The following is a 288,358-nucleotide window of genomic DNA, read 5'->3' as shown; positions in this document are numbered from 1 at the left end:
CAGTGCGTCAGCACGAAGCCCGACCCTCCCACGTTTCCGTACACTCACCTGTGCCCTAAGCCTTGCCGTTCCCTAACCCTAACCCTAGCCTGGAACAGAAATCCACCACCAGCCCTATACATTATCCTATGCCGTTGCCTACTCCTGGCCCGTACCCTGGCACTGAACCGTGCTTCAGCACGTAGCCTGACCCTCCCACGTTTCCGTACCCTCCCCTGTGCCCTAAGCCTTGCCGTTCCCTAATCCTAACCCTAGCCCGGAACGGAAACCTACCACCAGCCCTACACCTTACCTTACTTCGTACCCTATTCCTGGCCCGTACGCTGGCACTGAACCATGCGTCAGCACGTAGCCTGACCCTCCCACGTTTCCGTACCCTCACCTGTGCCCTAAGCCTTGCCGTTCCCTAACCCTAACCCTAGCCCGGAACGGAAACCCACCACCAGCCCTACACCTTACCTTACGCCGTACCCTATTCCTGACCCGTACGCTGGCAATGACCAATGCGTCAGCACATAGCCTGACCCTCCCACGTTTCCATACCCTCACGGGTGCCCTAAGCCTTGCCGTTCCCTAACCCTAACCCTAGCCCCGAACGCAAATCCACCACCAGCCCTACACTTTATCCTACGCCGTTGCCGACTCCTGTCCCGTACGCTGGCACTGACCCGTTCGTCAGCACGTAGCCTGACCCTCCCACGTTTCCTTACCCTCCCCTGTGCCCTAAGCCTTGCCGTTCCCTAACCCTAACCATACCCTGGAACGGAAACCACCCACCAGCCCTACACCTTACCTTATGCCGTTGCCTACTCCTGGCCCGTACGCTGGCACTGACCCGTGCGTCAGCATGTAGCCTGACCCTCCCACGTTTCCGTACCCTCACCTGTGCCCTAAGCCTTGCCGTTCCCTAACCCTAACCCTAGCCCGGAACGGAAACCCACCACCAGCCCTACACCTGACCCTACGCCATTGCCTACTCCTGGCCCGTACGCTGGCACTGACCCGTGCGTCAGCACGTAGCCCGACCCTCCCACGTTTCCGTACACTCACCTGTGCCCTAAGCCTTGCCGTTCCCTAACCCTAACCCTAGCCTGGAACAGAAATCCACCACCAGCCCTACACTTTATACTACGCCGTTGCCTACTCCTGGCCCGTACGCTGGCACTGAACCGTGCTTCAGCACGTAGCCTGACCCTCCCACGTTTCCGTACCCTCACCTGTGCCCTAAGCCTTGCCGTTCCCTAACCCTAACCCTAGCCCGGAATAGAAACCCACCACCAACCCTACACCTTACCTTACGCCGTACCCTAGTCCTGACCCGTATGCTGGCAATGAACAATGCGTCAGCACATAGCCTGACCCTCCCACGTTTCCGTACCCTCACCTGTGCCCTAAGCCTTGCCGTTCCCTAACCCTAACCCTAGCCCGAAACGCAAATCCACCACAAGCCCTTCACTTTATCCTACGCCGTTGCCGACTCCTGTCCCGTACGCTGGCACTGACACGTGCGTCAGCAGGTAGCCCGACCTTCCCACGTTTCCGTACCCTCCCCTGTGCCCTAAGCCTTGCCGTTCCCTAACCCTAACCCTAGGCTGGAACGGAAACCAACCACCAGCCCTACACCTTACCTTACTTCGTTGCCTACTCCTGGCCCGTACGCTGGCACTGACCCGTGCGTCAGCATGTAGCCTGACCCTCCCACGTTTCCGTACCCTCACCTGTGCCCTAAGCCTTGCCGTTCCCTAACCCTAACCCTAGCCCGGAATAGAAACCCACCACCAGCCCTACACCTTACCTTACGCCGTACCCTACACCTGACCCGTACGCTGGCACTGACCCGTGCGTCAGCACGTAGCATGACCCTCCCACGTTTCCGTACCCTCACCTGTGCCCTAAGCCTTGCCGTTCACTAACCCTAACCCTAGCCCGGAACGCAAATCCACCACCAGCCCTACACTTTATCCTACGCCGTTGTCTACTCCTGGCCCGTACGTTGACACTGACCCATGGTTCAGCACGTAGCCAGACCCTCCCACGTTTCCGTACCCTCACCTGTGCCCTAAGCCTTGCCGTTCCCTAACCCTAACCCTAGCCTGGAACGGAAACCAACCACCAGCCCTACAACTTACCTTACGCCGTTACCTACTCCTGGCCCGTACGCTGGCACTGACCCGTGCGTCAGCACATAGCCTGACCTTCCCACGTTTCCGTACCCTCACCTGTGCCCTAAGCCTTGCCGTTCCCTAACCCTAACCCTAGCCCGGAACGGAAACCCACCACCAGCCCTACACCTTACCTTACGCCGTACCCTACTCCTGACCCGTACGCTGGCAATGACCAATGCGTCAGCACGTAGCCTGACCCTCCCACGTTTCCGTACCATCACCTGTGCCCTAAGCCTTGCCGTTCCCTAACCCTAACCCTAGCCCGGAACGCAAATCCACAACCAGCCCTACACTTTATTCTACACCGTTGCCGACTCCTGTCCCGTACGCTGGCATTGACCCGTGCGTCAGCACGTAGCCAGATCCTCCCACGTTTCCGTACCCTCACCTGTGCCCTAAGCCTTGCCGTTCCCTATCCCTAACCCTAGCCTGGAAGGGAAATCAACCACAAGCCCTACACCTTACCTTACGCCGTACCCTACTCCTGGCCCGTACGGTGGCACTGACCCGTGCGTCTGCACGTAGCCTGACCCTCCCACGTTTCCGTACCTTCACCTGTGCCCTACGCCTTGCTGTTCCCTAACCCTAACCCCAGCCCGGAACGGAAACCCACCACCAGCCGTACACCTTACCTTACGCCGTACCCTTTTCCTGGCCCACACGCTGGCACTGAACCGTGTGACAGCACGTAAACTGACCCTCCCACGTTTCCGTACCCTCACCTGTGCCCTAAGCCTTGCCGTTCCCTAACCCTAACCCTAGCCCGGAATAGAAACCCACCACCAGCCCTACACCTTACCTTTCGCCGTACCCTACTCCTGACCCGTACGATGGCAATGACCAATGCGTCAGCACAGAGCCTGACCCTCCCACGTTTCCGTACCCTCACGGGTGCCCTAAGCCTTGCCGTTCCCTAACCCTAACCCTACCCCGGAACGCAAATCCACTACCAGCCCTACACTTTATCCTATGCCGTTGCCGACTCCTGTCCCGTACGCTGGCACTGACCCGTGCGTCAGCACGTAGCCCGACCCTCCCACGTTTCCGTACCCTCCCCTGTGCCCTAAGCCTTGCCGTTCCCTAACCCTAACCCTAGCCCGGAACGGAAACCCACCACCAGCCCTACACCTTACCCTACGCCGTTGCCTACTCCTGGCCCGTACGCTGGCACTGACCCGTGCGTCAGCACGTAGCCCGACCCTCCCACGTTTCCGTACACTCACCTGTGCCCTAAGCCTTGCCGTTCCCTAACCCTAACCCTAGCCTGGAACAGAAATCCACCACCAGCCCTACACTTTATCCTACGCCGTTGCCTACTCCTGGCCCGTACGCTGGCACTGAACCGTGCTTCAGCACGTAGCCTGACCCTCCCACGTTTCCGTACCCTCACCTGTGCCCTAAGCCTTGCCGTTCCCTAACCCTAACCCTAGCCCGGAATAGAAACCCACCACCAGCCCTACACCTTACCTTACGCAGTACCCTAGTCCTGACCCGTATGCTGGCAATGACCAATGCGTCAGCACATAGCCTGACCCTCCCACGTTTCCGTACCCTCACCTGTGCCCTAAGCCTTGCCGTTCCCTAACCCTAACCCTAGCCCGAAACGCAAATCCACCACCAGCCCTACACTTTATCCTACGCCGTTGCCGACTCCTGTCCCGTACGCTGGCACTGACCCGTGCGTCAGCAGGTAGCCCGACCCTCCCACGTTTCCGTACCCTCCCCTGTGCCCTAAGCCTTGCCGTTCCCTAACCGTAACCCTAGCCTGGAACGGAAACCCACCACCAGCCCTAAACCTTACCTTACGCCGTACCCTATTCCTGGCCCGTACACTGGCACTGAACCGTGTGTCAGCACGTAGCCTGACCCTCCCACGTTTCCGTACCCTCACCTGTGCCCTAAGACTTGCCGTTCCCTAACCCTAACCCTAGCCCGGAATAGAAACCCACCACCAGCCCTACACCTTACCTTTCGCCGTACCCTAGTCCTGACCCGTACGCTGGCAATGACCAATGCGTCAGCACATAGCCTGACCCTCCCACGTTTCCATTCCCTCACGGGTGCCCTAAGCCTTGCCATTCCCTAACCCTAACCCTAGCCCCGAACGCAAATCCACCACCAGCCCTACACTTTATCCTACGCCGTTGCCGACTCCTGTCCCGTACGCTGGCACTGACCCGTGCGTCAGCACGTAGCCCGACCCTCCCACGTTTCCTTACCCTCCCCTGTGCCCTAAGCCTTGCCGTTCCCTAACCCTAACCCTAGTACGGAACGGAAACCCACCACCAGCCCTAAACCTTACCCTACGCCGTTGCCTACTCCTGGCCCGTACGCTGGCACTGACCAGTGCGTCAGCACGTAGCCCGACCCTCCCACGTTTCCGTACACTCACCTGTGCCCTAAGCCTTGCCGTTCCCTAACCCTAACCCTAGCCTGGAACAGAAATCCACCACCAGCCCTATACTTTATCCTATGCCGTTGCCTACTCCTGGCCCGTACCCTGGCACTGAACCGTGCTTCAGCACGTAGCCTGACCCTCCCACGTTTCCGTACCCTCCCCTGTGCCCTAAGCCTTGCCGTTCCCTAATCCTAACCCTAGCCCGGAACGGAAACCTACCACCAGCCGTACACCTTACCTTACTTCGTACCCTATTCCTGGCCCGTACGCTGGCACTGAACCATGCGTCAGCACGTAGCCTGACCCTCCCACGTTTCCGTACCCTCACCTGTGCCCTAAGCCTTGCCGTTCCCTAACCCTAACCCTAGCCCGGAACGGAAACCCACCACCAGCCCTACACCTTACCTTACGCCGTACCCTATTCCTGACCCGTACGCTGGCAATGACCAATGCGTCAGCACATAGCCTGACCCTCCCACGTTTCCATACCCTCACGGGTGCCCTAAGCCTTGCCGTTCCCTAACCCTAACCCTAGCCCCGAACGCAAATCCACCACCAGCCCTACACTTTATCCTACGCCGTTGCCGACTCCTGTCCCGTACGCTGGCACTGACCCGTTCGTCAGCACGTAGCCTGACCCTCCCACGTTTCCTTACCCTCCCCTGTGCCCTAAGCCTTGCCGTTCCCTAACCCTAACCATACCCTGGAACGGAAACCACCCACCAGCCCTACACCTTACCTTATGCCGTTGCCTACTCCTGGCCCGTACGCTGGCACTGACCCGTGCGTCAGCATGTAGCCTGACCCTCCCACGTTTCCGTACCCTCACCTGTGCCCTAAGCCTTGCCGTTCCCTAACCCTAACCCTAGCCCGGAACGGAAACCCACCACCAGCCCTGCACCTTACCCTACGCCATTGCCTACTCCTGGCCCGTACGCTGGCACTGACCCGTGCGTCAGCACGTAGCCCGACCCTCCCACGTTTCCGTACACTCACCTGTGCCCTAAGCCTTGCCGTTCCCTAACCCTAACCCTAGCCTGGAACAGAAATCCACCACCAGCCCTACACTTTATACTACGCCGTTGCCTACTCCTGGCCCGTACGCTGGCACTGAACCGTGCTTCAGCACGTAGCCTGACCCTCCCACGTTTCCGTACCCTCACCTGTGCCCTAAGCCTTGCCGTTCCCTAACCCTAACCCTAGCCCGGAATAGAAACCCACCACCAACCCTACACCTTACCTTACGCCGTACCCTAGTCCTGACCCGTATGCTGGCAATGAACAATGCGTCAGCACATAGCCTGACCCTCCCACGTTTCCGTACCCTCACCTGTGCCCTAAGCCTTGCCGTTCCCTAACCCTAACCCTAGCCCGAAACGCAAATCCACCACAAGCCCTTCACTTTATCCTACGCCGTTGCCGACTCCTGTCCCGTACGCTGGCACTGACACGTGCGTCAGCAGGTAGCCCGACCTTCCCACGTTTCCGTACCCTCCCCTGTGCCCTAAGCCTTGCCGTTCCCTAACCCTAACCCTAGGCTGGAACGGAAACCAACCACCAGCCCTACACCTTACCTTACTTCGTTGCCTACTCCTGGCCCGTACGCTGGCACTGACCCGTGCGTCAGCATGTAGCCTGACCCTCCCACGTTTCCGTACCCTCACCTGTGCCCTAAGCCTTGCCGTTCCCTAACCCTAACCTTAGCCCGGAATAGAAACCCACCACCAGCCCTACACCTTACCTTACGCCGTACCCTACACCTGACCCGTACGCTGGCACTGACCCGTGCGTCAGCACGTAGCCTGACCCTCCCACGTTTCCGTACCCTCACCTGTGCCCTAAGCCTTGCCGTTCACTAACCCTAACCCTAGCCCGGAACGCAAATCCACCACCAGCCCTACACTTTATCCTACGCCGTTGTCTACTCCTGGCCCGTACGTTGGCACTGACCCATGGTTCAGCACGTAGCCCGACCCTCCCACGTTTCCGTACCCTCACCTGTGCCCTAAGCCTTGCCGTTCCCTAACCCTAACCCTAGCCTGGAACGGAAACCAACCACCAGCCCTACAACTTACCTTACGCCGTTACCTACTCCTGGCCCGTACGCTGGCACTGACCCGTGCGTCAGCACATAGCCTGACCTTCCCACGTTTCCGTACCCTCACCTGTGCCCTAAGCCTTGCCGTTCCCTAACCCTAACCCTAGCCCGGAACGGAAACCCACCACCAGCCCTACACCTTACCTTACGCCGTACCCTACTCCTGACCCGTACGCTGGCAATGACCAATGCGTCAGCACGTAGCCTGACCCTCCCACGTTTCCGTACCATCACCTGTGCCCTAAGCCTTGCCGTTCCCTAACCCTAACCCTAGCCCGGAACGCAAATCCACAACCAGCCCTACACTTTATTCTACACCGTTGCCGACTCCTGTCCCGTACGCTGGCATTGACCCGTGCGTCAGCACGTAGCCAGATCCTCCCACGTTTCCGTACCCTCACCTGTGCCCTAAGCCTTGCCGTTCCCTATCCCTAACCCTAGCCTGGAAGGGAAATCAACCACAAGCCCTACACCTTACCTTACGCCGTACCCTACTCCTGGCCCGTACGGTGGCACTGACCCGTGCGTCTGCACGTAGCCTGACCCTCCCACGTTTCCGTACCCTCACCTGTGCCCTACGCCTTGCTGTTCCCTAACCCTAACCCCAGCCCGGAACGGAAACCCACCACCAGCCGTACACCTTACCTTACGCCGTACCCTTTTCCTGGCCCACACGCTGGCACTGAACCGTGTGACAGCACGTAAACTGACCCTCCCACGTTTCCGTACCCTCACCTGTGCCCTAAGCCTTGCCGTTCCCTAACCCTAACCCTAGCCCGGAATAGAAACCCACCACCAGCCCTACACCTTACCTTTCGCCGTACCCTACTCCTGACCCGTACGATGGCAATGACCAATGCGTCAGCACAGAGCCTGACCCTCCCACGTTTCCGTACCCTCACGGGTGCCCTAAGCCTTGCCGTTCCCTAACCCTAACCCTACCCCGGAACGCAAATCCACTACCAGCCCTACACTTTATCCTATGCCGTTGCCGACTCCTGTCCCGTACGCTGGCACTGACCCGTGCGTCAGCACGTAGCCCGACCCTCCCACGTTTCCGTACCCTCCCCTGTGCCCTAAGCCTTGCCGTTCCCTAACCCTAACCCTAGCCCGGAACGGAAACCCACCACCAGCCCTACACCTTACCCTACGCCGTTGCCTACTCCTGGCCCGTACGCTGGCACTGACCCGTGCGTCAGCACGTAGCCCGACCCTCCCACGTTTCCGTACACTCACCTGTGCCCTAAGCCTTGCCGTTCCCTAACCCTAACCCTAGCCTGGAACAGAAATCCACCACCAGCCCTACACTTTATCCTACGCCGTTGCCTACTCCTGGCCCGTACGCTGGCACTGAACCGTGCTTCAGCACGTAGCCTGACCCTCCCACGTTTCCGTACCCTCACCTGTGCCCTAAGCCTTGCCGTTCCCTAACCCTAACCCTAGCCCGGAATAGAAACCCACCACCAGCCCTACACCTTACCTTACGCAGTACCCTAGTCCTGACCCGTATGCTGGCAATGACCAATGCGTCAGCACATAGCCTGACCCTCCCACGTTTCCGTACCCTCACCTGTGCCCTAAGCCTTGCCGTTCCCTAACCCTAACCCTAGCCCGAAACGCAAATCCACCACCAGCCCTACACTTTATCCTACGCCGTTGCCGACTCCTGTCCCGTACGCTGGCACTGACACGTGCGTCAGCAGGTAGCCCGACCCTCCCACGTTTCCGTACCCTCCCCTGTGCCCTAAGCCTTGCCGTTCCCTAACCCTAACCCTAGGCTGGAACGGAAACCAACCACCAGCCCTACACTTTACCTTACTTCGTTGCCTACTCCTGGCCCGTACGCTGGCACTGACCCGTGCGTCAGCATGTAGCCTAACCCTCCCACGTTTCCGTACCCTCACCTGTGCCCTAAGCCTTGCCGTTCCCTAACCCTAACCCTAGCCCGGAACGGAAACCCACCACCAGCCCTACACCTTACCCTATGTCGTTGCCTACTCCTGGCCTGTACTCTGGCACTGACCCTTGCATCAGCACGTAGCCTTACCCTCCCGCGTTTCCATACCCTGACCTGTGCCCTAAGCCTTGCCGTTCCCTAAACCTAACCCTAGCCCAGAACACAAATCCAACACTATCCCTACACTTTATCCTACGCCGTTGCCTACTCCTGGCCCGTACGCTGGCACTGACCCGTGCGTCAGCACGTAGCCTGACCCTCCCACGTTTCCGTACTCTCACCTGTGCCCTAAGCCTTGCCCTTCCCTAACACTAACCCTAGCCCGGAACAGAAATCAACCACAAGCCCTACACCTTACCTTACGCCGTACCCTACTCCTGGCCCGTACGCCGCCACTGACCCGTGCGTCAGCACGTAGCCTGACCCTCCCACGTTTCCGTACCCTCAACTGTGCCCTAAGCCTTGCCGTTCCCTAACCCTAACCCTAGCCCGGAACGGAAACCCACCACCAGCCCTACACCTTACCTTACGCCGTACCCTATTCCTGGCCCGTACGCTGGCACTGAACCGTGCGTCAGCACGTAGCCTGACCCTCCCACGTTTCCGTACCCTCACCTGTGCCCTAAGCCTTGCCGTTCCCTAACCCTAACCCTAGCCCGAAATAGAAACCCAACACCAACCCTACACCTGACCTTACGCCGTACCCTACTCCTGACCCATACGCTGGCAATGACCCGTGCATCAGCACGTAGCCTGACCCTCCCACGTTTCTGTACCCTCACCTGTGCCCTAAGCCTTGCCGTTCCCTAACCCTAACCCTAGCCCGGAACGCATATCCACCACAAGCCCTGCACTTTATCCTACGCCGTTGCCTACTCCTGGCCCGTACGCTGGCACTGACCCGTGCGTCAGCACGTAGCCCGACCCTCCCACGTTTCCGTACCCTCACCTGTGCCCTAAGACTTGCCGGTCCCTAACTCTAACCCTAGCCAGGAACGGAAATCAACCACAAGCCCTACACCATACCTTACGCCGTACCCTACTCCTGGCCCGTACGCTGGCACTGACCCGTGTGTCAGCACGTAGCCTGACCCTCCCACGTTACCGTACCCTCACGTGTGCCCTAAGCCTTGCCGTTCCCTAACGCTAAACCTAGCCCGGAACGGAAACCCACCACCAGCCCTACACCTTACCTTACGCCGTACCCTATTCCTGGCCCGTAGGCTGGCACTGAACCATTCGTCAGCACGTAGCCTGACCCTCCCACGTTTCCGTACCCTCACCTGTGCCCTAAGACTTGCCGTTCCCTAACACTAACCCTGGCCCGAAATAGAAACCCACCACCAGCCCTACACCTTACCTTACGCCGTACCCTACACCTGACCCGTACGCTGGCACTGAACCGTGCGTCAGCACGTAGCCTGACCCTCCCACGTTTCCGTACCCTCACCTGTGCCCTAAGCCTTGCCGTTCACTAAACCTAACCATAGCCCAGAACGCAAATCCACCACCAGCCCTACACTTTATCCTACGCCGTTGCCTACTCCTGGCCCGTACGTTGGCACTGACCCATGCGTCAGCACGTAGCCCGACCCTCCCACGTTTCCATACCCTCACCTGTGCCCTTAGCCTTGCCGTGCCCTAACCCTAACTCTAGCCTGGAAAGGAAACCCACCACCAGCCCTACACTTTACCTTACGCCGTTGCCTACTCCTGGCCCGTACGCTGGCACTGACCCGTGCGTCAGCATGTAGCCTGACCCTCCCACTTTTCCGTACCCTCACCTGTGCCCTAAGCCTTGCCGTTCCCTAACCCTAACCCTAGCCCGGAACGCAAATCCACCACCAGCCCTACACTTTATCCTACGCCGTTGCCTACTCCTGGCCCGTACGTTGGCACTGACCCATGCGTCAGCACGTAGCCCGAACCTCCCACGTTTCCGTACCCTCACCTGTGCCCTAAGCCTTGCCGTTCCCTAACCCTAACCCTAGCCTGGAATGGAAAACAACCACCAGCCCTACACCTTACCTTACGCCGTTGCCTACTCCTGGCCCGTATGCTGGCACTGACCCGTGCGTCAGCACATAGCCTGACCTTCCCACGTTTCCGTACCCTCACCTGTGCCCTAAGCCTTGCCGTTCCCTAACCCTAACCCTAGCCCGGAACAGAAACCCACCACCAGCCCTACACCTTACCTTACGCCGTACCCTACTCCTGACCCGTACGCTGGCAATGACCAATGCGTCAGCACGTAGCCTGACCCTCCCACGTTTCCGTACCCTCACCTGTGCCCTAAACCTTGCCGTTCCCTAACCCTAACCCTAGCCCGGAACGCAAATCCACAACCAGCCCTACACTTTATCCTACGCCGTTGCCGACTCCTGTCCCGTACGCTGGCACTGACCCGTGCGACAGCACGTAGCCCGACCCTCCCACATTTCCGTACCCTCACCTGTGCCCTAAGCCTTGCCGTTCCCTATCCCTAACCCTAGCCTGGAAGGGAAATCAACCACAAGCCCTACACCTTACCTTACGCCGTACCCTACTCCTGGCCCGTACGCTGGCACTGACCCGTGTGTCTGCACGTAGCCTAACCCTCCCACGTTTCCGTACCCTCACCTGTGCCTAAGCCTTGCTGTTCCCTAACCCTAACCCCAGCCCGGAACGGAAACCCACCACCAGCCTTATACCTTACCTTACGCTGTACCCTTTTCCTGGCCCATACGCTGGCACTGAACTGTGTGTCAGCACGTAGACTGACCCTCCCACGTTTCTGTACCCTCACCTGTGCCCTAAGCCTTGCCGTTCCCTAACCGTAACCCTAGCCCGGAATAGAAACCCACCACCAGCCCTACACCTTACCTTTCGCCGTACCCTACACCTGACCCGTATGCTGGCAATGACCAATGCGTCAGCACATAGCCTGACCCTCCCACGTTTCCATACCCTCACGGGTGCCCTAAGCCTTGCCGTTCCCTAACCCTAACCCTAGCCCCCAACGCAAATACACAACCAGCCCTACACTTTATCCTACGCCATTGCCGACTCCTGTCCCGTACGCTGGCACTGAGCCGTGCGTCAGCACGTAGCCCGACCCTCCCACGTTTCCATACCCTCACCTGTGCCCTAAGCCTTGCCGTTCCCTATCCCTAACCCTAGCTTGGAAGGGAAATCAACCACAAGCCCTACACCTTACCTTACGCAGTACCCTACTCCTGGCCCGTACGCTGGCACTGACCCGTGCGTCAGCACGTAGCCTGACCCTCCCACGTTTCCGTACCCTCACCTGTGCCCTAAGCCTTGCTGTTCCCTAACCCTAACCCCAGCCCGGAACGGAAACCCTCCAAGAGCCGTACACCTTACCTTACGCCGTACCCTTTTCCTGGCCCATACGCTGGCACTGAACCGTGTGTCAGCACGTAGACTGACCCTCCCACGTTTCCGTACCCTCTCCTGTGCCCTAAGCCTTGCCGTTCCCTAACCCTAACCCAAGCCCGGAATAGAAACCCACCACCAGCCCTATACCTTACCTTACGCCGTACCCTACTCCTGACCCGTACGCTGGCACTGCCCCGTGCGTCAGCACGTAGCCCGACCCTCCCACGTTTCCGTACCCTCACTTGTGCCCTAAGCCTTGCCGTTCCCTAACCCTAACCCTAGCCTGGAACGGAAACCAACCACCAGCCCTACACCTTACCTTACGCCGTTGCCTACTCCTGGCCCGTACCCTGGCAGTGACCCATGCATCAGCACGTAGCCTCACCCTCCCACATTTCCGTACCCTCACCTGTGCGCTAAGCCTTGCCGCTCCCTAACCCTAACCCTAGCCCGGAAAGGAAACCCACCACCAGCCCTAAACCTTACCCTACGCCGTTGCCTACTCCTGGCCTGTACTCTGGCACTGACCCGTGCATCAGCACGTAGCCTTACCCTCCCGCGTTTCCGTACCCTGACCTGTGCCCTAAGCCTTACCTTTCCCTAACCCTAACTCTAGCCCAGAACGCAAATCCACCACCAGCCCTACACTTTATCCTATGCCGTTGCCTACTCCTGGCCCGTATGCTGGCGCTGACCCGTGCGTCAGCACGTAGCCCGACCCTCCCACGTTTCCGTACCCTCACCTGTGCCCTATGCCTTGCCGTTCCCTATCCCTAACCCTAGCCTGGAAGGAAAATCAACCACAATCCCTACACCTTACCTTACGCCGTACCCTACTCCTGGCCCGTACGCTAGCACTGACCCGTGCGTCAGCACGTAGCCTGACCCTCCCACGTTTCCGTACCCTCACCTGTGCCCTAAGCCTTGCCGTTCCCTAACCCTAACCCTAGCCCGGAATAGAAACCCACCACCAGCCCTACACCTTACCTTTCGCCGTACCCTACTCCTGACCCGTACGCTGGCAATGACCAATGCGTCAGCACATAGCCTGACCCTCCCACGTATCCGTACCCTCACCTGTGCCCTAAGCCTTGCCGTTCCCTAACCCTAACCCTAGCCCGAAACGCAAATCCACCACCAGCCCTACACTTTATCCTACCCCGTTGCCGAGTCCTGTCCCGTACTCTGGCACTGACACGTGAGTCAGCACGTAGCCCGACCCTCCCACGTTTCCGTACCCTCCCCTGTGCCCTAAGCCTTGCCGTTCCCTAACCCTAACCCTAGGCTGGAACGGAAACCCACCACCAGCCCTACACCTTACCTTACGCCGTACCCTATTCCTGACCCGTACGCTGGCACTGAAACATGCGTCAGCACGTAGCCTGACCCTCCCACGTTTCCGTACCCTCACCTGTGCCCTAAGCCTTGCCGTTCCCTAACCCTAACCCTAGCCCGGAATAGAAACCCACCACCAGCCCTACACCTTACCTTACGCCGTACCCTATTCCTGACCCGTACGCTGGCACTGAAATATGCGTCAGCACGTAGCCTTACCCTCCCGCGTTTCCGTACCCTCACCTGTGCCCTAAGCCTTGCCGTTCCCTAACCCTAACTCTAGCCCAGAACGCAAATCCACCACCAGCCCTACACTTTATCCTATGCTGTTGCCTACTCCCGGCCCGTACGCTGGCACTGACCCGTGCGTCAGCATGTAGCCTGACCCTCCCACGTTTCCGTACCCTCACCTGTGCCCTAAGCCTTGCCGTTCCCTAACCCTAACCCTAGCCCGGAACGGAAACCCACCACCAGCCCTACACCTTACCCTATGCCGTTGCCTACTCCTGGCCTGTACTCTGGCACTGACCCTTGCATCAGCACGTAGCCTTACCCTCCCGCGTTTCCATACCCTGACCTGTGCCCTAAGCCTTACCGTTCCCTAACCCTAACCCTAGCCCAGAACACAAATCCAACACTAACCCTACACTTTATCCTAAGCCGTTGCCTACTCCTGGCCCGTACGCTGGCACTGACCCGTGCGTCAGCACGTAGCCTGACCCTCCCACGTTTCCGTACTCTCACCTGTGCCCTAAGCCTTGCCCTTCCCTAACACTAACCCTAGCCCGGAACAGAAATCAACCACAAGCCCTAAACCTTACCTTACGCCGTACCCTACTCCTGGCCCGTACGCTGCCACTGACCCATGCGTCAGCACGTAGCCTGACCCTCCCACGTTTCCGTACCCTCACCTGTGCCCTAAGCCTTGCCGTTCCCTAACCCTAACCCTAGCCCGGAACGGAATCCCACCACCAGCCCTACACCTTACCTTACGCCGTACCCTATTCCTGGCCCGTACGCTGGCACTGAACCGTGCCTCAGCACGTAGCCTGACCCTCCCACGTTTCCGTACCCTCACCTGTGCCCTAAGCCTTGCCGTTCCCTAACCCTAACCCTAGCCCGGAATAGAAACCCACCACAAGCCCTACACCTTACCTTACGCCTTACCCTAATCCTGACCCGTACGCTGGCACGGACCCATGCGTCAGCACGTAGCCTGACCCTCCCACGTTTCTGTACCCTCACCTGTGCCCTAAGCCTTGCCGTTCCCTAACCCTAACCCTAGCCCGGAACGCAAATCCACCTCAAGCCCTGCACTTTATCCTACGCCGTTGCCTACTCCTGGCCCGTACGCTGGCACTGACCCGTGCGTCAGCACGTAGCCCGACCCTCCCACGTTTCCGTACCCTCACCTGTGCCCTAAGACTTGCCGGTCCCTAACTCTAACCCTAGCCAGGAACGGAAATCAACCACAAGCCCTACACCATACCTTACGCCGTACCCTACTCCAGGCCCGTACGCTGGCACTGACCCGTGTGTCAGCACGTAGCCTGACCCTCCCACGTTTCCGTACCCTCACGTGTGCCCTAAGCCTTGCCGTTCCCTAACGCTAAACCTAGCCTGGAACGGAAACCCACCACCAGCCTACACCTTACCTTACGCCGTACCCTATTCCTGGCCCGTAGGCTGGCACTGAACCATGCGTCAGCACGTAGCCTGACCCTCCCACGTTTCCGTACCCTCACATGTGCCCTAAGCCTTGCCGTTCCCTAACACTAACCCTGGCCCGGAATAGAAACCCACCACCAGCCCTACACCTTACCTTACGCCGTACCCTACACCTGACCCGTACCCTGGCACTGACCCGTGCGTCAGCACGTAGCCTGACCCTCCCACGTTTCCGTACCCTCACCTGTGCCCTAAGCCTTGCCGTTCACTAACCCTAACCCTAGCCCGGAACGCAAATCCACCACCAGCCCTACACTTTATCCTACGCCGTTGCCTACTCCTGGCCCGTACGTTGGCACTGACCCATGCGTCAGCACGTAGCCCGACCCTCCCACGTTTCCATACCCTCACCTGTGCCCTAAGCCTTGCCGTTCCCTAACCCTAACCCTAGCCTGGAAAGGAAACCCACCACCAGCCCTACACTTTACCTTACGCCGTTGCCTACTCCTGGCCCGTACGCTGGCACTGACCCGTGCGTCAGCATGTAGCCTGACCCTCCCACGTTTCCGTACCCTCACCTGTGCCCTAAGCCTTGCCGTTCACTAACCCTAACCCTAGCCCGGAACGCAAATCCACCACCAGCCCTACACTTTATCCTACGCCGTTGCCTACTCCTGGCCCGTACTTTGGCACTGACCCATGCGTCAGCACGTAGCCCGACCCTCCCACCTTTCCGTACCCTCACCTGTGCCCTAAGCCTTGCCGTTCCCTAACCCTAACCCTAGCCTGGGACGGAAACCAACCACCAGACCTACACCTTACCTTACGCCGTTACCTACTCCTGGCCGGTACGCTGGCACTGACCCGTGCGTCAGCACATAGCCTGACCTTCCCACGTTTCCATACCCTCCCCTGTGCCCTAAGCCTTGCCGTTCCCTAACCCTAACCCTAGCCCGGAACGGAAACCCACCACCAGCCCTACACCTTACCCTACGCCGTACCCTATTCCTGGCCCGTACGCTGCCACTGAACCGTGTGTCAGCACGTAGCCTGACCCTCCCACGTTTCCGTACCCTCACCTGTGCCCTAAGCCTTGCCGTTCCCTAACCCTAATTCTAGCCCGGAACGCAAATCCACCACCAGCCCTACACTTTATCCTACGGCGTTGCCGACTCCTGTCCCGTACGCTGGCACTGACCCGTGCGTCAGCACGTAGCCCGACCCTCCCACGTTTCCGTACCCTCACCTGTGCCCTAAGCCTTGCCGTTCCCTAACCCTAACCCTAGCCTGGAACGGAAACCAACCACCAGCCCTACACCTTACCTTACGCCGTTGCCTACTCCTGGCCCGTACCCTGGCAGTGACCCATGTGTCAGCACGTAGCCTGACCCTCCCACGGTTCCGTACCCTCACCTGTGCCCTAAGGCTTGCCGTTCCCTAACCCTAACCCTAGCCCGGAAAGGAAACCCACCACCAGCCCTACACCTTACCCTACGCCGTTGCCTACTCCTGGCCTGTACTCTGTCACTGACCCGTGCATCAGCACGTAGCCTTACCCTCCCGCGTTTCCGTACCCTGAACTGTGCCCTAAGCCTTGCCGTTCCCTAACCCTAACTCTAGCCCAGAACGCAAATCCACCACCAGCCCTACACTTTATCCTATGCCGTTGCCTACTCCCGGCCCGTACGCTGGCACTGTCCCGTGCGTCAGCATGTAGCCTGACCCTCCCACGTTTCCGTACCCTCACCTGTGCCCTAAGCCTTGCAGTTCCCTAACCCTAACCCTAGCCCGGTACGGAAACCCACCACCAGCCGTACACATTACCCTATGCCGTTGCCTACTCCTGGCCTGTACTCTGACACTGACCCTTGCATCAGCACGTAGCCTTACCCTCCAGCGTTTTGGTACCCTGACCTGTGCCCTAAGCCTTGCCGTTCCCTAACTCTAACCCTAGCCTGGAACGGAAATCAACCACAAGCCCTACACCATACCTTACGCCGTACCCTACTCCTGGCCCGTACGCTGGCACTGACCCCTGTGTCAGCACGTAGCCTGACCCTCCCACGTTTCCGTACCCTCACCTGTGCCCTAAGCCTTGCCATTCCCTAACCCTAACCCTATCCCGGAACGGAAACCCACCACCAGCCCTACACCTGACCTTACGCCGTACCCTACTCCTGACCCGTACGCTGGCAATGACCAATGCGTCAGCACGTAGCCTGACCCTCCCACGTTTCCGTACCCTCACCTGTGCCCTAAGCCTTGCCGTTCCCTAACCCTAACCCTAGCCCGGAACGCAAATCCACAACCAGCCCTACACTTTATCCTACGCCGTTGCCGACTCCTGTCCCGTACGCTGGCACTGACCCGTGCGTCAGCACGTAGCCCGACCCTCCCACGTTTCCGTACCCTCACCTGTGCCCTAAGCCTTGCCGTTCTCTATCCCTAACCCTAGCTTGGAAGGGAAATCAACCACAAGCCCTACACCTTACCTTACGCAGTACCCTACTCCTGACCCGTACGCTGGCACTGACCCGTGCGTCAGCACGTAGCCTGACCCTCCCACGTTTCCGTACCCTCACCTGTGCCCTAAGCCTTGCTGTTCCCTAACCCTAACACCAGCCCGGAACGGAAACCCTCCAAGAGCCGTACACCTTACCTTACGCCGTACCCTTTTCCTGGCCCATACGCTGGCACTGAACCGTGTGTCAGCACGTAGACTGACCCTCCCACGTTTCCGTACCCTCACCTGTGCCCTAAGCCTTGCCGTTCCCTAACCGTAACCCTAGCCGGGAATAGAAACCCACCACCAGCCCTACACCTTACCTTTCGCCGTTCCCTACTCCTGACCCGAACGCTGGAAATGACCAATGCGTCAGCACATAGCCTGACCCTCCCACGTTTCCGTACCCTCACGGGTGCCCTAAGCCTTTCCGTTCCCTAACCCTAACCCTAGCCCGGAACGCAAATCCACCACCAGCCCTACACTTTATCCTACGCCGTTGCCGACTCCTGTCCCGTACGTTGGCACTGACCCATGCGTCAGCACGTAGCCCGACCCTCCCACGTTTCCATACCCTCACCTGTGCCCTAAGCCTTGCCGTTCCCTAACCCTAACCCTAGCCTGGAAAGGAAACCCACCACCAGCCCTACACTTTACCTTACGCCGTTGCCTACTCCTGGCCCGTACGCTGGCACTGACCCGTGCGTCAGCATGTAGCCTGACCCTCCCACGTTTCCGTACCCTCACCTGTGCCCTAAGCCTTGCCGTTCCCTAAGCCTAACCCTAGCCCGGAACGCAAATCCACCACCAGCCCTACACTTTATCCTACGCCGTTGCCTACTCCTGGCCCGTACGTTGGCACTGACCCATGCGTCAGCACGTAGCCCGAACCTCCCACGTTTCCGTACCCTCACCTGTGCCCTAAGCCTTGCCGTTCCCTAACCCTAACCCTAGCCTGGAATGGAAAACAACCACCAGCCCTACACCTTACCTTACGCCGTTGCCTACTCCTGGCCCGTATGCTGGCACTGACCCGTGCGTCAGCACATAGCCTGACCTTCCCACGTTTCCGTACCCTCACCTGTGCCCTAAGCCTTGCCGTTCCCTAACCCTAACCCTAGCCCGGAACAGAAACCCACCACCAGCCCTACACCCTACCTTACGCCGTACCCTACTCCTGACCCGTACGCTGGCAATGACCAATGCGTCAGCACGTAGCCTGACCCTCCCACGTTTCCGTACCCTCACCTGTGCCCTAAACCTTGCCGTTCCCTAACCCTAACCCTAGCCCGGAACGCAAATCCACAACCAGCCCTACACTTTATCCTACGCCGTTGCCGACTCCTGTCCCGTACGCTGGCACTGACCCGTGCGTCAGCACGTAGCCCGACCCTCCCACATTTCCGTACCCTCACCTGTGCCCTAAGCCTTGCCGTTCCCTATCCCTAACCCTAGCCTGGAAGGGAAATCAACCACAAGCCCTACACCTTACCTTACGCCGTACCCTACTCCTGGCCCGTACGCTGGCACTGACCCGTGTGTCTGCACGTAGCCTAACCCTCCCACGTTTCCGTACCCTCACCTGTGCCTAAGCCTTGCTGTTCCCTAACCCTAACCCCAGCCCGGAACGGAAACCCACCACCAGCCGTACACCTTACCTTACGCTGTACCCTTTTCCTGGCCCATACGCTGGCACTGAACTGTGTGTCAGCACGTAGACTGACCCTCCCACGTTTCTGTACCCTCACCTGTGCCCTAAGCCTTGCCGTTCCCTAACCGTAACCCTAGCCCGGAATAGAAACCCACCACCAGCCCTACACCTTACCTTTCGCCGTACCCTACACCTGACCCGTATGCTGGCAATGACCAATGCGTCAGCACATAGCCTGACCCTCCCACGTTTCCATACCCTCACGGGTGCCCTAAGCCTTGCCGTTCCCTAACCCTAACCCTAGCCCCCAACGCAAATCCACCACCAGCCCTACACTTTATCCTACGCCGTTGCCGACTCCTGTCCCGTACGCTGGCACAGACCCGTGCGTCAGCACGTATCCCGACCCTCCCACGTTTCCATACCCTCACCTGTGCCCTAAGCCTTGCCGTTCCCTATCCCTAACCCTAGCTTGGAAGGGAAATCAACCACAAGCCCTACACCTTACCTTACGCAGTACCCTACTCCTGGCCCGTACGCTGGCACTGACCCGTGCGTCAGCACGTAGCCTGACCCTCCCACGTTTCCGTACCCTCACCTGTGCCCTAAGCCTTGCTGTTCCCTAACCCTAACCCCAGCCCGGAACGGAAACCCTCCAAGAGCCGTACACCTTACCTTACGCCGTACCCTTTTCCTGGCCCATACGCTGGCACTGAACCGTGTGTCAGCACGTAGACTGACCCTCCCACGTTTCCGTACCCTCTCCTGTGCCCTAAGCCTTGCCGTTCCCTAACCCTAACCCTAGCCTGGAAAGGAAACCCACCACCAGCCCTACACTTTACCTTACGCCATTGCCTACTCCTGGCCCGTACGCTGGCACTGACCCGTGCGTCAGCATGTATCCTGACCCTCCCACGTTTCCGTACCCTCACCTGTGCCCTAAGCCTTGCCGTTCCCTAACCCTAACCCAAGCCCGGAATAGAAACCCACCACCAGCCCTACACCTTACCTTACGCCGTACCCTACTCCTGACCCGTACGCTGGCACTGCCCCGTGCGTCAGCACGTAGCCCGACCCTCCCACGTTTCCGTACCCTCACTTGTGCCCTAAGCCTTGCCGTTCCCTAACCCTAACCCTAGCCTGGAACGGAAACCAACCACCAGCCCTACACCTTACCTTACGCCGTTGCCTACTCCTGGCCCGTACCCTGGCAGTGACCCATGCATCAGCACGTAGCCTCACCCTCCCACATTTCCGTACCCTCACCTGTGCGCTAAGCCTTGCCGTTCCCTAACCCTAACCCTAGCCCGGAAAGGAAACCCACCACCAGCCCTACACCTTACCCTACGCCGTTGCCTACGCCTGGCCTGTACTCTGGCACTGACCCGTGCATCAGCACGTAGCCTTACCCTCCCGCGTTTCCGTACCCTGACCTGTGCCCTAAGCCTTACCGTTCCCTAACCCTAACTCTAGCCCAGAACGCAAATCCACCACCAGCCCTACACTTTATCCTATGCCGTTGCCTACTCCTGGCCCGTATGCTGGCGCTGACCCGTGCGTCAGCACGTAGCCCGACCCTCCCACGTTTCCGTACCCTCACCTGTGCCCTATGCCTTGCCGTTCCCTATCCCTAACCCTAGCCTGGAAGGAAAATCAACCACAAGCCCTACACCTTACCTTACGCCGTACCCTACTCCTGGCCCGTACGCTAGCACTGACCCGTGCGTCAGCACGTAGCCTGACCCTCCCACGTTTCCGTACCCTCACCTGTGCCCTAAGCCTTGCGTTCCCTAACCCTAACCCTAGCCCGGAATAGAAACCCACCACCAGCCCTACACCTTACCTTTCGCCGTACCCTACTCCTGACCCGTACGCTGGCAATGACCAATGCGTCAGCACATAGCCTGACCCTCCCACGTATCCGTACCCTCACCTGTGCCCTAAGCCTTGCCGTTCCCTAACCCTAACCCTAGCCCGAAACGCAAATCCACCACCAGCCCTACACTTTATCCTACGCCGTTGCCGAGTCCTGTCCCGTACTCTGGCACTGACACGTGAGTCAGCACGTAGCCCGACCCTCCCACGTTTCCGTACCCTCCCCTGTGCCCTAAGCCTTGCCGTTCCCTAACCCTAACCCTAGGCTGGAACGGAAACCCACCACCAGCCCTACACCTTACCTTACGCCGTACCCTATTCCTGACCCGTACGCTGGCACTGAAACATGCGTCAGCACGTAGCCTGACCCTCCCACGTTTCCGTACCCTCACCTGTGCCCTAAGCCTTGCCGTTCCCTAACCCTAACCCTAGCCCGGAATAGAAACCCACCACCAGCCCTACACCTTACCTTGCGCCGTACCCTATTCCTGACCCGTACGCTGGCACTGAAACATGCGTCAGCACGTGGCCTTACCCTCCCGCGTTTCCGTACCCTCACCTGTGCCCTAAGCCTTGCCGTTCCCTAACCCTAACTCTAGCCCAGAACGCAAATCCACCACCAGCACTACACTTTATCCTATGCCGTTGCCTACTCCCGGCCCGTACGCTGGCACTGACCCGTGCGTCAGCATGTAGCCTGACCCTCCCACGTTTCCGTACCCTCACCTGTGCCCTAAGCCTTGCCGTTCCCTAACCCTAACCCTAGCCCGGAACGGAAACCCACCACCAGCCCTACACCTTACCCTATGCCGTTGCCTACTCCTGGCCTGTACTCTGGCACTGACCCTTGCATCAGCACGTAGGCTTACCCTCCCGCGTTTCCATACCCTGACCTGTGCCCTAAGCCTTACCGTTCCCTAACCCTAACCCTAGCCCAGAACACAAATCCAACACTAACCCTACACTTTATCCTACGCCGTTGCCTACTCCTGGCCCGTACGCTGGCACTGACCCGTGCGTCAGCACGTAGCCTGACCCTCCCACGTTTCCATACTCTCACCTGTGCCCTAAGCCTTGCCCTTCCCTAACACTAACCCTAGCCCGGAACAGAAATCAACCACAAGCCCTAAACCTCACCTTACGCCGTACCCTACTCCTGGCCCGTACGCTGCCACTGACCCGTGCGTCAGCACGTAGCCTGACCCTCCCACGTTTCCGTACCCTCACCTGTGCCCTAAGCCTTGCCGTTCCCTAACCCTAACCCTAGCCCGGAACGGAATCCCACCACCAGCCCTACACCTTACCTTACGCCGTACCCTATTCCTGGCCCGTACGCTGGCACTGAACCGTGCCTCAGCACGTAGCCTGACCCTCCCACGTTTCCGTACCCTCACCTGTGCCCTAAGCCTTGCCGTTCCCTAACCCTAACCCTAGCCCGGAATAGAAACCCACCACAAGCCCTACACCTTACCTTACGCCGTACCCTACTCCTGACCCGTACGCTGGCACGGACCCGTGCGTCAGCACGTAGCCTGACCCTCCCACGTTTCTGTACCCTCACCTGTGCCCTAAGCCTTGCCGTTCCCTAACCCTAACCCTAGCCCGGAACGCAAATCCACCACAAGCCCTGCACTTTATCCTACGCCGTTGCCTACTCCTGGCCCGTACGCTGGCACTGACCCGTGCGTCAGCACGTAGCCCGACCCTCCCACGTTTCCGTACCCTCACCTGTGCCCTAAGACTTGCCGGTCCCTAACTCTAACCCTAGCCAGGAACGGAAATCAACCACAAGCCCTACACCATACCTTACGCCGTACCCTACTCCAGGCCCGTACGCTGGCACTGACCCGTGTGTCAGCACGTAGCCTGACCCTCCCACGTTTCCGTACCCTCACGTGTGCCCTAAGCCTTGCCGTTCCCTAACGCTAAACCTAGCCCGGAACGGAAACCCACCACCAGCCTACACCTTACCTTACGCCGTACCCTATTCCTGGCCCGTAGGCTGGCACTGAACCATGCGTCAGCACGTAGCCTGACCCTCCCACGTTTCCGTACCCTCACCTGTGCCCTAAGCCTTGCCGTTCCCTAACACTAACCCTGGCCCGGAATAGAAACCCACCACCAGCCCTACACCTTACCTTACGCCGTACCCTACACCTGACCCGTACGCTGGCACTGACCCGTGCGTCAGCACGTAGCCTGACCCTCCCACGTTTCCGTACCCTCACCTGTGCCCTAAGCCTTGCCGTTCACTAACCCTAACACTAGCCCGTACCGCAAATCCACCACCAGCCCTACACTTTATCCTACGCCGTTGCCTACTCCTGGCCCGTACGTTGGCACTGACCCATGCGTCAGCACGTAGCCCGACCCTCCCACGTTTCCATACCCTCACCTGTGCCCTAAGCCTTGCCGTTCCCTAACCCTAACCCTAGCCTGGAAAGGAAACCCACCACCAGCCCTACACTTTACCTTACGCCGTTGCCTACTCCTGGCCCGTACGCTGGCACTGACCCGTGCGTCAGCATGTAGCCTGACCCTCCCACGTTTCCGTACCCTCACCTGTGCCCTAAGCCTTGCCGTTCCCTAACCCTAACCCTAGCCCGGAACGCAAATCCACCACCAGCCCTACACTTTATCCTACGCCGTTGCCTACTCCTGGCCCGTACGTTGGCACTGACCCATGCGTCAGCACGTAGCCCGACCCTCCCACCTTTCCGTACCCTCACCTGTGCCCTAAGCCTTGCCGTTCCCTAACCCTAACCCTAGCCTGGGACGGAAACCAACCACCAGACCTACACCTTACCTTACGCCGTTACCTACTCCTGGCCGGTACGCTGGCACTGACCCGTGCGTCAGCACATAGCCTGACCTTCCCACGTTTCCGTACCCTCCCCTGTGCCCTAAGCCTTGCCGTTCCCTAACCCTAACCCTAGCCCGGAACGGAAACCCACCACCAGCCCTACACCTTACCCTACGCTGTACCCTATTCCTGGCCCGTACGCTGCCACTGAACCTTGTGTCAGCACGTAGCCTGACCCTCCCACGTTTCCGTACCCTCACCTGTGCCCTAAGCCTTGCCGTTCCCTAACCCTAACCCTAGCCCGGAACGCAAATCCACCACCAGCCCTACACTTTATCCTACGGCGTTGCCGACTCCTGTCCCGTACGCTGGCACTGACCCGTGCGTCAGCACGTAGCCCGACCCTCCCACGTTTCCGTACCCTCACCTGTGCCCTAAGCCTTGCCGTTCCCTAACCCTAACCCTAGCCTGGAACGGAAACCAACCACCAGCCCTACACCTTACCTTACGCCGTTGCCTACTCCTGGCCCGTACCCTGGCAGTGACCCATGTGTCAGCACGTAGCCTGACCCTCCCACGGTTCCGTACCCTCACCTGTGCCCTAAGGCTTGCCGTTCCCTAACCCTAACCCTAGCCCGGAAAGGAAACCCACCACCAGCCCTACACCTTACCCTACGCCGTTGCCTACTCCTGGCCTGTACTCTGTCACTGACCCGTGCATCAGCACGTAGCCTTACCCTCCCGCGTTTCCGTACCCTGAACTGTGCCCTAAGCCTTGCCGTTCCCTAACCCTAACTCTAGCCCAGAACGCAAATCCACCACCAGCCCTACACTTTATCCTATGCCGTTGCCTACTCCCGGCCCGTACGCTGGCACTGTCCCGTGCGTCAGCATGTAGCCTGACCCTCCCACGTTTCCGTACCCTCACCTGTGCCCTAAGCCTTGCAGTTCCCTAACCCTAACCCTAGCCCGGTACGGAAACCCACCACCAGCCCTACACATTACCCTATGCCGTTGCCTACTCCTGGCCTGTACTCTGACACTGACCCTTGCATCAGCACGTAGCCTTACCCTCCCGCGTTTTGGTACCCTGACCTGTGCCCTAAGCCTTGCCGTTCCCTAACTCTAACCCTAGCCTGGAACGGAAATCAACCACAAGCCCTACACCATACCTTACGCCGTACCCTACTCCTGGCCCGTACGCTGGCACTGACCCCTGTGTCAGCACGTAGCCTGACCCTCCCACGTTTCCGTACCCTCACCTGTGCCCTAAGCCTTGCCATTCCCTAACCCTAACCCTAGCCCGGAACGGAAACCCACCACCAGCCCTACACCTTACCTTACGCCGTACCCTACTCCTGACCCGTACGCTGGCAATGACCAATGCGTCAGCACGTAGCCTGACCCTCCCACGTTTCCGTACCCTCACCTGTGCCCTAAGCCTTGCCGTTCCCTAACCCTAACCCTAGCCCGGAACGCAAATCCACAACCAGCCCTACACTTTATCCTACGCCGTTGCCGACTCCTGTCCCGTACGCTGGCACTGACCCGTGCGTCAGCACGTAGCCCGACCCTCCCACGTTTCCGTACCCTCACCTGTGCCCTAAGCCTTGCCGTTCTCTATCCCTAACCCTAGCTTGGAAGGGAAATCAACCACAAGCCCTACACCTTACCTTACGCAGTACCCTACTCCTGACCCGTACGCTGGCACTGACCCGTGCGTCAGCACGTAGCCTGACCCTCCCACGTTTCCGTACCCTCACCTGTGCCCTAAGCCTTGCTGTTCCCTAACCCTAACCCCAGCCCGGAACGGAAACCCTCCAAGAGCCGTACACCTTACCTTACGCCGTACCCTTTTCCTGGCCCATACGCTGGCACTGAACCGTGTGTCAGCACGTAGACTGACCCTCCCACGTTTCCGTACCCTCACCTGTGCCCTAAGCCTTGCCGTTCCCTAACCGTAACCCTAGCCGGGAATAGAAACCCACCACCAGCCCTACACCTTACCTTTCGCCGTTCCCTACTCCTGACCCGAACGCTGGAAATGACCAATGCGTCAGCACATAGCCTGACCCTCCCACGTTTCCGTACCCTCACGGGTGCCCTAAGCCTTTCCGTTCCCTAACCCTAACCCTAGCCCGGAACGCAAATCCACCACCAGCCCTACACTTTATCCTACGCCGTTGCCGACTCCTGTCCCGTACGCTGACACTGACCCATGCGTCAGCACGTAGGCTGACCCTCCCACGTTTCCATACCCTCCCCTGTGCCCTAAGCCTTGCCGTTCCCTAACCCTAACCCTAGCCTGGAAAGGAAACCCACCACAAGCCCTACACTTTACCTTACGCCGTTGCCTACTCCTGCCCGTACGCTGGCACTGACCCGTGCGTCAGCATGTAGCCTGACCCTCCCACGTTTCCGTACCCTCACCTGTGCCCTAAGCCTTGCCGTTCCCTAACCCTAACCCTAGCCCGGAACGGAAACCCACCACCAGCCCTACACCTTACCTTACGCCGTACCCTATTCCTGGCCCGTACGCTGGCACTGAACCGTGCGTCACCACGGAGCCTGACCCTCCCACGTTTCCGTACGCTCACCTGTGCCCTAAGCCTTGCCGTTCCCTAACCCTAACCCTAGCACGGAATAGAAACCCACCACCAGCCCTACACCTTACCTTACGCGGTACCCTAATCCTGACCCGTACGCTGGCACTGACCCATGCGTCAGCACGTAGCCTGACCCTCCCACGTTTCCGTACCCTCACCTGTGCCCTAAGCCTTGCCGTTCCCTAACCCTAACCCTAGCCCGGAACGCAAATCCACCACCAACCCTACACTTTATCCTACGCCGTTGCCTACTCCTGGCAAGTACGCTGGCACTGACCCTTGCGTCTGCACGTAGCCTGTCCCTCGCACGTTTCCGTACCCTCACCTGTGCCCTAAGCCTTCCCGTTCCCTAACCCAAACCCTAACCCTGAACGGAAACCCACCACCAGCCCTACACCTTTCCTTACGCCGTACCCTATTCCTGGCCCGTACGCTGGCACTGAACCGTGCGTCAGCACGTAGCCTGACCCTCCCACGTTTCAGTACCCTCACCTGTGCCCTAAGCCTTGCCGTTCCCTAACCCTAACCCTAGCCCGGAATAGAAACCCACCACCAGCCCTACACCTTACCTTACGCCGTACCCTAATCCTGACCCGTACGCTGGCACTGACCCATGCGTCAGCACGTAGCCTGACCCTCCCATGTTTCCGTACCCTCACCTGTGCCCTAAGCCTTGCCGTTCCCTAACCCTAACCCTAGCCCGGAACGCAAATCCACCACCAACCCTACACTTTATCCTACGCCGTTGCCTACTCCTGGCAAGTACGCTGGCACTGACCCTTGCGTCTGCACGTAGCCTGACCCTCGCACGTTTCCGTACCCTCACCTGTGCCCTAAGCCTTCCCGTTCCCTAACCCTAACCCTAACCCGGAACGGAAACCCACCACCAGCCCTACACCTTTCCTTACGCCATACCCTATTCCTGGCCCGTACGCTGGCACTGAACCGTGCGTCAGCACGTAGCCTGACCCTCCCACGTTTCCGTACCCTCACCTGTGCCCTAAGCCTTGCCGTTCCCTAACCCTAACCCTAGCCCGGAATAGAAACCCACCACCAGCCCTACACATTACCTTTCGCCGTACCCTACTCCTGACCCGTACGCTGGCAATGACCAATGCGTCAGCACATAGCCTGACCCTCCCACGTTTCCGTACCCTCACCTGTGCCCTAAGCCTTGCCGTTCCCTAACCCTAACCCTAGCCCGGAACGCAAATCCACCACCAGCCGTACACTTTATCCTACGCCGTTGCCGACTCCTGTCCCGTACGCTGGCACTGACCCGTGCGTCAGCATGTAGCCTGACGCTCCCACGTTTCCGTACCATCACATGTGCCCTAAGCCTTGCCGTTCCCTAACCCTAACCCTAGCCTGGGACGGAAACCAACCACCAGACCTACACCTTACCTTACGCCGTTACCAACTCCTGGCCGGTACGCTGGCACTGACCCGTGCGTCAGCACATAGCCTGACCTTCCCACGTTTCCGTACCCTCCCCTGTGCCCTAAGCCTTGCCGTTCCCTAACCCTAACCCTAGCCCGGAACGGAAACCCACCACCAGCCCTACACCTTACCCTACGCCGTACCCTATTCCTGGCCCGTACGCTGCCACTGAACCGTGTGTCAGCACGTAGCCTGACCCTCCCACGTTTCCGTACCCTCACCTGTGCCCTAAGCCTTGCCGTTCCCTAACCCTAACCCTAGCCCGGAACGCAAATCCACCACCAGCCCTACACTTTATCCTACGCCGTTGCCGACTCCTGTCCCGTACGCTGGCACTGACCCGTGCGTCAGCACGTAGCCCGACCCTCCCACGTTTCCGTACCCTCACCTGTGCCCTAAGCCTTGCCGTTCCCTAACCCTAACCCTAGCCTGGAACGGAAACCAACCACCAGCCCTACACCTTACCTTACGCCGTTGCCTACTCCTGGCCCGTACCCTGGCAGTGACCCATGTGTCAGCACGTAGCCTGACCCTCCCACGGTTCCGTACCCTCACCTGTGCCCTAAGGCTTGCCGTTCCCTAACCCTAACCCTAGCCCGGAAAGGAAACCCACCACCAGCCCTACACCTTACCCTACGCCGTTGCCTACTCCTGGCCTGTACTCTGTCACTGACCCGTGCATCAGCACGTAGCCTTACCCTCCCGCGTTTCCGTACCCTGAACTGTGCCCTAAGCCTTGCCGTTCCCTAACCCTAACTCTAGCCCAGAACGCAAATCCACCACCAGCCCTACACTTTATCCTATGCCGTTGCCTACTCCCGGCCCGTACGCTGGCACTGTCCCGTGCGTCAGCATGTAGCCTGACCCTCCCACGTTTCCGTACCCTCACCTGTGCCCTAAGCCTTGCAGTTCCCTAACCCTAACCCTAGCCCGGTACGGAAACCCACCACCAGCCCTACACATTACCCTATGCCGTTGGCTACTTCTGGCCTGTACTCTGACACTGACCCTTGCATCAGCACGTAGCCTTACCCTCCCGCGTTTTGGTACCCTGACCTGTGCCCTAAGCCTTGCCGTTCCCTAACTCTAACCCTAGCCTGGAACGGAAATCAACCACAAGCCCTACACCATACCTTACGCCGTACCCTACTCCTGGCCCGTACGCTGGCACTGACCCTTGTGTCAGCACGTAGCCTGACCCTCCCACGTTTCCGTACCCTCACCTGTGCCCTAAGCCTTGCCGTTCCCTAACCCTAACCCTAGCCCGGAACGGAAACCCACCACCAGCCCTACACCTTACCTTACGCCGTACCCTACTCCTGACCCGTACGCTGGCAATGACCAATGCGTCAGCACGTAGCCTGACCCTCCCACGTTTCCGTACCCTCACCTGTGCCCTAAGCCTTGCCGTTCCCTAACCCTAACCCTAGCCCAGAACGGAAATCCACCACCAGCCCTACACCTTACCCTACGCCGTACCCTATTCCTGGCCCGTACGCTGCCACTGAACCGTGTGTCAGCACGTAGCCTGACCCTCCCACGTTTCCGTACCCTCACCTGTGCCCTAAGCCTTGCCGTTCCCTAACCCTAACCCTAGCCCGGAACGCAAATCCACCACCAGACCAACACTTTATCCTATGCCGTTGCCGACTCCTGTCCCGTACGCTGGCACTGACCCGTGCGTCAGCACGTAGCCCGACCCTCCCACGTTTCCGTACCCTCACCTGTGCCCTAAGCCTTGCCGTTCCCTAACCCTAACCCTAGCCTGGAACGGAAACCAACCACCAGCCCTACACCTTACCTTACGCAGTTGCCTACTCCTGGCCCGTACCCTGGCAGTGACCCATGTGTCAGCACGTAGCCTGACCCTCCCACGGTTCCGTACCCTCACCTGTGCCCTAAGGCTTGCCGTTCCCTAACCCTAACCCTAGCCCGGAAAGGAAACCCACCACCAGCCCTACACCTTACCCTACGCCGTTGCCTACTCCTGGCCTGTACTCTGGCACTGACCCGTGCATCAGCACGTAGCCTTACCCTCCCGCGTTTCTGTACCCTCACCTGTGCCCTAAGCCTTGCCGTTCCCTAACCCTAACCCTAGCCCGGAAAGGAAACCAACCACCAGCCCTACACCTTACCTTACGCAGTTGCCTACTCCTGGCCCGTACCCTGGCAGTGACCCATGTGTCAGCACGTAGCCTGACCCTCCCACGTTTCCGTACCCTCACCTGTGCCCTAAGCCTTGCCGTTCCCTATCCCTAACCCTAGCCTGGAAGGGAAATCAACCACAAGCCCTACACCTTACCTTACGCAGTACCCTACTCCTGGCCCGTACGCTGGCACTGACCCGTGCGTCAGCACGTAGCCTGACCCTCCCACGTTTCCGTACCCTCACCTGTGCCCTAAGCCTTGCTGTTCCCTAACCCTAACCACAGCCCGGAACGGAAACCCTCCAAGAGCGGTACACCTTACCTTACGCCGTACCCTTTTCCTGGCCCATACGCTGGCAGTGAACTGTGTGTCAGCACGTAGACTGACCCTCCCACGTTTCCGTACCCTCACCTGTGCCCTAAGCCTTGCCGTTCCCTAACCGTAACCCTAGCCGGGAATAGAAACCCACCACCAGCCCTACACCTTACCTTTCGCCGTTCCCTACTCCTGACCCGTACGCTGGCAATGACCAATGCGTCAGCACATACCCTGACCCTCCCACGTTTACGTACCCTCACGGGTGCCCTAAGCCTTTCCGTTCCCTAACCCTAACCCTAGCCCGGAACGCAAATCCACCACCAGCCCTACACTTTATCCTACGCCGTTGCCGACTCCTGTCCCGTACGCTGACACTGACCCATGCGTCAGCACATAGTCTGACCCTCCCACGTTTCCATACCCTCCCCTGTGCCCTAAGCCTTGCCGTTCCCTAACCCTAACCCTAGCCTGGAAAGGAAACCCACCACAAGCCCTACACTTTACCTTACGCCGTTGCCTACTCCCGGCCCGTACGCTGGCACTGACCCGTGCGTCAGCATGTAGCCTGACCCTCCCACGTTTCCGTACCCTCACCTGTGCCCTAAGCCTTGCCGTTCCCTAACCCTAACCCAAGCCCGGAATAGAAACCCACCACCAGCCCTACACCTTACCTTTCGCCGTACTCTACTCCTGGCCCGTACGCTGGCACTGACCCGTGCGTCTGCACGTAGCCTGACCCTCCCACGTTTCCGTACCCTCACCTGTGCCCTAAGCCTTGCCGTTCCCTAACCCTAACCCTAGCCCGGAACGGAAACCCACCACCAGCCCTACACCTTACCTTACGCTGTACCCTATTCCTGGCCCGTACGCTGGCACTGAACCGTGTGTCAGCACGTAGCCTGACCCTCCCACGTTTCCGTACCCTCTCCTGTGCCCTAAGCCTTGCCATTCCCTAACCCTAACCATAGCCCGGAACGCAAATCCAACACCAGCCCTACACTATATCCTGCGCCGTTGCCGACTCCTGTCCCGTACGCTGGCAGTGACCCGTGCGTCAGCACGTAGCCCGACCCTCCCACGTTTCCGTACCCTTCCCTGTGCCCTAAGCCTTGCCGTTCCCTAACCCTAACCCTAGCCTGGAACGGAAACCAACCACCAGCCCTACACCTTACCTTACGCCGTTGCCTACTCCTGGCCCGTACGCAGGCACTGACCCGTGCGTCAGCATGTAGCCTGACCCTCCCACGTTTCCGTACCCTCACCTGTGCCCTAAGCCTTGCCGTTCCCTAACCCTAACCCTAGCCCAGAACGCAAATCCAACACCAGCCCTACACTTTATCCTACGCCGTTGCCTACTCCTGGCCCGTACGATGGCACTGACCCGTGCGTCAGCACGTAGCCCGACCCTCCCACGTTTCCGTACCCTCACCTGTGCCCTAAGCCTTGCCGTTCCCTAACCCTAACCCTAGCCTGGAACAGAAATCAACCACAAGCCCTACACCTTACCTTACGCCGTACCCTACTCCTGGCCCGTACGCTGGCACTGACCCTTGCGTCAGCACGTACCCTGACCCTCCCACGTTTCCGTACCCTCACCTGTGCCCTAAGCCTTGCCGTTCCCTAACCCTAACCCTAGCCCGGAACGGAAACCCACCACCAGCCCTACACCTTACCTTACGCCGTACCATATTCGTGGCCCGTACGCTGGCACTGAACCGTGCGTCAGCACGTAGCCTGACCCTCCCACGTTTCCGTACCCTCACCTGTGCCCTAAGCCTTGCCGTTCCCTAACCCTAACCCTAACCCGGAATAGAAACCCACCACCAGGCCTACACCTTACCTTACGCCGTACCCTACTCCTGACCCGTACGCTGGCACTGACCCGTGCTTCAGCACGTAGCCTGACCCTCACACGTTTCCGTACCCTCACCTGTGCCCTAAGCCTTGCCGTTCCCTAACCCTAACCCTAGCCTGGAATAGAAACCCACCACCAGCCCTACACCTTACCTTACGCCGTACCCTACTCCTGACCCGTACGCTGGCACTGACCCGTGCGTCAGCACATAGCCTGACCCTCACACGTTTCCGTACCCTCACCTGTGCCCTAAGCCTTGCCGTTCCCTAACCCTAACCCTAGCCCGGAATAGAAAGCCAGCACCAGCCCTACACCTTACCTTACGCCGTACCCTACTCCTGACCCGTACGCTGGCACTGACCCGTGCGTCAGCACGTAGCCTGACCCTCACACGTTTCCGTACCCTCACCTGTGCCTTAAGCCTTGCCGTTCCCTAACCCTAACCCGAGCCCGGAATAGAAACCCACCACCAGCCCTACACCTTACCTTACGGCGTACCCTACTCCTGACCCGTACGCTGGCACTGACCCGTGCGTCAGCACGTAGCCTGACCCTCACACGTTTCCGTACCCTCACCTGTGCCCTAAGCCTTGCCGTTCCCTAACCCTAACCCTAGCCCGGAACGCAAATCCACCACCAGCCCTACACTTTACCCTGCGCCGTTGCCTACTCCTGGCCTGTACTCTGGCACTTACCCGTGCATCAGCACGTAGCCTTACCCTCCCGCGTTTCCGTACCCTGACCTGTGCCTTAAGCCTTGCCTTTCCCTAACACTAACCCTAACCCGGAAGGCAAATGCACCACCACCCCTACACATTATCCTACGCCGTTGCCTATTCCTGACCCGTACGCTGGCACTGACCCGTGCGTCAGCACGTAGCCTGACCCTCCCACGTTTCCGTACCCTCACCTGTGCCCTAAGCCTTGCCGTTCCCTAACCCTAACCCTAGCCCGGAACGGAAACCCACCACCAGCCCTACACCTTACCCTACGCCGTTGCCTACTCCTGGCCTGTAATCTGGCATTGACCCATACATCAGCACGTAGCCTTAACCTCCCACGTTTCCGTACCCTGACATGTGCCCTAAGCCTTGCCGTTCCCTAACCCTAACCCTAGCCCAGAACGCAAATCCACCACCAGCCCTACACTTTATCCTGCGCCGTTGCCTACTCCTGGCCCGTACGCTGGCACTGATCCGTGCGTCAGCACGTAGCCCGACCATCCCACGTTTCCGTACCCTCACCTGTGCCCTAAGCCTTGCCGTTCCCTAACCCTAACCCTAGCCTTGAACGGAAACCAACCACCAGCCCTACACCTTACCGTACGCCGTTGCCCACTCCTGGCCCGTACGCTGGCACTGACCCGTGCGTCAGCACGTAGCCTGACCCTCCCACGTTTCCATACCCTCACCTGTGCCTTAAGCCTTGCCGTTCCCTAACCCTAAGCCTAGCCCGGAACGGAAACCCACAACCAGCCCTACACCTTACCCTACGCCGTTGCCTACACCTGGCCTGTAATCTGGCACTGACCCATGCATCAGCACGTAGCCTTAACCTCCCACGTTTCCGTACCCTGACCTGTGCCCTAAGCCTTGCCGTTCCCTAACCCTAACCCTAGCCCAGAACGCAAATCCACCACCAGCCCTACACTTTATCCTGCGCCGTTGCCAACTCCTGGCCCGTACGCTGGAACTGATCCGTGCGTCAGCACGTAGCCCGACCCTCCCACGTTAACGTACCCTCACCTGTGCCCTAAGCCTTGCCGTTCCCTAATCCTAACCCTAGCCTGGAACGGAAACCAACCACCAGCCCTACACCTTACCTTACGCCGTTGCCTACTCCTGGCCCGTACGCTGGCACTGACCCGTGCGTCAGCACGTAGCCTGACACTCCCGCGTTTCCGTACCCTGACCTGTGCCCTAAGCCTTGCCGTTCCCTAACCCTAACTCTAGCCCAGAACACAAATCCACCACCAGCCCTACACTTTATCGTATGCCGTTGCCTACTCCTGGCCCGTACGATGGCACTGACCCGTGCGTCAGCACGTAGCCTGACCCTCCCACGTTTCCGTACCCTCACCTGTGCCCTAAGCCTTGCCATTCCCTAACCCTAACCCTAGCCCGGAATAGAAACCCACCACCAGCCCTACACCTTACCTTACGCCGTACCCTACTCCTGACCCGTACGCTGGCAATGACCAATGCGTCAGCACATAGCCTGACCCTCCCACGTTTCCGTACCCTCACCTGTGCCCTAAGCCTTGCCGTTCCCTAACCCTAACCCTAGCCCGGAACGCAAATACACCACCAGCCCTACACTTTATCCTACGCCGTTGCCGACTCCTGTCCCGTACGCTGGCACTGACCCGTGCGTCAGCACGTAGCCCGACCCTCCCACGTTTCCGTACCCTCCCCTGTGCCCTAAGCCTTGCCGTTCCCTAACCCTAACCCTAGCCTGGAACGGAAACCAACCACGAGGCCTACACCTTACCTTACGCCGTTGCCTACTTCTGGCCCGTACGCTGGCACTGACACGTGCGTCAGCATGTAGCCTGACCCTCCCAAGTTTCCGTACCCTGAACTGTGCCCTAAGCCTTGCCGTTCCCTAACCCTAACTCTAGCCCAGAACGCAAATCCACCACCAGCCCTACACTTTATCCTATGCCGTTGCCTACTCCCGGCCCGTACGCTGGCACTGACCCGTGCGTCAGCATGTAGCCTGACCCTCCCACGTTTCCGTACCGTCACCTGTGCCCTAAACCTTGCAGTTCCCTAACCCTAACCCTAGCCCGGAACGGAAACCCACCACCAGCCCTACACATTACCCTATGCCGTTGCCTACTCCTGGCCTGTACTCTGGCACTGACCCTTACATCAGCACGTAGCCTTACCCTCCCGCGTTTCGGTACCCTGACCTGTGCCCTAAGCCTTGCCGTTCCCTAACTCTAACCCTAGCCTGGAACGGAAATCAACCACCAGCCCTACACCTTACCTTACGCCGTACCCTACTCCTGACCCGTACGCTGGCACTGACCCATGCGTCAGCACGTAGCCTGACCGTCCCACGTTTCCGTACCCTCACCTGTGCCCTAAGCCTTGCCGTTCCCTAACCCTAACCCTAGCCCGGAACGCAAATCCACCACTAACCCTACACTTTATCCTACGCCGTTGCCTACTCCTTGCCCGTACGCTGGCACTGTCCCGTGCGTCAGCACGTAGCCCGACCCTCCCACGTTTCCATACCCTCACCTGTGCCCTAAGCCTTGCCGTTCCCTATCCCTAAGCCTAGCCTGGAAGGGAAATCAACCACAAGCCCTACACCTTACCTTACGCCGTACCCTACTCCTGGCCCGTACGCTGGCACTGACACGTGCGTCTGCACGTAGCCTGACCCTCCCACGTTTCCGTACCCTCACCTGTGCCCTAAGCCTTGCCGTTCCCTAACCCTAACCCTAGCCCGGAACGGAAACCCACCACCAGCCCTACACCTTACCTTACGCCGTACCCTATTCCTGGCCCGTACGCTGGCACTGAACCGTGCGTCTGCATGTAGCCTGACCCTCCCACGTTTCCGAACCCTCCCCTGTGCCCTAAGCCTTGCCGTTCCCTAACCCTAACCCTAGCCCGGAACGGAAACCCACCACCAGCCCTACACCTTACCCTACGCCGTACCCTATTCCTGGCCCGTACGCTGCCACTGAACCATGTGTCAGCACGTAGCCTGACCCTCCCACGTTTCCGTACCCTCACCTGTGCCCTAAGCCTTGCCGTTCCCTAACCCTAACCCTAGCCCGGAACGCAAATCCACCACCAGCCCTACACTTTATCCTACGCCGTTGCCGACTCCTGTCCCGTACGCTGGCACTGACCCGTGCGTCAGCACGTAGCCCGACCCTCCCACGTTTCCGTACCCTCACCTGTGCCCTAAGCCTTGCCGTTCCCTAACCCTAACCCTAGCCTGGAACGGAAACCAACCACCAGCCCTACACCTTACCTTACGCCGTTGCCTACTCCTGGCCCGTACCCTGGCAGTGACCCATGTGTCAGCACGTAGCCTGACCCTCCCACGGTTCCGTACCCTCACCTGTGCCCTAAGGCTTGCCGTTCCCTAACCCTAACCCTAGCCCGGAAAGGAAACCCACCACCAGCCCTACACCTTACCCTACGCCGTTGCCTACTCCTGGCCTGTACTCTGGCACTGACCCGTGCATCAGCACGTAGCCTTACCCTCCCAAGTTTCCGTACCCTGAACTGTGCCCTAAGCCTTGCCGTTCCCTAACCCTAACTCTAGCCCAGAACGCAAATCCACGACCAGCCCTACACTTTATCCTATGCCGTTGCCTACTCCCGGCCCGTACGCTGGCACTGACCCGTGCGTCAGCATGTAGCCTGACCCTCCCACGTTTCCGTACCGTCACCTGTGCCCTAAACCTTGCAGTTCCCTAACCCTAACCCTAGCCCGGAATGGAAACCCACCACCAGCCCTACACATTACCCTATGCCGTTGCCTACTCCTGGCCTGTACTCTGGCACTGACCCTTACATCAGCACGTAGCCTTACCCTCCCGCGTTTCGGTACCCTGACCTGTGCCCTAAGCCTTGCCGTTCCCTAATTCTAACCCTAGCCTGGAACGGAAATCAACCACAAGCCCTACACCATACCTTACGCCGTACCCTACTCCTGGCCCGTACGCTGGCACTGACCCTTGTGTCAGCACGTAGCCTGACCCTCCCACGTTTCCGTACCCTCACCTGTGCCCTAAGCCTTGCCGTTCCCTAACCCTAACCCTAGCCCGGAACGGAAACCCACCACCAGCCCTACACCTTACCTTACGCCGTACCCTACTCCTGACCCGTACGCTGGCAATGACCAATGCGTCAGCACGTAGCCTGACCCTCCCACGTTTCCGTACCCTCACCTGTGCCCTAAGCCTTGCCGTTCCCTAACCCTAACCCTAGCCCGGAACGCAAATCCACAACCAGCCCTACACTTTATCCTACGCCGTTGCCGACTCCTGTCCCGTACGCTGGCACTGACCCGTGCATCAGCACGTAGCCCGACCCTCCCACGTTTCCGTCCCCTCACCTGTGCCCTAAGCCTTGCCGTTCCCTATCCCTAACCCTAGCCTGGAAGGGAAATCAACCACAAGCCCTACACCTTACCTTACGCAGTACCCTACTCCTGGCCCGTACGCTGGCACTGACCAGTGCGTCAGCACGTAGCCTGACCCTCCCACGTTTCCGTACCCTCACCTGTGCCCTAAGCCTTGCTGTTCCCTAACCCTAACCCCAGCCCGGAACGGAAACCCTCCAAGAGCCGTACACCTTACCTTACGCCGTACCCTTTTCCTGGCCCATACGCTGGCACTGAACCGTGTGTCAGCACGTAGACTGACCCTCCCACGTTTCCGTACCCTCACCTGTGCCCTAAGCCTTGCCGTTCCCTAACCGTAACCCTAGCCGGGAATAGAAACCCACCACCAGCCCTACACCTTACCTTTCGCCGTTCCCTACTCCTGACCCGTACGCTGGCAATGACCAATGCGTCAGCACATAGCCTGACCCTCCCACGTTTACGTACCCTCACGGGTGCCCTAAGCCTTTCCGTTCCCTAACCCTAACCCTAGCCCGGAACGCAAATCCACCACCAGCCCTACACTTTATCCTACGCCGTTGCCGACTCCTGTCCCGTACGCTGACACTGACCCATGCGTCAGCACGTAGTCTGACCCTCCCACGTTTCCATACCCTCCCCTGTGCCCTAAGCCTTGCCGTTCCCTAACCCTAACCCTAGCCTGGAAAGGAAACCCACCACAAGCCCTACACTTTACCTTACGCCGTTGCCTACTCCTGGCCCGTACGCTGGCACTGACCCGTGCGTCAGCATGTAGCCTGACCCTCCCACGTTTCCGTACCCTCACCTGTGCCCTAAGCCTTGCCGTTCCCTAACCCTAACCCAAGCCCGGAATAGAAACCCACCACCAGCCCTACACCTTACCTTTCGCCGTACTCTACTCCTGGCCCGTACGCTGGCACTGACCCGTGCGTCTGCACGTAGCCTGACCCTCTCACGTTTCCGTACCCTCACCTGTGCCCTAAGCCTTGCCGTTCCCTAACCCTAACCCTAGCCCGGAACGGAAACCCACCACCAGCCCTACACCTTACCTTACGCTGTACCCTATTCCTGGCCCGTACGCTGGCACTGAACCGTGTGTAAGCACGTAGCCTGACCCTCCCACGTTTCCGTACCCTCTCCTGTGCCCTAAGCCTTGCCATTCCCTAACCCTAACCATAGCCCGGAACGCAAATCCAACACCAGCCCTACACTATATCCTACGCCGTTGCCGACTCCTGTCCCGTACGCTGGCAGTGACCCGTGCGTCAGCACGTAGCCCGACCCTCCCACGTTTCCGTACCCTTCCCTGTGCCCTAAGCCTTGCCGTTCCCTAACCCTAACCCTAGCCTGGAACGGAAACCAACCACCAGCCCTACACCTTACCTTACGCCGTTGCCTACTCCTGGCCCGTACGCAGGCACTGACCCGTGCGTCAGCATGTAGCCTTACCCTCCCGCGTTTCCGTACCCTGAACTGTGCCCTAAGCCTTGCCGTTCCCTAACCCTAACTCTAGCCCAGAACGCAAATCCACCACCAGCCCTACACTTTATCCTATGCCGTTGCCTACTCCCGGCCCGTACGCTGGCACTGTCCCGTGCGTCAGCATGTAGCCTGACCCTCCCACGTTTCCGTACCCTCACCTGTGCCCTAAACCTTGCAGTTCCCTAACCCTAACCCTAGCCCGGAACGGAAACCCACCACCAGCCCTACACATTACCCTATGCCGTTGCCTACTCCTGGCCTGTACTCTGGCACTGACCCTTACATCAGCACGTAGCCTTACCCTCCCGCGTTTCGGTACCCTGACCTGTGCCCTAAGCCTTGCCGTTCCCTAACTCTAACCCTAGCCTGGAACGGAAATCAACCACAAGCCCTACACCATACCTTACGCCGTACCCTACTCCTGGCCCGTACGCTGGCACTGACCCTTGTGTCAGCACGTAGCCTGACCCTCCCACGTTTCCGTACCCTCACCTGTGCCCTAAGCCTTGCCGTTCCCTAACCCTAACCCTAGCCCGGAACGGAAACCCACCACCAGCCCTACACCTTACCTTACGCCGTACCCTACTCCTGACCCGTACGCTGGCAATGACCAATGCGTCAGCACGTAGCCTGACCCTCCCACGTTTCCGTACCCTCACCTGTGCCCTAAGCCTTGCCGTTCCCTAACCCTAACCCTAGCCCGGAACGCAAATCCACAACCAGCCCTACACTTTATCCTACGCCGTTGCCGACTCCTGTCCCGTACGCTGGCACTGACCCGTGCATCAGCACGTAGCCCGACCCTCCCACGTTTCCGTACCCTCACCTGTGCCCTAAGCCTTGCCGTTCCCTATCCCTAACCCTAGCCTGGAAGGGAAATCAACCACAAGCCCTACACCTTACCTTACGCAGTACCCTACTCCTGGCCCGTACGCTGGCACTGACCCGTGCGTCAGCACGTAGCCTGACCCTCCCACGTTTCCGTACCCTCACCTGTGCCCTAAGCCTTGCTGTTCCCTAACCCTAACCACAGCCCGGAACGGAAACCCTCCAAGAGCCGTACACCTTACCTTACGCCGTACCCTTTTCCTGGCCCATACGCTGGCACTGAACCGTGTGTCAGCACGTAGACTGACCTTCCCACGTTTCCGTACCCTCACCTGTGCCCTAAGCCTTGCCGTTCGCTAACCGTAACCCTAGCCGGGAATAGAAACCCACCACCAGCCCTACACCTTACCTTTCGCCGTTCCCTACTCCTGACCCGTACGCTGGCAATGACAAATGCGTCAGCACATAGCCTGACCCTCCCACGTTTACGTACCCTCACAGGTGCCCTAAGCCTTTCCGTTCCCTAACCCTAACCCTAGCCCGGAACGCAAATCCACCACCAGCCCTACACTTTATCCTACGCAGTTGCCGACTCCTGTCCCGTACGCTGACACTGACCCATGCGTCAGCACGTAGTCTGACCCTCCCACGTTTCCATACCCTCCCCTGTGCCCTAAGCCTTGCCGTTCCCTAACCCGAACCCTAGCCTGGAAAGGAAACCCACCACAAGCCCTACACTTTACCTTACGCCGTTGCCTACTCCTGGCCCGTACGCTGGCACTGACCCGTGCGTCAGCATGTAGCCTGACACTCCCACGTTTCCGTACCGTCACCTGTGCCCTAAGCCTTGCCGTTCCCTAACCCTAACCCAAGCCCGGAATAGAAACCCACCACCAGCCCTACACCTTACCTTTCGCCGTACTCTACTCCTGGCCCGTACGCTGGCACTGACCCGTGCGTCTGCACGTAGCCTGACCCTCCCACGTTTCCGTACCCTCACCTGTGCCCTAAGCCTTGCCGTTCCCTAACCCTAACCCTAGCCCGGAACGGAAACCCACCACCAGCCCTACACCTTACCTTACGCCGTACCCTATTCCTGGCCCGTACGCTGGCACTGAACCGTGTGTCAGCACGTAGCCTGACCCTCGCACGTTTCCGTACCCTCACCTGTGCCCTAAGCCTTGCCATTCCCTAACCCTAACCATAGCCCGGAACGCAAATCCAACACCAGCCCTACACTATATCCTGCGCCGTTGCCGACTCCTGTCCCGTACGCTGGCAGTGACCCGTGCGTCAGCACGTAGCCCGACCCTCCCACGTTTCCGTACCCTTCCCTGTGCCCTAAGCCTTGCCGTTCCCTAACCCTAACCCTAGCCTGGAACGGAAACCAACCACCAGCCCTACACCTTACCTTACGCCGTTGCCTACTCCTGGCCCGTACGCAGGCACTGACCCGTGCGTCAGCATGTAGCCTGACCCTCCCACGTTTCCGTACCCTCACCTGTGCCCTAAGCCTTGCCGTTCCCTAACCCTAACCCTAGCCCAGAACGCAAATCCAACACCAGCCCTACACTTTATCCTACGCCGTTGCCTACTCCTGGCCCGTACGATGGCACTGACCCGTGCGTCAGCACGTAGCCCGACCCTCCCACGTTTCCGTACCCTCACCTGTGCCCTAAGCCTTGCCGTTCCCTAACCCTAACCCTAGCCTGGAACAGAAATCAACCACAAGCCCTACACCTTACCTTACGCCGTACCCTACTCCTGGCCCGTACGCTGGCACTGACCCTTGCGTCAGCACGTACCCTGACCCTCCCACGTTTCCGTACCCTCACCTGTGCCCTAAGCCTTGCCGTTCCCTAACCCTAACCCTAGCCCGGAACGGAAACCCACCACCAGCCCTACACCTTACCTTACGCCGTACCATATTCGTGGCCCGTACGCTGGCACTGAACCGTGCGTCAGCACGTAGCCTGACCCTCCCACGTTTCCGTACCCTCACCTGTGCCCTAAGCCTTGCCGTTCCCTAACCCTAACCCTAACCCGGAATAGAAACCCACCACCAGGCCTACACCTTACCTTACGCCGTACCCTACTCCTGACCCGTACGCTGGCACTGACCCGTGCTTCAGCACGTAGCCTGACCCTCACACGTTTCCGTACCCTCACCTGTGCCCTAAGCCTTGCCGTTCCCTAACCCTAACCCTAGCCTGGAATAGAAACCCACCACCAGCCCTACACCTTACCTTACGCCGTACCCTACTCCTGACCCGTACGCTGGCACTGACCCGTGCGTCAGCACATAGCCTGACCCTCACACGTTTCCGTACCCTCACCTGTGCCCTAAGCCTTGCCGTTCCCTAACCCTAACCCTAGCCCGGAATAGAAAGCCAGCACCAGCCCTACACCTTACCTTACGCCGTACCCTACTCCTGACCCGTACGCTGGCACTGACCCGTGCGTCAGCACGTAGCCTGACCCTCACACGTTTCCGTACCCTCACCTGTGCCTTAAGCCTTGCCGTTCCCTAACCCTAACCCGAGCCCGGAATAGAAACCCACCACCAGCCCTACACCTTACCTTACGGCGTACCCTACTCCTGACCCGTACGCTGGCACTGACCCGTGCGTCAGCACGTAGCCTGACCCTCACACGTTTCCGTACCCTCACCTGTGCCCTAAGCCTTGCCGTTCCCTAACCCTAACCCTAGCCCGGAACGCAAATCCACCACCAGCCCTACACTTTACCCTGCGCCGTTGCCTACTCCTGGCCTGTACTCTGGCACTTACCCGTGCATCAGCACGTAGCCTTACCCTCCCGCGTTTCCGTACCCTGACCTGTGCCTTAAGCCTTGCCTTTCCCTAACACTAACCCTAACCCGGAAGGCAAATGCACCACCACCCCTACACATTATCCTACGCCGTTGCCTATTCCTGACCCGTACGCTGGCACTGACCCGTGCGTCAGCACGTAGCCTGACCCTCCCACGTTTCCGTACCCTCACCTGTGCCCTAAGCCTTGCCGTTCCCTAACCCTAACCCTAGCCCGGAACGGAAACCCACCACCAGCCCTACACCTTACCCTACGCCGTTGCCTACTCCTGGCCTGTAATCTGGCATTGACCCATACATCAGCACGTAGCCTTAACCTCCCACGTTTCCGTACCCTGACATGTGCCCTAAGCCTTGCCGTTCCCTAACCCTAACCCTAGCCCAGAACGCAAATCCACCACCAGCCCTACACTTTATCCTGCGCCGTTGCCTACTCCTGGCCCGTACGCTGGCACTGATCCGTGCGTCAGCACGTAGCCCGACCATCCCACGTTTCCGTACCCTCACCTGTGCCCTAAGCCTTGCCGTTCCCTAACCCTAACCCTAGCCTTGAACGGAAACCAACCACCAGCCCTACACCTTACCGTACGCCGTTGCCCACTCCTGGCCCGTACGCTGGCACTGACCCGTGCGTCAGCACGTAGCCTGACCCTCCCACGTTTCCATACCCTCACCTGTGCCTTAAGCCTTGCCGTTCCCTAACCCTAAGCCTAGCCCGGAACGGAAACCCACAACCAGCCCTACACCTTACCCTACGCCGTTGCCTACACCTGGCCTGTAATCTGGCACTGAGCCATGCATCAGCACGTAGCCTTAACCTCCCACGTTTCCGTACCCTGACCTGTGCCCTAAGCCTTGCCGTTCCCTAACCCTAACCCTAGCCCAGAACGCAAATCCACCACCAGCCCTACACTTTATCCTGCGCCGTTGCCAACTCCTGGCCCGTACGCTGGAACTGATCCGTGCGTCAGCACGTAGCCCGACCCTCCCACGTTAACGTACCCTCACCTGTGCCCTAAGCCTTGCCGTTCCCTAATCCTAACCCTAGCCTGGAACGGAAACCAACCACCAGCCCTACACCTTACCTTATGCCGTTGCCTACTCCTGGCCCGTACGCTGGCACTGACCCGTGCGTCAGCACGTAGCCTGACACTCCCGCGTTTCCGTACCCTGACCTGTGCCCTAAGCCTTGCCGTTCCCTAACCCTAACTCTAGCCCAGAACACAAATCCACCACCAGCCCTACACTTTATCGTATGCCGTTGCCTACTCCTGGCCCGTACGATGGCACTGACCCGTGCGTCAGCACGTAGCCTGACCCTCCCACGTTTCCGTACCCTCACCTGTGCCCTAAGCCTTGCCATTCCCTAACCCTAACCCTAGCCCGGAATAGAAACCCACCACCAGCCCTACACCTTACCTTACGCCGTACCCTACTCCTGACCCGTACGCTGGCAATGACCAATGCGTCAGCACATAGCCTGACCCTCCCACGTTTCCGTACCCTCACCTGTGCCCTAAGCCTTGCCGTTCCCTAACCCTAACCCTAGCCCGGAACGCAAATACACCACCAGCCCTACACTTTATCCTACGCCGTTGCCGACTCCTGTCCCGTACGCTGGCACTGACCCGTGCGTCAGCACGTAGCCCGACCCTCCCACGTTTCCGTACCCTCCCCTGTGCCCTAAGCCTTGCCGTTCCCTAACCCTAACCCTAGCCTGGAACGGAAACCAACCACGAGGCCTACACCTTACCTTACGCCGTTGCCTACTTCTGGCCCGTACGCTGGCACTGACACGTGCGTCAGCATGTAGCCTGACCCTCCCAAGTTTCCGTACCCTGAACTGTGCCCTAAGCCTTGCCGTTCCCTAACCCTAACTCTAGCCCAGAACGCAAATCCACCACCAGCCCTACACTTTATCCTATGCCGTTGCCTACTCCCGGCCCGTACGCTGGCACTGACCCGTGCGTCAGCATGTAGCCTGACCCTCCCACGTTTCCGTACCGTCACCTGTGCCCTAAACCTTGCAGTTCCCTAACCCTAACCCTAGCCCGGAACGGAAACCCACCACCAGCCCTACACATTACCCTATGCCGTTGCCTACTCCTGGCCTGTACTCTGGCACTGACCCTTACATCAGCACGTAGCCTTACCCTCCCGCGTTTCGGTACCCTGACCTGTGCCCTAAGCCTTGCCGTTCCCTAACTCTAACCCTAGCCTGGAACGGAAATCAACCACCAGCCCTACACCTTACCTTACGCCGTACCCTACTCCTGACCCGTACGCTGGCACTGACCCATGCGTCAGCACGTAGCCTGACCGTCCCACGTTTCCGTACCCTCACCTGTGCCCTAAGCCTTGCCGTTCCCTAACCCTAACCCTAGCCCGGAACGCAAATCCACCACTAACCCTACACTTTATCCTACGCCGTTGCCTACTCCTTGCCCGTACGCTGGCACTGTCCCGTGCGTCAGCACGTAGCCCGACCCTCCCACGTTTCCATACCCTCACCTGTGCCCTAAGCCTTGCCGTTCCCTATCCCTAACCCTAGCCTGGAAGGGAAATCAACCACAAGCCCTACACCTTACCTTACGCCGTACCCTACTCCTGGCCCGTACGCTGGCACTGACACGTGCGTCTGCACGTAGCCTGACCCTCCCACGTTTCCGTACCCTCACCTGTGCCCTAAGCCTTGCCGTTCCCTAACCCTAACCCTAGCCCGGAACGGAAACCCACCACCAGCCCTACACCTTACCTTACGCCGTACCCTATTCCTGGCCCGTACGCTGGCACTGAACCGTGCGTCTGCACGTAGCCTGACCCTCCCAAGTTTCCGTACCCTCACCTGTGCCCTAAGCCTTGCCGTTCCCTAACCCTAACCCTAGCCCGGAATAGAAACCCACCACCAGCCCTACACCTTACCTTACGCCGTACCCTACTCCTGACCCGTACGCTGGCAATGACCAATGCGTCAGCACGTAGCCTGACCCTCCCACGTTTCCGTACCCTCACCTGTGCCCTAAGCCTTGCCGTTCCCTAACCCTAACCCTAGCCCGGAACGCAAATCCACAACCAGCCCTACACTTTATCCTACGCCGTTGCCGACTCCTGTCCCGTACGCTGGCACTGACCCGTGCATCAGCACGTAGCCCGACCCTCCCACGTTTCCATACCCTCACCTGTGCCCTAAGCCTTGCCGTTCCCTATCCCTAACCCTAGCCTGGAAGGGAAATCAACCACAAGCCCTACACCTTACCATACGCAGTACCCTACTCCTGGCCCGTACGCTGGCACTGACCCGTGCGTCAGCACGTAGCCTGACCCTCCCACGTTTCCGTACCCTCACCTGTGCCCTAAGCCTTGCTGTTCCCTAACCCTAACCACAGCCCGGAACGGAAACCCTCCAAGAGCCGTACACCTTACCTTACGCCGTACCCTTTTCCTGGCCCATACGCTGGCACTGAACCGTGTGTCAGCACGTAGACTGACCCTCCCACGTTTCCGTACCCTCACCTGTGCCCTAAGCCTTGCCGTTCCCTAACCGTAACCCTAGCCGGGCATAGAAACCCACCACCAGCCCTACACCTTACCTTTCGCCGTTCCCTACTCCTGACCCGTACGCTGGCAATGACCAATGCGTCAGCACATAGCCTGACCCTCCCACGTTTACGTACCCTCACGGGTGCCCTAAGCCTTTCCGTTCCCTAACCCTAACCCTAGCCCGGAACGCAAATCCACCACCACCCCTACACTTTATCCTACGCCGTTGCCGACTCCTGTCCCGTACGCTGACACTGACCCCTGCGTCAGCACGTAGCCTGACCCTCCCACGTTTCCGTACCCTCACCTGTGCCCTAAGCCTTGCCGTTCCCTAACCCTAACCCTAGCCCGGAACGGAAACCCACCACCAGCCCTACACCTTACCCTATGCAGTTGCCTACTCCTGGCCTGTACTCTGACACTGACCCTTGCATCAGCACGTAGCCTTACACTCCCGCGTTTCCGTACCCTGACCTGTGCCCTAAGCCTTGCCGTTACCTAACCCTAACCCTAGCCCAGAACGCAAATCCAACACCAGCCCTACACTTTATCCTACGCCGTTGCCTACTCCTGGCCCGTACGCTGGCACTGACACGTGCGTCAGCACGTAGCCCGACCCTCCCTCGTTTTCGTACCCTCACCTGTGCCCTAAGCCTTGCCGTTCCCTAACCCTAACCCTAGCCTGGAACAGAAATCAACCACAAGCCCTACAACTTACCTTACGCCGTACCCTACTCCTGGCCCGTACGCTGGCACTGACCCGTGCGTCAGCACGTAGCCTGACCCTCCCACGTTTCCGTACCCTCACCTGTGCCCTAAGCCTTGCCGTTCCCTAACCCTAACCCTAGCCCGGAACGGAAACCCACCACCAGCCCTACACCTTACCTTACGCCGTACCCTACTCCTGACCCGTACGCTGGCACTGACCCATGCGTCAGCACGTAGCCTGACCGTCCCACGTTTCCGTACCCTCACCTGTGCCCTAAGCCTTGCCGTTCCCTAACCCTAACCCTAGCCCGGAACGCAAATCCACCACCAACCCTACACTTTATCCTACGCCGTTGCCTACTCCTTGCCCGTACGCTGGCACTGACCCGTGCGTCAGCACGTAGCCCGACCCTCCCACGTTTCCGTACCCTCACCTGTGCCCTAAGCCTTGCCGTTCCCTATCCCTAACCCTAGCCTGGAAGGGAAATCAACCACAAGCCCTACACCTTACCTTACGCCGTACCCTACTCCTGGCCCGTACGCTGGCACTGACCCGTGCGTCTGCACGTAGACTGACCCTCCCACGATTCCGTACCCTCACCTGTGCCGTAAGCCTTGCCGTTCCCTAACCCTAACCCTAGCCCGGAACGGAAACCCACCACCAGCCCTACACCTTACCTTACGCCGTACCCTATTCCTGGCCCGTACGCTGGCACTGAACCGTGCGTCAGCACGTAGCCTGACCCTCCCACGTTTCCGTACCCTCACCTGTGCCCTAAGCCTTGCCGTTCCCTAACCCTAACCCTAGCCCGGAACGGAAACCCACCACCAGCCCTACACTTTATCCTACGCCGTTGCCGACTCCTGTCCCGTACGCTGGCACTGACCCGTGCGTCAGCACGTAGCCCGACCCTCCCACATTTCCGTACCCTCCCCTGTGCCCTAAGCCTTGCCGTTCCCTAACCCTAACCCTAGCCCGGAACGGAAACCCACCACCAGCCCTAGACCTTACCCTATGCCGTTGCCTACTCCTGACCTGTACTCTGGCACTGACCCTTGCATCAGCACGAAGCCTTACCCTCCCGCGTTTCCATACCCTGACCTGTGCCCTAAGCCTTGCCGTTCCCTAACCCTAACCCTAGCCCAGAACGCAAATCCAACACCAGCCCTACACTTTATCCTACGCCGTTGCCTACTCCTGGCCCGTACGATGGCACTGACCCGTGCGTCAGCACGTAGCCCGACCCTCCCACGTTTCCGTACCCTCACCTGTGCCCTAAGCCTTGCCGTTCCCTAACCCTAACCCTAGCCTGGAACAGAAATCAACCACAAGCCCTACACCTTACCTTACGCCGTACCCTATTCCTGGCCCGTACGCTGGCACTGACCCGTGCGTCAGCACGTACCCTGACCCTCCCACGTTTCCGTACCCTCACCTGTGCCCTAAGCCTTGCCGTTCCCTAACCCTAACCCTAGCCCGGAACGGAAACCCACCACCAGCCCTACACCTTACCTTACGCCGTACCCTATTCGTGGCCCGTACGCTGGCACTGAACCGTGCGTCAGCACGTAGCCTGACCCTCCCACGTTTCCGTACCCTCACCTGTGCCCTAAGCCTTGCCGTTCCCTAACCCTAACCCTAACCCGGAATAGAAACCCACCACCAGCCCTACACCTTACCTTACGCCGTACCCTACTCCTGACCCGTACGCTGGCACTGACCCGTGCTTCATCACGTAGCCTGACCCTCCCACGTTTCCGTACCCTCACCTGTGCCCTAAGCCTTGCCGTTCCCTAACCCTAACCCTAGCCTGGAATAGAAACCCACCACCAGCCCTACACCTTACCTTACGCCGTACCCTACTCCTGACCCGTACGCTGGCACTGACCCGTGCGTCAGCACATAGCCTGACCCTCACACGTTTCCGTACCCTCACCTGTGCCCTAAGCCTTGCCGTTCCCTAACCCTAACCCTAGCCCGGAATAGAAAGCCACCACCAGCCCTACACCTTACCTTACGCCGTACCCTACTCCTGACCCGTACGCTGGCACTGACCCGTGCGTCAGCACGTAGCCTGACCCTCACACGTTTCCGTACCCTCACCTGTGCCTTAAGCCTTGCCGTTCCCTAACCCTAACCCGAGCCCGGAATAGAAACCCACCACCAGCCCTACACCTTACCTTACGCCGTACCCTACTCCTGACCCGTACGCTGGCACTGACCCGTGCGTCAGCACGTAGCCTGACCCTCACACGTTTCCGTACCCTCACCTGTGCCCTAAGCCTTGCCGTTCCCTAACCCTAACCCTAGCCCGGAACGCAAATCCACCACCAGCCCTACACTTTACCCTGCGCCGTTGCCTACTCCTGGCCTGTACTCTGGCACTTACCCGTGCATCAGCACGTAGCCTTACCCTCCCGCGTTTCCGTACCCTGACCTGTGCCTTAAGCCTTGCCGTTCCCTAACCCTAACCCTAACCCGGAAGGCAAATGCACCACCACCCCTACACATTATCCTACGCCGTTGCCTATTCCTGACCCGTACGCTGGCACTGACCCGTGCGTCAGCACGTAGCCTGACCCTCCCACGTTTCCGTACCCTCACCTGTGCCCTAAGCCTTGCCGTTCCCTAACCCTAACCCTAGCCCGGAACGGAAACCCACCACCAGCCCTACACCTTACCCTACGCCGTTGCCTACTCCTGGCCTGTAATCTGGCATTGACCCATACATCTGCACGTAGCCTTAACCTCCCACGTTTCCGTACCCTGACATGTGCCCTAAGCCTTGCCGTTCCCTAACCCTAACCCTAGCCCAGAACGCAAATCCACCACCAGCCCTACACTTTATCCTGCGCCGTTGCCTACTCCTGGCCCGTACGCTGGCACTGATCCGTGCGTCAGCACGTAGCCCGACCATCCCACCTTTCCGTACCCTCACCTGTGCCCTAAGCCTTGCCGTTCCCTAACCCTAACCCTAGCCTGGAACGGAAACCAACCACCAGCCCTACACCTTACCGTACGCCGTTGCCCACTCCTGGCCCGTACGCTGGCACTGACCCGTGCGTCAGCACGTAGCCTGACCCTCCCACGTTTCCGTACCCTCACCTGTGCCTTAAGCCTTGCCGTTCCCTAACCCTAAGCCTAGCCCGGAACGGAAACCCACCACCAGCCCTACACCTTACCCTACGCCGTTGCCTACACCTGGCCTGTAATCTGGCACTGACCCATGCATCAGCACGTAGCCTTAACCTCCCACGTTTCCGTACCCTGACCTGTGCCCTAAGCCTTGCCGTTCCCTAACCCTAACCCTAGCCCAGAACGCAAATCCACCACCAGCCCTACAATTTATCCTGCGCCGTTGCCAACTCCTGGCCCGTACGCTGGAACTGATCCGTGCGTCAGCACGTAGCCCGACCCTCCCACGTTAACGTACCCTCACCTGTGCCCTAAGCCTTGCCGTTCCCTAATCCTAACCCTAGCCTGGAACGGAAACCAACCACCAGCCCTACACCTTACCTTACGCCGTTGCCTACTCCTGGCCCGTACGCTGGCACTGACCCGTGCGTCAGCACGTAGCCTGACCCTCCCACGTTTCCGTACCCTCACCTGTGCCTTAAGCCTTGCCGTTCCCTAACACTAACACTAGCCCGGAACGGAAACCCAGCACCAGCCCTACACCTTACCCTACGCCGTTGCCTACTCCTGGCCTGTACTCTGGCACTGACCCGTGCATCAGCACGTAGCCTTACCCTCCCGCGTTTCCGTACCCTGACCTGTGCCCTAAGCCTTGCCGTTCCCTAACCCTAACTCTAGCCCAGAACGCAAATCCAACACCAGCCCTACACTTTATCCTACGCCTTTGCCTACTCCTGGCCCGTACGCTGGCACTGACCCGTGCGTCTGCACGTTGCCTGACCCTCCCACGTTTCCGTACCATCACCTGTGCCCTAAGCCTTACCGTTCCCTAACCCTAACCCTAGCCCGGAACGGAAACACACCACCAGCCCTAAACCTTACCTTACGCCGTACCCTATTCCTGGCCCGTACGCTGGCACTGACCCGTGCGTCAGCACGTAGCCCGACCCTCCCACATTTCCGTACCCTCACCTGTGCCCTAAGCCTTGCCGTTCCATAACCCTAACCCTAGCCCGGAACGCAAATCCACCACCAGCCCTACACCTTACCCTACGCCGTTGCCTACTCCTGGCCTGTCCTCTGGCACTGACCCGTGCGTCAGCACGTAGCCCGACCCTCCCACGTTTCCGTACCCTCACCTGTGCCCTAAGCCTTGCCGTTCCCTAACCCTAACCCTAGCCTGGAACGGAAATCAACCACAAGCCCTACACCTTACCTTACACCGTACCCTACTCCTGGCCCTTACGCTGGCACTGACCCGTGCGTCAGCACGTAGCCTGACCCTCACACGTTTCCGTACCCTCACCTGTGCCCTAAGCCTTGCCGTTCCCTAACCCTAACCCTAGCCCGGAACGGAAACCCACCACCAGCTCTACACCTTGCCCTACGCCGTTGCCTACTCCTGGCCTGTACGCTGGCATTGACCCGTGCATCAGCACGTAGCCTTACTCTCCCGCGTTTCCGTACCCTGACCTGAGCCCTAAGCCTTGCAGTTTCCTAACCCTAACCCTAGCCCGAATCGCAAATCCACCACCAGCCCTAGACTTTATCCTACGCCGTTGCCTACTCCTGGCCCGTACGCTGGCACTGTCCCGTGCGTCAGCACGTATCCCGACCCTCCCACGTTTCCGTACCCTCACCTATGCCAAAAGCCTTGCCGTTCCCTAACCCTTACCGTAGCCCGGAACGGAAACCCACCACCAGCCCGACACCTTACCTTACGCCGTACCCTATTCCGGGCCCGTACGCTGGCACTGTCCCGTGCGTCAGCACATAGCCTTACCCTCCCGCGTTTCCGTACCCTCACCTGTGCCCTAAGCCTTACCATTACCTAACCCTAACCCTAGCCCGGAACGCAAATCCAACACCAGCCCTACAGCATATCCTACGCCGTTGCCTACTCCTGGCCCGTACGCTGGCACTGACCCGTGCGTCAGCACGTATCCTGACCCTCCCACGTTTCTATACCCTCACCTGTGCCCTAAGCCTTGCCGTTCCCTAACCCTAACCCTAGCCCGGAACACAAACCCACCACAAGTCCTACACCTTACCCTACGCCGTAGCCTACTCTTGGACCGTACGCTGGCACTGACCCGTGCGTCAGCACGTAGCCTGACCCTTGCACGTTTCCGTACCCTCACCTGTGCCCTAAGCCTTTCCATTCCCTAACCCTAACCCTAACCCGGAACGCAAACCCACCACCAGCCCTACACCTTACCTTACGCCGTACCCTACTCCTGGCCTGTACGCTGGCACTGACCCGTGCGTCAGCACGTAGCCTGACCCTCCCACGTTTCCGTACCCTCACCTGTGCCCTAAGCCTTGCCGTTCCCTAACCCTAACCCTAGCCCGGAACACAAACCCACCACCAGCCGTACACCTTACCTTACACCGTACCCTACTCCTGGCCCGTACGCTGGCACTGACCCGTGCGTCAGCACGTAGCCTGACCCTCCCACGTTTCAGTACCCTCACCTGTGCCCTACGCCTTGCCCTTCCCTAACTCTAACCCTAGCCCTGAACCCAAACCTTAGTTTGGCCTTAGGGCTAGGGGTCGGGCTAGGGCTGGGGCCTTAATTAGTGTCACTGTCACGGCCTTAGTTAGGTTTAGCATCAGAGCTTTCATTAGGTATAATGACAGGGCCTGAGTTAAGGACAGTGTCAGGGCAAGGCCTAGGAGGAGCATAAGGGCCTCTGTAGGATCAGTATCAGGGGATGCGGTTCGGCTTGGGGCTGGGGCTAGGACTGGGGCTAAGGCTAGGGCTGCGGCTAGGGCTGGAGATGGGGCTGGGGCTGGGGCTTGGGCTAGGGTCTTAGTTAGGAATAGGGTCAAGGCCTTACTTAAGGACTGTGTCAGGGCAAGGCCTAAGAGGAGCATAAAGGCCTCTATACGATCAGCATCAGGGGCTGGGGCTGCGGCTGGGGCTGGACCTGGGGCCTTAGTGGGAAATAGTGTCAAGGCATTAGTTACCACATTGTCAGGGGAAGGCCTAGGAGGATCATAAAGGCCTCTATAGGATCAGCATCAGGTGCTAGGGCTGGGGCTGGGGCTAGTGCTGGGGTTGGGGTTAGGGCTGTAGCTGGGGCTACGGGTCGGACTAGGGCTGGGGCCTTAGTTAGTGTCACTGTCAGGGCCTTAGTTAGGTTTAGCATCAGAGCTTTCGTTAGGTATAATGACAGGGCCTGAGTTAGTAGTAGTGTCAAGGCCTGAGTTAAGGACAGTGTCAGGACACGGCCTAGGAAGAGCATAAGGGCCTCTGTAGGATCAGCATCAGGGGATGGGTTTCGGCCTGGGGCTGGGGCTAGGACTGGGGCTGTGGCTGGGGCTAGGGCTAGGGCTGGGCCTTCGGCTGGGGCTGGGGCTTGGGCTGGGGCTGTGGCTAGGGTTAGGGCTATACCCTTAGTTAGGAATAGTGTGAAGACCTTATTTAGGGTCACAGTCAGGGCCTTATTTAGGGTTAGCGTCAGAGCCTACGTTAGGTATAATGTCAGGGCATGAGTTAGAACTAGTGTCAGGGCCTTAGTGAGGGATAGTATCGGGGCCTCGGTTTGGATGAGCGTCAGAGCTATTTTTATGTATAATGGCAGGGCCAGAGTTAGGAGGACATCCAGTCCCTTAGACAGGGACACTGTCAGGGCCTTAGTTAGGGACAGTATCACAGCCTGAGTTATTAGTAGTGTCAAGGCCTGAGTTAAGGACAGTGTCAGGGCAAGGCCTAGGAGGAGCATAAGGGACTCTGTAGGATCAGCATCAGGGGGTGGGGCTGCGGCTGGGGCTGGACCTGGGGCCTTAGTTATAAATAGTGTCAAGGCCTTAGTTACCACATTGTCAGGGGAAGGCCTACGAGGATCGAAAGGGCCTCCATAGGATCAGCATCAGGGGCTAGGGCTGTAGCTAGGGCTGGGACTGCGGCTGCTGCTGGGGCTAGGGCTGGGGCTGTGGCTTGGGCTAGGGCTGGAGCTGGGGCTAAGGGTCGGGCTAGGGCTGGGGCCTTAGTTAGTGTCACTGTCAGGGCCTTAGTTAGGTTTAGCATCAGAGCTTTCGTTAGGTATAATGACAGGGCCTGAGTTAGTAGTAGTGTCAAGGCCTGAGTTAAGGACAGTGTCAGGGCAAGGCCTAGGAGGAGCATAAGGGCCTCTGTAGGATCAGCATTTGGGGATGGGGTTCCGCCTGGGGCTGGGGCTAGGACTGGGGCTGTGGCTGGGGCTAGGGCTAGGGCTGGGGCTGGGGCTGGGGCTGGCGCTGGGGCTTGGGCTGGGGCTGCGGCTAGGGCTAGGGGTACGCCCTTAGTTAGGAATAGTGTGAAGGCCTTAGTTAGGGTCACAGTCAGGGCCTTACTTAGGGTTAGCGTCAGAGCCTACGTTAGGTATAATGTTAGGGCATGACTTAGAAGTAGTGTCAGGGCCTTAGTGAGGGACAGTATCTGGGCCTCGGTTAGGACGAGCGTCAGAGCTTTTTTTATGTATAATGGCAGGGCCAGAGTTAGGAGGACATCCAGTCCCTTAGACAGGGACACTGTCAGGGCCTTAGTTAGGGACAGTATCACAGCCTGAGTTATTAGTAGTGTCAAGGCCTGAGTTAAGGACAGTGTCAGGGCAAGGCCTAGGAGGAGCATAAGGGCCTCTGAAGGAACAGCATCAGGGGCTGGGTTTGGGCCTGGGGCTGTGGCTGGGGCTAGGGCTAGGGCTAGGTCTCTGGCTGGGGCTGGGGCTGGGCCTTGAGCTGGGGCTGAGGCTAAGCCTAGGGCTGAGTCTGGGGCTAGTGCTGGGGCTAGTGCTGTGGCTGGGGCTGGGGCTGGAGCTGGGGCTGGGACTGGGTCTAGGGCTAGGGCTGGGGCTAGGGCTGGGGCTGGGGCTGAGGCTAGGTTTAGGGCTAGGCCCTTAGTTAGGAATAGGGGCAAGGCCTTACTTAAGGACAGTGTCTGGGCAAGGCCTAGGAGGAGCATAAAGGCCTCTATAGGATCAGCATCAGGGGCTGGGTCTGCGGCTGGGGCTGGACTTGGGGCCTTAGTTAGAAATAGTGTCAAGGCCTTAGTTACCACATTGTCAGGGGAAGGCCTACGAGGATCGTAAGGGCCTCCATAGGATCAGCATCAGGGGCTAGAGCTGTAGCTAGGGCTGGGACTGCGGCTGCGGCTGGGCCTAGGGCTTGGGCTGGGGCTTGGGGTAGGGCTGGAGCTGTGGCTAGGGGTCGGGCTAGGGCTGGGGCCTTAGTTAGGAATAGTGTCAAGGCCTAAGTTAGTGCTCACTGTCAGGGCCTTAGTTAGGGTTAGCATCAGAGCTTTCGTTAGGTATAATGACAGGGCCTGAGTTAGTAGTAGTGTCAAGGCTTGAGTTAAGGACAGTTTCAGGGCAAGGCCTAGGAGGAGCATAAGGGCCTCTGTAGGATCAGCATCAGGGGATTGGGTTGGGCCTGGGGCTGGGGCTAAGACTGGGGCTAGGGCTAGGGCTGGGGCTAGGTCTGGGGCTGGGGTTGGGGCTAGGTTTAGGGCTAGGCCATTAGTTAGGTATAGGGTCAGGGACTTACTTAAGGACAGTGTCAGGGCAAGGCCTAGGAGGAGCACAAAGGCCTCTATAGGATCAGCATCAGGGGATGGGGATGCGGCTGGGGCTGGACCTGGGGCCTTAGTTAGAAATAGTGTCAAGGCCTTAGTTACAACATTGTCAGGGGAAGGCCTAGGAGGATCGCAAGGGCCTCTATAGGATCAGCATCAGGGACTACGGCTAGGGCTAGGGCTGGGGTTGGGTCTAAGGCTGGAGCTGGGGCTAGGGGTCGGGCTAGGGCTAGGGCTGGGGCTGGGGCTGGGGCTGGGGCTGGGGCTGGGGCTCGGGCTGGGGCTGGGGCTGGGGCTAGGGATGGGGCTGGGGCTAGGCCTCTGGCTGGGGATAGTGCTGTAGCTGGTGCTGGGGCTGGGGCTGGGGCTCGGTCTGGGCCTGGGACTGGGACTGGGGCTAGGGCTAGGGCTGCAGTTAGGGCTGGAGCTGGGGCTGGGGCTGGGGCTAGGTTTAGGGCTAGGGCCTTAGTTAGGAATAGGGTCAAGGCCTTACTTAAGGACTGTGTCAGGGCAAGGCCTAAGAGGAGCATAAGGGCCTCAGTAGGGTCAGGATCAGGGGATGGGGTTCGGCCTAGGGCTGGGGCTAGGACTGGGGCTGTGGCTGGGGCTAGGGCTAGGGCTGGGCCTGGGGCTGGGACTGGGGCTGTGGCTTGGGCTGGGGCTGGAGCTGGGGCTGAGGCTAAGGCTAGGGCTGGCTCTGAGGTTAGTGCTGGGGCTGCGGCTGGGGCTGGGGCTGGGACTGGGGCTGGAGCTGGGGCTGGGACTGCGGCTGCGGCTAGGTCTGGGGCTGGGGCTGGGGTTGGGGCTGGGGCTGGGGCGGGGGTTGTGGCTAGGGCTGCGACTGCGGCTGCGGCTAGGGCTGGGGCTGTGGCTGGGGCTTGGGCTCGGACTGGGGCTGGGGCTAGGGCTGGGGCTGCGGCTGGGGCTAGGTTTAGGGCTAGGCCCTTAGTTAGGAATAGGGTCAAGTCCTTAATAAACGACAGTGTCAGGGCAAGGCCTAGGAGGAGCACAAAGGCCTCTATACGATCAGCATCAGGGGATGGGGCTGCGGCTGAGGCTGGACTTGGGGCCTTAGTTAGAAATAGTGTCAAGGCCTTAATTACCACATTGTCAGGGGAAGTCCTAGGAGGATCGCAAGGGCCTCTATAGGATAAGCAGAAAGGGCTAGGGCTGGGCCTGGGGCGGGGGTTGGGGCTATGGCTGGGGCTGGGGCTAGGGCTGGAGTTGGGGCTAGGGCTGGAGCTGGGGCTAGGGGTCGGGCTAGGGCTGGGACCTTAGTTAGTGTCACTGTCAGGGCCTTAGTTAGGTTTAGCATCAGAGCTTTCGTTAGGTATAATGACAGGGCCTGAGTTAGTAGTAGTCTCAAGGCCTGAGTTAAGGACACTGTCAGGGCATGGCCTAGGAGTAGCATAAGGGCCTCTGTAGGATCAGCATCAGGGGCTGGGGTTGGGCCTGGGACTGTGGCTGGGGCTAGGGCTAGGGTTAGGTCTGTGGATGGGGCTGGGGCTGGGGCTGTTGCTGGGTCTGGGGCTGGAGCTGGGGCTGAGGCTAAGGCTAGGGCTGGGTCTGGGGCTAGTGCTGGAGCTGGGGCTGGGGCTGGGGCTGGGACTGGGGCTCGGGCTAGGGCTGCGGCTAGGGCTGCGGCTGGGGCTCGGGCTGGGGCTGGGGCTAGGTTTAGGGCTAGGCCCTTAGTTAGGAATAGGGTCAAGGCCTTAGTTACAACATTGTCAGGGGAAGGCCTAGGAGGATCACAAGGGCCTCTATAGGATCAGCATCAGGGACTAGGGATGGGGCTAGGGATGGGGTTGGGTCTAGGGCTGGAGCTGTGTCTAGGGGTCGGGCTAGGGCTGGGGCTGGGGTTGGGGCTGCGGCTCGGGTTGGGGCTGGGGCTAGGGCTGGGGCTGGGGCTGGGGCTGGGGCTGGAGCTAGGGGCTGGGGCTGGGGCTGGGGCTGGAGCTGGGGCTGAGGCTAAGGCTAGGGCTGGGTCTGGGGCTAGTGCTGGGGTTGGGGCTGGGGCTGGGGCTGGGATTGGAGCTAGGGCTGGGGCTAGGGCTGGGGCTAAGGCTGGGGCTGGGGCTGGGGCTGGGACTAGGGCTAGGGCTAGGGCTGCGGCTAGGGCTGGGGCTGGGGCTGGGGCTGAGGCTAGGTTTAGGGTTAGGCCCTTAGTTAGGAATAGGGTCAAGGCCTTACTTAAGGACAGTGTCAGGGCAAGGCCTAGGAGGAGCACAAAGGTCTCTATACGATCAGCATCAGGGGATGGGGCTGCGGCTGGGGCTGGACCTGGGGCCTTAGTTAGAAATAGTGTCAAGGCCTTACTTACCACATTGTCAGGGGAAGGCCTAGGAGGATCGGAAGGGCCTCTATAGGATCAGCATAAGGGGCTAGGGCTGGGGCTGGGGCGGTGTTTGGGGCTAGGGCTGGGACTGCGGCTGCGGCTAGGGCTAGGGCTGTGGCTGGGGCTAGGGCTGGGGCTGGGGCTAGGGCTGGGGTTGGGACTATGGCTGGAGCTTGGGCTAGGGGTCGGGCTAGGGCTGGGTCCTTAGTTAGTGTCACTGTCAGGGCCTTAGTTAGGTTTAGCATCAGAGCTTTCGTTAGGTATAATGACAGGGCCTGAGTTAGTAGTGTCAAGACCTGAGTTAAGGACAGTGTCAGGGCAAGGCCTAGGAGGAGCACAAAGGCCTCTATACGATCAGCATCAGAGGATGGGGCTGCGGCTGGGGCTGGACTTGGGGCTTTAGTTAGAAATAGTGTCAAGGCCTTAGTTACCACATTGCCGGGGGAAAGCCTAGGAGGATCGCAAGGGCCTCTATAGGATCAGCATCAGGGGCTAGGGCTGGGGCTGGAGCTGGGGCTGAGGCTAAGGCTAGGGCTGGGTCTGGGGCTAGTGCTGGGGCGGGCTGGGGCTGGGACTGGGGCTAGGGCTGGGGCTGGGGCTGGGGCTAGGGCTAGGGCTAGGGCTGGACCTGTGGTTTTGGCTGGGGCTGGGGCTGGGGCTTGGGCTGGGGCTTGGGCTGGGGCGGGGGCTAGGGCTGGGGCTGGGGCTGGGGCTGGGGCTGGGGCTGGATCTGTGGCTGGGGCTGGGGCTGGGGCTTTGGTTGGGGCTGGATATGGGGCTGAGGCTAAGGCTAGGGCTGGGTCTGGGGCTAGTGCTGGGGCTGGGGCTGGGGCTGGGACTCGGGCTAGGGATAGGGCTGAGGCTGCGGCTGGGACTGGGACTGGGGCTGGGGCTGGGGCTAGGGCTGGGACTGCGGCTGCGGCTAGGGCTGGGGTTGGGGCTGGGGCTCGGGCTGGGGCTAGGGCAGGGGCAGGGGCTAGGGCTGGGGCTCGGGCTACTGCTGGGGCTGGGACTGGGGCTGGGGCTGGGGCTGGGGCTGGGGTTATGTTTAGGGCTAGGCCCTTAGGAATAGGGTCAAGGACTTACTTAAGGACAGTGTCAGGGCAAGGCCTAGGAGGAGCACAAAGGCCTCTATACGATCAGCATCAGGGGATGGGGCTGCGGCTGGGGCTGGACTTGGGGCCTTAGTTAGAAATAGTGTCAAGGCCTTAGTTACCACATTGTAAGGGGAAGGCCTAGGAGGATCGCAAGGCCCTCTATAGGATCAGCATAAGGGGCTAGGGCTGGGGCTGGGGCTGGGGCTGGGGCGGGGGTTGGGGCTAGGGCTGGGACTGCGGCTATGGCTAGGGCTACGTCTGGGGCTGGGGCTGAGGCTAAGGCTAGGGCTGGGTCTGGGGCTAGTGCTGGCGTTGGGGCTGGGGCTGGGGCGGGGGTTGGGGCTAGGGCTGGGACTGCGGCTGCGGCTAGGGCTGGGGCTAGGGCTGGGGCTAGGGCTGGGGCTGGGACTAGGGCTGGGCATGGGGCTAGGGCTGGGGCTCTGGCTGGGGCTGGGCCTAGGGCTAGGGCTAGGGCTGCGGCTAGGGCTGGGGCTGGGGCTGGGGCTGGGGCTAGGTTTAGGGTTAGGCCCTTAGTTAGGAATAGGGTCAAGGCCTTACTTAAGGACAGTGTCAGGGCAAGGCCTAGGAGGAGCATAAAGGCCTCTATACGATCAGCATCAGAGGATGGGGCTGCGGCTGGGGCTGGACTTGGGGCTTTACTTAGAAATAGTGTCAAGGCCTTAGTTACCACATTGTCAGGGGAAAGCCTAGGAGGATCGCAAGGGCCTCTATAGGATCAGCATAAGGGGCTAGGGCTGGGGCTGGGGTAGGAGCTGGGGCTGAGGATATGGCTAGGGCTGGGTCTGGGGCTAGTGTTGGGGCGGGGGCTGGGGATGGTGCTGGGACTGGGGTAGGAGCTGGGGCTGAGGATATGGCTAGGGCTGGGTCTGGGGCTAGTGTTGGGGCGGGGGCTGGGGCTGGTGCTGGGACTGGGGCTAGGGCTGGGGCTGGGGCTGGGGCTGGATCTGTGGCTGGGGCTGGGGCTGGAGCTTTGGCTGGGGCTGGGCCTCTGGCTGAGGCTAAGGCTAGGGCTGGGTCTGGGGCTACTGCTGGGGCTGGGGCTAGGGCTGGGGCTGGGACTGGGGCTGGGGCTAGGGCTGGGACTGCGGCTGCGGCTAGGGCTGGGGCTGTGGCTTGGGCTCGGGCTGGGGCTGGGGCTAGGGCAGGGGCTGGGGCTAGGGCTGGGGCTGGACCTGTGGCTGGGGCTGGTGCTTTGGCTGGGGCTGGAGCTGGGGCTGAGGCTAAGGCTAGGGCTGGGTCTGGGGCTAGTGCTGGGGCTGGGCCTGGGGCTGGGACTGGGGCTGGGGCTGGGGCTTGGGCGGGGGCTGGGGCTGGATCTGTGGCTGTGGCTGGGGCTGGGGCTTTGGCTGGGGCTGGAGCTGGGGCTGAGGCTAAGGCTAGGGCTGGGTCTGGGGCTAGTGCTGGGGCTGGGGCTGGAGCTGGGGCTGGGACTGGGGCTAGGGCTAGGGCTGGGGCTGGGACTGGGGCTGGGGCTAGGGCTGGGACTGCGGCTGCGGCTAGGGCTGGGGCTGGGGCTGGGGCTTGGGCTCGGGCTGGGGATGGGGTTAGGGCAGGGGCTGGGGCTAGGGCTGGGGATGGGGCTACTGCTGGGGCTGGGGCTGGGACTGGGGCTGGGGCTGGGGCTGGGGCTGGGGCTGCAGCTGGGGCTGAGTTTAAGGCTAGGGCTGGGTCTGGGGCTAGTGCTGGGGCGGGGGCGGGGCCTGGGGCTGGGACTAGGGCTGGGGCTAGGTCTGGGGATGGGCCTGGGCCTGGGGCTGGGGCTGGGGCTAGTGCTATAGCTGGGGCTGGGGCTGGGACTAGGCCTGGGGCTGCGGCTGGGGCTGGGGCTGGGGCTGGGGCTAGGTTTAGGGTTAGGCCCTTAGTAAGGAATAGGGTCGAGGCCTTACTTAAGGGCTGTGTCCGAGCAAGGCCTAGGAGGAGCACAAAGGCCTCTATACAATCAGCATCAGGGGATGGGGCTGCGGCTGGGGCTGGACCTGGGGCCTTAGTTAGAAATAGTTTCAAGGCCTTAGTTACCACATTGTCAGGGGAAGGCCTAGGAGGATCGCAAGGGCCTCTATAGGATCAGCATAATGGGCTAGGCCTGGGGCTAGGACTGAGGCGGAGGTTGGGGCTAGGGCTGGGACTGCGGCTGGGGCTAGGGCTAGGGCTGGGGCAGGGGCTGGGACTTGGGCTCGGGCTGGGGCTGGGGCTAGGTGTCGGGCTAGGGCTGGGGCCTTAGTTAGTGTCACTGTCAGTGCCTTAGATAGGGTTAGCATCAGAGCTTTCGTTAGGTATAATGACATGGCCTGAGTTAGTAGTAGTGTCAAGGCCTAAGTTAAGGACAGTGTCAGGGCAAGGCCTAGGAGGAGCATAAGGGCCTCTGTAGGATCAGCATCAGGGGATGGGGTTCGGCCTGGGGATGGGGCTAGGACTGGGGCTGTGGCTGGGGCTGGGACTAGGGCTCGGGCTAGGGCCACGGCTGGGGCCGGGGCTGGGGCTGGACCTGTGGTTGGGGTTGGGGCTGGGGCTTTGGCTGGGGCTGCAGCAGGGGCTGAGGCTAAGGCTAGGGCTGGGTCTGGGGCTAGTGCTGGGGCTGGGGCTGGGGCTGGGGCTGGGACTGGGGCTAGGGATAGGGCTGAGGCTGGGGCTGGGGCTAGGGCTGAGGCTGGGGCTGGGGCTGGGGCTGGAGCTGGGGCTAGGGCTGGGACTGTGGCTTCGGCTAGGGCTAGGGCTGGGCCGGGGGCTTGGGCTCGGGCTGGGGCTGGGGCTAGGGCAGGGGCTGGAGCTAGGGCTGGAGCTGGGGCTACTGCTGGGGCTGGGGCTGGGACTGGGACTGGGCCTAGGGCTGGGGCTGGGGCTGGGGCTGGAGCTGGGGCTGAGTTTAAGTCTAGGGCTGGATCTGGGGCTAGTGCTGGGGCGGGGGCTGGGGCTGGGGCTGGGACTAGGGCTAGGGCTGGAGCTAGGGCTAGGGCTGGGGCTGGGGCTGGACCGGTGGCTGGGGCTGCGGCTGGGGCTTTGGCTGGGGCTGGAGCTGGGGCTGAGGCTAAGGCTAGGGCTGGGTCTGGGGCTAGTGCTGGGGATGGGGCTGGAGCTGGGGATGGGACTGGGGCTAGGGCTGGGGCTGGGGCTGGGACTGGGGCTGGGGCTAGGGCTGGGACTGGGGCTTGGGCTCGGGCTGGGGCTGGGGCTAGGGCAGGGGATGGGGTTTGGGCTGGGGCTGGGGCTACTGCTGGGGCTGGGGCTGGGGCTGGGACTGGCGCTTGGGCTGGGGCTAGGGCTGGGGCTGGCGCTAGGGCTGGGGCTGGGGCTGGGACTGTGGCTGTGGCTAGGGCTGGGGCTGGGGCTGGATTTGTGGCTGGGGCTGGGGCTGGGGCTTTGGCTGGGGCTGGAGCTGGGGCTGAGGCTAAGGCTAGGGCTGGGTCTGGGGCTAGTGCTGGGGATGGGGCTGGAGCTGGGGCTGGGACTGGGGCTAGGGCTGGGGCTGGGGCTGGGGCTAGTGCTGGGGATGGGGCTAGGGCAGGGGCTGGGGCTGGGGCTGGGGCTAATGCAGGGGCTGGGGCTGGGGCTGGGACTGGGGCTAGGGCTGGGGCTGGGGCTGGGGCTGGAGCTGGGGCTGAGGCTAAGGCTAGGGCTGGGGCTGGGGTTAGTGCTGGGGCGGGGGCTGGAGCTGGGGCTGGGACTTGGGCTAGGGCTGGGGTTGGGGCTGGGACTGGGGCTGGGGCTAGGGCTGGGACTGCGGCTGCAGCTAGGGCTGGGGCTGGGGCAGGGGCAGGATCTGGGGCTTTGGCTGGGGCTGGGGCTGGGGCTGGGGCTACTGCTGGGGCTGGGGCTGGGACTGGGGCTAGGGCTGGGGCTGGGGCTGGTGTTGGAGCTGGGGCTGGGGCTGGGGCTGGGGCTGGGACTAGGGCTAGGGCTGGGGCTAGGGCTAGGGCTGGGGCTGGGGCTAGGGCTGGGGCTGGGGCTGGACCTGTGGCTGGGGTTGGGGCTGGGGCTTTGGCTGGGGCTGCAGCTGGGGCTGAGTCTAAGGCTAGGGCTGGGTCTGGGGCTAGTGCTGGGCTGGGGCTGGGGCTGGGGCAGGGGCTACTGCTGGGGCTGGGGCAGGGGCTGGGGCTGGGGCTGGGGCTGGGACTGGGGCTAGGGCAGGGGCTGGGGCTGGGGCTGGGGCTACTGCTGGGGCTGGCGCTGGGGCTGGGACTGGGGCTAGGGCTGGGGCTAGGGCTGGGGCTGGGGCTGGGGCTGGGGCTGGGGCTGGGGCTAGGGCTGGGACTGTGGCTGCGTCTAGGGCTGGGGCTGGGGCTTGGGCTGGGACTGGGGCTGGACCTGTGGCTGGGGTTGGGGCTGGGGCTTTTGGCTGGGGCTGCAGCTGGGGCTGAGGCTAAGGCTAGGGCTGGGTCTGGGGCTAGTGCTGGGGCTGGGGCTGGGACTAGGGCTAGGGCTGGGGCTGGGGCTGGGGCTGGGGCTGGGGCTGGATCTGTGGCTGGGGCTGTGGCTGGGGCTGGGGCTGGGGCTTTGGCTGGGGCTGGAGCTGGGGCTGAGGCTAAGGCTAGGGCTGGGTCTGGGGCTAGTGCTGGGGATGGGGCTGGAGCTGGGGCTGGGACTGGGGCTAGGGCTGGGGCTGGGGCTGGGACTGGGGCTGGGGCTAGGGCTGGGGCTGTGGCTTGGGCTCGGGCTGGGGCTGGGGCTAGGGCAGGGGCTGGGGTTAGGGCTGGGGCTGGGGCTACTGCTTGGGCTGGGGCTGGGGCTGGGACTGGCGCTTGGGCTGGGGCTAGGGCTGGGGCTGGGGCTGGGGCTGGAGCTGGGACTGGGGCTTTGGCTGGGGCTGGAGCTGGGGCTGAGGCTAAGGCTAGGGCTGGGTCTGGGGCTAGTGCTGGGGATGGGGCTGGAGCTGGGGCTGGGACTGGGGCTGGGGCTAGGGCTGGGGATGGGGCTTGGGCTGGGGCTGGGGCTGGGGCTGGGGCAGGGGCTGGGGCTAGGGCAGGGGCTGGGGCTGGGGCTGGGGCTACTGCTGGGGCTGGCGCTGGGGCTGGGACTGGGGCTAGGGCTGGGGCTAGGGCTGGGGCTGGGGCTGGGGCTGGCGCTGGGGCTGGGCCTGGGGCTGGGGCTGGGGCTGGGGCTAGGGCTGGGACTGCGGCTGCGTCTAGGGCTGGGGCTGGGGCTTGGGCTCGGGCTGGGGCTGGGGCAGGGGCTGGGGCTGGGGCTACTGCAGGGGCTGGGCCTGGGGCTACTGCAGAGGCTGTGGCTGGGGCTGGGACTGGGGCTAGGGCTGGGGCTAGGGCTAGGGCTGGGGCTGGGGCTAGGGCTGGGGCTGGGGCTGGGGCTGGGGCTGTGCCTGGGGTTGGGGCTGGGGCTTTGGCTGGGGCTGCAGCTGGGGCTGAGGCTAAGGCTAGGGCTGGGTCTGGGGCTAGTGCTGGGGCTGGGGCTAGGGATAGGGCTGAGGCTGGTGCTGGGGCTGGGGCTGGGGCTAGGGCTGGGACTGCGGCTGCGGCTAGGGCTGGGGCTGGGGCTTGGGCTCGGGCTGGGGCTGGGGTTAGGGCAGGGGCTGAGGCTAGGGCTGGGGCTGGGGCTACTGCTGGGGCTGGGGCTGGTGCTGGGACTGGGGCTAGGGCTGGGGCTGGGGCTGGGGCTGGGGCTAGGTTTAGGGCTAGGCCCTTAGTTAGGAATAGGGTCAAGGCCTTACATAAGGACAGTGTCAGGGCAAGGCCTAGGAGGACCACAAAGGCCTCTATACGATCAGCATCAGGGGATGGGGCTGCGGCTGGGGCTGGACCTGGGGCCTTAGTTAGAAATAGTGTCAAGGCCTTAGTTACCACATTGTCAGGGGAAGGCCTAGGAGGATCGCAAGGGCCTCTATAGGATCAGCATCAGGGGCTAGGGCTGGGTCTGGGGCAGGAGCTGGGGCTGAGGATATGGCTAGGGCTGGGTCTAGGGCTAGTGTTGGGGCGGGGGCTGGGGCTGGTGCTGGGACTGGGGCTGGATCTGTGGCTGGGGCTGGGGCTTTGGCTGGGGCTGGGGCTGGGGCTGAGGCTAAGGCTAGGGCTGAGTCTGGGGCTAGGGCTTGGGCTGGGGCTGGGGCAGGGGCTGGGGCTAGGGCTGGGGCTGGGGCTGGGGATGGGACTACTGCAGGGGCTGGGGCTGGGGCTACTGCAGAGGCTGGGGCTGGGGCTGGGACTGGGGCTAGGGCTGGGGCTGGGGCTGGGGCTGAGGCTAAGTCTAGGGCTGGGTCTGGGGTTAGTGCTGGAGCTGGTGCTGGGACTGGGGCTAGGGCTGGGGCTGGGGCTGGGACTGGGGCTGGGGCTACTGCTGGGGCTGGGGCTGGGGCTAAGTCTAGGGCTGGGACTGGGGTTAGTGCTGGAGCTGGGGCTGGGACTGGGGCTAGGGCTGGGGCTGGGGTTAGGGCTGGGGCTGGGGCTACTGCTGGGGCTGGGGCTGGGGCTGGGACTGGCGCTTGGGCTGGGGCTAGGGCTGGGGCTGGGGCTGCGGCTGGGGCTGGGACTGGGGCTTTGGCTGGGGCTGGAGCTGGGGCTGAGGCTAAGGCTAGGGCTGGGTCTGGGGCTAGTGCTGGGGATGGGGCTGGAGCTGGGGCTGGGACTGGGGCTAGGGCTGGGGCTGGGGCTGGGACTGGGGCTGGGGCTAGGGCTGGGGATGGGGCTTGGGCTCGGGCTGGGGCTGGGGCTTGGGCTCGGGCTGGGGCTGGGGCTGGGGCAGGGGCTGGGGCTAGGGCAGGGGCTGGGGCTGGGGCTGGGGCTACTGCTGGGGCTGGCGCTGGGGCTGGGACTGGGGCTAGGGCTGGGGCTAGGGCTGGGGCTGGGGCTGGGGCTGGGCCTGGGGCTGGGGCTGGGGCTGGGGCTAGGGCTGGGACTGCGGCTGCGTCTAGGGCTGGGGCTGGGGCTTGGGCTCGGGCTGGGGCTGGGGCTGGGGCAGGGGCTGGGGCTGGGGCTACTGCAGGGGCTGGGGCTGGGGCTACTGCAGAGGCTGTGGCTGGGGCTGGGACTGGGGCTAGGGCTGGGGCTAGGGCTAGGGCTGGGGCTGGGGCTAGGGCTGGGGCTGGGGCTGGGGCTGGGGCTGTGCCTGGGGTTGGCACTGGGGCTTTGGCTGGGGCTGCAGCTGGGGCTGAGGCTAAGGCTAGGGCTGGGTCTGGGGCTAGTGCTGGGGAAGGGGCTGGAGCTGGGACTGGGACTGGGGCTAGGGCTGGGGCTGGGGCTGGGACTGGGGCTGGGGCTGGGGCTGGGGCTTGGGCTTGGGCTCGGGCTGGGGCTGGGGCTAGGGCAGGGGCTGGGGTTAGGGCTGGGGCTGGGGCTACTGCTGGGGCTGGGGCTGGGGCTTGGGCTCGGGCTGGGGCTGGGGCTGGGGCAGAGGCTGGGGCTAGGGCAGGGGCTGGGGCTGGGGCTGGGGCTACTGCTGTGGCTGGGGCTGGGACTGGGGCTGGGGCTGGGGCTGGGGCTGGGACTGGGGCTGGGACTGGGGCTGGGGCTAGGGCTGGGACTGCGGCTGCGGCTAGGGCTGGGGCTGGGGCTTGGGCTCGGGCTGGGGCTGGGGCAGGGGCTGGGGCTAGGGCAGGGGCTGGGGCTGGGGCTGGGGCTACTGCTGGGGCTGGGGCTGGGGCTGGGACTGGGGCTAGGGCTGTGGCTGGGGCTGGGGCTGGGGCTAGGGCTAGGGCTGGGGCTGGGGCTAGGGCTGGGGCTGGGGATGGGGATGGACCTGTGTCTGGGGTTGGGGCTGGGGCTTTGGCTGGGGCTGCAGCTGGGGCTGAGGCTAAGGCTAGGGCTGGGTCTGGAGCTAGTGCTGGTGCTGGGGCTGGGGCTGGGGCTAGGGATAGGGATGAGGCTGGGGCTGGGGCTGGGGCTGGGGCTAGGGCTGGGACTGCGGCTGCGGCTAGGGCTAGGGCTGGGGCTGGGGCTAGTGCTGGGGCTGGGGCTGGGGCTGGAGCTTTGGCTGAGGTTAAGGCTAGGGCTGGGTCTGGGGCTAGTGCTGGGGCTGGGGCTGGGACTGGGGCTAGGGCTGGGGCTGGGGCTGGGGCTAGGGCTGGGGCTAGGGCTGGACCTGTGGCTGGGGCAGGGGCTGGGGCTGGGGCTTGAGCTGGGGCGGGGGCTGGGGCTGGGGCTGGGGCTGGGGCTGGGGCTGGATCTGTGGCTGGGGCTGGGGCTGGGGCTTTGGCTGGGGCTGGAGCTGGGGCTGAGGCTAAGGCTAGGGCTGGGTCTGGGGCTAGTGCTGGGGATGGGGCTGGAGCTGGGGATGGGACTGGGGCTGGGGCTAGGGGTGGGGCTGGGGCTTGGGCTCGGGCTGGGGCTGGGGCTAGGGCAGGGGATGGGGTTTGGGCTGGGGCTGGGGCTACTGCTGGGGCTGGGGCTGGGGCTGGGACTGGCGCTTGGGCTGGGGCTAGGGCTGGGGCTAGCGCTAGGGCTGGGGCTGGGGCTGGGACTGTGGCTGTGGCTAGGGCTGGGGCTGGGGCTGGATCTGTGGCTGGGGCTGGCGCTGGGGCTTTGGCTGGGGCTGGAGCTGGGGCTGAGGCTAAGGCTAGGGCTGGGTCTGGGGCTAGTGCTGGGGATGGGGCTGGAGCTGGGGCTGGGACTGGGGCTAGGGCTGGGGCTGGGGCTGGGACTGGGGCTGGGGCTAGGGCTGGGGCTGGGGCTGGGGCTGGGGCTGGGGATGGGGCTACTGCTGGGGCTAGGGCTGCGGCTGGGGCTCGGGCTGGGGCTACTGCAGGGGTTGGGGCTGGGGCTGGGACTGGGGCTAGGGATGGGGCTGGGGCTGGGGCTGGAGCTGGGGCTGAGGCTAAGGCTAGGGCTGGGGCTGGGGTTAGTGCTGGGGCGGGGGCTGGAGCTGGGGATGGGACTTGGGCTAGGGCTGGGGTTGGGGCTGGGACTGGGGCTGGGGCTAGGGCTGGGACTGCGGCTGCAGCTAGGGCTGGGGCTGGGGCAGGGGCAGGATCTGGGCTTTGGCTGGGGCTGGGGCTGGGGCTGGGGCTACTGCTGGGGCTGGGGCTGGGACTGGGGCTAGGGCTGGGGCTGGGGCTGGTGTTGGAGCTGGGGCTGGGGATGGGGCTGGGGCTGGGACTAGGGCTAGGGCTGGGGCTAGGGCTAGGGCTGGGGCTGGGGCTAGGGCTGGGGCTGGGGCTCGACCTGTGGCTGGGGTTGGGGCTGGGGCTTTGGCTGGGGCTGCAGCTGGGGCTGAGGCTAAGGCTAGGGCTGGGTCTGGGGCTAGTGCTGGGCTGGGGCTGGGGCTGGGGCAGGGGCTACTGCTGGGGCTGGGGCTGGGGCTGGGGCTGGGACTGGGGCTAGGGCAGGGGCTGGGGCTGGGGCTGGGGCTACTGCTGGGGCTGGCGCTGGGGCTGGGACTGGGGCTAGGGCTGGGGCTAGGGCTGGGGCTGGGGCTGGGGCTGGGGCTGGGGCTGGGGCTGGGGCTGGATCTGTGGCTGGGGCTGGGGCTGGGGCTTTGGCTGGGGCTGGAGCTGGGGCTGAGGCTAAGGCTAGGGCTGGGTCTGGGGCTAGTGCTGGGGATGGGGCTGGAGCTGGGGATGGGACTGGGGCTAGGGCTGGGGCTGGGGCTGGGACTGGGGCTGGGGCTAGGGCTGGGACTGGGGCTTGGGCTCGGGCTGGGGCTGGGGCTAGGGCAGGGGATGGGGTTTGGGCTGGGGCTGGGGCTACTGCTGGGGCTGGGGCTGGGGCTGGGACTGGCGCTTGGGCTGGGGCTAGGGCTGGGGCTGGCGCTAGGGCTGGGGCTGGGGCTGGGACTGTGGCTGTGGCTAGGGCTGGGGCTGGGGCTGGATTTGTGGCTGGGGCTGGGGCTGAGGCTAAGGCTAGGGCTGGGTCTGGGGCTAGTGCTGGGGATGGGGCTGGAGCTGGGGCTGGGACTGGGGCTAGGGCTGGGGCTGGGGCTGGGACTGGGGCTGGGGCTAGGGCTGGGGCTGGGGCTTGGGCTCGGGCTGGGGCTGGGGCTGGGGCAGGGGCTGGGGCTAGGGCAGGGGCTGGGGCTGGGGCTGGGGCTACTGCAGGGGCTGGGGCTGGGGCTGGGACTGGGGCTAGGGATGGGGCTGGGGCTGGGGCTGGAGCTAGGGCTGGGGCTGGGGCTGGGGCTGGAGCTGGGGCTGAGGCTAAGTCTAGGGCTGGGGCTGGGGTTAGTGCTGGGGCGGGGGCTGGAGCTGGGGCTGGGACTTGGGCTAGGGCTGGGGTTGGGGCTGGGACTGGGGCTGGGGCTAGGGCTGGGACTGCGGCTGCAGCTAGGGCTGGGTCTGGGGCTTGGGCTCGGGCTGGGGCTGGGGCAGGGGCAGGATCTGGGGCTTTGGCTGGGGCTGGGGCTGGGGCTGGGGCTACTACTGGGGCTGGGGCTGGGACTGGGGCTAGGGCTGGGGCTGGGGCTGGTGTTGGAGCTGGGGCTGGGGCTGGGGCTGGGACTACGGCTAGGGCTGGGGCTAGGGCTAGGGCTGGGGCTGGGGCTAGGGCTGGGGCTGGGGCTGGACCTGTGGCTGGGGTTGGGGCTGGGGCTTTGGCTGGGGCTGCAGCTGGGGCTGATGCTAAGGCTAGGGCTGGGTCTGGGGCTAGTGCTGGGCTGGGGCTGGGGCTGGGGCAGGGGCTACTGCTGGGGCTGGCGCTGGGGCTGGGGCTGGGGCTGGGGCTGGGACTGGGGCTAGGGATGGGGCTGGGGCTGGGGCTGGGGCTACTGCTGGGGCTGGGGCTGGGACTGGGGCTAGGGCTGGGGCTGGGGCTGGGGCTGGAGCTTGGGCTGAGGTTAAGGCTAGGGCTGGGTCTGGGGCTAGTGCTGGGGCTGGGGTTGGGGCTGGGACTGGGGCTGGGGCTGGGGCTAGGGCTGGTGCTAGGGCTGGACCTGTGGCTGGGGCTGGGGCTGGGGCTTGGGCTGGGGCGGGGGCTGGGGCTGGGGCTAGGGCTGGGACTGGGCCTAGGGCTGGGGCTGGGGCTGGGGCTGGGGCTGGATCTGTGGCTGGGGCTGGGGCTGGGGCTTTGGCTGGGGCTGGAGCTGGGGCTGAGGCTAAGGCTAGGGCTGGGTCTGGGGCTAGTGCTGGGGAAGGGGCTGGAGCTGGGACTGGGACTGGGGCTAGGGCTGGGGCTGGGGCTGGGACTGGGGCTGGGGCTGGGGCTGGGGCTGGGGCTGGGGCTGGGGCTTGGGCTCGGGCTGGGGCTGGGGCTAGGGCAGGGGCTGGGGTTAGGGTTGGGGCTGGGGCTACTGCTGGGGCTGGGGCTGGGACTGGGGCTAGGGCTGGGGCTGGGGCTGGGGCTGGAGCTGGGGCTGAGGTTAAGGCTAGGGCTGGGTCTGGGGCTAGTGCTGGGTCTGGGGCTGGGGCTGGGGCAGGGGCTACTGCTGGGGCTGGGGCTGGGGCTTCGGGCTGGGGCTGGGGCTGGGGCTGGGACTGGGGCTAGGGCTGGGGCTGGGGCTGGGGCTGGGGCTACTGCTGGGGCTGGGGCTGGGACTGGGGCTAGGGCTGGGGCTGGGGCTGGGGCTGGAGCTGGGGCTGAGGTTAAGGCTAGGGCTGGGTCTGGGGCTAGTGCTGGGGCTGGGGCTGGGGCTGGGGCAGGGGCTACTGCTGGGGCTGGGGCTGGGGCTCGGGCTGGGGCTGGGGCTGGGGCTGGGACTGGGGCTAGGGCTGGGGCTGGGGCTGGGGCTACTGCTGGGGCTGGGGCTGGGACTGGGGCTAGGGCTGGGGCTGGGGCTGGGGCTGGAGCTGGGGCTGAGGTTAAGGCTAGGGCTGGGTCTGGGGCTAGTGCTGGGGGCTGGGGCTGGGGCTACTGCTGGGGCTGGGGCTGGGACTGGGGCTAGGGCTGGGGCTGGGGCTGGGGCTGGAGCTGGGGCTGAGGTTAAGGCTAGGGCTGGGTCTGGGGCTAGTGCTGGGGCGGGGGCTGGGCCTGGGGCTGGGACTATGGCTAGGGCTTGGGCTACGGCTAGGGCTGGGGCTGGGGCTGGGGCTAGACCTGTGGCTGGGGTTGGGGCTGGGGCTTTGGCTGGGGCTGCAGCTGGTGCTGAGGCTAAGGCTAGGGCTGGGTCTGGGGCTAGTGCTGGGGCTGGGGCTGGGGCTGGGACTGGGACTAGGGATAGGGCTGAGGCTGGGGCTGGGGCTGGGGCTGGGGCTAGGGCTAGGGCTGGGGCTGGGGCTGGGGCTGGAGCTGGGGCTGAGGCTAAGGCTAGGGCTGGGTCTGGGGCTAGTGCTGGGGATGGGGCTGGAGCTGGGGCTGGGACTGGGGCTAGGGCTGGGGCTGGGGCTGGGACTGGGGCTGGGGCTAGGGCTGGGGATGGGGCTTGGGCTCGGGCTGGGGCTGGGGCTTGGGCTCGGGCTGGGGCTGGGGCTGGGGCAGGGGCTGGGGCTAGGGCAGGGGCTGGGGCTGGGGCTGGGGCTACTGCTGGGGCTGGCGCTGGGGCTGGGACTGGGGCTAGGGCTGGGGCTAGGGCTGGGGCTGGGGCTGGGGCTGGGGCTGGGGCTGGGGCTGGGGCTGGGGCTGGGGCTAGGGCTGGGACTGCGGCTGCGTCTAGGGCTGGGGCTGGGGCTTGGGCTCGGGCTGGGGCTGGGGCTGGGGCAGGGGCTGGGGCTGGGGCTACTGCAGGGGCTGGGGCTGGGGCTACTGCAGAGGCTGTGGCTGGGGCTGGGACTGGGGCTAGGGCTGGGGCTAGGGCTAGGGCTGGGGCTGGGGCTAGGGCTGGGGCTGGGGCTGGGGCTGGGGCTGTGCCTGGGGTTGGCGCTGGGGCTTTGGCTGGGGCTGCAGCTGGGGCTGAGGCTAAGGCTAGGGCTGGGTCTGGGGCTAGGGCTTGGGCTGGGGCTGGGACTGGGGCTGGGGCTAGGGCTGGGACTGCAGCTGCGGCTAGGGCTAGGGCTGGGGCTGGGGCTGGGGCTCGGGCTGGGGCTGGGGCTGGACCTGTGGCTGGGGTTGGGGCTGGGGCTTTTGGCTGGGGCTGCAGCTGGGGCTGAGGCTAAGGCTAGGGCTGGGTCTGGGGCTAGTGCTGGGGCTGGGGCTGGGACTAGGGCTAGGGCTGGGGCTGGGGCTGGGGCTGGGGCTGGGGCTGGATCTGTGGCTGGGGCTGGGGCTGGGGCTGGGGCTGGGGCTTTGGCTGGGGCTGGAGCTGGGGCTGAGGCTAAGGCTAGGGCTGGGTCTTGGGCTAGTGCTGGGGATGGGGCTGGAGCTGGGGCTGGGACTGGGGCTAGGGCTGGGGCTGGGGCTGGGACTGGGGCTGGGGCTAGGGCTGGGGCTGTGGCTTGGGCTCGGGCTGGGGCTGGGGCTAGGGCAGGGGCTGGGGTTAGGGCTGGGGCTGGGGCTACTGCTGGGGCTGGGGCTGGGGCTGGGACTGGCGCTTGGGCTGGGGCTAGGGCTGGGGCTGGGGCTGGGGCTGGAGCTGGGACTGGGGCTTTGGCTGGGGCTGGAGCTGGGGCTGAGGCTAAGGCTAGGGCTGGGTCTGGGGCTAGTGCTGGGGATGGGGCTGGAGCTGGGGCTGGGACTGGGGCTAGGGCTGGGGCTGGGGCTGGGACTGGGGCTGGGGCTAGGGCTGGGGATGGGGCTTGGGCTCGGGCTGGGGCTGGGGCTTGGGCTCGGGCTGGGGCTGGGGCTGGGGCAGGGGCTGGGGCTAGGGCAGGGGCTGGGGCTGGGGCTGGGGCTACTGCTGGGGCTGGCGCTGGGGCTGGGACTGGGGCTAGGGCTGGGGCTAGGGCTGGGGCTGGGGCTGGGCCTGGGGCTGGGGCTGGGCCTGGGGCTGGGGCTGGGGCTGGGGCTAGGGCTGGGACTGCGGCTGCGTCTAGGGCTGGGGCTGGGGCTTGGGCTCGGGCTGGGGCTGGGGCTGGGGCAGGGGCTGGGGCTGGGGCTACTGCAGGGGCTGGGGCTGGGGCTACTGCAGAGGCTGTGGCTGGGGCTGGGACTGGGGCTAGGGCTGGGGCTAGGGCTAGGGCTGGGGCTGGGGCTAGGGCTGGGGCTGGGGCTGGGGCTGTGCCTGGGGTTGGGGCTGGGGCTTTGGCTGGGGCTGCAGCTGGGGCTGAGGCTAAGGCTAGGGCTGGGTCTGGGGCTAGTGCTGGGGCTGGGGCTGGGGCTAGGGCTGGGGCTGGGGCTGGGGCTGGATCTGTGGCTGGGGCTGGGGCTTTGGCTGGGGCTGGGGCTGGGGCTGAGGCTAAGGCTAGGGCTGGGTCTGGGGCTAAGGCTTGGGCTGGGGCTGGGACTGGGGCTGGGGCTAGGGCTGGGACTGCAGCTGCGGCTAGGGCTAGGGCTGGGGCTGGGGCTGGGGCTCGGGCTGGGGCTGGGGCTAGGGCAGGGGCTGGGGTTAGGGCTGGGGCTGGGCCTTTGGCTGGGGCTGGAGCTGGGGCTGAGGCTAAGGCTAGGGCTGGGTCTGGGGCTAGTGCTGGGGATGGGGCTGGAGCTGGGGATGGGACTGGGGCTAGGGCTGGGGCTGGGGCTGGGACTGGGGTTAGGGCTGGGGCTACTGCTGGGGCTGGGGCTGGGGCTGGGACTGGCGCTTGGGCTGGGGCTGGGGCTTGGGCTCGGGCTGGGGCTGGGGCTGGGGCAGGGGCTGGGGCTAGGGCAGGGGCTGGGGCTGGGGCTGGGGCTACTGCTGGGGCTGGCGCTGGGGCTGGGACTGGGGCTAGGGCTGGGGCTAGGGCTGGGGCTGGGGCTGTGGCTGGGGCTGGGGCTGGGGCTGGGGCTAGGGCTGGGACTGCGGCTGCGTCTAGGGCTGGGGCTGGGGCTTGGGCTCGGGCTGGGGCTGGGGCTGGGGCATGGGCTGGGGCTGGGGCTACTGCAGGGGCTGGGGCTGGGGCTACTGCAGAGGCTGGGGCTGGGGCTGGGACTGGGGCTAGGGCTGGGGCTGGGGCTGGTGTTGGAGCTGGGGCTGGGGCTGGGGCTGGGACTAGGGCTGGGGCTAGGGCTAGGGCTGGGGCTGGGGCTAGTGCTGGGGCTGGCGCTGGGGCTGGAGCTTTGGCTGAGGTTAAGGCTAGGGCTGGGGCTGGGGCTAGTGCTGGGGCTGGGGCTGGGGCTGGGACTGGGGCTAGGGCTGGGGCTGGGGCTGGGGCTGGGGCTAGGGCTGGGGCTAGGGCTGGACCTGTGGCTGGGGCTGGGGCTGGGGCTGGGGCTTGAGCTGGGGCGGGGGCTGGGGCTGGGGCTGGGGCTGGGGCTGGGGCTGGATCTGTGGCTGGGGCTGGGGCTGGGGCTTTGGCTGGGGCTGGAGCTGGGGCTGAGGCTAAGGCTAGGGCTGGGTCTGGCGCTAGTGCTGGGGATGGGGCTGGAGCTGGGGATGGGACTGGGGCTAGGGCTGGGGCTGGGGCTGGGACTGGGGCTGGGGCTAGGGCTGGGACTGGGGCTTGGGCTCGGGCTGGGGCTGGGGCTAGGGCAGGGGATGGGGTTTGGGCTGGGGCTGGGGCTAATGCTGGGGCTGGGGCTGGGGCTGGGACTGGCGCTTGGGCTGGGGCTAGGGCTGGGGCTGGCGCTAGGGCTGGGGCTGGGGCTGGGACTGTGGCTGTGGCTAGGGCTGGGGCTGGGGCTGGATTTGTGGCTGGGGCTGGGGCTGGGGCTTTGGCTGGGGCTGGAGCTGGGGCTGAGGCTAAGGCTAGGGCTGGGTCTGGGGCTAGTGCTGGGGATGGGGCTGGAGCTGGGGCTGGGACTGGGGCTAGGGCTGGGGCTGGGGCTGGGACTGGGGCTGGGGCTAGGGCTGGGGCTGGGGCTTGGGCTCGGGCTGGGGCTGGGGCTGGGGCAGGGGCTGGGGCTAGGGCAGGGGCTGGGGCTGGGGCTGGGGCTACTGCAGGGGCTGGGGCTGGGGCTGGGACTGGGGCTAGGGCTGGGGCTGGGGCTGGGGCTGGAGCTGGGGCTGAGGCTAAGGCTAGGGCTGGGGCTGGGGTTAGTGCTGGGGCGGGGGCTGGAGCTGGGGCTGGGACTTGGGCTAGGGCTGGGGTTGGGGCTGGGACTGGGGCTGGGGCTAGGGCTGGGACTGCGGCTGCAGCTAGGGCTGGGTCTGGGGCTTGGGCTCGGGCTGGGGCTGGGGCAGGGGCAGGATCTGGGGCTTTGGCTGGGGCTGGGGCTGGGGCTGGGGCTACTGCTGGGGCTGGGACTGGGGCTAGGGCTGGGGCTGGGGCTGGTGTTGGAGCTGGGGCTGGGGCTGGGGCTGGGGCTGGGACTAGGGCTAGGGCTGGGGCTAGGGCTAGGGCTGGGGCTGGGGCTAGGGCTGGGGCTGGGGCTGGACCTGTGGCTGGGGTTGGGGCTGGGGCTTTGGCTGGGGCTGCAGCTGGGGCTGATGCTAAGGCTAGGGCTGGGTCTGGGGCTAGTGCTGGGGCTGGGGCAGGGGCTGGGGCTAGGGCAGGGGCTGGGGCTGGGGCTGGGGCTACTGCTGGGGCTGGGGCTGGGGCTGGGACTGGGGCTAGGGCTGTGGCTGGGGCTGGGGCTGGGGCTAGGGCTAGGGCTGGGGCTGGGGCTAGGGCTGGGGCTGGGGATGGGGATGGACCTGTGGCTGGGGTTGGGGCTGGGGCTTTGGCTGGGGCTGCAGCTGGGGCTGAGGCTAAGGCTAGGGCTGGGTCTGGAGCTAGTGCTGGTGCTGGGGCTGGGGCTGGGGCTAGGGATAGGGATGAGGCTGGGGCTGGGGCTGGGGCTGGGGCTGGAGCTGGGGCTGAGGCTAAGTCTAGGGCTGGGTCTGGGGTTAGTGCTGGAGCTGGGGCTGGGACTGGGGCTAGGGCTGGGGCTGGGGCTGGGACTGGGGCTGGGGCTAGGGCTGGGACTGCAGCTGCGGCTAGGGCTAGGGCTGGGGCTGGGGCTTGGGCTCAGGCTGGGGCTGGGGCTAGGGCAGGGGCTGGGGTTAGGGCTGGGGCTGGGGCTACTGCTGGGGCTGGGGCTAGGGCTGGACCTGTGGCTGGGGCGGGGGCTGGGGCTTGGGCTGGGGCGGGGGCTGGGGCTGGGGCTAGGGCTGGGACTGGGCCTAGGGCTGGGGCTGGGGCTGGGGCTGGGGCTAGGGCTGGGTCTGGGGCTGGGGCTAGGGCTAGGGCTAGGGCTGGACCTGTGGCTGGGGCTGGGGCTGGGGCTGGGGCGGGGGCTGGGGCTGGGGCGGGGGCTGGGGCTGGGGCTAGGGCTGGGACTGGGCCTAGGGCTGGGGCTGGGGCTGGGGATGGAGCTGGGGCTGGATCTGTGGCTGGGGCTGGGGCTGGGGCTTTGGCTGGGGCTGGAGCTGGGGCTGAGGCTAAGGCTAGGGCTGGGTCTGGGGCTAGTGCTGGGGATGGGGCTGGAGCTGGGGCTGGGACTGGGGCTAGGGCTGGGGCTGGGGCTGGGACTGGGGCTGGGGCTAGGGCTGGGGCTGGGGCTGGGACTGGGGCTGGGGCTAGGGCTGGGACTGCGGCTGCGGCTAGGCCTGGGGCTGGGGCTTGGGCTCGGGCTGGGGCTGGGGCTGGGGCTGGGGCAGGGGCTGGGTCTAGGGCTGGGGCTGGGGCAGGGGCTGGGGCTACTGCTGGGGCTGGGGCTGGGACTGGGGCTAGGGCTGGGGCTGGGCTGGTGTTGGAGCTGGGGCTGGGCCTGGGGCTGGGACTAGGGCTAGGGCTGGGGCTAGTGCTAGGGCTGGGGCTGGGGCTAGGGCTGGGGCTGGGGCTGGGGCTGGACCTGTGGCTGGGGTTGGGGCTGGGGCTTTGCCTGGGGCTGCAGCTGGGGCTGAGGCTAAGGCTAGGGCTGGGTCTGGGGCTAGTGCTGGGGCTGGGGCTGGGGCTGGGGCAGGGGCTACTGCTGGGGCTGGGGCTGGGGCTCGGGCTGGGGCTGGGGCTGGGGCTGGGACTGGGGCTAGGGCTGGGGCTGGGGCTGGGGCTGGGGCTACTGCTGGGGCTGGGGCTGGGACTGGGGCTAGGGCTGGGGCTGGGGCTGGGGCTGGAGCTGGGGCTGAGGTTAAGGCTAGGGCTGGGTCTGGGGCTAGTGCTGGGTCTGGGGCTGGGGCAGGGGCTACTGCTGGGGCTGGGGCTGGGGCTGGGGCTGGGGCTGGGACTGGGGCTAGGGCTGGGGCTGGGGCTGGGGCTGGGGCTACTGCTGGGGCTGGGGCTGGGACTGGGGCTAGGGCTGGGGCTGGGGCTGGGGCTGGAGCTGGGGCTGAGGTTAAGGCTAGGGCTGGGTCTGGGGCTAGTGCTGGGGCTGGGGCTGGGGCTGGGGCAGGGGCTACTGCTGGGGCTGGGGCTGGGGCTCGGGCTGGGGCTGGGGCTGGGGCTGGGACTGGGGCTAGGGCTGGGGCTGGGGCTGGGGCTACTGCTGGGGCTGGGGCTGGGACTGGGGCTAGGGCTGGGGCTGGGGCTGGGGCTGGAGCTGGGGCTGAGGTTAAGGCTAGGGCTGGGTCTGGGGCTAGTGCTGGGGCGGGGGCTGGGCCTGGGGCTGGGACTATGGCTAGGGCTTGGGCTACGGCTAGGGCTGGGGCTGGGGCTGGGGCTAGACCTGTGGCTGGGGTTGGGGCTGGGGCTTTGGCTGGGGCTGCAGCTGGTGCTGAGGCTAAGGCTAGGGCTGGGTCTGGGGCTAGTGCTGGGGCTGGGGCTGGGGCTGGGACTGGGACGAGGGATAGGGCTGAGGCTGGGGCTGGGGATGGGGCTGGGGCTAGGGCTGGGACTGCGGCTGTGGCTAGGGTTAGGGCTGGGGCTGGGGCTTGGGCTACTGCTGGGGCTGGGACTGGGGCTAGGGCTAGGGCTGGGGCTGGGGCTGGGGCTGGAGCTGGGGCTGAGGCTAAGGCTAGCGCTGGGTCTGGGGCTAGTGCTGGGGCGGGGGCTGGGGCTGTGACTGGGGCTAGGGCTGGGGCTAGGCCTAGGGCTGGGGCTGGGGCTGGGGCTGGACCTGTGGCTGGGGCTGGGGCTGGTGCTTTGGCTGGGGCTGGAGCTGGGGCTGAGGCTAACGCTAGGGCTGGGTCTGGGGCTAGTGATGGGGCTGGGGCTCGGGCTGGGACTGGGGCTAGGGCTGGGGTTGGGGCTGGTGTTGGAGCTGGGGCTGGGGCTGGGGCTGGGACTAGGGCTAGGGCTGGGACTAGGGCTAGGGCTGGGGCTAGGGCTGGGGCTGGGGCTGGGGCTGGGGCTGGGGCTGGGGCTGGACCTGTGGCTGGGGTTGGGGCTGGGGCTTTTGGCTGGGGCTGCAGCTGGGGCTGAGGCTAAGGCTAGGGCTGGGTCTGGGGCTAGTGCTGGGGCTGGGGCTGGGACTAGGGCTAGGGCTGGGGCTGGGGCTGGGGCTGGGGCTGGGGCTGGATCTGTGGCTGGGGCTGTGGCTGGGGCTGGGGCTGGGGCTTTGGCTGGGGCTGGAGCTGGGGCTGAGGCTAAGGCTAGGGCTGGGTCTGGGGCTAGTGCTGGGGATGGGGCTGGAGCTGGGGCTGGGACTGGGGCTAGGGCTGGGGCTGGGGCTGGGACTGGGGCTGGGGCTAGGGCTGGGGCTGTGGCTTGGGCTCGGGCTGGGGCTGGGGCTAGGGCAGGGGCTGGGGTTAGGGCTGGGGCTGGGGCTACTGCTGGGGCTGGGGCTGGGGCTGGGACTGGCGCTTGGGCTGGGGCTGGAGCTGGGGCTGAGGCTAAGGCTAGGGCTGGGTCTGGGGCTAGTGCTGGGGATGGGGCTGGAGCTGGGGCTGGGACTGGGGCTAGGGCTGGGGCTGGGGCTGGGACTGGGGCTGGGGCTAGGGCTGGGGATGGGGCTTGGGCTCGGGCTGGGGCTGGGGCTTGGGCTCGGGCTGGGGCTGGGGCTGGGGCTGGGGCAGGGGCTGGGGCTAGGGCAGGGGCTGGGGCTGGGGCTGGGGCTACTGCTGGGGCTGGCGCTGGGGCTGGGACTGGGGCTAGGGCTGGGGCTAGGGCTGGGGCTGGGGCTGGGGCTGGGGCTGGGGCTGGGGCTAGGGCTGGGACTGCGGCTGCGTCTAGGGCTGGGGCTGGGGCTTGGGCTCGGGCTGGGGCTGGGGCTGGGGCAGGGGCTGGGGCTGGGGCTACTGCAGGGGCTGGGGCTGGGGCTACTGCAGAGGCTGTGGCTGGGGCTGGGACTGGGGCTAGGGCTGGGGCTAGGGCTAGGGCTGGGGCTGGGGCTAGGGCTGGGGCTGGGGCTGGGGCTGGGGCTGTGCCTGGGGTTGGGGCTGGGGCTTTGGCTGGGGCTGCAGCTGGGGCTGAGGCTAAGGCTAGGGCTGGGTCTGGGGCTAGTGCTGGGGCTGGGGCTGGGGCTAGGGATAGGGCTGAGGCTGGTGCTGGGGCTGGGGCTGGGGCTAGGGCTGGGACTGCGGCTGCGGCTAGGGCTGGTGCTGGGGCTTGGGCTCGGGCTGGGGCTGGGGTTAGGGCAGGGGCTGAGGCTAGGGCTGGGGCTGGGGCTACTGCTGGGGCTGGGGCTGGTGCTGGGACTGGGGCTAGGGCTGGGGCTGGGGCTGGGGCTGGGGCTAGGTTTAGGGCTAGGCCCTTAGTTAGGAATAGGGTCAAGGCCTTACATAAGGACAGTGTCAGGGCAAGGCCTAGGAGGACCACAAAGGCCTCTATACGATCAGCATCAGGGGATGGGGCTGCGGCTGGGGCTGGACCTGGGGCCTTAGTTAGAAATAGTGTCAAGGCCTTAGTTACCACATTGTCAGGGGAAGGCCTAGGAGGATCGCAAGGGCCTCTATAGGATCAGCATCAGGGGCTAGGGCTGGGTCTGGGGCAGGAGCTGGGGCTGAGGATACGGCTAGGGCTGGGTCTAGGGCTAGTGTTGGGGCGGGGGCTGGGGCTGGTGCTGGGACTGGATCTGTGGCTGGGGCTGGGGCTTTGGCTGGGGCTGGGGCTGGGGCTGAGGCTAAGGCTAGGGCTGGGTCTGGGGCTAGGGCTTGGGCTGGGGCTGGGACTGGGGCTGGGGCTAGGGCTGGGACTGCAGCTGCGGCTAGGGCTAGGGCTGGGGCTGCGGCTGGGGCTCGGGCTGGGGCTGGGGCAAGGGCAGGGGCTGGGGTTAGGGCTGGGGCTGGGGCTACTGCTGGGGCTGGGGCTGGATCTGGGGCTGGGTCTGGGGCTAGTGCTGGGGCGGGGGCTGGAGCTGGGCCTGGGACTGGGGCTACGGCTGGGGCTGGGGCTTGGACTGGGACTGGGGCTGGGGCTAGGGCTGGGACTGCGGCTGCGGCTAGGGCTGGGGCTGGGGCTTGGGCTCGGGCTGGGGCTGGGGCTGGGGCAGTGGCTGGGGCTAGGGCTGGGGCTGGGGCTGGGGCTGGGGCTGGGGCTACTGCAGGGGCTGGGGCTGGGGCTACTGCAGAGGCTGGGGCTGGGGCTGGGACTGGGGCTAGGGCTGGGGCTGGGGCTGGGGCTGGAGCTGGGGCTGAGGCTAAGTCTAGGGCTGGGTCTGGGGTTAGTGCTGGAGCTGGGGCTGGGACTGGGGCTAGGGCTGGGGCTGGGGCTGGGACTGGGGCTGGGGCTAGGGCTGGGACTGCGGCTGCGGCTAGGCCTGGGGCTGGGGCTTGGGCTCGGGCTGGGGCTGGGGCTGGGGCTGGGGCTGGGGCTGGGTCTAGGGCTGGGGCTGGGGCAGGGGCTGGGGCTACTGCTGGGGCTGGGGCTGGGACTGGGGCTAGGGCTGGGGCTGGGGCTGGTGTTGGAGCTGGGGCTGGGCCTGGGGCTGGGACTAGGGCTAGGGCTGGGGCTAGTGCTAGGGCTGGGGCTGGGGCTAGGGCTGGGGCTGGGGCTGGGGCTGGACCTGTGGCTGGGGTTGGGGCTGGGGCTTTGCCTGGGGCTGCAGCTGGGGCTGAGGCTAAGGCTAGGGCTGGGTCTGGGGCTAGTGCTGGGGCTGGGGCTGGGGCTGGGGCAGGGGCTACTGCTGGGGCTGGGGCTGGGGCTCGGGCTGGGGCTGGGGCTGGGGCTGGGACTGGGGCTAGGGCTGGGGCTGGGGCTGGGGCTACTGCTGGGGCTGGGGCTGGGACTGGGGCTAGGGCTGGGGCTGGGGCTGGGGCTGGAGCTGGGGCTGAGGTTAAGGCTAGGGCTGGGGCTGGGGCTAGTGCTGGGGCGGGGGCTGGGCCTGGGGCTGGGACTACGGCTAGGGCTTGGGCTACGGCTAGGGCTGGGGCTGGGGCTGGGGCTAGACCTGTGGCTGGGGTTGGGGCTGGGGCTTTGGCTGGGGCTGCAGCTGGTGCTGAGGCTAAGGCTAGGGCTGGGTCTGGGGCTAGTGCTGGGGCTGGGGCTGGGGCTGGGACTGGGACTAGGGATAGGGCTGAGGCTGGGGCTGGGGCTGGGGCTGGGGCTAGGGCTGGGACTGCGGCTGTGGCTAGGGTTAGGGCTGGGGCTGGGGCTTGGGCTACTGCTGGGGCTGGGACTGGGGCTAGGGCTAGGGCTGGGGCTGGGGCTGGGGCTGGAGCTGGGGCTGAGGCTAAGGCTAGCGCTGGGTCTGGGGCTAGTGCTGGGGCGGGGGCTGGGGCTGTGACTGGGGCTAGGGCTGGGGCTAGGGCTAGGGCTGGGGCTGGGGCTGGGGCTGGACCTGTGGCTGGGGCTGGGGCTGGTGCTTTGGCTGGGGCTGGAGCTGGGGCTGAGGCTAACGCTAGGGCTGGGTCTGGGGCTAGTGATGGGGCTGGGGCTCGGGCTGGGACTGGGGCTAGGGCTGGGGTTGGGGCTGGTGTTGGGGCTGGGGCTGGGGCTGGGGCTGGGACTAGGGCTAGGGCTGGGGCTAGGGCTAGGGCTGGGGCTGGGGCTGGGGCTGGGGCTGGACCTGTGGCTGGGGTTGGGGCTGGGGCTTTGGCTGGGGCTGCAGCTGGGGCTGAGGCTAAGGCTAGGGCTGGGTGTGGGGCTAGTGCTGGGGCTGGGGCTGGGGCTGGGACTGGGGCTAGGGCTGGGGCTGGGGCTGGGGCTGGAGCTGGGGCTGAGGCTAAGGCTAGGGCTGGATCTGGGGCTAGTGCTGGGGCGGGGGCTGGAGCTCGGGCTTGGACTGGGGCTAGGGCTGGGGCTGCGGCTGGGGCTGGGGCTGGGACTGGGGCTGGGGCTAGGGCTGGGACTGCGGCTGCAGCTAGGGCTGGGGCTGGGGCTTGGGCTCGGGCTGGGGCTGGGGCTGGGGCAGGGGCTGGGGCTAGGGATGGGGCTGGGGCTGGGGCTGGGGCTACTGCTGGGGCTGGGACTGGGGCTGGGGCTGGGGCTGGTGTTGGAGCTGGGGCTGGGGCTGGGGCTGGGACTAGGGCTAGGGCTGGGGCTAGGGCTAGGGCTGGTTCTGGGGATAGTGCTGGGGCGGGGGCTGGAGCTGGGGCTGGGGCTGGAGCTGGGGCTGGGGCTGGATCTGTGGCTGGGGCTCGGGCTTTGGCTGGCGCTGGAGCTGCGGCTGAGGCTAAGGCTAGGGCTGGGTCTGGGGCTAGTGCCGGGGCTGGAGCTGGAGCTGGGGCTGGGACTGGGGCTAGGGCTGGGGCTGGGGCTGGGGTTGGGGCTGGGACTGGGGCTGGGGCTAGGGCTGGGACTGCGGCTGCGGCTAGGGCTTGGGCTGGGGCTTGGGCTCGGGCTGGGCCTGGGGCTGGGGCAGGGGCTGGGGCTGGGGCTACTGCTGGGGCTGGGGCTGGGACTGGGGCTAGGGCTGGGGCTAGGGCTGGTGTTGGAGCTGGGGCTAGGGCTGGGACTAGGGCTAGGGCTGGGGCTAGGGCTGGGGCTGGGGCTGGCGCTGGGGCTGGGGCTGGGGCTGGGGCTGGGGCTGGACCTGTGGCTGGGGTTGGGGCTGGGGCTTTTGGCTGGGGCTGCAGCTGGGGCTGAGGCTAAGGCTAGGGCTGGGTCTGGGGCTAGTGCTGGGGCTGGGGCTGGGACTAGGGCTAGGGCTGGGGCTGGGGCTGGGGCTAGGGCTGGGGCTGGGGCTAGGGCTGGGGCTGGGGCTGGGGCTGGACCTGTGGCTGGGGTTGGGGCTGGGGCTTTTGGCTGGGGCTGCAGCTGGGGCTGAGGCTAAGTCTAGGGCTGGGTCTGGGGCTAGTGCTGAGGCTGGGGCTGGGGCTGGGGCTGGGGCTACTGCTGGGGCTGGGGCTGGGGCTGGGAATGGGGCTAGGGCTGGGGCTGGGGCTGGGGCTGGGGCTGGGGCTGGGGCTGGAGCTGGGGCTGAGGCTAAGGCTAGGGCTGGGTCTGGGGCTAGTGCTGGGGCGGGGGCTGGAGCTGGGGCTGGGACTGGGGCTAGGGCTGGGGCTGGGGCTGGGGCTGGGGCTGGGGCTGGGGCTAGGGCTGGGACTGCGGCTGCGGCTAGTGCTGGGGCTGGGGCTTGGGCTCGGGCTGGGGCTGGGGCTGGGGCAGGGGCTGGGACTAGGGCTGGGGCTGGGGCTGGGGCTACTGCTGGTGCTGGGGCTGGGACTGGGGCTACGGCTGGGGCTGGGTTTGGTGTTGGAGCTGGGACTGGGACTGGGGCTGGGGCTGGGGCTGGGGCTGGGGCTGGGTTGGACCTGTGGCTGGGGTTGGGGCTGGGGCTTTGGCTGGGGCTGCAGCTGGGGCTGAGGCTAAGGCTAGGGCTGGGTCTGGGGCTAGTGCTGGGGCTGGGGCTGGGGCTGGGGCTGGGGCTACTGCTGGGGCTTGGGCTGGGGCTAGGGCTGGGGCTGGAGCTGGGGCTGAGGCTAAGGCTAGGGCTGGGTCTGGGGCTAGTGCTGGGGCTGGGGCTGGGGCTGAGACTGGGGCTAGGGCTGGGGCTAGGACTAGGGCTGGGGCTGGGGCTGGAGCTGGGGCTGAGGCTAAGGCTAGGGCTGGGTCTGGGGCTAGTGCTGGGGCGGGGGCTGGAGCTGGGGCTGGGGCTAGGGCTGGGGCTGGGGCTGGGGCTGGGGCTAGGGCTGGGACTGCGGCTGCGGCTAGTGCTGGGGCTGGGGCTTGGGCTCGGGCTGGGGCTGGGGCTGGGGCAGGGGCTGGGACTAAGGCTGGGTCTGGGGCTGGGGCTACTGCTGGTGCTGGGGCTGGGACTGGGGCTACGGCTGGGGCTGGGTTTGGTGTTGGAGCTGGGACTGGGGCTGGGTCTGGGACTAGGGCTGGGGCTGGGGCTGGGGCTGGGGCTGGGGCTGGACCTGTGGCTGGGGTTGGGGCTGGGGCTTTGGCTGGGGCTGCAGCTGGGGCTGAGGCTAAGGCTAGGGCTGGGTCTGGGGCTAGTGCTGGGGCTGGGGCTGGGGCTGGGGCTGGGGCTACTGCTGGGGCTTGGGCTGGGGCTAGGGCTGGGGCTGGAGCTGGGGCTGAGGCTAAGGCTAGGGCTGGGTCTGGGGCTAGTGCTGGGGCTGGGGCTGAGACTGGGGCTAGGGCTGGGGCTAGGACTAGGGCTGGGGCTGGGGCTGGGGCTGGACCTGTGGCTGGGGCTGGGGCTGGTGCTTTGGCTGGGGCTGGAGCTGGGGCTGAGGCTAAGGCTAGGGCTGGGTCTGGGGCTAGTGCTGGGGCTGGGGCTGGGGCTGGGACTGGGGCTAGGGCTGGGGCTGGGGCTGGGGCTGGGGCTACTGCTGGAGCTGGGGCTGGGACTGGGGCTAGGGCTGGGGCTGGGGCTGGGGCTGGAGCTGGGGCTGAGGTTAAGGCTAGGGCTGGGTCTGGGGCTAGTGTTGGGGCTGGGGCTGGGACTACGGCTAGGCCTGTGGCTACGGCTAGGGCTGGGGCTGGGGCTGGGGCTAGACCTGTGGCTGGGGTTGGGGCTGGGGCTTTGGCTGGGGCTGCAGCGGGGGCTGATCCTAAGGCTAGGGCTGGGTCTGGGGCTGGGGCTGGGGTTGGGTCTCGGGCTGGGGCTGGGGCAGGGGTTGGGGCTGGGGCTGGGGCTAGGGCTGGGACTGCGGCTGGGGCTAGGGCTAGGGCTGGGGCTGGGGCTTCGGCTCGTGCTGGGGCCGGGGCTAGTGCAGGGGCTCGGGCTGGGGCTGGGGCTGGGGCTAGGTTTAGGGCTAGGCCCTTAGTTAGGAATAGGGTCAAGGCCTTACTTAAGGACAGTGTCAGGGCAAGGCCTAGGAGGAGCACAAAGGCCTCTATACGATCAGCATCAGGGGATGGGGCTGCGGCTGGGGCTGGACTTGGGGCCTTAGAAATAGTGTCAAGGCCTTAGTTACCACATTGTCAGGGGAAGGCCTAGGAGGATCGCAAGGGCCTCTATAGGATCAGCATAAGGGTCTAGGCCTGGGGCTGGGCCTGGGCCTGGGGCGGGGGTTGGGGCTAGGGCTGGGACTGCGGCTGCGGCTAGGGCTGGGGCTGGCGCTTGGGCTGGGGCTGGGGCTGGGACTAGGCCTGGGCCTGGGGCTAGGGCTAGGGCTGGGGCTCGGGTTGGGGTTGGGGCTGGGGCTATGGCAGGGGCTGGGGCTGGGGCTGGGGCTATGGCAGGGGCTGGGGCTGGGGCTTGGGCTGGAACTGGAGCTAGGCCTGGGGCTGGGGCTGGGGCTAGGATTAGGGATAGGTCCTTAGTTACAAATAGTGTCAAGGCCTTAGTTAAGGACAGTGTCAGGGAAAGGCCTATGAGGAGCACAAGGGCCTGTGTAGGATCAGCATTAGGGGCCGGGGCTGGGGCTTTGGCTGGGGCTGGAGCTGGGGATAGGGCTGTGGCTCGGGCTGGGGTTAGGGCTAGGGCTACGGCCTTAGTTAGGAATAGTGTCAAGGCCTTAGTTAGGGTCACTGTCAGGGCCTTAGTTACGGTTAGCATCAGAGCCTACATTACATAAAATATCAGGGCCTGAGCTAGAAGTAGTGTCAGGGCCTTGGTTAGGATGAGCGTCAGAGCCTTTGTTATGTATAATGGCAGGGACAGAGTTATGAGGTGAGTCAGACCCTTAGTTACAGACAGTATCACAGCCTGAGTTAGTAGTTTCAACGCCTTAGTTAACCAGTGTCAGGGCAAGGCCTAGGAGGAGCATAAAGGCCTCTGTAGGATCAGGGGCTGGGGCTGGGGTTTTGGCTAGGGCTGGGGCTAGGGCTACGGCTAGGGCCTTAGTTAGGAATAGTTTCAAGGCATTAGTAAGGAACAGTGTCAAGGCCTTAGTTAGGGTTAGCATCAGAGACTTCATTAGGATTAATTTCACGGCCTGAGTTAGAAGTAGTGTCATCACCTTAGTGAGGGTCAGTGTCAAGGCCTCAGTTAGTACAAGAGTCAGAGCCTTTCTTATGTATAATGGCAGGGCCAGAGTTGGGACGAGAGTCAGGCCCTTAGTTAGGGACACTGTCAGAGCCTTAGTTAGGGACAGTATCACAGCCTGAGTTAGTAGTAGTGTCAAGGCCTTAGTTACGGACAGTGTCAGGACCTTATTTTCAACGAGCATCAGAGCCTTTCTTCATTATCGTGTCGGGGCCTGATTTAGGAGTAGTGTCAAGGCCTTAGTTAGGGTCAGTGTCAGGGGCTTAGTTAGGAGTACAGTCAAGGCCTTATTTAGGATTAGTGTCAGAGACTTAGTTAGGATTAGCATCAGAGCCTTCATTAGGTATCGTGTGAGGGCCTGAGCTTGTAGTAGTGTCAGGGACTGAGTTAGGAATAGAATCATTGCCTCTCTTAGGAACAGTGTCAGGGTCTGTGTTCAGTGTAGTGTCAGGGCATAAATTAGGACAGTGTCAGGGCCTTACTTAGGACTAGCATCAGAGCCTTGGTTAGGATTAGCATCAGAGCCTTCATTAGGTATCGTATCAGGACCTGAGCTTGGAGTAGTGTCAGGGCCTTAGTTAGGGACAGTGTCAGGGCCTGAGTTAGGATTAGCATCAGAGCCTTGGTTAGGTATCGTGTCATGGCCTGAGTTAGCCATAGTCTCAGGCCCTAATTTGGGACTGTGTCAGGGCCTTGGTTAGCACTACCATCAGAGCCTTTGTTAGGGACAGTGTCAGGGTCTTGGTTAGGACTGGCGTCCGGGCCTTCTGTTAGGTACACTGTCAGGGCCTCACTCAGGCATAGGGTTACGGACTTTGTTAGGGACAGTATCAGGCCCTGATGCTCTCCCCTATAGTCTCAGCTGTCACTAAATAATGCCCTGATTCTGTCCACAACTAAGGCCCTGAATATGTCCCTAAGTGCATCTCTGACGATGTCCTTAACAGCCTGAACTCTCTTCAAGTTATCTCTGAGGCTCTGACACTGGCCCTTCCTAAGGCCTCACCCCGGGGTTGTCCCAGGCTGCTGGGCAGTTTTCTCTTGTCCGCATCTCCGGCCAGCGGCCTGCCATTGGCCACTCTAAGATTCTGCGATGCAGTGGTCCCACGTGGGATGTGCCTGTGTAGGCTCACCTGTGGGAGGAGAGTCATGGCCACTCCACCCTCCAGGGGACTGCGGCTCAGGGTAGGAATCTCTCAGCCAGTGTCTGGAGAACGGGTTCTGTGTCCTTGTTTGTTGTAAATCCCTTGGAGTTACCTCTAACATTTTTTAAATGGATATCCCCCTCAGGATAGTTTGATAATAATTTGATTATATCAATAATCAAATTACTGATAAATAATATAAATTACTTACCACATAAAAATTCAGGAATGACATTATGAGAATGAGCAGGAAAACACTGGATGCCCCCCACCCCCAATGATCTATTACTTGGAGGAGTTAAAATTCTAATGAGAAAACACTCACTCTCCTCACCCCCTTGGGTGTCAGCACAAGGCGGAAATCAGCTGCATCCTTTATTTATCCCTCTGATTTTCCAGAACCTTTCCTTCAAGGAGAAATCTCTGGGCTCTGCGGGAGCTGTGAGTGGTGACCATCCGGTAAATCTGACACTGAAAAGCAAGAGGAAAAGAGATAGAGGAGGAGATGAGAATCGGTGATGGGGAGAAGCAGGGGCATCCCCGTTCAATCGCAGGCCGAGGGTCTGGGTTAATCTCCAACGAAGCTAAGGACCACCAGGATCTGGCCCCACTGGCCTTGTCACCTGGTGTGGGGACTGGGGACAGCCAAACCACCATGGCCACTCTCAGAGAAATAAAGAAGGTGGGAGGGCACCCCGAGAGCCAGATTGAAAATGGTCATGCTGTGAGATAGTAAGATGCCCTTTTCAGAAAAGTGAAGACTGTTCTCTTGGCTCTCAAAGACTTGCAAATACTCTGTGTCCTTCTGGAGGCATGCTGAAGGCTTCAGCCTTTGAGGGCAGTAATGGGAGCGCATCGGGGCTCAACACCATCCAGCACTCACTCACTCCTTGAGGGTGCCGAGGATGACCAGTGACCACCCCTCGGGTGCCGTGGGGCCTGAAATTCCCTGATCACCGAGGACGGGAGGGGCCGCACAGACACTCCACTGGACCACCGGGGGCTTGGCCGGTGGGCTACATACAGTCCTGTATCAGATACATGGTTTGCAAACATCCTGCGCCATTTTGGATGGTGGATTATCTTATTCCTTGCTCCTTTTACACACAACTCCTTTTCATTTTGAGGAAGTCTAATTCATCTATTTTGTCCCTTGTTGCTTGTGCTCTCGGTAGATCTAAGATATCATGACCAAATCCAAGGTCGTGAAGATTTACTCTCATGTTTTCTTCTACGAGTTTTATAATTTTGGCTCTTGCACCTAGGCCTTTGGTCCATTTTGTGTTGATTTTGTATGTGGGGTGGGGGGAGGTAAGGGTCCAACTTTACTCTTCTGCATGTGGGTATCCAGTTGTTCCACTACCTGTGCTAACTGTTCGGGAGAAAATACCTGCAAATGATGCGACCAACAAGGTCTTAATTCTGAAATATACAAACGGCTCATACAGCTCAAAAAAGAAAAAAAAAATCAAAAAATAAGCAGAAGGTCTAAACAGACATTTCTCCAAAGACATACAGATAGCCAACAGGCACATGAAAAGATGCTCCACATCGCTAATTATTAGAGAACGCAAATCAAAACTACAGCGAGTTATCACCTCATAGTGGTCAGAATGGCCATCATTAAAATGTCTAGAAAGAAATGCTGGAAGGGGTGTGGAGAAAAGGGAACCCTACTACACACACTACTGGTGGGAATGTAAATTGATGCAGCCACTATGGAAAACAGTATGGAGGTTCCTCAAAAACTAAAACTAGAATTACCATATGACCCAGCAATCCCACTCCTGGGCACATATCCAGACAGAACTATAATTCGAAAAGATACACGCACCCCAGCATTCACAGCAGCACTATTTCACAATAGCCAAGACGTGGAAGCAACCTGAATGTCCCTCAGCAGATGAATGGATATAGAAGATGTGGTACATATATACAACGGAACATTACTCAGCCATAAAACAGAATGAAATAATGCCATTTGCAGCTACATGGATGGACCTAGAGATTATCATACAAAGTGAAGTCAGTCAGACAGAGAACAACAAATACCATATGATATCACTTATATGTGGATTATAAAATGAGACCCAAATGAACCTATCTACAGAACAAAAACAGACTCACAAATATAGAAAACAGACTTGTGGTTGTCAAGGGGAAGACAGGGGAGACGGATGGATTGGGAGTTTGGTATTAGTAGATGCAAATTATTAGATATAGGATGGATACGTAAGGTCTTCCTGTACAGCACAGGGAACTGTATTCAATACCCTGTAATGAACCATAATGGAAAAGAATATGAAAAATATGTATATATGTATGTACGTATATATGAATCACTTTGCTGTGCAGCAGAAATTAACACAACATTGTAGGTTAACTATACTTCAGTATCAATTAGTTTGAAGGCACTTTTATAAATTAGGTCTTCGTTCTCTTGTCCTTTCATCCTGGGACAAATGTATCACAGAAACTAACCTGGATTACTCGCGGATGAACTCATATCACACAGAACTTTAACTGTTGAACAAACCGTGAATACCAGTTACACCAGGGGATGTCCTGATCCAATATGAAGTTTGTAAACCTTGTAACAAGCCTGCAGAATCCACTAAATTTGGAAATTCAAACTGAAATGAAGCTACCTATCCCATGACTTCTCCACAACTAGTTATACAACATCAATTGGAAACCATATACAATCAAATGAATGTAGACAGAAACAACTATAGCCTTCCTTTTTTTCCCTTTTAGATGAAGACGGTATTTAAGGTGATGTCTTGGGCCGTTTCAGGGTGTTACTCCATTTCCTGGGTATCTGCCATGCACACAGGAGGTACACATGTTAGTTAACTTGTTTGTGCAACTAAATGAAGGTAGTTAATACCACAAAACTGTATACATAAAGTGAATTAAATGCTAAAGTCGTGTTTTGTATTTTTAATGACAATGAAAAAAAAAAACTGTAGCGCTGATATTTGTTACAAAAATGAACGTTAAAAACATTCTTAGTGAAAAAAGCCATACAGAAAAGGCCCCCTAGATCCCATACTCATCTTGTCTGCTTCAAATCCATCAAGGTTGTCCAAATGAGGGAGAAACTCAGTCATGGTTCCAGAAAAAGAAAACTGGATCAGGATGGAAAAAGACATTTTCATACCGTTCGGACAGTAGGTGAAGGTTGAAGTGGGGCTGAGTATTAAATTATAACGTGGACATCAGGATTTCTTCATTTAGGGGTTATGTGCTGGTGCCTTGGGCAAAACACACTGAGCATTTTGTGTCAAGTGGCAAATGTGAGTACTTTTTGACATTATTGCAACTTTTCTGTACATTTTAAATTGCTGGAAAGTAAATCACTTTTCTAGACAACCATGTCAGGATCATGCCAGAAAATCAGAGAAGACAGACATCAAATTTTTCTTACAGAGGCCAAGACTTACCCAGACCACGTTCAACCAAAGTTGTGATACTTATTTCCCTTGTAGGAGTCCGCATGGGATTAAGAGGCACCGTGGGAAGAGTATATTAGTAGCTACCATGTCGTGGGTCCTGTGGATCACCTGGGGGGGCAGTAGAAACGGTGAGATTTTAGTATTGCAATTTTTCACATTACTTCAAAAAATATGTTAAAAAATAAATGCAGTAAAGTTGCAAAATATGCACTCAATATACACACATCAGTTTCGTTTCTATACACTAATAATGAACCACCAGCAAGAAACATTAAGAAAACAATCCCATTTACTATTCCATCCAAAAGGACGAACTATTTAGCAATGAACTTAACCAAGGACACGAAAGACCTATACTCAGAAAACTATAAAGCACTGGTAAAGAAACTGAAGACACAATAGGAAACAATAATCATTGCTCATGCGTCAGAAAAATTACTATTATTAAAATGTTTGGGAGAGGGGGAAGATGGCGGAAGAGTAAGACACGCAGATCACCTTCCTCTCCACAGGTACATCAGAAATACAGCTACACGGGGAACCACCCCTACAGAACACCTACTGAACGCTGGCAGAAGACCTCAGACCTCCCAAAAGGCAAGAAACTCCCCACGGGGCTTCCCTGGTGGCGCAGTGGTTGAGAGTCCGCCTGCCGATGCAGGGGACACGGGTTCGTGCCCCGGGCCGGGAAGATCCCACATGCCGCGGAGCGGCTAGGCCCGTGAGCCATGGCCGCTGAGCCTGCGCGTCCGGAGCCTGTGCTCCGCCACGGGAGAGGCCACAACAGTGAGAGGCCCGCGTACCGAAGGAAAAAAAAAAAAAAAAGAAAGAAAGAAACTCCCCACGTACCTGGGTAGGGCAAAAGAAAACAGAATAAACGGAGACAAAAGGATAGGGCCGGGACCTGCACCAGTGGGAGGGAGCCGTGAAGGAGAAACGGTTTCCACACACTAGGAGCCCCTTCGCGGGCGGAGACTGCGGGTGGCGGAGGGGGAAAGCTTCGGAGCCGCGGAGGAGACCGCAGCCACAGGGGTACGGAGGGCCAAGCAGAGAGATTCCCGCACAGAGGACCGGTGCCGACCGCCACTCACCAGCCCGAGAGGCTTGTCTCCTCACCCGCCGGGGCGGGCGGGGCTGGGAGCTGAGGCTCGGGCTTCAGTCAGGGCGCGCTGGCGGCGTGAACACAGCCTGAAGGGAGTTAGTGCGCCACGGCCGGCCGGGAGGGAGTCCGGGGAAAAGTCTGGAGCTGCCGAAGAGGCAAGAGACTTTTCCTTCCCTCTTTGTTTCCTGGTGCGTGAGGAGAGGGGATTCAGAGCGCTGCTGAAAGGAGGCTCCAGAGACGGGCGCGAGGCGCGCCTGAAAGCGCGGACCCCAGAGACGGGCGTGGGACGCTGGGGCTGCTGCTGCCGCCACCAAGAAGCCCGTGTGCGACAGCAGGTCACTCTCCACACCTCCCCTCCCGGGAGCCTGTGCTGCCCGCCACCGCCACGGTCCCGGGCTCCACAGACAACATCCCCGGGAGAACGCACGGGCGCGCCTCGTGCTGACGCAACGTCACGCCGGCCTCCGCCGACGCACGCTCGCCCCGCCTCCGTGCCCCTCCCTCCCCCGCGGCCTGAGGGAGCCAGAGCGCCCGAATCAGCGGCTCCTTTAACCCCGTCCTGTCTGAGCGAAGAACAGACGTCCTCCGGCGACCTACACGCAGAGGCGGGGCCGAATCCAAAGCTGAGCCCCGGGAGCTGTGCGAACGAAGAAGGCAAAGGGGAATCTCTCCCAGCAGCCTCAGAAGCAGCGGATTAAAGCTCCGCAATCAACTTGATGTACCCTGCGTCTGTGGAATACCTGAATAGACAACGAATCATCCCAAATTGAGGAGGTGGACTTTGAGAGCAAGATTTATGATTTTTTTCCCCTTTTCCTCTTCTTGTGAGTGTGTACGTGTATGCTTCTGTGTGAGATTTTGTCCGTATACCTTTGCTTTCACCATTTGTCCTAGGGTTCTATCCGTCCGTTTTTCGGGGGTTTTTGTTTTTTTTACTTAAAAAATTTTTTTCTTAATAATTCTTTATTTTAATAACTTTATTTTATTTGACCTTACTTTATTTTATTTTATCCTCTTTCTTTCTTCCATTCTTTCTTTCTTTCTCCTTTTTCTCCCTTTTATTCTGAGCCGTGTGGATGAAAGGCTCTTGGTGCTGCAGCCAGGAGTCAGTGCTGTGCCTCTGAGGTGGGAGAGCCAACTTCAGGACACGGGTCCAAAAGAGACCTCCGAGCTCCACGCAATATCCAACGGCGAAAATCTCCCAGAGATCTCCATCTCAACACCAACACCCAGCTTATCTCAATGACCAGCAAGCTACAGTGCTGGACTCCCTATGCCAAACAACTAGCAAGACAGGAACACAACCCCACCCATCAGCAGAGAGGCTGCCTAAAATCATAATAAGTCCAAGACACCCCAAAACACACCACCAGACGTGGACCTGCCCACCAGAAAGACAAGATCCAGCCTCATCCACCGGAACACAGGCACCCTCCACCAGGAAGCCTACACAACCCACTGAACCAACTTTAGCCACTGGGGACAGACACCAAAAACGACGGGAACTACGAACCTGCAGCCTGCAAAAAGGAGACCCCCCCCCCCAAACACAGTAAGAGAAGCAAAATGAGAAGACAGAAAAACACACAGCAGATGAAGGAGCAAGATGAAAACCCACCAGACCTAACAAATGAAGAGGAAATAGGCAGTCTCCCTGAAAAAGAATTCAGAATAATGATAGTAAAGATGATCCAACATCTTGGAAATAGAATAGAGAAAATGCAAGCAACATTTAACAAGGACCTAGAAGAACTAAAGATGAAACAAGCAACGATGAACACCACAATAAATGAAATTAAAAATACTCTAGAAGGGATCAATAGCAGAATAACTGAGGCAGAAGAACGGATAAGTGACCTGGAAGATAAAATAGTGGAAATAACTACTTCAGAGCAGAATAGAGAAAAAAGAATGAAAAGAACTGAGGACAGTCTCAGAGACCTCTGGGACAACATTAAACGCACCAACATTCGAATTATAGGTGTTCCAGAAGAAGAAGAGAAAAAGAAAGGGACTGAGAAAATATTTGAAGAGATTATAGTTGAAAACTTCCCTAATATGGGAAAGGAAATAGTTAATCAAGTCCAGGAAGCACAGAGAGTACCATACAGGATAAAGCCAAGGAGAAACATGCCAAGACACATATTAATCAAACTGTCAAAAATTAAATGCAAAGAAAACATATTAAAAGCAGCAAGGGAAAAACAACAAATAACACACAAGGGGATCCCCATAAGGTTAACAGCTGATCTTTCAGCAGAAACTCTGCAAGCCAGAAGGGACTGGCAGGACATATTTAAAGTGATGAAGGAGAACAACCTACAGCCAAGATTACTCTACCCAGCAAGGATCTCATTCAGATTGGATGGAGAAATTAAAACCTTCACAGACAAGCAAAAGCTGAGAGAGTTCAGCACCACCAAACCAGCTTTACAACAAATGCTAAAGGATCTTCTCTAGGCAAGAAACACAAGAGAAGGAAAAGACCTATAATAACCAACCCACGCACATATGGTCACCTTATCTTTGATAAAGTGGCAGGAATGTACAGTGGAGAAAGGACAGCCTCTTCAATAAGTGGTGCTGGGAAAACTGGACAGGTACATGTAAAAGTAGGAGATTAGATCACTCCCTAACACCATACACAAAAATAAGCTCAAAATGGACTAAAGACCTAAATGTAAGGCCAGACACTATCAAACTCTTAGGGGAAAAACATAGGCAGAACACTCTATGACATAAATCACATCAAGATCCTTTCTGACCCACCGCCTAGAGAAATGGAAATAAAAACAAAAACAAACAAATGGGACCTAATGAAACTTCAAAGCTTTTGCACAGCAAAGGAAACCATAAACAAGATGAAAAGACAACCCTCAGAATGGGAGAAAATATTTGCAAATGAAGCAACTGTCAAAGGATTAATCTCCAAAATTTACAAGCAGCTCATGCAGCTCAATAACAAAAAAACAAACAACCCAATCCAATAATGGGCAGAAGACCTAGACATTTCACCAAAGAAGATATACAGACCGCCAACAAACACATGAAAGAATGCTCAACATCATTAATCATTAGAGAAATGCAAATCAAAACTAGAATGAGATATCACCTCACGCCAGTCAGAATGGCCATCATCAAAAAATCTAGAAACAATAAATGTTGGAGAGGATGTGGAGAAAAATGAACACTCTCGCACTGCTGGTGGGAATGTGAATTGGTAGAGCCACTATGGCGAGCAGTATGGAGGTTCCTTAAATAACTACAAATAGAACTACCATATGACCCAGCAATCCAACTACTGGGCATATACCCTGAGAAAACCATAATTCAAAAAGAGTCATGTACCAAAATGTTCACTGCAGCTCTATTTACAATAGCCCGGAGATGGAAACAACCTAAGTGTCCATCATCGGATGAATGGATAAAGAAGACGTGGCACATATATACAATGGAATATTACTCAGCCACAAAAAGAAACGAAATTGAGCTATTTGTAATGAGGTGGATGGAGCTAGAGTCTGTCATACAGAGTGAAGTCAGTCAGAAAGAGAAAGACAAATACCGTATGCTGACACATATATATGGAATTTAACGGAAAAAATGTCATGAAGAACCTAGGGTTAAGACAGGAATAAAGACACAGACCTACTAGAGAATGGACTTGAGGATGTGGGGAGGGGGAAGGGTAAGCTGTGACAAAGTGAGAGAGTGGCTTGGACATATATACACTACCAAACGTAAAATAGATAGCTAGTGGGAAGCAGCCGCGTAGCACAGGGAGATCAGCTTGGTGCTTTGTGACCACCTAGAGGGGTGGGATAGGGAGGGTGGGAGCGAGGGAGACGCAAGAGGGAAGAGATATGGGGACATATGTATACGTATAACTGATTCACTTTGTTATAAAGCAGAAACTAACACACCATTGTAAAGCAATTAGACTCCAATAAAGATGTTAAAAAAAAATGATTCTTTGGCAAAATCCTGCACCTTGTTGCTACTTGTTCATTCCTCATTGCTTTCAATTCCTAGAAAGTATCTTTGCAAGGCAACATGGACATTCACACCTGGATGACGCTGTTTCTACAGAAGGCCCTGACACTGCCCCTAAGTAACGGCCTGACACTGGTCCCAAGTATGGACCTGGTCCTGTCCATAACTAAGGCCCTGAAGATGTCCCTCATGAAGTCTCTGACACTGCCCTTAATAAGCCCCTGACACTGTCCCTAGCTAATGGCCTAAGCTATAACTTACAAAGTCCCTAACACTATCCCCAGCACGCTGACACCCTCCCTGAGGCTTTGATGCTGTCCTTTAGTGCCTAAGCGGTGACAAAATAACACCCTGATTCTATTACTAAGGCCCTGAATATACCCCCAAGAAAGTCTCTGAAGTGTCCCTAACTAACGGCCTGAACTGTCTCTTACGAAGGCCCTCAAGTGATCTCTGAGGGCCTGACAACACTGTCCCTAACTAAGGCCCCGTTGCTGGCCCTAACTAACGTCCTGATGCTGAACCTAACTGAGGCCCTGATGCCCATTCTACCTGAGGCCCTAAAACTGGCTGTAACTAATGACCTGACTCTTTTCCTAACTAAAACCCTCATTTTGTCCCTCATTAATGCCCTGACACTGGTCGACACCACAGCCCTGATGCTGGCCCAGTCTAAGGCCTTGACGATGTCCCTAATAGTCTTAGATGTCCCTCACCGTTGTCCTGACCCTGTCCCTCACCAAGGCCCTGACCCTCTTCCTAACTAAGGCCCGGATGCCGTCTCTACCTCACAATCTGAAATTCTCATGTCCCGACTCTCCCTAACGTCCTGACGCTGCCCCTAAGTGAGGCCCTGACACTCTTCTTAACTAAGGACTTGCCGCTGTCCCTACCTAAAACCCTGACGCTGTCTGTAACTAATGACCTCTTTCCCTAACTAACACCGCAGTTTTGGCCCTACCTAACGCCCCCACACTGGTTCTAATTATGGCCACGATGCTGGCTCTAAGGCCCTGAAGAGATCCCTAAGTAACAGCCCAAACTATGTCTAGCTAAGGCTCTCACGTTATCTCTAACTGAAGCACTGACACTGTCCCTAACTTAGGCCCTGATGCTGTCCCCTAAAGTCTCAGCTGTCACTAAATAATGCCCTGATCCTGTCCACAACTAAGGCCCTGAATATGTCCCTAAGTGCATCTCTGACGATGTCCTTAACAGCCTGAACTCTCTTCAAGTTATCTCTGAGGCTCTGACACTGGCCCTTCCTAAGGCCTCACCCCGGGGTTGTCCCAGGCTGCTGGGCAGTTTTCTCTTGTCCGCATCTCCGGCCAGCGGCCTGCCATTGGCCACTCTAAGATTCTGCGATGCAGTGGTCCCACGTGGGATGTGCCTGTGTAGGCTCACCTGTGGGAGAAGAGTCATGGCCACTCCGCCCTCCAGGGGACTGCGGCTCAGGGTAGGAATCTCTCAGCCAGTGTCTGGAGAACGGGTTGTGTGTCCTTGTTTGTTGTAAATCCCTTGGAGTTACCTCTAACATTTTTTAAATGGATATCCCCCTCAGGATAATTTGATAATAATTTGATTATATCAATAATCAAATTACTGATAAATAATATAAATTACTTACCACATAAAAATTCAGGAATGACATTATGAGAATGAGCAGGAAAACACTGGATGCCCCCCACCCCCAATGATCTATTACTTGGAGGAGTTAAAATTCTAATGAGAAAACACTCACTCTCCTCACCCCCTTGGGTGTCAGCACAAGGCGGAAATCAGCTGCATCCTTTATTTATCCCTCTGATTTTCCAGAACCTTTCCTTCAAGGAGAAATCTCTGGGCTCTGCGGGAGCTGTGAGTGGTGACCATCAGGTAAATCTGACACTGAAAAGCAAGAGGAAAAGAGATAGAGGAGGAGATGAGAATCGGTGATGGGGAGAAGCAGGGGCATCCCCGTTCAATCGCAGGCCGAGGGTCTGGGTTAATCTCCAACGAAGCTAAGGACCACCAGGATCTGGCCCCACTGGCCTTGTCACCTGGTGTGGGGACTGGGGACAGCCAAACCACCATGGCCACTCTCAGAGAAATAAAGAAGGTGGGAGGGCACCCCGAGAGCCAGATTGAAAATGGTCATGCTGTGAGATAGTAAGATGCCCTTTTCAGAAAAGTGAAGACTGTTCTCTTGGCTCTCAAAGACTTGCAAATACTCTGTGTCCTTCTGGAGGCATGCTGAAGGCTTCAGCCTTTGAGGGCAGTAATGGGAGCGCATCGGGGCTCAACACCATCCAGCACTCACTCACTCCTTGAGGGTGCCGAGGATGACCAGTGACCACCCCTCGGGTGCCGTGGGGCCTGAAATTCCCTGATCACCGAGGACGGGAGGGGCCGCACAGACACTCCACTGGACCACCGGGGGCTTGGCCGGTGGGCTACATACAGTCCTGTATCAGATACATGGTTTGCAAACATCCTGCGCCATTTTGGATGGTGGATTATCTTATTCCTTGCTCCTTTTACACACAACTCCTTTTCATTTTGAGGAAGTCTAATTCATCTATTTTGTCCCTTGTTGCTTGTGCTCTCGGTAGATCTAAGATATCATGACCAAATCCAAGGTCGTGAAGATTTACTCTCATGTTTTCTTCTACGAGTTTTATAATTTTGGCTCTTGCACCTAGGCCTTTGGTCCATTTTGTGTTGATTTTGTATGTGGGGTGGGGGGAGGTAAGGGTCCAACTTTACTCTTCTGCATGTGGGTATCCAGTTGTTCCACTACCTGTGCTAACTGTTCGGGAGAAAATACCTGCAAATGATGCGACCAACAAGGTCTTAATTCTGAAATATACAAACGGCTCATACAGCTCAAAAAAGAAAAAAAAAATCAAAAAATAAGCAGAAGGTCTAAACAGACATTTCTCCAACCAAAGACATACAGATAGCCAACAGGCACATGAAAAGATGCTCCACATCGCTAATTATTAGAGAACGCAAATCAAAACTACAGCGAGTTATCACCTCATAGTGGTCAGAATGGCCATCATTAAAATGTCTAGAAAGAAATGCTGGAAGGGGTGTGGAGAAAAGGGAACCCTACTACACACACTACTGGTGGGAATGTAAATTGATGCAGCCACTATGGAAAACAGTATGGAGGTTCCTCAAAAACTAAAACTAGAATTACCATATGACCCAGCAATCCCACTCCTGGGCACATATCCAGACAGAACTATAATTCGAAAAGATACACGCACCCCAGCATTCACAGCAGCACTATTCACAATAGCCAAGACGTGGAAGCAACCTGAATGTCCCTCAGCAGATGAATGGATATAGAAGATGTGGTACATATATACAACGGAACATTACTCAGCCATAAAACAGAATGAAATAATGCCATTTGCAGCTACATGGATGGACCTAGAGATTATCATACAAAGTGAAGTCAGTCAGACAGAGAACAACAAATACCATATGATATCACTTATATGTGGATTATAAAATGAGACCCAAATGAACCTATCTACAGAACAAAAACAGACTCACAAATATAGAAAACAGACTTGTGGTTGTCAAGGGGAAGACAGGGGAGACGGATGGATTGGGAGTTTGGTATTAGTAGATGCAAATTATTAGATATAGGATGGATACGTAAGGTCTTCCTGTACAGCACAGGGAACTGTATTCAATACCCTGTAATGAACCATAATGGAAAAGAATATGAAAAATATGTATATATGTATGTACGTATATATGAATCACTTTGCTGTGCAGCAGAAATTAACACAACATTGTAGGTTAACTATACTTCAGTATCAATTAGTTTGAAGGCACTTTTATAAATTAGGTCTTCGTTCTCTTGTCCTTTCATCCTGGGACAAATGTATCACAGAAACTAACCTGGATTACTCGCGGATGAACTCATATCACACAGAACTTTAACTGTTGAACAAACCGTGAATACCAGTTACACCAGGGGATGTCCTGATCCAATATGAAGTTTGTAAACCTTGTAACAAGCCTGCAGAATCCACTAAATTTGGAAATTCAAACTGAAATGAAGCTACCTATCCCATGACTTCTCCACAACTAGTTATACAACATCAATTGGAAACCATATACAATCAAATGAATGTAGACAGAAACAACTATAGCCTTCCTTTTTTTCCCTTTTAGATGAAGACGGTATTTAAGGTGATGTCTTGGGCCGTTTCAGGGTGTTACTCCATTTCCTGGGTATCTGCCATGCACACAGGAGGTACACATGTTAGTTAACTTGTTTGTGCAACTAAATGAAGGTAGTTAATACCACAAAACTGTATACATAAAGTGAATTAAATGCTAAAGTCGTGTTTTGTATTTTTAATGACAATGAAAAAAAAAACTGTAGCGCTGATATTTGTTACAAAAATGAACGTTAAAAACATTCTTAGTGAAAAAAGCCATACAGAAAAGGCCCCCTAGATCCCATACTCATCTTGTCTGCTTCAAATCCATCAAGGTTGTCCAAATGAGGGAGAAACTCAGTCATGGTTCCAGAAAAAGAAAACTGGATCAGGATGGAAAAAGACATTTTCATACCGTTCGGACAGTAGGTGAAGGTTGAAGTGGGGCTGAGTATTAAATTATAACGTGGACATCAGGATTTCTTCATTTAGGGGTTATGTGCTGGTGCCTTGGGCAAAACACACTGAGCATTTTGTGTCAAGTGGCAAATGTGAGTACTTTTTGACATTATTGCAACTTTTCTGTACATTTTAAATTGCTGGAAAGTAAATCACTTTTCTAGACAACCATGTCAGGATCATGCCAGAAAATCAGAGAAGACAGACATCAAATTTTTCTTACAGAGGCCAAGACTTACCCAGACCACGTTCAACCAAAGTTGTGATACTTATTTCCCTTGTAGGAGTCCGCATGGGATTAAGAGGCACCGTGGGAAGAGTATATTAGTAGCTACCATGTCGTGGGTCCTGTGGATCACCTGGGGGGGCAGTAGAAACGGTGAGATTTTAGTATTGCAATTTTTCACATTACTTCAAAAAATATGTTAAAAAATAAATGCAGTAAAGTTGCAAAATATGCACTCAATATACACACATCAGTTTCGTTTCTATACACTAATAATGAACCACCAGCAAGAAACATTAAGAAAACAATCCCATTTACTATTCCATCCAAAAGGACGAACTATTTAGCAATGAACTTAACCAAGGACACGAAAGACCTATACTCAGAAAACTATAAAGCACTGGTAAAGAAACTGAAGACACAATAGGAAACAATAATCATTGCTCATGCGTCAGAAAAATTACTATTATTAAAATGTTTGGGAGAGGGGGAAGATGGCGGAAGAGTAAGACACGCAGATCACCTTCCTCTCCACAGGTACATCAGAAATACAGCTACACGGGGAACCACCCCTACAGAACACCTACTGAACGCTGGCAGAAGACCTCAGACCTCCCAAAAGGCAAGAAACTCCCCACGGGGCTTCCCTGGTGGCGCAGTGGTTGAGAGTCCGCCTGCCGATGCAGGGGACACGGGTTCGTGCCCCGGGCCGGGAAGGTCCCACATGCCGCGGAGCGGCTAGGCCCGTGAGCCATGGCCGCTGAGCCTGCGCGTCCGGAGCCTGTGCTCCGCCACGGGAGAGGCCACAACAGTGAGAGGCCCGCGTACCGAAGGAAAAAAAAAAAAAAAAGAAAGAAAGAAACTCCCCACGTACCTGGGTAGGGCAAAAGAAAACAGAATAAACGGAGACAAAAGGATAGGGCCGGGACCTGCACCAGTGGGAGGGAGCCGTGAAGGAGAAACGGTTTCCACACACTAGGAGCCCCTTCGCGGGCGGAGACTGCGGGTGGCGGAGGGGGAAAGCTTCGGAGCCGCGGAGGAGACCGCAGCCACAGGGGTACGGAGGGCCAAGCAGAGAGATTCCCGCACAGAGGACCGGTGCCGACCGCCACTCACCAGCCCGAGAGGCTTGTCTCCTCACCCGCCGGGGCGGGCGGGGCTGGGAGCTGAGGCTCGGGCTTCAGTCAGGGCGCGCTGGCGGCGTGAACACAGCCTGAAGGGAGTTAGTGCGCCACGGCCGGCCGGGAGGGAGTCCGGGGAAAAGTCTGGAGCTGCCGAAGAGGCAAGAGACTTTTCCTTCCCTCTTTGTTTCCTGGTGCGTGAGGAGAGGGGATTCAGAGCGCTGCTGAAAGGAGGCTCCAGAGACGGGCGCGAGGCGCGCCTGAAAGCGCGGACCCCAGAGACGGGCGTGGGACGCTGGGGCTGCTGCTGCCGCCACCAAGAAGCCCGTGTGCGACAGCAGGTCACTCTCCACACCTCCCCTCCCGGGAGCCTGTGCTGCCCGCCACCGCCACGGTCCCGGGCTCCACAGACAACATCCCCGGGAGAACGCACGGGCGCGCCTCGTGCTGACGCAACGTCACGCCGGCCTCCGCCGACGCACGCTCGCCCCGCCTCCGTGCCCCTCCCTCCCCCGCGGCCTGAGGGAGCCAGAGCGCCCGAATCAGCGGCTCCTTTAACCCCGTCCTGTCTGAGCGAAGAACAGACGTCCTCCGGCGACCTACACGCAGAGGCGGGGCCGAATCCAAAGCTGAGCCCCGGGAGCTGTGCGAACGAAGAAGGCAAAGGGGAATCTCTCCCAGCAGCCTCAGAAGCAGCGGATTAAAGCTCCGCAATCAACTTGATGTACCCTGCGTCTGTGGAATACCTGAATAGACAACGAATCACCCCAAATTGAGGAGGTGGACTTTGAGAGCAAGATTTATGATTTTTTTCCCCTTTTCCTCTTCTTGTGAGTGTGTACGTGTATGCTTCTGTGTGAGATTTTGTCTGTATACCTTTGCTTTCACCATTTGTCCTAGGGTTCTATCCGTCCGTTTTTCGGGGGTTTTTGTTTTTTTTACTTAAAAAATTTTTTTCTTAATAATTCTTTATTTTAATAACTTTATTTTATTTGACCTTACTTTATTTTATTTTATCCTCTTTCTTTCTTCCATTCTTTCTTTCTTTCTCCTTTTTCTCCCTTTTATTCTGAGCCGTGTGGATGAAAGGCTCTTGGTGCTGCAGCCAGGAGTCAGTGCTGTGCCTCTGAGGTGGGAGAGCCAACTTCAGGACACGGGTCCAAAAGAGACCTCCGAGCTCCACGCAATATCCAACGGCGAAAATCTCCCAGAGATCTCCATCTCAACACCAACACCCAGCTTATCTCAATGACCAGCAAGCTACAGTGCTGGACTCCCTATGCCAAACAACTAGCAAGACAGGAACACAACCCCACCCATCAGCAGAGAGGCTGCCTAAAATCATAATAAGTCCAAGACACCCCAAAACACACCACCAGACGTGGACCTGCCCACCAGAAAGACAAGATCCAGCCTCATCCACCGGAACACAGGCACCCTCCACCAGGAAGCCTACACAACCCACTGAACCAACTTTAGCCACTGGGGACAGACACCAAAAACGACGGGAACTACGAACCTGCAGCCTGCAAAAAGGAGACCCCCCCCCCCAAACACAGTAAGAGAAGCAAAATGAGAAGACAGAAAAACACACAGCAGATGAAGGAGCAAGATGAAAACCCACCAGACCTAACAAATGAAGAGGAAATAGGCAGTCTCCCTGAAAAAGAATTCAGAATAATGATAGTAAAGATGATCCAACATCTTGGAAATAGAATAGAGAAAATGCAAGCAACATTTAACAAGGACCTAGAAGAACTAAAGATGAAACAAGCAACGATGAACACCACAATAAATGAAATTAAAAATACTCTAGAAGGGATCAATAGCAGAATAACTGAGGCAGAAGAACGGATAAGTGACCTGGAAGATAAAATAGTGGAAATAACTACTTCAGAGCAGAATAGAGAAAAAAGAATGAAAAGAACTGAGGACAGTCTCAGAGACCTCTGGGACAACATTAAACGCACCAACATTCGAATTATAGGTGTTCCAGAAGAAGAAGAGAAAAAGAAAGGGACTGAGAAAATATTTGAAGAGATTATAGTTGAAAACTTCCCTAATATGGGAAAGGAAATAGTTAATCAAGTCCAGGAAGCACAGAGAGTACCATACAGGATAAAGCCAAGGAGAAACATGCCAAGACACATATTAATCAAACTGTCAAAAATTAAATGCAAAGAAAACATATTAAAAGCAGCAAGGGAAAAACAACAAATAACACACAAGGGGATCCCCATAAGGTTAACAGCTGATCTTTCAGCAGAAACTCTGCAAGCCAGAAGGGACTGGCAGGACATATTTAAAGTGATGAAGGAGAACAACCTACAGCCAAGATTACTCTACCCAGCAAGGATCTCATTCAGATTGGATGGAGAAATTAAAACCTTCACAGACAAGCAAAAGCTGAGAGAGTTCAGCACCACCAAACCAGCTTTACAACAAATGCTAAAGGATCTTCTCTAGGCAAGAAACACAAGAGAAGGAAAAGACCTATAATAACCAACCCACGCACATATGGTCACCTTATCTTTGATAAAGTGGCAGGAATGTACAGTGGAGAAAGGACAGCCTCTTCAATAAGTGGTGCTGGGAAAACTGGACAGGTACATGTAAAAGTAGGAGATTAGATCACTCCCTAACACCATACACAAAAATAAGCTCAAAATGGACTAAAGACCTAAATGTAAGGCCAGACACTATCAAACTCTTAGGGGAAAAACATAGGCAGAACACTCTATGACATAAATCACATCAAGATCCTTTCTGACCCACCGCCTAGAGAAATGGAAATAAAAACAAAAACAAACAAATGGGACCTAATGAAACTTCAAAGCTTTTGCACAGCAAAGGAAACCATAAACAAGATGAAAAGACAACCCTCAGAATGGGAGAAAATATTTGCAAATGAAGCAACTGTCAAAGGATTAATCTCCAAAATTTACAAGCAGCTCATGCAGCTCAATAACAAAAAAACAAACAACCCAATCCAATAATGGGCAGAAGACCTAGACATTTCACCAAAGAAGATATACAGACCGCCAACAAACACATGAAAGAATGCTCAACATCATTAATCATTAGAGAAATGCAAATCAAAACTAGAATGAGATATCACCTCACGCCAGTCAGAATGGCCATCATCAAAAAATCTAGAAACAATAAATGTTGGAGAGGATGTGGAGAAAAATGAACACTCTCGCACTGCTGGTGGGAATGTGAATTGGTAGAGCCACTATGGCGAGCAGTATGGAGGTTCCTTAAATAACTACAAATAGAACTACCATATGACCCAGCAATCCAACTACTGGGCATATACCCTGAGAAAACCATAATTCAAAAAGAGTCATGTACCAAAATGTTCACTGCAGCTCTATTTACAATAGCCCGGAGATGGAAACAACCTAAGTGTCCATCATCGGATGAATGGATAAAGAAGACGTGGCACATATATACAATGGAATATTACTCAGCCACAAAAAGAAACGAAATTGAGCTATTTGTAATGAGGTGGATGGAGCTAGAGTCTGTCATACAGAGTGAAGTCAGTCAGAAAGAGAAAGACAAATACCGTATGCTGACACATATATATGGAATTTAACGGAAAAAATGTCATGAAGAACCTAGGGTTAAGACAGGAATAAAGACACAGACCTACTAGAGAATGGACTTGAGGATGTGGGGAGGGGGAAGGGTAAGCTGTGACAAAGTGAGAGAGTGGCTTGGACATATATACACTACCAAACGTAAAATAGATAGCTAGTGGGAAGCAGCCGCGTAGCACAGGGAGATCAGCTTGGTGCTTTGTGACCACCTAGAGGGGTGGGATAGGGAGGGTGGGAGCGAGGGAGACGCAAGAGGGAAGAGATATGGGGACATATGTATACGTATAACTGATTCACTTTGTTATAAAGCAGAAACTAACACACCATTGTAAAGCAATTAGACTCCAATAAAGATGTTAAAAAAAAATGATTCTTTGGCAAAATCCTGCACCTTGTTGCTACTTGTTCATTCCTCATTGCTTTCAATTCCTAGAAAGTATCTTTGCAAGGCAACATGGACATTCACACCTGGATGACGCTGTTTCTACAGAAGGCCCTGACACTGCCCCTAAGTAACGGCCTGACACTGGTCCCAAGTATGGACCTGGTCCTGTCCATAACTAAGGCCCTGAAGATGTCCCTCATGAAGTCTCTGACACTGCCCTTAATAAGCCCCTGACACTGTCCCTAGCTAATGGCCTAAGCTATAACTTACAAAGTCCCTAACACTATCCCCAGCACGCTGACACCCTCCCTGAGGCTTTGATGCTGTCCTTTAGTGCCTAAGCGGTGACAAAATAACACCCTGATTCTATTACTAAGGCCCTGAATATACCCCCAAGAAAGTCTCTGAAGTGTCCCTAACTAACGGCCTGAACTGTCTCTTACGAAGGCCCTCAAGTGATCTCTGAGGGCCTGACAACACTGTCCCTAACTAAGGCCCCGTTGCTGGCCCTAACTAACGTCCTGATGCTGAACCTAACTGAGGCCCTGATGCCCATTCTACCTGAGGCCCTAAAACTGGCTGTAACTAATGACCTGACTCTTTTCCTAACTAAAACCCTCATTTTGTCCCTCATTAATGCCCTGACACTGGTCGACACCACAGCCCTGATGCTGGCCCAGTCTAAGGCCTTGACGATGTCCCTAATAGTCTTAGATGTCCCTCACCGTTGTCCTGACCCTGTCCCTCACCAAGGCCCTGACCCTCTTCCTAACTAAGGCCCGGATGCCGTCTCTACCTCACAATCTGAAATTCTCATGTCCCGACTCTCCCTAACGTCCTGACGCTGCCCCTAAGTGAGGCCCTGACACTCTTCTTAACTAAGGACTTGCCGCTGTCCCTACCTAAAACCCTGACGCTGTCTGTAACTAATGACCTCTTTCCCTAACTAACACCGCAGTTTTGGCCCTACCTAACGCCCCCACACTGGTTCTAATTATGGCCACGATGCTGGCTCTAAGGCCCTGAAGAGATCCCTAAGTAACAGCCCAAACTATGTCTAGCTAAGGCTCTCACGTTATCTCTAACTGAAGCACTGACACTGTCCCTAACTTAGGCCCTGATGCTGTCCCCTAAAGTCTCAGCTGTCACTAAATAATGCCCTGATCCTGTCCACAACTAAGGCCCTGAATATGTCCCTAAGTGCATCTCTGACGATGTCCTTAACAGCCTGAACTCTCTTCAAGTTATCTCTGAGGCTCTGACACTGGCCCTTCCTAAGGCCTCACCCCGGGGTTGTCCCAGGCTGCTGGGCAGTTTTCTCTTGTCCGCATCTCCGGCCAGCGGCCTGCCATTGGCCACTCTAAGATTCTGCGATGCAGTGGTCCCACGTGGGATGTGCCTGTGTAGGCTCACCTGTGGGAGAAGAGTCATGGCCACTCCGCCCTCCAGGGGACTGCGGCTCAGGGTAGGAATCTCTCAGCCAGTGTCTGGAGAACGGGTTGTGTGTCCTTGTTTGTTGTAAATCCCTTGGAGTTACCTCTAACATTTTTTAAATGGATATCCCCCTCAGGATAATTTGATAATAATTTGATTATATCAATAATCAAATTACTGATAAATAATATAAATTACTTACCACATAAAAATTCAGGAATGACATTATGAGAATGAGCAGGAAAACACTGGATGCCCCCCACCCCCAATGATCTATTACTTGGAGGAGTTAAAATTCTAATGAGAAAACACTCACTCTCCTCACCCCCTTGGGTGTCAGCACAAGGCGGAAATCAGCTGCATCCTTTATTTATCCCTCTGATTTTCCAGAACCTTTCCTTCAAGGAGAAATCTCTGGGCTCTGCGGGAGCTGTGAGTGGTGACCATCAGGTAAATCTGACACTGAAAAGCAAGAGGAAAAGAGATAGAGGAGGAGATGAGAATCGGTGATGGGGAGAAGCAGGGGCATCCCCGTTCAATCGCAGGCCGAGGGTCTGGGTTAATCTCCAACGAAGCTAAGGACCACCAGGATCTGGCCCCACTGGCCTTGTCACCTGGTGTGGGGACTGGGGACAGCCAAACCACCATGGCCACTCTCAGAGAAATAAAGAAGGTGGGAGGGCACCCCGAGAGCCAGATTGAAAATGGTCATGCTGTGAGATAGTAAGATGCCCTTTTCAGAAAAGTGAAGACTGTTCTCTTGGCTCTCAAAGACTTGCAAATACTCTGTGTCCTTCTGGAGGCATGCTGAAGGCTTCAGCCTTTGAGGGCAGTAATGGGAGCGCATCGGGGCTCAACACCATCCAGCACTCACTCACTCCTTGAGGGTGCCGAGGATGACCAGTGACCACCCCTCGGGTGCCGTGGGGCCTGAAATTCCCTGATCACCGAGGACGGGAGGGGCCGCACAGACACTCCACTGGACCACCGGGGGCTTGGCCGGTGGGCTACATACAGTCCTGTATCAGATACATGGTTTGCAAACATCCTGCGCCATTTTGGATGGTGGATTATCTTATTCCTTGCTCCTTTTACACACAACTCCTTTTCATTTTGAGGAAGTCTAATTCATCTATTTTGTCCCTTGTTGCTTGTGCTCTCGGTAGATCTAAGATATCATGACCAAATCCAAGGTCGTGAAGATTTACTCTCATGTTTTCTTCTACGAGTTTTATAATTTTGGCTCTTGCACCTAGGCCTTTGGTCCATTTTGTGTTGATTTTGTATGTGGGGTGGGGGGAGGTAAGGGTCCAACTTTACTCTTCTGCATGTGGGTATCCAGTTGTTCCACTACCTGTGCTAACTGTTCGGGAGAAAATACCTGCAAATGATGCGACCAACAAGGTCTTAATTCTGAAATATACAAACGGCTCATACAGCTCAAAAAAGAAAAAAAAAATCAAAAAATAAGCAGAAGGTCTAAACAGACATTTCTCCAACCAAAGACATACAGATAGCCAACAGGCACATGAAAAGATGCTCCACATCGCTAATTATTAGAGAACGCAAATCAAAACTACAGCGAGTTATCACCTCATAGTGGTCAGAATGGCCATCATTAAAATGTCTAGAAAGAAATGCTGGAAGGGGTGTGGAGAAAAGGGAACCCTACTACACACACTACTGGTGGGAATGTAAATTGATGCAGCCACTATGGAAAACAGTATGGAGGTTCCTCAAAAACTAAAACTAGAATTACCATATGACCCAGCAATCCCACTCCTGGGCACATATCCAGACAGAACTATAATTCGAAAAGATACACGCACCCCAGCATTCACAGCAGCACTATTCACAATAGCCAAGACGTGGAAGCAACCTGAATGTCCCTCAGCAGATGAATGGATATAGAAGATGTGGTACATATATACAACGGAACATTACTCAGCCATAAAACAGAATGAAATAATGCCATTTGCAGCTACATGGATGGACCTAGAGATTATCATACAAAGTGAAGTCAGTCAGACAGAGAACAACAAATACCATATGATATCACTTATATGTGGATTATAAAATGAGACCCAAATGAACCTATCTACAGAACAAAAACAGACTCACAAATATAGAAAACAGACTTGTGGTTGTCAAGGGGAAGACAGGGGAGACGGATGGATTGGGAGTTTGGTATTAGTAGATGCAAATTATTAGATATAGGATGGATACGTAAGGTCTTCCTGTACAGCACAGGGAACTGTATTCAATACCCTGTAATGAACCATAATGGAAAAGAATATGAAAAATATGTATATATGTATGTACGTATATATGAATCACTTTGCTGTGCAGCAGAAATTAACACAACATTGTAGGTTAACTATACTTCAGTATCAATTAGTTTGAAGGCACTTTTATAAATTAGGTCTTCGTTCTCTTGTCCTTTCATCCTGGGACAAATGTATCACAGAAACTAACCTGGATTACTCGCGGATGAACTCATATCACACAGAACTTTAACTGTTGAACAAACCGTGAATACCAGTTACACCAGGGGATGTCCTGATCCAATATGAAGTTTGTAAACCTTGTAACAAGCCTGCAGAATCCACTAAATTTGGAAATTCAAACTGAAATGAAGCTACCTATCCCATGACTTCTCCACAACTAGTTATACAACATCAATTGGAAACCATATACAATCAAATGAATGTAGACAGAAACAACTATAGCCTTCCTTTTTTTCCCTTTTAGATGAAGACGGTATTTAAGGTGATGTCTTGGGCCGTTTCAGGGTGTTACTCCATTTCCTGGGTATCTGCCATGCACACAGGAGGTACACATGTTAGTTAACTTGTTTGTGCAACTAAATGAAGGTAGTTAATACCACAAAACTGTATACATAAAGTGAATTAAATGCTAAAGTCGTGTTTTGTATTTTTAATGACAATGAAAAAAAAAACTGTAGCGCTGATATTTGTTACAAAAATGAACGTTAAAAACATTCTTAGTGAAAAAAGCCATACAGAAAAGGCCCCCTAGATCCCATACTCATCTTGTCTGCTTCAAATCCATCAAGGTTGTCCAAATGAGGGAGAAACTCAGTCATGGTTCCAGAAAAAGAAAACTGGATCAGGATGGAAAAAGACATTTTCATACCGTTCGGACAGTAGGTGAAGGTTGAAGTGGGGCTGAGTATTAAATTATAACGTGGACATCAGGATTTCTTCATTTAGGGGTTATGTGCTGGTGCCTTGGGCAAAACACACTGAGCATTTTGTGTCAAGTGGCAAATGTGAGTACTTTTTGACATTATTGCAACTTTTCTGTACATTTTAAATTGCTGGAAAGTAAATCACTTTTCTAGACAACCATGTCAGGATCATGCCAGAAAATCAGAGAAGACAGACATCAAATTTTTCTTACAGAGGCCAAGACTTACCCAGACCACGTTCAACCAAAGTTGTGATACTTATTTCCCTTGTAGGAGTCCGCATGGGATTAAGAGGCACCGTGGGAAGAGTATATTAGTAGCTACCATGTCGTGGGTCCTGTGGATCACCTGGGGGGGCAGTAGAAACGGTGAGATTTTAGTATTGCAATTTTTCACATTACTTCAAAAAATATGTTAAAAAATAAATGCAGTAAAGTTGCAAAATATGCACTCAATATACACACATCAGTTTCGTTTCTATACACTAATAATGAACCACCAGCAAGAAACATTAAGAAAACAATCCCATTTACTATTCCATCCAAAAGGACGAACTATTTAGCAATGAACTTAACCAAGGACACGAAAGACCTATACTCAGAAAACTATAAAGCACTGGTAAAGAAACTGAAGACACAATAGGAAACAATAATCATTGCTCATGCGTCAGAAAAATTACTATTATTAAAATGTTTGGGAGAGGGGGAAGATGGCGGAAGAGTAAGACACGCAGATCACCTTCCTCTCCACAGGTACATCAGAAATACAGCTACACGGGGAACCACCCCTACAGAACACCTACTGAACGCTGGCAGAAGACCTCAGACCTCCCAAAAGGCAAGAAACTCCCCACGGGGCTTCCCTGGTGGCGCAGTGGTTGAGAGTCCGCCTGCCGATGCAGGGGACACGGGTTCGTGCCCCGGGCCGGGAAGGTCCCACATGCCGCGGAGCGGCTAGGCCCGTGAGCCATGGCCGCTGAGCCTGCGCGTCCGGAGCCTGTGCTCCGCCACGGGAGAGGCCACAACAGTGAGAGGCCCGCGTACCGAAGGAAAAAAAAAAAAAAAAGAAAGAAAGAAACTCCCCACGTACCTGGGTAGGGCAAAAGAAAACAGAATAAACGGAGACAAAAGGATAGGGCCGGGACCTGCACCAGTGGGAGGGAGCCGTGAAGGAGAAACGGTTTCCACACACTAGGAGCCCCTTCGCGGGCGGAGACTGCGGGTGGCGGAGGGGGAAAGCTTCGGAGCCGCGGAGGAGACCGCAGCCACAGGGGTACGGAGGGCCAAGCAGAGAGATTCCCGCACAGAGGACCGGTGCCGACCGCCACTCACCAGCCCGAGAGGCTTGTCTCCTCACCCGCCGGGGCGGGCGGGGCTGGGAGCTGAGGCTCGGGCTTCAGTCAGGGCGCGCTGGCGGCGTGAACACAGCCTGAAGGGAGTTAGTGCGCCACGGCCGGCCGGGAGGGAGTCCGGGGAAAAGTCTGGAGCTGCCGAAGAGGCAAGAGACTTTTCCTTCCCTCTTTGTTTCCTGGTGCGTGAGGAGAGGGGATTCAGAGCGCTGCTGAAAGGAGGCTCCAGAGACGGGCGCGAGGCGCGCCTGAAAGCGCGGACCCCAGAGACGGGCGTGGGACGCTGGGGCTGCTGCTGCCGCCACCAAGAAGCCCGTGTGCGACAGCAGGTCACTCTCCACACCTCCCCTCCCGGGAGCCTGTGCTGCCCGCCACCGCCACGGTCCCGGGCTCCACAGACAACATCCCCGGGAGAACGCACGGGCGCGCCTCGTGCTGACGCAACGTCACGCCGGCCTCCGCCGACGCACGCTCGCCCCGCCTCCGTGCCCCTCCCTCCCCCGCGGCCTGAGGGAGCCAGAGCGCCCGAATCAGCGGCTCCTTTAACCCCGTCCTGTCTGAGCGAAGAACAGACGTCCTCCGGCGACCTACACGCAGAGGCGGGGCCGAATCCAAAGCTGAGCCCCGGGAGCTGTGCGAACGAAGAAGGCAAAGGGGAATCTCTCCCAGCAGCCTCAGAAGCAGCGGATTAAAGCTCCGCAATCAACTTGATGTACCCTGCGTCTGTGGAATACCTGAATAGACAACGAATCACCCCAAATTGAGGAGGTGGACTTTGAGAGCAAGATTTATGATTTTTTTCCCCTTTTCCTCTTCTTGTGAGTGTGTACGTGTATGCTTCTGTGTGAGATTTTGTCTGTATACCTTTGCTTTCACCATTTGTCCTAGGGTTCTATCCGTCCGTTTTTCGGGGGTTTTTGTTTTTTTTACTTAAAAAATTTTTTTCTTAATAATTCTTTATTTTAATAACTTTATTTTATTTGACCTTACTTTATTTTATTTTATCCTCTTTCTTTCTTCCATTCTTTCTTTCTTTCTCCTTTTTCTCCCTTTTATTCTGAGCCGTGTGGATGAAAGGCTCTTGGTGCTGCAGCCAGGAGTCAGTGCTGTGCCTCTGAGGTGGGAGAGCCAACTTCAGGACACGGGTCCAAAAGAGACCTCCGAGCTCCACGCAATATCCAACGGCGAAAATCTCCCAGAGATCTCCATCTCAACACCAACACCCAGCTTATCTCAATGACCAGCAAGCTACAGTGCTGGACTCCCTATGCCAAACAACTAGCAAGACAGGAACACAACCCCACCCATCAGCAGAGAGGCTGCCTAAAATCATAATAAGTCCAAGACACCCCAAAACACACCACCAGACGTGGACCTGCCCACCAGAAAGACAAGATCCAGCCTCATCCACCGGAACACAGGCACCCTCCACCAGGAAGCCTACACAACCCACTGAACCAACTTTAGCCACTGGGGACAGACACCAAAAACGACGGGAACTACGAACCTGCAGCCTGCAAAAAGGAGACCCCCCCCCAAACACAGTAAGAGAAGCAAAATGAGAAGACAGAAAAACACACAGCAGATGAAGGAGCAAGATGAAAACCCACCAGACCTAACAAATGAAGAGGAAATAGGCAGTCTCCCTGAAAAAGAATTCAGAATAATGATAGTAAAGATGATCCAACATCTTGGAAATAGAATAGAGAAAATGCAAGCAACATTTAACAAGGACCTAGAAGAACTAAAGATGAAACAAGCAACGATGAACACCACAATAAATGAAATTAAAAATACTCTAGAAGGGATCAATAGCAGAATAACTGAGGCAGAAGAACGGATAAGTGACCTGGAAGATAAAATAGTGGAAATAACTACTTCAGAGCAGAATAGAGAAAAAAGAATGAAAAGAACTGAGGACAGTCTCAGAGACCTCTGGGACAACATTAAACGCACCAACATTCGAATTATAGGTGTTCCAGAAGAAGAAGAGAAAAAGAAAGGGACTGAGAAAATATTTGAAGAGATTATAGTTGAAAACTTCCCTAATATGGGAAAGGAAATAGTTAATCAAGTCCAGGAAGCACAGAGAGTACCATACAGGATAAAGCCAAGGAGAAACATGCCAAGACACATATTAATCAAACTGTCAAAAATTAAATGCAAAGAAAACATATTAAAAGCAGCAAGGGAAAAACAACAAATAACACACAAGGGGATCCCCATAAGGTTAACAGCTGATCTTTCAGCAGAAACTCTGCAAGCCAGAAGGGACTGGCAGGACATATTTAAAGTGATGAAGGAGAACAACCTACAGCCAAGATTACTCTACCCAGCAAGGATCTCATTCAGATTGGATGGAGAAATTAAAACCTTCACAGACAAGCAAAAGCTGAGAGAGTTCAGCACCACCAAACCAGCTTTACAACAAATGCTAAAGGATCTTCTCTAGGCAAGAAACACAAGAGAAGGAAAAGACCTATAATAACCAACCCACGCACATATGGTCACCTTATCTTTGATAAAGTGGCAGGAATGTACAGTGGAGAAAGGACAGCCTCTTCAATAAGTGGTGCTGGGAAAACTGGACAGGTACATGTAAAAGTAGGAGATTAGATCACTCCCTAACACCATACACAAAAATAAGCTCAAAATGGACTAAAGACCTAAATGTAAGGCCAGACACTATCAAACTCTTAGGGGAAAAACATAGGCAGAACACTCTATGACATAAATCACATCAAGATCCTTTCTGACCCACCGCCTAGAGAAATGGAAATAAAAACAAAAACAAACAAATGGGACCTAATGAAACTTCAAAGCTTTTGCACAGCAAAGGAAACCATAAACAAGATGAAAAGACAACCCTCAGAATGGGAGAAAATATTTGCAAATGAAGCAACTGTCAAAGGATTAATCTCCAAAATTTACAAGCAGCTCATGCAGCTCAATAACAAAAAAACAAACAACCCAATCCAATAATGGGCAGAAGACCTAGACATTTCACCAAAGAAGATATACAGACTGCCAACAAACACATGAAAGAATGCTCAACATCATTAATCATTAGAGAAATGCAAATCAAAACTAGAATGAGATATCACCTCACGCCAGTCAGAATGGCCATCATCAAAAAATCTAGAAACAATAAATGTTGGAGAGGATGTGGAGAAAAATGAACACTCTCGCACTGCTGGTGGGAATGTGAATTGGTAGAGCCACTATGGCGAGCAGTATGGAGGTTCCTTAAATAACTACAAATAGAACTACCATATGACCCAGCAATCCAACTACTGGGCATATACCCTGAGAAAACCATAATTCAAAAAGAGTCATGTACCAAAATGTTCATTGCAGCTCTATTTACCATAGCCAGGAGATGGAATCAACCTAAGTGTCCATGATCAGATGAATGGATAAAGAAGATGTGGCTCATATATACAATGGAATATTACTCAGCCCCCAAAAGAAACGAAATTGAGCTATTCGTAATGAGGTGGATGGAGCTAGAGTCTGTCATACAGAGTGAAGTAAGTCAGAAAGGGAAAGACAAATACCATATGCTGACACATATATATGGAATTTAAGGAAAAATATGTCATGAAGAACCTAGGGGTAAGACAGGAATAAAGACACAGACCTACTAGAGAATGGACTTGAGGATGTGGGGAGGGGGAAGGGTAAGCTGTGACAAAGTGAGAGAGTGGCTTGGACATATATACACTACCAAACGTAAAATAGATAGCTAGTGGGAAGCAGCCGCATAGCACAGGGAGATCAGCTTGGTGCTTTGTGACCACCTAGAGGGGTGGGATAGGGAGGGTGGGAGGGAGGGAGACGCAAGAGGGAAGAGATATGGGAACATATGTATATGTTTTACCGATTCTCTTTGTTATAAAGCAGAAACTAACACACCACTGTGAAGCAATTATACTCCAATAAAGTTTTTTAAAAATGTTTATTCTACCTAAAGCCATCAACAACCAGTGCCTGGAAAACTAGACACCGGACTGCAAAGAACGACAGTGGTCACCATCTACACTGCATATAAAGCTAACTAAAAGCACACAGTATTCCACATTAAACTCTTTCTCTCCTGAGTCCCCTGAAGATGCACCCACTCAGCCAGCAGTCAGTTGCACAGGAAGATTCTCCACACTTGCTCATTTTTTCCTCTTGCGGAGTCTCCTCACCAGTGGCTCCTGAGAAAACCCAGCCCCTGTCAGTGTGGACAATGCCTCATGTTCCAGAAACCTAAGCCCTGACAGGAGACAAAGCTCTCGTCTGCTTGTCACAGAGCAAAGTCTCTGGGCAGGGTGCACCTGTGCCCCCAGGGTCAGACAGGTTGGTTTGGCGCCCCCTGTGGCACGTGAGAAAAGTGCCGGGAGTGCCGCACTCACAAACCCAGAGGCCTCATCCGGAAGGCAGTTCTGCTGTATATACTAAGTTTGGAAATCCAAACTGAAATGGAGCCAAGTGTCTCACTGTATCTTCTCTAAAATTGGTTAAGGAGCAATTAATTACAAACCATATGTAATGAAATGAATGTAGACACAAACATTACAACTTAAACCAAAATTCACTCAAAATTGCCCATAGACAAATTTAAATTACCAAACTATAAAAATGCTAGACAAAAAAGATAATCTACATGATTTTGGGTCTGGTGACCTTATTCAGAAAACAGGAAGACAAACCACAAACTGCAAGAAACTATTTCCAAAACACACATCTGATAAAGGATTTGTACTCAAATTATGCCAACAACACCATTAAAATTTAGTAAAGATTGAAACACACACCTAGCCCAGGAAGATAAACAGGCAGTAAATAAGCATACAAGAATATACTCAAGATACTGGTGGAATGCATGTACAACCAACTTTGGAAGACAGTTTGGCAGTTTCTTCCAAATCTAAAAAGTCTCACCTTAGGATCCAAGAAGTGTACCTCTTGTATTTAGACAACTGCTTTGAAAAACTGTGTTCAAACCAAAACTAGCATCAAGTAATGCACAGCAGCTCTATTCATAATGGCTAAAAACTTAAGATATCAGGATGTCCTTCTGTAGATGAATTCATAAGCAAATTAGGGCACATACATGTCAAGGGGAGCAGAATACACCACCCCAAAATATGCCCATTTGACAAAAGGATTATTTTGGACTGGTTAATTTAAGAAACAGCAGACCCAGGAGAATCTTTCAAAACCAAGTAGATGGCTTCCCTGGTGGCACAGTGGTTGAGAGTCTGCCTGCCGATGCAGGGGACACGGGTTCGTGCCCTAGTCTGGGAAGATCCCACATGCTGCGGAGTGGTTGGGCCCATGAGCCATGGCCGCTGAGCCTGCACGTCCAGAGCCTGTGCTCCGCAACGGGAGAGGCCACAACAGTGAGAGGCCCATGTACCGCAAATAAATAAATAAAGTAGAAAATGCCCTTTTAGTGGGTAAATTTCCATTTATTAAGGATATCTCCATTTGTAAGCGTATGTCCCTCTTTGGACCAGGAATTGAAAGATGACTAAATATCAAGAAAAGTTTGTTGGGACTTCCCTGCTGGTCCAGTGGTTAAGACTCCACACTCCCAATGCAGGGGACCAGGGTTCAATCCCTGGTCAGGGAACTAGATCCCACATGCTGCAATTAAGGGCCCGCATGCCGCCACTAAAGATTACACAGGCCGCAACTAAGACCCAGTGCAGCCAAATAAATAAATGTTTAAAAAAAAAAAAAGCTTGTCAATGAAATAGGCCTGGATGTAAATCTGTGTAACAACCATACCCTTGTTTACTGGGCTTTGACTAATAACATCCCTTAAATGGCTTCCTCCATTCCCTAACATCTTTCTTTTGTTCTCAGCAGAAGATAGCATTTAAGGTAATGGCTTGGGCCATTTCAGGGAGTGACTCAGTTTTCCTGGGTATCTTTCAAGTATACAGGAGGTACGCATGGTATATATTAAACTTCTGATTGTTTTCTCCAGTTCGTCTCTTTTTCATTACAAGGGAGATCTCAATAAAGAACATAGAAGTGTAGAGGGAAAATTATTTTTCCTCTCATATACATGCAGTGCAATAGTATTCAGAGATATAAAGGAATGGATCATCAACCCATGCAAATATATATAGATAGATATAGATGCAACTAACACGTACATTGCTAAGTGAAAGAATCCAGTCTGAAGTGCTACACACTGTATGACCTCATTTATATGACATTCTAGAAAAGGTAAAACTGACACTGGTAAACAGTTTAAGGAATATGTGGTAGAAATAGTCCATATGATACTTTAGTGGTGAATACCTGTCACTATGCATTTGTCTACACCCACAGATTTTTACAACACAACAAGTAATTTACAATCTATTCAAACTTAGCTACTTAGGATATGGGAGTGTCAAAGACTGGAATACAGAATGTAACAAAGAATCTAACTGTTTCAGAAATGTATGGAAGAACTCACTGTTGGTAGTGGGACAAATGGGCTGACCTAAGTTAACTTTGGAAATGTACAGAATCTGTAGACCAAAGACAAAATGTGCCATACATACACAGTGGACTCTAAGTTCTTTCCCATGAGGGGTAGTAGCTAACAGTACTGAAACTACTATATCAGTAATCGAATGGAACAAGCACTGAATTTAATAAATGACAAATGGTGGAAGCCAGGTTTCTTACCACTGGAGTGGGATGTTACAGTCAAACAAAGGGAGAAGGTTACGATATCCATGTCATAACAGATCCGGTTGGAGACATCGGTATAAACTATATTTACCCTACACATAGTTCCATATGGATATCTTTATAATTATGTGTATATGCATAGGCTGGGATACATGCATGTACTTCTATGTACTGTCAGCTGAGCATATTTAGCTCCCACATGTAAGTTTTTAATACCATTCTCTAATAAAAGGAACAAGGGCTCTTTGAAGAAAGGGCTGATGCTAGGACTGAGACAGTAAATATATGAAGCAGCGTAATCTTAAAATATCAGAAAGTAAAGAAGTACCCAAAATTTTAAAAACCCACAAAAGAAAAATTATGTAAAATGAAAACAGGAGCAAATGGAAAAAGCTCTCAACAGCCAAATCAAGAATGAACTAAACAGTCTAATAATGTAGTGCTGGATTATAACCAAAAGTTTACAGTAATCATTCACGTGTCCAAACTGGTAAAAATAAATTACATAGTTTTCGATGAATGGTGTTAAATAGAAATCTCCTATGCACAAAGCTTCTAAACAATTCATATAGACACTCTGCTGTCCATCAAGGATGTGAAGCTAACACCTCTCTCCTCAAGTGTGGCTTCTGCATTATGACTTCCTCCTAAATAACACACACAGGATGGACATGGGAAAAAAATTAACCTGTGGGAAAACTTGACAAACACTACTTCAGCTAGGTGACCAAAGTTAAGAATATAAGTGAGAAGTTTCCTTAAGAGCCTGTCCTCTTGATATATAGCAAAGAGGAAGCACTTCACCTCTGTGATCTGCTTTTTCAAAGCCAAGTCTAACCACGACAAAAACACCAAGCAAATCCCAGTGCCCGGGAGTCTATATAATACCTGACCAGTCCTCCTCCACACTGTCAAGGTCATGGAAACAAGGAGAGTCTGAGCAACTGTCAGAGCCCAGAAGAGACTAAACAGACATGATGACCCCATGTCCTTTGAGACACTGGAACAAGGAAAGGTATAACAAAGGAACGTGAATAAGGACTTCAGTTAATAGTAAAGTATCAGTATTTGTTCATTATTTGTCATGATTCTGTAGAAAATTAGACAGGAAAAAGTAAACATCAAATAAGAGAAACCTACTGTAACAAACTGGAAACCTAGAGGAAAAGGGGGATTTCTTTGTAAAAACACATTACCAAAATGGTCCCTAAATTAAGGAAAACACAAAAAGGCCAATTAATCACTGAGGAACCTCTTCCTCTACTGGTTATCCTATCACTCTTCCAGGGTTTCCCCCTCCTGGGACAGGGAAGGAGCAGGGACAGAGATGTCTGGCAGCTCCCCTAGTATATGACCCCACCTAGTGTCTTCACCTCCCCCAGCCACGCCTACCCAGTGAGGACACCTGAGGAAGGATCAGGGATTATTGACTCAGATGTATCAACCAGGACTTTTTCTTTTCCCAGTGACTGGACACACTTACGGAAGTAAAATAAATTAGTATTTATTGTAAGGGTAGAAATACATTAATACTTGCAAGTGACAAGTTGAAGAATGGGTTTGGACCTGGCAGGTCCAGCGGCTCACACTGTCTCAGTGTGATCTTGCTTCTCTCCAAATCTTTGTCCCGCTCAGTGCCTTTGGGGGACCCCATTCACAGGCACAGGCTCTCTCACTGCCCTTGGGCCAACAGCAGTTCTAGGCTGACAAACACTCACCATCCATTTTCCGAGAGTTTCTCCTTTTCTTGGATTCCAAAAAGTCATGGTTTTAAATGCCTTTGATCTGGCTTGGGTTGCATTCTCATCATTGACCCAACACCAGAAGATGGAAAATGGGACTGGCTAGATGTGGGTTGTAAACCCTTCTTCGAGCTGGGTGGAACATGGGGTCATCCTTCTGCAACTGTTTGGACTGGAAGCAGGTGAGATGTAATTCCCAAAGGAAAACTGAGGCACTTGGGCCTGAGAACAAATGTTGGCTGGGAGAAAGCAACAGATTCTAAGTCAATGACAGCTCACTGCACAGCACAGAATCTGACACAAAAGGAAAAAAGGGGTTCACTTAGGGTCAGGGGCTGCAGCTATGTATCCAGTGCTCTTACTGTCCCTCCCAAGACTGCAAGAAGTTCTTTCACTTGCTGAAAAGTCAGGATCATTGGTGGTGGTAAACTCAAGTCTCTTTCCTTGGGCATCAGGTCCTCACATCTCCTAGGCTGGCCCAGAACAGCCCATGTGCCCTCAGAAGACCCACAGACCTCATTCCTGCCCCTGAGATGTGGGAGCCCATGAGTTATGCCATCTCCCTGGCCATATTAACTACCCATCGCTGAAAAACAATACTGCTCCTTTTCCAGTTTCTTCTCTCTCCTTTTCTAAGGGAAGAAACCAAATGCTAGGGTGGTAAGGAAACTCTTGTGCAATGAAGTAACGGGAGGCTCAAGAATTATTCCATGCCATGGAACCCATAATTGGCAGGCTTCCAGAGGCCACATGGATGCATATGGCTCTCCAAGACAATGGCAGTGTCAGTGTAAACCTCCCACTGGGAGGTCCAGGTGCTCCCATATCTTTGATTCTTAATGAATATGCATGTCAAAAGTTTCTAACGACTGAAAGGACAAAGGATTGCATGGCCATGGTCTACTATACGGGTGTTGTGTCAAGGACACACTCCAATGTTTAGAGGATTATTACTTCTCTTGGCAGCCTATGAGGCCGTGAGCGGGAGGCCTTTTTCTCAGCCACATGCATGTTAGTAGTTGAAACTTCTCAAAGAAATGTCTACACTGCCCAGGTAGCTCTTGAATTGCCCAGCATCATGGTCAGCTCCGTAACTGTACATGAGGGCCTGACAATGCCCAGGCTGGACTGAGCTAGAGGACCACAGATGCCTGCCTGGATAGTCAGAGGTCAAAGGCTGTCCTGCCTGAGACTTGATCATCTATTCATGCCCATTCAGATGGAACAAAGGATGCCTCCAGGGCCAGGAGGGCCCCACCAGCCCTTAAGAAGGCGGCATCTGGGGGCTGGCAGGTCACTGCCCCCAGTCCTGTATAAATCCACACGTGTCCGCTGAGTGCCCTCCTGTCTTGGCTGTACTGGAACCTGGGGCTGCCCAGGCAGAGTAGGGCCAGCATCACCCTTCCCAGGTAGGAGGGCAGAAGGAAACCATACATGACTTCTGACACCCTCCCCAATCCTTGACAGAGGTTGAGTTGGATAAGAAACAGTCCGAGACAAGAACAGACATTTCATTCTTCTCTCAGAGCCCAGGACTGGGGGAAGGGAGGCCAGAAAAACAGTTATTGACCTCAGCTCCCTGACTCCTGTTTGACCCTGGGCAAATCCTATCCATTCTGGAGGCTTCAGAGAGAAAGAGAGGGGAGGGCAATGAGGGCCAATTGTGCTTAAACCTAACTCTAACCTTTACCCTAATAACCCTAACCTCTAACCCTAACCCCCTAACAACCCTAGCCCCAGACCCCTAGACCCTTGCCCCGACCCCTAAACTCTAACCCCTGACCCTTTAGCCACAGCCCTCTACCAGGACTCTCCAACAATGACCCCTAACCCTAAACCACGACCCCTGAACCCTCACACTGACTCAAACCTAGGCCTAAAGCCTGGCCTAGTGGGTACCGAGGGATGACTGTATGAACTCTCAAATAAACCAAGGAATTAAATCTTCCTGACCATGAATTTACCAATGGTTTCTTAGATTTGACAGTAAAGCATAAGAAATGAAAGAAAAAAATAGATAAATTGGATTTCCTCAAAATTACAAACCTTTGTGCATCAAAAGAGGCTATCCAGAAAGGAAGAAGACAGCCCACAGAATGGAAGACAATATTGGCACATTCTATATCTGATAAGACTCTTTACCTAGAATATACCCAGGACTTTTCCAACTCATCAACAAAAAGACAATAACATTTTTGAAACAGACAAATGGCTGCATGGACTGCTCTCCAGGCAAGATGTACAAATGGTCAACAAGGACATGGAAAGATGTCAAACGTCAGTAGTCATGATGAAAATGCAAATGAAAGCCACAGTGTGATGCCCCTTCACACACACTAGAATAAAAATAAACTTTAAAATCAATTTTAAAATATATAAATAAAAATAACAAATGTTGGCAGCAATGCAGAGAAATTGGAACCCTTAAAAGTTACTTGTGGAGATGCACAATGGTGCAGTCTATGCGTACAAACCTTTACCATTTACTTAAAAATATAAAATATAATTACCATGTGGTTCAACAACTCCACTCCTAGATATATACCAAAAAAATGGAAAACAGGCATTCAAACAAAAACTTGTACACCAATTATTCATAGCAGCACTGTTCACAATAGCCCAGGGTAGAAAAGATTTAAATGTCCATCAGCAGGTAAATGGATAAGCAAAATAAGGTAGATTCATAAGCTACATTATTCTGTCATATAAAGGAATAAAGTAAAATTATACAGCCGCTGTGGAAAACTGTATGGTGGCTCCTAAAACACATGGATGTGATCCCTTGATTCCACTCCAGGGTGTACACCCAGAATATTAGAAAGCAAAGGCTGGAACAGACATTTGTACCCCATATTCATAGCAACATTATTCACAATAGCCAAAAGGTGGAAGCAACACAACACATCCTTCAACAGATGAATGGATAAGTACAGTGTAGTATATACACAATGGAATATGATTCAACCTTTAAAACTAAGGTAATTCTCACACATGCTACAATGTGGATGAACCTTGAAGTCATTATGCTGAGTGCAACCAGCCAGACACAAAAAGGACAAATATTCTATGATTCCACTAGTATGAGGTATCCAGATAAGTCAAACTCAAAGACAAAGTAGAATAAGGTTGCCAGGGGTTGAGATGAGTTCGTGTTTAATGGTTACGGTTTCACATGGGGAAAATAAAGCTCTGGAGATGGATGGTGAGGATATTTTTACAGCAATGTGAATGTAGTTAATGCCACAGAACTGTGTACTTACAAATGGTTTAAATGGAGCTTTCCCCATGGCACAGTGGTTAAGAATCTGCCTGCCAACGCAGGGGACACGAGTTCAAGCGCTGGTCCTGGAAGATCCCACATGCCGCAGAGCAACTAAGCCCGTGAGCCACAGCTACTGAGCCCTCGTGCCACAACTACTGAAACCTGTGCGCCTAGAGCCCGTGCTTCGTAACAAGAGAAGCCACCGCAATGATAAGCCTGCACACAGCAACGAAGAGTAGCCCCGCTCGCCGCAACTAGAGAAAGCCTGCGTGCAGCAACAAAGACCTGACACAGCCAAAAAATAGAAAATAAAATAAAATAATTTTTTTTAAAGTTTTTAAAAAATGATTTAAATAGTAAACGTTATGTGTTTTTAATCACAAAGGAAAAAATGAATGAAATAATGATCAATGTTACAATGTGGATAAACACTGAAAACATCCTAAGTGAAAGAAGCCATACAGAAAAACCCCCCAGATCATGCTCATCTTGTACACTTTAAACCCAGCAAGGTTTTTTAAGTGAGGAAAAGCCCCAGTGATGGTTCCAAGAAAAGAAAACTGGATTCGAATAGAAAAATACATTTCCACAAAGCTGAGGCAGCTGGTGAAAGTTGAAGCAGGTCTGTAGATAGGATTATAATGTGGAAACCATAATTATTCCTCATTTTGGGGTTATGTGCTCGTTCCCTGGGAGAGTGGCCCTCCTACTCTCACAGGGTAAAACAAACTGGAGTATTTTGTGAATGTGGAAAACTTTATACTGCTATTTAAAGTTTTTTATACACTTGAAATTTACTAGAAAATAAAGTACTTATCAAAACAGCCATGTCATACCATGCCAGAAATACAGACAGAGATATAGGGACTTGCCTAGGGGCGCGGTGGTTAAGAATCCAACTGCCAATGCAGAGGACATGGGTTCGAGCCCTGGTCCAGAAAAATAACACATGCTGCGGAGCAACTAAGCCCGTGCACCACAACTACTGAGCCTGTGCTCTAGAGCCCGTGAGCCACAACTACTGAAGCCCGAAGCCTAGAGGCCATGCTCTGCAAGAAGAGAAGCCACTGAAATGAGAAGCCCATGCACTTCAACGAAGAGTAGCCCCAACTTGCTGCAACTACAGAAAGCCCACGTGCTATAACAAAGACCCAACACAGGCCAAAAAAATTAATTAATTAAAAAAAATAGAGCTACAGAGCATACAGCACTTCCACTCCTGGGTGTATATCTCGGGATAACCATAAATCCATAAGACACAGGCACTTCAACTATTAGTGCAGCCCTTTTGCAGGAGCCTCGACTTAGAAACAATATAAATGTCCTTGGAAGGAAAAAATGGATAAAGATGATATGGTACTTATGTACAATGGAATATTACTCAGCCATGAGATCAATGAAATAAGGCCAGTTGCAGCAACTCAGGTGAACTTAGGTACAATCATTCTAAGTGACATAAGTCAGACACAAAAAGACACTTAGCATAAGATATCACTTATAGGTGGAATCTAAAAATGGCTACACATGAACTAAATTACAAAAGAGAGTCACACATTTAGAAAACAAACTTAAGGCTGCTAAAGGGGAAAGGTAGGGTGGGGTGAGGCATAAACCAGAGGGTTGAAATTAGCACAGATAGGGTTCCAAAGACCAAATAGGTAATTGACAAGACCTACTCTATAGCTCAAAAAACTAGACTGGGCACACTCTAGTCACCATAAAAGAATATATACGACTGGTAAGAATCTGGAAAAGAATTTATGGATGTCTCTCTGTAAGTGAATCAAGTGGATGTGCAGCAGCATTGAAAATCAGCTATACCCCATTATAAAAATAAATTACAAAAAAAAAAAAACCAAGGAGAAACTGTTACAAAATTCGTTCAGGGGCTGTGATGAAACCTGCATTGACCCCATCTAGATCCACAGCTAAACGGGACAAGAGCAGAGGGCTCCATCTCTGTCTTTACGTTTACAGTCTAATGCGAGCTCAAGTCATTTTACCTCTGTTCATACACTGCTGATTATTTTCAACAAATCACAAAGATATTGGTGTTTTATATTTACTATTTGGTGCTTGAGCTGGAGTAGCAGGCAGCGCCTTGAGGATATTAATCCTGGCTGAGCTATGTTAACCTGGAGCGCTACTTGGAGATGCCCAAATCTTTAACGTAGTCATAACAGTCCCTGCACTTGTAATAATTTTCTTTATAGTTGTACCCATTATACTGCAGGGTTCAGAAACTGACTTGGGCCACTAATAACTGGGATACCTGAGGTAGCATTTCCCCAAATAAATCATGTAAACTTTTGACTACTTCCCCCATCATTCTTACTCCTACTCATATTACCAATAGTAGAAGCTGGTTCTGGTAAAAGTGGAACTGTATATTCAGCTCTAGCCTGCAATCTGGCCCACGCAGGAGCCTCTGTCGACCTAACCATTTCCTCCTTACCTTTAGCAGGTGTCTCTTCAATTCTTCGTGCTATTTCTTGTATTACTATAGTCTTTAATCCAAAACCAGCAGTCAAATCCCAATACCAAACACCATTATTTGTTTAGTCTTCCCTAACTATAGCCATATTACTATAATTACCACTCTCAGTCCAAGCAGCCAGAATTGCCACACTGTTAAGAGATAGAAATCTCAACACTACATTCTTTGACCCTGCAGGAGGAAACCGAATCCTATAGCAACACCTAGTTTGATTCTTTGGTCACCCTGAAGTGTGTATTCATGGCCTACCAGGGTTTGTTATAATTTCACATATCATTACATACGATTTAGGACAAAAACTGCCTTTCAGCTATTTGGGATATTATGAGTCATGTCCACTGGCCTTTTAGGATTTCTCTCGTGGGCCCATCTCATATTTACCATAAGGGTAGCTGTCGACTCAGTAGCATACTTTGCATCAGCTACCATAATTACTTCTATCCCTACAGGAGTAAAAGTATCTAGCCGACTAGAAACTCTTTATTTAATTTTTTTATTTTTTTATTTTTGGCTGCGTTGGGTCTTCGTTGCTGCGCACCGGCTTTCTCTCGTTGCGGTGAGCGGGAGCTACTCTTCGTCGCCATGCGCAGGCTTCTCATGGCGGTGGCTTCTCTTGTTGCAGAGCACAGGCTCTAGGCATGTGGCCTTCAGTAGTTGTGGCTCATGGGCTCTAGAGGTCAGGCTCAGTAGTTGTGGCGCACGGGCTTTTTGCTCCGCGGCATGTGGAATCTTCCTGGACCGGGGATCAAACCCATTTCACCTATATTGGCAGGCCAATTCTTTACCACTGCATCACCAGGGAAGTCCCTGATTAGCAACTCTTCACGGAGGTAATATTATATGAGATCCCACTCTATTATGAGTTTTAGGCTTTATTTTCCTTTTTACAGTAGGTGGTTTGACAGGAATCATCTTAGCCAACTCATCCCCAGACATTGTCCTCCAGGATACATACTATGTAGTAGCACACTTCCATGACGTAGTGTCCATGGGAGCAGTCTTCACTATTATAGGAGGCTTCCTACACTGATTCCCACTATTCTCAGGTTACACAGTTAACTCAGCAGTAGCAAAACTCACTTCACAGGTATATTTGTAGTAGTAAATATGACTTCCTGCAGCACTTTCTTGGCCTCTCAGGGAGGTTACTACATTCCTCTGAGGCACACACAACATGAAATATTTTGTCTTTAGGCTCATTCGTCTCAGTAGCAGCAGTAATGCTAATAATCTTCATACTGTGAAAACCATTTGTGTCCAAACGAGAAGTCTCAGCAGTGGAAACTGCTGCTCCTAACCTAAAATGGTTGCACGGATGCCCTCCACCATATCCTATATTTGAAGTCCTACCTATGTAAATGTAAAATAAGGTAGGACTCAAGTCCTTTTCAAGCAGTTTGAAGCCAACAGCATAACAATTATGTCTTTCTCAATAAATGAGATAAAAGTAAAAAGTGATGTAAAATTTTCAAAGTGAAATTATAGGCTAAAATAGTGTATATCACAAAGGCATATCAATTTCATCTAAGCTCTCAAGATACAACATCACCGATTATGGAAGAACTTTTACATTTTCATCACACACATTAATAGTGATTTTTAAAAGAAGTTCTCTAGTCCTCTATATTATTTCACTAATATTGACAATTAAACTAACTCATATATGTCCAATAGATGCACAGGTAGAGAAAATTTGAACATTTTACCAGCCATTATTGTAATCTTAGCTGCTCTATCATCATTGTGAATCCTTTACATGATACATGAAATCAATAACTCTTCCCAAAGCATAAAAACTATGGGTCAGTAATGATACTGATGCTACAAATACACAGATTAAGAAGATTTAAATGTTGACTGCTCTGTAATCCCCACATCAGAGCTAAAACCAGGAGAATAGTGATTAATAGAAGTCAACAACCTAGCACTATAGAGATAGTCATTGAATATTAGTTTCATCTGAAATTGTTGTATACTCCTGAGCTGTTCCTTCTCAGGCCTAAAAAGAGCTGCTATCCCAGGACGCCTAAATTAAAGAATCCTAATACCGACAGGACCAGGCCTATGTTGTGGACAATGATCAGTAGAGGTCGTTTTCCTGAGGTGAAAGACAGGACAGAGGGATATGGCTGAGATATGGGGTGAATCTGGAGCCCATGGGGATGCACCCTCCAAGCTCCAGGATAGGAATGGGGCCTCTGGGGTCCCAGGCCACCCACCACGCCCTCCCGAGCAGGATCTTGGCGTCAGTGATAAGGCAACCCTAGCACTTGTCACGCCCCAATGCTGTGTCCTATGTGGGTCCCATGCTCTTGGGACCACACCCACACTCTGCAGGTCCACGCTGCAGGGTCCTTCCTGCCTCAGGAGTACAGACCCCACAGCAAGCAGTTTCCTCCCCAACCAGCAGGAGGAGGGGAGGAGAGCAGGGGCACCAGGGGAATCTCACTCAGACAACACCCCAGGGGTGCCAGCGGGAACAGTGATGATGCAGATGAGGCACAGACCAAGAGATGGATCCAGAGGACCCAACAGGCAGCTGGTCAGGTCCTGGCTCATCTGTACCCTAGACACCTTTGTCCCTCATACAGCCCCTTCCTCATACACCCTCTCCTTAAATGCAGATTCTTCAGATGCAAACAGGCAGAGCTTCAGGCTGAAAGTCAGCTCTTCCAAAGTGACCCCTCAGCAAACACTGCAGGATTCCACTCCAGTGGGTGCCCTGGAGTCCACAACTCAGGGACTGAAGTGGATATCGGTGCCAGGGGCAGTGGGAGAGAATGGGGAGTGAGACGTTCGTGGTTGTGGAATTTTGGTTTTGCAAGATGAAAAGTCCTAGGAATGGTGGTGATGGCTCCACGAGAAAGTGAATAGATCTGATGCCTCAGAAACGTGCACTTAAAATGGTGAAGATGGTAAAGGGTATGTGACGTGTGTTTTATTTCACTTAAAATAAATTCTTAAAATAATGTCTTGTTCACTGTGATTCCATTTCGACTCCCCTTCATCACAGATGTCGGAGGCCCAGACACAGTCCCCTACCTTAGGGGCCATCACAGTACCCTCACATGGCACATGGAAGACCATTCTTAGGGGGGGTTAGTCTGTGCTCACCTGACCTCTGTCCAGGGGGACCCAGGCAGTGGTGACCCCCATAGATTAGACATATGATATGATATGTTATTAATATGATACCACCAAGCATTGTCACTCACCAGAACACAGAGCAGCAACCCACTCAAACATGCCTGACCTCACATGAATGTGAGAAGACTAAGAGAAGAAAAGGTACCACAGGTTAATCAGGTCAACACCCTTAATGCAGAGGTTGGAAATCTCAAAGGGGAAAAGACACACTGCAGGCAAAGAGCACATATGGGCTCTCCCCGTACATGTGATCCTGACCCATGCAGATGTGGTGAGAGCCACACAGTCCCCACACCCTTTACCTGGGGTCGCACGTCCACACTCACCACGGTGACCCCACCTCCCTAGACCCTGCACCTAAAGTCACACTTTCTCTCTCAACAGGTGACCCCTCCTACCCAGACCTCTCCACCTGAGTCACATGTCCACAGTCCCAGGGTGAACCGCCCTCCCCAGACTCCCCCAACTGGGGTCACACGTGCACAGTCTCCAGGGTGACCTCACCTCCCCAGACCCTGCACCTGGGGTGACATGTCCCCTTGGTCAGGACACCATGGCTCTGCTGGTGGATCCCCTCATGTGGAAACAAGCTGTGTTCCTGGGGCCTCCTGGGATGGGAAAATGTGGCAGGTGGGTCTCCTCTCCCCACACTTGTACCAGAGAAGTCCTCCTCTTTTCAGTTTGATTCTGTTGATTTTACCTGTTTTTAAAGCTTTCATGCTAAAGTTGAGCACACTACTTGGTTCTGGCAGGCTCAATCCTTTCTTGTCTCACATGCTTGTTGAGATAACTCACAGGACAGCAGGGCTGAAAGCAGAGGGGCAGCTCTGGACGCTTCTGAGTAGGGACGGTAGAATGGAAGGAGAGCTCAGCAGCAGCCTCAGCTGTTACCCATCGGGCTTTTGCCCGATCTGCGTGCCCTGCAATCAATTCACCAGCTAAACCTGCCTCCCTACACACCATGCACGTGCTGGTGAATTGGAATTATTGCCAGGTAGCCCTCCTGTGGATTCTCCACGAGCCCCAGGGAAGGTGAACCTTACAGGGATTAAGACTAAGGCCCCGACCACAGCACTGACCCTTGGGAGGACCAAGTAACCACACTCAGAAGAGAGGCTGTTACTTAGAGAAGCCCACCTCAGTTCCAGACCCCAGACATTTAAGCACTCACCTTCAGATGCAGGCACGGAGCTTCCCAGTCCTGAGGCCAGGCCGGGTTTCTACCCAGGTTCCCATAGTCCTAGTGTACACAGAACATGGTCAGGCCTAAATCTTCTTCTTATAGACAACACATGGTCAGCTCTGAACATAATCAGTAGAAAGGACATGCAGAGGTCTAAATCTACCGTGTAGACAGAACTTGACCATGTTTAAACTAGCTTAGGGCTGATCTCATAGGAGGTACAGATCACACACATGGGTCTCTCATCTTTGGACACCCACATCAGGAAACTGAACAAAATCTTTGTCATTAAACATTTCAACAGGCAAAACAGAAATGTTACCAGTTTCTTTGGCCACCTGATGGTCAGGATCCATGGGTGAGCCATGAACTTCTGAGAGTGCAGCCCTGTCTGCTGCCAGGACAGACAAGAAGTGGCCTGATTCCAGCCTCCCAGGCTTCCAGAAGGAGGCAGCCACACTGGAACCCAGGCAGGACAGTCCTGCATGGTCCGGGCTGGGAGATCCGGTCTGTCCATTCCACTGGCCAATTCCTGGCGGGGCGCTCAGGGCCGCTGAGAGCCCTGCACTCAGGTCCTGCTTCCCTGCAGCGTGTGCATGTGCATGTGCGTGTGTGTGTGTGTGTGCGTGTGTGTGTGGGTGTGTGTAGAGGGGGCGGTGGCTGACGGCTCCCATGGCTCCCGTCCCGGGCACCGCGCTGTCTTCGAGGGGAGTCACGGGGAGAGGTAGGGGCACAGAAGCTGTTGGAGAGGAGAACCCACCGCGGAGCTCCTTGCACACTGGCTCGCCCCACCTGGTGACCCGCCTGCCCATCGTGGGCCGCATGTCACCCCCCAGCCCCCACCCCCGAGGGCAGGGCGCCTGCTCTTTCAAAAGGACAAGGTCTCACATGAAGGAGACCCAGTGGGGACTGTCACGCCCCCACTCCTGATGCTGACTTTGGGAGAATGAACCCCCTTGACTGGGCGATGGGACACTGTGAGGAAAGAGGTGGCGGCACCATCCAAGTCGGGGCCTGGCTGAGAGATGGGAACACAGGAGCCAAGTGCAGGGCCTGGAGGCCAGGCCAACAGGAGGGGCATCCCCAGCCTTGGCCGGACTCTCCAACTGTGACATTGTAGCTTTAGGGGACCTGGGGCAGGTGACTGAATGTAATGGGAGTCTAAACTGCACCCTGAATGGGGCTTAAAGAAGGTGTGAAGCATGTTACTGAGACCGTGACAGTCATTGGAAGACAGACTCTGTGTCAGGACATCCTGCTCCATCCATTTAAATCCCTGAGATCTGTGACCTTTACGTGGCTACGCAGGATTGTTAGAGCAGCTGCGTGTGGATATATCTGCAAGTGGTTCCAGCAAACACACAGTTGTGCACACAGGCGGGCACAGCACACACACAAACATATGTAGGTGCACAGCACAAATATATTCACACACTAGCATATGAACACACATGCACACATATGCCCATGCACACACTAACGTGAGCAAGTGCACACTAACGAACGTGTGCAAGTGCACATACCTATGCACATGCACAGCATAGGTATGCAAACAGGCACAGGCACACGCATGTACATAGCACACACACAGGGAATAAAGTGAATCCATAAAGTGAGTCTGTAAAGCATTAAGTCCTGAACACAAGTGAAGCTGACATGTATTTTTCCCTTTTCTTAGCTTTGATGTTTTTCACAATAAAAAGTTTAAGGAAAAAGTTAATGGCAAATGACTTTTGATTCATAGGACTTTCTGATGTTATTCCACAAATATTATGACAGGAGAAATGAATGTAGATAGTACATGTGTCCACTAATGGATGAATGGAGAAGAAAAACATGGTCCATCAATACAAGGGAATGTTATTCAGCCTAAAAGGGAAGGCAATTCTGACACAGGCTGCAGCAGGGATGAACCTTGAGGGCATTAATGCTCAGTGATGTAAGCTAGACACAAACAAACAAACAGTGCTTGATCCATTCATACAAGGCCCCTAGAGCAGTCGGAAACATAGAGACAGAAAGTAGGATGGTGAGTGCCAGGGGCTGAGGGAGGGACAATGGTGACTGAGTGTTTAATGGGGACTGTTTCAATTTTGCAGGATGAAAAAATTCTGGAGGACGATGGCGGTCAGGTTTGCACAACAGTGCGAATTACTTCTGGACCCTGAAATGTGCACTTAAAAACGGTTAAGATAATAAAGTTTATGTTTTGTGTATTGGACCACAATTTTTAAAACTTTTTAAAAAAAACAACAGGAAGTAGTCCGTGAATAACACAAGATGCACAACTTCACTAACAACCGAGGGATTAAAACCGTAATAAACTACTGTGCACACACCTACCAGAATGGCAGACATGAAGACACAGTATCAAATATCAGCAGGATGTGGAGCAATGGAAAGCCTGGTGCGCAGCGGGGGGGGCAACCACTTCTGAAACAATCGGGCCTCAGAGAGCGAAGTCCGTGCACACAGACCCACAGTGTTCCTCCCAGCTGAACACAACCCCCCCAGCCCTGCACCAGGACACACGGACATGGACTCTGCAGCCACAGGAGCCAAACCTGAAAGAACCTGAAGACCATCACAAGCAGATGCAGAAATGAACCATGCACGCTCCTATGAAGGAATATTCCACAGCAATGGAGTACATTTTGTTTAAAGGCAGTAAAACTATAAAAAATTATTTTTTAAAAAAAACTATATTCACAAGATGAAAGAATCTATAATTCTGGCACCTAAGGATTGTCGAATGCTCCTAAAAGTAGATTGTTGTGGAAACGTTTATTATAAGGAAATTAACATATTCTCTAGGAAGGACGGGGTGAATGGGCCTGCTACATTTTCTACATTGAAGACATATACAGGTTTTGATTCTACTTCTGTTAAATCAAGTGGGACTTCATTGGATTTCTGCTACTACGGAGATAAATTCTGGGTAGGGGTCAGGAGAAAACTAGTCATAGGCGTTCTCGTGTAATAATTACTGTTGAAAGTGTAAATGATCCATTTATCAGTAAGACTGAGAATAGAATAACTGCTACATTACTTCATATGGGATTGTGTCTGCTACTGTCCCTAGGGCTCCAGTGAGTGAGTATTTTGAATGTGAAGCTCATCCAGATCTGAGAACGGAATAAATGGCTAAGTGTGATATGGCTAATATAAATAATATGCCAACATTTATATTAATTAGTGGGTAAGATATGGGAAGAGGAATTCATGTTTTGAGAGCCAGGGTTAAGGTTAGCATTGGGGCAATAATATATAAATTGATGATGTTGATGGACATAGCGGTTCTTTAATAAGTAATTTGTATGCCTCAGCAATGGTTTGTAATCATCCATGGGGGCTGAGGATTGTTGGCCCTTTCTGGATTTGTATATAGCCTAGGATTTTCCATTTAATTAATATGAGGAATGCTATGGTGAATTAAATTGGGTCATTTGTGAAAGAATGTTGATTATAAACATATTCTTAGGAAGAGGACTTGAACCAGTGCAGATAAAGGTTTCAGTTTTACATAATTACCGGGCTCTGCCACCTTAACAAACATGGTTCTACAGTAGGGTATGTATAAATTAATTGAATGTAGATTATATCATCATTTAGTTTCCAGACATTTTGTAAAGTAAGCCGTAATGCTCTTGTCCTTTCCTACTGGCAGAAATCTGCAATAGACAGAAAGCAACCAGGATGACTCCAGTCTGAACTCAGATCACGTGAGACTTTAATCGTTGAACAATTAAAAGCAGTTATACCATTGAAATGTCGTGATCCAGCATCAAGGTCATAAACCATATTGCCGCTATGAACTCCAGAATACAATTACACTGTTATCCCTAGTAAAACTTGTTCTGTTGATCAGTGTTTTAGAACAGGTGATAAAGCATTTTGACTAGTTGGTCTAAATTTTGATCACTCAGAGGTGGTTGCTTCTCCAAAAAATAAATGGCACACGGGCCCAAGGCGCACCAGCTTCAGTAGTTGTGGTACACAGGCTCAGTAGTTGTAGCCCACTGGCTTAGTTGCTCTGTGGCAAGTGGGATCTTCCCAGACCAGGGATCGAACCCGTGTCCCCTGCATTGGCAGGCGAATTCTTAACCACTTCATCACCAGGGAAGTCCCAGAATCACAGTCTCCCTTTTAGTATATCTTAAGCCCAAAGAATCCATGGAGAATTGTTACAGAAAATAAGACAATAAAATATTGTAAGGACTGTGACAGAAGCATATAGTACACAGTTCATATAGACACAGCCCAAGCAGTTACAAAGTATATTAAAAGGGAGGCTGCAATTTATTATTTTTATTATTTTTATTATTATTATTTTTATTATTTTTATTATTTTTTAACATCTTTATTGGAGTATAATTCCTTTACAATGATGTGTTATTTTCTGCTTTATAACAAAGTGAGTCAGTTATACATAAGCATATGTTCCCATATTTCTTCCCTCTTGCATCTCCCTCCCTCCCACCCTCCCTATCCCACCCCTCTAGGTGGTCACAAAGCACTGAGCTGGTCTCCCTGTGCTATGCGGCTGAGGGAGGCTGCAATGTTAAAAGAATAAGATAAATTATACCCACAAACTCCCAATCTTTCCTGAAACGTTGCAATCTGGAGCCCTATTGTAGGAAGCAGAAGATTCCAGGAGACATTCTACAAATGAAGGACTCTAAACCCTGTGGTTGGATAAGGAATTCTGGAAGGAAGGTATCCTCACCCGAGGAGAGCAGGTTCCTATACTTGTCTAACATCACATACCTGGACAGTTCCCACTGATCTTGGTCCAGGCATTGCCTGTCCTCTTGAGAGAAAACTATGGCTATATCCTGGAATGTCAGCAGTCCCTGAAATTAAAAGTATACATACCGTGTGGCCACGGGAAGAGTTCATAATGTGACCCAAGAAGAAAAGAGCAAGTTAAGAGAACTGGTTTTAATTTAGAAGTGTCTTCAATTACCCACTTATATATATATATATATATATATATATTTTTTTTTTTACAAAGTAAGTTTCTCTATCTTATTTCTAACTACAAGAAAAGAGTGTGGCATGTGATCCACAAAACCAGTATAGAGACTATACTTATCTGGAAAAGAAATGATAAAATGATGGTTTCAACACAGGCATATGCATTTTTGAGTGTTTTATTTATATCAAATTGGATAAAATGTGTGTATTTCTCAGACAGAAAAGACGTGTCGAGGTAGAAATGTACCTTTCAACTATTCATGGGTACACAAGTACACTGGGGAGATTGTAAAAGTTCAGATTGTGATTCAGTAGGTCCGGTGGGCCTGAGTTCTATTTTTTTAACAAGCTCACTTTTAACTAGTGATGCCACAGTCTCTGATTCATTAACGACAATTGTGAATAGCAGAAACATAATTAGAAAGGTAAAAATTCATATTTAATTTTGAACTTAAAGTGTTTTATGGATTTTACACCTTTAATAGGATAGTAAGCACAGCAGCAACAATCATTTGTGAATATTTACTATAGACCGTGTATCTTTCTAACTTTGTAGTGTAGGACTCCAGGAAAAATGCCTGGGCTGCGGTCACAGTGGGCGGGGCCCTCAGGCCGGGCCGCCCCTCCAGGACCCCCGACGGGGCCCTGCGCTCCTGGCGGCTCCCTCCCCCGGCGCCTCCGTCCCTCCCAGAAGGCCTCGGGGCAGAGCGGTCCCACCCGCTGCGCCCAGAACGGAGCCCGCGTTTCCGCGGAGCTGGAGCTCCCGGCTCGGGGTCTCTTCCCTCCGCCTTCACGGAACTGCCCCGGAGCCCGCGGCGAGGGCGGCCTCACTGACGCTGCCGGCTCTGGAGGGGCCCCGGAGGCCGAAGCCGCGACAGTCGTGCGGACGGCGGGCCGGGTAAGTGGGCGCCGACCCTCCGCCTGGTACGGTGCCCTGGCGGCAGGGCAAGACCAGCTTCTGAGGGGCAGGGGTTCGCTGCCACCCGCCGCTGCTGTGCAGAAAGGGCGGCCCCCAGCGTCTGGTCCCGGGAACTTCGGTCCCTCCTCTCGCCCCTGCCCTCGGCCTGGCTCGCGGGGCCCAGTGGGGCGTGGGGAGGGGGTCGGACTGAGTGTCCTGAGGGGAAACGGGGCAAGGGAGGCGCAGGGCCCGGCTGCAGCGTCAGCGCGCCTCCCCCCGACTGCGGGGAAGGCGGCTAAAAACTCCTCTCGAGGCTCGCAGGCCCCTTATTCAGCGGAGTCCCTCTGCCCTCCTTCCTCCCTGAGCTAAAGGACCGGGGGGAGGGGACAGGGCAGGGCACTGGCGCAGGTAATGGGGACCATCAGCAGGTGATTGTTAACTAAGGAAAACCGGCTCTTCCAACGTGAGGAATGCAGCGCTTTTCTTTGTTTGCGGAGATGCCAGAGGCTGGGCTCCCTGAATTCCTTCCTTTCATATGCACCTCAGCGCTCTGGGGCCTGCATTCTGTATTTGCATATCCTGAGATCCTCAGGGCTCGCGGCTCACACTGGAGGGCTGCAAGGGCTGATGACTGTGATATCCTTTGTTTACTGAGATGGCAAGAAATATTCCATTTCTCACCGGCTTGAGGGGCACAGAGTGAAAAGGGTAGGAGAATCTCACTCGGCATGTACTTTGGTTTACACATAGATAATATGTACACTTAACTGTGCTACTAGAGGTTCTCAAGTGTGATCAATTGTACTACTGCCCTCTATGGATGCATTTCATGAATATCATAAGATACATGCCTATAGAATTGACTTAATCCATTTAAATAGGATAATGGTTTTTAAAGGAAACATAATAGAAATATAACAAAAAACCCCTTACCACTAAAGGCTGGGTCTGGAGCAGCCTAAATAAATGTTCCATTGTTAAAATTTTGAAAGATGTATTCAATAGAAATATCAACAAAAATGACAAATAATGAGGGCAGCAGAATGTTGAAATGTTCTATCTTTATCCTTAAAGTGGCAGAACATCATGTATTAGTAGGCGCTAGGGGCAGAAGATGCCTGATTTTATACCTTTGTCATATTTGTACAGTTGTTTCAACAAGTAACTTAAAGACCAAATGGAAAAAAAGGAGGTTTGTGCCTGAGATCATGTTGATGTGAAACCAGGGATGGCCACCTTGTTCCAGGTGAGTTAAGTTTACCTGGCAGGTAGACCACAGAGCTCCTGAGAAGCAAGGGTTGGAATTTTTCTGCTGGGTGCCCCTTAGGTTCTGTGACTTGACTGATTGTGAGTCATGTTTCGGGAAAGACCTGATCACAGGAAAAGGGTGGGGAAGAGTGATTTGGGGAGCAGCTAACAACATGCATCACGGCTCATGGCTTGAATGAATTTTAAAGAAACAGGAAAACAAATGCTTCTTATGGAATCAGAGAATGTCCAGCCGGACAATCCCAGAAAATGAGGAACACCCATCCCATTTTCCAGATGAGAAAACAGAGGCCCAGCAAGGTGAAATCCCTCACCCAAGTTGCACCCGTCTCTCCTCCCCACTACATGGTTCATGAAAGCACGACTTTTCCTGTCGTGATCACTGCTGAACCCCAAAAAGGACCAGGCATCTAGCCGCTGCTCAAAAAATTTTGGTTGACTGTAGGAACAATGCTATTTCTTTCTTTCTCACTCTTATTCAGGATTGTGCCAAGAACTCCCCAGGCTGCAATGTAATTCGATAAATGTAAATATTAATTGAGTTTTGTTGTGATGAGGACTTAGGCTTTGAAGGTAACAGACTTGGTTCAGATCTTGGTTCTGCCACTCAATAGCTGTTTGGCTTTGGGAAAATTACTAAACCTCTCTGAGCTTATTTCCTCCTTTGTGAAGTGGGGATAAATGTATCTGAGCCAGCAGAGCACCTGCATGAGAGATGTGCACTAAATATTGGTCTTTCTCACTCTCCCACGCCATCTCTGTTCTTCCCAGAGAAGTTGTACAGAAGGATATAGTACTTTTTAAAATTAATTAATTAATTAATTTTTGGCTGTGTTGGGTCTTCGTTGCTGTGCGCGGGCTTTCTCCAGTTGCGGCGAGCGGGGGCTACTCTTTGTTGTGGTGCGCGGGCTTCTCATTGCAGTGGCTTCTCTTGCTGCGCTTGTTGTGGAACACCGGCTCTAGGCACACGGGCTTCAGTAGTTGTGGCCTGCAGGTTCACTAGTTGTGGCGCATGGGCATAGCTGCTCCGCAGCATGTGAGATTTTCCCTGACCAGGGCTCGAACCCATGTCCCCTGCGTTGGCAGGCATATTCTTAACCACTGCGCCACCAGGGAAGTCCAATATAGTACTTTATAAAGAGGGGTTTTAATTGATTTCAGATAGTGTACATGTTTCTTGTAGAAAAGATTTTTCCACTATAGAAACATTAACATGCAATACCACTACAAATGCAGTATTCTATGGGTTAGATATTGTCAGTAAATTTTATAAGTAATTGGGCAAAGGCCAAGGCAGTAGGTACTGGGGAGTAAGAAGTCTCAAGTCTGGGGTGCCCCCCCACCCCAATTTCAAGAGCAGGGTGTGTTTTTCAAATCCATATTTCATCTGGTCTTTGTTTCTCATCCATCCTCTGTGTCTGCCTTTCACAAAAGGCTCAGATCCTCCACTTTCACACCCTTCCGGCTGGCTGTGCCCCAGCTCCCGTCCTGGAACCTCTGCACGCATGGGTGTGCCTGCTCTCCCTGGGCTTCACCAGCTTTGCCAGGGAGCTGCTGTATCGTGCACTGCTAGCTGTACCCCAGAGTGCCTAGACCCTTCTGGTACATGAAGTACACCCTCATTACCATGAGTGCACGCCCATCCCCTTACCTTATATCCTGCCTCTAAGCCAGGCTTGGGGGTGACTAGTGTGCATTCAGCTATGTGAGGTGCTGGGATCAAAGTGAAGTTCCCAACTTTTGAAGTTGCAGGCTTGAGGAGCACACAGTGATTTAAAGTCGGGTCACCTGACTTAAAGGGGGAGCTGATTGCTTTAAAGCCAGGGCAGCTGGCTTAAACCCTGCGTCCCTCCGCTGCAGGACGAGACCAACTTTGGCGGTTCTCGGGTTTGCTCCAAGCCAGCACTGCTGTGCAGGAAGAGCTTCCAGTAGTGCCTTAGTGCGGGGGAACTTGGTCCGTTGTCTTGCCGCTGCCCTCAGAGCGGGACCACCTGCTCTTCTGGAGGAGAATCAGGGAGGGGGAAGTGCAGAGTCCCGGCTGGAGTTGCGGCACCCTTTGTCTGATGGCAGGGAAGGGGGGACGGGGCTGTGTGGTGTCCTGGGGCTGGACTCACCAGGTCAACTCAGCCTCTCAGCCTCCTAACCTCACCCCACACACCCCACAAGAGTCTCCAATGATATGTAATTGTGCCTTAGGTTCTCGGTCTTCAAACTCATACCCAGGCTCCCAGGTCCCTTGATTTAGCCAATTCCTCTGTGCTCTTTCTTCTATTAGATACAGTCCCAGAGGGAGGGGCTGGGGGATGGGACTGGAGGGACCCCGGCAGCACTGGCCTAGGCTGACTAAAGAGATCCAGGGCCTGCGCTCTCACACATGTGCGAGGACCCTTAAGGCGCAATAGAGGGGGCCAGTTAGAGGCAGTCCTTGTTGCCTCAAGTGAGTATGGATCACCGTCGGGTGGGGAGCATGCTGACCCCTGAGAAGTACTGTTAGAAGGATGTGTTCCTCCCTCGGCTTCAAGGACGTGGGTGGGCTTCAGGGCTCCATTTCCCCTCCAGACCTCCAGGGCTGACTGCACCCCAGCGGCCTTGCAGACCTGGCTTCCTGTCCCAGAACTTGCCAGACTCCAGGAAGAATCCAGACTGCAGAGATGGTGCTTGAGCGCTCCAGCTTAAGAAGTGCTGTCCCTGGGGACCCAACAGTGGAGGGAGGAAGGGTGAAGGGAGTTAGGGGGGTGGGGTTGGGAGGGGTGGCTGCCCTGGGAGACGTTGAGAGAGAAATATCGCCCCCCACACCCCCTGCCCCCTGCAACTGACTGACCCACTGATGCCATAGGATCTCAGGCCCTTTTAGTCAGAGATGCCTCGGTTTCCTTACTCCTGAGTTCAAAACTATGCAAAACCAACTCTTCATCCTCTTGCTGCCTGGCCAGGACTTGTAAAGCACTGTTCTTTTGGAGCACTCGTTCCCTAAACTGCAGTTTGGAGCTGTCCCAGCTATTTAAAGGTGTTCTCCTTAAACTGAGACTAAATCCTACTCTTTTGGAAAAACGCCCTGCACTTCCGAGGAGATCATGTTTTCTGCCCATTCCTTCCTTCTACTTCCCTCTTAAGAAGCCCTGTGCTCAAAGGGCTTGGTGACTTATTTTTTGCTTGATGTCAAAAAGAAACCTTCCCCATGCACCACAAAAATCTTTCCTGGAGCATAGGTGTTTCAAAACCATGACCGTGTTTTGCAGTCAGTATACACTGGGTAGACTGCCTAGCAGTCCCTCCAAGAGCCAGAGGTGAGCGTAATCAACTTATCTGATTGGATGCCCTTCAAGTTTAGGAAGGTCCCATTCTTATGCCCCAGCAGATAAGACAGGGCTCTGGATGGCTGTGGCTGTGATTAGGTAACTTCTGATGATTTTATTTCCCTTACTGAGCTGCTGCTTCTAGGTTAAATTCATTTTATTACCTGTCCTTTTTTTTTTTTTTTTTCTTGCAGTACGCCGGCCGCTCACTGTTGTGGTTTCTCCCGTCGTGGAGCACAGGCTCCGGACGCACAGGCTCAGCGGCCATGGCTCATAGGCCTAGCCGCTCCGCGGCATGTGGGATCCTCCCGTACTGGGGCATGAACCTGTGTCCCCCGCATTGCAGGCGGACTCTCAACCACTGCGCCACCAGAGAAGCCCTGTACATTTTTAAAGAAAGACTGAAAAAGTCACTGTAATAGGTCAGGAGTCTGAGCTCAGGGTTAGTGAAAGGTACTCACAGGGAGGAAGGTGGATAAACATAGGTGCGTGAAATAGGAGGGTTGGCAAGTACAGCCAGGACGACCGGGTTCACCGTACGCACTAATAAAGGCCAGAATCTCCTCATTTATCTCTGGTGGGAAGTTCTGATGGTTTCTCAGGATCAAACTCAAATCATATTCAAACTAGGGGGCTTCTCAGAAGGCGCTGAAGCACCGGCAGAGCCCACCTGCGCTCCCACCTTGGCACTCCAGGATCAGAGTTGGGTTTGGAGATGGGGTTGCTGTAACCCCAAGGAGGTGAGCAGAGAGGAGGAGTTGATTACCGGTCTCCTCTGACTCTCTGGCCCAAATTGCCTGGCTTCACGGGGGGGCAGAGTTTTGCTTTGAGCAACTTATGGGGCACTTCCAGACTGGTGGGGTTGCCCAGTGGCCCGACAGTCTGACAGGCTGGCTGCGGTGTGACCGCCCTTTGTTTCTTCAGAATCTGTTCATCAGGAGGTGCATGGTTGCAGAAGACCATTCACCGCCCCCCACCGAGGGCGATGGCACCTTCCCTGGCTTTACCCTATGATCACCAGGTACTTGAAATGAATTCAAGGTTTTTGACTTCAAGGAAGAGCTCACATAACCCCTTCTGCCTCATAATGTGTGGGATTTACTATAATGGAAGGACATTATAAAGAACAGGTAGAAAACCCACCTGTTGGTCTCCATGTAGGAGTTTATTTTGCATGAATCTCTCCTACACGAGTAGATAGCAGAGGTTTATTTTTGTTCCCGTGTGTGTAGTTGTGGCAGAGGACGTAGGTATGGTGGTTTGAAGCCCTCAAAGAAATATTCTCAGAATTCTCAAGACTTCTCTTGATTGGAACCGGAAGAGACCTGGAAAAGGAGGAAAAGCAAAGGAGGAGGGAGAACGAATGGCTGTTTCTCAGTAAATTCACCTTCCTGGTTGATTTTTCTGTCTTCTCATTTCTTTTAACTTCTATGTATATCTAATGGAATGATGTAGAAAGGCTGATTTTTATGCTTTAAAAGATTTTACATCACAAAGAAACTAGAAGTGGCTAACAGAACTTATTCACATCAATGTTACATAGAGACTTTGATATTAAATTTGTATACTAAAATGGGTTAATCCAAATTTTTCTTTCTTTTTGAGTGAATATTTCTAACATATTTTTGTAGATAATAATTTATCCTAGATATACAAAATTGTGAGAATGGGTACCATTTTTCACCACTTAAATGATTTCTTTTAAATGAATAGGTCATACACTTTAAAGGCCAATGTTGTCTTACATGTTGTTTTTTAATTCCTTGATTTCCAAAACTTGTGTTTATTTAATTGATTTCTATCTAATAATCTGTCTCTCCTTTATTGTTTCTTACTTTATATTTTATTGATCTATAGTTAATTTACATTATTATATTAGTTTCAGAGGTACAACATAGTGATTCATAAATGTTTAGGTTCTTCTCCATTTATACTTATTATAAAAGAGTGGCTCTATTCCCCATGCTATACAGAACGTCACTGTAGCTTATTGATTTTATACATAGTGGATTCTTCCTCAGAATCTCCTACCACTATTTTGCTCCTCCACCCTGTCTCTCCCTGCTGGTAACCACTAGTCTGTTCTTTAATCTGTGAGTCTGTTTCATTGTTGTTGTTGTTGTATTCAATGTTTTAGATGCCACGTGTAAGTGATAACCTACCAGGCTTGTTTTCTCTGTGGCTTATTTTACTAAGCATAATACCCTCCAAGTCCATCCATGTTCTTGCAAATAGCAACATTTCGTTTTTTGCTGAAGTCATCATAAATATCATTTTTTTATCCCCTAACCTATTGATGAACACTTAGTTTGACTCTATATCTTGGCTATGGCAAATAACACTGTTATGAACATTGGTGTGCAGTTATTTTTTTTTTTAACTAGTGTTTTTGTTTTCTTCTGATATACCCAAGAGGGAAATTGCTGGATATTATGGTAGTTCTATTTTTAGTTTTTTGTGGAACCTCCATTCTTCTTTCCACAGTAGCTGCACTACTTCACATTCACATCAAGAGTTTACAAGAGTTTCCCTTTCTCCACATCCTCACTAACCTTTGTTATTTGTGACCTTTTTGATGACAGCCATTCTGACAAGATTGAGGTGATATATCTCATAGTTTTGATTTGCATTTTATTGCCGATTAGCTATGTTTAGCATCTTTGTGCATTCTGGCTGTCTATCTGCATTTTTTCCTTGGAAAAATGTCTATTTAAGTCTTCTCATTTTTTAAAAAAATATTTTGGGTGCAGTTCTGATATTGAGTTGTATGTGCTGTTTCTGTAGTTTAGATATGAACCCTTGCTTGATCATCTTTTTGGTGTTAACCTCTTATCATGTGCAAATATTGTCTCTCCTTCAGCAGGTTGTCTTTTCGTTTTGTCTTTGGTTTCCTTTGCTGTGCAAAATCTTTTAAGTTTAGTGAAGTCCCATTTGTTTATTTTTGCTTTTGTTTCATTTGCCTTAGTAGACTGAACGCAAAACTGTTGCTATCATTTATGTTGAAGAATGTTCTGTATTTTCCTCTCGGGGTTTTATGGTCCTACATTTAGGTCTTTATTCAGTTTTGCGTTAATTTTATATACGGTGTGCTAAAATACTCTAATTTTATTCTTTTCCATGTAGCTGACCAGTTTTCCTAGTACCACTTATTGAAGAGACAGTTCTTTCTCCATATTGCCTGCTTTGTCATAAATCAATTAAATATACGTGTGTGGGCTTATTTCTGGGATCTCTATTCTATTCCAGTGATCTTTGTGTCTGTTTTTGCTCCAGTCCGATGCTCTTTGATTACTGTCGCTTTGCAGTATAATCTGAAGTAAAGGTGCCTGATGCCTCCAGCTCTGTTCTTTCTCAAGATTGTTTGGATATTTGGGGTCTTTGTGTTTCTATACAAATTTTAAAATTACTTTTTCAAGTTCTGTGAAAATGCTTTGGTATTCTGATAGGGATTGCATTAAATCTGTAGATTGTCTTTGGCAGTATGGTTATTTTAACAGTATTAGTTCTTCCAGTCCATGAACCTGCTATATTTTCTCATCTTTTTCTGTTGCCTTCAACTTCTTTCACCAATGGCTGATACATTTCTGAGTACATGTCTTTTACCTGCTTAGGTGTGTTTGTTCTTAGGTATCTTATTATTTTTAGTGTGATTGCATGTGGTATTGTTTTCTTAATTTTTTTCTTTCTGACAGCTTTGAGTTTTGTTTTTTTCTTCTTTTTCTAATTCCTTCAGGTGTAATGTTAGGTTGTTTATTTGCTATTTTTCTTGTTTCCTAAGAATAAGCTTGTATCACTATAACTTCCCCCTGTGAACTGCGTTGGCTGTGTCCCATAGATTTTGGATCACTGTGTGTTCATTTTCATTTCTCTTGGGTATTTTTAATTTCTTCACTGTTCCTTTTTTCCCCTTTTATTCATCTGTGATGTGAGGACTATCTTTAATATGATGTTTGGATTTCTTTCAGTTGTGTGTGTGTGTGTGTGTGTGTGTGTGTGTGTGATTATTTAAGTTGCTGAGCTCTTAGTTTCACGTGGACACTAACAACCCTGCATTGTTACTCTGCTCCCCCACAGTTACTGAATTTGACCTTGTATTTTACATCTACTTGTTTTGTGTGTCCCTTAACTTCTTATTGTGAATATAGATGATTTTATTACTGTTTTCTTTCATCCTTCCTATTAGCTGTGTACGTGGTTGATTTACTGCCTTTGTTGAATATTTGCCTTATCCAATGAGGTTTTTCCGTTAGTAAGTTTCCTTTTCTAATTTTTATGTTTCAGTCATGGCCTTTTCTTTTTCACTGAGAAAAGCCCCTTTAAGATTTCTCATAAAGCTGGTTTGGCGATGCTGTGCTCTTTTAGTTTTGCTTCTCTGTAAAACTTTAGATCTCACCATCAAATCTGAAGGAGAGCCTTGCTGGGTAGAGTATTTTTGGTTATAGGCTTTTCCCTTTCATGACTTTAAATATACCATGCCACTCCCTTCTGGCATGCAGAGGTTATCCTGAAAAGTCAGCTGATAACTTAATGCAAGTTCCATGTTTGTAACTTGTTGCTTTTCCTTTGCTCCTTTTAATAGTGTCTTTTTATCTTTATTTTTTTGCCATTTTAATTACAATGAGCCTTGGTGTGGTCCTCTTTGGGTTGATCCTGTTTTGGCCTTACTGTTTTTACTGGACTTGGATGTCTGTTTTCTTTCCCAGGTTATGGAAGTTTTCAGCTCTTATGTCTTCAGGTATGCTCTACACTGCTTTCTCTTTCCTTTTTGCTTCTGGGACCAGTATAATGCAAATATTAGTACACTTGATGTTTCACATGTCTGTTCAACTTTCTTCATTTCATTTTAATCTATTGTTTTACAGTTCATCTTCAGTGATTGCCAGTACTCTGTCCTTCAGTTTTCTGATTCATTCCTCTGTCATTTAGTCTACAGTAGTTTCCTTTTAGTGTATTTTTCATTTCAGTTATTGTATTCCTCATCTCTGTTTTGTTGCTCTTTAATGCTCTAACTCTTTTTAAAAAAATTCTTCCTTCTTGCTCTGGTCGTCCATTCTTCTCCTGAGTTCTTTGATCATCTTTATAGTCATTACCTTGAACTATTTTTTGAGGAGATTGGCTACCTCCACTTCACTTAGATCTTCTTCTGAGTTCTTATCTTGTTTCTTCATTTGGATCGTGTTTCAGTGTCACCTCATTTTTCTTAACTTGCTGTTTTTATTGCTATGTATGTAGTAGGTTCGTTACATTTCCTGACCTTCTAGAAGTGGCCTTTTCTAGGAGAGGTCCTATGTGTCCCAGAAGCCCACTGTCCCCTGATCACTAGAACTATATGTTCTAGGTGTACCCCCTATGTTGGCTACTTGGGCTCTTCTATTGTGGTGGGCTGACTGCTGTGGGTGGTCTGGTAGGCTTGGCTGCCCCCAGACTGCTTGTTTGACAGACTCTGCCTTGTATGGAGGCTGTCTGTGCTGCTTGGTGAGACTAAATCATAAGGCAGTTGGCTGCACAACTCTGTGGGACGCGAAATCTAGTGCTGGTTCACTTATGGGTAGAATTGCAGTCCAGGTGATATCAGGGCTAGTGCCCAGTCACTGCGGTGATGCTGGCTACTGGGAGGAAGACACAGGTCCTGAGTTCTGGCTGCAGGGCCCAGGAGTCTCAGAGTTGGTGTTGGATCACTGTTCCTGACACAGCTGTCTGCAGGGTCTGGGGTATCCCTAATCTTGTGCTGTCATTCTGATGGGCAGGGTCAAGACCCAAGTGAGTGCATGGCTGCTTGTGGCCTGCAAGTGAGTGTTCTGGTCACGCAGGCTGCTGGGCTGTGGTATTCCTGGAGCTGGTGTGTGCCTGTTGGTGTATGAGGCTGATCCCACTGCTAGAGCAGATTTGCTGTTGGGTAGGTCCAAGCTCCATCCAGTCCCTGTGCAGTAATCACCTGCCAACGGTGAGACTGATTCCAAGGCCAGAGCAGGCTCACTTGTCAGAGGGGCCAAGGACTCTGGGGCTGGTGCCTCTCCACTTAGGTGTGGAGGCTGGTCCTGGGGCTTTTGGTTGCTGGGCCCATGTCCAGCGGCAGCTGTGCATTGAGAGGGTCTGAAAGCAGCCTGTTTGCTGGTGGATGGGGCTATGCCCCTGCTCAGTTAGTTGCTTGGCCTGCAGCATCCTAGTACTTGTGTCTATAGTCTGGTGGAAATGGGTAGGGCTAGACCCTGAGGCTAAAAAGATAGAGGGAGGACTCTGAAATTATGCTTGCTGGTACCAGTGGCCACGAGGTAGAAGGAGCTCCCCCAAGTGGCTGCTGCCAGTATCTATGTCCCTGAGGCTGTGCTGTAGTTGCCTCTGGACTCTCTGGGAGACTCTCCAAGATCAGGAGGTAGGTGTGACCCAGGATACGTTCAAATGAGTCATACCTGAGGTTTCTAAGGAGTTATATACACAGTTGCTATTTGGATTGCTTGTTGATGAAGATCAGTGGAAAAACTAGAGTCGTTTCCAAGTGTAGGTAAGATATAATGAGAGGATGGAGGTGGGAAGTAGGGAGGCCCAGAGAAAAGTGGGAAGGTCATACTGGGCCAAGATGGTGGTAATATCCAGCAGAATGGATGGTAGGGCAGACTGTGGTTTCATCTTTTTTATTTCGGCTCCCCACCTCATCCTTAATAATTCTTTGGGAATATTTCATTGCTCTGTGATGCAGGTACAGAATTCGAGTGAGGAGACTACACCCTCAGCGTCCAGCTGTCTGAGTCCTCAGTGTGCTTCAAATGATGGAGAACTATTGCTTCTTTATGAGAAGAGTTAGTACCTCGTAGCTAAGCTTTAGCTGGAGCTTATGCAGGATTGATTCCAACTTATATATACTGTTGGCATGGAGGTTCCTCCTCCTCTTTTCTTGACCATTATGAAATGAATCTATACTTCTCAATATTTGTGTATATCAGATAAATACATTAAGTAAAGGAATCTTATATATTGCTCCCTGCATAGTTTGCTCTTTCTTGTTTCTCTTTTACCTTTACTAAATTAGCACAGTGAGAGACCGTGCAGTGTTCTAATCAGGAGAGATTAGAACATCATATTTCTAGAGAGGTTGGTTGGACAGAGCAGGGGTCCCAGTGAGAATCAAAGCTTCTGTTTCTACTTGGAAGTGTACCTGTATAGAGTAGAGGGCTCCAGGAAATATCCTAGAATATTGCAATGTCCCTGCGGGAGATCATTAAGAGAGGCAGGATCTGGTCCCAGATCACTGTACTATGACATGTTTGTCAGTCATCTGGTGTGAGATTCTCAGAGCCAATCCCATATGGTAAGGCTGAGTGCAGAGTATGAAGCACCTGTGAAAGCCTTTGATTGAATGTTAAAGATGAAGCTCTGATTTTGGGGAGAATTTTCTTACCTGACTGAATGTCACCCTTCTGTGGGGATGAGATTCTGTGCTTTTCTTCTCTTGATGACCACTGACTGAAAGTCATTAGAGGATCATGTCTAGACAGCATTCTTTATTTAATTTCTTAAAGAAGAAAACATAGAAAACATTTTTATCCACTTTCAAATTGAGGATCAAGGGGAATGACATCAGTGAAAATGTCAGAGTAGGGAGCTCTAGCTTGTGTCCATCACCAGAAACACTGACATACGTGGTAAAAGCTGTCAGAATGATCTTATCAACACATGTAAGTTTTCTTTTCTTTTCACCCTGTAGATTCATCTTTCACTGAAACTTAACTTACTACAAGATGTGGAGAATAAACAGGGAAGTAGAAACTGCATTTCCTGATGAGAGAATCACTAAGTCACATTAGTTGTTCTGAGCTATGTCTTACTCACCGTGACTGTAATTAAAACAAACAAACAAACAAAACACTTTTTTTTGGTAAGTCAGTTCTGACATTTCCTCGTTAAAGACAAAGTAACAGATACAGATTTAGATCTACCAGAATTGAGCAAAATGTTGATTGTACCTGTGCTGCATATATGAGCATGACCTGCTACAAATCTTCATTATACTTATTGCCACAACTGACAAATTCACTTTGGCCACTCCTGATATGTTGCATGTAAGGAATGCATAGGACACTAACCCCAGCTGGTCACAGGTAAACTCTGCCACGTGGATTACCGCATGTTTTCCTGCTGGAAGACCACACATTCTCGAGTATCATGACTGCAGAATATGTGGGCTCTTCTTTTTTCTGGATAAAGGTTAGATAATCACCTAATTTTATGAGAAATATATAAATTGTATTTGCATATTCTTCAGGTTTTTATTTATCCATTCTCTTTCAAGTCCTAAGTGCAAATATTAAAGTGATTTCCAAGAGGGTGGTAAATAAGACAGCTACGTTTATGCTCCAAAATTAGCAATAAAGCATAATACAATTGTAAATGCATTAATGTGTGATTAATATGTAGATACTATGTAAATGCAATTTTAGTAATGCTTTGTGGAGAGCTTCAGAATCTAGGTATTTAAAAAAAAAGAAGAAGGAGTTTTTGAAACTCTCAGGGAATTATATAGAAGTTTTTGTGTCTATAATTATCAATCTGGAATAATGCATTTTCTCAGAAATAAACTAGGCATAAAATTGTAGGAAAAAACTTCATGAAATGAAAGAGCATGTGAGATGGGCATACAAGAAAAAGAATATTCTCAGAGAATAATGAACAGTGTGAAGTTCAGCAGAAGTGTAATACAGATTCAAAGAGTAAAACTTTGGAGAGCCTACTTATGAGTTCCTCATATTGCATCTTTGGAGAGACGGTAGTCATTTGAAATATGTTATAAGATGACGTTAACATACTTAAATACTTTCGTTTAGAAATGACCACTTAGAACCAGAATAAATGAAAGAGAGCACAAAATTATGTTTTTGTTGATTTTTGAAGATCTCAGGTGAGTGCTGATAATTTAAATATATATGATGTCAGGCTTCCCTGGTGGTGCAGTTGTTGAGAGTCCGCCTGCCGATGCAGGGGACACGGGTTCGTGCCCCGGTCCGGGAAGATCCCACATGCCACGAAGCGGCTAGGCCCGTGAGCCATGGCCGCTGAGCCTGCACGTCCGGAGCCTATGCTCCACAATGGGAGAGCCCACAACACTGATAGGCCCGCGTACTGCAAAAAAAAAAAACCAAAAAAAAAACATGGTGTCTTTCACTGCAAAATAAAGGAGCTTTGGAGGATTCCTGGAATGAATGTCGATATTATGACAATAGTATGAGTGTGTTTCATGTTTTGTAATTACAATCATTGTTGCTTTTGCTGTGGTCATCCATTTACAATGTTTGGTGTCAGTTGATTTTTCTCTTGTAAAAATAAAATGCAGTCTGTGTGTGTGGAAAAAAACATACATGATGTCGTGATAAAGTTGTATGTAATTTGAGATCTGGCAAAAAGCATTTCTTTTCTGTAATGCTAGGATGCTAATTGGACATTTTTGCAAGAAAGAGATTTCAGGATGCAAATCTCGTGTCTCTAAGGTAGGAAGCCAGTTCATGGTGGAACATTCTATTAAACTTGTGTGAGTGCAGAAATATTTCTTTGGAAGAAAGAGGTCATGAATCCCTTTTTAACAGTTAGTGGTTTATAGTATACCGAATGAGCAAAATGGGTATTTCTGAACTTTAGAAAAAAATAATATAGTTTTTCTGCATTTATATTATGCAGCTGATGTAGAATATCAAAAATTCTTTATTTTGAAAAACAATGTAATCAATTTGACATAATTCATATATATTGAACCTGTGGTACACACACACAATAAAACATACATTCAAAAAATCTTTTTCACTTAAGAAATATTTTCTAGTGTAGTTGATTTACAACGTTGTGGTATTTTAAAATACATGTTTATTAGAGTATAATTGCTTTATAACACTGTATTAGTTTCTGCTTTACAACAAAGTGAATCACCTATATGTATACATATATCCCCATATCCCCCCGTCTTGAGGCTCCCTCCCAGACTCCCTATCCCACCCCTGTGGGGGACATAAAGCACCGAGCTGATCTCCCTGTGCTATGTGACAGCTTCCCACTAGCTCTTTTACATTCGGTAGTGTATACATGTCAGTGCTACTCTCTCACTACGTCCCTGTCTCCCCTTCAGCCCTGTGTCCTGAAGTCCGTTCTCTACATGTGTGTCTTTATTCCTGCCCTGTCGCTAGGTTCGTCAGTACCATTTTTCTGAATTCTATATATATGTGTTCACATACAGTATTTGTTTTTCTCTTTCTGACGTACTTCACTCTGTATGACAGACTCTAGGTCCAACCACCTCACTACAAATAACTCAATTTTATTCCTTTTTATGGCTGAGTAATACTCCATTATATATATAGGCCATATCTTCTTTCTATATTCATCTGTCGATGGACATTTAGGTTGGTTCTATGTCCTGGCTCTTGTAAGTAGTGCTACAGTGAATATTGTGATACATGTATCTTTTTGAATTATGGTTTTCTCCGGGTATATGCTCAGTAGTGGGATTGCTGGGTCATATGGTAGTCCTATTTTTAGCTTTTAAGGAACCTCCATATTCTCCATAGTGGCTGTATCAGTTTACATTCCCACCAACAGTGCAGGAGGGTTCCCTTTTCTCCACACCTTCTGCAGCCTTTATACATTATTGTATTAATTTCTGCTGTGCAGCAAAGTGATTCAGTCATATATATATATATTCTTTTCCATTATGGTTTATCAGAGGATACTGAATATAGTTTCCTCTGCTGTACAGTAGGTCTTTGTGGCTTGTCCATCCTATGTAGAATAGTTTGCTTCTGCTATTCCAAAACTCCCAATCTTTCCATCACTCTCTCCTTGGCAACCACAACTCTGTTTTCTATATCTGTGTGTTTGTTTCTGTTTTGCTGACATGTTCATTTGTGTCCTGTTTTCGATTCCACATGTAAGTGATATTATATGGTATTTGTCTTTCTCTTTATGACTTACCTCAGTATCATTATCTCTATGTCCATCCATGTTGCTGCAAATGGCATTATTTCATTCCTTTTTATGTCTGAGTAATATCTATTGTATACGTATACCACACTTTCTTTATACATTCATTTTTTAATGAACATTTAGGTTGTTTCCATGTCTTGGCTATTATAAATAGTGCTTCTATGAACATAGGGTTTTATATATTTTTTGGAATTATAATTTTGTCTAGATATATGTCCAGAAGTGGGATTGCTAGATCAGATGGCAACTCTCTTTATAGTTTTTTTGCGGAACCTCCATACTGTTTTCCATAGTGGCTGCACCAACTTACATGGCCACCAACAGTGCTGAAGGGTTCCCTTTTCTCCATACCCCATCCAGCATTTGTTAATTGTAGATTTTTTTTAATGATGGCCATTCTGATCAGTGTGAAGTGATACCTCATTGTAATTTGGATTTGCATTTCTCTAATAATTAGTGATGATTAGCATCTTTTCATGTGCCTATTGGCTATCTGTATGTCTTCTTTAGAGAAATGTTTATTTAGGTCTTCTACCCATTTTTCCATTGAGTTATTTGTTATATTGTTATTGAGTTGTAGGAGCTGTTTGTATAGTTTGTAAATTAAGCCGTTGTCAGTCTCATCATTTGCTAATATTTTCTCCCAGCCCATAGGTTGTATTTTCATTTTGATTATGGTTTCCTTTGCTGTGCAAAAGCTTATAAGTTTGATTAGTTCCTGTTTCTTTTTTGCTTTTACTGTAAGTCCGCTACGTATGAACAAGTTCTGTTCCAAGAGTGCGTTTGTAAGTCCAGTTTGTTTGTAAGTCCAACAAAGTTAGCCGATGTACCCAGGTTACACAGTCGGCTATATGGTATTGTACCATAATAGGTTTATAATACTTTTCACACAAACAGTATATAAGAAACAAACACAAAAACAAAGAAGACATTTTTAGTCTTACAGTACAGTGACTTGAAAAGTACAGTAATACAGTACAACAGCTGGGATACTGGGGCTGGCATCGAGGGAACAGGCGAGAAGAGTTACTGATTGGAGGAGGGGGAGGAGGTGGGAGATGGTAGAGGTGAAGGATTATCAGCAGTGGGAGACAGGGGGCAAGCTCCAATTTCACTCATACCTGACATTGATGACACAGGTTCTGGTTCCTTGCTGGATTTAATTCTATCTACCCTCTTGAAAAACTGATCCATTGATGTCTGGGTCGTAACTCATTTCTTCTCATCATAGATGATGACACGGTAGCACTGGTTTGCATTCTGAGTGGCTGCTGCCACCTTTGGGTACCATTGTAGGTTCGAGCCCTGTGCCTCAGAAACTAACAGTGCCTCCTCAAATTTAGAAGATGCCCTTGGCATTTTCTGTGTCGTGAATCTCTTCAGTTCTTCAGTTACTTCTTCTTCCTCCTGTCCCTCTTCATCCTTTCTCTGAGCCTCCAATTCCATCAGTAAGCTCCTCATGTTGCACAGCAAGGAGTTCAGTGAAATCGTCCTCTTGCAGATCTAGCTCCAGCTTCTCGCTGAGGGTCACTACGTTGCTGAAGACCTTTTCAGACTTCTGATCTGCCTTCTCAAATCCACAAACATCATGAACAAACTGTGGGCAAAGTTTCTTCCAAACCCCATTCATGGTGACCAACATACACTCACACCATGCAAAGTCAATGTTTTTTATGGCCTTGTAGATGTTATAGTCCTTCCAAAATTGTCCCTAGGTTCTTCCTGATTTCTCACTTACCTTTACTGCCTGACAAAAAGTGTGACATAAATAATATTTCTTGAAAGTCTCTATAACTTTCTGGTCCATAGGATGGATGAGCAATGCAGTATTCGGTGACAGATGCACTACTTTGACGTTGGGAAAAGTCATCCATGAAAGGGGGGTGGCCCAGAGCATTGTCAAGCAGCAAAAGAATGTTTTTCTGGGACGTCCTTCTCCGAGCAATATTTCTCTACATCTGGGATAAAGTGTTGGCAAAACCAATCCTGGAACGTGGCCTGTGTAATCCAGGATTTGGGGTTACACTTCCACACAATAGGAAGAGAGTCATTGGCTATGTTTTTAAGGGTTCTTGGGTTCTCTGAATGATGAACTAAGAGAGGCTTCAGCTTCATATCACTGGAAGAATTGCCACCAAACAACAGTTAGCCTATCTGTTTCTGCTTTACAGCCCGGCATCAACTTTTCCTTCTTACTGATGTAACTTCGGTCTGGCATCCTCTTCCAGTACAGTTGTGTCTCATCCACATTAAACACCTGGTTGGGTAAATGCACACCATTATCAATAATTTCTCAAAGTGTTTCAGGAAGTTCCTGGACAGCTACCCTATCTGCACCTGCTGCCTCTCCACTTACTTTTACCTTGTTGAGGTTGGCTCTACCCTTGAACCGATGAAAACAGCCATGGCTGGCATTAAAAAATATGCCCTCTGATTCTTTCCCGTGTTTCTTCTTCAAGTCTTCATAAAGGCTTTTAGCTTTCTCTTGAATCACCATAAGCTGAGCAGGATTTAGTGCTGATGTTGATCCTGCACCTGCACACTGAGAAGTTTCTCCATCTCCTCCATCACTTTTCCGTGCTTCTTTGATATTTTGTCATGAGCATTGAATATTATATTGGCTGTGGGTTTGTCATAAATAGCTTTTATTATGTTGAGATGTTTCCTTTATACCCATTTTAGTAAGCGTTTTTATCATGAATGGATGTTGAAGTTTCTCAAATGCTTTTTCGGCATCTATTGAGATGATCATTTGTTTTGTGTTTTTCCTTTGTTGATGGAGTGTATCATGTTGATTGATTGGCATATGTTGAAACAACTTTGTGACACGGGGGTGAATCAGATTCGATCATGGTGTATGATCCTCTTATGTGCTGTCAGATTGGGTTTTCTAATATTCAGTTGAGAATTTTTGCATCCATATTTATCAGAGATATTGGCCTGCAATTTTCTTTTTTGCTAGTGTCTTTCTCTGTGTTTTTTTTTTTTAAGTCTTTATTGAATTTGTTACAGTATTGCTTCTGTTTTATGTTTTGGTTTCTTATTTGTGAGGCATGTGGGATCTTAGCTCCACCACTAGGCATTGAACCCACACCCCCTGCACTGGAAGGAAAAATCTTAACTGCAGGACCACCAGAAAAGTCCCCATCTGTGTTTTTTTATTTTTCAGTAAATTTCTTTATTTACTTATTTTTGTTTTGTTTTGTTTTGTTTTTTTTTTGCAGTATGCGGGCCTCTCACTGTTGTGGCCTCTCCTGTTGCGGAGCACAGGCTCCGGACGCACAAGCTCAGGGGCCATGGCTTACAGGCCCAGCCGCTCCGAGGCATGCGGGATCCTCCCGGACCGGGGACGAACCCGTGTCCCCTGCATCGGCAGGCGGACTCTCAACCACTGCGCCACCAGGGAAGCCCTATTTACTTATTTTTGGATGCATTGGGTGCTTGTTGCTGTGAACGGGCTCTCTCTAGTTGTGGCGAGTATGTGTTACTCTTTGTTGTGGTGTGCAGGCTGTTCACTGCACTGGCTTCTTTTTTGCAGAGCATGGGCTCTAGGTGCGTGGGCTTCAGTAGTTGTGGCTATCAGGCTCAGTAGTTATGGCTCGTGGGCTGTAGAGCACAGGCTCAGTAGTTGTGGCACACAGGCTTAGTTGCTCCACGGCATGTGAGATCTTCCCGGACCAGGGCTTGAAACTATGTCCCCTGCATTGGCAGATGGATTCTTAACCACTGTGCCACCAGGGAAGTCCCCCCCCCCATCTGGTTTTGATATCAGGGTGATGGTGGCTTCATAGAATGTCATTGGATGTATTCCTTAATCTTCAATCTTTTCGAAGAGTTTGAGAAGAATCAGTGTAAGTTTTGCTTTGTATATTTGGTAGAATTTGCCTGTGAAACCATCTGATCCTGGATTTTTGTTGGTAGGGAGTTTTTGTAAATTACAGTTTCTATTTTGCTTGTAGTGATCAGTCTGTTCAAGTTATCTATTTCTTCTTGATTCAGTTTTGTTTGGCTGTAAAAAACAACATATATTTTAAAGTTATGTTAGCAGCTAAATACTTACCATGTATTAGACCACAAAAGAGCAAAGAAAAAAATATTAAAGTATTTTTTCAAATAGAAAAAGTATTGAAATATTTTTAAGAAATTGGGATAATAGTACTAGTTACAATATTGACAAATTGTTCTGAAATTAAACACTACTTTATCTAAGATGCATATCATATGCTTATCGTTTTACTGTTTTTAAATACATGGAATGTTTTCACCTTTCTAAAGTAATTATTTTATTTTACCTGTATATTGGGAAAAAATTTTAGTTGCACATAATATAAAAAATTACACTTTAATAGGAGACATTAATCCATTTACCTTTGCTGTAGTATTTAAAATACTTAGGTTTAGAGTTACCATGTTATTGAGTACCCTTTTTTATTTATTTGTTTGTTTGTTTGTTTGTTTGTTTTTTGCGGTACGCGGGCTTCTCAATGTTGTGGCCTCTCCCGTTGCGGAGCACAGGCTCCAGACGTGCAGGCTCAGCAGCCATGGCTCACGGGCCTCGCCGCTCCGTGGCATGTGGGATCTTCCCAGGCCGGGGCACGAACCCGCGTCCCCTGCATCGGCAGGCGGACTCTCAACCACTGCGCCACCAGGGAAGCCCTATTTATTTATTTTTAAAAAAACTTAATTTGGGGGAGGTATAAATTATTTATTTATTTATTTTTAGCATCTTTATTGGACTATAATTGCTTTACAATGGTGTGTTAGTTTCTGCTGTATAACAAAGTGAATCAGCTATATATATAAATATATCCCGATTTCTCCTCCCTCTTGCATCTCCCTCCCACCCTCCGTTTCCCACCCCTCTAAGTGGTCACAAAGCACTGAGCTGATCTCCCCATGCTATGCAGCTGTTTCCTACTAGCTATCTATTTTACATTTGGTAGTATATATAAGTTAATGCCACTCTCTTACTTCGTCCCGGCTTACCCTTCCCCCTCCCCATGTCCTCAAGTCCATTCTCTACGTCTGCGTCTGTATTCCTGTCCTGCCCGTAGTTTCTTCCCAACCATTTTTTTTTCTTTTTTAAAATTCCATATATATGTGTTAGCATACAGTATTTGTTTTTGTCTTTCTGACTTACTTCACTCTGTATGACAGACTCTAGGTCCATCCGCCTCACTATAAATAACTCAATTTCATTTATTTTTATGGCTGATAATATTCCATTTTATATTGAAGATGTGCAAAATCTTTTTTATCCATTCATCAGTTGATGGACACTTAGGTTGCTTCCATGTCCTGGCTATTGCAAATAGAGTTGCAATGAACATTGTGGAACATGATTCTTTTTGAATTATGGTTTTCTCCAGGTATATGCTCAGTAGTGGGATTGCTGTGTCATATGGTAGCTCTATTTTTAGTTTTTTAAGGAACCTCCATACTGTTCTCCATAGTGTCTGTGTATCAATTTACATTCCCACCAACGGTGCAAGAGGGTTCCCTTTTCTCCACACCTCTGCAGCATTTATTGTTTGTAGATTTTTTGAATGATGGCCCTTCTTACCTGTGTGGGATGATACCTCATTGTAATTTTGATTTGCAATTCTCTAATGATCAGTGATGTTGAGCATTCTTTCATGTGTTTCCTGGCAATCTGTATATCTTCTTTGGAGAAATGTCTAATAGGTCTTCTGCCCATTTTGGATTGGCTTGTTTGTTTCTTTGATATTGAGCTGCAGGGGGTGCTTGTAAAGTTTGGAGATTAATCCTTTGTCAGTTGCTTCATTGGCAAATATTTTCTCCCATTCTGGGGGTTGTCTTTTCACCTTGTTTACGTTTTCCTTTGCTGTGCAAAAGCTTTTAAGTCTCATTAGGTCCCATGTTTTTATTTTTATTTTTATTTCCATTTCTCTAGGAGGTGGGTCAAAAAGGATCTTGCTGTGATTGATGTCATAGAGTGTTCTGCCTATGTTTTCCTCTAAGAATTTTATAGTGTCTGGCTTTACATTAAGTCTTTTATCCATTTTGAGTTTATTTTTGTGTATGGTGTAAGGGAGTCTTTTAATTTAATTCTTTTACCTGTAGCTGTCCAGTTTTTCCAGCACCACTTATTGAAGAGGCCGTGATTTCTCCATTCTATATTCTTGCATCCTTTATCAAAAATAAGGTGACCATATGTGTCTGGGTTTATCTCTGGGCTTTCTCTCCTGTTCCATTGATATATATTTCTGTTTTTGTGCCAGTACCATACTGTGTTGATTACTGTAGCTTTGTAGTATAGTCTGAAGTCAGGGATTCTGATTACTCCAGCTCTGTTTTTCTTCTCAAGATTGCTTTGGCTGTTCGGGGTCTTTTGTGTTTCCATACAAATTGGGAAATATTTTGTGGTAGTTTTCTGAAAAATGCCATTGGTATTTTGATAGGGATTGCATTGAATCTGTAGATTGCTTTGTGTAGTATAGTCATTTCACAGTGTTGATTCTTCCAATCCAAGAACATGGTATATCTCTCCACCTGTTTGTTTCATCTTTGATTTATTTCATCAGTGTCTTATAGTTTTCTGAGTAAAAGTCTTTTGTCTCCTTAGGTAGGTTTATTCCTAGGTATTTTATTCCTTTTGTTGCATGGGTAAATGGGAGTGTTTCCTTAATTTCTCTTTCAGACTTTTCATCTTTAGTGTATGGGAATGAAAGGGATATCTGTACATTAATTTTGTATCCTGCAGCCTTACAAACTTCATTGATTAACTCTAGTAGGTTTCTGGTAGCACCTTTAGGATTCTCTATATATAGTATCATGTCATCTAGTGGCAAACAGTGACAGCTTAACTTCTTCTTTTCCGAGTTGGATTCCTTTTATTTCTTTTTCTTATCTGATTGTTGTAGGTAAAAATTCCAAAAGTGTGTTGAATAATAGTGGTGAGAGTGGGCAACGTTGTCTTGTTCCCGATCTTAGTGGAAATGGTTTCACTTTTTCACCATTGAGAACAATGATGACTGTGGGTTTGTCATATATGGCCTTTACTATGTTGAGGAAAGTTCCTTATATGCCTACTTTCTAGAGGTTTATCATAAAAGACTGTTTAGTATTGTCGAAAACATTTTCTGCATGTATTGAGATGATCATATGGTTTTTATCCTTCAGGTTTTTTAATATGGTGTATCACATTGATTTGCATGTATTGAAGAATCCTTGCATCACTGGGATAAACCCAGCTTGATTATGGTGTATGATCCTTTTAATGTGCTGTTGGATTCTTTTTGCTAGTATTTTGCTGAGAATTTTTGCATGTATGTTCATCAGTAATATTGGCCTGTAGTTTTCATTATTTGTGACATCTTTGTCTGGTTTTGGTATCAGGGAGATGGTGGTCTCATAGAATAAGTTTGGGAGTGTTCCTCCCTCTGCTATATTTTGGAAGAGTTTGAGAAGGTTAGGTGTTAACTCGTCTCTAAATATTTGATAGACTTTGCCTTTGAAGCCATCTGGTCCTGGGCTTTTGTTTGTTAGAAGATTTTAATGACAGTCTCAATTTCAGTGCTTCGGATTGGTTTGTTTATAGTTTCTATTTCTTCCTGGTTCAGTCTTGGAAGTTTGTGCTTTTCTAAGAATTTGTCCATTTCTTCCAAGTTGTCCATTTTACTGGCATATAGTTGCTTGCAGTAACCTCTCATAATCCTTTGTATTTCTGCAGTGTCAGTTGTTACTTCTCCTTTTTCATTTGCAATTTTATTGATTTGAGTCTTCTCCCTTTTTTTCTTGATGACTCTGGCTAATGGTTTTATCACTTTTGTTTATCTTCTCAAAGAATCAGCTTTTAGTTTTTTTGATCTTTGCTGTTTCCTTCATTTCTTTTTCATTTATTTCTGATCTGACCGTTATGATTTCTTTCCTCTGCTGACTTTGGGTTTTTTTTTTTTTCTTTCTTTCTCTAATTGCTTTAGGTGTAAGTTTAGTTTGTTTATTTGAGATGTTTCTTGTTTCGTGAGGCAGGATTGTATTGCTATAAACTTCCCTCTTAGAACTGCTTTTGCTGCATCCCATAGGTTTGGGGTCGTCATGTTTTCATTGCCATTTGTTTCTAGGTATTTTTTAATTTCCTCTTTGATTTCTTCAGTGATCTCTTGGTAATAAAGTAGTGTATTGTTTAGCGTCCATGTGGTTGTATTCTTTTACAGATTTTTTTCCTGTAATTGATATCTATTCTGATAGCGTTGTCGGAAAAGATACATGATACAATTTCAATTTTCTTAAATTTACCAATGCTTGATTTGTGACCCAAGATATGATCTATCCTGAAGAATGTTCCTCAAACACTTGAGAGTGTATTCTGTTGTTTTTGGATGGAATGTCCTATAAATATCAATTAAGTCCATCTTGTTTAATGTATCATTTAAAGCTTGTGTTTCCTTATTTATTTTCATTTTGGATGATCTGTTCATTGGTGAAAGGGGGGTGTTAAAGTCCCCTACTACGATTGTGTTACCTTTGATTTCCCCTTTTATGGCTGTTAGCCTTTTCCTTATGTATGGAGGTGCTCCTATATTGGGTGCATAAATATGTACAATTGTTATGTCTTCTTCTTAGGTTGATCCCTTGATGATTATGTAGTGTCTTTCTTTGTCTCCTGTAATAGTCTTTATTTTAAAGTCTCTTTTTTCTGATATGAAAATTGCTACTCTAGCTTTCTTCTGATTTCCATTTGCATGGAATATTTTATTCCATCCCCTCACTTTCAGTCTGTATGTGTCCCTAGGTCTGAAGTGGGTCTCTTGTAGACCGCATATATACCTGTCGTGTTTTCAGATCCATTCAGCCAGTCTATGTCTTTTGGTTGGAGCATTTAATCCATTTACATTTAAGGTAATTATTGATATGTACGTTCTTATTACCATTTTCTTAATTGTTTTGGGTTTGTTATTGTATGTCTTTTCCTTCTCTTGTGTTTCCTGCCTAGAGAAGTTCCTTTAGCATTTGTTGTAAAGCTGGTTTGGTGGTGCTGCATTCTCTTAGATTTTGCTTGTCTGTAAAGGTTTTAATTTCTCTGTCGAATCTGAATGAGATCCTTGCTGGGTAGAGTAATCTTGGTTGTAGCTTTTCCCCTTTCTTCACTTTAAATATGTCCTGCCTGTCCCTTCTGGCTTGCAGAGTTTCTGCTGAAAGATCAGCTGTTAACCTTATGGGGATTCCCTTGTATGTTTTTTGTTGTTTTTCCCTTGCTGCTTTTAATATTATTTCTTTGCATTTAATTTTTGATAGTTTGATTAATATGTGTTTTGGCATGTTTCTCCTTGGGTGTATCTTGTATGGGACTCTCTGCACTTCCTGGACTTGATTAACGATTTCCTTTCACATATTAGCGAAGTTTTCAACTATAATCTCTTCAAATATTTTATCTGTCTCTTTCTTTTTCTCTTCTACTTCTGTGACCCCTATATTCTAATGTTGGTGTGTTTAACATTGTCCCAGAAGTGTCTCAGATTGTCCTCAATTCTTATCATTCTTTTTTCTTTATTCTGCTCTGTGGTAGTAATTTCCACTATTTTATCTTCCAGGTCATTTATCCATTCTTCTGCCTCAGTTATTCTGCTATTGTTTCCTTCTAGAAAATTTTCAATTCCATTTACTGTGTTGTTCATCATTGTTTGTTTGCTCTTTAGTTCTTCTAGGTCCTTGTTAAACATGTCTTGTATATTCTCCATTCCAGTTCCAAGATTTGGGATCATATTTAGTATCATTACTCTGAATTCTTTTTCAGGTAGACTGCCTATTTCCTCTACATTTGTTTGGTCTGGTGGGTTTTTACCTTGTTCCTTCATCTGCTCTGTGTTTCTCTGTCTTCTCATTTGGCTTTGTGGATGGTGTTTGGGGTCTCCTTTATGCAGGCTGAAGATTCGTAGTTCCCATTGTTTTTGGTATCTGCCCCCAGTGGCTAAGGTTGGTTCAGTGGGTTGTGTATGCTTTCTGGTGGAGAGGACTGGTGCCTGTGTTCTGGTGGGTTTGTCTGGATCTTGTCTTTCTGTTGGGCAGGTCTGCATCCGGTGTTGTGTTTTGGGGTGTCTGTGACCTATTATGATTTTAGGCAGCCTCTCTGATAATTGGTGGGCCTGCATTCCTGTCTTGCTAGTTGTTTGGCATTGGATGTCCAGCACGGGATCTTACTGGTCTTTGAGTGGAGCTGGGTCTTAGCATTGAGACGGATATCTCTGGGATGCTTTCGCCGTTTTGATATTACAAGGTGCCCAAGGTCTCTGGTAGACCAATATTCTGAACTCTGCTCTCCCAACTCAGAGGCACAGGCCTGACACCCGGCTGGAGCACCAAGACCCTCTCAGCCACACAGCTGGGGGTGAGAGCAAGAGCTAGCTTTGGTACATCTCAAAGAACACCAATGAGATTCACTCACCATTTTCTCTCCATCAGTGAAGAAAACAAAATTCAGTGTTCGGTGAGTCAGCCACCTTGGTAGCCAGCCTCCAAGAAGGCCCTAATCATACCCTAATTATCTCCCAGTCATCATGCACCTGTGTGCCTCCTCACAGTTGAAAATGGCTGATGTTTTAACTAATAAGACATTGCAGAAATGACAAAGTGCAGCTTCCAAAGGTATAAAAGATATTGGAGCTTCTGCTTTGGTTTCTGCTAGATCACTCATCCTGGGGTAAGCCAGCTGCCATGTCATGAGGACACTCAAGCAGCCCTAAGGAGAGATTCATGTGGCAAGGAGCTGAGGCCTCTTACTTACAGCCACATGAGTGAGTCATCTCACAAGTCACAATACTTAATTTTATTTATTTATGGTTGTGTTGGGTCTTTGATGCTGCACAGGGTTTCTCTAGTTGTGTCGAGCAGGGGCTACTCATCATTGTGGTGCATGGGTTTCTCCTTGCTGTGGTTTCTCTTCTTGTGGAGTATGGGCTCTAGGTGCATGGACTTCAGTAGTTGTGTCACGCAGGCTCAGTAGTTGTTGCTTGCAGGCTCTAGAACACAGGCCAAGTAGTCGTGGCACACGGGCTTAGTTGCTCTACAGCCTGTGGGATCTTCCCAGACCAGGGATTGAACCCCTGTCCCCTGCATTGGCAGGCAAATTCTTACCCACTGAGCTACCAGGGAAGTCCAGTGTGCTCTTTTTTAAACCTAGTCTGTTTTCATTATTTTCTATCTTAACTGTTCTATATTAAATAAAAAATAATAATACTCCTTTCTACCCCTCCTCTTTGAGGATGATATATGAAGAAGTATGTCTTATTTATTAATCTGAAATTTTCACCTTACTTTTAAGAAGTAATCACAATGTCAAATATTTAATACCTTTCCCTTCCACCTTGAAAAGCATGGATATTAAAGTGCTAATATAATTACCTTCCCTAGTCTATCATTTTTACTTTTCGTTATGTATAAAAGACAACTAAAAATATGCATGGTTTGTAAGGAAATGACAAATTTCAGAAAATTCAGAATCTGCATACACTCTATACATAGCTTCTAGATACAGACACAGAAAATTGCCAGATACTCAGAGCCCCCCTTGTCCAATTCTAGTGACTCCCCTTAAGGTTTAATATTGTTCTGGTATCTAACAAAAAGATCACTTTACCTGTATTTTGTATTTTATATAAATGTAATGGCACAGTAAAATCACTTTTGGATTGGGCTTTTTTATTTTATGTTGTTTATGAATACGCCTATATGGTTGCCTGTTGTTGTTGTCATGCACTGACACTGTTGCATAGGATTCCATAGTGTAAATATTTAACTATTAATTAATTTTTTCCAAAATGTATTACAATATGAGTGATTTTCAGTTTGGGTCTATTGAGAATTGCACTGGTATATACATACTAGAACTTGAGCTTTGGTGGTATGTGTATAAATTATTGTTCAATATACATGTAGTAGTAAAATTTTTGACTCATAGCTTTCATCTGTTTATCTTTTTAGATATTTCTAAATATTTTCAAAACATTTGTATGATTTTTCATCCTCAGCAGCAGTGAATGAGATTCAAGGATTACACACATTCTTGTCAAACTTGATAATACCTGTCATTTTCATTTGAACTTTCTGGTTGGTGAGTGATAATTCCAGGTATGAGTTTTTTGCATTTAATTGACTACTAAGAAGCCAAGCATCTTTTGATATGTTTACTTAGCATTCTGTACTCTCTTTCTTGAAATATCTTTTGGTATATTTTTCCCATCTTTGCTATTACATTATCTTCTTATTGAAGACTTTTTTTTTTTAACATCTGAAGACTTCTTATTTAGGAGTTTTAAATATATACTTGATATAAGTTCTTCTGTCTTTCTGTCTCTCCTCTTTCTTTAGATGAGTGTCAGTTTTTAATGTTAATAACATCTAATTTGTTATTTTCCTCTATTTAGTCTTATTTCTATTTATTTATGTAATCTTCTTATCTGTTGCAGAACACATTATATATTCTAAACCACAAATATGTTTTTGTTTCTTCAATAAATCTAATTGTTAAGCTTTAAATTTAAGTTAACTTTCTGAACTAAATATGTTGTATCATAGTGAGCATTAATTTGTCTATGACAGCTGAAGGGTTACATTTATTCAGAAAATGTTGTATTCAGCTTTCTTTTCATTTGCTCCTACTTCTCATTGATTCACAGAGGTAAACATCACTTCATCCATGGATCTGACTTTTCTTGATTTCTCATGGTCATTCTCATTAATTCTTCTTGCCTCATGAAATCTTTAGGCATTGATTGCATTATTCCACAAAAGCAAAAAGCTTCCTTGGGCCTTTTTCCTCAGAAGATTGATTATTCCCACATTTTAAATGGGAGATTGCAGTAAGTTAGGAGAAAATGCCACAGGGGTCTCTCTCTTTTTTTTTTTTTTTCTTTCACATCTTGTATCAGCCTCTGCTTGCACTCTGTGTTCAAAGATTTTTGTACAACACATTGATAGAAGTGCCAGGTGTTTCTCTCCTTGGGGCATAAGACAGATTAATTACCTGACAAATAAAATAAAGACAGTGTCCTTCTCTGTTCACATGTTGGAAAGGATTGCTTGCATCCTAATTTAAAAGTTTCAGGTGAGTGAAGCTTAAGATTCCAAAGCTTTAATCCATATTTGCACCATGCACAGCATCCAACAGGACTGCTTTACATAACCCCATGAGACTTTTGTGTGCAAGTGAAATAGATAAAAATATAAAACTATTGCTGTCTTTTTGGGTCATAAAAAAGATTTTTTGTCTCATTTAAAATATTTTTTTTTCTAAAATCCAAAAACGTGTCAGGCTAAAATATTGGAATTTCAAACATGGTAAAACCCCTTTTGAACGATGCGAAGTGAGACTTTTTTGTAGTGCTGATTTGCATTGCCCACTTGCTTGGTTGGCCAAAAAGGGCCTACGCGTTTTTTCCTTAATATTCAGGAAAAAAAAACGTACGCCCATTTTGGCCAACTGCATCATTGTCGAAGTTCTGCCGCTTTTCATGTGCTTTAAAGGTGACTCCGATCTACCTCTTGAAAACGGTTTCCTGCAATTCTGCCTTGTTTTCAATTCCTCTTCGTTGCCTTACCTCAATAAGGTACGAAAGTTATCATTTATTATCCTGCAGGTTTGTGAATTTTAGTGCCTCTGAGATCCATTTTTCAACTTGCCTTTTTGGGAGCTGGCCTCCAAACCGCAGGATTGCTTCAGGCCCTATTCTGGTTCCGGGGGGCAGGCAGAGCCTTTGGTTAATTCTTCTTCCTGATTGGAAATTAGAGTGACATGTGTCTGTCCAAACACCTAGAGGTAATCTCTCATTGGTTCCCCCTCTACCCGTTCAACCTCTGGACAAATTGCAAACTGTACGAAACAGGAGGTTAAAGGTGCTGATTCTCCAAGTGGGGAGATTGTTGGTAAAGCAGCTGGAATGGCGAACCCGAGCACCACGAGATGAAAAATGAGGTGCGTTTTAGAAACGTTTCCCGATCATATGGTGTACCATCCTCTGGGTTTCCCATGCATGTTTTAGCTGTAGGAAGATTCCCTTGAACCTGGAGATTTCTGACCCATGGAATGGGTAGCACGCAGTATTACTTTAAAGGGTCTGCATTTGCTCACGCAACCTCACCAATCCGGTCGCCCCCAAGAGTGTCCAGCCTTATGTCTCTTCCAGCTGTGGGTCTAGATGTGGTCAATCCGGGTTGCATCACAGCCACTGAACGAATTTTGTAAGAATTTCTCTCTCTTTCACTATCTTTGCTTTTTTTTGTAGTTTGTATTTATAATGGGATTTAGCTGATTTTCAATGCTGTGTTTGTGCCTCTTTACACCCACTATATTCACTTACCGAGAAATATCAATACATACTTTTTAAGATTCTTACTACGTGGATATATTCTTCTGTGGTGAATAAGGTGTGTTGAATCCAGTTCACTGAGCAAGGAGTATGTCTTCTCTATTACATATTTGGTTGATTGAATGGTATCTGTGCTAATTTCAAACTGTTGTTTTATGCATCACCCCACCTCACCTTTCCCCTTAAGCAGCCATAAGTGTGTTTTCTAAATGTGTGACTCTTCTGTTTTGTAATTTAGTTCATGTAGCGATTTTTACATTCCGTCTATAACTGATATCTTATGATAAGTTTCTTTATCTGTGTGACGTATTTCTCTTAGAATCATCGTACCTAAATCCACTCATTATGCTGCTACTAGCCTTAGGACATTGATTTCATGGCTGAGTGATATTCCATTGTACATAAGTACTACAACTTGTTTATCCATTTTTCTCTTTCATGAGATACTTAAGGTGTACCCGAGTCGAGGATTTTGTGAACACAGCAGCCCTAAAATTTGGGGTGCCTGTGTCCTGTCGATTTTTGGTTTTCTCAAGATATAAGCCCATGAGTGGAAGTGCCCTGTGCTCTGTAGCTCTGTTTTTTAGATGTTTTAGGAAACACCATACAATTTTCGAGAGTGGCCGTTGGCAATTTATATCACGCCCATCAGCGTAAAAAAGCTCCCTTTTCTCCTTGACTTGCCCTGCATTTCTGGTTTTTACACTTTTTCAGCATGGCCCTTTTGACCAATGCCTAGTGAGACTTCTTTGCAGTGTTGATTTGCATTGCCCGCTTGTTTGGTTGGCCAAAAAGGGCGAATGCGTTTTTTCCTGAATATATTCAGGTGCTCACCAGGGCATGTAGCAGGTGTGGGTGAGTGTCACGTAGCGCACACCCAGCGCATAGAAGGTACGCAAGATGGAGAGGCTACTGTCCAGTGAGTGCCCGCCCTCCACACCAGTAAGGCAAGCCAACTTCCGGGTATTGTTGAGAGCTGGGGGCACGTAGGTCAGATGATCATTTTCAGAGGCAGGGGTAGCTTACTGAAGTCCCTAACACCCACTACCACCAGTCTGTTTACCTTTTTTTTTGGCCGTGCCACGCAGCATGAGGGCTCTTAGTTCCCCCACCGGGGATCCAACCCGACCCCCCTGCAGTGGAAGCGTGGAGTCTTAACCTCTAGACTACCAGGGAAGTCCCCCATCTACCTTTAACTGAGGTCACAAGCTCCAGCTCAGAATAGGAGGCACACATGAGGCGGATGAGGTCAATTTGTTCCAGGATGAGGCGCACAGCATCCCGTTCGTGGGTCTGGCATGGGACGTAGGCTGACCAGAACTGAGGGAAGGCCAGGGCTTAGTTTGGGCTTTGGAACTCCTTGGGCTTCTCATAGCCTCCTCAGCTGGCACAGCACTTACTGTGCCCAGAAGTCACATGTAATGCGTTGCTTTTTCTGTGGTACTTGGAAGCCCATCAGGTGGGCTCACTGTGACCCCTGTAGCCCCCAGCATCCATGGCATGGCACTTTCTAGGTCACTATGGTAACTTCGTTCCAATGTGACTAACCTGTGGTCTCTCTGGCCCCCAAACTGCCCCACATTCCCCAGCAGCCATGGTGGCACCTTGTGTGTCCCTTTGGTACCTGGCCACCCACGAGACCATCTTTCAGCCTGTCCAAGCTGGTCTAGCCATGGCTGAAATTGCGCAGATTACCATGCTATAGCCCATTGTGGTAAAACTGCCTCAGGACCAGGGGCATGTTGTTGTGGCTGGAGGGAGGTCAAGGCAAATGGGTGGGCTCCTTAGGTCTTGGGATCGGGCAGGACACATTGCCTGGCCTGGGCCAGCCTGGGGGTCCCCCACCTCACACTGTCACACAGACTATACTAGGAGCAGCTGAGGCCTGGGCTGAGGGTTTCCCACCAGGGAGGGGATGACAGAGAAGGGGAAGGGCATCCATAGATGATGGAGAGGACATCCAGGGGTGGTGTGGGGGAGCCTCCCCACTAGCGCTACATGCTCCGGACCTCCTCCCCTGCCCAGGGCCAGGCTAGGCCCCCACCGGCCCCCAGCAGCCCGCACACACTGCAGCCACCCTTCCACAAGCGGGAAGTCCCGCATCAGGGCCCGCGTGCGCTCCCGCGGACTTGGGGTGCTGGAGGTGCCCAGCGTGGTCTGCACGAGGGTTACTGATCACAGCAGCAGACCCAGCAGGAGCAGCAGGCACAGCAGAGGCCGCTGGCTGCGTGCACGGGGACCTTCGAGGCCCCCGGGCCGCAAGCTGCACAGGGCAAGGCAGGCGGGCAGAGGCGGGTCTGAGAGGGGCGGGCGATGGGGTTCTGCCCGTCGACACAGGCCACCCAGCGGCGCGGCCTCGCGAGGGGGGCGGGGTGAGGGAGGGGATACAGAGTCACAGGACCCTGCGACCCGTGTGTGGAGAGCCGCGATCCGGGAAGCCCGGCAGCCACAGGGCGGCATTGCCCTCCCGCCCCCTGCTCAGAGGCAGCTCCCGCGGGCTAAGCTGGCCTCTGCTGAGAGCCCACTCGCCTCCCATCGCGGGTTCCCTCCGCCCCCGCCCCTCTTCCCACACCCACTGCTCCGAGGGGGCGCCCTAGGGTGCTCTCCCCCGCCTCTAACCTTCCTGTCCAAAATGGGGTGCTTCTCTCGGAGGGCCACCTGCAGCCCGTGGCCTCCCGGGAGCACACCTCGTCCCCATCTGCCTGCAGCCGGCCCCGCCCACCCCGAGGGCTGCGTGCGAGGGTCTCTGTGGCCACAAGTGCTCTGGGCTCCCGGTTTCCCGGTACTGGGCCATGGGGGCTGGTGTGGGGGAAGAGATAGTTTCTGGAAATGGGGGGGTAACCTTGTGAGCTCTGGATTCAGGAGGGGGCCCTCTGCCCCCGACCTTCTCTCTCCTCCTACTTGACTCCCCAACCTGCATGACCATTCTCTGGGGACTTGAACCAGCGCTTGGGAACTATCAGGAACCTCCCCCACTTCTGTCAGCCAGCCTCAGGAGAGCGCCCTCAGGAGCTGCTACACCTCCCCAGGGCCTGAATAGAGGGACTTTTGGGATGTGAACTGAACAACCTTCTGGGGAGAGTCAACACCCTTTTACTCAACAGAGCAGGAACTCAGTCAGTAGGCTATTTGTGTGGAAGGAAATGAAGTCGCTTCCATGGCAGAAGAGCCTCCACCGCAGCAACCTTCGTCCCAGAGCTGCTGGCTGACCTTCTGGCCAGGATCCCTCCTACCTCAGCGTGGAAGGCCCGGCCTCGTGGAGAAGTGTAGGTTCTGAAGAAAGACCTGGCACCTGGGTTCTGCTGCTACACTTGTCTTATCTCGTGGCCCTTGTGGCTCTAGCTTTCCCAGAAACCTCAAGGGCTAAGTGCCTGTGCTTGCTCAGAGGCCGCACGCCATTCCCCATTTCCAGCCTCAGGCCCTCCCTCTAGCTGCCTCCTCTAGGGACCCCCTCCCCCTAACACACACACACACACACACACGCACACTGGGGATGTGCCTTCTCACAGCAGCTCAACCACTGAGATGATTTAGGGACTGTGCCCATACTCCTGCATCCCCAGCCTCTCAAGTTTTTGCTCTGATCCCTGGCACCCCCTGGAGCTGTTCCACCTTTGGAACCTTTCCTAGGTGGCAGGAGTGCCTAGCACAGGGGTAGTGACCTAAGTCTGAGCACTGGTGACCCTACAAATCTGTTACAGAAAAACATTTTATTGAGCAGTAAGGGACCCCACTGGGGACAGAAAGGGCTGGCAATAAAGGAGCATGTGAACCTCGGGGCGGGGCACGTGCTGCTTGACTCTCCATCCTGTTCTTGCTTCAGGGAGCAGGGCTTCCTGGGCCTCTCTGTCCTGCCTCCTGAGACCCCAGGCAGGAGGCTCTTTGGGAAGCCACAGATTGCTGCTTTCAGTTTCAAAAAGTCCAGCTCCCCCCTGGTTTGTGGTGGTGGCCGCTGACAATGGCTCAGGGCAGGAGCCCATGTGGTAGACTGCTAAGGCTTCTCTGCACCCTGTCTCTGCTCCTGCATCCTCCTTGGCTCGCAAAGTGCAGACTTCACTTTCTCCAGCTCACAAAGGGGCCCGTGAGGATTGAGCAGAGGAATGCCAGGTTTTCTTCCAGGCCAGCTTCCGCCCTGGGATGTTCAGGGCAGACTCTCATTTCAAACCTCACTTTCTGAGGCTCCTGGCTTATGGCTATTTAGTGTGCAGGGAGGCTCCTGGCTGAGGAAGGCTCAGACAGAACGACGCAGGTTCTAATCTGTGGTAGTGGGCAGTGGGGGAGGGGGCGGGAGGGGTCACTGCAGGAAGAGGCATTCGCTGTCTTAGGCAGTTAAACCATTGCCCTGTCTTCAGAATGGTTCAGCCAGCAAGATTCTGTGGAGTCCGCCTCCTGGTACCATGCTACAATCGCCGGATTTTGGGTCTGGAGCAACCGAGATCTTCGTCCGACTCTTCCGGAGCGTGCTTTCTCTCGGGAGCACATCTGGGGACTGGCTTCTCGGCTTCCGCCTTTGCTGGCATGGCCAAAGGAGCCGTAGGCCCGGTAGCCACCAACCAGGCAGTATGTCTCCCCATGCCGGCCCAACTGCGTTTCTCCACACCCTCGGTTGAGGACATGGTAGTGACCAGGTTTAGGGGGAGAAATGGGAGCCACAGCTGCTGCAAAGAAAATCAGAACTGATCAGTCACTTCTGCTGTACACAGTCTCCTGCCAGAATTTCCCTCTCTCATGTCTCTCCCAGTTTCTGGCTGAAGACCTTTAATCTACTTGACATCCCAAACACAGACTTGGCCCATCACCTCTATGAGTCCCTAGAGAAGGGACACTGGCTGCAAAAGCAATCCTAGAGCCTACGGCTGCATCAGGTGAGGTAGTCTCTTCACCGTTGCCAGGGAAAACAGTAGAACCCGAAAGAAATTGCAATCATGATCCTCTCCATCTCTCCCTTCCACAACAGGGAAAACACTTCTTGCAGTGTGTCACTTCTGAGGCTTTAATGGAAACGTCTTTCAAGTTTTGGAAAAAGATAATCTAATATAAATTGGTTAAGGACCCCTCCCACTTTGGCAACCCCTCTTGGGCCCCATTTATAATGCCTGTTACAACCACACTGAACTCTAGCCCTCTGATACTTTTATCTAGATTAGAACAAGGCCAAATACTGAGGCACAGTGATCAGGAGACTCAGAACCGGGTTCTGGGTACCAAGTGTAGGCTCACATCCACCCAGCCTCCTGGGACACCATCTGCTCAGCCCTCCAGTCTCACTAGCGCTTCATCACGCCCCTTGGTTCTTCCGGTCTTCCCATGAATAAGGCACCACCCTCTCCCCTAGTACTCAGCAGCTCAGTATGGGATGTGTCTGAGGGGACCGATATAGATGAGTACATGACAACACAGAGGTGCCTGGGTTGGAAGGTGCGGTTCAAGAGTGGCCGTCTTCCTCAAACTGCTCCGTTTACCATCTGCCAACAAAAACGCACTTGCCTTTTGCTAAGAGGCCAATCAGGAAAGGGTCTGAATGGAAGCATCCTGTAGCCCAAAGCGGAAGGCAACATTTATAAAGATCAGAAGCTTCCTGAACACTAGTTCAGGGATGACCTTTCACTTGTCCTCAGCAGTGAGCACTGTGGGACCCTGAAGGTGTCCCAGGTCACTGGTATTACTTACAGCTGGGAAAGCGCTGAGGTTTACGTAGTGGGCAAGCCCCACAGGAACATGTGGCAGCCAGGTGAGGTTGTGTGTACACCATGCCTCTTCTACAGATGCCCGGTCTCGGTGTACCTGCTGCACTGCCCAGCCAGGGAACAGAGCACAGGTTTGAGTAAATATAGACGATCCGGTCAGACATTCTCTCTCAGACAACCAAAGAGATTGGTATCTGGTGGAGAACTGGTAGGGAAGTTTCTCTGAGGGCAGCACGTTTCCATAGTTATGCTGCCATGGAAACTGTGAGAAGGCCTGTGAGGTCATCACTACCCAGTGAGGTCATAATAAGGAACCTGTGACTTGCGGTCAGGCTTCAGGAGGAGGGGCAGTTTTGTGGAGCAGAGCAGGGTGGAGGCAAAGGTACTCTGCCTGGCCCCTCACACCTGGGCCTCCCCACCCATGCCCTAGTCTAGTAGACACCCCACGTGGGGTGTGCAGGTGGGCTGGTACAGGAGGGCAAGAGAGACCCACATTCTGAAATTGGCTTGAGAGGCAAGATTAACGTTAAGAGACAGCTAGGTTGTATGGCACTGACCCTAAGAGGCAGAGAATTGTGTGGACTGGGGAATCAGGGAAGGCTCCTTGGCAGTGGGCCTGAAGGACAAGTGAGATTTGGACCCATGGGGAAGAGAGGGAAGACATTCCAGTTTGGAAGAATACAAGCAAAGACACACTCTTCTCGACCTTGTCCTGCCCCAAATATAAATTCATAGAACCCTCACATTTTTACACCTGAGGGCTTAGAAAAACCAAGATGTTAAGGAGCCTACCCAGTGTTACACAGCTAGTGGAGAGGGGTTCTGCTCAATGGTTACGTTCACGTCGGGGCTCCGGATTTACAGCTGATAGGAATGTGAGGACAAGCTCATGCCGTTTCAAACATTTCCAAGTGATACTGAGAGAGATGTTAAAGGTGCAAAATGAGGGTGCTGAATGACCTCACAAAGTGGGAATGGTGGGTCCATTTTAATATGAAATTCAAAACAAATTCATGACAAAAGAACATAATACAAAATGACAACATAATCATTACACTCCCCTCTCCCCTAGAAGTAAAAATCATTATAATCCTCTCTCTCTCCACCATGAAAGGATGAGATAAAGGCTCAGCAGCAGCCCCCGTGAAAATCATGGTCAACACTGTGAAGAGGGGTTAGTAAGACAACTTGGTCCGACTCAGAGAAGGAAAGAGACAACTCTGCCCTTAGCCTGATCAGGCCCACAGGAAGGAACCACATTTGGGGCAGCTTTTGATAGTGTGGCAATGAGAGAGAACCTTCTTTAGGAGGGGACTCCCTGTTGCCGACCTTGAAAAAGCAAAGATGGGACCTTCGTTTACTGGGGCTGTTGCAGAGGGGATGTGCCCATGAGGTAGAGACTGCTTGGACTACCCTTTTACCCTGGTTGAGAACCACAGCACCTTCTATCCCTAAACTGCTTGAATCAGTGGGTGCCCGTTAGGACAGACGAAGTCAGGCCTCATTGGAGCAGACTGCCTTTTGGAGTGGTAGAAGGTAAATGTGAAGGGGAATGCTCTGGCGGAGGTTTGTCACGGCAGGTGGGCCAGCATGAGACCATTCAGAACCTCCAAGGCTCCAGAGATTACTTGGCTGGGAGCATCCCTCTGATGTGGTGTGGGGACTCCTACCTTAACAGGACCTGGCTGGGCATCTGGGGGAGGCAGAATAAACGGTTTATTAACTTAAGAGAGCGAGAGAATCACCTGGGGGGTTCCACCAAACCACTTAAAAAGCCTTGTACCTGGATTCTTGAGCCAATCCTCAGAAAACTTATCTAGATCTGGAGTAGGGCTCAGGAAGCTGCACTTTTAATAAGCTTCCTGGGCAGTCCCACCACAGTGGTCCATGGATAGAGAGACCAAATTATTGTGTATCCTCGGTTGCTTTTGGGAGTCAAAGTGGGCAATATTAAAAACTGCAGCAGGCATACGTATAAACAGGGAATATTCAAGGCAAGCAGAGGTGTATAGTTATTCTATGCATGAATCAGATTTGAGAAAAGCTAGCCTGGTGGTTAAAGAACACAACCCTGAGGACAGACAAACCAGATTCTTTCCTACTGACTTGTGTGATTTTGACCAAGTTCTTTTATCCTTCTGACTGTTTCTTCATATGGAAAAGAGCTATGACTGTACCTTGAGCACAATATTCTCTTTCGGCAAAGGTTGCTCTGGGTCCATTTGTGTTCTCTGCAACTTAACCCTTTCCAGTGCGCAAGCATTTTTAAGTTGTTTGGTGAAATATTACATTTGACTTTCAACAGTTCATTACTTTGGGCAAAGCTTATATAATGCTGCAGAGACTAGAACCTATGCAGAGATAGTGAGAGGATGTTATAAGCTTATTCTTCTGGTTTATAAAAAAGTTTAACCTTTTCTTCTCTTCCTCCACCTGCCACCAAGAGATGAGAAAGAAGGCAGAGCCTGGAAATGCACACCAAGCAATATTTCTGTGTCAGTTTGCCTTTTATTCCTCTGCCAGTACTTCCCAGAGAGATTTCACCAAAAGTGCCTAAGCTTGCCATGGCCATTGTTGTGAAGAAAATTTCTCTTTATTGCTAGTCACATCCCCTTTTCCTTCTCCTGGAGGCTTAATGGATGTTTGGGGGCAGGAAACAAAATTTAAACTAAAACATCAATTGTAAGAGCCTTCGTCCTAAGTGTGGTAGTTTGGAGTGTGAATCTTCTCAGGGTCTACTGAATTCTGCCCCAGTGGAAACTGTTATTAAGGGGCACCCATAGAAACATCGCTTATTGTTAGAAACCATGACATAATACAGAGCCAAGATCGACATTATTCTTCACGTGAAAGACTACAGAGAGCCAAGCTCAGTAGTTCACCCTCAAGTGTTGGCCAGCAACTTACCTTTTGAAGCCAGACAGCAGCCCGGGTCTTCAGAAGGTGACTAGGCAGCCCAGAGCACCCTACTGACAAGTGTGCTCACCCATCCAGCACAGAGGGAAAGGTCCCTGTTATGGCATCATATATAAGCCTGCTGCAATAAGGTTTGCTGGTGCAAAGGCTCTGTCACTGAGGACCCCAGTCCTGGAAGGCTTCTCCTCTGGCGAGCTGCCAGTTCAATCTTCTGAGCCAGGCTCACGTCCCAGGGATGGGTCACAAAGCTGATGACAGTGACTGGCACCTCGATCCCCACCCGGCCCACCCTCCCTGCTCTGTGGATGTAGTCTTGCAGGGTGAGAGGGAAATCATAATTGATGACTAGCTCCACCTGGGTGCTGTCCAGGCCCTGAGAGGCGATGTCTGTGCAGAGAAGAATGTTTCGGGAGCCCTTCTGGAAGGACTGGAAGATGCCTGCCCTCATTGAGGCTGGCATTTGTCCCTGCAGTCTTAAGTGTTGGATTTTGTGGTCATCCAGAATATATACCCCAGCCAGTTCACAGTGCTGTAGCAATTACAGAACACCAGAACAGTTCCTGCGGCGCCAGTCCTATATGCTCTGTCATGCTGCCTAAGGATCTGTACCAACCCAGTCACCTTCTCTGTTCCCTTCGGCCTCATGAATGTCTGTCTGACATGAGGCATGATGCAGTGGAGCTTGTCACTGGTAACGGGGGTTAGAGAGTCTAAGCTGGCAACTTTACTCAGCAGCTGGCCTACACCTTCGGGAAATGTGGCACCCACCAGCACTAACTGGGCTTTGGGATTGAAGGGGTCTTTTATGTCAGCTGAGCCTTCTGCTATATGGCTCCCCTCCAAGATGTAATCCACCAGTTCCAGGAAGATTTCATCCAACAGCATGTCTGCATCATCCAACACCAAGAAGGAGAGCTGCTCCAGGCTGATCAGTTGAGTTTTCAGGGCCTTCCACAGAGCCCCCGGAGTGGCCAACAGAATATCTGCTGGAGGCTGTTTGGACAGTTGCAGCCTGATCCTCCTCATGCCATGGCCTCCCCCTAACTCCCGCACCTGGAGGTCCAAGGAGCTGCCCAAGGCCTGGGCCACAGCACGCACCAGTTCGGCTAATTCTCGAGAAGGCACAAGAACCAGGCCTCGAGGAGCAGGGATACGACAGGGGTCCAGGCTTGGCTGGCCCAACAGCCGTTGAAGGAGAGGTAGCATGTAGCTGAGAGTTTTGCCACTGCCGGTTTCTGCGGCGCAGAGAATGTGGCGGCCGCGAAGAAGTGGGGGAATGGTACTCGACTGCACGTTTGTGGGCCGAACAACTTCGGGAACAGCCTCCTGTAGCGCGCTCAGACCAGGGAGCTCCAGACACACTTCAGTGCAGCTGCCCTTGGGCGAAAGATTCCGCAGCGCTGGAGCCTCATGTTGCGCGCACTCGATGGAGAAATGGTCCGCGTGGGTGCACCGATTCCTCCAGCCGCACGAAGAGAGTGGCGCGGGTTCCAAGAGCCCAGCGTGAGGTGAGCCGGCTGGTTCAAGTCGGGTGGCCGCACTGACATCACCAGCAGCCCAGGACGCGCCAGCATCGGCCGTGGGGGGGGCTACGCTGGCCGCTATGCCGCTCTTCCTGCTGCCGCTGTAGAGCCCGCGGGATGCGCACCACGGGCAGGGGCTCGATGGGACCGCAGACCGTCAGGTCCCGGCGAGGCGCCAGAAGCAACCGAGCCGCGAGCGACAACAGCCGCAGCCGCTGTGCGAGAGCCATACACCCCTTGTTGCGGGAGAGGCGCACGACAGTGACGTCACAGGCGCGCCAAGGCCTCGCGGACGGTGGCCGGCGCGGTTCAGTAAGGCTCGCGGACTCGGCGAACTGTGTGGAAGGAGCGGGATCTGTAGAGCTCAGCAGCGGCGAGGTCTGTAGGTCCGAACCGGGGATGGTGACTCCAGACCCCCGCCAACCTTGGGGAAGGGTGCGCGGCGGAGGCAGGACCGGGGTCCGGTGGTGCGCGGCGATGGGGCCCTGGCATTACGAACCAGGAGGGCGGAGGGCTTCTGGCGATCCGATGTCCGATCCCTGCCGTGCTCTTTTGTCGCCCTCACAGCTCCTGTCATGGCTTGGCCAGTTCGGGTCTCCCCCTGTGACTTATGATGAGGGTGCGGCGATGTTTTCCCAGATGTGGTCCCCGTGTAAGGTCTCTGAATACAAGTATTTATTGAGAGTCTGAGTGAATGGTCAGGCCTGGGGGCCGAGACCAGGAGTCCGGAGTCGTAGGTCCAGGCTCACCCTTCCCTTAGAGCTCCCCAGAGAGCTGAGGGCCCCGAGGGCAAGCTGATGGCTTTCAGCGTATCTTCTCTTCAGTCAAGAGATCTCTTGGTACTTTTCCCCTTTCTTTTCAGCTGAGGTTCATTCTCCCCTCCCTTGTCACCCTTTCCAAATTCTCATCCTGAACCCACTGCTTTCTTGGGTAGTTCACCTCCAACGGCTTTCCAGTCAGATACCTCAATTCCGTAAACAGCAGAGAGGAGGGTCCTGCTACAGGTTTGTGTCTTGTCTCACAAAGCCACGGTCAGGCAGAATATTTTACTTTAAATCAGTTGTTCAGGTTGCCGAAAAGCCTTAGACAACAGGTACTTCCTGAACAGATCCTGAAAATGGGTGTCCGATCATTTCTGTAATTTCCAGTGTCTTGGGTAGGAGATAAGGTAAACGTGGATTAATCACCTGGGAGGTTCTTAACATCTGGCGAAAGAGTTTTACTTTCATCAGATACCATTATAGAGATAAATACTATCAAATTTCAAATAGCATTTTGATACACGATAGACGTTCTGGAGAGTTGAATGCTAAGCCAGCAGAGGAGAGGGTTTTGAGTCCTCATGGGTGAACAGAGTCATTGGAAAGAGCAGTGGCTCCTGAGTGAGGGCGATTTTGCCATCACCCGTCCTCCAGAACGTTTGACAATGGCTGGAGACATTTTTCTTTGTCACATCCGGGGTGTGAGGGGGGGCGGCGGTGCTGCAGACATCTAGTGGGTAGTGTCCAGGATGCTACTACATATCGTACAAGGCACAGGACAGCCCTCCCCACCACCCCAAAAGAATTACCTGGCCCAAAATGTCAATAGTGTGCTATGGAGAAACCTTGGATAGAGGCTGAGGGCTGAAGAGAGGCTGAGGTTGTCCCATGGACTCTCACTTCGGGTAGTCAGTCACATTTGACAGACCCTTGTGTGGCCCTGCCCCTTTCCCAGAATCTGTAGCAGGCACACTGATGCCATTGCTTGTCATGGCCTTGGGATGAGAAAACCTTGGGGGCTCCTCAAAGTCATAAACACAGGAAGGAAGGAGTGATTTAGGAGGGTGACGTGGGAGAAGAGAGCTTTAGGAAGAACAAAATTGTCCTCATGTGTTTGGGAAATGGGCCAGATGGAAAAGAGATGAGGTGTGCCATGGGGTGTACCATTGCAGAAGGCAGACTGGGACTGATGCGTGACAGGGAGTCAGATTCTGAATTTGATATAGACTGCTGTAGCAACTAGAAGTGCCTAGACCCGTCTAGACAGTGCTGGGTTTTCTGTCACTGCAAAGTTCATGTATAGGCTGATGACCAGTGAGTGGTGATATGAAAGAGGGGATTTCATATAAAGGATGCTCTAAGATATTGTGATTCTACACCACTTTTATGATTCTTTCCCAGAACTCGGAGCTCCTCGTTCGTTAGCTGAAGAGCTCCTTGGATGTCTGCTCTGACAAGTTTCATCCATTTACATGTGCCACTCATTTTTCAGGTACAAAACAAAGAATCGCTTGCACAAAGCCAGAAGGGATACACTGAAAGAATGATCAGAAAAGAATAATACATAGGTAAGCATTTACATTGACTTTCTCCACATATTTGAGACAGGGTAGCTGGTTAGTGGCTGCTTTCTCGGGCTCGAGCCCTTACAAAGTGAATCTCCTCAGCATGTCATAGAGATTGGACCCTATCTAAGCCTGTGTGTCTCTGCCCGTGGCCCCTAGTTTCTTCGTGTCATTGCTTTAGATACTGCGTAAGGCCCTTCTCTTTTCCTCCGATCACAGCAGACATTGAGTAACCTCTAGTTCTGACTGAGATGCATATTTCACATTATAGTACTTTGAAATGAGAGAGGTTTACCTATTGTGGAAACAAATGTAGGCTCCTGGGAATGTTAGTGTCACATGGTAATGTTTTTCCCAGGGCTGCCATGGTAACTGACTTTGCCTGGTTACTCCCTACGTTTTCCATTCGACGCAGCAGGCCCACCGCTAGGCCTCTCACCTGAGAAGTCCAGAATCGGGAAGACACAGGCTGTATCAGTTGCACTGCAGTCTTATTCACAATAGCCAAGATGGTGAAGCAACCAAAATGTCCATCAACAGGTGAATGGATAAAGAAGAAGAGGTCCATGTACACAATGGAATATTCACCATGGAGAACAATGAATTACTGCTCTTTGAGGCACCACATATGAGCCTAGAGATAATCATGGAACATGAGGTAAGTTGGAAATCAAAAGACCTATATTAGGGCTTCCCTGGTGGCGCAGTGGTTGGGAGTCCGCCTGCCGATGCAGGGGACGCGGGTTCGTGCCCCGGTCTGGGAAGATCCCACATGCCGCGGAGCAGCTGGGCCCGTGAGCCATGGCTGTTGGGCCTGTGCGTCCGGAGCCTGTGCTCCGCAACGGGAGAGGCCACAACAGTGAGAGGCCCATGTAACGCAAAAAAAAAAAAAAAAAAAAAAAAAAAGACCTATATCCTATGATATTACTTACAGGTGTTATCTAATAACTGACCCACAGGAAAATATTTCCACAGAGAAAGACACTAACAGATGTAGGAAAAAACTATACTTATCTAAAAGGAAAGGTGGGAGGAATGGATAAATGAAGATCAGTGTTATGTATACCAATACATATTATATACATGTGTCACACAGACGGACCATATAGCAAGGGAGGTCTACGGAACACTGTGTAATATTTTGCATGGGAAGAGGATCTGTATATGAATAGACATATATAATGTACAAATGATCCAGATTGTGTACAGCTAGGACAAACAATATTCTATTAATTACCCCGATTACAAAAATTAAGACAACCAACAAGAAGTAATGAGACATAAACGTATGGGGGTGTCTCCTGGCACATTCCATTCTAATTTACAACCTAGGAACACGACTTCCAGAAAGGCTCTCCTGCCCTACTACCCAGATTGGGGAATGGAGAAATGCTGCCTCCTTGTGACCGTTTCACACAACAGCTTTAAACCCACTGCTAATGGTCACTAACTATTCACCAAACGTGCAGTTCTGTAATGGCACCTGTCCACCAAAAAATTCCTGGGGTCAAAAACCGAATAAGAAATTCAAAAGAGGGCAACCTTCCAAGAAGACAATTTCAAGAGTATATTGTATGCACACTTAGTTCTCCTTTTTTTTAAACAGAAACAAAAACGGCTTGGAAAAATGATGAATTTTAGGTATTTGTAAAGACACGCAAACCCAAATTACAAAAACCTATCAGCTCACAGCAGTCAGAATGGCCATTAGCAAAAATGCTGCAAGCAATAAATGCTGAAGCGATTGTGGAGAAGTGCGTACCCTCCGTTCTAAGGGGGACGTGGTAAGAGCCACTAATGAAAACACAATGGAGGTGCTTTGAAAAGGGAAACATTGCGCTACCAGGCAATCAGTCATACCCACTGCTGGACCTGTCACCTGAGAAAATGAGAATCAAAACCTCACAGACTGGCAATTCTGCACTCCAGCAATACTTACCATAGCCAACACTTGGAAGCAACGAAAATGTCCATCAACAGAGGAGTGCACCAAGAAGCAGTGGTCCATGTACACAATGGAATATTACTCCAATAAAAAGTTTAAATTAAATTTAAAAACAAACATAAGTAAGGAGATGTAAGCATTTGGGGGTTTATCCGGGCACATTCCTCTCTAATTTATAACCGAGGAACACCACTGGCAGGAAGGTCTGTTTCCCTAGTACCAGCGTGGGGAACGTAGAAAGGCTGCCACCCTCTGGCCGTTACCTGCAAAAGCAGCTTTAAAGCCTGTGCTAATGGTCACTTCATGTGAACAAGTACTGCATGGCTGTAAATGAGACCTGCCCACAAAATGCCTTGAAGGAGGTAATGGCCAATAAATTTCAAAATGTGACACATACTTTAAGAAAACACTTTGAAGAGCTAAGCTGTAATCACAGTTTGAAAAATAAAATGGACATGCCTTAAAGCTTAATTTCAACGGATTATGAGACACACGCAAATTCAGCTACAAAGAGGTTTCAGCTAGTACACCTCAGAATAACAATCAGCAAGAAACCTATAAACAATAAATGCTGAAGTGTTTGTGGAGAAATGCATAACCTCAACTTTCAGTTGGATGTACCCTTGAAAGATCCACTAATGAGAACAGAATGGAGATGCCTTTAAAAGGTACACGTTGAGCTACAATATCATTCAGCAGGCCCATTCCTGGACCTATAACCAAAGAAGACAGAATTGGAAAGGCACAGGAAGGCAAATGTGCACTGCACAGTATTACAATAGCCAAGATATGGGAGTAACCAAAAAGTCCATCAACAGATGAGTGGACAAAGAAGAACTGGTACAAGTACAGACAAAATATTAGCCAAGGAAAAAAAGGATACATTGCCCTGTGCAGCACCGTAGATGATTCTAGATGTAATCACACAACCTGGAGTAAGTCAGAAAGAGAAAGACACATATCGTATGATATCACTTATAGGTGTTACCTAAAAATGGATACCAGTGAAGATATTCCCACAGAGAAGGACTATCAGAGATTCATTAAACAAATTTATGGTTCACCAATGGAAAGGTGTGAGGATTGGATACATTAGGATATTGGGGTTAACAGACGTATACAAACACAGGTGAAATATATAATCACCAAAGACCTACGGAATACCAAGAGAAGACTATTCAACATTCTGTCATAACGTACATGGGATAAGGATCCCAGGAAGAATAGACATACGTTTATGTGTAAAAGAACCACATCTTGCACACCTAGAACAAGCCAAACCCTGTAATCAAACTTGCTGTGATAAAAAATAAAAATTAAACAAAAAAACGAACAAGAAGTAGTGAGACAAACTTGAGGGGCTTTCTCCTGGCACATTCCATTCTAAATTACAACCTAGAACACGACTTCCATTGAGGCTCTGTTGCCCTAGTAACCAGATTTGGTAAGGGAGAACTGCTGCCCCCTTGTGGCCGTTTCACACAACAGCAGCTTTAATCCCAGCGCTAATGGTCAGTTGATATTCAAAATCATTGCAGGCCTGTAAATGACACCTGCCCTGAAAACAAATCCTGGGGTCATATATCGACCAAAAAATTCAAAAGACGTCCATATTTCAAACCGACAGTTTCAAGAGGCATAATTTATGCACATTTGGCTTCTGTTTCTTTTCCTTTTTTTGTTAAAAAAATGGGAACGGAAAAGGGCTGAACATCAGGAATTAATAAAGCCATGCAAGTCCAGTGTACGAAAACGTTCACCTCACAGCCGTCAGAATGATTATCAGCAAAAAAAGTCTAAAAGAATAAATGCTGAAGGGGTTTTAGAGAACTGTGTACCCTTTAGCTGCTGGTGGGATGAAACCTGGTAACAGCCAGTAGTGAGACCAGATTGGAGGTGCGTTTAGGGGTAAAAATGGAGCTACCATGTGATCTTGTAGGCCCACTCATGGGGTTATCACCTGATTAGACCAGAATCAAAAAGACACAGGCTGGCAATCCTGCACTGCAGCAACATGTACCATCCCAAGACCTGGAAGAAACCAAAATATCCATCAACAGAAAAATGCACCAAGAAGAAGTCGTCCATGTACACAATGGAATATTAGCCATGAAAAAGCATGGAACAGTGCCGTTGGCACCACCATATAAGGATCTACAGATAATCACCCAACATGAAGTAAGAAAGAAACCGAAAGACAGACATCCTATGACATCACTTATAGGTGTTACCTAAAAATTGATACCCATGAAATAATTTCCAAGAGAAGGACACACAGATTCAGAAAACCAAATTATGTTTAACCAAGTGGAAAGGTGTAAGGAATGTATGAATTAGGATATGGGGGTTAACAGACATGTACTAATACATATGAAATATATAATCACACAATACCTATGGAATACGAAGAGAGGTCTACTCAGCACTCTATAATAACATACACGGGAAAGGATCCAAAGAGGACTAGACAGATACATTGATAGGATGAACCGGAGACTGTACACCTAGGAGAATCTACATTTTTATCAAATTTGCTCTGATAATTAATAAAAATTAAATTTAAAAAGCAAACAACAATTTAGGATATATATGCTCTTGGGGCTTTGCGCTGGCACATTCCACTCTAATTTGCTGCTTACTAACACAATTTCCAGGAAAGCTCTGTTGCCCAAAAACCCAGAGTTGGAAATGTAGAAATGCTGCCGCCTTGTGGCCGTTTCCCACAAGAGCGGCTTTAAACACACCGCTAATGGTCACTTAACATTCAGAAGGACTCAGGGCTGTAAAGGACACCTGCCCTAAACAACTGTGCGGAGGTAGGGAATGGCCAAAAAAATTCAAAACTGCAAATTTTTCAAGAAAATAATATGAAGAGGTTAATTTGGCTCACTCTCTTTTAAAAAAAAGAAAATGGATAAAAGCCCAACCTCAGTAATTATTAGACTCATGCAAATCTAATCTACAAAAAGGTTTCAACTCACACCAGTCAACTGGCCATCAGCAAAAAGACTACAAGCAATAAATATTGAAGGGGTTTTAGAGAACACTGAACCCTCTAGCTTCTGGTGAGATGTAAAGGTAACAGCCAATAATGAGAACAGAAGGGAGCTGCAATTAAAATAAAAATTGAGGTACCATTCAATCCAGCAGTCACACCACTGGGCCTCTCACCTGAGACCTGAATCGAGAAGACCCAGGCTGCAAAATCTGCACTGCAGCCTTATTCACAATAGCCAAGACAGTGAAGCAACCAAAAGGTCCATCAACAGATGAACAGATAAAGAAGAAGTGGTCTATTTATACAACAGAATATTAGCCATGGAAAACAATGAAACACTGCTATTTGAGGCACCATAGATGAGCTTGGAGATAATCACAGAACATGAGGTAAGTCAGAAAGCAAAAACCTATATCCTATGATATCACTTATAGGTGTTAACTAATAACTAACACAAATGAACATATTTCCACAGAGAAAGACACTCACAGACTTAGAAGTATGCTTATCTAAAAGGATAGGTGGGGTGAATGGAAAAATTAAGATTAGAGTTACCATACGTGTACAAATACCTATTAAATACATATATCAAAAGACCGACCATATAGCAAGTGAGGTCTATGGAACTGTGGAGACGTCCCAATCACCTGACTGCCCTCCGACCTGCCGTGAATTGGAGACTGAGACCAGGCACGCCTCTCTCCTTCTCCATTCACTCAGGGACAGACTGGGGGTCATGGGAACCTCAGAATCGAAACCAGATTCTAAGACACCCCTGGGGTGTCTCCTAGCCAATTTTACAGCCCTCGGTTTCTCCCAAGTTCTCCGTTGCCGACGGCTTATTTTCTATTCCACTGTGGCCAGGCCACAATATCCTCTAGACAATCAATCCAAATGGCCTCCTGAAGGGACTTTCAATTTTAACATTCTCCGTGATCTAGATAATTACTGCCGCAGGATGGGCAAATGATCCGAGGTCCCCTATGTTCAGGCCTTCTGGTATTTACGCTCCCGCCCCTCCCTCTACGTCGATTGTTCCACTTCCCAGATCTTTCTTGCCAAACAGACATCTCCTACATCCAAGCCCCTAATTTCCTTTGATGATGACTCCTCTCCACTAGGCGACCCACCCGAATCTCTCGCCTCTCCCCCCTCCAGAGCTCTTCTCCAGCCTCCACCCAACCCTGAAGCGGTCCCTCCTCATCCCGCAGCCGCTCCGGCCCATCCAACCGCTCCCCCGCCTCCCTCAACGGTTTCTCCTCCCTCGCCCCTTGCTTTGCCAATTAGTGCACATACACGCTCTCACGACTCCCAAGATCCGAATCTCCTCTGCCCTCTGAGGGAGGTAGAAGGAGCGGAAGGATTAGTTAGAGTTCATGTTCCCTTTTCCCTCCAAGTTCTCTCTCAAATAGAAACGCGATTAGGCTCCTTTTCGGCCGACTCTTCCCGCTACATCAAATAATTTCGCTACCTCTCTCAAGCTTACGATCTAACCTGGTATGATATCTCTGTGATCCTATCTTCTACTCTGACCCCTGATGAGAGGGAAAGAGAATTCAAACTGCTGCCTGAAACCATGCAGATCAGGTTCACCTTACCGACAACTCCATGCCTGTCGGAGTGACTGCTGTACCTGGTACCAATCCAGGCTGGACTTATCAGGATGGCCAAGATGGCCGTCATAAACACGACCTCATGATCCAGTGCCTCCTGGCTGGCATGCAGGCTGCTGCTCATAAGGTAGTCAATTTTGAAAAACTAAAGAGATAATCCAAGAACCTAACGAAAATCCAGCTATCTTTCTCAATCGCCTTACAGCGGCCTTAACTTTGTACACCCAGCTGGATCCCGACACCCCGGCAGGGGCAGCGGTCCTAGCCACCCGTTTTATCACCCCATCAGCCCCGGACATCCGAAAGAAATTAAAATGGGCAGAAGATGGCCCTCAAACCCCTATTCAAGATCTGGTAAAGATGGCCTTTAAAGTCTACAATGGCCGTGAGGATTTGGCAGGATCCAGCTGACAGGCTCGGATGCACCAGGAGGTGGCCCTCCAAACCCAACCTCTTGTAGCCGCCCTAAGGCCGACCATCTCCCATGTATCACAGCATCCATGGGGTCCGCAAAAGGCAACCCCGCCGGGGGCCTGCTTCAAATGCAGAAAAGAAGGCCACTGGGCTCGCCAATGTCCCAATCCCCGACCTCCTTCTAAGCCCCGTCCCAGCTGCGGGTTAACGGGCCACTGGAAGAGTGACTGCCTTACGACTGGCCCTCCCTCAGCGTCTCCACGTGGGGGGCAGGCCGACCCAATGGCATTACCACTCGAACTGCTGGGATTGGCTGACGACTGACGGCACCCGGACTTGAAGACCCCCATCACCCTCGCCGAGCCCAGGGTAACGCTACAGGTAGCGGATAAGTCCATTTCATTTCTGGTGGACACGGGGGCTACCTATACGGTCCTGCCTACTTATTCTGGGCCAGTTACTCCTTCCCAGATCTCGGTCATGGGTATTGATGGCAAACCATCCTTCCCACTCCAGACCGGTCCACTCCCATGTCATATCGAAGGACTCCCTTTTACTCATTCCTTCTTAGTGATACCATCCTGCCCAGTTCCCTTGTTAGGCCGAGATGTCCTTTTCCACTTAGGGGCCTCCCTCCAGCTGGTTAGACTTGACCCTAAGGTCCCCTCCTCCCAACTCCTGCTTCCTCTTCTCGGCCTGTCTCTAGAACCCTCCCCCTCCTATGCCCCTCTTCCAGTCACACCAACCCCATCAATCCCCAAGTCTGGGATACTTCTAAGCCCATAATAGCAACACACCATTCCCCCGTCCTCATCCGCCTAAAGAACCCCTCCAAATTTCCATCAAGGCCCCAATTTCCCATCTCTGAGACTCACCTTATATTATCACCAGACTCCTAAGACAGGGACTCTTTATCCCCACTGACTCTCCCTGAAACACCCCCATCCTGCCTATCCACAAGGCCTCTGAGGATTATCGCCTGGTCCAGGACCTCCGACTAATCAATGAGGCCATAATTCCTCTGCACCCAGTAGTACCAAACCCATACACCTTGCTCTCCCATATCCCCCCATCCACAACCCAGTTTACGGTTCTGGATCTCAAAGATGCCTTTTTCACTATCCCCCTACATCCCGACTCCTATTTCCTCTTCGCCTTTACCTGGACGGATCCGCATACTCATACTTCCAGTCAGCTCACCTGGACGGTTCTTCCCCGGGACTTCTGCGACAGTCCTCACCTCTTCGGTCAGGCGCTGGCACAGGACCTCACTTCCTGCTCCGGTACCCCCAGCACACTCCTTCAATATGTAGATGACCTCCTCCTTTGTAGCCCATCTCTCAGCCTCTCAAGACAACATACTGCAGATCTCCTCAATTACCTTGGCTCTCGCGGTTATCGGGTCTCCCCAGCCAAGGCTCAGTTATCTGTATCTTCTGTAACCTACCTGGGGCTCCATCTTACCCCTACCACAAAAGATCTAACAGCCGATCGCACCCGGATTATCCGTGAACTCCAGCCTCTGGAAACAGCGGAACAAATTCCCTCCTTTTTGGGCCTTATAGGATTTTTCCGACACTGGATCCCTAACTTTGCTCTCCTCGCTAAACCCTTATATCTAGACGCTAAGGAAACCCCTCAAGGACTCCTCACCTCTCCTTCCGCCGTTCAACAGGCCTTTCTCACCCTCCGTAACGCTCTGATATCTTCTCCCCTTTCTCTGCCCAACCCAAACCGACCTTTTCACCTTTTTGTGGATGAACGGGCCGGAATAGCCACTGGACTCCTTGCCCAGCCTGTAGAGCCTTCCTACCGCCCCGTGGCTTACCTCTCCAAACAGCTAGACCCAACCATTCAGGGATGGCAACCATGCCTTCGGGCCCTAGCAGCAGCAGCCGAACTGACCAAACACTACAGATACTCAACCACACAGGAATAGGTAACATCTCCGACTGCTTTCTACGTGCCTCGCTTGGCCGGCCACCCTTGGCTGCTGTCCCACTCGACCAGCCCTTCAATTCTACTTCCTACACATCCCAAAACCCACCTTTTTCCCCGTTAAAAGTCCCCATATTCCTTGATTCAAAAAAATCTCACTATCTGTTACGGCAGCCGCCCAAATCTACCTGATACTGGGTTTCTTTGCAACACATCCCTCACGGTAAACACATCAATTGAAGCACCACCAGGCATGTTTTTGTGGTGCAATGGTTCCCTCACAAAAGAGATCAATTCTTCCTCCCCCTTCCCATGTATCCCCGTTACTCTCGTCCCACAACTCACACTGTATAGCCAAGACGAATTTTCCTCGCTAATCACGCCGCCCTTTACCCGACAAAAAAGAGCTATCTTTCTTCCTCTGGTCGCAGGCATCTCTCTCGCCTCCTCCCTGGTCGCTGCAGGCCTCGCGGGGGCGGGGGGGAGCTCTAACACATAGTGTTTCAACATCCCGCGACTTAGAACATAAACTCCAGCTAGCCATTGAAGGCTCCGCCGCCTCCATCTCCTCTCTCCAGTGCCAAATCACCTCCATAGCCCGAGTCGCTCTCCAGAATCGACGAGCCCTGGATCTCCTGACGGCCGACAAAGGAGGTACCTGCCTCTTCCTACAGGAGGAATGCTGCTGTAAACGCCCTCCGTCGCTTAAGAGAAGAACTCCAACGCAAACACCAACAGTCCGCCTCCCCAATTCCCGATTGGGGGCGATCCACCCTCTATACCTGGCTAACACCAATCTGAGGCCCCTTAATTCTCATCTGTATCTTGCTCATGTTTGCCCCGTTTTCTTAGGTTCCTTCGCCGGCGCATGGAGGAAGTCTCTCGTGTGGCCACAAACCAAATGTTCCTCGGTCCTTACACCTTGCTTCCTACAGAAACCCCCACTGGTCTCCCCTAAGCCTCGGACCTCTGGTCGCCCGACTCCCCTTTCGACGCCCCCATTCAGCATGAAGTAGCCAGAGATCGGAACGCCGCCCCATTACACCAAAGATGTCGGGATGTAAGGCCAACTGGCCCGAGGCAGGGGAACGCAATCAGATTCACAGGTTGCATCAGACCGAAACTCTCCAGACCACCCCGTTCCAGAAACTGACCTGGAGACATTCCGGACCACCCCGTTCCAGGAACTGACCTGGGGGCTTTCCACCCGGCCCAGCCTTCCCGCCTTTCGAGGGACGGGACTAGCGGTCCCAAGACTGATGTAACCGGCACCAGATAGTGCCACGACACCCCAAGAGACCACCAGATAAGGAATACCCTGCGCCCTCCCAGATTCACCACACCCCTTTCCCTTCCCCTATAAAATCTTGCCCAGCCCTCGCCCGGGGGCGACTTCTCTGGCCCCCTTCTCTCGGACCAGTGAACCTCGCCCGGCAGCGCCCCCTAATAAAGCTCACTTGAAGCTTTCCTCTGTTTCGCGATGCCGTTTGTTAAGATCCGACCTTACACTTACACATCAAGGATGGCTCTGAGCTGAATTGCTGCAAAACAAGACTATCCCGTGCAAAGAAGCCAGTAGAGCTTTGTATCCCATCAGCTACAGGAAGAGAATGGCTGCAGGCTACTGAAAGCCAGCAGCATTTACAACTTAACTCCCATGGCCTCTGCAGTGGTACGTCTGAGTTTTCTGTTTCTGCCCCTGTACCAAACAGCTCTGGTGTAATTCCTCGTTCCTTCCTCCACCCACCCCCACCAACCCCTGTCCCCTTACCTGCGGTCCGCAGCCCTCCGCTCCGCGCTCGGATGCCGCTGGGGTGCCAGGGACCCACGGGACGGGTCGTTCCCAGCCGCCGGGCGCTGGCTCCCTAGACTCCCTCCGCTCCGCGCTCGGATGCCGCTGGGGTGCCTGGGACCCACGGGACGGGTCGTTCCCAGCCGCCGGGCGCTGGCCCTCTAGACCCCCGCTGGCTCGCGTGGCGCCGACGGGGAGGAGCCCCAAGGAGGCCCCGCGCCAGGTGCGCTCTGGCCGGGACGCCCACTTCCGGGACACTCTCTTCCGGGAGAGGCGCGCAGACCGCCGCCGCCCTCAGGTGAGCCGCAGCCAATGCCGAGCAAGGCCCGCCCCGGCGGCGCCGCGTCCGCGCGGCGCAGCATGATCTCGGCGCTCCAGGCACGGGCGCCGGAACGCCCACTTCCGGGACACGCTCCTCCGGGAGAGGCGCGCAGACCGCCGCCGCGCTCAGGTGACCCGCAGCCAATGCCGAGCAAGACCCGCCCCGGCGGCGCCGCGGCGCAGCACGATCTCGGCGCTCCAGGCACGGGCGCCGGAACGCCCACTTCCGGGACACTCTCCTCCTGGAGAAGCGCGCAGAACGCCGCCGCCCTCAGGTGACCCGCAGCCAATGCCGAGCAAGACCCGCCCCGTTAGGCGCAGCACGATCTCGGCGCTCCAGGCACGGGCGCCGGGAGGCGGGCGTCTCCTCTCCTGAGAGGCAGCTAGCGATGCCCCGGGGCGCGGGCCCCTGCGGCGCGGAGACCGCTCCAGGCTGGACTCATCGACACCAACGCCGCCAGGAGGAGCGCTTGGCGGGACTCGGCAAACAACCCAATGTTTTAAATGGAAAAAGGACTTCAAAAGACCCTTCTCCAGATAAGACATACAAATGGTCAGCAAGCACATGAAGAGATGTTAATCGTCATTAGTCGTGATGAAATGCAAGTTAACACCACAACGCCGACCCCTCCACACACTAGAAGGCCTACAATCAAGAAAGCTAAAAATAACAAATGTTGGCAACAATTTAGAGAAACTGATACAAAATTTCCCATAGGGAAAATGAGTAAGTTCCGGAGGTGGATGCTGAGAATACTTGTACAACATAAATGTAGTTAATACCATAGAACTGTATGCTCAAAATGATTTAAATAGTAAATGTTATGTTATGTGGGGGGGGTTAACATAATTTAGCCCCTGCTTTATACCAGACCCCAGAGTCGAAGCTTCTCATCCATTTTCTCACTTTTACTTAACCTCCTAGGATCTTCACATTCCCATTTAACAGACGAAGCTGAGCCTGAGAGGTTAAACTAAGTGACTTGCCCAAGGCTCACTCGGCCAAGTCTACACTGTTCAATGTTACTGTATTTACTGAACACCTACTAGAGCATCTACTGAGCAATACCTCCAGCACCTGCCAGAGACATTGTGGAAAGACCAGGATGAACGGGGGCTGAAAGCAGATTACAAAACATGGGTAGATCCTGGGGCCCTGCTCTCAAACACTTAAGTTTCTTGGAGTGGAGGGGATGGCTTGTGTCACACTTGCGGAGCCTTTTATTCCACCCCACCGCACCCCCACAGAGGAGGGAAGCAGCTGGCCTGATACTGAATATTAGCTCAGCTGGGGAGGAGTCCTGGGGCTTTGAAGAAGGCATCTCCTGCCCCACTCCCCACATTGCCCCCTAGAGTCCAGTATGTGGGCACAAGCATCCCTGTGGTGGGGCAGGAGGCACGTCTCATGGCACCACTCTTCTCCCACCCTGCAGTAATGACACTGTACCCATACACCCGCCAGAAGGACAATGAACTCTCCTTCTCTGAGGGCACCATTATCTGCATCACCCGCCACTACTCCGATGGCTGCTGTGAGGGCATCGGCTCAGAGGGGTCTGGATTCTTCCCCAGGAACTATGTGCAGCCCAGCTGCTGACAGCCTGGGATCTCTGGGATGCTGACCCAAGCACCGCCTTGAGTGAGCCTCTTGAGTCCCACACCAAAGCCTGCTCAAGACTGGACCAGCCCGGCATGCCTCCTGGGCTGTGAGCTGTGTCTGTTCCTTCCCCCCATTGCAGTGGGAAGGCGTCCTGGTAAAGACAGAGGAGGTACCCAGAGGCCTGCTGGAGACAGGAAAAAACTGGAAGCCAAGGAGTTTGGTGACCTTACCTACAGGGGACCCTTACGCCATGCAAGACAGGATCTCCAGCTGCAAGTGCCAACTTTGAATAAACTTCTGATGACCTCCTAATGATTGCCCTGCAGGGCTAGCAGGCCGAGGGACTGAAAGGCAACCCACTTGTAAGGCTCCCGCTCATTGAGCCTCCTCTGCCTGCCCTAAGCAGCAGTATCTCCCATCTCCTCAGTGCTCACTGAGCCCTCCACACTAGACCCCTGTGCCCCTCTGCGAAGGTGGGCCGCACCCTGCTCTTTTGCCTGTTGCCTGCTTTGTTATGTATTCAGTCTTGGTTCCCCAGGCTGGGCACTCCTCCCAGGGTGGGGACCAGCTCCCTCACTTAGGTGGGGCTGAGAGCAGAGCTCACCTCGCCCTCGTCCCCCAGACGGCAGCGTGAGACATCTCGCTCACCTCCGCCCCTTCACCTCCTTCACAGCTCTGAAACTCCACAAGAGGGAGGTGGGCCTTGGGTTTCCACTGGCTCTGCTTTAAAGCATCATGGCTTTCTCTTCCATACGGGAGAAGAGGGACTCAAAAGGCCCAGTCAGTGGGGTGACTTTGGTTAAGTCCCTGGTTTCTTGCTGCATAGACGAGGCTGGGGTGCAAGGAGACATCTTCGGGCTCTGTGAGGTCCCTGGCTGGCCAGACCCGAGCCCCGGGACAGTGTGCTACCTCTTTCCACCAACAGGAGGTGACTGTTCCCTCTAGCTTTTTATCCTGTGGGGATGCTAACAGGGTGGGGGGGCGGGGGGCAAGGAGTGTAGTGTAGGGTCACAGTAGGTAAAGCAAGATCTAGGCCTGGGACCGTCGGCAGGGAGCACCTCTCTCCGTGGGGAGTCCGGTGCGGGGGAGGTCGGGGGGTACATTTCGGGGCCTAGGTCCTCTGGACAGAAGACTGGAGGAGGGAGGCCACGCAGCCCAAGGCAACAGTTAACCGCAACGCGGCGGGACATGTTCCTTCTCGACCCTGACAGGGAACTCCGTCCTCCCAGCTGGGAGGACAAGGTTTGTGGAAACTGCTGCCTGCTCAGATACGCGTGCCACGCTGCTGCGGCCAGACTCCAGAATTCGCTTGCAGTGGAACTGGGGGAGGCAGCCGAGCTGGGTTTAACTGCACAGATGGGGACAGCTCCCAACTCCCTCCTCCAGTCCCCAAAGGGACCAACCTCGGATTCCGGGAAATCCCAGAGGGATATACCAAAACGAAAGGGAAAGGGAATAATAAAACTAGCTTTCTCTTTCCCGACCCCCACCGCCCCACCCCCTCCCCGCCCGGGTGGCCCCTGCAGGCCACGTCCTCAGCACCTGATGCAGGTGTAGGCGCACTTCGGTGGAGGTTTCCCAGGGCACCACCCTGGCGCGGAAGGAGCTGGGCTCGGCCTTCTGCGCCTCCTGCATAAGGCGGTGCATGGGGTAGTGGCGGCACAGGAGGGCCATGTCGCCGCCTGCCAGCAGCCCCATGGGGCAGAAGTCGTTGGCGCCGTCGCTCACGTAGAAAAGGTGCTCGAAGGGCACGCCGTCGTCGGCCTGCTCGCGCAGATAGTCGCTGAGCGCCTTGTGCTGGCACATGTTGGCGGGGTAGTGAGCGCAGCTGTGCGCGTGGAAGGGCCGCAGCGCCAGCAGCCCCCAAGGGTCGGGCCCCGACGGGTTGCTGAAGATGCGGCAGAACAGGCCGTGGTGACCAGTGGCGCGCAGCGCACTCTCCACGCCAAAGGTGTTGGCGTCTGAGATGAGAATAACCTCAAAGCAGGCGCCCTGCTTGGCCACAAACTGCAGCAGCTCGCCCGTGCCGGGCGACAGGGGGATGGTCTCGTAGATGGCGCGCAAGTCCCACGGCCGCACGCCCTGCTCACCCAGGTACTGGAAGACGCGCTGCATGTACTCGTTGTAGAAGCCCTCGCGATAGGTGGCACGCAGGCTCTCAGGCAGCCGCTGGCCCGCCGCGGCAAGCACACGACGGAGTCGTCGCTGTTTTCATCCACGATAGTCTCGTCCAAGTCGAAGGTCAGGAGGAAGCGTGGCGTGCCGGGCGCAGCCATCCCGCTGTCCTCTACCAGCTTTGTCCTGAGCGACCAAATCCTTTTGTGGTCACCAAAAAGAGTCCCTCAGAGGAAAGGGGGACAGGACCTCTGAGCTTCTCCTGCAGGGTGGGGAGTGGCGGCTGCGGAGGTCTGTCCCCGCTGAGTCTGGAGTGTCAAGAGTGGGGAGAGGGCCTAGCTGAGGTATTTGGGCACAGGATGGAGCAAGGGGTGCTCACGGGAATTGGAGGGGACGCTGCGTCTTATCCATTCCTGGATTTCTGGGCTCCGGCTCTCACGAGTCCCTCCAGTCCCGAGGGTCCGTGAATGGTGTGCATCTGGGCCGTTCCCTCCACTTGCCCCCCATCCCCATGTTATGTATTTTTAACCGCAATTTAAAAAATGAATGAAGCACTGATAATCCATGTTACAACATGGATAAACACTGAAAACATTCTAAGTCAAAGAAGTCATACTGAAAAGGCCACTCATATCACAACCATCTTGTGTGCTTTAAATCCATAGCAGTTTTGAAAATGAGGGGATGGGACTTCCCTGGTGGTCCAGTGGTTAAGACTCTGAGCTCCCAATGTAAGGGGCACAGGTTCGATCCTTGGTCAGGGAACTAAAACCCCGCGTGCACAGTATGGCCAAAAAATAAAATAAAATAAACGTCATTGGCCTGGTTTGGGTCATAGCATCGTCCTTGAACCCATCAGAGCACCCATAGGATGGAACATGGGATTGGCTAAATGTGGATCATATGCCCATCTTCAAGGTGGGTGGAACGTAGCATCAGCCCTCTGGAACTGTTTGGACTGGAAACAGGTAAGAAGTTCCCAAAGGAAAGCTGAGGTTCTGGACTTTGGCATGAGAACAGATGCTGGATTGGGGAAAGCGGCAGATTCCACATCACTGACGGCCCACTGCACAGCTGTGGGATCTGAAGGCCAAGGAAGGAAGGGGCTGATTTAGGGTCAGGGGCTGCAGCCACCCATCCAGTGCTCTTGCTGTCCGTCCACAACAGCAAGAACCTCTTCCTCTTGCAAAAGGCACAGCCCTCCTTGATGTCTCTGGTGGCGGGAGCCCAGGAGTCACACCTGCCCCCTGGCCACATGACTCACCCATCCCCCAAGAACAATACTGCTCATTTATCCAGTCTCCTCCCTCCTTTACAAAGAGCAGAGACTAAATGCTATGGTGGTTAGGAAATTCTTGCTCAATGAAGCAGTGGGAGGCTCAAGGATTATGCCGTATCATGGAATCCATCATTGGCAGCTTTCAGAGACCACATGGGTGCACGTGGCTCTCCAAGACCATGCAGCCTCAGTGTGAAACTGTCCACTGGGTGGCCCAGTTGCTCCCGTATCTTTGACTCTTAATGAGTATGAATATCAAAAGTTTGTTACAGCTGGAAGCACAAAGGATTGCAAGGCCATGGTCTGCTGTATGGTTGTTGTGTCAGGAACACACTCAAATGTTTAGACAGTTATTACCTCGCTTGGCCGGCTATGAGCCTGTGAGGGGGAGGCCCTTTTCTCAACAAGGATGTTAGTAACTGAAACATCCCAAAGGGCTGTCTTTGCTGCCCAGGTAGCTGTTCAATTGCCCAGCGGCAAGGGCAGCTCAGTAATTGGCCACAGAGACTTGACAGGGACCGGACTGGCCTGAGCTGGAGGACCACAGATGACTGCCTGGATGGTCAGAGATCAAGGGCTGTCCTGAGACTTGATGTCTATTGATGCCCACTCAGATGGGACAAAGGATGCCTGCAGTCCCAGGAGGGCCCCACCAGCCCTCAGGAGGCAGCACCTGGGGGCTGGTAGGTCGCTGCACCAAGTTCTGTATAAATTCATAACATGACCATGGAGTGAGCTCAGTCAGGCCTGTGCTGGACCGAGGCTGCCCAGGCCAAGTGGGGCCAGCACTACTCTTTCCAGTTCTGAGGTAGGAGGAAACCCTGTGGGCTTCTGAGGCCCTAACAGCCATTGACTGAGGTTGAGGTGGATTTGAAACAGTCAGTGACCCGAGCAGACGTTTCTTTCTTCTGCTCTCAGGTTCCAGGACGGGGGTAGATAACCAGCGGCCCAGGTGAACCCCCACTCGTGAGTGACCCCGGGCAAGTCCTGTCCATCCTACAGGACTCAGAGATGTGGGGTTAGGGGGGCCGTGGGCCAGTTGTGCTTAACACTAACCCACTAACCCTAACGCCCAAATCTCTACTGTTCCCTCCCTAACCCTAACCTCCTCATCTCTAATCCTAAACCCTAATGCTCCTAACCCCTAGCCCCTAGATACTCGATCTTGACCTGTAAACTCCTAACCCTTACCCTGACCCTGACTCAGACCATCTAACCTGACCCTCTAACCCTGACCCTCTAGCCTGCATCCTTTAACTCTAATCCCTCAAAACCTGGGCTCACCTGAGTGGCTCCATCCAGAGGTGAAGCAGGACCTGTCTTTGGGCCCCCACTGCCTCTGCCCTCTCCTCCCCCCAGGAACCAGAAAGCCCTGGGTTGTTGGACTCTCCTGACCAGAGGGGCAGCTGCTCCTGGTCTACCTGCGCCCACACCCCCCTCCTCTGGGGCCCTTGGCCTCTGGACTGACTTTCAGTCCACCTTCAAGAGCCCGGACACAAATCCAGGTGAGATGCCTGCTTCATTGGCACAGGTGGGACCTGGTCCCCATCCTCACAGCCCGGCCAGAAAGCTTTGTGTGCACTGTCTCATGAGGCTGCCTGTCCCCAGCCAGCTGGAGGGGTCGGGAGTCAGATGGGGAACTGAAGTGTCCTTGAGGTTGGAGTGTGGGCAGGACAGGGTAGGAGGGGCGAGAGGTGAGGTGTCATCATTCCCAAACCAGGCAGGGAGTGTGTGCTGTGTTTGCATTTCGGACAGGGAAGAGTATGTCAGATGGAGGCTCTGAAGTAGCACACCTTGCAGGCCAACCTACTAGGGCAGTTCTTCCCTAAGCTAACGGGTGGCGCAAAACAACGCAACAAACTGTACATATATCCTTATAATGAATCTGGCAACTGGAAAGGAAACGTCACAGGTCATGGCAACTGAGACACGAGGAGCCCATCCCGCCCGCCCAGCCTTGCGCAGTCTGGAGGTGGAGCCGGGGTAGGCTGGACAGGCAGCTCCCGGCTAGGGCCTGGGCCGGAGAGCCCCAGGAGGCATGGCAACCTGCAGACAATTTCCAGAGCCCACTGCAGCCGAGAGACGTTCCCTACAGAACAGCCTCGGGCCCTGTGTGTCCACCCTGTACACAGCACGACCCCGTCGACCCCTGGACCTCATTCATGGCTGTCTGGCCACCCCTCCACTCACTCCCTGAGTGCCTGAGCCCCCAGGGCCCCCTTGGCCGAGCCTTCTCTGCACACCTGGCTCTCCTGACTATCCCTGCCTCTCTGAGCACACCGTGTCCTTCCCTGGGGTCTGCGGGTCTGGCTAAGGGTTCCCCCTTGACCCCGGGTGGGCACCCCAGCCAACGCTGACGCTTGCCTTTCCTGCAAGATGGCCCCCTCAGTCTCACCAACTCCAAACTGTGTTGCATTTACTTCTGGGACAGAGGGAATGAAGAGGAAGCCCCATTCCAGCCTCACACAAGGTGCGTGCTAACCTTGTGGACCCAAGGGACCACCACAAAGAGGCTGGAAGCCTGGCAGAGGCACAGCCCCTACCGTCACCCCTGTTCCTCGGCCCAGCTTCTCTCTTCTACCATCAAACCCCTCAGCCGCCACCAGAGGAAAAATGTGGGCTTGATCCTGTCACTCTGGTTCCAAAACTGTTCTGTCTATAAAACGAAGTCAAAGCTAGCTGTCTGGCCACCCTTGCAGCCCCTCTGCGATGCGTCCTCCCCGCGAGCCAGGCACCCAGCCCGTTCCTCTGCCCCCTGCCCCCACCCTCCTCTAGAGCGAGCTCCGTCCATCCCACTCCTTCAGTTCAGCTCAGCTGCCACCTCCGCTGACCCACCAGCCAGAGGTAACCTCTCCCTCCGCAGACATACCTGGCCTGCAGCTTCTCTGTCCCGCGCACGGCTGGGCTGAGCACAGCTGAGAGCATGCGCCTGCTTCACTGTGGACCCCAGGCCCCAGCACGTGGCACAGGCTCAGGGATGTTTACTGGACAGATGGATGACCGTGAGGATGAGCAGACAGATCACTGACGGTAGCGGGTAGTGGTCCTCCTTCTGAGTCTCTACACTTCACCACAAAGTGCTGAGGCCACAGCAAAAGGGAGGGTGGGGGAAGGCGACACCAGAAAGCCACAACCCCATGCCTTCCTCATCCCCCCACAGCACGCATGTGTACACACACATGTGCACGTACATGCCCAAGCATACCGGCATTCACACACATGTACACACACACATGAAAAGATGGAGTGCAGTCACACACAGGCACACAATCACACGTGCTGCGCATGCAAAAACACGTGCATACACACATGTGCCTGCCTGCACATAAACACACTCACATGCGCTCGGATGTACACAGACCTGTGCACAGACAGCACACACATGCACATGCTTGCGCACACTCACGTAATACACACATACACACAGAAGCTCAGGAAATTTCACAAAGTTTGTTTGTGTTTCACCCTCCCCAAGAACGAGGAGACAGCAGATGGTCCCTGGGAAATAAAGATGGTCACGGCCCTGCACCTGTCACAGAGGCTTGATGAAGGCTCAAGCACGCTCTGCCCTGCCCAGTCGTGGGGTACAGACCCAGCCTGCTCAGCTGCCTCAGCCGAGCCTTCCGCTGCCCCAGCCGCTCGCAGGAGAAGCAAGTCTGAGTGTCAGTTGCAGGTCATGTCTGTGCTACTTCCTGACAGAAGGTCTTGTGTTATCTTGCATGGTATCTTGCTGTGGGCTGAGGCTTACATTTTGCTAACTACTCTTCCATAAGCACTTCACCATATTCCTGAATGCCTATGCCCTCCAGAGGCCCCAGTTCTAGAACCCTGGAGTTGGGAAACAGTCAGCCGTCTCTGTGCACAATCACAAAACTGCAGTCTGACCCAAGTCCACTTCTTCTATGTCTTAATGCTGCTCCACCTGGGGCTGATTGCGGAGGTGCTGGGTCTACAGTCCATGAAGATCTGGGAGACATGATCCCCCTCTCGCAGGCCTGCACGGACTTGCCTTTGCCTGTTAGTCCAAGTCATGCTCTATACAACATGTTTTTCTCCTCTAGAAAAAAATATTCCCAGAAGCAGCAGCATCTCTTTAGACCACAGTCAGGATGACCCTCCTGGAATGAGCCTCAATCCGACCTCAACTGGACTATCTCCTGCCCTCTGCCTGACAAGGACCAGGCCTTGGATGTGGTCAGTCTCCCCTCCAGTCTGACTGGGCCTTCCTGATCAGAGAACCCAGGAATACCCCGAGCCTGTGGACTCAAGCACGTGCTGTGGGAAAATGTGCTGATGCATAAAAAAATGATAGGACTCTCCAAGACCATAAAAAATCACACACAACACAAACCATAAATAACCGCCAGGCTTTTTCTACACTGTGTGAAAACTGTCAATTTTTCACTACACTGGAACATACTCAGAGATGCTCTGGGCCTGGAAGAGCCCCAGGGCCCTGGTGCTGCCCAGACTGGAAAGGGCCTCACAAAGCACCTTCTGGATCCTCACTGTGGTGGGATGGGGGATCCAGGGAGACTGCATAAGAAGTGGGTACGGGAGCCCAGCCAAGCTCCCAGGTTTCTGGTGCCTGGAGGGTCAGAAAGTTCCAGAGTATTCCCCTTGCTGAACTTGGATTCAGAGTCCCAGGTGCTCTGTGGGCAGAAGGATCCTCCCATGAGGACACTGACCATCTCCTCCAGGCCTCTACCACACAAAGGGTGACCAAACACAGAGCTGTGCCACAGGGACGCGGGCAGGCCAGGGACCCTGAGGGAGAGGAGGCGGGAAGCGGCAGCACCCCAGTTGCATGGTCTTCTCGTCCCCCTGGAGCCCCTGCCCTGGTGCACAGTTCACTCCCAGGCTCACCGGGAGTGACGCGCTGAGCAGGCCTTAGACTTACCGATGGCCAGATCTCTCGGCCCTCTGCATCCTGTGTTTTGCTGCAGAGAGTACACCCTTAGTAACTGCTCAGGTCACGGAAAGACAGGGTCAATGAACGAATGAGCAAGGGAATGAGTGAGCGATGAAGGAACAGAAAAATGGGCAGATGGTGGATCCGCACGGCCGTGCTGACCCCAAGAACGAAATGTCACAGGTGTGCAAGACTCTCCCACGAAACACAGTCTCCACCGCCTCCTGACCCCAAGCCACTCCCTTAAGGACACCCTTGCTCCACACCCTAAACTGTACCCTAGCCCTAGCCCGTACCCTAACCCATACCCTAACCTGTACCCTAATCCATACCCTAACCCTAACCCGTAGCCGTACCCTAACCCATACCCGAATCCTAAAACTAAGGCATACCATACCCTAACCCATACCCTAACCCTAACCCGTACGCTAACACTAAACCATAACCTAACCCATACCCTAACCCATACTCTAACCCTAACCTAATCCTAACCCTGAACCTGACCCTGACCCTAACCCTACAGCTAACCCTAACCCAACACTAACACTAACCCTAACCCGTAACCCTAACCCTAAACCTTACCCTAACCCTAAACCTAACCTTAACGCTACCCTAACGCTTACCTTTACCATAAATCTTACCCGTTCACTAACCCTAACCCTAACCTTAACCCCTAAACCCTAACCCTAACCCGACCCTGACCCTAACCCATACCCCAACCCTAACCCGTGCCCTAACCTTAAACTGTACCCTAACCTGTATCCTAACCCTTATCCATACCCTAAGCCTAACCTGTACCCTAACACATACCCTAAGCCTAAGCAGTAGCCATAACCTAACCTGTACCGTAACCCGTATGATAACCCTAAGCCTACCCTCTTACCCTAACCATCGCTGTAACCTTTAAACCCTAACCCCAAAACCCTAGTCTTGACCCTGACCCTGACCCTAACCCTAAACCCCAACTCTGAAAGCCTAAAACCCTAAAACCCTAAACCTAACCCTAAACCCTAAACCTTAATCCCTAACCCTAAACCTAACCCTACCCCAACCCTAACCCTAACTAACCCTACCCATAACTAACACTAACGCTAACCCTAACACCTAACCCTAACCCTAAACCTCTAACCCAAAACCTCTATCCATAACCCTAACCCTAACCCTAACCTAACAAAAGCACCGATGCTACTCCTATCTCAGGCCCTGACACTGTCCCTATATAAAGACTTGCTGCTGTCAATATCTATATCCTGACACAATCCTAAGCTTATATACTGACCCATCTCTTACTGAAGTCCTGAAACTCTCCCTAAGTGAACCTTGACGCGGTCCCTAAATGAGGCCCCGAGGCTGTCCGTAACAGACACCCCAATAATATCTTTAACCAACACCCTGATGCTGATCCTACAGAGGCACTTGTGGTGCTACTAAGCCTTTCCCGGACACTGTCCCTAGATAAGGCCCTGACGCTGCTTCTAAATAAGGCCCTGATGCTCTGAGTAACTAAAGCCCTCAAACTATCCCTTGCTCATTTACTGACATAATCCCTAGCCCTTAACCTGACTCGATCCATAGCTAATGTCCTGCCTCTGATCCTACCTGAAGCCCTAATGCTGTCCCTAACTAAGGCCCTGACTAGTCCTAACTCAGGCCCTGACACGATACCTAACAAAGGCTCTGATGCTACTCCTAACTAAGGCCCTGACACTCTCCATAACTAAGGCCCTAAACCTACTCCTAACTCAGGACCTGAACATGTCTTTAACTAAGACCCTAATACTGATCCTACAAAGGCCTGATGCTGCTCTGAAGTCATGACCTGACAAGTGTCCCCAGCTAAGGGCCTGACGCTAGGCCTCACTCAGGCCCTGTCACTCTCCCTAAGTCAGGCTCTCACGCTGTCCCTACCTGAAGCCCTGACATTGGTTCTAAAAATGGCCCTGGTACTGTCAGTAACTAACGTCGTGACATGATCCCTAGATGTTAACCTGACCCTGTCACTAGCTAATGTCCTCCCTCTGATGATAACTAAAGCCCTGATGCTGTGCCTAACTCAAGCCCTGAATTTAGTCCCAAGTCCGTGACACTGTCCTTAATTAAGGCCTAGATGCTTCTCCTAGGTCAGGGCTTGATACTGTTCCTAACTAAGGCCCTAACACTATTCCTAACTCAGGGTCTGACACTGTACGTAACAGAAGGCCCTGACGCTAGTCCTAAGGCCCTGACACTACTCCTAACTCAGGCTCTGACGCTAGTCCTAACTAAGGCCCTGACACTACACCTAACTCAGGCCCTGACACTGGCCCTAACTAAAGCACTGACACTACTCCTAACACAGGCCCTCACACGATTCCTTTGAAGGCTCTGATGCTAGTCCTAAGGCCCTGACACTGACCCTAACTAAGGCCCTGCTGCCATCAATATCTAAAGTCCTGACACTATCCTGAGAATATATTCTAACAAATGTCTTAATAACATCCTAGAACTCCTGATGTAAGCCTTGACGCTGTCCCTAAGTGAGGCCCTGAGGCTGTCCCTAACACAGGCCCTGAGAATGTCTTTAACAAAGACCCTGATGCTCATCCTACAGAGGCAATTGTGCTGCTCCTAAGCCTGGCCTGACACTTTCCCTAGATAAGGCCCTGACGCTGGTCCTAAATAAGGCCCTGATGCTCTGAATAACTAAGGCCTTCAAACTATCCCTCGCTCATTTCCTAACATTTTCCATAGCCCATAACCTGACTCGATCTGTAGATAATGTCCTGCCTCTTATCCTACCTGAAGCCCTAATGCTGTCCCTAACTAAGTCACTGACTACTCCTAACTCAGACCCTGACACTGGCCCTAACCAAAGCCTTCAAACTACTCTTAACTCAGGTCAGACACTGTCCCTAACAAAGACCCTGACACTACACATAACACAGGCCCTGACATGATGCCTAACAAAGGCTCTCATGCTAGTCTTAACTAAGGCCCTGACACTCTCCCTACCTAAGGCCCTGAACCTACTCCTAACTCAGGCCCTGATCATGTCTTTAACAAAGACCCTAATGCTCATCCTAGAAAGGCCCTAATGCTGCTCCTAAGTCATGCCCTGAGAATGTCCCTAGCTAAGGGCCTGATGCTAGGCCTCACTCAGGCCGTCGCTCTCCTTACGTCAGGCTCTGACACTGTCCCTACCTGAAGCCCTGACACTGGTTCTAAACAAGGCCCCTGGTACTCTCAGTAACTATGGTATTGACACTATCCCCAGGTCATTTCCTGACACTATACCTAGATATTAACCTAACTCTATCTTTAGCTAAAGTCGAGCCTCTTCTGCCGACTAAAGCCCTGATGCTGTGCCTAAATCAGGCCGTGAATTTAGCCCCAAGGCCATGACACTGTTCCTAACTAAGGCCTAGAAGCTGGTCCAACGTCAGGGCCTGATACTGTCCCTAACAAAGGCCCTAAGACTATTCCTAACTCAGGCCCTGACACTGTACCTAACAGAAGGCTCTGATGCTACTCCTAACCAAGGCCCTGACACTGTCCCAAACTAAGGCCTAGATGCTGGTCCAAAGTCAGGACCTGATACTGTCCCCATCTAAGGACCTAGCACTATGGCTAACTCAGTCCCTGACACTACCTAACAGAAGGCCCTGACCCCAGTCCTAATTAAGACCCTGACACTGTCCCTAACAAAGGCTCTGATACTAGTCCTAACCAAGGCAATGACACTGTCCCCAAGTAAGGCCTGAGATTACTAATAACTCAGGCCATGACACGATACCTAAAAAAGGCTCTGATGCTGTTCCTAACTAAGGCACTGACACTGTCCCTAACTAAGGCCCTGACACTACTCCTAACTCAGGCCCTCAAACGATTCCTAACAAAGGCTCTGATGCTAGTCCTAACTAAGGCCCTGACACTGTTCCTAACAAAGGCACTGATGCCACTCCTAACTCAGGCCCTAACACTGTCCCCAATGAAGGGCCTTGTGCGACTCCTAATTCAGGCCCTAACACGATACCTAACAAAGGCTCTGATGCTAATCGTACCTAAGGCTCTGACACTGTCCTTAACTAAAGCCTGGACACTACCACTAACTCAGGCCCTGATACTGTCTCTACCTAAGGCCCTGACACTACACCTACCTCAGGCCATGACAGTGTCCCTAACTAAGGCCCTGACACTACTCCTAACTCTGCCCTGACATTATAACTAACAAAGGCTCTGATGCTAGTTCTAACCAAGGCCCTGTCACTGTCCGAAACAAAGGCACTGACACTACTCCTAACTCAGGCCCTGACAGGGTACCTAACGAAGGCTCTGATGCTTATCCTAACTAAGGCCCTGACACTGACCCTAACTAAGCCCTTGACACTACTCCTAACTAAGGCCCTGACACTGTCCTTAATGAAGGCCTTGACACTACTAATAACTCAGGCCCTGACACTGTCCCTGAGGCCATGACACTACTACTAACTCAGGCCCTGACACGATACCTAACGAAGGCACTGATGGTAACCCTAACTAAGGCCTTGACACTATTCCTAACTAAGGCCCTGATGCTACACTTAACTCAGGCCGACACTGTCCCTAAATAAGGCCCTGATACTACACCTAAAACAGGCCCTGACACTGTTCCTAACAGAGGCACTGATGCTAGTCCTAAATCAGGCCCTGACACTGTCCCTAATAAAGGCCCTGCTGCTGTCAATATCGAAAGTCCTGACACTATCCTAAGCTTATATCCTGACCAATCTCTTACTAAGTTCCTGAAACTGTCCCTAAGTGAGGCCTTGATACTGTCCCTAAGAGAGGCCCTGAGGCTGTCCCTAACAGAGGTCCTGATAATGTCTTTAACAAAGACCCTGATGCTGATCTTACAGAAGTACTGGTGCTACTCCTAAGCCTTGTGTGGACACTGCCCCTAGATAAGGCCCTGACGCTGGTCCTAAATAAGGCCCTGATGATCTGAATAACTAAGGCCTTCAAACTATCCCTCGCTCATTTCCTGACGTTATGCCTAGCCTGTAACCTGACTCAGTCCGTAGCTAATGTCCTGCCTCTTATCCTACCTGAAGCCTGAATGCTGTCCCTAACTAAGGCCCTGACAATTGCTAAATCAGGCCCTGACACTGGCCCTAACTAAAGCCTTCACACTACTCCTGTCTCAGGTCCTGACACTGTCCCTAACTAAGGCCCTGACACTACTCATAACTCAGGCCCTGAGACGATACCTAACAAAGGCTCTGATGCTAGTCTTAACTAAGGCCCTGACACTCTCCCTACCTAAGGCCCTGAATGTACTCCTAACTCAGGCCCTGATCATGTCTTTAACTAAGACCCTACTGCTCATCCTACAAAGGCCCCGATGCTGCTCCTAAGTCATGCCCTGAAAGTGTCCCTAGCTAAGGGCCTGATGCTAGGCCTCACTCAGGCCCTGTCGCTCTCCCTAAGACAGGCTCCCAGGCGATCCCTACCTGAACCTGACACTGGTTCTAAACAAGGACCTGATACTCTCAGTAACTGTGGTATTCACACTATCCCCAGGTCATTTCCTGACACTATACCTATACCTTAACGTAACACTGTCTTTAGCTAAAGTTGAGCCTCTTATGCCAACTAAAGGCCTGATGCTGTGCGTAACTCAGGCCCTGACTTAGTCCCAAGGCCTTGACACTGTCCCTAACTAAGGCCTAGATGCTGGTTGAACGTCAGGGCCTCATACTGTCCCTAACAAAGGCCCTAACACTAATCCTAACTCAGGGCCTGACAGTGTACCTAACAGAAGGTCCTGACGTTAGTCCTAACTAAGACCCTGACACTGTCCCTAACAAAGGCTCAGATGCTAGTCCTAACCAAGGCCCTCACACTGTCCCTAACTAAGACCCTGACAGTACTCCTAACTTAGGCCCTGACCCGATACCTAACAAGGCTTACTTATTAAGTAAGTAATAATTAGCCTACCTGAAGCCTTAACTCTGTCCCTAACTAAGGACCTGAATAGTCTTAACTAAGGACCTGAATAGTCTTAACTAAGGCCCTGACACTGTCCTCACCAAGGCCTTCACTGTACTCCTAACTCAGCCCCTGACACTGTACCTAACTAAGGCCCTGACCGTACTCCTAACTTAGGCCCTGACACGATACCTAACAAAGGTTCTGATGCTATTCCTAACTAAGGTGCTGAAACAGGACCTAACTAAGGCCCTTGACTTAGGAGTAGTGTCAAGGCTTTAGTTAGGGACAGTGTTGGGCCTTAGTTCGGACTAGCATCACAGCCTTTGTTAGGTATCATGTCACGGCCTGAGTTAGGAGTAGTGTCAGGGCCTTAGTTGGGGACAGTGTCAGGTCCTTAGTTAGGACTAGCAACAGAGCCTTTGTTAGTAATCGTGTGAGGGGCTGAGTTAGGAGCAATGTCAAGGCCTTAGATAGGGACAGTGTGTGTCAGGGCCTTGGTTAGGACTAGCATCAGAGTCTTTGTTAGGTATCATATCAGGGCCTGAGTTAAGAGTAGTATCAGAGCCTTAGTTAGGAACAATGTCATGGCCTGAGTTAGGAGTAGTATCAGGGCGTTATTTAGGGACACTGTCAGGGCCTGAGTTAGCAGTAGTGTCAAGGACTTTGTTAGGGATTGTGTCAGGGCCTCAGTTAGGAATAGTGTCAGGGCCCTAGGTAGGGACAGTATGAGGCCCTGACCTAGGATGAGCATCTAGGCCTTAGTTAGGGACAGTGTCACGGCCTTGGGACTAAAGTCAGGGCCTCAGTTAGGCACAGCATCGGGGCTTTAGTTGGCAAAAGAAACTCAACTTTAGCTAAAGAAACGGTTAGGTTAAAGTCTAGGTATAGTATCAGGAAATAACCTAGGGATAGTGTCAAACTTTAGTTACTGAGAGGATCAGGGCCTTGTTCAGAACGAGTGTCAGGGCTTCAGGTAGGGACAGCGTCAGAGCCTGACAGAGAGATGGTCAGAGCATGACTGAGGCCTAGCGTCAGGCCCTTAGCTACGGACACTGTCAGGGCATGACTCAGGAGCAGCATCAGGGCCTCTGTAGAATCAGCATTACGGTCTTAAGACATGATCAGAGACTGAGTTAGGGAGAGCGTCAGGGCCTCAGTTACAGGTAGCTTCAGGGCCTATGTTAGCGACAACCTCACAGCTTTATTTGGGGACAGCATCAGGGCTGACTTAGGAATAGTGTCAGGACCTTGGTTAGACATGGGTCAGTATATTAGCTCAGTATAGTGTCAGGCCTTTAGTTATTACTATCGGCAGGGCCTACATTAGGGACAGCTTCCGGGCCTTACTTACAGACAGTGTCAGGGCCTTAACAGGACTATTCAGGGCCTTAGTTAGGGACAGCATTAGGGCTTTACGTAGGATGAGAGACAGGATATTAACTATGGACTGAGTCAGGTTACAGGCTAGGGATAAGGTCAGGAATGGACCGAGGGACAGTTTGAAGGCCTTAGTTACTGAAAGAACCTGGGCCTTCTTTACGACCAGTGTCATGGCCTTCGGTAGGGACAGTGCCAGGTCAAGGCCTAGGAGGAGCATAAGGGCCTCTGTAGGATCAGCATCAGGGTCTTGGTTAAAGACATTCTCAGGGCCTCACTTAGGGACAAGCTCAGGGCCTTACTTAGGGACAGCGTCAAGGTTCACGTAGGGACAGTTTCAGGACCTTAGTAAGAGATGTGACAGGATATATGCTCAGGATAGTGTCAAAACTTTAGATACTGACAGCAGCAGGGCCTTTGTTAGGGACAGTGTCAGGGCCTGAGTTAGGGACAGTGTCAGGGACTGAGCTAGGGTCAGTGTCACGGCCTTAGTTAGGATTAGCATCAGAGCCTTCGTTAGGTATCGTGTCTGGGCCTGAGTTAGGAGTAGTGTCAGGGCCTTAGTTATGGACAGTGCCAGGGCCTGAGGTAGGTGTAGTGTCAGGGCCTTAGTTATGGACAGTGCCAGGGCCTGAGGTAGGTGTAGTGTCAGGGCCTTAGTTATGGACAGTGTCAGGGCCTTAGGAAGGTGTAGTGTCAGGGCCTTAGTTTGGACAGTGTCAGGACCTTAGTTAGGACTAGCATCAGAGCCTTTGTTAGGTATCGTGGCAGGGCCTATATTAGGAGTACAACAAGGGCCTTAGTTGGGGACACATTCACGGGTTGTGCTAGGAGTAATGTCAGGGCGTTATTTAGGGAGAGTGTCAGGGCGTGAATTAGGAGTAGTCTCAGGGCCTTAGTTAGGAGTAGCACCAGAGCCTTTCTTAGGAATAGTGTGAGGGCCTGAGTTATGACCAGCATCAGAACCTCTGTTCGGTATCATGTCACAGCCTGAGTTAGCCATAGCCTCAGGCTCTACTTAGGGACAGTGTCCGGGCATTGGTTAGGAGCAACAGAGCCTTTGTTACGGACACTGCCAGGACCTTGGTTGGGACTAGTGTCAGAGCCTTCTGTTAGGTACACTGTCAGGGCTTTAGTTAGGAATAGTATTACGGCCTTAGTTAAGGACAGTTATCAGGAGCTGACTTAGAGCATCAAGGCCTTAGTTAGGGACAGTGTCACAGCCTTGGGGCTGAATTCAGGGCCTGAGTTAGGGACAGCATCAGTGCTTTAGTTGCCATAAGAGGCCTGACATTACCTAAAGAGAGGGTTAAATTATGATCTAGGTATAGTGTCAGGAAATGACCCAGGTATAGTGTCAACACCTTAGTTACTGAGAGTATCAGGGCCTTGTTTAGAACCAGTGTCAGGGCTTCAGGTAGCGACAGCGTCAGAGCCTGACGTACGGAAAGCGACAGGGCCTGAGTGAGGCCTAGCATCAGTCCCTTAGCTGGGGACACTGTCAGGTCATGACTCAGGAGAAGCATCAGGGCCTCTGTAGGATCAGCATTACGGTCTTAGTTAAAGACATGGGGGCTTCCCTGGTGGTGCAGTGGTTGAGAGTCCGCCTGCCGATGCAGGGGACACGGGTTCGTGCCCCGGTCCGGGAAGATCCCACATGCCATGGAGTGGCTGGGCCCGTGAGCCATGGCCGCTGAGCATGCGCATCCGGAGCCTGTGTTCCACAACGGGAGAGGCCACAACAGTGAGAGGCCCGCGTACCGCAAAAAAAAAAAAAAAAAAAGACATGGTCAGGGCCTGACTTAGGCGGAGCATCAAGGCCTCAGTTAGGGATAGCTTCAGGGCCTGTCATAGGGACAGCCTCAGGGATTTAGGGCCAGCATCAGGGCTGACTTAGGGATAGTGTCAGGACCTTGGTTAGAGATGGGTCAGTATATTAGCTCAGGATAGTGTCAGGCCATTAGTTATTGCCGGCAGCAGGGCCTGCATTAGGGACAGCTTCTGGGCCTTACTTACAAACAGTGTCAGGGCCTTACTGATGACTAGTCAGGAACTTAGTTAGGGACAGCATTAGGGCTTCAGGTAGGGTAAGAGGCAGGACATTAACTACGGACTGAGTCAGGTTACGGGCTAGGGATAAAGTCAGGAATGTAGCGAGGGACAGTCTGAAGGCCTCAGTTACTGAGAGAACCTGGGCCTTCTTTAGGACCAGCGTCACAGCCTTCGGTAGGGACAGTGTCAGGGCAAGGCCTAGGAGGAGTATGAGGGCCTCTGTAGGATCAGCATCAGGGTCTTGGTTAAAGACATTCTCAGGGCCTCACTTAAGGACAGTCTCAGGGTCTCACTTAGGGACAGCGTCAAGGCTCACTTAGGGACAGTTTCAGGACCTTAGTAAGAGATGGGACAGGATATATGCTAAGGATACTGTCAAAACTTTAGATATTGACAGCAGCAGGGCGTTTGTTACGGACACTCTCAGGGCCTGAGTTAGGACTAGCATCAGTGCCTCTGTTAGGAACAGTGTCAGGGCCTGTTGTAGGTGTAGTATCAGGGCCTTATTTAGGGACAGTGTCAGGGCCTGAGTTAAGTGTAGCTTCAGGGCCTAGTTAGGAATAGTGTCAAGGCCTTAGTCAAGGTCACTGTCACGGCCTTAGTTAGGGTTAGCATCAGATCCTTTGTTAGGTATAATCTCAGGGCCTGAGTTAGAAGTTGTATCAAGGCCTTAGTAAGGGATAGTGTCAGGGCCTTGGATAGGACGAGCGTCAGAGCCTGTATTATGTAAAATGGCAAGGAAAGTGTTAGGAGGAGAGTCAGGCCCTTAGTTAGGGACACTTTCAGGGTCTTAGTTAGGGACAGTATCACAGCCTGAGTTAGTAGTACTGTCAAGGCCTTAGTTAAGGACAGTGTCATGGTAAGACCTAGGAGGAACATAAGGGCCTCTTTAGGATCAGCATCAGGGGCTGGAGCTCGGGCTGGGGCTGGGCCTGGGGCTGCGGCTAGGGCTAGGGACTTAGTTAGGAAAAGTGTCAAGGCCATAGTTAGGTTCACTGTCAGGGCCTTAGTTAGGGTTAGCATCACAGCCTTCGTTAGGTATAATGTCAGGGCCTGAGTTAGAAGTAGTGTCAGGGCCTTAGTGAGGGACAGTGTCAGGGCCTTAGTTAGAACGAGCGTCAGAGACTTTGTTATGTATAATGGCAGGGCCAGAGTTAGGAGGATAGTCAGGCCCTTAGTTAGGGACACTGTCAGGGCCTGAGTTAGGGACAGTATCACGGCCTGAGTTAGTAGTAGTGTCAAGGCCTTAGTTAAGGACAGTGTCAGGGCAAGGCCTACAAGGAGCATAAGGGCCTCTGTATGATCAGCATCAGGGGCAGGGTTAGGGGCAGAGGCACGGGCAGGGGCAGGGGCAGGGGCCGGGGCCGGAGCAAGTGCAAGGACTAGGGTTAGGGTTAGGGCTTAGGAATACTGTCAAGGCCCTACTTAGGGTCACTGTCAGGGCCTTAGTTAGGGTTAGCATCAGAGCCTTCATTAGGTATAATGTCAGGGACTGACTTAGAAGTAGTGTCAGAGCCTTAGTGAGGGACAGTGTCAGGGCCTTGGTTAGGACGAGCGTCAGAGCCTTTGTTATGTATAATAGCAGGGCCAGATTTAGGAGGAGAGTCAGGCCCATAGTTAGGGACACTGTCAGGGACTTAGTTAGGGACACTATCACCGCCTGAGTTAGTAGTAGTGTCAAGGACTTAGTTAAGGACAGTGTCAAGGCCTTACTTACAACTAGCATCACAGCCTTTGTTCGGTATCGTGTCGGGGCCTGATTTAGGAGTAGTGTCAAGGCCTTAGTTAGGGTCAGTGTAAGGGAATTAGTTAGCAGTACTGTCAAGGCCTTACTTAGGATTAGTGTCAGAGACTTAGTTAGGATTAGCATCAGAGCCTTCATTAGGTATCATGTCAGGGCCCAAGCTAGGAGTAGTGTCAGGGCCTTACTTAGGGACAGTATCACAGCCTGAGTTAGTAGTAGTGTCAAGGCCTTAGTTAAGCACAGGGTCAGGGCAAGGCCTAGGAGGAGCATAAGGGCCTCTGTAGGATCAGCATCAGGGGCTGGGGTTGGGGCTGGTGCTAGGGCTAGGGATGGGGCTGGGGCTGGGGATAGGGCTAGGGCTAGGGCTAGGGCTAGGGCTAGGGCTAGGGCTAGGCCTTGGGCCTTAGTTAGGAATAGTGTCAAGACCTTAGTTTGGGTCACTGTCAGGGCCTTAGTTAGGGGTAGCATCAGAGCCTTCGTTAAGTATAATGTCATAGCCTGAGTTAGAAGTAGTGTCAGGGCCTCAGTGAGGGACAGTGTCTGGGCGTTGGTTAGGACGAGAGTCTGAGCTTTTGTTATGTATATGGCGGGTCCAGAGTTAGGAGGACAGTCAGTCCCTTAGTTAGGGACACTGTCAGGGCCTTAGTTAGGGACAGTATCACAGCCTGAGTTAGTAGTAGTGTCAAGGCCGTAGTTAAGGACAGTGTCAGTGCAAGGCCTAGGAGGAGCATAAGGGCCTCTGTAGGATCAGCATCAGGGGCTGGGGCTGGGGCCGGGGCTGTGGCTTGGGCTGGGGCCGGGGCTGTGGCTTGGGCTGGGGCTGGGGCGCGGTTTGGTGCTGGGGCTAGGTCTCGGGTAGGGACTAGGGCTAAGGCTGGGGCTGGGGCTAAGCCCTTAGTTAGGAATACTCTCAAGGCCTTAGTTAGGGTCACTGTCAGGGACTTAGTTACCGTTAGCATCAGAGCCTTCGATAGGTATAATGTCAGGTCCTGAGTTAGAAGTAGTGTCAGGGTCTCAGTGAGGGACAGTGTCTAGGCCTTGGTTAGGACGAGAGTCTGAGCTTTTGTTATGTATAATGGCAGGTCCAGAGTTAAGAGGACAGTCAGGCCCTTACTTAGGTACACTCTCAGGGCCTTAGTTAGGGACAGTATCACGGCCTAAGTTTGTAGCACTGTCAAAGCCTTAGTTAAGGACAGAGTCAGGGCAAGGCCTAGGAGGAGCATAATGTCCTCTGTAGGATCAGCATCAGGGGCTGAGGCTGAGGCTGGGGCTGTGGCTGGGGCTAATAGGAGTTGTGCTGGGGCTGGGGAAAGGGCTGGGGCTGGGGCTGCTGCTGGGGCTGGGGCTGGGGCTAAGGCTAGGCCCTTAGTTAAGAATAGTGTCAAGGCCTTATTTAGGGTCACTGTCAGGGCCTTAGTTAGGGTTGGCATATGAGGCTTCGTTAGGTATAATGTCACGGCCTGAGTTAGAAGTAGTGTCAGGGCCTTAGTGAGGGACAGTGTCAGGGCCTTGGTTACGACGAGAGTCAGAGCCTTTTTTATGTATAATGGCAGGGCCAGAGTTGGGAGGATAGTCAGGCCCTTAGTTAGGTACACGCTCAGGGCCTTAGTTAGGGACAGTATCACGGCCTAAGTTAGTAGTAATGTCAAGAACTTAGTTAAAGACACTGTCAGGGCAAGGCCTAGGAGGAGCATAAAGGCCTCTGTAGGATCAGCATTAGGGGCTGGTGCTATGGATTGGTCTGGGGCTGGGGTTGTGGCTGGGGCTAGGGCTTGGGCTGTGGCTGTGGCTGGGGCCGGGGCTGGGGCTGCAGCTGGGTCTGGGTCTGGGGCTGGGGCTGGGGCCGGGCCTGGGGCTGGGGCTGGAGCCTGGGCTAGGGCTAAGACTAGGGCTAGGACTAGGCCTGTAGTTAGGAATAGTGTCAACGCCTTAGTTGGGGTCACTGTCAGGGCCTTAGTTAGGGTTAGCATCAGAGTCTTCGTTAGGTATAATGTCATGACCTGAGTTAGAAGTAGTGTCATGGCCTTAGTGAGGGACAGTGTCTGGGCCTTAGTTAGGACGAGCGTCATAGCCTTTGTTAGGTATAATGGCAGGTCCAGAGTTAGGAGGAGAGTCAGGCCCTTAGTTAGGGATACTGTCAGGGCCTTAGTTACGGACAGTATCACGGCCTGAGTTAGTAGTAGCGTCAAGGCCTTAGTTAAGGACAGTGTCACGGCAATACCTAGGAGGAGCATAAGGGCCTCTGTAGGATCAGAATCCGGGGCAGGGGCAGGGGCTGGCTCTGGGGCTACGGCTGGGGCTGGGGCTAGGGCTGGGGGTAGGGAAAGTGATGGGGCTAGGGCTGGGGCTGGGGCTGGGACTGGGGCTAGGACTGGGGCTAGGGATGGGGCTGGGGCTAGGGATAGGGCTGTGGCTAGGGATGGGGCTGGGGCTAGGCATAGGGCTAGGGCCATATTTAGGAATAGTGTCAAGCCTTAGTTAGCGTCACTGTCAGGGCCTTAGTTAGGGTTGGCATCAGAGCCTTCGCTAGGTATAATGTCAAGGCCTGAGTTAGAAGTAGTGTCAGGGCCTTAGTGAGGGACAGTGTCAGGGCCTTGGTTACGACGAGAGTCAGAGCCTTTTTTATGTATAATGGCAGGGCCAGAGTTAGGAGGAGAGTCAGGCCCTTAGTTAGGGGCACTTTCAGGGTCTTAGTTAGGGACAGTATCACAGCCTGAGTTAGTAGTAGTGTCAAGGCCTTAGTTAAGCACAGGGTCAGGGCAAGGCCTAGGAGGAGCATAAGGGCCTCTGTGGAATCAGGGGCTGGGGCTGGGGGTGGACTGTGGCTGCAGCTTGACTGGGGCTGCGGCTAAGGCTAGGCCTTTAGTTAGGAATAGTATCAAGCCCTAAGTTAGGGTCACTGTCAGGGCCTTAATTAGGGTTAGCTTCAGAGCCTACGTTAGGTATAATGTCAGGGCCCGAGTTAGAAGTAGTGTCAGGGCCTTAGCGAGGGATAGTCTCAGGGCCTTGGTTAGGACGAGCGTCAGAGCCTGTTTTATTTATAATGGCAGGGCCAGATTGGGGAGGATAGTCAGGCCCTTAGTTAGGTACACGCTCAGGGCCTTAGTTACGGACAGTATCACAGCCTAAGTTAGTAGTACTGTCAAGGCCTGAGTTAAAGACACTGTCAGGGCAAGGCCTAGGAGGAGCATAAGGGCCTCTGTAGGATCAGCATCAGGGGCTGGGGCTGTGGCTGGGTGTGGGGCTGGGGCTGGGGCTGGGGCTAGGGAAGGGGCTGGGGCTAGGGAAGGGGCTGGGGCTGGGGCTGGGGCAGGGGCAGGGGCTGGGGCTAAGGCTAGGCCCTTAGTTAGGTTCACTGTCAGGGCCATTGTTAGGTTTAGCATCAGAGCCTTCTTTAGGTATATTGTCAGGGCCTGAGTTAGAAGTAGTGTCAGGGCCTTAGTGAGGGACAGTGTCAGGGCCTTGGTTAGGATGAGGGTCAGAGCCTTTTTTATGTATAATGGAAGGGCCAGAGTTGGGAGGATAGTCAGGCCCTTAGATAGGGACACTGACAGGGCTTTAGTTACGGACAGTATCACGGCCTGAGTTAGTAGTAGTGTCAAGGCCTTAGTTAAGGACAGTGTCACGGCAAGACCTAGGAAGAGCATTAAGGGCCTCTATAGGATCAGCATCAGGGGCAGGGGCAGGGGCAGGAGCTGCCTCTGGGGCTGCGGCTGGGTCTGGGACTAGGGCTGGGGCTGGAGGTAGTGATGGGGCTAGGGCTGGGGCTAGGGCTAGGGCTGGGGTTGGGGCTAGGGCTGGGGCTGGGCCTTTGGCTGGGGTTGGGGCTGGGGCTAAGGCTAGGACAATGACTAGGCCCTAAGTTAGGAATAGTGTCAAGGCCTTAGTGTCAGTGTCAGGGCCTTACTTAGGGTTAGCGTCAGAGCCTACGTTAGGTATAATGTCAGGGCATGAGTTAGAAGTAGTGTCAGGGCCTTAGTGAGGGACAGTATCGGGGCCTCGGTTAGGACAAGCATCAGAGCTTTTTTGATGTATAATGGCAGGGCCAGAGTTAGAAGGACATTCAGGCCCTTAGACAGGGACAATGTCAGCGCCTTAGTTAGGGACAGTATCACAGCCTGAGTTAGTAGTAGTGTCAAGGCCTGAGTTAAGGACAGTGTCAGGGCAAGGCCTAGGAGGAGCATAAGGGCCTCTGTAGGTTCAGCATCAGAGGTTGGGGCTGGGCCTGGGGCTGTGTCTAGTGCTAGGGTTGGGGCTGGGCCTGGGGCTGGGGCTCAGGCTGGGACTCGGGCTGGGGCTAGGGATGGGGCTAGGGCTAGGACAAGGGCTAGGACTAGGCCCTTAGTTTCGAATAGTGTCAAGGCCTTAGTGAGGGTCACTGTCAGGGCCATAATTAGGGTTAGCATCAGAGCCTTCGTTAGGTATAATGTCAGAGCCTCAGTTAGAAGTACTGACAGGGCCTTAGTGAGGGACAGCGAGAGGGCCTTGATAGGACGAGCGTCAGAGCCTTTTTTATGTAAAATGGCAGAGTCAGAGTTAGGAGGAGAGTCGGGCCCTTAGTTAGGGACACTGTCAGGGCCTTAATTAGGTACAATATTACGGCCTGAGTTATTAGTAGTGTCAAGGACTTAGTTAAGGACAGTGTCAGGGCAAGGCCTAGGAGGAGTATAAGGGTCTCTTTAGGATCAGCATCAGGGGATGGGGCTGGGGCTGGGGCTAGAGCTGGGGCCACGGCTGGGGCCGTGGCTCGGCTTGGGTCAGGGGCTGGGGCTCCGGTTAGGGAGAGGGCTAGGCCTGGGGCTGGGGCTAGGGCCTTGTTTAGGAATAGTGTCAATGCCTTAGTTAGAGTCACTGTCAGAGCCTTAGTTATGGTTAGAATCAGAACCTTCTTTAGGTATAATGTTAGGGCCTGAGTTAGAAGTAGTGTCAAGTCCTTAGTGAGGGACAGTGTCAGTGCTTTGTTAGGAGGAGCGTCAGAGCCTTTTTTATGTAAAATGGCAGAGCCACAGATAGGAGGAGACTCAGGCCCTTAGTTACGGACACTGTCAGGGGCTTAGTTAGGGAATATATTACAGCCTGAGTTAGTAGTAGTGTCAAGGCTTTAGTTAAGGACAGTGTCAGGGCAAGGCCTAGGAGAAGCATAAGGGCCTCTGTAAGATCAGGGGCTGGGGCTGGGGCTACAGCCTTAGTTAGGAATATTTTCAAGGCCTTAGTTAAGGACAGTGTCAGGGCAAGGCCTAGGAGGAGCACAAGGGCCTCTGTAGGATCAGCATCACGGGCTGGGGCTGGGGCATGGGCTGCGGCTGCAGCTGCGGCTGGGGTTGGGGCTGGGGCTTAGGCTAGGGCTAGGGCTAGGGCTAGGGCTAGGGCCTTAGTTAGGAATAGTGTCAAGGCCTTAGTTAGGGTTAGCATCAGAGCCTTCGTTAGGTATAATGTCAGGGCCTGAGTTAGAAGTAGTGTCAGGGCCTTAGCGAGGGACAGTGTCAGAGCCTTGGTTAGGACGGGCATCAGTGAATTTTTTATGTATAATGGCATGTCCAGAGTTAGGAGGAGAGTCAGGCCCTTAGTTAGGAACACTGTCAGGGCCTTAGTTAGGGACAGTATCATGGCCTGAGTTAGTAGTAGTGTCAAGGCCTTAGTTAACAACAGTGTCCAAGCCTTACTTTCAAATAGCATCAGAGCCTTTGTTTGGTATCATGTCAGGGCCTGATTGAGGAGTAGTGTCAAGGCCTTAAATAGGATCAGTGTGAGGGGCTTAATTAGGAGTACTGTCAAGGCCTTACTTAGGATTAGTGTCAGAGACTTAGTTAGGATTAGCATCAGTGCCTTCATTAGGTATCGTGTCAGGGCCTGAGCTTGGAGTAGTGTCAGGGCCTTAGTTAGGGACAGTGTCAGAGTCTGAGTTAGGACTAGCATCAGAGCCTTGGTTAGGTATCGTGTCATGGCCTGAGTTAGCCGTAGTATCAGGCCCTACTTAGGGACAGTGTCAGGGCCTTGGTTAGGACTGGCGTCCGGGCCTTCTGTTAGGTACACTGTCAGGGCCTTAGTCAGGCATAGGGTTAGGGACTTTGTTAGGGACAGTATTAGGACCTGATGCTGTCCCCTACAGTCTAAGCTGTCACTAAATAATGCCCTGATCCTGTCCATAACTACGGCCCTGAATATGTCCCTAAGTGCATCTCTGACGATGTCCTTAACAGCCTGAACTCTCTTCAAGTTACCTCTGAGGCTCTGACCCTGGTCCTTCCTAAGGCCTCACCCTGGGGTTGTCCCAGGCTGCTGGGCAGTTTTCTGTTGTCCGCATCTCTGGCCAGCTGCCTGCCATTGGCCACTCTAAGATTCTGCGATGCAGTGGTCCCACGTGGGCAGTGGTCCCACGTGGGATGTGCCTGTGTAGGCTCACCTGTGGGAGGAGAGTCATGGCCACTCCGCCCTCCAGGGGACTGCGGCTCAGGGTAGGAATCTCTCAGCCAGTGTCTGGAGAACGGGTTCTGTGTCCTTGTTTGTTGTAAATCCCTTGGAGTTACCTCTAACATTTTTTAAATGGATATCCCCCTCAGGATAATTTAATAATAATTTGATTATATCAATAATCAAATTATTGATAAACAATATAAATTATTTACCACATAAAAATTCAGGAATGACATTATGAGAATGAGCAGGAAAACACTGGATGCCTCCCACCCCCAGTGATCTATTACTTGCAGGATTTAAAATTCTAATGAGAAAACACTCACTCTCCTCACCCTCTGGGGCGTCAGCACAAGGCGGGAATCAGCTGCATCCTTTATTTATCCGTCTGATTTTCCAGAACCTTTCCTTCAAGGAGAAATCTCTGGGCTCTGCGGGAGCTGTGACTGGCGACCATCGGGTAAATCTGAGACGGAAAAGCAAGAGGAAAAGAGATAGAGGAGGAGATGAGAATCGGTGATGGGGAGAAGCAGGGGCATCCCCGTTCAATCGCAGGCCGAGGGTCTGGGTTAATCTCCAACGAAGCTAAGGACCACCAGGATCTGGCCCCACTGGCCTTGTCACCTGGTGTGGGGACTGGGGACAGCCAAACCACCATGGCCACTCTCAGAGAAATAAAGAAGGTGGGAGGGCACCCCGAGAGCCAGATTGAAAATGGTCATGCTGTGAGATAGTAAGATGCCCTTTTCAGAAAAGTGAAGACTGTTCTCTTGGCCCTCAAAGACTTGCAAATACTCTGTGTCCTTCTGGAGGCATGCTGAAGGTTTCAGCCTTTGAGGGCAGTAATGGGAGCGCATCTGGGCTCAAAACCATCCAGCACTCACTCACTCCTTGAGGGTGCCGAGGATGACCAGTGACCACCCCTCGGGTGCCGTGGGGCCTGAAATTCCCTGATCACCGAGGACGGGAGGGGCCGCACAGACACTCCACTGGACCACCGGGGGCTTGGCCGGTGGGCTACATACAGTCCTTTATCAGATACATGGTTTGCAAATATCCTGTGCCATTTTGGATGGTGGATTATCTTATTCCTTGCTCCTTTTATACACAACTCCTTTTCATTTGGAGGAAGTCTAATTCATCTATTTTGTCTTTTGTTGCTTGTGCTTTTGGTAGATCTAAGATATCATGACCAAATCCAAGGTCATGAAGATTTACTCTCATGTTTTCTTCTACGAGTTTTATAATTTTGGCTCTTGCACCTAGGCCTTTGGTCCATTTTGTGTTGATTTTGTATATGGGGTGGGGGGAGGTAAGGGTCCAACTTTACTCTTCTGCATGTGGGTATCCAGTTGTTCCACTACCTGTGCTAACTGTTCGGGAGAAAATACCTGCAAATGATGCGACCAACAAGGTCTTAATTCTGAAATATACAAACGGCTCATACAGCTCAAAAAAGAAAAAAAAAATCAAAAAATAAGCAGAAGGTCTAAACAGACATTTCTCCAAAGACATACAGATAGCCAACAGGCACATGAAAAGATGCTCCACATCGCTAATTATTAGAGAACGCAAATCAAAACTACAGCGAGTTATCACCTCATAGTGGTCAGAATGGCCATCATTAAAATGTCTAGAAAGAAATGCTGGAAGGGGTGTGGAGAAAAGGGAACCCTACTACACACACTACTGGTGGGAATGTAAATTGATGCAGCCACTATGGAAAACAGTATGGAGGTTCCTCAAAAACTAAAACTAGAATTACCATATGACCCAGCAATCCCACTCCTGGGCACATATCCAGACAGAACTATAATTCGAAAAGATACACGCACCCCAGCATTCACAGCAGCACTATTCACAATAGCCAAGACGTGGAAGCAACCTGAATGTCCCTCAGCAGATGAATGGATATAGAAGATGTGGTACATATATACAACGGAACATTACTCAGCCATAAAACAGAATGAAATAATGCCATTTGCAGCTACATGGATGGACCTAGAGATTATCATACAAAGTGAAGTCAGTCAGACAGAGAACAACAAATACCATATGATATCACTTATATGTGGATTATAAAATGAGACCCAAATGAACCTATCTACAGAACAAAAACAGACTCACAAATATAGAAAACAGACTTGTGGTTGTCAAGGGGAAGACAGGGGAGACGGATGGATTGGGAGTTTGGTATTAGTAGATGCAAATTATTAGATATAGGATGGATACGTAAGGTCTTCCTGTACAGCACAGGGAACTGTATTCAATACCCTGTAATGAACCATAATGGAAAAGAATATGAAAAATATGTATATATGTATGTACGTATATATGAATCACTTTGCTGTGCAGCAGAAATTAACACAACATTGTAGGTTAACTATACTTCAGTATCAATTAGTTTGAAGGCACTTTTATAAATTAGGTCTTCGTTCTCTTGTCCTTTCATCCTGGGACAAATGTATCACAGAAACTAACCTGGATTACTCGCGGATGAACTCATATCACACAGAACTTTAACTGTTGAACAAACCGTGAATACCAGTTACACCAGGGGATGTCCTGATCCAATATGAAGCTTGTAAACCTTGTAACAAGCCTGCAGAATCCACTAAATTTGGAAATTCAAACTGAAATGAAGCCACCTATCCCATGACTTCTCCACAACTAGTTATACAACATCAATTGGAAACCATATACAATCAAATGAATGTAGACAGAAACAACTATAGCCTTCCTTTTTTTCCCTTTTAGATGAAGACGGTACTTAAGGTGATGTCTTGGGCCGTTTCAGGGTGTTACTCCATTTCCTGGGTATCTGCCATGCACACAGGAGGTACACATGTTAGTTAACTTGTTTGTGCAACTAAATGAAGGTAGTTAATACCACAAAACTGTATACATAAAGTGAATTAAATGCTAAAGTCGTGTTTTGTATTTTTAATGACAATGAAAAAAAAGTGTAGCGCTGATATTTGTTACAAAAATGAACGTTAAAAACATTCTTAGTGAAAAAAGCCATACAGAAAAGGCCCCCTAGATCCCATACTCATCTTGTCTGCTTCAAATCCATCAAGGTTGTCCAAATGAGGGAGAAACTCAGTCATGGTTCCAGAAAAAGAAAACTGGATCAGGATGGAAAAAGACATTTTCATACCGTTCGCACAGTAGGTGAAGGTTGAAGTGGGGCTGAATATTAAATTATAATGTGGACATCAGGATTTCTTCATTTAGGGGTTATGTGCTGGTGCCTTGGGCAAAACACACTGAGCATTTTGTGTCAAGTGGCAAATGTGAGTACTTTTTGACACTATTGAAACTTTTCTGTACATTTTAAATTACTGGAAAGTAAATTACTTTTCTAGACAACCATGTCAGGATCATGCCAGAAAATCAGAGAAGACAGACATCAAATTTTTCTTATAGAGGCCAAGACTTACCCAGACCACGTTCAACCAAAGTTGTGATACTTATTTCCCTTGTAGGAGTCCGCATGGGATTAAGAGGCACCGTGGGAAGAGTGTATTAGTAGCTACCATGTCGTGGGTCCTGTGGATCACCTGGGGGGCAGTAGAAACGGTGAGATTTTAGTCTTGCAATTTTTCACATTACTTCAAAAAATGTGTTAAAAAATAAATTCAGTAAAGTTGCAAAATATGCAATCAATATACACACATCAGTTTCGTTTCTATACACTAATAATGAACCACCAGCAAGAAACATTAAGAAAACAATCCCATTTACAATTCCATCCAAAAGAACCAACTATTTAGCAATAAATTTAACCAAGGACACGAAAGACCTATACTCAGAAACCTATAAAGCACTGGTAAAGAAACTGAAGACACAATAGAAAACAGTATTCCATGCTCATGCGTCAGAAAAATTACTGTTATTAAAATGTTTGGGAGAGGGGGAAGATGGCGGAAGAGTACGACACGCAGATCACCTTCCTCTCCACAGGTACATCAGAAATACAGCTACACGGGGAACCACCCCTACATAACACCCACTGAACGCTGGCAGAAGACCTCAGACCTCCCAAAAGGCAAGAAACTCCCCACGGGGCTTCCCTGGTGGCGCAGTGGTTCAGAGTCTGCCTGCCGATGCAGGGGACACGGGTTTGTGCCCCGGGCCGGGAAGATCCCACATGCCGCGGAGCGGCTAGGCCCGTGAGCCATGGCCGCTGAGCCTGCGCGTCCGGAGCCTGTGCTCCGCCATGGGAGAGGCCACAACAGTGAGAAGCCCGTGCACCAAAAAAAGAAAAAAGGAAAAGAAACTCCCCACGTACCTGGGTAGGGCAAAAGAAAACAGAATAAACAGAGACAAAAGGATAGGGCCGGGACCTGCACCAGTGGGAGGGAGCCGTGAAGGAGAAACGGTTTCCACACACTAGGAGCCCCTTCGCGGGCGGAGACTGCGGGTGGCGGAGGGGGAAAGCTTCGGAGCCGCGGAGGAGACCGCAGCCACAGGGGTACGGAGGGCCAAGCAGAGAGATTCCCGCACAGAGGACCGGTGCCGACCGCCACTCACCAGCCCGAGAGGCTTGTCTCCTCACCCGCCGGGGTGGGCGGGGCTGGGAGCTGAGGCTCGGGCTTCAGTCAGAGCGCTGGCGGCGTGAACACAGCCTGAAGGGGGTTAGTGCGCCACGGCTGGCAGGGAGGGAGTCCGGGGAAAAGTCTGGAGCTGCCGAAGAGGCAAGAGACTTTTCCTTCCCTCTTTGTTTCCTGGTGCGTGAGGAGAGGGGATTCAGAGCGCTGCCGAAAGGAGCTCCAGAGACGGGCGCGAGGCGCGGCTGAAAGTGCGGACCCCAGAGACGGGCGTGGGATGCTGGGGCTGCTGCTGCCGCCACCAAGAAGCCTGTGTGCGAGCGCAGGTCACTCTCCACACCTCCCCTCCCGGGAGCCTGTGCTGCCCGCCACTGCCACGGTCCCGGGCTCCACAGACAACATCCCCGGGCGAACGCACGGGCGCGCCTCGTGCTGACGCAACGTCACGCCGGCCTCCGCCGCCGCACGCTCGCCCCGCCTCCGTGCCCCTCCCTCCCCCGCGGCCTGAGGGAGCCAGAGCGCCCGAATCAGCGGCTCCTTTAACCCCGTCCTGTCTGAGCGAAGAACAGACGTCCTCCGGCGACCTACACGCAGAGGCGGGGCCGAATCCAAAGCTGAGCCCCGGGAGCTGTGCGAACAAAGAAGAGAAAGGGGAATCTCTCCCAGCAGCCTCAGAAGCAGCGGATTAAAGCTCCGCAATCAACTTGATGTACCCTGCATCTGTGGAATACCTGAATAGACAACGAATCATCCCAAATTGAGGAGGTGGACTTTGAGAGCAAGATTTATGATTTTTCCCCTTTTCCTCTTTTTGTGTGTACGTGTATGCTTCTGTGTGAGATTTTGTCTGTATACCTTTGCTTTCACCATTTGTCCTAGGGTTCTATCCGTCCGTTTTTTTTGTTTGTTTGTTGGTTTTTACTTTAAAAAAATTTTTTCTTAGGAATTCTTTATTTTAATAACTTTATATTATTTGACCTTACTTTATTTTCTTTTATCCTCTTTCTTTCTTTCTTTCTTTCTTTCTACTTTTTCTCCCTTTTATTCTGAGCCGTGTGGATGAAAGGCTCTTGGTGCTGCAGCCAGGAGTCAGTGCTGTGCCTCTGAGGTGGGAGAGCCAACTTCAGGACACGGGTCCAAAAGAGACCTCCGAGCTCCACGTAATATCCAACGGTGAAAATCTCCCAGAGATCTCCATCTCAACACCAACACCCAGCTTATCTCAATGATCAGCAAGCTACAGTGCTGGACTCCCTATGCCAAACAACTAGCAAGACAGGAACACAACCCCACCCATTAGCAGAGAGGCTGCCTAAAATCATAATAAGTCCAAGACACCCGAAAACACACCACCAGACGTGGACCTACCCACCAGAAAGACAAGATCCAGCCTCATCCACCAGAACACAGGCACCCTCCACCAGGAAGCCTACACAACCCACTGAACCAACTTTAGCCACTGGGGACAGACACCAAAAACGACGGGAACTACGAACCTGCAGCCTGCAAAAAGGAGACCCCCCCCCCAAACACAGTAAGAGAAGCAAAATGAGAAGACAGAAAAACACACAGCAGATGAAGGAGCAAGATGAAAACCCACCAGACCTAACAAATGAAGAGGAAATAGGCAGTCTCCCTGAAAAAGAATTCAGAATAATGATAGTAAAGATGATCCAAAATCTTGGAAATAGAATAGAGAAAATGGAAGAAACATTTAACAAGGACCTAGAAGAACTGAAGATGAAACAAGCAATGATGAACAACACAATAAATGAAATTTAAACTACTCTAGAAGGGATCAATAGCAGAATAACTGAGACAGAAGAATGGATAAGTGACCTGAGAGATAAAATAGTGGAAATAACTACTGCAGAGCAGAATAAAGAAAAAAGAATGAAAAGAACTGAGGACAGTCTCAGAGACCTCTGGGACAACATTAAACACACCAACATTCGAATTATAGGGGTTCCAGAAGAAGAAGAGAAAAAGAAAGGGACTGAGAAAATATTTGAAGAGATTATAGTTGAAAACTTCCCTAATATGGGAAAGGAAATAGTTAATCAAGTCCAGGAAGCACAGAGAGTACCATACAGGATAAATCCAAGGAGAAACATGCCAAGACACATATTAATCAAACTGTCAAAAATTAAATGCAAAGAAAACATATTAAAAGCAGCAAGGGAAAAACAACAAATAACACACAAGGGAATCCCCATAAGGTTAACAGCTGATCTTTCAGCAGAAACTCTGCAAGCCAGAAGGGACTGGCAGGACATACTTAAAGTGATGAAGGAGAACAACCTACAACCAAGATTACTCTACCCAGCAAGGATCTCATTCAGATTGGCTGGAGAAATTAAAACCTTCACAGACAAGCAAAAACTGAGAGAGTTCAGCACCACCAAACCAGCCTTACAACAAATGCTAAAGGATCTTCTCTAGGCAAGAAACACAAGAGAAGGAAAACACCTATAATAAGAGACCCACGCACATATGGTCACCTTATCTTTGATAAAGTGGCAGGAATGTACAGTGGAGAAAGGACAGTCTTTTCAATAAGTGATGCTGGGAAAACTGGACAGGTACATGTAAAAGTAGGAGATTAGATCACTCCCTAACACCATACACAAAAATAAGCTCAAAATGGTCTAAAGACCTAAATGTAAGGCCAGAAACTATCAAACTCTTAGTGGAAAACATAGGCAGAACACTCTATGACATAAATCACATCAAGATCCTTTCTGACCCACCTCCTAGAGAAATGGAAATAAAAACAAAAATAAACACATGGGACCTAATGAAACTTCAAAGCTTTTGCACAGCAAAGGAAACCATAAACAAGATGAAAAGATAACCCTCAGAATGGGAGAAAATATTTGCAAATGAAGCCACTGACAAAGGATTAATCTCCAAAATTTACATGTAGCTTGTGCAGCTCAATAACAAAAAAACAAACAAACCAATCCAAGAATGGGCAGAAGACCTAGACATTTCTCCAAAGAAGATATACAGACTGCCAACAAACACATGAAAGAATGGTCAACATCATTAATCATTAGAGAAATGCAAATCAAAACTACAATGAGATATCATCTCACACCAGTCAGAATGGCCATCATCAAAAAATCTAGAAACAGTAAATGCTGCAGAGGATGTGGAGAAAAGGGAACACTCTTGCACTGCTGGTGGGAATGTGAATTGGCACAGCCACTATGGCGAACAGTATGGAGGTTCCTTAAAAAACTACAAATAGAACTACCATATGACCCAGCAATCCAACTACTGGGCATATACCCTGAGAAAACCATAATTCAAAAAGAGTCATGTGGGCTTCCGTGGTGGCGCAGTGGTTGAGAGTCCGCCTGCCGATGCAGGGGATATGGGTTCGTGCCCCGGTCTGGGAGGATCCCGCGTGCCGCGGAGCGGCTGGGCCCGTGAGCCATGGGCCATGGCCACTGAGCCTGTGCGTCCGGAGCCTGTGCTCCGCAATGGGAGAGGCCACTGCAGTGAGAGGCCCGCGTACCGCAAAAAAAAAAAAAAAAAAAAAAAAAAAAAGAGTCATGTACCAAAATGTTCAATGCAGCTCTATTTACAATAGCCAGGACATTAGGAAGCAACATAAGTGTCCAACATCAGATGAATGGATAAAGAAGACGTGGCACATATATACAATGGAATATTACTCAGCCACAAAAAGAAACGAAATTGAGCTATTTGTAATGAGGTGGATGGACCTAGAGTCTGTCATACAGAGTGAAGTAAGTCAGAAAGAGAAAGACAAATACCGCATGCTGACACATATATATGGAATTTAAGAAAAAAATATCATGAAGAACCTAGGGTTAAGACAGGAATAAAGACACAGACCTACTAGAGAATGGACTTGAGGATATGGGGAGGGGGAAGGGTAAGCTGTGACAAAGTGAGAGAGTGGCTTGGACATATATACACTACCAAACGTAAAATAGATAGCTAGTGGGAAGCAGCCGCATAGCACAGGGAGATCAGCTTGGTGCTTTGTGACCACCTAGAGGAGTGGGATAGGGAGGGTGGGAGGGAGGGAGACGCAAGAGGGAAGAGATATGGGAATATATGTATATGTTTTACCGATTCACTTTGTTATAAAGCATAAACTAACACACCATTGTAAAGCAATTATACTCCAATAAAGTTGTAAAAAAAAATGTTTATTCTACCTAAAGCCATCAACAACCAGTGCCTGGAAAACTAGACACCGGACTCCAAAGAACGACAGTGGTCACCATCTACACTGCATATAAAGCTAACTAAAAGCACACAGTATTCCACATTAAACTCTTTCTCTCCTGAGTCCCCTGAAGTTGCACCCCACCCAGCCAGCAGTCAGTTGCACAGGAAAATTCTCCACACTTGCTCATTTTTTCCTCTTGCAGAGTCTCCTTACCAGTGGCTCCTGAGAAAACCCAGCTCCTGTCAGTGTGGACAATGCCTCATGGTCCAGAAACTTAAGCCCTGACAGGAGACAAAGCTCCCGTCTGCTTGTCACAGAGCAAAGTCTGTGGGCAGGGTGCACCTGTGCCCCCAGGGTCAGACAGGTGGGTTTGGCGCCCCCTGGGGGACGTGAGAAAAGTGCCGGGAGTGCCGCACTCACAAACCCAGAGGCCTCATCCGGAAGGCAGTTCTGCTATATATACTAAGTTTGGAAATCCAAACTGAAATGGAGCCAAGTGTCTCAGTGTATGTTCTCAAAAATTGGTTAAGGAGCAATTAATTACAAACCATATATAATGAAATGAATGTAGACACAAACTTTACAACTTAAACCAAAATTCACTCAAAATTGCCCATAGACAAATTTAAATTACCAAACTATAAAAATCCTAGACAAAAAAAGATAATCTACATGACTTTAGGTCTGGTGACCTTATTCAGAAAACTGGAAGACAAACCACAAGCTGCAGGAAACTATTTCCAAAACACATATCTGATAAAGGATTTGTACTCAAATTATGCCAACAACGCCATTAAAATTTAGTAAAGATTGAAACACACAGCTGGCCCAAGAAGATAAACAGGCAGTAAATAAGCATACAAGAATATACTCAAGATGCTGGTGGAATGCATGTACAACCAACTTTGGAAGACAGTTTGGCAGTTTTTTCCAAATCTAAAAAGTCTCACCTTAGGATCCAAGAAGTGTACCTCTTTTATTTAGACAATTGCTTTGAAAAACTGTGTTCAAACCAAAACTAGCATCAAGTAATGCACAGCACCTCTATTCATAATGGCTAAAAACTTAAGATATCAGGATGTCCTTCTGTAGATGAATTCATAAGAAATTAGGGCACATACATGTCAAGGGGAGCAGAATACACCACCCCAAAATATGCCCATTTGACAAAAGAATTATTTTGGACTGATTAATTTAAGAAACAGCAGACCCAGGAGAATCTTTCAAAACCAAGTAGATGGCTTCCCTGGTGGCACAGTGGTTGAGAGTCTGCCTGTCGATGTAGGGGACACGGGTTCGTGCCCTAGTCTGGGAAGATCCCACATGCCGCGGAGCGGCTGGGCCCATGAGCCATGGCCGCTGAGCCTGCACATCTGGAGCCTGTGCTCCGCAACGGGAGAGGCCACAACAGTAAGAGGCCCCCATGCCGCAAAAAAATAAATAGAGTATAAAATGCCCTTTTAGGAGGTAAATTTACATTTATTAAGGATATCTCCATTTGTAAGGGTATGTCCCTCTTTGGACCAGGAATTGAATGATGACTAAATATCAAGAAAAGCTTGTTGGGACTTCCCTGCTGGTCCAGTGGTTAAGACTCCACACTCCCAATGCAGGGGACCAGGGTTCAATCCCTGGTCAGGGAACTAGATCCCACATGCTGCATTTAAGGGACCGCATGTCGCCACTAAAGATTACACAGGCCGCAACTAAGACCCAGTGCAGCCAAATAAATAAATGTTTAAAAAAAACAAAGCTTGTCAATGAAATAGGCCTGGATGTAAATCTGTGTAACAACCATACCCTTGTTTACTGGGCTTTGACTAATAACATCCCTTAAATGGCTTCCTCCATTCCCTAACATCTTTCTTTTGTTCTCAGCAGAAGATAGCATTTAAGGTAATGGCTTGGGCCATTTCAGGGAGTGACTCAGTTTTCCTGGGTATCTTTCAAGTATACAGGAGGTACGCATGGTATATATTAAACTTCTGATTGTTTTCTCCAGTTCGTCTCTTTTTCATTACAAGGGAGATCTCAATAAAGAACATAGAAGTGTAGAGGGAAAATTATTTTTCCTCTCATATACATGCAGTGCAATAGTATTCAGAGATATAAAGGAATGGATTATGAACCCGTGCAAATATATATATATAGATATAGATGCAACTAACACGTACATTGCTAAGTGAAAGAATCCAGTCTGAAGTGCTACACACTGTATGACCTCATTTATATGACATTCTAGAAAAGGTAAAACTGACACTGGTAAACAGTTTAAGGAATATGTGGTTGAAATAGTCCATATGATACTTTAGTGGTGAATACCTGTCACTATGCATTTGTCTACACCCACAGATTTTTACAACCCAACAAGTAATTTACAATCTATTCAAACTTAGCTACTTAGGATATGGGAGTGTCAAAGACTGGAATACAGAATGTAACAAAGTATCTAACTGATTCAGAAATGTATGGAAAAACTCACTGTTGGTAGTGGGACAAATGGGCCGACCTAAGTTAACTTTGGAAATGTACAGAATCTGTAGGCCAAAGACAAAATGTGCCATACATACACAGTGGACTCTAAGTTCTTTCCCATGAGGGGTAGTAGCTAACAGTACTGAAACTACTATATCAGTAATCGAATGGAACAAGCACTGAATTTAATAAATGACAAATGGTGGAAGTCAGGTTTCTTACCACTGGAGTGGGATGTTACAGTCAAACAAAGGGAGAAGGTTACGATATCCATGTCATAACAGATCCGGTTGGCGACATCGGTATAAACTATCTTTAGCCTACACATAGTTCCACATGGAAATCTTTATAATTATGTGTATATGCATAGACTGGGATACATGCATGTATTTCTATGTACTGTCAGCTGAGCATATTTAGGTCCCACATGTAAGTTTTTAATACCATTCTCTAATAAAAGGAACAAGGGCTCTTTGAAGAAAGGGCTGATGCTAGGACTGAGACAGTAAATATATGAAGCAGCATAATCTTAAAATATCAGAAAGTAAAGAAGTACCCAAAATTTTAAAAACCCACAAAAGAAAAATTATGTAAAATGAAAACAGGAGCAAATGGAAAAAGCTCTCAACAGCCAAAGCAAGAATGAACTAAGCAGTCTAATAATGTAGTGCTGGATTATAACCAGAAGTTTACAATAATCATTCACGTGTCCAAACTGGTAAAAATAAATTACATAGTTTTCGATGAATGGTGTTAAATAGAAATCTCCTATGCACAAAGCTTCTAAACAATTCATATAGACACTCAGCTGTCCATCAAGGATGTGAAGCTAACCCCTCTCTCCTCAAGTGTGGCTTCTGCATTATGACTTCCTCCTAAATAAGACACACAGGATGGACATGGGAAAAAAATTAACCTGTGGGAAAACTTGACAAACACTACTTCAGCTAGGTTACCAAAGTTAAGAATATAAGTGAGAAGTTTCCTTAAGAGCCTGTCCTCTTGATATATAGCAAAGAGGAAGCACTTCACCTCTGTGATCTGCTTTTACAAAGCCAAGTCTAACCACGACAAAAACACCAAGCAAATCCCAGTGCCCAGCAGTCTATAAAATACCTGACCAGTCCTCCTCCACACTGTCAAGGTCATGGAAAGAAGGAGAGTCTGAGCAATTGTCAAAGCCCAGAAGAGACTAAACAGACATGATGACCCCATGTCCTTTGAGACCCTGGAACAAGGAAAGGTATAACAAAGGGAACGTGAATAGGGACTTCAGTTAATAGTAAAGTATCAGTATTTGTTCATTATTTGTCATGATTCTGTAGAAAATTAGACAGGAAAAAGTAAACGTCAAATAAGAGAAACCTACGGTAACAAACTGGAAACCCAGAGGAAAAGGGGGATTTCTTTGTAAAAACACATTACCAAAATGGTCCCTAAATTAAGGAAAACACAAAAAGGCCAATTAATCACTGAGGAACCTCTTCCCCTACTGGTTATCCTATCACTGTTCCAGGGTTTCCCTCTCCTGGGACAGGGAAGGAGCAGGGACAGAGATGTCTGGCAGCTCCCCTAGTACATGACCCCACCCAGTGTCTTCACCTCCCCCAGCCACGCCTACCCAGTGAGGACACCTGAGCAAGGGTCAGGGATTATTGATTCAGATGTATCAACCAGGACTTTTTCTTTTCCCAGCGACTGGACACACTTACGGAAGTAAAATAAATTAGTATTTATTGTAAGGGTAGAAATACATTAATACTTGCAAGTGACAAGTTGAAGAATGGGTTTGGACCTGGCAGGTCCAGCGGCTCACACTGTCTCAGTATGATCTTGCTTCTCTCCAAACCTTTGTCCCACTCAGTGCCTTTGGGGGACACCATTCACAGGCACAGTCTCTCTCACTGCCCTTGGGCCAACAGCAGTTCTAGGTTGACAAACACTCACCATCCATTTTCCGAGAAAGAGTTTCTCCTTTTCTTGGATTCCAAAAAGTCATGGGTTTAAATGCCTTTGATCTGGCTTGGGTTACATTCTCATCCTTGACCCAATACCAGAAGATGGAAAATGGGACTGGCTAGATGTGGGTTGTAAACCCTTCTTCGAGCTGGGTGGAACATGGGGTCATCCTTCTGCAACTGTTTGGACTGGAAGCAGGTGAGATGTAATTCCCAAAGGAAAACTGAGGCACTTGGACCTGAGAACAGATGTTGGCTGGGAGAAAGCAACAGATTCTAAGTCAATGACAGCTCACTGCACAGCACAGAGTCTGACACAAAAGGAAGAAAGGGGTTCACTTAGGGTCAGGGACTGCAGCTATGTATCCAGTGCTCTTACTGTCCCTCCCAAGACTGCAAGAAGTTCTTTCACTTGCTGAAAAGTCAGGATCATTGGTGGTGGTAAACTCAAGTCTCTTTCCTTGGGCATCAGGTCCTCACATCTCAGAGGCTGGCCCAGAACAGCCCATGTGCCCTCAGAAGACCCACAGACCTCATTCCTGCCCCTGAGAGGTGGGAGCCCGTGAGTTATGCCACCTCCCTGGCCATAGTAACTACCCATCCCTGAAAAACAATACTGTTCCTTTTCCAGTTTCTTCTCTCTCCTTTTCTAAGGGAAGAAACCAAATGCTAGAGTGGTAAGGAAACTCTTGTGCGATGAAGTAACGGGAGGCTCAAGAATTATTCCATGCCATGGAACCCATAATTGGCAGGCTTCCAGAGGCCACATGGATGCATATGGCTCTCCAAGACAATGGCAGTGTCAGTGTAAACCTCCCACTGGGAGGTCCAGGTGCTCCCATATCTTTGATTCTTAATGAATATGCATGTCAAAAGTTTCTAACGACTGAGAAAGGACAAAGGATTGCAGGGTCATGGTCTGCTGTATGGGTGTTGTGTCAGGGACACACTCCAATGTTTAGAGGATTATTACTTCTCTTGGCAGCCTATGAGGCTGTGAGCGGGAGGCCTTTTTCTCAGCCACATGCATGTTGGTAGTTGAAACTTCTCAAAGGAATGTCTACACTGCCCAGGTAGCTCTTGAATTGCCCAGCATCATGGTCAGCTCCGTAACTGTACATGAGGGCCTGACAATGCCCAGGCTGGACTGAGCTAGAGGACCACAGATGCCTGCCTGGATAGTCAGAGGTCAAAGGCTGTCCTGCCTGAGACTTGATCATCTATTCATGCCCACTCAGATGGAACAAAGGAGGCCTCCAGTGCCAGGAGGGCCCACCAGCCCTTAAGAAGGCAGCATCTGGTGTCTGGCAGGTCACTGCACCCAGTCCTGTATAAATCCACATGTGTCCACTGAGTGCCCTCCAGTCTGGGCTGTGCTGGAACCTGGGGCTGCCCAGGCAGAGTAGGGCCAGCATCACCCTTCCCAGGTAGGAGGGCAGAAGGAAACCATGCATGACTTCTGACACCCTCCCCAATCCTTAACAGAGGTTGAGTTGGATAAGAAACAGTCTGAGACAAGAACAGACATTTCATTCTTCTCTCAGAGCCCAGGACTGGGGGAAGGGAGGCCAGAAAAACAGTTATTGACCTCAGCTCCCTGACTCCTGTTTGACCCTGGGCAAGTCCTATCCATTCTGGAGGCTTCAGAGAGAAGGAGAGGGGAGGGCAATGAGGGCCAATTGTGCTTAAACCTAACTCTAACCTTCACCCTAAGAACCCTGACCTCTAACCGTAACCCCCTCACGGCCCTCGCCCCAGACCCCTGAACTCTAATCCCCGACCCTTTAACCACAACCCTCTACCAGGACTCTCCAACAATGACCCATAACCCTAAACCGTGACCCCTGAACCCTCACACTGACTCAACCCCAGGCCTAAAGCCTGGCCTAGTGGGTACCGAGGGATGACTGTATGAACTCTCAAATAAACCAAGGAATTAAATCTTCCTGACCATGAATTTAGCAATGGTTTCTTAGATTTGACAGTAAAGCATAAGAAATGAAAGAAAAAAATAGATAAATTGGATTTCCTCAAAATTACAAACCTTTGTGCATCAAAAGAGGCTATCCAGAAAGGAAGAAGACAGCCCACAGAATGGAAGGCAATCCTGGCACATTCTATATCTGATAAGACTCTTTACCTAGAATATACCCAGGACTTTTCCAACTCATCAACAAAAAGACAAACAATAAAATTTTTGAAACAGACAAATGGCTGCACGGACTGCTCTCCAGGCAAGACATACAAACGGTCAACAAGGACATGGAAAGATGTCAAATGTCAGTAGTCATGATGGAAACGCAAATGAAAGCCACAGTGTGATGCCCCTTCACACACACTAGAATAAAAATAAACTTTAAGATCAATTTTAAAATATATAAATAAAAACAACAAATGTTGGCAACAATGCAGAGAAATTGGAACCCTTAAAAGTTACTTGTGGAGATGTTCAATGGTGCAGTCTATGTGTACAAACCTTTACCATTTACTCAAAAATATAAAATATGATTACCATGTGGTTCAACAACTCCACTCCTAGATATATACCAAAAAAATGGAAAACAGGCGTTCAAACAGAAACTTGTACACCAATTATTCACAGCAGCACTGTTCACAATAGCCCAGGGTAGAAAAGATTTAAATGTCCATCAGCAGGTAAACGGATAAACAAAATAAGGTAGATCCATAAGCTACATTATTCTGTCATACAAAGGAATAAAGTAAAATTATACAGCCGGTGTGGAAAACTGTATGGTGGCTCCTAAAAAACATGGAAAATGTGTGATCCCTTGATTCCACTCCAGGGTGTACACCCAGAATATTAGAAAACAAGGACTGGAACAGACATTTGTACCCCATATTCATAGCAACATTATTCACAATAGCCAAAGGGTGGAAGCAACACAACACATCCTTCAACAGATGAATGGATAAGTACAGTGTAGTATGTACACAATGGAATATGACTCAACCTTTAAAACTAAGGTAATTCTCTCACATGCTACAATGTGGATGAACCTTGAAGTCATTATGCTAAGTGAAACCAGCCAGACACAAAAAGGACAAACTTTCTATGATTCCACTAGTATGAGGTATCCAGATAAGTCAAACTCAAAGACAAAGTAGAATAAGGTTGCCAGGGGTTGAGGTGAGTTAGTGTTTAATGGCTACGGTTTCACATGGGGAAAATAAAGTTCTGGAGGTGGATGGTGAGGATATTTTTACAACAATGTGAATGCAGTTAATGCCACAGAACTGTGTACTTACAAATGGTTTAAATGGGGCTTCCCTTGTGGCACAGTGGTTAAGAATCCACCTGCCAATGCAGGGGACACGGGTTCAAGCGCTGGTCCTGGAAGATCCCGCATGCCACAGAGCAACTAAGCCTGCGAGCCATAGCTACTGAGCCCTCGTGCCACAACCACTGAAACCCGTGAGCCTAGAGCCCATGCTCCGCAACAAGAGAAGTCACCGCAATGAGAAGCCTGCACACGGCAACGAAGAGTAGTCCCGCTCGCCACAACTAGAGAAAGCCTGCATGCAGCAACAAAGACCTGACACAGCCAAAAAATAGAAAATAAAATAAAATAATTTTTTAAAAGCTTTTAAAAATGGTTTAAATGGTAAATGTTATGTGTTTTTAATCACAATGGAAAAAATGAATGAAATAATGATCAATGTTACAATGTGGATAAACACTGAAAACATCCTAACTGAAAGAGGCCGTACAGAAAAACCACCCAGATCATGCTCATCTTGTACACTTTAAACCCAGCAAGGTTTTTTAAGTGAGGAAAAGCCCCAGTGATGGTTCCAAGAAAAGAAAACTGGATTCGAATAGAAAAATACATTTCCACAAAGCTGAGGCAGCTGGTGAAAGTTGAAGCAGGTCTGTGGATAGGATTATAATGTGGAAACCATAATTATTCCTCATTATGGGGTTATGTGCTGGTTCCCTGGGAGAGTGGCCCTCCCACTCTCGCAGGGTAAAACAAACTGGAGTATTTTGTGAATGTGGAAAACTTTATACTGCTATTTAAAGTTTTTTATACACTTGAAATTTACTAGAAAATAAAGTACTTATCAAAACAACCATGTCATACCACGCCAGAAATACAGACATCAACTCTGTTATAGAGTCCAAGCCCTACCCAGATCCAGTTCACCCACAGTGGTGATGCTAATCACCCTTGTAGGAGTCCACATACTACAAGAAGCACCATAGGAAGATTATATTGGGAGCCACTATGTCTTGGTTGCTGTGGATAACCTAGATGTAGATGAAACAGTGGGATTTCTGAATTCTAGTTTTCCACATTCAACCACCAAAAAACTGTTACAAGTAAAAAATGAATTCAGTAAAGCTGCAGGACACACACAAAAAAAGAAAATCAATGCACAAAAATCATTTGTGATTCTATACACTGATAATGAACCATCAGAAAAAGGATTTAAAGAATCCCACTTACAATTGCATCCAAAAAGAAAACTAGGAGTAAATTTAACCAAGGACGTGAAGGACCTGCAGACTGAAAACTGGAAGACACTGATAAAGGAAACTGAATGGACAAAACTAAATGGAAAGATACCCCGTGCTCATGGGTAAAAACAATATTGTAAAAATATGCATTCTAAGGTGGGACTTCGCTGGCCGTCCAGGGGTTGGGACTCTGCACGCCCACTGCAGGGGGCACGGGTTCGATCCCTGGTTGGGGAACTAAGATCCCGCATCCTGCATGCCACATGGTGTGGCCCACAATTTTTTTAATTAAAAAAATATGCATTCTAGCCAAATTAATGTACACATTCGATGCAATCCCTACCAAACGTCCAATGACATTTTCCATAGAAACAGAACAAACAATATTAAGTTGTGTGTGGAACCACAAAGGACCCAGAAGAGCCAAAGCGACCCTGAGGCAGGAGAACGGGCTGGAGGCATCTCCCTCCCTGACTTCACACTTCATTACGAAGCTACAGTCCCAAAAAAGTGTGGAATTGGCACAAAAACAGGCACACAGACCAGAGCAACAGAGCAGAGAACCCAGGAATCAATCTACAGGTATGTGGTTGGTGGTTGAATGTGGAAAACTAGAATTCAGAAATCCCATTGTTTCAACTACATCCAGGTCATCCACAGCACCCAAGACACAGTGGCTCCCAATATAATCTTCCGACGGTGCCTCTTGTAGTATGTGGACTCCTACAAGGGTGATTAGCATCACCACTGTGGGTGAACCAATAGATGTGCATAGCCCAAGGGGCCAATCATAATCTATTCAAATTTAGTTATTTAGGATGTAGGAGTGTTGCAGGATGGAATACATAATGTCACAGACTCTAACTGTGTTAGAAATATATGGAAACAACTCACTGTAGGGGATGGAGTAAAAGGTGCTGACCTAAGATACCTTTGGAAATGAATGGAATCTGTAGACTAAAGGCTAAATGGACCATATATAAACAGTGGGCTTTATTTTACGAAGTTCTTTCCAGGGTGTAGTAGCTAACAATTCTGAAACCTCTGCACATGTAACCTGGAAAGGAGCAATGCACAGATAAATGGCAGATGGTGGGAGCCAGGCTCCTTGCTGTGGGCGTGGGAAGTTACAGATAAGCAAGGGGAGAGCCTCTGCCCTCGTAATCCTGGATCTGGGCTTCCTGGGAGGATGCTGACTGGCCGGGGGAAACACACACATCTTCACGCTGGGAAGACCCTGCAGACATAAGAACTTCACACCCCATCTTTCCACCCATACCTGCTGGAAACACTCAGCCCTCCATAATCAGGCAATTGCAGCGTTTAAGACATTCTCACCCCCAGGCAGATAAAGGAGCATGAGGGTCTTGCTTACCCCTAAGCTGTCCCAGAATCCAGGCCCTGGGAGTGGAGCCACTTTGGGGGTTCCTGGGCCTCTGAATCCAGGCCCTGGAGATGGAGCCAGGTTGGGGGTTCCTGGGCCTCTGACCAGCAGGTGAGAGGAAGGAGGAAGACCGGTCCTGAGGACAGAGGTTCCCTCAAGTCTGTGAGCCTAGGAGCCCCGATGGGGTTCATTCCCAGTGAGGACATGGGTGGGGCCTGCAGTGGTCCTGTGTTCCCCCTGGGCCCCTTTGATGAAGCCATGGCAGCACTGGACCCAGACATCTCCTGGCGGTATCTCAAACTCTGACAGAGCGGTTTTACAAAGGAACAAGAGAATGGATCTGAGCCCCTGACGGCCACTCCTTTCTGGCTCTGAGTTGCTTCCACCAGGACTGCAGTCACCTGCACGTAGTCTGCTGTGACCTACCTGCCCCCATTGGCCTTTCCTCTCCCTCCCTGGGAGGATTCCCGTGACATTTCCAGCCTGGACCCCTCCCCAAGGCCAGACGCCTCTGTCCAGCCACTGCACCCCCATCTTACCTTGGGGGCTATCAGGCCCCTCAGAGGACTGGGATCCCGCAGCTCCCCACAGCCAGGAGCAGCCCCACCTTCCCAGGTTGCTGAGCCCAGGCACCGGGTGTAACCGAGCAGGACCCTACGGGGCCTTCCCAGGACAGAGCCCTCCCCCACGTCCTCTGCTGTAGGTCCTCTCTGAAGTACCCAGATAACAGTGTCTGACGCACGCTTCCTCCACCACCAAGTTGAAGGAATTAACTACTTGATGATCATGAACAGGTAGCCCCGGAGCTTCTGGTGCCTAAGAATTTATAATGTTAACCGCCTGTTACCTCACCATCAACCAGAGAATTGTGCACCAGCTGATCACGTACCCTGCGACCCCCCTCCGTCACTTGGCCTTTAAAATTGCTTTGCTGAAATCCTTCAGGGAGTTCGGGGTTCCAGAGCACAAGCCACCTGGCCTCCTTGTATTGGCACTTGTACAATTAGAGCTGCACTTTCCTTCACCACACCCGGTGTCAGTAGACTGGCTTTACTGCACTTGGGCAAGCGGACCCACGTTTTGCTCGGTAACACTGGGGTCTCCCAGGCTCCCACCCTCCTTGTGCGCCAGTGACTGTCATCTGCTCCTCCAGAGTCTTGTCGCAGCAAAAATAGAAATGAAGTTTTCCCTCCTCTGAGAACAAGGAAAACAAAGGGAACAGCGAATAGGCTAGAGAAGAAACACAACCTGGCCTGAAAGAGTTCATCACTCCTTGTTTTACTTTGTCACTCATTTGTAGTAACTAGATTTGTACTTTACAAAGCTAACCTCACTCCCTGACACTATGTAATTTACATTCGGCACCCATCACCCCTAACTCTGTGTGAGTTACATCTCCTGCCTCTCACTCCCTAACCTTATTATGTCCAGCACTTACATTCTATATGCCCCTCATAACAAATCACCCCCTATAGTTTTTCATTTCAGAAACAAGGTCACCGGCCGGTAAACCAGAGGCAAACGGATGCAATTACCAGACTGCTGGACCCCAATTACCGGGCGGTCTGATGCCAACTGTGACTGTTTAGAAATAATGCAAAGGAAAGGAGAAATGCAAGACCTTCACTACTTTGATCCTCATCCTATACTCCAGACTGCGAGAGCCCCACATATAAAATCTTCCCTGATTCTCAAGGAGGGGGTGCCCAGTTCTTGAGGCACTAGCCGGCTGTGCCTTCCCTTCTGCCTGGCAGAAAAATAAAGCCATCTCTCTCTTCCTCAAAAATCCCTGTCTCTCACATACAGATTGAAAGTAAGGGGATGGAAAAAGATATTCCATGCAAATGGAAATCAAAAGAAAGCTGGAGTAGCAATTCTTATATCAGACAAAATAGACTTTAAAATAAAGACTATTAGAAGGGACAAAGAAGGACACTACATAATGATAAAGGGATCGATCCAAGAAGAAGATATAACAATTGTAAATATTTATGCACCTAACATAGGAGCACCTCAAGACATAAGGCAAATACTAACAGCCATAAAAGGGGAAATCGACAGTAACACACTCACAGTAGGGGACTTTAACACCTCACTTTCACCAATGGACAGATCATCCAAAATGAAAATAAATAAGGAAACACAAGCTTTAAATGATACATTAAACAAGATGGACTTAATTGATATTTATAGGACATTCCATCCAAAAATACACAGAATACACATTTTTCTCAAGTGCTCATGGAACATTCTCCAGGATAGATCATATCTTGGGTCACAAATCAAGCCTTGGTAAATTTAAGAAAATTGAAATTGTATCAAGTATCTTTTTTTTTTTTTTTTTTTTTTTTTGCGGTACGTGGGCCTCTCACTGTTGTGGCCTCTCCCATTGCAGAGCACAGGCTCCGGACGCGCAGGCCCAGCGGCCATGGCTCACGAGCTTAGCCACTCCGCAGCATGTGGGATCTTCCCGGACCGGGGCACGAACCCTCATCCCCTGCATCGGCAGGCGGACTCTCAACCACTGTGCCACCAGGGAAGCCCTGTATCAAGTAACTTTTCCGACCACAATGCTATGAGACTAGACATCAATTACAGGAAAAGATCTGTAAAAAAAATACAAACACATGGCTAAACAATACACTACTCAATAACGAAGTGATCACTGAAGAAATCAAAGAGGAAATCAAAAAATACCTAGAAACAAATGACAATGGAGACACGATGACCCAAAACCTATGGGACACAGCAAACGCAGTTCTAAGGGGGAAGTTTATAGCAATACAATCCCACCTTAAGAAACAGGAAACACCTCGAGTAAACAACCTGACCCTGCACCTAAAGCAATTAGAGAAAGAAGAACAAAAAACCCCCAAAATTAGCAGAAGGAAAGAAATCATAAAGATAAGATCAGAAATAAATGAAAAAGAAATGAAGGAAACGATAGCAAAGATCAATAAAACTAAAAGCTGGTTCTTTGAGAAGATAAACAAAATTGATAAACCATTAGCCAGACTCATCAAGAAAAAAAGGGAGGGCCTCCCTGGTGGCGCAGTGGTTGAGAGTCCGCCTGCCGATGCAGGGGATACGGGTTCGTGCCCCGGTCTGGGAGGATCCCATATGCCGCGGAGCGGCTGGGCCCGTGAGCCATGGCCTCTGGGCCTGTGCGTCCGGAGCCTGTGCTCCGCAACGGGAGAGGCCACAACAGTGAGAGGCCCACATACCGCAAAAAGAAAAAAAAAAAAAAAAAAAAAGAAAAAAAGGGAGAAGACTCAAATCAATAGAATTAGAAATGAAAAAGGAGAAGTAACAACTGACACTGCAGAAATACAAAGGATCATGAGAGATTACTACAAGCAACTCTATGCCAATAAAATGGACAACCTGGAAGAAATGGACAAATTCTTAGAAATGCACAACCTGCCAAGACTGAATCAGGAAGAAATAGAAAATATGAACAGACCAATCACAAGCACTGAAATTGAAACTGTGATGAAAAATCTTCCAACAAACAAAAGCCCAGGACCAGGTGGCTTCACAGGTGAATTCTATCAAACATTTAGAGAAGAGCTAACACCTATCCTTCTAAAATTCTTCCAAAATATAGCAGAGGGAGGAGCACTCCCAAACTCATTCTACAAGGCCACCACCACCCTGATACCAAAACCAGACAAGGATGTCACAAAGAAAGAAAACTACAGGCCAATATCACTGATGAACATAGATGCAAAAATCCTCAACAAAATACTAGCAAACAGAATCCAACAGCACATTAAAAGGATCATACACCATGATCAAGTGGGGTTTATTCCAGGAATGCAAGGATTCTTCAATATATGCAAATCAATCAATGTGATACACCATATTAACAAATTGAAGGAGAAAAACCATATGATCATCTCAATAGATGCAGAAAAGCTTTTGACAAAATTCAACACCCATTTATGATAAAAACCCTGCAGAAAGTAGGCATAGAGGGAACTTTCCTCAACATAATAAAGGTCATATATGACAAACCCACAGCCAACATCGTCCTCAATGGTGAAAAACTGAAACCATTTCCACTAAGATCAGGAACAAGACAAGGCTGCCCACTCTCACCACTCTTATTCAACTTAGTTTTGGAAGTTTTAGCCACAACAATCAGAGAAGAAAAGGAAATAAAAGGAATCCAAATTGGAAAAGAAGAAGTAAAGCTGTCACTGTTTGCAGATGACATGATACTATACATAGAGAATCCTAAAGATGCTACCAGAAAACTACTAGAGCTAATCAATGAATTTGGTAAAGTAGCAGGATACAAAATTAATGCACAGAAATCTCTGGCATTCCTGTACACTAATGATGAAAAATCTGAAAATGAAATCAAGAAAACACTCCCATTTACCATTGCAACAAAAAGAATAAAATATCTAGGAATAAACCTACCCAAGGAGACAAAAGACCTGTATGCAGAAAATTATAAGACACTGATGAAAGAAATTAAAGATGATACAAATAGATGGAGAGATATACCATGCTCCTGGATTGGAAGAATCAATATTGTGAAAATGACTCTACTACCCAAAGCAATCTACAGATTCAATGCAATCCCTATCAAACTACCACTGGTATTTTTCACAGAACTAGAACAAAAAATTTCAAAATTTGTTTGGAAAAACAAAAGACCCCGAATAGCCAAAGCAATCTTGAGAACGAAAAACGGAGCTGGAGGAATCAGGCTCCCTGACTTCAGACTATACTACAAAGCTACAGTAATCAAGACAGTGTGGTACTGGCACAAAAACAGAAAGATAGATCAATGGAACAGGATAGAAAGCCCAGAGATAAACCCACACACATATGGTCAATTTATCTTTGATAAAGGAGGCAGGAATGTACAGTGGAGAAAGGACAGCCTCTTCAATAAGTGCTGCTGGGAAAACTGGACAGGGACATGTAAAAGTATGAGATTAGATCACTCCCTAACACCATACAGAAAAATAAGCTCAAAATGGATTAAAGACCTAAATGTAAGGCCAGAAACTATCATACTCTTAGAGGAAAACCTAGGCAGAACATCTATGACATAAATCACAGCAAGATCCTTTTGGACCCACCTCCTAGAGAAATGGAAATAAAAACAAAGATAAACAAATGAGACCTAATGAAACTTCAAAGCTTTTGCACAGCAAAGGAAACCATAAACAAGACCAAAAGACAACCCTCAGAATGGGAGAAAATATTTGCAAATGAAGCAACTGACAAAGGATTAATCTCCAAAATTTATAAGCAGCTCATGTAGCTCAATAACAAAAAAAGAAACAACCCAATCCAAAAATGGGCAGAAGACCTAAATAGACATTTCTCCACAGAAGATATACAGACTGCCAACAAACACATGAAAGGATGCTCAACATCTTTACTCATTAGAGAAATGCAAATCAAAACTACAATGAGATATCATCTCACACCAGTCAGAATGGCCATCATCAAAAAATCTAGAAACAATAAATGACGGAGAGGGTGTGGAGAAAAGGGAACACTCTTGCACTGCTGGTGGGAATGTGAATTGGTACAGCCACTATGGAGAACGGTATGGAGGTTCCTTAAAAAACTACAAATAGAACTACCATATGACCCAGCAATCCCACTACTGGGCATATACCCTGAGAAAACCATAATTCCAAAAGAGACATGTACCAAAATGTTCATTGCAGCTCTATTCACAATAGCCCGGAGCTGGAAACAACCTAAGTGTCCATCATCGGATGAATGGATAAAGAAGATGTGGCACATATATACAATGGAATATTACTCAGCCATAAAAAGAAACGAAACTGAGCTATTTGTAATGAGGTGGATAGACCTAGAGTCTGTCATACAGAGTGAAGTTAGTCAGAAAGAGAAAGACAAATACCGTATGCTAACACATATATACGGAATTTAAAAAAAAAATGTCATGAAGAACCTAGGGGCAAAACGAGAATAAAGACACAGACCTACTTGAGAATGGACTTGAGGATATGGGGAGGGGGAAGGGTAAGCTGTGACAAAGCGAAAGAGAGGCATGGACATATATACACTACCAAACGTAAGGTAGATAGATAGTGGGAAGCAGCCGCAGAGCACAGGGAGATCAGCTCGGTGCTTTGTGACCGCCTGGAGGGGTGGGATGGGAAGGGTGGGAGGGAGGGAGATGCATGAGGGAAGGGATGTGGGAACAGATGTATATGTATGACTGATTCACTTTGTTATAAAGCAGAAACTAATTAAAAAAAAAAAAAAAAAGAGAAATCTAGAAACAATAAATGCTGGAGAGGGTGTGGAGAAAAGGGAACACTCTTGCACTGCTGGTGGGAATGTGAATTGGTACAGCCACTATGGAGAACGGTATGGAGGTTCCTTAAAAAACTACAAATAGAACTACCATATGACCCAGCAATCCCACTACTGGGCATATACCCTGAGAAAACCATAATTCCAAAAGAGACATGTACCAAAATGTTCATTGCAGCTCTATTCACAATAGCCCGGAGCTGGAAACAACCTAAGTGTCCATCATCGGATGAATGGATAAAGAAGATGTGGCACATATATACAATGGAATATTACTCAGCCATAAAAAGAAACGAAACTGAGCTATTTGTAATGAGGTGGATAGACCTAGAGTCTGTCATACAGAGTGAAGTTAGTCAGAAAGAGAAAGACAAATACCGTATGCTAACACATATATACGGAATTTAAAAAAAAAATGTCATGAAGAACCTAGGGGCAAAACGGGAATGAAGACGCAGACCTACTTGAGAATGGACTTGAGGATATGGGGAGGGGGAAGGGTGGGCTGTGACAAGGCGAAAGAGAGGCATGGACGTGTATACACTACCAAACGTAAGGTAGATAGATAGTGGGAAGCAGCCGCAGAGCACAGGGAGATCAGCTCGGTGCTTTGTGACCGCCTGGAGGGGTGGGATGGGGAGGGTGGGAGGGAGGGAGATGCATGAGGGAAGGGATGTGGGAACAGATGTATATGTATGACTGATTCACTTTGTTATAAAGCAGAAACTAATTAAAAAAATAAATAAATAAACTTAAAAAAAAAAAAAAAAAAAATTTATTGTAATGTTAAGACAAATAAAAATGGAGTACGTTTGTAAAGATTGAAACACACATGAACAGTTTCTTAAAAAGTTATGTGTAAGAAAGCTTGTCCAGTTGGTGTAGTTCTAGATTATCTCCTCTTAAAAGCTATGACTGAGAAAAACAGTACGTATCATCTACCCAATAACTAATTTATTTATAGAAAGAAGAGAAACATACTTAGTGCCTGAGTTCTGGCCACAATTTTACTAAGATCTCAAAAATATTTATCTTTGAACATTCTGTATAAGTTCGTCCTTATTTTGAACCAGTTTTGTTGAATTCTGCATTCAGTTCTTGTCACTTACGCATTAAAATAACATAAGTAACAAATGTACACTTATGAGTGTGGAGAAATCCATTAATCAAAGGGAAAACAATTTTGAGGAGAGGTTAATGAAGAAATCACATTGCAGTAGTTGAAGAATAAAATCTTTGTGTTGACAAATCTCTATAAAAGTGTGCTGGGGGAGAGAAGAAGCAAGGGATAGCATGATGGGGTGAGAGAGAGCTTAAAAAGTTAATAAGAAACTTGTGCATGGTTGAATGATGGCCTAAGGGGTGGAACAGATTAAGATAGGAAACATTGGAATCCTGAATGCCGTGTCTCATGACTGGTATCCTGTTCTTCATGTTGAGGATTTTCTTCTTATAGCCTCAAGTCACTGGGATGTAAAGCTTTCTGTTTCTTCCCCAGCCTTTTAAAAAATTCAATAGAGCCTATAGCATTTTTACTTTTTGACCCAACATTGTGTGTTTTACTGCAGCAGAATATTCCAAGCATGTGCAGAGAAGCTTGTTCTGTGTTTAGTTTACCTGTATGGTAAAGCCATACAGGTTGGCTTTTTTTGGCTGCACTGGGTCTCCGTTGCTGTGCGTGGGCTTTCTCTAGTTGCGGTTAGTGGGGGCTTCTCTTGTTGCATAGCATGGGTTCTAGGCGCGCAGGCTTCCGTAGTTGCGGCTCCTCGGCTCAGTAGTTGTGGCTCGTGAGCTCTAGACCGCAGGCTTAGTAGTTGTGGTGCACGGGCTTAGTTGCTCCGTGGCATGTGGGATCTTCCCAGACCAGGGCTTGAACCCATGTCCCCTGCATTGGCAGGCAGATTCTTAACCACTGCGCCACCAGGGAAGTCCCTAGAGGTTGGATTTTAATCCAGTGTTCTTGGTGGTGGTTCTCAAACTTTAATAGTGCCTAACTCACCAGGGTGGTTGGTGGGCCTCTCATCACTCAAGATTCTAATTTGAGGTTTGAGTATCTACTATCTCTAAAAGCGTATGTGGTGATTCTGATGTGCATTGCCCTTGATTGCATTTTAAAAATTGTGGTCAAATAGAATGAAATTAACTATTTTAACAATTTTTAAGTCTATGGTCTGTGACATTAAGTACCTTCATGTTGTTCCAAAACTATCACCACCATCCATCTCCAGAACTTTTCATCATCCCAAACTGAAACCCTATACCCATTAAACAACAATTCCTCATTTTCCCCTCCCCCCAGCCCCTGGCAACCACCATTTTACTTTATGTCTCTGAGTTTAATGACTTGAGGGACCTAATATAAGTGGAATCATAATTTTTGTCCTTTTGTGTCTGGCTTATTTCATTTAGCTTAATGTCTTGAAGGTTCTTCCATGTTGTATCGTGTGTCTGAATTTTTTTCTTTCTTTAAGGCTGAATGTAGTCCGTTGTATGTGTATACCACATTTTGTTTATCATTCATCCATTGATGGACATTTGGGTTGTTTCAACCTTTTGGCTCTTGTGAATATGGCACTCTGAACATTGTTGTGGAAATGTCTGTTTGAGTCTCTGCTTTCAATTATTTTGGGTATATGCTGGATCATATGGTAATTATATTTTTAACTTTTGAGTAGCCACCATACTTTTATCCACAGTGACTGCATCATTAGCATTTCTATCAGAATGTATGAGGGTTTCAGTTTTTCCATATCCTTGCTAGGACTTATTATTTTCTGTTTAAAAATTTTTTTTTTAATTTTAACTTTTTTTAATAGTAGTCATTCCTAATGGGTGTGAAGTGGTATCTCATTGTGGTTTGGATTCACAATTCTCTCATGAATAATGATGTTGAGCACCTTTTCATGTGCCTATTAGCCATTTGTATATCTACTTTGGAGAAATGTCTCTTTCAGGTCCTTTGCCCACTTAAAAATTGAGTTGTTGGTCTTTTCGTTGTTGAGTTGTTAGGAGTTCTTTATGTATTTTGGATATTTGTTCCTCATCAGGTCTTGGATTGCATCTTAAGAAATGCTGGCTTGGGGTAAGGAGTTTGAATTGTGGAGTCAAACAGGCTGTGTGTGAATCTTGGCTCGTGTGTAAGTTCCCTTGCATATTAAAACTGCCAGCTACCAATCTAGAGTCATCTACCTCTTTCTTTGGTCTCTCCTTGTCCTCTGTGCATGGGCACCAGTTTCAGACTTCACCTGGGGACTCCTGAGGTCACAAACCTACAGCGTGTCAGGATTTCATTCCTTTTTAAGGCTGTGAATAATTTTTATTTTCATGTACATGCTTATTTTGTTTATCCATTCATCCATTGGTGGACATTTGGGTTGTTCCCAGTTTTTAGTTATTGTGAATAATGTTATTTTGAACTTTGACATTTAAACATACATTTGAGGGACTTCCCTGGTGGTCCAGGGGGTACGACTGCACGCTCCGAATCCAGGGGGCCTGGGTTCGATCCCTGGTTGGGGAACTAGATCCTGCATGCATGCCGCAACAAAGAGTTCGCCTGCGGCAACTAAGAAGTCTGTGTGCTGCAACTAAGGAGTCTGCATGTTGCAGCGAAGATCCCACATGCTGCAACTAAGACCTGGCACAGCCAAAATAAATAAGTAGATATTTTTTAAAAAACCCCAAACATCCATTTGAGTCCCTGCTTTCAGTTCTTTTGGGAAATCGAATTGCTCAGAAGTAGAATTGCTAGATCCTATGGTAATTCTATGTTTAATTTTTTGGAGGATCCACTGTACCATGTTCTATAGCAACTGCATCATTTTATATTTCTACCAGCAGTGCACAGGGGTTCCAGTTTTTTCCATATCCTTGCCAATACTTATTACTTATTTATTTTTGAGAGTAACTATTATAACGGGTGGGAGTTGGTATCTCACATTGTGGTTTTGATTTGTGTTTCCCTAATGACTAATGATATCAAGCATCTTTTTATGTGATTGTTGGTCATTTGTATGCCCTCTTTGGAGAAATGTCTATCAGACTTTTACTGAGTTTTAAGCTGAGTTGTTGAGTTGTGGGAGTTCTTCATATATCTTGGGTGCTAGATTCTTAGTTGGATATGTGATTTGCAAATATTTTCTCCCATTATATGAATTGTCCTTCTACTTTCTGATAATATCTTTTGAAATTCATAAGTTTTAAATATTGATGGTTTAGTTTATTCATTTTTTGTTAACTTGTCCTTTTGTGTCATGTCTGAAACCACTGCTTAGTAACTTCTGTTATTTTTTGTCAGACCCTTGACAGAAATCATTTGGCCACAGATGTATGAGTTTTTCTGGACTATGAATTCTGTTCCATTGACTGGGTCTATTGTTATGCCCGTACCACACTTCTTTGATTACTGTTATTTTGTAGTAAGTTTTGAAATTGGGATGTGAGTTCCAGTCATGGAACTTTTGTGGTTTTCTCATAGAATCAGGATGAGTTACATGTTTGGTATCAATGTGTGACCTTATAGATGGGTTATTGTCAAGCAGGGAACCTCACCTGAGCCTTGGTGTCCAGAGTTTTTACTGGGGTTTTGCTATGGACTGCATATTTGTGTTCTCTATTCCCAACCCCCATTCATATGTTGAAACCTAATCCTCAATGTGGTAGTATTTGGAGGTGGAGTCTTTGAAAAGTAAATAGGTCATGAGGGTGGAGCTCTCATGAATGGGATTAGTGCCCTTATAAAAGAGGTTCCAGAGAGATCCCTCCTCCCTTTAGCATCAGTGAGGAAGTGATCCTTTGCCAGATTTCACCACTAACACTCAATCTGCTGACACCTTGATCTTGGACTTCCCAGCTTCTAGAATGTGAGAAGTGTTTGTTGTTTATAGGCTACCTACTTTATGGCATTTTGTTATAGTAGCCCAAATAGACTAAGGCTCCATTACGTAGACATAAATGGCTGATCTCAGTCTCCAGTTCTTCTGTGTGTGACTGAAAGCCTTCACTCTAAATCACACTGTCTTTCTGGTGTCACCAGCCCCCATGCTAACTGTATGGAGTGTGATTAGCCACCACCCTAAATCACATTATTAGACTGTCTGGTGTAACTGAAGCTCTCAGGCAAAGAAAGACACTTCTGTCAGCCATGGAATTCCAAGGGCATAGACATTACTTTCCAGAAGCCAAGGACAAAGGCTAAACTTGTTTGTTTGTTTGTTTTTTGGCTCTGTGCAGCTTACAGGATCTTAGTTCTCTGAGCATAGATCAAACTCAGGCCCCAGCAGTGGAAGCACTGAGTCCTAATCACTGGACCACCAGGGAATTAATTCCCTAGCCTTCCTTTTAGGTGAGGTTAGATTCTTTACTGCATGTTTACTTTTTCAGTCCTTCCCTAATAAGTCTTTTACCCATGGTTGTCTTTTTTTTCACACCTTAAGAGCCTATGTTTATGACAAACACAAATCCTCTTCTCAGTCTGCAAATGTCTCTTCTCCCTAATTCACATTCATGTGCCCTCATTTTGAAGTGAATTTGTGATTGCTGCCTTTAACTCACAGAGTTACTATAAGGCTTCAATGAGGGAAAGAAATTAAAAAGTGGTTTTTAGAATTAATCTCTGCAATCTTCATACTGCCTCTGCATGTTTATACTAACTTCTGTTATTTTACGTCTCTGTACTGTGTTTTGTGACAGGTCTAATGATCATATTGATTTCTTGAGGACAGGGTTTATGATATTTCTCTGTGTTTCCTGTGCTTAAGTGATTACAAGCACTGGTTTGTTGAACTTAGTTTTCAATAATGGTAAAAATATATTGAAATTCCATCTGTTTTTAACCACCAGAGTGGCTGCATTTGGTTGTGCAGGTTGAAAACTGCAGTGCCCGTAGAGGCCCTATTCATAGTCACGTCCTGCAAAATTTGTATACTTATTATGCTACTCTTTTCAGTAGATGGCAATAAAGCATCTTTCCTAATAAAATCAGTATGTTATGACAATTTCCAAATATATGGAAGTACAGTGACTTGAGAAGGGAGTGTCTTTTTCTCATTTGCAGAAAAATGTAGCCCTATTTAGAATATTGTCCTTGGGCTTAAACTAGCTTGAATTTTGATCCTGGCTTTGCTATTTACAGATATATGATCTTGAAAAATGTCTCCAACAGTTAGTTTCTTTATCTGTAAAATGGAATTAATACTACTCATTTCACCGTAAAATATCACCTAGGATCTATAAGAGGTAATAGTCATGAAACATTTGCAGTGATGCCTGGCAGCTACTGAATTATCTTAGTGTGTTCAGGCTGCTGTAACAAAAATGCCATAGGCTAATGGTTTATAAACAACACAAATGTGTCACAGTTAGGGAGGCTGGGAAATTCAAATTTAAGGTGCCAGTACATTCAGTGTTTGTTGAGGGCCCACTTCATGGTTCATAGCCATCTTCTTTCTGTCCACACATAGTGGATCTCTCTAGTACCTCTTATATAAGGGCATTAATCCCATTCATGAGGGTTCCATCCTTGTGAACTAAGCACCTCCCAAAGTCCTCACCTCCAAGTACCATCACATTGGGGATTAGGTTTCAACATATGAATTATGGGGGGGACACAGACATCCCATTTGTAGCATAAATATTCAGTTTGTGATAGCTAAACGATTGTGCTTCTTTTCACTGGAGCTGGTTTTACTTTAGTAGTGTGTGATTACATAGTTATATCTGAGGTGGTTTACAATTATGTAAAAGTAATTTATTTATTCAGTTGCATGAGGTCTTAGTTGCAGCAGGTGAGCTCCTTAGTTGCAGCTTGAGGGCTCCTTAGTTGTGGCTTGCCAGCTCCTTAGCTGTGGCATGCAAACTCTTAGTTGTGGTATGCATGTGGGATCTAGTTCCCGGACCAGGCATCGAACCTGGGCCCCCTGCATTGGGAGCGCAGAGTCTTAATCACTGCACCACCAGGGAAGTCCCATAATTAGGTAAAAGTCTTAATTCAGGGGGAGGCGGGCTTGTGCGTGGGAGTCCATGTGGGCACCTGTGTGGCAGGGAGCAGTGCGGGGTCGCCGTGGTGGAGCTGCAGCAGCTCCGGTTGCAGGAGGCGGTGGACTCTATGGTGATAAGTCTGGAGAGAGAACATTTGGAAGATGCAGGGCCTCATGTTCTGGTGCAGCGCCGCCTGCTGTGAGGACAGCTAGGCATCCATGCAGCAAGTGCACCAGTGCATTGAGCGCTGCCATGCACCTCTGGCTCAAGCCCAGGCCCTGGTGACCAGCGAGTTGGAGAAGTTCCAGGAGCGCCTGGCGCGGTGCACTATGTATTGTAACGACAAAGCCAAAGATTTAATAGATGTGGGGAGTAAATAGCTTCAGGTGAAGCGGCAGATGGAGAGTTGCATGACCACGTGTGTGGATGGCCACATGAACCTCATCCCAACCATGACCAAGAAGGTGAAGGAGTCTCTCTCATCCACTGGGAAATAGATGTCTGCTATTGGCCATTGGGGCTGAAGGCAGCCATCTATTTAAAAAGAGGAATGGGGGTTTGGGTTTTCTAAGGGAAGTTTATGAATGAGGAAATTAAGGATTGCAGCAAGTTTAAGGCCTATATCACTTGCCTTTGGACACTGGTTCCTTTGTGTTTGAAACCTAGAAAGTGAAAAAAACTGATGCTAAAATTGGGGTCAGGGATAGCAAGGGAGAGTTTTTGTGAGCCTGAATTTCACGTGGCAAGTGCTTATCCTGGCAACAGGGCATCTCCCTTGTACCAAATCAGAGCCCTCTAAGGTACCAGCTTCTCATAGTACACAGATACCAACAGGCTGGCACACTTATCTGACCTGATTATGATCCAGTAGAGTATGAGGAGAGATGTTTCTGTTCGTTGCCAACCTCCTGTTTACCAGAAGGATCACTACCACATTTTCCACAAACTGGAAATAAAACAAAATCCACAACATCACTAATTTAGAATGGGAAAGGGGGCTTCTGGGGCTTTGTTTTGCGTGGTTTTGTCTAATATACAAGGGCATGAAGTTATTTTAAGATGTAGAGCTGGTAGAGGTAGTTTGGATAAAGCTTTGAAAGGGAGCTTGGGGATATTCATTTCTGGCCGTCAGGATGTGGATATGCATTTCTTAAAATTCTCACACATGACATCTTTCAGCCTGGAGACCCTGCTAAATTATAAGAAGCGCTGTCACACTGGTAGGGGAAGCATGTTGCTGCAAATGGCATTATTTCATACTTTTTTATGACTGAGTAGTATTTCATTGTAATTATATACCACATCTTCTTTATCTGTTTATTTGTCAGTGGACATTTGGGTTGCTTCCACGTCTTGGCTGTTGTAAATAGTGCTGCTATGAACACTGGGGTGCATGTATCTTTTTGAATTAGAATTTTCTCTGGATATATGTCCAGGAGTGGGATTGTTGGATCATATGGTAACTCTATTTTTAGTTTTTTAAGGCACCTCCATACTGTTTTCCATAGTGGCTGTACCAGTTTACATTCCCACCAACAATGTAAGAGGGTTCCCTTTTCTCCACACCCCTCCAGCATTTATTATTTGTAGACTTTTTAATGGGATGGCCATTCTGACCAGTGTGAGATGATACCTTATTGTAGTTTTGATTTGCATTTCTCTGATAATTAGCAACGTTGAGCATCTTTTCATGTGCCTATCGGTCATCTGTATATTTTCTTAGGAGAAATGTTTATTTAGGTCTTCTGCCTGTTTTTTTTTTTTGATTGGGTTGTTTGGTTTTTCTGTTACTGAGTTATATGAGCCGATTGTATATCTTGGAAATTAAGCCCTTGTTGGTTGCATCGTTTGCAAATATTTTCTCCCTGCCCATAGTTTGTCTTTTCATTTTGTTTATGGTTTCCTTTGCTGTGCAAAAGCTCATAATTTTGATTAGGTTCCATTTGTTGATTTTTGTTTTTATTTCTATTGCCTTGGGAGACTGATCTAAGAAAACATTGCTACAGGTTATGTTAGAGAATGTTTTGCGTGTGTTCTCTTGTAGGAGCTTTGTGGTGTACTATCTTAAGTATTTAAGACATTTTGAGTTCATTTTTGTGTATTGTGTGAGGGAGTGCTCTCACTTATTGGTTTACATGTGGCTGTCCAGCTTAACCAACGCCATTTGCCAAAGAGACTGTCTTTTTTCTGTCGTATATCCTTGCTTTGTCAGAGATTAAATGACTGTAGGTGTGTGGGTTTAATTCTGGGCTCTCCGTTCTGTTCCACTGATCCATATGTCTGTTTTTGTGGCAGTACCATGCTGTTTGATTACTCTAGTTTTGCAGTATTGTTTGAAGCCCAGGAGGGTTATGCCTCCAGCTTTGTTCTTTTTCCTCAGGATTGCTTTAGCAGTTCTGGGTCTTTCATGGTTCCATATAAATTTTAGGATTATTTGTTTTAGTTCTGTGAAGAATGTCACGGGTAATTTGATGGTAATCGCATTAAATCTGTAGATTGTGCTTTGGGTAGTATGGCTGTTTTAACGATATTAATTCTTCCAATCCAAGAGCGTGGTGTATCTTTCAGTTTCTTTAAATTATCTTTAGCTTTCTTTATCAGTGTTTTATAGCTCTCAGTGTATAAGTCTTTCACTTCCTTGGTCAGTTTTATTGTAAGTATTTTATTATTTTTGATGCAATTTTAAAAGGGATTTTTTTTACTTTCCCTTTTTGATATTTCATTGTTAGTATAAAGAAATACAGTCAATTCCCGAATGTTAATTTTGTATCCTGCTATCTTGATGAATTTATCAGTTCTAGTGGTTTTTGTGTGGAGTCTTTCGGGTTTTCTACATATAGTATCATGTCATCTGCATAAAATGACAGTTTTATCTCTTCCCTTCCAGTTTGGTTACCTTTTGTTTCTTTTTCTTGTCTGATTGTTGTGGCTAGGACTTCCAATACTGTGTTGAATAGAAATGGTGAGAGTGGCCATTCTTGTCTTATTCCAGGAATCAGCAGGAAGGCTTTCAACTTTTCACCATTGAGTATTATGTTGGCTCTAGGCTTGTCACAAATAGCTTTTATTAACCACCTTTTTAACTAAGTGAAGACCTGAGGCTGTCCCTAACTACGGCCCTGAAGCTCTCCCTAACTGGGGCCTTGATGCTGTGCCTAACTCAGGCCCTGGTCATGTATTTAACTATGACCCTAATGCTGATGCAACAAAGACCCTGATGCAGCTCCTACATCATGCCCTGACAGGTTCTCCAGCTAAGGGCCGGATGCTAGGCCTCAATCAGGCCCTGTTGCTCTTCCTAAGTCAGGCTCTGACGCTGTCCCTACCTGAAGCCCTGATATTGGTTCTAATTAAGGCCCTGATACTCTCAGTAACTAAGGTCCTGACACTATCCCAAGATCATTTCCTGACACGATCCCTAAACCTTAACCTGATCTTGTCCCTGAAACTAACCTGCCTCTTATGCTAACTAAAGCCCTTACGCTGTGCCGAAATCAGGCCCTGAATTTAGTCCCAAGGCCTTGACGCTGTCCCTAACAAAGGACTAGATGCTCGTCCTAAATCCGGCCCTGACACTGTCCCTAACTAAGGCCCTGTCATGGTACCTAACAGAGGCCCTGATGCTAGTCCTAACTAAAGGCTTGACACTATCCCTAAGTAAGGCCTTGCTGCCATCCATATCTAAAGTCCTGACACTATCCTGAGCTTATATCCTGACCCATCTCATACTAAGGTTCTGAAAATGTCTCAAAGTAGGCCGTGATGCTGACCCTAAGTGAGGCCCTGAGGCTGTCCCTAACAGAGGCCCCGATAATGTCTTTAACAACGCCCCTGACGCTGATCCTACCGAGGCCCTTAGGCTGCTCCTACATCATGCCCTGACACTATCCCTAGCTAAGGCCCTGACGCTAGGCCTGACTCAGGCCCTGTCCCTCTCCCTAAGTCAGGCTCGGATGCCTTCCCTACCTGTAGCCCTGACAATGGTCGTAAATTAGGCCCTGATGCTCTACGTAAATCAGGCCTTGAAACTATTCCTAGGTCATTTCCTGGCACTATCCCTAGACCTTAACCTGACCTTGTCTTTAGCTAATGGTGAGACTAGCTAAAGAGATTCTTTAGGGCGTGATTTTTTCATCTTGTGAATATAGTTTTCTTAAGAAAATAATGGTTATAGTTTTACAAACTTTAAACAAAATGTACTCAACTGCTGTGGAATATTCCTTCAGAGGTTCGTGCATGGTTCACTTCTGCATCTGCTTGTGTTGGCCTTCAGGTTGCTATCAGGTATGGCTCCTCTTATGCTAACTAAATCCCTGGTGCTGTCCCTAAGTAAGTCCCTGAAATTAGTCCCAAGATCGTGAACCTTTCCCTAACTTAGGCCTGGAGTCTCGTCCTAACTCAGGATTTCATACTGTCCCTAACTAAGGCCCTGACACTGTCTATAACTAAGGCACTGCTGCCATCAATATCTAAAGTCCTGACATTATCCTGAGCTGATATCCTGACCCATGTCTTACCAAGGTTCTGAAACTGTCCCAAAGTAAGCCCTGACGCTGTCCCTAAGTGAGGCCTTGAGGCTGTCACTAACAGAGGCCCTGATAATGTGTTCAATGAAGACCCTAATGCTGATCCTGCAGAGGACCTGATGCTACTCCTAAGTCATGCCCTGACACTGTCCCTAACTCAGGCCTTAAAGATAGGCCTCACCTAGGCCCTGTTGCTGTACTTTACATAGGTTCTAATGCTGTCCCTACATCAAGCCCTGGCACTGGTCCTGATTAAGGCCCTGACGCAAGTCCTAACTAAGGCCCTGATGCTCTCAATAACTAAGCTCCTCACGCTCTCCCTAGGTCATTTCCTGACACTTACCCTGGAATGGAACCTGACTCTGTCCCGAGCTAAAATCCTGCATCTTATCCTAACTGAAACCGTAATACTGTCCCTAACTGAGGCCCTGACTAGCCCTAACTAAGGTCCTGACCCTGTCTCTATCTAAGGTCCATAATTTGTCCCTAATATAGGCTCTGCTGCCGGCAATAACTAAAATCCTGACACTCTCCTGAACTATTATCCTGACCCATCTCTAACAAATATCTTAAAACTGTCCCTAAGAAAGGACTTTCGCTGTCCCTAAGTGAAGACCTGAGGCTGTCCTGAACTACGGCCCTGGAGCTCTCCCTAATTGAGGCCTTGATGCTGTGCTTAACTCAGGCCCTGGTCATGTATTTAACTAAGACCCTAATGCTGATGCAACAAAGACCCTGATGCAGCTCCTACATCATGCCCTGACAGGTTCTCCAGCTAAGGGCCGGATGCTAGGCCTCAATCAGGCCCTGTTGCTCTTCCTAAGTCAGGCTCTGATGCTGTCGCTACCTGAAGCCCTGACATTGGTTTTAATTAAGGCCCTGATACTCTCAGTAACTAAGGTCCTGACACTATCCCAAGATCATTTCCTGAAACGATCCCTAGACCTTAACCTGATCTTGTCCCTGCAAATATCCTGCCTCTTATGCTAACTGTTGTGTGAAATGGCCACAAAGCGGCAACAGTTCTCCTTTACCAAATCTGGTTACTAGGGTAACAGAGCCTCAATGGAAGTCGTGTTCTAGGTTGTAAATTAGAATGGAATGTGCCAGGAAAGAGCCCCTTAAGTTTATGTCTCACTACTTCTTGTTTGTTTTTTAATTTAATTTTTATTTTTTATCACAGCAAGTTTGATTACAATGTTTTGCTTGTTCTAGGTGTGCAAGATGTCATTCTTTTACACATATACATATATCGATTCTTCTTCGGATCCTTTTCCCATGTAGGTTATGACAGAATGTTGAGTAGTCTTCTCTTGGTATTCCGTAGGTCTTTGGTGATTATATACTTCACCTGTGTTTGTATATCTCTGTTAACCCCAGTAACCTAATGTATCCAATCCTCACACCTTTCCATTGGTGAAACATAAGTTTGTTTAATGAATCTGTGATTGCCTTTCTCTGTACAAGTATCTTCACTGGTATCAATTTTTAGGTAACACCTATAAGTGATATCATAGGATATGTGTCTTTTGCTTTCTGAGTTACTACGAGTTGCGTGATCACCTCTAGACTCATGTACGGTGCTCCAAATGGCATTGTGTCATTTTTTCCCTTGGCTAATATTCCATCTGTACATGTACCAGTTCTTCTTTGTCCACTCATCTGTTGATGGACTTATTGATTGCTTCCATGTCTTTGCTATTGTAATACGGCTGCAGTGCAGATTTGCCTGCCTGTGTCTTTCCAATTCTGTCTTCTTAGGTTATAGGCCCAGGAGTGGGCCTGCTGGGTCATATGGTAGCACAATGTTTACCATGTAAAGGCACCTCAATTCTGCTCTCATGAGTGGCTCTTACCAGGTCACGTCCCACTTAAAGTTGAGGGTATGCACTTCTCCACAAACCCTTCAGCATTTATTGCTTGTAGTTTTTTGCTGAAGTTTATTCTGACTAGTGTGAGCTGGTACCTGTTTGTGGTTGGATTTGCATGCGTCTCATAATCCCTTGAAATTGAGCTTTCAGGCATGTCCTTTTTTTTCTTAAAACTCTATAAGTACAGCTTACCTCTTCATATTGTTTTCTTGAAGTATGTGCCACATTTTGAAATGTTTTGGCCATTACCTCCCTCAAGACATTTTGAGGGCAGGTTTCATTTACAGCCCTACAGTACCTGTGCATATGAAGTGACCGTTAGCACAGGTTTTAAAGCTGCTGTTGCAGGTAACGGGCAGAGGATGGCAGCATTTCTGCTTTTCCCACTCTGGTAACTAGGGAAACAGGCCTTCCTGCCAGTGGTTTTCCTCGGTTATAAATTAGAGAGGAATGTGCCCGGATAAACCCCCAAATGCTGATGTCTCTTACTTATCTTTGTTTTTTTAATTGAATTTATATATTTCATTGGAGTCGTATTCCATTGTGTACATGGACCACTTCTTCTTTGTGCATTCCTCTGTTGATGGACATTTTCGTTGCTTCCAAGTGTTGGGTATGGTAAATAGTGCTGGAGTGCAGGATTGCCAGCCTGTGTCTCTTTGATTCTCATCCTCTCAGGCGATAGGCCCGGCAGTGGGTAGGCTTGATTGAATGGTAGCTCAATATTTGCCTTTTCAAGGAATATCCTTTGTGTTTTCATTACTGGCTCGTACCATGTACCACTTTGAACCGAGGGTACGCACTTCTGTACAACCCCTTCAGCATTTATTGTTTGCAGAATTTTTGCTGATGGCCATTCTGACTGGTGTGAGCTGATAGGTTTTTGGATTTGCGTGTCTTTAATAATTCCTAATGTTCAGCATTTCGCCACACATATTTTTAGTTCTCTTAAACAAAAACAGAAAAAAACGCTGAGTACAATAAACCTCTTGAAATTGTCTTCTTGGAAGGTTGCCCTGTTTTGAATTTTTCGGTCGATTTGCGACCCCAGGATGTTTTTGGAGTGCACGATCATTTAGAGGCCTGCAATGAGTGTGAATATTTAGTGACCATTAGCACTGGGTTTAAAGCTGCTATTTGAGAAACGGCCACAAGGCGGCAGCATTTCTCCATTCCCAAATCTGGTTACTGGGGCAGCAGAGCCTTTTTGGAAGTCCTGTTCCCAGGTTGTAAATTAGAATGGAATGTGCCAGTAAAAAAAAAACCCCATAAGTTTATGTCACATTATATCTTGTTCTTTGTTTTAGTTTTTTTAATCTGGGTAATGATTAGAATATTGGTTGTCCTAGGTATACAAAATCTGAGTAATTTTTACATATATATATATATATATATAAATGTACAGATCCTCTTCCCATTTATATTACTGCAGTGTTCCGCAGACCTCCCTTGCTATATGGTCGGGTTTTTTCATATATGTATTTAATAGGTATTTGTACACGAATGGCAACCCTAATCTTAATTTACCCATTCCCCCCACCTTTCCTGTTAGACAACCATAGTATGTTTTCTAAGTCTGTGAGTGTCTTTCTCTGTGGAAGTATGTTCATTTGTGTCAGTTGTTACATAACGAATATAAGTGATATCATGGTATGTGTCTTTTGCTTTCCGACTTACCTCATGTTATGTGATTATCTCTAGGCTCATCTACAGTGCCTCAAAGAGCACTGTTTCATTGTTTTCCATGGCTAATGTTCCATTGTGTACATGGACCACTTCTTCTTTATCCATTCATCTGTTGATGGACATTTTGCTTGCTTCCGTGTCTTGGCTATTGGGAAAATTCCTGCAGTGCAGCTGTTGCAGCCTGTGTCTTCTCGACTCTGGTCTTCTCAGGTGAGAGGCTCAGCGGTGGGCGTGCTGGATGGAATGGTGGCTCAATTTTTACTTTGAAACGCAGCTCCTTTCTGTTCTCATTATTGGCTGTTACTACTTTACATCTCACCAGCAGCTAGAGGGTACACAGTTCTCTAAAACCCCTTCAGCATTTATCGTTTGTAGACCTTTTGCTGATGGTAGTTGACTAGCGTGAGTTGAAACCTTTTTGTAGGTTCGATTTGCATGAGTCTCATAATTCCAGATGTTGAGCTTTTATCCATTTTCCTTGTTTTTGAAAAAGAGTGAGTAAAACCTACCTCTTCATACTATCTCCTTGAAAATTTTACTAGTTTTGAATTTTTTGTCCATTCCCTACCTCAGCACAATTTTTGAGGGCAGGTGTCCTTTACAGCCCTGTGTCCCTGTGAATGTTAAGTGACTGTTATCTGTGGCTTTAAGGCCACTCCTGTGGAAAATGGCCACAGGGCGGCAGCACTTCTGCATTTCCAACTCGAGGTTTTGGGGCAACAGAGCCTTTCTGGAAATCCTGTTAGTAGGATGCACGTTAGAATGGAATGTGCCAGGGCAAACCCCCAAGAGCATATATCTCCTTGCTGCTTGGCTGTTATTTAAATTTAATTGTGATTAATTATCAGATCAAATTTCCTTAAAATGTTGTTTGTTTTCGGTGTGCAAAATCTGATTCATTATATCTATGTAGATAATCTATTCATCTTTGGACCCTTTCCCGTGTAGGTTATTAGAGAGTGTTGAGTACACCTCTCTTGGTATTCCACAGTTATTTTGTGACATATATTTCATATGTGTTAGTCCATGTCTGTTAACCCCCATATCCTAATTCATCCATTCCTTACACTTTTCCATTTGGTTAAACAGAATTTTGTTTTCTTAATCCATGCGTGTCCTCCTCTTGGAAATAATTTCATGGGTATCGATTTGTAGGTAACACCTATAATTGCTATCATAGATTATCTGTTTTTCGGTTTCTTCGTACTTCAAATTTGGGGTTTACCTGTAGGTCCTTCTATGGTGGTGCAACCGGCACTGTTTCATTTTTTTCCATGCCTAACATTGCATTGTGTACATGGACACTTTTTCTTTGTTCATTTTTCTGTTGCTGGACATTTTGGTATCTTCCACGTCTTGGCTATGTTAAATGATGTTGAAGTGCAGGATTGACAGCCTGTGTGTTTTTGATTCTGGTCTACTCAGGTGATAGGTGTATGAAAGGGCCTACCAGATAACATGGTAGCTCAATTTTTACATTTAAACACACCTCCATTCTGTTCTCACTACTGGCTGCTACCAGGTTCCATCCCACCAGCAGCTAGCGGGTACGCAGTTCTCTAAAACCCCTTCAGCATTTATTCTTTGCAGACTTCTTTGGTGATGATCATCCTGACGGCTGTGAAGTGAACCTTTTTGTAGACTGGATTTTCATGGTTTATTAATTCCTGATGTTGAGCCTTTTCCATGGCATTGTGACAAATGACACAATGACATTTGTAGCACTGTAGATGAGTGTAGAGGTGATCACGCAACTTTTAGTAAGCCAGAAAGCAAAAGAAACATATCCTGTGATATCACTTATAGTGTTACCTAAAAATTGATACCAGTGAAGATATTTCCACAGAGAAAGGCAATCACAGATTCATTAAACAAACTTATGTTTCACCAATGGAAAGGTGTAAGGATTGGATACATTAGGTTACTGGGGTTAACAGAGATATACAAACACAGGTGAAGTATATAATCACCAAAGACCTATGGAATACCAAGAGAAGACTACTCAACATTCCGTCATAACCTACATGGGAAAAGGATCCGAAGAAGATTCGATATATGTATCTGTATAAATGAACGACATCTTGCACACCTAGAACAAGCAGAACATTGTGATCAAACTTGCTGTGATAAAAAATAAAAATTAAATTTAAAAAACGAACCAGAAGTAGTGAGACATAAACTTAAGGGGCTCTTTCCTGGCACATTCCATTCTAATTTACAACCTAGAACACGACTTCCATTGAGGCTCTGTTACCCTAGTGACCAGATTTGGTAAAGGAGAACTGCTGCCGCCTTGTGGCCGTTTCACACAACAGCAGCTCTAAACCCAGGGCTAATGGTTACTTGATATTCAAAATAATTGCAGGCTTGTAAATGACACGTGCCCTGAAAACAAATCCTTGGGTCGTAAACTGAGCAAAAAATTCAAAAGACGTGCATATTTCAGAACAATTTCAAGAGGCATGTTGTACGCACATTTTGTCTTCTTTTTTTGTCTTTTTTTGTTAAAAGGCATGGAAAAACGCTGAACATCAGGAATTAATAAACCATGAAAATCCAGTCTACAAAAAGGTTCACTTTACAGCCTTCAGAATGATCATCACCAAAAAAGTCAACAAAGAATAAATGCTGAAGGGGTTTTAGAGAACTGCGTACCCGCTAGCTGCTGGTGGGATGGAACCTGGTAGCAGCCAGTAGTGAGAACAGAACGGAGGTGCGTTTAAAGGTAAAAATTGAGCTACCATGTTATCTGGTAGGCCCTTTCATACACCTATCACCTGAGTAGACCAGAATCAAAAAGACACAGGCTGGCAATCCTGCAGTGCAGCATCATTTAACATAGCCAAGACGTGGAAGATACCAAAATGTCCAGCAACAGAAAAATGCACAAAGAAGACGTGTCCGTGTACACAATGCAATGTTAGGCATGGAAAACAATGAAACAGTACCGGTTGCACCACCATATAAGGAGCTACAGATAAATCACCCAACTTGAAGTAAGGAAGAAACCGAAAAACAGATAATCTATGATATCAATTATACGTGTTACCTACAAATTGATACCCATGAAATTACTTCCAAGAGGAGGACACGCATGGATTAAGAAAACAAAAGTCTGTTTAACCAAATGGAAAAGTGTAAGGAATGGATGAATTAGGATATGGGGGTTAACAGACATGTACTAACACTTATGAAATATATGTCACAAAATAACTATGGAATACCAAGAGAGGTGTACTCAACACTCTCTAACAACCTACACGGGAAAGGATCCATAGGTGAATAGTTAGATACATGGATATAATGAATCAGATTTTGTACACCTAAAACAACATTTTATCAAATTTGCTCTGCTAATTAATCACAATTAAATTTAAATAACAAACAAGAAGTAAGGAGATACAAGCTCTTGGGGGTTTGCCCTGGCACATTCCACTCTAACTTGCAGCCTACTAACAGGATTTCCAGAAAGGCTCTGTTGCCCCAAAACCTCGAGTTGGAAATGCAGAAGTGCTGCCGCCCTGTGGCCATTTTCCACAGGAGTGGCCTTAAAGCCACAGATAACAGTCACTTAACATTCACAGGGACACAGGGCTGTAAAGGACACCTGCCCTCAAAAGTTGTGCTGAGATAGGGAATGGACAAAAAAATTCAAAACTGGTAAAATTTTCAAGGAGATAGTATGAAGAGGTAAGTTTTACTCACTCTTTTTCAAAAACAAGGAGAATGGATAAAAGCTCAACATCTGGAATTATGAGACTCATGCAAATCGAACCTACAAAAAGGTTTCAACTCACGCTAGTCAACTACCATCAGCAAAAGGTCTACAAACGATAAATGCTGAAGGGGTTTTAGAGAATTGTGTACCCTCTAGCTGCTGGTGGATGTAAAGTGGTAACAGCCAATAATGAGAACAGAAAGGAGCTGCGTTTCAAAGTAAAAATTGAGCCACCATTCCATCTAGCAGGCCCACCATTGAGCCTCTCACCTGAGAAGACCAGAGTCGAGAAGACACAGGCTGCAACAGCTGCACTGCAGGAATTTTCCCAATAGCCAAGACACGGAAGCAAGCAAAATGTCCATCGACAGATGAATGGATAAAGAAGAAGTGGTCCATGTACACATTGGAACATTAGCCATGGAAAACAGTGAAACACTGCTCTTTGAGGCACCATAGATGAGCCTAGACATAATCACGGAACATAAGTAGAAAAGCAAAAGACACATACTATGATATCACTTATAGGCATTATCTAACAACCGACACAAATGAACATACTTCCACAGAGAAAGACACTCACAGACTTAGAAAACATACTATGCTTATCTAAAAGGAAAGGTGGGGGGAATGGGTAAATTAAGATTAGGGTTGCCATTCGTGTACACATACCTATGAAATACATATATCAAAAAAACCGAGCATATAGCAAGGGAGGTCTGCGGAACACTCTGCAGTAATTTACATGGGAAGAGGATCTGTACATTAATATACATATATATATATATATATGTAAAAATTACTCAGATTGTGTATACCTCGGAAAACCAATATTGTAATCATTACCCCGATTAAAAAAAGTAAAAAAGAAAGAACAAGAAATAATGTGACATATACTTATGGGTTATTTTTCCTGGCACATTCCATTCTTATTTACAGCCTTGTAACAAGACTTCCAAAAAGGCTCTCCTGCCCTAGTAACCAGATTTGGGAATGGAGAAATGCTGCCGCCTTGTGGCCGTTTCCCAAACAGCAGCTTTAAACCCAGTGCTAATGGCCACTAAATATTCACACTCATTGCAGGCCTGTAAATGGTACCTGCACTCCAAAAACATCTTGGGGTCGAAAATCGACCAAAAAATCAAAAGAGGACAACCTTCCAAGTAGACAGTTTCAAGAGGTTTATTGTACTCACTGTTTATTTTCTGTTTTTTTCAAGAGAATTAAAAAAAAGTGTGGCGAAATGGTGAACACCAGGAATTATTAAAGACATGCAAATCCAAAATACAAAAACCTATCAGCTCACACCAGTCAGAATGGCCATCAGCAAAAATTCTGCAAACAATAAATGCTGAAGGGGTTGTGCAGAAATGCATACCCTCGGTTTAAAGTGGGATATGGTAAGAGCCAGTAATGAAAACACAAAGGATATTCCTTGAAAAGGCAAATATTGAGCTACCATTCAATCAAGCCTACCCACAGCCGGGCCTATCGCCTGAGAGGATGAGAATCAAAAAGACACAGGCTGGCAATCCTGTATTCCAGCAATATATACCGTAGCCAACACTTGGAAGCAATGAAAATGTCCATCAACAGAGGAATGCACAAAGAAGAAGTGGTCCATGTACACAACAGAATATGACTCCAATGAAAAATACAAATTCAATTTAAAAAACAAACATAAGTAAGGAGACATCAGCATTTGGGCGTTTATCCAGGCACATTCCTCTCTAATTTATAACCGAGGAAAACCACTGGCAGGAAGGTCTGTTTCCCTAGTTACTAGAGTGGGAAAAGCAGAAGTGCTGCCACCCTCTGCCCGTTACCTGCAACAGCAGCTTTAAAACCTGTGCTAACGGTCACTTCATATGCACAAGTACTGTTGGGCTGTAAATGAAACCTGCCCTGAAAATGTCTTGAGGGAGGTAATGGCCAAAATATTTCAAAATGTGGCACATACTTCAAGAAAACAATTTGAAGAGGTAAGATGTACTCACAGTTTTAAGAAAAAAAGGACATGCCTGAAAGCTTAATTTCAAGGGATTATGAGATGCATGGAAATGCATCCAGAAACAAGTACCAGCTCACACCAGTCAGAGTAAACTTCAGCAAAAAACTACAAGCAATAAATGCTGAAGGGTTTGTGGAGAAGTGCATACCCTCAACTTTAAGTGGGACGTGACCTGGTAAGAGCCACTCATGAGAGCAGAATTGAGGTGCCTTTACATGGTAAACATTGTGCTACCATATGACCCAGCAGGCCCACTCCTGGGCCTATAACCTAAGAAGACAGAACTGGAAAGACACAGGCAGGCAAATCTGCACTGCAGCCGTATTACAATAGCAAAGACATGGAAGCAACCAATAAGTCCATCAACAGATGAGTGGACAAAGAAGAACTGGTACATGTACAGATGGAATATTAGCCAAGGGAAAAATGACACAATGCCATCTGGAGCACTGTACATGAGTCTAGAGGTGATCACGCAACTCGTAGTAAGTCAGAAAGCGAAAGACACATATCCTATGATATCACTTATAGGTGTTACCTAAAAATTGATACCAGTGAAGATACTTGTACAGAGAAAGGCAATCACAGATTCATTAAACAAACTTATGTTTCACCAATGGAAAGGTGTGAGGATTGGGTACATTAGGTTACTGGGGTTAACAGAGATATACAAACACAGGTGAAGTATATAATCACCAAAGACCTACGGAATACCAAGAGAAGACTACTCAACATTCTGTCATAACCTACATGGGAAAAGGATCCGAAGAAGAATCGATATATGTATATGTGTAAAAGAACGACATCTTGCACACCTAGAACAAGCAAAACGTTGTAATCAAACTTGCTGTGATAAAAAATAAAAAATAAATTAAAAAAATGAACAAGAAGTAGTGAGACATAAACTTAAGGGGCTCTTTTCTGGCACATTCCATTCTAATTTACAACCTAGAACACGACTTCCACTGAGGCTCTGTTACCCTAGTAACCAGATTTGGTAAAGGAGAACTGCTGCCGCCTTGTGGCCGTTTCACACAACAGCAGCTCTAAACCCAGGGCTAATGGTTACTTGATATTCAAAATAATTGCAGGCCTGTAAATGACACATGCCCTCAGAACAAATCCTTGGGTCGAAAATTGAGCAAAAAACTCAAAAATGCACATTTCAAAACGCCAATTTCAAGAGGCATATTTTATGCACATTTTGTTTATAATTATGTTTAACCAAATGGACAAGTGTAAGGAATGGATGAATTAGGATATGGGGGTTAACAGACATGTACTAACACTTATGAAATATATGTCACAAAATAACTATGGAATACCAAGAGAGGTGTACTCAACACTCTCTAATAACCTACACTGGAAAGGATTCATAGGTGAATAGTTTGATACATAGATATAATGAATCAGATTTTGTACACCTAAAACAAACAACATTTTAATCAAATTTGCTCTGATAATTAATCACAATTAAATTTAAATAACAAACAAGAAGTAAGGAGATACAAGCTATTGGGTGTTTGCCCTGGCACATTCCACTCTAACTTGCAGCCTACCAAGAGGATTTTCAGGAAGGCTCTGTTGCCCCAAAACCTCGAGTTGGAAATGCAGAAGTGCTGCCACCTTGTGGCCGTTTTCCGCAAGAGCAGCCTTAACCCCACAGCTAATGGTCACTTAACATTCACAAGGACACAGGGCTGTAAAGGACACCTGCCCTCAAAAATTGTGCTGAGTTAGGGAATGGACAATAAAATTCAAAACTGGTAAAATTTTCAAGGAGATAGTATGAAGAGGTAAGTTTTACTCTTTTTCAAAAAAAGGAAAATGGAGAAAAGCTCAACATCAGGAATTATGAGACTCAAGCAAATCGAACCTACAAAAAAGTTTCAACTCACATCAGTCAGTTGAATTACCATCAGCAAAATATCTACAAACAATAAATGCTGATGGGGCTTTAGAGAACTGTGTACCTTCTAGCTGCTGGTGAGATGTAAAGCGGTAAGATCCTGTAATGACAACAGAAAGGAGCTGCGTTTAAGAGTAAAATTTGAGATGCCATTTGATCCAGCACGCCCACCACTGGGCCTATCACCTAAGAGCCGAATCGAGAAGACATAGGGTGACAAAGCTGTATTGAAGCAATATTGAAATTAGCCAAGACATGGAAGCAGTGAAAATGTCAATCAACAGATGAATGGACAAAAACAAATGGTACATGTACCCAATGGAAGATTAGCTTTTGAAAACAATTAACAATGCCATTTTCATGACTACAGGTGACTCTAGAAATAATCATATTATGTTAAGTCAAAAGTGTATGATATATATGCTATGATATAATTTATAGATGTTATCTTAAGATTCCTACCAATGAACATATTTCCAAAGGAAAAGACACTCAGAGACGTATAAAGCAAACCTATTGTTAACCAAAATGAAAGGTGGGAGGATGGATAAATTAGGATTATGGTGTTAACATACATACACTAATGTATGTTATATGTATATAAACTTATAATATATAAAATATATAAATTATATAATCACTAATACATATAAATTATATAATCACCAAACACCTACCAAATACCAAGGGAGGTCTACTCAACACTGTAATACGTACATGGTAACAGGATCCAAAGATGAATAGATATGTGTATGAAAAACTGATCAGAATTGGTACATCCAGAGAATCAGAACACTCTAATAAAATTTACTCAGATAGGGGCTTCCCTGGTGGCGCAGTGGCTGAGAATCTGCCTGCCAATGCAGGGGACACTGGTCCGAACCCTGGTCTGGGAAGTTCCCACATGCCGCAGAGCAACTAGGCCCGTGAGCCACAACTACTGAGCCTGCGCATCTGGAGCCTGTGCTCCACAACAAGAGAGGCTGTGATAGAGGCGCGCGCACCTCAATGAAGAGTGGCCCCCGCTTGCCGCAACTAGAGAAAGCCCTCGCACAGAAACGAAGACCCAACACAGCTAAAAATAAATAAATAAATATTAAAGGCAAAGAAGAAAGGGGAAATTGTAGATAGAGCAAGGATTCAGTTTTTTAAAAAAATTTACTCCGATAAAATAAATTTAAAAAACAAACATAAGTAGGAGACATAAGCTTTTTGGAATTTGTCCTGGAACATTCCACTACAATTTGCAACCTAGGAACACAACTTCCAGGAAGGCTATCCTGCCCTTGTAACCAAAGCTAGGAATGTAGAAATCTGCCGCCTTGTGGCCAATTCCCGCAACAACAGCTTTAATCCTAGTGCTATTGGTCACTTAATATTCACAAGGACTGCAGGGCTTTAAATGACACCTGCCCTCAAAAAATATCCTGCGGTCAGGAATGGACATTAATATGCAAAACAGTAGAAAATCTGGAGAAGACAATTTCAAGAGGCAAATTTCCTTACAGTGTTTTTTTTTAAAGGACATGAAAAAATGTTCAACATCAAGAATTATTAGGGCCATGCAAATTTAAACTATAAAAAGGTATTACCTCACAATAGTCCGAATGGCCATCAGAGAAAAATGTCTGCAAACAATAAATGCTGAATGGGTTTCCGAGAATGGATACACTCCTATGCTGTTGCTGGGATGTAAACTGGTAACAGCCACTAATTAGAACAGAATGAAGGTGCCTTTAAGAGGTAACAATTGAGCTACTATGTGATCCTGCCAAACCACTAATGGGCCTGTAATCCGAGAACACCAGAATTCAGAAAGACACAGGTACCCAAAAGTGCTCTTCAGCGATACTTAAAATAGCCAGACATGGATGCAAGCAAAATGTCCAAGTACAGATGAATGGACAAAGAAGTGGTACATGTACACAATCGAATATTAGCCATGGAAAAGATGAAACAATGCCTTTTGCAGCACCACTGATGAACCTAGGGGTAATCATACTATGTAAAGTAAGTCACAAAAAGAAAGACAAATATCCAGTGATATCATTTACTAGTGTTATCTAAAAATTGATATCCATGAACATATTTCCACTGAGAAAGACCCATACAGACTTTGAAAAAGGTGAAAGGAATGGAAAAATTAGGATGTTGGGGTTAACATGCATTTAATAATTCATATAAAATATATAATCAAGAAGGACCTACTGGATGCCAAAGGAGGTCTACTCAACTCTCTCTAATGACCAACATGGGAAAGAATCTAAACCTGATTAAATATATGTATATATATGAATGAACCAGATTCTGTACACCTAGAACAAACACAACATTGTAATCAAATTTACTCTGATAAGAAATAAAAATTAAACAAGAAGTAATGTGACACAAGATTTTGGGTATTTGTCCTGGCACTTTACACTCCAATTTACAACCTAGGAAGAGGAATTCCACTAAGACTCTGTTTTGCCTAGCAATCAAGTTGAGTATGAATAAATTCCGCTGCCTTGTTGCCCTTTTCTGCAACTGCAACTTTAAAAACAATGCTTATGGGTACTTAATATTCACAAGGACCATTGGACTGTAAATGACACCCACAATCAGGAAATGTCCAGGGGTAGGTAAGCAAAATAAATTCCAAAGGAACAGACCTCAAGATCCTATTTCAATAGGTAAATTTTACACTGTTTAAAAGAAAAGCACTTGAAAAGATGCACTAATTCCTGTATTATTAGCGTCATGGAAATCAAAACTACAATGAGGGATCACTTCACATGAGTAAGAATAGCCATCATCGAAAAGTCTACAAACAATAAATGCTTGAGAGGTTGCAGGAAAAAGGGAACCCTCCTATGCTGCTGTTGGGATCTAACGTGGTAACAGCCACTATAAATAACAGTATGGAGGTGCCTTTACAAGGTAAAATTAGCGGTACCATATGATCCAGCAGTCCCACTCCCAGGCGTATAACAGGAGAAAATCAGAATTGGAAAACACACATGCACCCATATGTGTACTGCAGCACAATTTACAATGTCTAAGACATGGAAGCAACCAAAATATCCATCAGCAGATGGATGGATAAAGAAGTGGTACATGTTCACAGTGAAATATTACTCAGAAATGAAAAAGAATGAAGGAATGCCATTTGCAGCATCATGGATAGAATTAGAGATAATCATACTAAGTGAAGTAAGTCAGAAAGAGAAAGTTAAATATCATATGATACTACTTATAGCTGAAATTTAAAAATTGATACCAATGAACTAATTTACAAGAGAGAAACAGGGACTTTCCAGGTGGTCCAATGGTTAAGAATCTGAGCTTCCACTTCAGAGGGCATGGGTTCGATCCCTGGTGTTGGGAGAACTAATATCACGCATGCCTCGCAGTACAGCCAAACAAATAAAAGGGAGAGAAACAGACTCACAGACTTAGAAAACAAACTTATGGTTACCCAATGAGAAAGGTGGGTGGAAGGAATAAATCAGGAGGCTGGGAAAAATATTTACACACTAATACATATAAAATAGATTATCAACAAGGACCTACTGTATAACAAAGGGAAGTTTACTCAACACTGTCTAATAACCTATATGGGAAAATAATCTGAAGATGAACAGACATATGAATATACATAACTGAACAAGATTCTGTACACCTACCAGAAACAATATTTTAAATCAACTTTATTCCAATAAAAAAGAAAAATTAAAACAAAAACAAGAAGTAACAAAACAGAAGATTTTGGGTGTTTGTTCTGCCACAGCCCACACTAATTTACAATCCAGGAGCCTGTCTTCCACAGTGGGTCTGGTTACCCAAGTAACCAGAGAGGGGCATGAAGGAAATCCTACCACCTGTGCCCATTTCCACAACAGCTTTAAAACATGTGCTTATGGGCACTTCATAGTCACAAGGACTGCCAGGGTGTAAATGACACCTGCCCTTAACAAATGTCCTGTGGTAGTTATCGAACAAAAATTCAAAATAGACTTTCAAAAAGCCTATGTCAACTGTAACTTTTTCTCAGTGTTTAAAAAAAACACACGCAAAGATGCTCAAAAATCTCGAAGTATTAGACACAAGGAAATCAAAACTACAACAAGGTATCACCTCGCACAGTCAGAATAGCCATCATCAAAAAGTTTACAAACCATAAATGCTGGAGAGGACATGGAGAAAAGGGAATCCTCCTATGCTGTTGGTGAGATGTAAGCTGGTAACTGCCACTATAAAGCAGACTATGGAGATGCCTTTAAAAAGTAAAAATAGAGCTACCATATCATCCAGCAGTCCTACTTCTGGGCATACATCTGCAGAAAGCCAGAATTCAAAAAGACAAATGCACCCAAACCCAAACATGCACTGCAGCACTATTTACAATAGCCAAAACATGGAGGCAACCAAAATATCCATCAACAGATGAATGGATAATGAAGAAGTCGTACATGTACACAATCAAATATTACTGAGAAATGAAAAAGGATGATCACCTCTAGGTCGATTCCTGTTGCTGCAAATGGCATTATTTCATTCTAAGTGAAGTAATTCAGATAGAAAAAGATAAATATATGATATCACTTATAGTGGAGTCTAAAAAATGATAGAAATGAACAAATTTATAAAACAGAAACAAACCAACAGACTTCAGATATCCTTCAGTGAGAAAAAATTTTAAATTTGTTACCAATCATTAAATGTCAACCTGAAAAATGTAAGCAATAAATAACATTGTGAAGGTATTAATTCTCCCCAAATTAACCTATACCAGGCATTATCAAACTAAACCTGGAGATCACATCCAGCCTATCACCTTCTTTTGTAAATTAAATTTAATGAATGACCCACAAGAAAACCCATAATGAGACGTCAGGTCACACCTCTCAATGTGGCTATTATTCCAAAGTCTACAAATATCAAATGTTGTTCATGACATGGAGAAGGGAATCCTAGTACACTGTTGGTGGGACTGTAAATTGGTACACCCACTATGAAAAGAATATGGAGGTCCTGAGAAAAGCTACAAGTAGAACTATCATATTAGCCAACAATTCCACTGCTTGGTATATGTCCAAAGAAAATGAAGACACCAATTTGACAAGATGCATGCATCCCAGTGTTCATAGCAGCATTATTTACAATTGCCAACGTATGGAAGCAAACTAAATGTCCATCAACAGATAAGTGGATAAAGAAGATGTGGTACGTATACACGATAGACTATTACTCAGCCATTAAAAAGGATCAAATTCTGCCATTTGCAACAACGTGGATAGTCCTAGAATATTTATACCTACTTAAATAAGTTAGAGAAAGACAAATACTCTATGTTCTCACTTCTCTGTAGAATCTAAAAATGCAAGAAAGGAATGTATACAACAAAACAGAAATAGACTCACAGAGAACAAATTAGTGGTTACTGGTGGGGCGAGTGAAGGGGGGAGGGAAAGACAGTAGTTTGCTTCTCTAAATCCAATACCCCTATGTATGAAATAAACAAGGATATATAGTACAACACAGGGAAATATAGTCATTATTTTGTAATCACTTTAGTGGAGCATGATCTATAAAAATATTCAATCCATATGTTGTACCCCTGAGACTAATGTGATATTGTAAATCAACTATACTTCAATTTAAATAACCTATAGGGTGGCTGAATGGATTAAAGAAAGTTCAATTATACTGTGTACAAGAGATTCATGTTAACTTCTAATCCATATATAGCATAAAATTGAATGATTGGAAAAAAATACTCCATGAAAATGATACTTGCCTAACTAGTCTATTATGAGGTAAAAAAAGACTTGAAGTCAAACCTCTCAAAGGAAAGTAGGTTATCATATAATGATAAATGGACTAATTCATCAAGAAATCATGACAATTATAAATATGTATGTATCCAGCTTTGGAGCCTCTCAACATATAAAGAATATATTAACCCACGTGAAGTGGAACATGTGCAGAAATAAAATAATGGTAAGAAACATCGATATCCAACTTTCAACACTGTATAGATCATCCGGACAGAATATCAATCAGGAAACACTGAACTTGAAGACACACTTGATATCGAATGAACCTAAAACACATCTACAGTATATTCCACTCAACAGCAGCAAACTCTCCATTGCTCTTCAGTACACATAGAACATTGCCTAGGGTAGGTCCTATGTTAAGCCACAAAACAAGTCTTCAAAAATCCAAGAATATTGAAATCGTATCAAGGATCATTTCCAACCACAATGGTATGAAACTGAAATTCAATATTAAAAATAATTGAAAATTCAAGAACACTTAGAGATTGAACAATAAGCTCCTGAATAGCCAATGCATACAGGAATAAATCAAAAGGGAAATTTAAAAGAAATCTTAAACAAAATTGGAAAAAGTACCTAAATTTATGGAATACAGGAACAAGACTGCAATTCAAAGAGTTATGTTTACAGTAATAAATGCATATATTTTCAAAGAATTCTTGAGAGGGGACCAAGATGATAGAGTAGGAAGACACTGGGCTCCCCTCCTGCCACGGACACACCCACATTACAGCAACTTACACGGGAATCATCTCTGAAGACTAGCAGGGAACGTTTTCCACAACTAAAGATAGAAGGAAGGAGAAACCACAAGACAGGTAGGAGGACTGGAAACACAGTCTAATTGGAACCCATATGTGGAGCACAGTGACCCACAGCTGGAAGATATCACAATTGCATAGGTCCTCCACATGGAGGGAAGGGTCTGAGCCTGGCATCAGGCTGCTCAGCCCAGGGTTCCTGCACTGGAAGAAAAGAACACAGCAGATCTGGCTTTGAAAACCTGCATGGTTTCCTTATTTTCAGGAAAGCTAGAGGCTAAAGAAAACTGAGACTTTACTCTCATAGGGCACACACAAATCTCACATGTTCTCAGTCCCTGTGCAGAGCCAATAGTGTGAAAGACACGGTTGTCAGACCCACTTGCTAATCTCGGAGAGCTTTTTGGAAAGGCAAGAGGCAGCTGGGACTCCCACTAGGAACCGAGATATTGGCAAGCAACATTTTAGAGTCTTCCCTGGAACTGATTAGAATCAGGGGCCTGCCCCATTTACCACCATACCCATAACACTCCTGAACCAGAAGGCCTCGCAACCAGACACACTGGGGGCCTACCCTGTCTGCCTGTGCACCTGGAGCACCACACAGCCACCCATAATGGAGGGCTGCCTTGGCTATCAGCACGCCCACGGCAATCACATACTGCAGGAGCTCACAGCCATTTAGGCCAGGGTCCAACACCGCCTACCAGCTTTTCTATAGCAGTTGGCCCTGCTGTAAGAGAAAGGTGTGTGAAGCCCACACGGGACACTCCTGGAGCATGTGGCTCTGCTGGCCAGAGGACAATGTGCTGCTGGGCCCTATGAGTCATCTCCTATATAAGGCCACTTCTCTGAGACCAGGGAGTGTAACAACATGAACCTAATGAATATTAATTCACAGAGAATTAGGAAACATAAGGAAATAGAGGAATATGTTACAAATGAAGTAACAAGACACAACATCAGAAAAAGAACGGAATAAAACAGGGATAAGCATTCTACCCGATAAAAAAAGTGTTCACAGTAATGATTATAAAGATGCTCACCCAAGTCAGGAGAAGAATAGATGGACATAGTGAGAATTTCAACAAAGAGTAATAACATGTAAAAAAGAACCAAACAGTGAACAATACAATAAAAGAGCTTAAAACACACACACACACACACACGCACATTCACATGAGAGAAGCCACATTATATTATATGATACAGAAGAACAGATCAGTGAAATGGAAAACAGAGTAGTGAAAATCACCCAAACTGAATAGCACAAAGAAAAAACAATTAGGACTATAGGTAAAGGGGCCTCTGAGACAACATCAAGAATATTAACATGAGCATTACAGGGGTCCCAGAATGAGGAGAAGAGAGAAACGGGCAGAGAACTTATTAGAGGATAGAGTAACTGATAACTTTCCTAACCTGGGGAAGAAAACACACATCCAGGGGAAGGAAACACACATCCAGGTCCAGGAAACACAGAGTCCCAAAGAAGATGAAGACAAAGAGGTCCACACCAAGACATAAAGCGCCAAAAATTTAAAAATTTAAAGAGGGATCACAGAAGCAGTGAAATAAAAGGGTCTAGTTATGTTCAAGGTATTCTCATAAGACTGTCAGATGACTTCTCAGCAGAATTTTCAGACTAGGAAGGAATGATAGGATATATTCAATGGGCTAAAAAGAAAAAGCCTACAACAGGAATACTCTACCAGGAAGATTATGATTCAGAATTGAAGGAGAGGGCTTACCTGATGGCACAGTGGTTGATAATATTCCTGCCAATACAGGGGACACGGGTTTGAGCCCTGACAAGGAAGATCCCACATGCCACAGAGCAACTAAGACTGTGTGCCACAACTACTGAGCCTGTTCTCTAGAGCCCATGAGCTGCAACTACTGAGCCTGTGAGCCACAACTACTGAAGCCTGAGCACCTAGAACCCATGTTCCACAACAAGAAGAGCCACCACAATGAGAAGCCTGTGCACCACAACGAAGAGTAGTCTCCACTTGCCACAACTAGAGAAAAGACCATGCGCTGCAATGAAGACCTAACACAGCGAAAAATAAATAAATAAATTTATGGAAAAAAAAGAATTGAAGGAGAGATCAAGAGTTTCCCAGACTAGCAAAAGCTAAAAGAGTTCATCACTAATAAACCAGCCTTATATGCAATGTTGAAGGATTTTACTTAAGCTTAAAAGAAGTCTCACTAATTACTGATAGAAACAAGAAAACAAACAAGTAAAAATCTCACTGCAAAAATTATACATAGAGTAAGGGTAGTAGATCAAACATTTATTAAGCTTCTGTAAAGAATAAAACAGAATACTAGTATGTTTTTTTAAAAAGAGAGGGCCCAAATAAATCAGAAATGAAAGCGATGATGTTACAACAGACACCAAAGAAATACAAAGTATCCTAAGATACACACAGGGTAACTCAGGGCTCGGACTGGACAGAGCCCACTCTCCATTCCACTGTACATGAGTTACAGGAGCCTCAGAAACTGAGGAGGGGGTCCCTGAGGGGAGGCACAAGATAGAAGATGTTAGGCATTAACCTGACTGTATTTATGTTAAACGTGCCTGAACTACATTCACATGAGATGGTTTTGTTCTGTATGTACATCAGCACCTTTAGTCTGAACTGCAGATCTTTGGCTTCACCACCTCCACTGACAGCATTAGCATCACCTGCTATGGTCTGTCTCCTATAGGATTTCCAGAACCACAAAGCATCGAAGCTTCACAGGTCCCAGAGTCTGTGAGACTCCACTCAGAGTCTCAGAGTCTCAACTCCACTCAGAGACATAGAGTCACAACAGAGACTCCACTCTTGTAGGGCACACAACAGTAGTGTGCACATCAGGACCCAAGGGAAGGAGCACTGACCCCATAGCAGGCTGAGCAGACCTACCTGCTAGTTTTAGAGGGTCTCCTGCAGAGGCGGGGTGAGACTGTGGCTCACCGTGGGGACAAGGACACTGGCAGCAGAAGTTCTGGGAAGTCCTCCTTGGCATGAGCCCTCCCAGAGTCCGCCATTAGCCCTACCAAAGAGCCATGGAGGCTCCAGTGCTGGGTTGCCTCAGGGCAAACAACCAACAGAGAGGGAACCCAGCCCCATGCATCAGCAGACAAACGGATTAAGGTTTTATTGAGCTCTGCCTACCAGAGCAACAACCAGCTCTACCCACCACCAGTCCCTCACATCAGGAAGGTTGAACAAGCCTCTAAGATAGACTCATCCACCAGAGGGCAGACAGCAGAAGCAAGAAGAACTACAATTCTGCAGCCTATGGAAGGAAAACTACACTCACAGAAAGACAGACAAAATGAAAAGGCAGAGGAATTTGTACCAGATGAAGGAACAAGATAAAACCCCAGAAAAACAACTAAATGAGGTGGAGATAGGCAACCTTCCAGAAAAAGAATTCAGAATAATGATAGTGAAGATGATCCAAGACCTTGGAAAAAGAACAGAGGCAAAGATCAAGAAGATGCAAGAAATGTTTAACAAAGACCTAGAAGAATTAAGGAACAAACAAACAGAGATGAACAATACAATAACTGAAACGAAAAATACACTAGAAGGAATCAATACCAGAATAACTGAGGCAGAAGAACGGATAAGTGTCCTGGAAGACAGAAAGGTGGAATTCACTGATGCAGAACAGAATAAACAAAAAAGAATGAAAAGAAATGAAGACAGCCTAAGAGACCTCTGGGACAACATTAAATGCAAAAACATTCGCATAATACGGGTCCCAGAAGGAGAAGAGAGAGAGAAAGGACCTGAGAAAATATTTGAAGAGATTATAGTCGAAAACTTCCTTAGCATGGGAAAGGAAATAGCAACCCAAGTTCAGGAAGCGCAGAAAGTCCCAGGCAGGATAAACCCAAGCAGAAAAATGCCAAGGCACATAGTAATCAAATTGACAAAAATTAAAGACAAGAAAAATTATTGAAAGCAACAAGGGAAAAATGACAAATAATATAAAAGGGAACTCCCATAAGGTTAACAGCTGATTTCTCTGCAGAAACACTACAAACCAGAAGGGAGTGGCATGATATATTTAAGGTGATGAAAGGGAAGAACCTACAACCAAGAGAACTCTACCCAGCAAGGATCTCATTCAGATTTGATGGAAAAATCAAAAGCTTTATAGACAAGCAAAAGGTAAAAGAACTCAGCACCACAAAACCAGCTCTACAATAAATGCTAAAGGAAGCTCTCTAAGTGGGAAACAAAAGAGAAGGATCTACAAAAACAAACCCATAACAATTAAGAAAATAGTAATAGGAACACACATATCAATATTTACTTTAAATGTGAATGGATTAAACGCTCCAACCAAAAGACACAGGCTTGTTGCATGGATACAAAAACAAGATCCATATATATGCTGTCTATAAGAGACCCATTTCAGACCTAGGGACACATACAGACTGAAAGTGAGAGGATGGAAAAGGATATTCCATGCAAATGAAAATCAAACGAAAGCTGGAGTAGCAATACTCATATAAGATAAAATAGACTTTAAAATAAAGAATGTTACAAGAGACAAGGAAGGACACTACATAATGATCAATGGATCAATCCAAGAAGAAGATATAACAATTATAAATATATATGTACCCAACATAGGAGCACCTCAATACATAAGGCAACTGCCAACAGCTGTAAAAAGAGGAAATCGACAGTAACACAATAATAGCAGGGGACTTTAACACTTTACTTACACCAATGGAGATCATCCAGACAGAAAATTAATAAGGAAACCCAAGCTTTAAATGACATAATACACCACATAGATTTAAGTAATATTTACAGGACATTCCATCCAAAAACAGCAGATTACACATTCTTACCAACTTCACACAGAACATTCTCCAGGATACATCACATCTTGGGTCACAAATAAAGCCTCAGTAAATTTAAGGAAATTGAAATCATATCAAGCGTCTGTTCTGACCACAAGGCTATGAGATTAGAAATAAATTACAGGGAAAAAAACGTGAAAAACACAAACACATGGAGGCTTAACAATACATTACTAAATAACCAAGAGATCACTGAAGAAATAGGAAATCAGAAACTGCCTAGAGACAAATGACAACAAAAACATGTTGATCCAAAACCTATGGGATGCAGCAAAAGCAGTTATAAGAGGGAAGTTTATAGCAATACAAGCCAACCTCAAGAAACAAGAAAAATCTCAAACAATCTAACCTTACACCTAAAGGAACCAGAGAAAGAAGAACAAAACCCAAAGTTAGTAGAAGGAAAGAAATCATAAAGATCAGAGCAGAAATAAATGAAATAGAAACAAAGAAAACAATAGCAAAGGTCAATAAAACTGAAAGCTGATTCTTTGAGAAGATAAACAAAAATGATAAACATTTAGCCAGACTCAAGAAAAAGAGGGAGAGGACTCAAATCAATAAAATTAGAAATGAAAAAGAAGTTGCAACAGACACCACAGAAATACAAAGCATCCTAAGAGACTACTACAAGCAACTCTATGCCAATAATATGGACAACCTGGAAGAAATGGACAAATTCTAGAAAGGTATAACCTTCCAAGACTGAACCAGGAAGAAATAGAAAATATGAACAGACAAATCACAAGTAATGAAATCGAAACTGTGATTAAAAATCTTCCAACAAACAAAAGTCCAGAACCAGATGGCATCAGAGGTGAATTCTATCAAACATTTAGACAAGAGCTAACACCAAAACTTCTGAAACTCTTCAGAAATTTTCAGGGGAAGGAACACTCCCAAACTCATTCTATAAGGCCACCATTACCCTGATACCAAAACCAGACAATGATACTACAAAAAAAGAAAATTATAGACCAATATCACTGATGAATATAGATGTAAAAATCCTCAAGAAAATACTAGCAAACAGAATTGAACAACACATTAAAAGGATCATACACCATGATCAGGTGGGGTTTATCCCAGGGATGCAAGGATTCTCCAATATACACAAACCAATCAATGTGATACACCATATTAAATTGTAGAATAAAAATATGATCATCTCAGTAGATGCAGGAAAAGCTGTTGAAAAAATTCAACACCCATTTATGATAAAAAGTCTCCAGAAAGTGGGCATAGAGGGAATCTACCTCAACATAAAAAAAGGCCATATATGACAAACCCACAGCACACGTCATTCTCAATGGTGAAAAAATAAAAGCATTTCCTCTAAGATCAGGAACAAGACAAGGATGTCCACTCTCACCACTATTATTCAACATAGTTTTGGAAGTCCTAGACACAGCAATCAGAGAAGAAAAAGAAATAAAAGGAATACAAACTGGAAAAGAAGAAGTAAAACTGTCACTGTTTGCAAATGACACGATACTATACAGAGTGAATCCTAAAGATGACACCAGAAAACTACTAGAGCTAATCAATGAATTTGATAAAGTTGCAGGATACAAAATTAATGCACAGAAATCTCTTGCATTCCTATACACTAACAATGAAAAATCAGAAAGAGAAATTAAGGAAACAATCCCATTCACTATTGCAACAAAAAGAATAAAATACGTAGGAATGAACCTACCTATGGAGGTAAAAGACCTGTACTCAGAAAACTATAAGACACTGCTGAAAGAAATCAAAGATGATATAAACAGATGGAGGTATAAACCATGTTCTTGGGTTAGAAGAACCAATATTGTGAAAATGACTGTACTATGCAAAGCAATCTACAGATTCAATGCAATCCCTATCAAATTACCAGTAGCATTTTCTACAGAACTAGAACAAAAAAATCTTAAAATTTGTATGGAGACAAAAAAGACCCCGAATAGCCAAAGCAGTCTTGAGGGAAATTAAAAGACCTGGAGGAATGAGACTTCCTGACTTCAGACTATACTACAAAGCTTCAGTAACCAAGACTATATGGTACTGGCACAAAAACAGAAATATAGATCAATGGAACAGGATAGAAAGCACAGAGATAAACCTACGTACCTATGGTTAACTCATCTATGACAAAGGAGACAAGGATATACAACAGAGAAAAGACTGCCTCCTCAGTAAGTGGTGCTGGGAAAACTGGACAGCTACATGAAATAGAATGAAATTAGAACATAACACCATACACAAAAATAAACTCAAAATGGATTAGAGACCTAAATGTAAGACCAGACACTATAAAACCCTTAGAGCAAAACATAGGCAGAACACTCTATTACATAAATCACAGGAAGATCCTTTTTGACCCAACTCCTAGAGAAATGGAAATAAAAACAAAAATAAAGAAATGGGACCTAATGAAACTTAAAAGCTTTTGCACAGCAAGGGAAAACATAAACAAGACGAAAAGACAACCCTCAGAATGGGAGAAAATATTTTCAAATGAAGCAAATGACAAAGGATTAATCTCCAAAATTTACAAGCAGCTCATGTAGCTCAGTTTCACAAAAACAAACAACCCAATCCAAAAATGGGAAGAAGACCTAAATAGACATTTCTCCAAAGAAGATATACAGGTTGCCAACAAACACATGAAAGGATGCTGAACATCACTAATCATTAGAGAAATGCAAATCAAAACTACAGTGAGGTATCACCTCACAGCAGTCAGAATGGCAATCATCAAAAAATCTACAAACAATAAATGCTGGAGAGGCATTTATTGGAGAAAGGGAACCCTCTTTCACTGTTGGTGTGAATGTAATTTGATATAGCCACTAGGGAGAAGAGTATGGAGGTTCCTTAAAAAACTAAAAATAGAAGTATCATACCACCCAGCAATCCAACTACTGGGCATTTACCCTGAGAAAACCATAATTCAAAAAGAGTTATGTACAACAATGTTCATTGCAGCTCTATTTACAATAGCCAGGACATGGAAGCAACCTAAGTGTCCATCGACAGATGAATGGATAAAGAAGATCTGGCACATATATACAATGGAATATTACTCAGCCATAAAAAAGAAACAAACTGAGTTATTTGTAGTGAGGTGGATGGACTTAGAGTCTTTCCTACACAGTGAAGTAAGTCAAAAAGAGAAAAACAAATACCATATGCTAACAGATATATGGAATCTAAAGAAAAAAAAGTTTATGAAGAACTTTAGGGGCAGGACAGGATTAAGGACACAGACGTAGAGAAAGGACTTGAGGACACGGGGAGGGGGAGGGGTAAGCTGGGACAAAGTGAAAGAGTGGCATGGACACATATACACTACCAAATGTAACATCGATAGCTACTGGGAAGCAGCCACATAGCACAGGGAAATCAGCTCAGTGCTTTGTGACCACCTAAAGGGGTGGGATACAGAGGGTGGGAGGGATATGCAAGAGGGAGTGGATATGCAAGAGGGAGGGGATATGGTGATATATTTATATGTATAGCTGATTCACTTTGTTATACAGCAGAAACTAACACACCATTGTAAAGCAATTACACACCAATAAAGGTATAAAAGAAAAAAAAAAGCCCAGAGATAAACCTACACTCCTATGGTCAACTAACTAATCTATGACAAAGGAGGCAAGACTATACAATGGAGAAAAGACAGTCTCTTCAATCAGTGGTGCTGGGAAAACTAGACAGCTACATGTAAAAGAATGAAATTAGAACACTCCCTAACACCATACACAAAAATAAATTCAAAATGGATTAGAGACCTTAATTTAAGACCGGACAGTATAAAACTTAGAGGAAAATATAGGAAGAATTCTCGGACATAAATCACAGCAAGATCTTTTTTGATGCACCTCCTAGAGTAATGGAATAAAAAACAAAATAAACAAATGGGTCCTAATGAAACGTAAAAGCTTTTGCAAAGCAAAGGAAACTACACACAAGATGAAAAGACAACCCTCACAATAGGAGACAATATTTGCAAACGAATCAACAGACAAAGGATTAATCTCCAATATATATAAATAGCTCATTCAGCTCAATATTAAAAAAACAAACAACTCAATACAAAAATGGGCAGAAGATCTAAGTAGACATTTCTTCCAAGAAGACATAGAGATGGCCAAGAAGCACATGAAAATGTGCTCAACATCACTAATTAGAGAAATGCAAATCAAAACTACGAGGTATCACCTCACACCTGTTAGAATGGGCATCATCAGAAAATCTACAAACAACAAATGCTGGAGAGGGGTGGAGAAAAGGAACCCTCTTCTACTATTGGTGGGAATGTAAATTGATGCAGTCACTATGGAGAACAGTATGGAGGTCCCTTAAAAATCTAAAAATAGAATTACCATATGATCCAGCAATCCCACTACTGGGTATATACCCAGAGAAAACCATAAATCAAACAGAAACAATCACCACAATGTTCATTGCAGCACTATTTACAATAGCCAGGCAATGGAAGCAATCTAAATGCCCACAGACAGACGAATGGATAAAGATGTGGGACATATATAAAATGGAATATTTCTCAGCCATAAAAAGGAATGAAATTGGGTCATTTGTAGAGACATCGATGGATCTAGAGACTGTCATACAGAGTGAAGTAAGTCAGAAAGAGGAAAACAAATATTGTATATTAATGCATATATGTGGAACCTAGAAAAATGGTACAGATGACCCGGTCTGCAGGGCAGAAATAGAGACACAGAGGTAGAGAACAAACGTATGGACACCAAGTGGGGGAAGCCATGGGGTGGTGGCTTTTTGGCTAAGTGCATCATTTTCGAAGTTCTGCTTTTCATGTGCTTTAAAGGCGATTCCAATCTACCTCTTGAAATCTGTTTCCTGCAATTCTGCCTCGCTTTCAAGTCTTCCTCGTTGCCTTCCCTCAACAGATTTTTGGACAATGGTTGTCCTTTAAAACTCTGGAGGTTTGTGAATTGCTGTGCTGCTGAGCTCCATTTTTCAACTCGCCTTTTTGTGAGCTGGCCTCAAAACTGAAGGATTGCTTCAGGCCCTATTCTGCTTCCGGGGTGGCAGGCTGAGCCTTTGTTTAATTCTTATTCCTGACGGGAAATTAGAGTGACATGTGCCCGTCCAAATGCCTACGGCTAGTCTCTCATTGCTTCCCCCTCTTCCCTTTCATCTTCTGCACAAATTGCAAACTGTGCGAACCAGGAGGTTAAAGGCGCTGACTCTCCAAGTGGGGAGATTGATAGTAAAGCGGCTGGAATGGCGAACCCGAGCACCAGGAGAGGAAAAATGAGGTGCGTTTTAGAAACCTTTCCCGATCACACGGTGTCCGATCCTCTGGGTTTCCCATGCATGTTTTCGCTGTGCTAAGATTCCCTTGAACCTGGAGAGTTGGGACCCATGGAATGGGTGGCACGATTATTGCTTTAAAGGGTCTGCATTTGCTCACCCAACCTCACCAATCATCTCAGCCCCAAGTGTCCAGCCTTATGTCTTATCCAGTTGTGGGTGTAGATGGGGTCAATCCAGGTTGCATCAGTTCCCCTGAATGAATTGTGCAAGAATTTCGCTGTTTTTGTGTTTTGTTTTTGAAATTTATTTTTATAATGAGGTTGAGCTGATTTTAACTGCCGTGTTTATGCCGGTCTAGACAAACATGATTCCCTTACGGAGACATATCAGTACATAGGTTTTAAGATTCTTACTAGTCAGATATATTTCTCTGCGGTGAATAGGGGGTGTTGAGTTCAGTTCACTGAGCAAGGAGTAGGTCTTGTCTATTACATATTTGGTTTCTGGAACGGTACCTCTGCTAATATCAAACTCTGGTTTTATCCATCACCCCACCTCACCTTTCCCCTTAAGCAGGCATAAGAGCGTTTTCTAAATGTGAGACTCTGTTCTGTTTTCTAATTCAGTTCATGTGTAGCCATGTTTACATTCCCTTTATAAGTGGTATCTTATGATGTTTCTTTTTCTGTGGGACTTATTTCACTTAGAATCATCATACTTAAATCCATTCATTATGCTGCTACTGGCCTTTTGACATTGATTCATGGCTGAGGGATATTCCATCGTACATAAGTACCACAACTTCTCTATCAATTTTTGTCTTTCCTGGGATATTTAAGGTGTACAAAAGTCGAGGTTCTTGTAAACAGAGCAGCCCTAAACTTTGGGGTGGCTGTGTCTTGTTGATTTTCAGTTTTCCCAAGGTATACGCCCATGAGTGGAAGTGCCCTAGGCTCTGTAGCTCTGTTTTTTAGATGTTTTAGGAAACACCCTGCACTTCTCCAGAGTGACTCTTGGCAATTTACATCCCGCCCATCAGCATAACAAGGCTCCCTGTTCCCCACGGCCTGTCCTGCCCTTCTGGTTTTTACACTTTTTTGGGATGTCCCATTTGACCGGTGGGAAGTGATACTTCTTTGTAGTGCGGATTTGCATTGCCCGCTTGCTTCACTGGCCAAAAAGGGTGTATGCGTTTTTTCCTGAATATATTCAAGAAAATACACATACACTCTTTTTGGCCAAGTGCATCATTGTCAAAGTTCTGCCGCTTTTCATGTGCTTTAAAGGCGACTCCAATCTGCCTCTTGTAATCTGTTTCCTGCAATTCTGCCTCGCTTTCAAATCCTCTTTGTTGCCTTACATTAATATATTTTTGGACGATAGTTGTCCTTTCTAACTCTGCATGTTTGTGAATTGCACTGCCTCTAGCTCCATTTTTCAACTCTCTTTTTTGTGAGCTGGCCGAAAAACCGCAGGATTGCTTCAGGCCCTATTCTGGTTCCGCGGCGGCAGGCTGAGACTTTGGTTAATTCTTCTTCCCGATGGGAAATTAGACTGACATGTGCCTGTCGGAACACCTACAACTAGTTTCTCTGTGGTTCCCTCTCTTCCCATTCAACCTCCGCACACATTGCCAACTGTGCGAAACAGGAGGTTAAAGGCCCTGAATCTCCAAGTGGGGAGATTGTTAGTAAAATGTCTGGAATGGCGAACCCGAGCACCAGGAGATGAAAAATGAGGTGCATTTTAGACACCTTTCCCGTTCACATGGTGTACAGTCCTCTGGGTTTCCCATGCATGTTTTAGCTGTAGGAAGATTCCCTTGAACCTGCAGATTTGGGACCCATGAAATGGGTACCAGGCAGTATTACTTTAAAGGGTCTGCATTTCCTCACCCAACCTCACTAGTTCTCTTAGTGCGAACAGTTTCCAGCCTTATGTCTCATCCTGCTGTGGGTCTAGATGTGTTCAATCTATGTTGCATCACAGTCCCTGTGCAAAAGTTGTAAGAATTTTTGTGTCTCATTGTCTTTTTTTAAAATTTATTACTATATTGGTTGCAGCTGATTTTCAATGGTCTGTTTCTTGCTTCTGTACAACCACTTGATTCACGTACAGAGAGACATCAATAAATTCTTTTTCAGATTCTAACCAGTCGTATATATTCTTTTCCGGTGAGTTGAGTGTGCTGAGTGCAGTCCTCTGAGGTACCGTGTAGTCCTTGTCGATTATGAATTTGGTACTTGGAACGGTATCTTTGCTAATTTCAACCTCCTGGATAATGCCTCACCCCTCCCCACCTTTCCCGTTTAGCAGCCTTATGTGTGTTTTCTACATATTTTACTCTGTTTCTCTTTTGTAATTCATTTCACGTGTAGCCATTTTTGATTCCACCTTTAAGTGACATCTTATGATATGTGTCTTTTTCTTTTTGACTTATGTCACTTAGAATGATCGTACATAACTCCTTTGGAGTTGTTGCAACTGGCCTTATTTCATTGATTTCCGGGCTGAGTAATATTCCACTCTACATAAGTACCACATCTCTTTTATCCATTTTTTCCTTCCAGGGACATTTAGGTTATATCCAAGTTGAGGCTCTTTTAAATAGAGAGGCGGTAAACGTTTTTGTTTTTCCCAAGATATACGCCCATGAGTGCAAGTGCCCTATGCTCTGTAGCTCATTTTTAAGATGTTTTAGTAAACACAATACACTTCTCCAGAGTGGCTGTTGGCAATTTACATTTCCACTATCAGCCTCACAGGGTTCCCTTTTCTCCTTGCCCTGTTCTGCATTTCTGGTGTTTACACTTTATGAGGATGGCTCTTCTGACTGACGTGAAGTGATACATTTTGTAGTATTGATTTCCAGTGCCCACCTATTTGGTTGGATAAAAAGTGTGTATGGCCTTTACTTGAATATATTCAGAAAAAACGCATACGCCCTTTTTGGCCAACTGCGTCGTTGGCGATGTTCAGCCCCTTTTCTTGTGCTTTAATGGCGAGTCCTTTCTGCCTCTTCAAATCTGTTTCCTGCCATTCTCCCTTGCTTACAAGTCCTTTTCAGTGACTTACCTCAAGACATTTTTCGACGATAGGTATTTTCAACTCTGCAGTTTCGTGAATTTTAGTGCCCCTGAGTTCCATTTTTCAACTTGTGTTTTTGGGAACTGGCCACAAAACAGCGGGATTTCCTCAAGCCCTATTCTGTTTCCGTGGGCAATCCTAGCCTTTGGTCAATTCATCTTCCTGATTGGAAATTAGAGTGATGTGTGCATGTCCGAACACCTAGGACTTGTCTCTCATTGTTTCTCATCCGTATGCTTCATCCTCTGGACAAATTCCAAACTGTGTGCAACAGGATATTGACGGTGCTGACATCCCCAAGTGGGGAGATTGTTAGGAAAGACGCTGAAGGGGTGAACCCGAGCACCAAGAGATGAGGAGATGAGATGCCTTTTCCAAACTCTTCTCAATCAAATGGTGTACCATCCTCTGCGTGTGACAGGCATGTTTTAGCAGTAGGAAGGGTCCCGTGCATGTAAGGAGAACACCAGGGATTTTTCCAAATCAGTGCCTCCCCGAACCCCAAACTGGGGAAATTTTAAGCTACGGCTACACGTATGCTCATTAAGGGCCTTGGGAAGTAGGCAGAGTCCAAATTTAGATGATTGACGTCTTCAGCGTCAGAAGCGCTCACCATTGGCTTCCCTTAGGTTACATTTTATCTGTCATTGATAGATGATGTCGATAAAAATATCTGTTCTTTTTCAGATTATTTCCCCTTATAGGTTATTGCAAAATATTGAGTGTAGTTCCCTGTGCTATACAGTAGTTCCTTGTTGATAATCTATTTGATAGATAGCAGTGTGTATGTGTTAATCCCAACCTGTTAATTTATCCCTCTTCCCATCTTTTCCCCTTTGGTAATAATAAATTATAAGATTTTATATATCTCAGAAATGGGGGAGCTGAAAGAGAGGTATCATTTTCAATGGAAAAGCATTCAAACCAAGGTTGAATCTTCAGCCAAGTGTATTAGATGTACATCCTTGGAAAGAAATCACTTCATTTCTCTAATGTTGACCTGACAAATAAGACAAACGTCTTCACTGAACTTGCTTATAATAAAGTGATGGAAATATCAAATGGAAGTGTTAGAAACATCTTATTTTACCCGAGCCTTATACACTGCCCTATGTTAATTACAGCTTGGCTCACACATCTGTTCATTGAAGTTACAATGTTCTCAATTTCTGTTACTGATCCTCCAGAGTGGACCCCAACAAGGGTCCCCCTGCCCAGTGTCATTGGAGCCAACAGATCGAGACTGAGTTTGGTTCAGAAGCAAAGGAAACTTTATATTTTGATCAGAGAATGGAGAGGTGAGAGCTTGCGTGGGTGGGGCTGCTGTGTAGGGATCCCGGCAGCGGGAGGGAGGGGGCGGAGCTCTCGAGGGCCGGGTTGGCTGGAGCTCAGGCTCTATGTCGCCGAGTCTGCATGGGGCCCCGCGAGCTGAGGTGTCGACCCGGCCACTCTGCACTAGGAAATCGGGTCTGAAGTGCCCGGTGTGGGATCTCTGCATGTGGAAACCTAGCAAGTGAAATTAGACAAAGCACTAAGGAAAAAAAGGTTAGACTTTATTTTATTGCCCAGATTCTAATTTTATCTCCCAGGAATTTTTAATGGGCTTTGCCGGAGACAAACACCTCCTCTGCTCTTTGTCCCGTTCCTCATTCTTGGGGTGCTGAGGGTGCAGACCCCTCTTCTGTAACTGTTTCGTGCTGATTTGGGAGTCCTCATACCCGGGGGGGAGGGGCAGAACTTCTCCCCAGCAGCCTCCAGGTGAGGTTAATTGTCCCCAGGCCTCCTGCCTCACTGCTCGTCCGCCTGAGCACCAGCATTGGAAGAGTTATAGATTCTAATGACCTTTAAGGGTCCAGGAAAGAGATGCGCAGAGACGCTGTGGGGGGCAGGTTTTACCCCGCCCCACAGTTGTTCGGCCACCTTAGGCTGATGGTTTCTGCCAGCCTAGATGCTCTGACCAGTAGTCTGTGTTTTCTTCAATTAGGCCCCCTGATTTAACTTACAAACAGCACCAGGTGTCAGAGCCCTGCCCGCTCAACTCCCAGACAGTCCAGGGTCGGTGGTGATCCAGGATCATGATGGCCACTGAGTCAACGGCCTTTTGAAGTAGCCAGGAGTCCAGCCGGTCTCATTGGCCACCATCACCACGGTGTCTGTAGGCTTTTCTATGGTGACAGCGTGATATATGGTTCCCCTGCCAAGCTTATTAGCTCCCCTCTGGGTGCAGTAAGTCTTGCAAGCAGTAGTCTGCTCTTTTGGGGCACACTCTTGTTGTTTTCTGAGAGAAACTCCAGGTCAAGTGATGGTCACACAAGTCGTCATGGGGGCCCGTTGACCTCGGTTGTCTCTCTGGAGGTTGAAGTTGGAGGGCCTCCTCTCTCGAGGTCTGTGTGTCCACGGAGCGACCCCTGCAACTTCAGGGCATGGTGGGTGGTTAAGATCACCAAGTGGGGTCCTTTTCCCTTGGGAGGGAGCTGGCCTTGCAGGCTGCTGATTTCCAGGTTTTTAGATACCCCCAGTATCCTGGCCGGATGGGGCCGCGGGCCAAGCCCTTGGTGACCGTAGCTTCTCCTACCTGGATGGCATACTTGAGTTGTTACAGTTCAAGTGGTCCCAGTGTTTGCACTAATGCTCCAAGGGCGATTCACCTTTGACCGGGAATGTAAAGGTCAAAGGGTTCAGCTAAATTAGGGAGTTCCAGGGCAAGGGTCTGAAGTGACGGCTCTTTCCATTCTCGGAAGGCTGCTTCTGGATTCTATTCAAAAGGATCATCATCTTTTCGTGTCACTGTTTCATATAGAGGCCCAACTATTAGACTGTAGTTAGGGATCCAGATGCAGCAAACCCCGGCCTCCCCAGGAACCCCTAAGCTGTCTTCTAGTTTTAGAAGGGGTAAGGCTGCAAATGGCTTCTTCCCTTTCCTGGGATGGGCTTTGCCGACCTTCTGTGAGAATGAAGCCCAGGCAGGTTACCTTAGTCTGTGATATTTGAGCCTTTTTCTTGGACACCTTCTACCCTTTCTTGGCTAGGTAGTTCAGAGGCCTCCTTAGTAGGGCTGGCGAGCAGAATGTGGTCTGCATATTGAAGGAAGGTTCCCTTCTCCAGAGGTAGATCTTTTAGGTTTTAGTTACGTTTCCCCAAAGATGGTGTGGGAATTTTTGAACCCTTAGGGCAGGACGGCCCCAGCAGTATTGTCTTCGTTGTATGTTGAGTCCTGCCAATCACAAGCCAAAATTTCTTGTGACTCTGGTACTAATGGAATACAGAAGAAGGCATCATCTAATACAGAATACCATGTCCTGGTGGATGGTAGAATGACCAGCAGGGTGTAGGAATTAGGAACTACTGGATGTATATACTTGGTGGCTTCACTGACTGTCCTGACGTTCTTTACCAGGTACCCAGCAGCCCTCGGGGCTCTCGTGGTCAGGCCCCTTCCAGGATATGGAGTTCACCTGGGCAGTTACCCAGCAGCTCACGGGACTCTCGTGGTCAGGCCCCTCCCAGGATATGGAGCTCATCTGGACAGGTACCCAGCAGCCCACGGGGCTCTTGTGGTCAGGCCCCTACACGGGTATGGAGCTCCCCTGGGCAGGTACCCCAGCAGGGCTGGGCACACAGGAACCGTGCACATAGCCCACATTGAAGAGCACCCCCAGCCCACCTGTCGGTTGAGCTGACACAGAGCACCTCAGAGCAGGACTTGAACTAACAAACAGCAGCTCCGACAGGTCTGTGACCCTGGGCATCACTCTGTGCGGCCTCCCTCTGCCTGGTCTTCCAGAGGCCTCCACTGCAGCCGGGGCACCAGGCCTCTGTCTCCACCCACCACCCCTCCTCTCCCTGACTCCTGGGTTCCTCTCATTAGGAGAGGGTCTTCTTGAAGTTGTTTCCCACTCATGGGCC

The 288,358-nt window shown here is 50.4% G+C and overlaps 1 protein-coding gene and 3 pseudogenes across 18 annotated transcripts; 2 read left to right on the top strand and 2 right to left on the bottom strand.

The window, feature by feature from the left end:
* Positions 1–135,419: 135,419 nt before the first annotated feature.
* On the top strand, positions 135,420–259,494 carry LOC308625130 (uncharacterized protein). 15 transcript variants are annotated; one of them, XR_014017055.1, is made up of 4 exons: positions 135,420–135,762; positions 177,993–178,068; positions 178,481–178,723; positions 259,479–259,494. XR_014017055.1 is itself a non-coding variant. In XM_081249078.1 (3 exons), exons 1-2 carry the CDS (start codon positions 135,439–135,441, stop codon positions 178,059–178,061), a joined length of 393 nt encoding a protein of 130 aa, XP_081105204.1. In that variant the 5' UTR covers positions 135,420–135,438; the 3' UTR covers positions 178,062–178,068; positions 179,672–180,134. The 15 variants fall into 15 exon arrangements, 3 of the variants coding, with proteins under 3 accessions (XP_081105204.1, XP_081105202.1, XP_081105203.1); XR_014017059.1 differs by lacking the exon at positions 259,479–259,494 and adding an exon at positions 187,552–188,505 and having other exon boundaries at positions 178,606–178,723; XR_014017061.1 differs by lacking the exon at positions 259,479–259,494 and adding an exon at positions 187,552–188,502 and having other exon boundaries at positions 178,484–178,723.
* On the bottom strand, positions 173,995–176,023 carry LOC308625129 (putative ATP-dependent RNA helicase DDX28; annotated as a pseudogene). Its single transcript has one exon. The product of its transcript is annotated as a putative ATP-dependent RNA helicase DDX28 (transcript).
* Positions 192,104–193,072, bottom strand: LOC308625077 (phosphoethanolamine/phosphocholine phosphatase-like; annotated as a pseudogene). Its single transcript has one exon. The product of its transcript is annotated as a phosphoethanolamine/phosphocholine phosphatase-like (transcript).
* LOC308625383 (protein FAM136A-like) lies at positions 248,927–249,381 on the top strand (annotated as a pseudogene). Its single transcript has one exon. The product of its transcript is annotated as a protein FAM136A-like (transcript).
* Positions 259,495–288,358: the final 28,864 nt, after the last annotated feature.

Source organism: Mesoplodon bidens (assembly GCF_964165515.1).
Source record: "Mesoplodon bidens genome assembly, chromosome: 11".
NCBI lineage: Eukaryota > Metazoa > Chordata > Mammalia > Artiodactyla > Ziphiidae > Mesoplodon > Mesoplodon bidens.
Note: the sequence above shows the minus strand (reverse complement) of the source record. Positions and strands in the feature narration are given on the sequence as shown.

Excerpts from the sequence above, each read along its gene's own strand:
- LOC308625130 (XM_081249076.1), top strand. The coding sequence starts at position 135,439 with ATGCCTGGGCTGCGGTCACAGTGGGCGGGGCCCTCAGGCCGGGCCGCC. Across the intron at positions 135,763-176,306 it reads TCGTGCGGACGGCGGGCCGG|CTCCTGTCATGGCTTGGCCA; the intron begins GTAAGTGGGCGC and ends TCGCCCTCACAG.